General features: G+C 34.2%; 16 protein-coding genes and 1 long non-coding RNA gene across 25 annotated transcripts; 7 read left to right on the forward strand and 10 right to left on the reverse strand.

The window, feature by feature from the left end:
• Window positions 1–803: 803 nt before the first annotated feature.
• Window positions 804–10235, reverse strand: LOC133199864 (DNA polymerase delta subunit 2-like). Its single transcript, XM_061335686.1, has 10 exons — window positions 9976–10235; window positions 7344–7465; window positions 6974–7097; window positions 6441–6561; window positions 5502–5697; window positions 5099–5179; window positions 4659–4816; window positions 3520–3647; window positions 1915–2016; window positions 804–993 (listed from the first exon to the last, which is right to left on the reverse strand). The coding sequence occupies exons 1-10, from the start codon at window positions 10190–10192 to the stop codon at window positions 854–856; spliced, it is 1389 nt and encodes a 462-aa protein (XP_061191670.1). The 5' UTR covers window positions 10193–10235; the 3' UTR covers window positions 804–853.
• A 1518-nt stretch (window positions 10236–11753) lies between these two features.
• LOC133203973 (protein SpAN-like) lies at window positions 11754–15016 on the reverse strand. Its single transcript, XM_061339766.1, has 11 exons — window positions 14939–15016; window positions 14549–14647; window positions 14213–14456; window positions 13811–13937; window positions 13461–13530; window positions 13137–13337; window positions 12892–13021; window positions 12645–12764; window positions 12439–12536; window positions 12228–12346; window positions 11754–12051 (listed from the first exon to the last, which is right to left on the reverse strand). Exons 1-11 carry the CDS (start codon window positions 15014–15016, stop codon window positions 11910–11912), a joined length of 1428 nt encoding a protein of 475 aa, XP_061195750.1. The 3' UTR covers window positions 11754–11909.
• Window positions 15017–17888: 2872 nt separating this feature from the next.
• Window positions 17889–26209, forward strand: LOC133199876 (leucine-rich repeat-containing protein 74A-like). The gene is made up of 12 exons (XM_061335695.1): window positions 17889–18348; window positions 18714–18913; window positions 19038–19145; window positions 22624–22717; window positions 23068–23117; window positions 23205–23286; window positions 24195–24280; window positions 24582–24776; window positions 25063–25164; window positions 25422–25667; window positions 25863–25948; window positions 26029–26209. Exons 1-12 carry the CDS (start codon window positions 17889–17891, stop codon window positions 26201–26203), a joined length of 1884 nt encoding a protein of 627 aa, XP_061191679.1. The 3' UTR covers window positions 26204–26209.
• A 161-nt stretch (window positions 26210–26370) lies between these two features.
• LOC133199887 (large ribosomal subunit protein uL14m-like) lies at window positions 26371–34446 on the reverse strand. The gene is made up of 3 exons (XM_061335702.1): window positions 34365–34446; window positions 34159–34196; window positions 26371–26811 (listed from the first exon to the last, which is right to left on the reverse strand). Exons 1-3 carry the CDS (start codon window positions 34377–34379, stop codon window positions 26436–26438), a joined length of 429 nt encoding a protein of 142 aa, XP_061191686.1. The 5' UTR covers window positions 34380–34446; the 3' UTR covers window positions 26371–26435.
• Window positions 34447–44622: 10176 nt separating this feature from the next.
• LOC133171522 (uncharacterized) lies at window positions 44623–46597 on the forward strand. Of its 3 annotated transcripts, none has more exons than XM_061306295.1 (3): window positions 44623–44915; window positions 45176–45293; window positions 45391–46597. In XM_061306295.1, exons 2-3 carry the CDS (start codon window positions 45190–45192, stop codon window positions 46073–46075), a joined length of 789 nt encoding a protein of 262 aa, XP_061162279.1. In that variant the 5' UTR covers window positions 44623–44915; window positions 45176–45189; the 3' UTR covers window positions 46076–46597. The 3 variants fall into 3 exon arrangements, with proteins under 3 accessions (XP_061162279.1, XP_061162288.1, XP_061162272.1); XM_061306304.1 differs by having other exon boundaries at window positions 44623–44889; XM_061306288.1 differs by lacking the exon at window positions 44623–44915 and adding an exon at window positions 44933–45075.
• Window positions 46038–77713, reverse strand: LOC133171513 (WD repeat and HMG-box DNA-binding protein 1-like). Its single transcript, XM_061306277.1, has 27 exons — window positions 77603–77713; window positions 77348–77459; window positions 75029–75180; window positions 74295–74403; window positions 74026–74123; window positions 73874–73919; window positions 73365–73457; window positions 72906–73012; window positions 71415–71499; window positions 71188–71235; window positions 70403–70559; window positions 69932–70074; window positions 69228–69412; window positions 68758–68839; window positions 68214–68379; window positions 67787–67898; window positions 67417–67525; window positions 67201–67262; window positions 66881–66995; window positions 65739–65870; window positions 65173–65375; window positions 63265–63365; window positions 62767–62852; window positions 61469–61597; window positions 59570–59646; window positions 59157–59292; window positions 46038–46729 (listed from the first exon to the last, which is right to left on the reverse strand). Exons 1-27 carry the CDS (start codon window positions 77674–77676, stop codon window positions 46613–46615), a joined length of 3036 nt encoding a protein of 1011 aa, XP_061162261.1. The 5' UTR covers window positions 77677–77713; the 3' UTR covers window positions 46038–46612.
• A 1741-nt stretch (window positions 77714–79454) lies between these two features.
• On the forward strand, window positions 79455–83877 carry LOC133171544 (suppressor of cytokine signaling 7-like). The gene is made up of 2 exons (XM_061306315.1): window positions 79455–79506; window positions 80750–83877. The coding sequence occupies exons 1-2, from the start codon at window positions 79497–79499 to the stop codon at window positions 82009–82011; spliced, it is 1272 nt and encodes a 423-aa protein (XP_061162299.1). The 5' UTR covers window positions 79455–79496; the 3' UTR covers window positions 82012–83877.
• Window positions 83878–84968: 1091 nt separating this feature from the next.
• On the reverse strand, window positions 84969–97595 carry LOC133171556 (probable ATP-dependent RNA helicase DDX52). Its single transcript, XM_061306326.1, has 16 exons — window positions 97478–97595; window positions 97315–97387; window positions 96290–96444; window positions 95724–95909; window positions 95418–95561; window positions 94879–94972; window positions 92912–92984; window positions 92103–92172; window positions 91636–91769; window positions 90919–91009; window positions 90169–90291; window positions 89766–89916; window positions 88907–88982; window positions 86571–86642; window positions 86056–86145; window positions 84969–85285 (listed from the first exon to the last, which is right to left on the reverse strand). Exons 1-16 carry the CDS (start codon window positions 97562–97564, stop codon window positions 85213–85215), a joined length of 1692 nt encoding a protein of 563 aa, XP_061162310.1. The 5' UTR covers window positions 97565–97595; the 3' UTR covers window positions 84969–85212.
• Window positions 97596–102570: 4975 nt separating this feature from the next.
• On the forward strand, window positions 102571–109065 carry LOC133171566 (RRP15-like protein). The gene is made up of 5 exons (XM_061306336.1): window positions 102571–102679; window positions 102801–103138; window positions 103928–104013; window positions 104555–104720; window positions 108161–109065. Exons 1-5 carry the CDS (start codon window positions 102604–102606, stop codon window positions 108272–108274), a joined length of 780 nt encoding a protein of 259 aa, XP_061162320.1. The 5' UTR covers window positions 102571–102603; the 3' UTR covers window positions 108275–109065.
• Window positions 109049–181668, reverse strand: LOC133203983 (usherin-like). Its single transcript, XM_061339776.1, has 81 exons — window positions 181661–181668; window positions 175793–175952; window positions 173516–173648; window positions 172906–172969; window positions 172272–172542; window positions 171788–171969; window positions 171267–171485; window positions 169785–169878; window positions 168625–168951; window positions 168033–168228; window positions 167006–167665; window positions 166455–166647; window positions 164976–165139; window positions 164465–164614; window positions 163521–164012; window positions 163132–163334; window positions 162695–162937; window positions 162328–162472; window positions 161665–161892; window positions 161332–161463; window positions 159939–160067; window positions 159189–159314; window positions 157324–157620; window positions 156534–156959; window positions 155977–156201; window positions 155118–155198; window positions 154600–154785; window positions 154058–154171; window positions 153621–153790; window positions 153097–153226; window positions 152683–152870; window positions 152288–152435; window positions 151880–152194; window positions 149498–149677; window positions 148940–149093; window positions 148470–148609; window positions 148120–148256; window positions 147680–147815; window positions 147176–147472; window positions 146589–146807; window positions 145314–145505; window positions 144719–144961; window positions 144259–144471; window positions 142121–142323; window positions 141655–141863; window positions 141279–141378; window positions 140606–140751; window positions 140185–140315; window positions 139801–139988; window positions 139514–139664; window positions 139204–139401; window positions 137986–138183; window positions 137628–137782; window positions 137096–137285; window positions 136370–136477; window positions 133278–136268; window positions 132892–133085; window positions 132694–132789; window positions 132256–132500; window positions 131763–131983; window positions 131314–131493; window positions 131155–131229; window positions 129871–130115; window positions 129188–129366; window positions 122473–122559; window positions 122164–122226; window positions 119951–120113; window positions 119183–119287; window positions 117099–117233; window positions 116557–116935; window positions 115947–116151; window positions 115593–115736; window positions 115098–115262; window positions 114688–114838; window positions 114192–114300; window positions 113838–113867; window positions 113126–113239; window positions 110639–110777; window positions 110195–110311; window positions 109537–109607; window positions 109049–109375 (listed from the first exon to the last, which is right to left on the reverse strand). Exons 1-81 carry the CDS (start codon window positions 181666–181668, stop codon window positions 109266–109268), a joined length of 17400 nt encoding a protein of 5799 aa, XP_061195760.1. The 3' UTR covers window positions 109049–109265.
• LOC133199900 (uncharacterized) lies at window positions 123260–126349 on the forward strand. The gene is made up of 2 exons (XM_061335709.1): window positions 123260–123334; window positions 123752–126349. The coding sequence occupies exon 2, from the start codon at window positions 123771–123773 to the stop codon at window positions 125496–125498; it is 1728 nt and encodes a 575-aa protein (XP_061191693.1). The 5' UTR covers window positions 123260–123334; window positions 123752–123770; the 3' UTR covers window positions 125499–126349.
• LOC133199911 (uncharacterized) lies at window positions 181655–200255 on the forward strand. Of its 3 annotated transcripts, none has more exons than XM_061335718.1 (5): window positions 181655–181717; window positions 184179–184247; window positions 189783–189848; window positions 189972–190037; window positions 199640–200255. In XM_061335718.1, exons 1-5 carry the CDS (start codon window positions 181667–181669, stop codon window positions 199724–199726), a joined length of 339 nt encoding a protein of 112 aa, XP_061191702.1. In that variant the 5' UTR covers window positions 181655–181666; the 3' UTR covers window positions 199727–200255. The 3 variants fall into 3 exon arrangements, with proteins under 3 accessions (XP_061191702.1, XP_061191707.1, XP_061191713.1); XM_061335723.1 differs by having other exon boundaries at window positions 199643–200255; XM_061335729.1 differs by lacking the exon at window positions 189783–189848.
• Window positions 200256–202219: 1964 nt separating this feature from the next.
• On the reverse strand, window positions 202220–204036 carry LOC133199936 (uncharacterized). The gene is made up of 2 exons (XR_009722867.1): window positions 203880–204036; window positions 202220–202553 (listed from the first exon to the last, which is right to left on the reverse strand). It is a non-coding gene; the product is annotated as an uncharacterized LOC133199936 (long non-coding RNA).
• A 4363-nt stretch (window positions 204037–208399) lies between these two features.
• LOC133171673 (potassium channel subfamily K member 2-like) lies at window positions 208400–211733 on the forward strand. Its single transcript, XM_061306461.1, has 5 exons — window positions 208400–208723; window positions 209015–209176; window positions 209354–209686; window positions 210591–210754; window positions 211127–211733. Exons 1-5 carry the CDS (start codon window positions 208579–208581, stop codon window positions 211187–211189), a joined length of 867 nt encoding a protein of 288 aa, XP_061162445.1. The 5' UTR covers window positions 208400–208578; the 3' UTR covers window positions 211190–211733.
• A 1715-nt stretch (window positions 211734–213448) lies between these two features.
• Window positions 213449–218016, reverse strand: LOC133203993 (uncharacterized). The gene is made up of 4 exons (XM_061339783.1): window positions 217740–218016; window positions 216234–216437; window positions 214473–214826; window positions 213449–214154 (listed from the first exon to the last, which is right to left on the reverse strand). Exons 1-4 carry the CDS (start codon window positions 218014–218016, stop codon window positions 213460–213462), a joined length of 1530 nt encoding a protein of 509 aa, XP_061195767.1. The 3' UTR covers window positions 213449–213459.
• Window positions 218017–240815: 22799 nt separating this feature from the next.
• LOC133171574 (pleckstrin homology domain-containing family G member 3-like) lies at window positions 240816–266882 on the reverse strand. Of its 5 annotated transcripts, none has more exons than XM_061306364.1 (14): window positions 266844–266882; window positions 260962–261040; window positions 253228–254126; window positions 249779–249879; window positions 249522–249638; window positions 248963–249113; window positions 247359–247559; window positions 247039–247155; window positions 246666–246761; window positions 246391–246520; window positions 245854–246026; window positions 245521–245592; window positions 245173–245244; window positions 240816–244981 (listed from the first exon to the last, which is right to left on the reverse strand). In XM_061306364.1, exons 1-14 carry the CDS (start codon window positions 266871–266873, stop codon window positions 241754–241756), a joined length of 5466 nt encoding a protein of 1821 aa, XP_061162348.1. In that variant the 5' UTR covers window positions 266874–266882; the 3' UTR covers window positions 240816–241753. The 5 variants fall into 5 exon arrangements, with proteins under 5 accessions (XP_061162348.1, XP_061162339.1, XP_061162366.1 ...); XM_061306355.1 differs by lacking the exon at window positions 266844–266882 and adding an exon at window positions 261527–261653; XM_061306382.1 differs by lacking the exons at window positions 260962–261040; window positions 266844–266882 and adding an exon at window positions 259401–259449.
• A 2616-nt stretch (window positions 266883–269498) lies between these two features.
• Window positions 269499–270354, reverse strand: LOC133199942 (uncharacterized). The gene is made up of 2 exons (XM_061335738.1): window positions 269996–270354; window positions 269499–269905 (listed from the first exon to the last, which is right to left on the reverse strand). Exons 1-2 carry the CDS (start codon window positions 270339–270341, stop codon window positions 269775–269777), a joined length of 477 nt encoding a protein of 158 aa, XP_061191722.1. The 5' UTR covers window positions 270342–270354; the 3' UTR covers window positions 269499–269774.
• Between the last annotated feature and the right edge of the window lie 18004 nt (window positions 270355–288358).

Raw genomic sequence — 288358 nt, forward strand, 5'->3', positions numbered from 1 at the left:
GCCAAGAACAAATCGCGTACCATATGCAATTATGAAGATGCTTTGGGCAGATTTCTCAAGCATCTAAAACAGGTGCTCTACAAATATTTCAAATTTTATTTATGGTTACAAAATTTTAAAGATTCACTTCCTTTTCATATATACTTCAAAAAACATTTTCTCAAACTGCTAAGATAACATTTCTGTACCCATGAGATTTATTCTTAAAAGTTCATGTTGATGAATGCATTTCTCAAATTCATTTCTAATGTGTGTATGAATATGTAATGACCCTTACATTTACTTTTTGATTTCTTTCATCCCGTTAATTCATTCATACACATCAAGGATAATGGGTAATAATAGGATCCAGGGTAATGGTAATAAGTAATCGTAATCAGCTGTAATCAATTACAGACTGTTGTGTAATCATGAGTAATCTGTCATCATGCATGTAAATGATTAAATGTAACTGTAATGTAATTGATTTACTCTGAAAAAAATCTTGTAAACATGATTGACTTTATGATATTCAGTGAATATTTTGCATGTCCTTTGGCTTCTGCTTCAATTCCAAAGAGCACAAAAACATGGCCTTCGATCAAGATCCAATACATACAAGTCCCCCCCCCCCCCCCCCCCCCGTTTATTTTTTCTTCACTGATATGATGCTTATATGCTGTCAGACACTTTGACATCCTCCTTTCAAATAATTGAAATTCATCTCTTGAAAACATTCATCCATCCATATACCAATACAACACAGATACTGATAGTTCAAATCACTTCAGAACCATACTAAAACTCAAAAGAAAACATAAACATATAGGTAACATTTTATTTTGTATATATAAATATTTTAAATGTTCTACTGCTATCTATTGGGTTCAGGTGTAAAGGAAGCTGAGAACTGGATGGGGTGGCATTCCTGTGTCTTGAGATTGACCATCACTGCTGTAGCTGTCTGACAGAATCTAGGAACACTCACGAGTAGAACCTCCTGGCCTCCAGGCCCTACAAGAGCAAATGTAATGGATATTACATGTTCAAGTGATATCTTTTAGTCTGACCAATGAGATCATTTGTTGTTTTGACAATTAAATGGGTTACATTTCCTTAATATTATGAAATATGAGGTCAGTGTAATAAGGATTTTTGAACTGTTATTTCATTAACATGACCTCTACATTAAATACCAAAAAAAAGAGAGATTTTTTTGGCGGTCATCCAATTTTTGCCAAATTTTGCGGATACGACAAATCCGCAAAAATTACAATCGCAAAATATTTGTTCAATATTAATTCAAATATTTTTTATGTGCAAGTCTGATAAGTGGTGCGTATGTCAGTCAACCTGATTTGATGCTATGATATAACTTCTTACGCTATATTCTAAAGAAAGAATTATGCTTACGGATGTATGACATAAAAAGGATTTGAAAATAGTTCACGAAGACTTACTAAAAGATAGTATAGCTTAGTTCTCTTCTCATGCACCTTTGATTAACACGTCTTTAAATGAATTTATAAAACGTACACATAGCAGTGTTCTGCCAAATCCTTAGAATTTGGTGTTTATGTCCCGTAATTAAATTTCTGAGGTATAATGCAACCACAGAAATTGGAAATGCAGAAATTAATTGCTATATTTCGGGGTCAAACTGCAAAACTTTCCAACCACAGAATATACCCTTTAAGTAAATCAAATGTCTGTACTGATATTTTCATGTGAGAAATGTGCAAGAGCTAGTTAACCGTTTAAAAATAGCACAAATTCCAATATTCTTGAAAACCAGTGTGAATGAAAACACAACAAAGAAGCCTAAATTAGATGCAAAGATAATTAGTATGTAAACACATCACAATGATATTAATATTTTTTAACTTCTACAAATAGTATCGCTGTACATTATATTGGGGTCTCTATGTAACTTACCTTTGAACATTTTTGAGTCAAACTTTGTCATGTTTCCAGCAAACAATACATGAGGACAATCCTCAATAATGAAGGGATCCTCTTTATAAAACGGGTAACAACCTGGAAAGGATTCAAAATGATTCCAAAGATTTAGTCCTACAAAACTTTATAAAGGAACCTACTCAATCCAACATAAAATGAGAAAATGACTTTTCATTTTTAAGGGTTCAAAGTTTTTAGTAACTTTTTAATTTCATGAAAGGAAGTGTGCAACCACTGTAATTGGACAGACTAAATTCTCCAAAATGTAATGTAAATATTCAAAACTAGAACTGTCCAAAGGGGGCAATACCCCCCGCTGGGTTTTTCAGAGAAGGTACCAAATCACTAATGTTTTCTAGATGTGAGAGGTGTTCACAATTTGCTTAAACATTTAGAGTGAAAATTTACTTACTCATTAAATTTTTTTTTAATGAATGAAACTAAGGTGCAGCCTAATAAAACATCAATACTAATAATTACAGTGTTTTTTATTACATTGAAAAAATAGTTTGCAACTATCTGTCATCTTTGTGAGACATGACACTCTGCAAATTGATTGTTGAAAGAAAAAATTATCATAATTAATTATACAAAATCAAATTGATCTTAATACCTTTATATCAAACTCATTTTAAAAATAAAAGGCTGGTTCCAGTAACTATGTATTTTAACAGACATAAATTACAATTAAGAGACTTAGACAACAGAGATCTTTATTTCTTTCTGCCCAATTCCCAGGAGACATAGATAAGACCTGCTTGATCAGAGATGCCCTAAGAGCTTCCCACACTGAACTCATTAATCAATCTTTAACTGGATGCATGTCCACTCATTACTCCCAAGGGACAAATGGATTTACATTATCTGCTGTGTAATGTAAAAACTGTTTTTAATACTTTGTGATCTTTTTTTTTTAGTTCTAATGAGTTGTTTTAAGCTGTATTTCATATTTTTGTACAGATGTTCTAGATTCTATGTCTCAAACCTTAGACATGAACCCGAAATGACTAAGTCAATAAAAAAGGAAAAAGAAAAACCAACTGTAAAATGCAGAAAAATAATCAAATAATGTTGAAAATACCAGGTGCACATCTTCATATGGTAAAGAATAAGTGTACAAATTTTCATACAAATCTATGCAATAGTCTCTGGGAACAGATCCGGACAAAACCACATAATAAAAATGAAAAAAACACCTGTAAAATGCAAAAAAATTATCCAATCATAATGAAAATACCAGGAGCACACCTTCATATGGCGAATAATAAGTGTACAAATTTTCAGACAAATCCTTGCAACAGTTTCCAAGAAATGGTCCGGACAAAATCTCGTCTACAGACAGACAGACGGACAGACAGACAGACGGACAAGCTGATTCCAATATACCCCCCCTAAACTTCGTTTGCAGGGGGTATAAAAACTTCGTTTGCAGGGGGTATAACAATGTCATGTTGAACAAATGACACTTTTGCCAATAATTTTAAATGAATAGAAGCATGTACATGCAGTGTGAACATGGAAAAAAAATTTCAATCAGACTCTTTTCAATGATATTCAATAGAAGAAAAAGTTTCAATATACCGAGTGTATCTGGAGCAGTGGGTGCTAGATGCCCCCACTCCAAGTTTTTCTCTAAGATATCAAGTGGTTCCTCATTGGTGCTGTATTTAATGATATCCTGGACTGGTTGGCCAGATGTCCCAAGTACCCTGTAAATACACAACAAATAATCAACACTTTCCCAACCATCGTATTGTTTGATGACTTAAATACATGATGTTTAAATAGCTCATCTTAATATCATCATCAGTAAGATAGATAGAGGATATCTATATTGTGTGATTTGATATTTGCTTCATCCAACAAGTTGAAATGGTGTATATTTGAGAGGCTTGCCCAATATACACCAGGTCAACAAGTTGGATAAAGCAAATATCAAATCACACAATTATCGATGTTCTATTTATCTCATATGATTTTCATATTTTTTAAAACATAAGTGACACTCAGTTGGAGATTTATTTAAATATAAACTTTTGACTGGAAGTTGTACAGTGTTGTACAGACTGAGGATCATGAATCATACTCTGAAATCAATCTGAGTACGGCCACAGTATTAGGCTACTTGTAGATCCCTGTTAGATCCATGGTAAATTATAAAGTATAATGTAAGAAAGCATTGTTGAAAGTGACTAGACTTTCCTGTATGGTCAAATGAATCTTGCACCAACAACATAACTGCTAGGCCTAGTTTCCAAAGACATTGATTGGGGATGGGCAGGTTAACATCTGTTATCGCAGTAGTCAGTAAAAAAGATATTTCATTGAGGTAAAACGGGTCTTTTCCTGTTTTTAACAAATATTTTTGTTCATTAGCATTCCTTTGATAATGCAAGAACATTTAACAAATAGAAGTTTTGATAAATTTACATCTTGAAGTGAGGGGTTGTGTTAAAACTGGAAGTGCTATTGATGAAGCACATACCCGTGGATAAAGAATAGGTTTATCTTATGGGTAGTATCTACCACACATATATGTATGAGATAAATGGCCTCAATGTTATTCCCAAATAAATTCTAAGCTATTTATTTATTATATTCAGAACTATTTTTTTCTTCTTTAATAATTATATAAATGTGAAATACATTCTCATCTCAGGATCTTTCACAGATTTTCCTTTCTCTATTTATTAATTATAAATAAATGTACATTTACTTACCTAACCCCTTCTATTGTAAAGTCATAAGGGTTGGTCACAGTCTGAAAGGTGGGATAACGTAGGGCCTGGGGAAACATACACTTATGAAGGGGCTGCTGTGGCAGGGTGTAATTGGCAGGGTCAAATTCCCCTGGCATCAAATCAACATCAACTGAGCTCTAAAAATAGCATAAAATAAAGGTTCCATTAAATCATTTGAAATTTTACTATCAGTATTATAAGCAAATTGAACAAAACAAAACACTGATCACACAGAAATTTCTGAGACTATAACTTTAATGATATTATATCTTTTCCTAAAAGATCTCATAAGTCTTGAAGGAATGAAATAAGTTCTAGCAATTTCTTTTGTAAAATTTGCTTGAATCACAAAAAATATTGGTAATCCAGTGAAAACTTTGAAATAACTGCTTATCTCAAGTAATGAAGATAACCCTTACTGCAAGTTGTGTGAAGACATCATCGAGACTTTTAATGGCTTCCACACTTCCAGCAGCTGATTTCTTGCTAAGATACTTTGCCTGCAAATATAAACATATTTAAATCAAGATATAAAAATTCCTTGCTTTGAGACAAACACCCCAAAATAAATTATGAATTATCCACATATGTAGTTGAACTTCGGTATCTCGAAAATTGATATCTCAAATACTATGGATAGTCAACGCGAATTGGAAATCCCAAGAACTTTTTCTTATATATTTTAACATCAATATTTCAACAATTGGATATGATCAAGATATCTTGAAGTTTCTTCTCAGTCTCATCTCATTTGAGATAACAAGATTTGACTGTATTTGTATTTTTCAGACTATCTAAAATTATGATCACTTCATTTCTTACCTTTTGCAAACTGTCCTTGTCTTGAGTGCTAGAACTCAGGGAATTTCCAGTGACGACAATTCTGGAAATCTCTGAACAATGACCTTGTTCTTGACTATTACCCAGCATCCCTGTTACCATGTCAACAAAAAGCTGCAAAGTGAAGCTCTGCTCCTCCTTACTGCCCAACTCCAGTCCTGATATCAGAATTAAATACCTGACAGAACAACATGAAAAATTAACTTAAATTTGCAGAATAAAATGCCAGTAAGCATGCATGTATTTCAAAAATTATGTCAGAAAGCTTCTAAGAAAATGTATATACTTTTTATGACCACAAAGTAGGGCTGTGCAATAATATCAATATTCCGGTATCTTGGGATTCATTAACAAAAAATATCATATTGCAATATGTTTTTTGAGTTCCATATATACTGGCAAACTGCTTGGGCTTTAGATTTCTTAAGTAAAATATGAAATTTAATATGTCAGAGATGTTTTCAATCGTGCCAAACAGTACCAAATGGTAAGGTGGTTGTTGTATGGTCGCATTTCATTCCAAAACTAGTGACAACAACAAAAAATTTTTTTTGTAACTTTGTATTTATAATAGTTTTACACATATAGATGAAAGTTAATAAAATAAGCAAACAAGCATTTTAACTGTCATTGAAAATATTGCAATACATATCACAATACAGTTAAAAATATTGCAATATATCGAAATACGAAATTCCCAGCTGATACCTAGTCCTACCACAAAGCCAGTTTCTTTCCAAGTTTTCTTCATATAATTTGTATTAAATTATTATCCTCCATAATTTTCAAGCTACAGCTAGCTAAATGTCTCAAATTACTGACACAACAATGAAAATGAATAAACAAATCAATTAAATCCTCCCAGCTGACAAGTCAGGGCAAAAAAATCCAAAACAGAGAAATAAGGCTGAAAAATCTTACTTGTCTTTCTCTATGATGGGTCTAGGGACCTGCTCATTTAACATTCTGAAACAGTATTTTTCCACGTGGAACTTTCCACGGTCGTCATCTGGCTCTTTACCATAAACAGCAATGATTACACCTATCAGACAAAAATTATTGTTAAAATCAAGTTGGCTGAAACATTCAATTGACACTTTACAAATACATTGGATTTTTTTTTCTTCCTAGAAAAAAACCTTCTTAAAAGGCAGTTGTTTGCAATAAGTTAAATACACATGAAGAGAATATACACAAGATGTCATAAACTACCAGTAATTTATTTTTCTTCCATGAACAAAACATTCTTAAATGCAGTTGTTTGAAATAAGTTATACAAGTACACGGAGAGAATTCATAAAAGATTCAATAAATTATCATACTATTATAACCTATCTGACTTTATAAAACAAAGCAGTATTTTTAATGTACAAGTAATGTTGTATTTTAGTGGATTCCATTTCCTGGAATTTTTAAATGACATGTTATTACTTGTTATTAGAATAGAACTTGACCTGTCACAGCAGTTTGAACATCCAGGTCTCCCACCAGAATAATTCTCTGTAGTTCATCCTCCAAGTACAGTTTGTCTGAGTCATCCACAAACTTTGTTCTCACAGGCTGGGGCATCAAATTATGCTAGACATATAAATATAGACAAATTAATCAACTTCTTCAGAAATTTAAAATGCTGCTTTTTACTATTCTTTCTTTTGAAATATTGTAAAAGTTATTTTTTTTTATATTCAATTTTCAAGTTTGGTTTCAGTTTGAATTTTTTTTTTTTTTGGTTGTTTTTGAAATTACAGACATTTTTTTTTGGATGGATTATTAACTTATACATGTATAGCAAGAGAAAAGAATTTGGAGAATTAAAAGCTTTACCTCCTCGCTGATTTCTTGTAAAATACTTGGCTTCAGTTCCATGTGTTTAAACAGAGTCCCAACAACAACACAGGTTTCATCACTTTGCAGTTCATGTAACTTCCTAATACAAATATCCTTTCCTACAAATTTCCAATTATAATAAATGAGAATAGACGTAAAAAAAGAATGCTTAGGACATAAATTATGCCTAGCAAATCCTGAGGTCAAGTCAAAAACTCAACTTGAAAATATGATAAACACTCTCAAGACTCTAAATTAAAAGTTTTCTTAGTGATAAAAAAAACAAAAGGTGGCCCATCGACCTGGATAAGTAAAGAGCTAGGTTCACTTTATGCATAAAATGGCCCTGTAGATACACCAATTTATTGACTAATACCCCATGTACCATTTTCAACATTATTATAAAGTAGAGACTTAGTGCTTTCAGTTTATACAACAGAATTTCCTTTGAAGAGTCCAGGCATTGAAAAACAGGTTGTGTGAAATTGCAATGTTATTGAATTTCGCAGAAAACAGGTGTTTTTGAGAACCTTCAGCAAAGAATTAAAATATGAGCACACCCCTCGATCAAAAAATTAAAATATGTTTTATAATCTTCATTAACAGTTCTTTTACAATATATTTACACATTTTGGATCGGAGGTTGTGCTGTATATGAAATATTGAAAAATGGCATCATAATTTGGCTATTTTTGAAGAAATATTCAGGATATGTGAATAATGACACAATTCATGACGTCATAATGCATTGACTAGAAAGAAAATTACGTCATTTTCAGTAGATATTCATTCACCAAGTGCTCAAGTATTATTTATTGCCTTGTTGACTAAAACTATACAGTTTTGAATTTTCAGAAATTCACAGGGCCAAAAAAGGCCCTAAGTGGCTCTTGCTCTTTTAAGTTTGACCAGTACCTCAATCTATTTGGGTTTTAGGGACATCACATTTGACTTTTTTTCGTCGAGTGAATATTAAAAATTATTTCCATTTCAAAATAAACATGTAGATTATGTACAGGATCCTACATAGGAACAATACTATTCTCTATTGAGAAGTTGATGGCTCGTTTTAATACTCTCCCTCAACTTCTCTACGAAAGGCCTAATAAAAGCAGTTCAGAAAATGACTAAATGAAGAACCAAACCGGGTCCCACTCCGATCGATGTTTTAGGATTGATGCATTATCATAGACATATTTTGGATGCACAGATGTTGTTTTGCAATGGAAATGTGATTAAAAATACCCATTCTGCTGACTTAAATACATTTATCATGGTAGAACACTTACTTGCGATATCTGTGTCACCGGATTTGTTTATTCATTCAAAACTGCATTTGAACCCGGTTGACCTCTAAAACTATTGCTCCAGGTAACTGTTTAACACTGGGACATTTTAATCAAATTTATCAAAGAAAATTTTTTAGACTTTTTTAGAGGTCAACCGGGTTCAAACGCAGTTTTGAATGAATAAACAAATCAGGTGACACAGATATAGCAAGAAAGTGTTCTACCATGATAAATGTTTTTAAGTCAGCATGGGTATTTTTAATGGCATTTCCATTGCAAAACAACATCTGTGCATCCAAAATATGTCTATGATAATGCATCAATCCTAAACATCGATCGAAGTGGGACCCGGTTTGGTTCTTCATTTAGTCAATTTCTGAACTGCTTTTATTAGGCCTTTCATAGAGAAGTTGAGGGAGAGTATTAAATCGAGCCATCAACTTCTCAACAGAGAATAGAACAATACACAAAACGTGAAAGAAGGAAGTAATTTTCAAATTTTACAAATGATAACAAATTATCTTTAAGATCTTCATATACAATCAAAACAAGAAAGAATAATACATGTGTGTGTAGGTTATATGTAGAGAGAATTTCACATCGTTAAAATGATATTTTCTAAATGACAGAATCATTCCATGTGATGATAATACCTTTATCAGAGACCAATCTAATTAAAATTAGATGTTCCGAATCCGCTACCGCTTCTCAAACATCTAACAACATCCCATTAGGGGTCACGTCAGAATGACCTTTCGATTACCCAATGAAATCGCCGTCTCTGAAATCTTAGCTTATAGTTCGGATGCGTTTCTTTTTTTACTGCCAAACCTAAATGCCCGAGGGGTTTCGTAGTAAACAAAATATGCATGGTGAAGACCGTGCTAAATATGAATGTGATGTGTGGGATATAGACGTATACATGTAGTTTGTGCATTTTCGTTTGCATTATTTAGGTAAGAATGCCAAATTGGCGGATTATACATTCAATTTATACCAAAATTACTTTAATTCAACGTAAGACAGTCTACTGAGCATCAGTAATGTTAAGATGTAGCCGTGGAACTAATTTTAGAATCGTATACAGAAGGTTGAATCTGATTGGCCAAAATTTTTATGTTATTCATAATCGAAAGGTCGCTCTGACGTGACCCCTAAAGGGATGTTGTTAGATGTTTGAGAAGCGGTAGCGGATTCGGAACATCTAATTTTAATTAGATTGATCAGAGACATAAATAGCGTTATTCTGTCTTAATCATAGTTTATGAAGCAGATGATTGTATCTACTAACACACAACTAGGTAGGTAGCCAAATGCATTTTTGTGAATATCATCATTACCCCATTTTCTTCTAGCAGCAATTTCAACTTTTGGACGCACTTCCCAAAGTCGTTCAGCGTAAAGGTGTGCATATTGCCTGTTAAATGTCCTATCCTTCAATAAAAACCTTTGAGAACAATCTGAAAAATTGCTTGACTGTCTTTCGAATCTAGTGTGTGTTTGATGAGGCTTTGACAACAAGTCACTAGAGTGGTCATTTCCTCTTTTCTCAAACATTTTTCTTTTTTAGTTTTTGTTTATCGCCCTCCATTCGCGCCAGAACTCTTTCGTCTAGTGAGGTACAAATGTCAATGAACAAAGTAATTCGCACTAAAGTATCTCGTACATGCTTTTGGTGGGATCATCAAATAGTATGTTTTTAATTATATGTGAAAAAATTTTCCTACAAAAAATTCTATTATTTTGAGCTTTTTTAAAGTTTGCATGAAAAGAGGAAAATTTTATTTTTCACTTGAATTCTGGCCGACCGGTACTTTTTAAGTTAATTCATGTTTAATTTCCTAGAATTTAACTTTGCCCAATAATCAAAGATGCATGAAGTAAAAATCATTTACAAATCAATCAATATTCAAAGAGCAGTTCAAGTTTTGTGGCAGATTTAAGAAAACAAGTGTTAACCTTGGTAAATATCCATGGCCATGTGATATGAATAATAACTCATACATGTAATGTGAAAAAAAAAAATACACAAACTATCGCTTATACCATTTAAAGTAATTTTTCATATGAATATTCTCATTAATACTTAAATATCGTTTTCTAACATTTAATCATAAAATTTCACCAGTTAAAAAAAAGTCAATAAAAAATGTTCAGTGCATGCTGTAAATAAATTTCACTAAAAAGAGAATTTTCCAAATTGCTGCACTTAAGGTTCATTGACCCTCTACAAGAGAGATAACTCTCACTGGAATAAAGGACTATTATTCCATTCAATTATTGATAAGTTAAAGAGTATTTATGTCAAATTTTGCCGCCCAAGGTATACTGAAATTGTGTGAATTTTAGTTAGAAATTAGATTTCATTGGGGAAATGGTTAGCGTTAAATCCAATTTTTATATAAGTGAACAGGGGGTGATGACCCTTAAGTTCCGAGCTCAAAAATCATGCGCGGATCTAGAGGGGGTGGGGGTGGGGTCCGCCCCCCCCCCCCGGAAGAATATGCAGAGTTATTAAAAGTATATTAAAAGTATATACTGAAGCAAAAAAAAATGACTTTGGACCCCCACCCCCACCCGAGTAGAAACGTGGATCCCATCACCACCACCACGAAATAGGTTTATTTTCCCTTGAGAATGGATCAACAGGTTTTTTTTTTTTTTTTTTTTTTTTGTTTGTTTGTTTGTCAAGAAATTTCTTGATTGGATTTTTTTTTGACTGGAGTGATCCCCCCCCCCCTGAAAAAAATGTCTAGATCCGCGCCTGAAAATTATATATTACTTTGAATTCAAATCTCTTGGCATAGAGTTCTTTATTACATGTGCATATCTACATGTATATGTACGTGTATAAGATAAAAAGGTTTTCTTGTAACAGAAGTGCCTTACCTGTCTTAACTTATACAATAAGTCGAAAATGGAAGTAAGGTAATTACAAAACATTTATCATGGGCGTTACTTAAAGTTAACTGCTAGAAAAAAAAACTATTATTTTCATAAATGTGCATTCTAAAATTAATTCTTGACTATTCATGTTTGCAATGTTTCATAATATGTACAAATATACAAAAAAATTAAGGGGACATTAAAATTATTTTATTTGTGTCCATATGCATGAAATAACTTCACATAAAAAACAAACAAATGTTTCATTTCGCTTTTGACAGACAAATTCAGAATTTTCAATCTCAGTGTCCTTAAATTCGAATGAAGAGGCGCAAAAGACCATTCTATATTAGTCCATTTTGTATACTCGCAGGAGATGTAGATATTATCAGGTATGTATGGTGTATCTCGCCTTAAAGCCCGTGAACTCGTTGGAATCGTCCGCGTGGAGCTTGACCATCAGCGTGTTGCCAGGGTACTCCAATGTCCGTGGAGGCCTGTTTTCGTCACCCTGTTCTTCCCCACAAAATCTGCGAAAAGAACCCTCAATAAATTTCCATTCTAAATCTAAAATCTTCAAAACAGTCTTTGTTGCAGTTCTTTTCTCACCGAATCTTTTATTTTTCATTCTAAGCCTTTAACTTTTTTACTTTATGAACACCTTAATCTCGTTCAAATACCCCCTTTTTTTCACCCCGTCGCTTACCTAGCGCCACCTATGTGAGGCCCACCCAAAAACACTTCCAGCCAGTCATAGTAACACGTGACGTCACTTTCTACCATAAAATCCTCCATAGTGAGTGTAATTCTGGATCCGGGTGGTCCCTACGCAATGAAAACAAGACCCAAAAATCATTTAAAAGGGCCCGATTTTGAGCAATAAGCAGCATTTCGTATTGCTAAGATTTTTGTCTTACCTTAATGACCCAAGTACACTCTGCATAGGACGTGTAATCCCCTGGATAGTTTGGAGACGTGAAAACTCCACTCGTTCCTGTTAGTTCGCCTCCACAGTCTGGAAAGAAATATCATATATGATTTTCAAAGAGTAAAGAATGTAGATCTATATTATCTATAATTTTATGAATTTTTAAATTGACTTAAAAAAATAAACTTAACTTACTTGTGTTGCTTTGAGCAACTTCCGAGCAGTCTCTTCCGGAGAGTCCGTTGGGACACAGACATGCGCAGTTTGGTCCAACATATCCCTCATTTTTACAATTCAGTTGAACTGGACAACTTGCTAGAAACAAACAATGGTCAAGGTCAATGGAACATACATGTAAGAGAAGGTATAATGAATTATTAGTATTTATACCATATGATTGCTAGTTTCTCTAACAATTAAAACAATTTCACCAAATAGGTACCTGAACATTTATATAGATCGTTGGCAGTTTTCACGTCCAGAAAACTTAGAACATCCCTTTGACCCATCGTGTTAAGAAGGTTCTTCATGCGTGGTACGATTGTTTTTGACTGCCCATCCTTACTCATATACTGCAACACATATGTAATTCATCATAAAGTACTTCCTTACATTTTAGTACATGTCAATCAATTTTATCCGGTTCCGATGTTAAGTTTCGTGAGGGTAAACAAAACAGCAACTTACCGTTGGACCGTAATGCATTACAGAGGATACATCATAAGGTTCAATGTCTTCTATACTTCGAACACCAATTTTCTTAAAGTCCATTTCGAACCCCTGTTTGATATTATTGGTGTAAATTGTCACGTGATCGTCCCTGTCCGGTCGAGAGTGTTCGTGGTAAAATCCAATGCTGTGCGCAATTTCATGCGAAATAGATCCAATCTACAAATTCCAATTGCTCATTTGTTACGTTATATACAGAACAAAGAGTGTGTTTTTTCAATGCGTGTTGCAATTGACATACAAACAGATGTAGTTTGTAACTAAAACATAACGGAAATATACCGATTGTTTGCAGTATCCTCCAACCATTATTTCTTGGGGACCACCTCGTCGACCGACGGGAGACTGGCATCTTTCAAAAAAATACTTACATTTAGAAAATTGACACATTTTGTACTCTAAATCTGAATGAAATTCAAATGTTACATAGTTGTCCATTACTACAACAGCAACAGTCAATAATTTTTTTAAGAAGAGAGAAAATCATATTACATCTGCGTTCATGATTACATGACAGGACCCATAGGGAGCAGTATTAAGGGGGGTGTTCTCTATTGTTTAGTATATAATTGCAAAATTAGTATCCCCCCCCCAGCCCAGTTTCTAAAGGTCTGTAGTAATAAATTAGTTACCCTTGTGAGGGCACAAATATAATCCTGTCCGAGGACCCTGATCTCTGACTGTACTCCCTAAACCTCAAACACGTGCTCTCCTCCCACAGCTTCATGGCAGCCTTGATATTTGTTATGGCTTCTTGATCTGTTCGAAATTTGAAGAAGTCTTAGTGATTTATAGAGTTTCAAAATTATCAATTCATAAATTCATAAGTATGTTTAATAAAATAATAAGACCATAGAATGCGATGATTTGTTATTACAGAACACAAATTTAAAAAAAAAATCATTTAAAAAAATATCCTGGAACTGGAACTGTTATTGCACCAATCTGTACGTTTTGGACATCGGAAAACTTTTTAAAAATATAAGTAGATCTAGCTTTTGATAATAATACCGATAAAACTGCTAATTTATTACCAAGTCCACTTGACAGCTGATAATAAACTATCCCATTCGGCCAAAGTTTCATTTCATTGGCTACAGCCTTCCTACGGACACGCCCTCTAGATTCCATTTCTTGTAGGTCTTCTTTCTCTTCCGGTGAGAGTGACATATCAGATTCGAACTCCAGTCCATCTTGTTCTGCAGGCTTGTGGACATTTTTTGTTTTAATTTTACGGACTCTGTGTTTATTTTGATTAATATAATTATTAATCGGTGCCTAAAGATGAAAGAAAAAAAATATTGTATTTACTCATTGTAAAATTTTTACAAAAATTCACTATCTTTTTAATAAAGGAATATCATACTCACATTGGGAATTAATTCTTCCGAATCTGTCTTTGTACCAAGTCTGCGTAAAAAACGTTCAACATCTTCCAAATCTTTGTGTAACGATTCCCAGTCATCACCCTGAAGTTCAGCAAAACAATTTTTTTTAATTTGCCCAATGTTTTACCTAATAAGTAAATGTCCATCATTTTTATATTTAAAAAAAAAAACAAGTTTTTTTTTAAATACAAGAAATGAATAAATAATACAGTAAATAAATAAATGATAAATGAAAAAAAAACCCACAAAAACAAACAAATAAAACAAAAAACAAATGAGAAAGCAAAAATGATAATCTATGATAATATAAATAGTATTTAACAATATAACTGACTTATAGATTACTTAAGATTTTTTTTTCTTTGGACTTACTTTGTTAGCAATGGAAATTGGACTACCCAGCACGTGCACCACACTAATCAGAAGGCCCGCAAAAATTATCACCGACATGTTGTTGTTGTGCCTGAGCCGATGTGAACCATCTTTTATATAGAAACATTTCAAAGGAAGCCAACGTTTAGGTAAATATAATAAATATTGGAAAATTTTCATTACACGGCAGTGTGACGTGCCCTTTCTTATTTATGTGTACCTGAAAGACAAAGAGAGAAAGAAGGGGGAAAAACTTCAAAGAGCGCTGCCTTCCTTGGCCGCGTTGACGAAATTTCTTTGGGAATAATCCGAAGCATTGTGTAGGTGTTTAAAAGTTTATCAAGTCTTATTGTTGTTGCAGAGCTCTTGTTCGCTTGGCGGGAAATAATGGAACTAGAATGAAGTAACCATGATGCAAAAGTTTTACGTCAGGTATTCAAGTAAAATATGGAAGTTGCATAAATGATATAGATTTCATCATTAAAATTCGTCTTCATGGGTTTGCATATTGTTTTACTACACAGAATATAAAATGTCCGTGTCTCTGCCTTGTAGGTACTAGTGGTGTCACCTAATCCCATATTCAACAAAATATTTGGATGGAAGTTTGTTTTTAGTACTCTTTTGAGAGCTTTTATATTACATGATATTAAATTAAATAATACCAATATTTTTCTAAACATTCTTGAAAGTAACTATGATGCAAAAGAGAGAGAGACTTAAAAATTTCAATGCCCAGTTCTTTGTTACGCCCATATTGTTGTGATTGGTGTGAACTGTTTGACACACGAACTGACCTACATACCATAAGTATTTTTTTTTTCTATGCCCTTTCCTTCTTTTTTAATTTCTTTAAAAAAAAATAGAAAGAAAAACAACAACAACAACAGCACAAACAAAAATTCAAAAAGCATCATGAATTAATATAAAATAAAACTACAATATCGAAACTGGTAACAAAAGTAACTATGTACATGTATATGAGTACACTCTGTGCAATTTTATTAAATTCATCTGGCTTTTCCGGGTTGGTGGAGAGAGAAATATGGGGGGGGGGGGGGTCACAAGCAGGCATATATAAGGATTTCCTTAGAAGTCGACTTTCTAAACAACAGAAAATGTTTTAAAGGCTTAATTAAAATTAATACATAAAAAAGGTGCTTTGTATTTAAAAAAAATCAAAAGATACAATTAGATAAATAAATAAAAACAAAAAAGAGAAACAACTTAAAAGAACTAATAAGAACCAAAATTGATAAATAAATTGATAAATTAATTAATAAAGAGAGAAAGAAACACAACCAAAAACAAACAAATTCTTATGAAATATTAGTATTAAATATACTAGTCGTTCTTCTTATAAATCTGTGCAATTTTTTTTATCGCTTTATGTATAACTTTATTGAGAAATCTTAAAAAATGATACTAAACTTTATGTGGCTAAATTGATTCACTTTTCTTATGTAAGAATAGATTTAATATTTATTTTGATTATTTTTAAGGAAAAAAAATGTAGCGAGAAGTATTTTAAAACGTGTATTTCCCACTGTTGATTATTTACGCCACCTCATGTTACTGTGGATACCTGAGGGGGTAGAAATTAAAGCTTCACGGACATGCAGTGTTTTCCTTCCGATTACTGAAAAGTGCAATTCCAGATTCCATCGAGAATTTACACACACGAGAGATTAGTGTAGCACAAAGAATTCAGGGTGCAGTAATCGGCATATCAGAGTTACAGTGGTAATGTAATGCCGTGTTTATGTCACTTTCTAAACAACAAATGTGCAGAAAAATACAAAATAAACAGGGGGAGAACCAAGGCGGTGATATTAGGGGAAGGTAGAGGGAAGGGCATGATTTAATGTTCAATATCTCAGTCATCATAACAAAAATGTCCGTTTGATGGACTCATTGCACATTAGTCCCTTTTATCAAGGAAAATAACCGAATTTTAAAGAATTGAAAATAAGATTTTAAAAAATGAATAGAATTTAACAATCTCGTTTTAGAATATTTTTCAACTAAATTAAAGTTTTGTTTAAGACATTTTTTAGAGTAATCTAAATTCACTTGTAATATCATTTAGATTTCACATAAATAAGTTCCCAGAGTATGAACAGGGAAAAAACATATATATTTTTATTATTATTACAAAGAATGATATTGTAAAAAAAAAATATATATATCTATATGTCCCTTATTTACGACTTTGAACAGTTTACTCTGAAAATATAAGACCACTTGTTTCAAACTGGCAATTGCCATAATAAAGATTGAAAGATATTCTGAAAAAAAAAATAATAATTCGAAGTCAATTTAAACAAAATGGAGATAACAAAGTATATTGATCAGAATTTTTACGCGTGAGAACCAATATTATTGAAATTCAAACGTGACGAAGTCAAGAGCCTCTCAGTATTTCGATTTTTACCAGAGCACATCTGTATTATTAATTCCTATTATAAATTTCCATTTACTCTTTAAATGACAGTGTATTCACGGTATTGTATTGGCGATTTACAAACCTTTATATGCAAACACATATGGATTAAGGGGAAAGTAAGCAAACAATCACAGATACAGGTAAACAGTGAATATTTCATATGGATGTTTAAATAGATCACTTTTTATTCTTATTTGATACTTTTCATACAATAGCAGAGGTTAAGAAATTTCAAATTTAAAAGAAAGCATGAACATTGTTGAAGGTTGGATCATTAGTACTGATTGACCTCTTAATTAACAATAAGGCGATTAATCAGGATTATAATGTTGCATTTAATCCCCGTATGGTGTATTCCATTGCGAGTTGTTAGTTATGGCTGACGATGTAGCTGTGAAAAATATAAAATTTAACGGTAAGCTTTCGCTCTCTCTCTCTCTCTCTCTCAATGTGTTGGAATTTGCAATAACAAACATCTTCTCTTGGTTTTGATTAAATTTAGCTATGGAGACCTTTGCATTGGACAAAAGTAGATATGACATCAACACATCAACATCACCACCATCCGTTTTCCCGCCTAGATCCGCCACCCTTTCTTTCGTTTCCGAGCCATCAAGTCCCGGAAGTGGGACCGGAAGCCTCAATGTTTCACGACTGAGAAAGAATAGTGCAAAGATTCGCAAAAGGCAGATGAACAGTTACATGGCGAGCCCTATCCACTCGGCAACAAGTGTTAAGTCCACGGTCTCTAAACATCTGTCTTCAAAACCATGGGAGTACGTGCCTATTCTTACAGAGGAACAATATAACGAGAAGAAAGAACGCTTACTTAGAAACAGTAAATTAAAGCTTGAGTTGGAAAAGTACTGGAACATACAAACGCCGAGTCGATTGGAGAAAAAGAGGTTAGAGGAAATTTCCAGTGAAGATGAAGATTACGATACAGATTTAGATCAGGAGCTAGGTAACATGAAAGATTAGCTACTATATTGCAAAACTTCTGGTCCGGTGTCCCTATGTGAAAATATCAGAAGCCAATTAAAAGTACAAACTCGCTTAAGTCAATTTAAAATACAGTTGAGCTTTGTTATTCCGAACTTCTATATCTCGAATACCATGGATATGTCTAAGTGAGTTAAAAAAAACATCTACTTTTTCTTTATGTATTTCAACCTCGATATCTCGAAGCATCTGATATCTGAAAGTTTTTTCTCGGTCCCAGCGGGTTTAAGATAATGAAGTTTGACTGTATTCAATAATTATTGTTTTCAGCCTTTCCCCCACCTCCTTGAAAAAAATGGTTCATGTTTAGCATAATCTAAATTTCAGTTGGACTTGAGCTTATTGTTGACGAAAAAACAAAACAAATCAAAGATGATGGAGTTTTCCCGGAATATAAGCGCATGTGTAGGAAGTTGAACGTAATACCCAATCACTACCTCATACGTCATTCAACAGATGACGACATACGACTCCGGTATAGGTATCTCAGCAAGAATGATTGCACAGCAATGGGATACGAGATGAAGGCATGAGCATTTTGTCAATTATTACCAATGGACAATTCTATTTCAATATGATGTACGCATTACCTCTTAGAATTGTTTCGATATGTTATTATCTCAACGGTAAATCTTGATTATAATTCTTTAGGACAATTTAACCTTCTCCAAAATAGACCTAGAAGACAATGGAATGACAGGAAAACACATTCATGCTCTGGCAGAGATGCTCCTCCAGAACCATTATGTCTCGGAAATAGTATGTTGGTGAAATAAGTATTATACAATTTAAATTTTAAAGAAAACGATGCAATGAGTGACCCATCTTATTTGTTTTAATGGTGGAATCTTATCAGCAGAAACTCCGATAAAGAAAAAAATATCTTCCGTATAAACCTAAACGTGTCATTTCTTTTCATTGATTAATGATACACTAGCATGTAGTACGTTCATTACCCCCCCCCCCCCCCCCCCGTAATCAAGTTTAGGGATATATATTGAACTTTGTCCAGATCTCTGACTCTATCTGTCCTCAGAAAGTTTTTTCCGAAGATTATGTTTTTATCGCTCTCGGGCTTTAAGAAATAATACATACCGATTTAGCGTAAAGTCTTTGTCAGGATCATTTGGATAAGGTCAAAGTGTGTATGGCAGTTTTTAATCGAATATTTTTTGGCCACAACCTTGACATCGAACACTAGCTCATACTTAAAACAAAGGTTGATTGTGACTAGCGGGTTGTATACAGACCCTAACCCGGAGTAAGAATGAAGGCGTACATGTACATGTACAAGGCAAGGACAATCTCTCGCTCTGAAAAAGACATTTCTTAATTCTAAAAGTTCATATAGAGTTATATCTTTCAAAAATTGTATTATCAATATCATCTTTTACACATTTGCTTCCTTTATTTTATTGAATAACTTATTGATAAATAATTTATTTTTCACATATATATTTTTAAGATATGTGAAAAGAAAAAAAAAGCTTCAAACATGATTCGAACTTTCTCCAAATCACATGGTTAGGCGTAAGACTGAATGCGTTAACCATAACGCCACGAAGTCTTCTTGTCATTGATGTGTGTTAGTGTGGTTTAAATAAACGAGTTTGTTGAAGCGTATGATTTTTTCAGAAATATTCGATTTTCAAATAGAATGGGTTCAGATTCAATATTTTTTAAAAACATAAATTAGATTTTACATTTACTTTTCCGTCATTTAAACGTTAATGTAGAATTGAGACTTGACCCATTCATATTCAAAAATCATTTTTTATGGCTCCAATAAACCCATTTTCCAATAAATATGCTTAACTCGCAACTTTCACAAAAACAAATTATCAACCAATAAGTCATTCAATAAATAAATTGAATTGTTGAAGATGCCATTTCCAAAAAAAAAAAAAAAAAAATAATAATAATAATAATAATTTTAGAAAAAATATAACTTTTCCGTGATCTTTGAAAATTGAGAAAAATATTGTTTCAGAGCGGGGGATTGTCCTAGCCTTGTACGCCCTCTTTCTTTGACAAGGTCAAAGTCACATTTTTTAATCTGTTGCATTGGCCAAAACATTTAAGATGAGAAACATTATAGGATTATACTTGGCACATAGGTTGCTTGTTGTCATATAGGATACTGACCTAATATCCTGGTCACAAGGACATTTTCATTGGTTTGAAGTGTAAAGTTCTTGCCCACTTCATAACTTTGTAACTGAATAATATGATACTCAGTATTTGGCGTAATGATTGTCTGGGATCATAGGAATATATTTTAAAAAAAAACCCTGAACCAAAGTCATCTTTACAAGGTCAAGGTCACTGGTGTACAATTTTTAAGTTCACAGAAATGCAAAATTTTAATAAGCATAATTTTGTTTTGAAGGACCGTCGTGTACGTGATTGTAATCATCCATGTATTTGACGCAAAAATACTGAGTAGACAGGGTCAAGGTTTGATGGAATATTGTGGAAAGTCATATATTTATGCTTGACACAAAGGTTGCTAACGACCAGAAGAGGTGTAACAACCCTCAGTCTATTAAAATTCAAGAAGATAAAGAACACAGAAATTTACATTATGATTTTAAGCTCTACTGGTCAGAGACCAGAAGAGCTTATGCGATAGTATTTTTGATTTGGAATAATGGTGTTGCCATGATTAGTAAGTAAAGAATTTTCTGTGAAATACTTTCAGAATGCTTCTCTTCCTACAGTTTTGCTCTGATTTGCACGCAAGTAAACTACACTGAGATACATAATTCTTGATGAGCGGTCTTACCATGGTTACTAAAAATAAAAAAAAATTATGAAATTCTTTCAAAAGGCTAGTCCTCCAACAGTTTTAGTCTGGTTGCAATAATCTTTTCACAAAAAGAAACTAAATCAAGTACCATTATTCTGTTTATGGCTGTTGCAAAGTTTCAAGATCAAGTGTTACTTTTCTACTCCTTTGTTATATGTACAAAACAGTAGAGCTGGTTATATGATGGAAGAATTCCTTTTCAGTCTATTCTGAAATATGTCCTTTCTTTAGTTGCCCGACCGCGGAAAGGGGATTAGCCCTATCGGGACTGTTCTAGACTTACGTTAAAGGACTTATCGCATGATCTTACAAAAATCGTAATTTTATGAAAAATATTATCTATAACCTTATTTATTAAAATACTAAAAACAATAAACGTTGTTGAAAGCATATTTTGGGAGATATTGAGAGTTGAAATTCAAATACGGCAATATGCATATTTCAGTCGAATTTCGGCGAAATACTGCTCTGACGTCATAGGCGACAATTCGGTGATAGAGAGATGAGAATATGAACACTATTAACGGAGCTATCAATGGCAAATGCAGCTAAATTACCAAAAATGCTGAAAAAATTAATTCCTTATATGCTTTTCAATTACTACAGAAACATTAATTAGTTCTAAGGTATAAGGCTTTTAAGATATTTTCGTTTTTTATTCAAAACATTTAGAACTTGTAGCTCTAATTACGGCAATGTTTCGTGATCGGGAATTTATTTTTCAAGATCACCATACTTTAAAAAACGTATGAAGGCTTGCATAAATTAATATTATATACAAAACAAAGAATAACAAAGCTATATAATGTTCAATATGTGAATCAAAGAAGTTAATACATGTGATAAGATGACAAATCAAATTGCATTGTTATTGCGTGTTTCTTCGTCTTCGCTGCGTCTCCCTCGCTATCGTCGCTGGTATTTTTACAAAGTTAACAGATTTTTCAGATTTTTTCTTGCTGACAATTCTAACATATAAGGTTGAATATTCAATTTTATATCAATAAAATAAGCGATTTGGTCGTCCACAACGCAGAAAATTCAGGTTGTATCGCATATATTTTAGTAAGATTAATGAAGAGCTGATCAGCCATTGTCGCCTTTGACGTCACAGGGTCACGTGATCGCTATCTAATTAACTTAGATTTTTAATTCAGGGGTTTTCATTTGAGTCAATAATTTGTTAATTACCGTGATTTATCCACAGTAAAAACACAGAATTTATCATTTGTGGTCATAAGGAACATAATACGCTTTTAGTTTCAAATAATTTAGAAACATGCGATAAGTCCTTTAACATTTGGTTTTTTATGTACTTTCAGTGTTTTCCGTTTTAAAAATGCAAATGGAAAAATATTAAGACGTGTGTTAGTGTTTTGGGTGGTTTAAAAGATTTTTTTTTTTTTTTTTTTTTGCATTTTCTTTTAGAATTTGGCTAATAACCCAGTAGGGATCCCAGGAGCCAAGGTGGTGCGATACATACTCACAAATAATACTCATATACGAAAAGTAGATTTAACAGGTACGGATACGAATAGTTTCATACCATTATTAAAAGTGCTTTATTTCCTTTTTAATAAATTATGTAGATGTTTTGCTCTTAAAATTGTATCATCAAATAATAGACACGTTTGGCTACACGAAAAGATCAGGCGCTTGTACTAGCCATTATGGAAAATGCAGCCAAATTTTACATACTTGTACGAAATTTAGCTGATTTTTATGACCTGAGTCAAACTTGAAAAACTAATGTAATAGGGGATATGTCTTTATATACAAATACTTTATAGTTAATTATTTTATCTTAAATTTAAAAAAATAGTTGAAAAGTAGTTTTAAAAATCTTTGAAAAGTAGTGTTTGATTCTTTCAGGGTGCAAAATTCAGGATTTTGGGGGTAAACTAATGGCCAGTATATTACAGGTACGATAATGTCATCACTCGATACTTTTTTGTTATTGGTGAAAAAAAACTTTTGCTTTCTGTAGACTGAGGTTATATTTATTTCAGAGTAACGAATATATGAAACAGCTCCTATTAGGACGAAACGGAATCGGGGATGAGGCAGCCACACAAATTGGGAAAAGTTTAGGCAAGTGTTGTTGTTAAGGGTGATTTACCAGTAAAGTTTGCAGTCCTACAACTGTTTTCATCACCTCTTCATATTGGTAAATGGGTGAAGTTGGTTTGTTATACATGTATTTTAACACTTAGTGGAACGTTTGTTTGTTGTTGTTGTTTTTTTTTTTACATAGTGCGTGTATTTCTTTTTTCCCCTAAGGTTTTTCTTTGTATTTAAAGTAATATTTTGTAGACCTCTTAATGCTAAACGGAAATTCTGTCTTACTTTCTCTGTCCACCTTACTGGTAATTTTTCTAACTTATTTAATTTCAAAATTAACATGAAATTCAATCAAATTAAATTTTATATATACCAAAGGAGGTAATTTCGAAACAAATCAAAGCTGAAGATAAAAATGTATCATGCTTAGAGTAATCTTTCTTACAGTTAAGAACATCTCTATACACTAGTGATTTTTTTCGACTGAAAAAAAGTCTACCCGGTGTAGACTTGATTTAATTCATTTTCAACGTCGGGAACCTGAAGTGTTCAACGACAGCGACGTATTGTTGAAGAGAAATAAATGTTGCTTACTTAAATTGAAAGGGGAGGGGTACATCTAATAATCAAAGGACAGATCACTTTAACTGAATAAAAGTACAATGCATTTGGAACTCTTCAATGTGAAGTGTAAATAGGGTCCTTAACCGCATGCTTGGACCAGTTTGTCCGATAAGCCGTTTCAAATTTTAATACTTCATTCTCCTCAATGATTACAATTTATTTTAATATATAATTTTACACGCACACATATACAACTACTTGTACTAATATCCAATACTACATTGTACATACATTCTAGTATCTGAACTACCTTATTACTACATTGCACACACTCTGTCATTTAGAATAGTGCCATGCTTACTTTCCTTTGACAGAATCCAACAGTTCTCTGGAGATTTTAGATTTGTCCTGGAATCAGATCACTCGTTTTGGTGCCCAGGCCCTTGCTACAGGACTAAAGGTAATATTCAGAGCTGCAGGACTGTTATATTGCAGTATGTTAAAATTATAAATTTCTGTAAAAAAGTGTATACATTTATTAAAATAAATAAGAAGATTCATTGGCATTTTGATGGATTTTACTTTTTTCACAAAATATAACGTTGAAATTTATTGTAAAAGAAATAATAAGTTTTTTTCGGTTGGTTTTGTTCCTCAATGATAACCCTTTAATTCTCATTACAAATTGAATCTCAAATCTGAAAGCAAGTTTCAGAATAAAACTGAGTTTCATTGATTTGTAACATTTTTTTTATTTCTAGCACAACCAACGATTACACAGTCTCATTTTAAACATGAATGGGGTCGGCAAAGAAGGGGGGTGTTCCTTAATTGAATGCCTTCGCCTCAATTCCACCTTGACCCTTCTTGATCTCGGAGCCAACAGAATTCCTGACGATATTGCAACGGTTGTTGCCAGGGTCTTACCCTTAAATAAAGCTCTTCAAACTTTAAAGGTATAGATTTTGTATTTGAACTTCGACGCTTCTAATATTTCATAGTTTTAGCCTATAGCTAACGCAATATACTAATGCTGTTAACAAAAGAAATAATTCGTAATACCATTTCAATTTCTACCTTCAGCATCAAGTACTAAATATTTTTTAAGTTTTTTAATTCGCAAATTAATATAAGGAGCAAATTGCAAAACTTGATAAATGCCCCACTACAACTAAAAATATATGAAAATGGGTAACATTAAAATAATTCTGCCATTCATATTAAAATTCTTGATTTTTACAGCTGTCCTATAACCTGATTACTTCTGAGGGAGCCATGACTCTTCTTAAGCCCTGGTCATCCAAAATAAAGAAGAGAAGTCCGTTACAGACATTGGAACTTGATGTAAGAAGCCTTTAACACTAGCTCTATACTAGTGTTCTTAGAAAACAGAAAAAAAAATCCATTTAATAATCAGGTGCTTGTTCTAGCCATTATGGAAGCAAACTGATTTACGCAGAAGAGATCAGCATTAATTTGTTCTCGCCAACAAAAAATATCAGATTGAACTTATCTACCCTTTTTCACTTTATTATTGTGTTGACACTTCTTAATCAGGAAAGAATATATATGTCCCTTTTTAAATTTCAATGTATAAACAGGGAACAGATGCACATACAGAGTTAGCGTTATTGGTTCACAAACTGAGAGAAAAACGGGGCCTCAATGTGACACTCCGATTACCACCCTCCAGGAGGGAGAAATCTTTGGATCCACTAATGGGTAGTCTGATGTACATCGTCAAATTCTGCGACAAAGAAGATGTGGATCTTACGGAACTCTTTCCTAAGTCGTATGAGGAAAAGGGCGTCCTTATTTCAACAGACGATGTGGTTGAACTTATCAAGGTAGGTCAAAATGCGTGGAACGATCCGGAAATATTTACAGAAAAAGGGGGAGGAATATTACATGTATATTATGGGGAAAGAGTGCTTCCGTGCGCATATTAATGTACATTGTATCCGTTTACTTCTAAGATATCCATAAAGCCATTTAATTAAGACTAGTATACATTTCCATCAAACTACACTATCTGTTTACAGCATTCTGGGAAAGACATCAGCAAGTACAGAATTCATGAACTTAAAAGAACACTACAAGAAACCCGAGAGCGCCGATTTGAATTAAAGTATGTTTTCAAATTAATTGTTCTGAATGGTATCGAAATTCAATGACCTTTTTCATTCCCGTTGCCAACGTTTATTTCAGGGAACTTATGACTATACATAATCAGATAAAACAGGGAAAAGATCCGTACAGAGAGGATTCCCTCCGGAGTGCTATAGCCGGTAAACGCCGAGGTATTCCGACAGAGACTCTTCAACCATCCACTCCAAGTACGGCGGGAGTCCGATTCCGGGGAGGAAGTGACGACGAAGATTAATGGCGTCCAGATCTCACTGAAGAATTTTTTCAAAATATTCATACAAATTTGCATGATTATATTCAATAAAGTTCTTTAATGTATATTATATGCATAATATAACAGCTACAGTATCATTCCTTTTCAATTTTCCTATACCAATCATTTCCATAAACACAAGAATATAATTACTTCTCAAAATGTCATTTATTTCTTTATTAGACTTTCAAACACGCAAACCTAGACAATTACATCATACAAATGTAGTAGCTAGAGACAACAGTTTAACAAAGTTCGGGTCCGTGTTGGATCGCAAACACGAAGGAATTGGTGTCCTAATACGTGTTCCCAATGGCTGTCCATTATCGTCAACAAGAACTATATTGTTGCTGTCAAACTTGGGAATTAACGGTTGTTGATTCTGTTTACATCCCACGATGTACCCTTTCTTTTTTTCGTGTTCTATGGTTACAAGGACTCTGTCGCCAAGGCGACCCACGTGCGTTTTGTTGTACACGTGAATTATCCGCACGGGTCTCCCAGACTGCTTGGCGTTTCTTCCAATTTTGCTATTATCCACCACTTTAACTCTGCTTAGGAGCCGAAGTTCATTAAGAAACGTAGTGGTACTGAAAGTAGATGAATTTCTTTTCATTGTTAATTTTCACAATAAAAAGAATACATGTACTTCGCCAACAGTTCGGTGAAAGAAAACACAACTCGTTGAAATTAAAATAATTTCCAATCACAAACCATGGGGAGCTTTCATTCGCTTATTTAATCTTTATTTACAAACATGATGCGAAAGCATATCTGTTACAATATAATGTTTAAATCTCCCATATTCAAGTATACAATATGTTTTTTTCTTTTTGTTTTAGGGTTGTTAATAAATGGAAGAAAAAATTATTAACAGTAACAAAAGGTCTATGGGCTATAACGCTAACTTGAATCCCAGTAGTCATGCTTTTCTTCATCAGATTTTATTTAAATTGTTTTTTCCCTCTTAACTCACATAAAAAACTCCGATGCAGGACATTTTGTGGAATTTCCAAAGGTATTAATTAACATTTTAGCAGGAACTTTATTGGACATTTCAACGGGAGAAGTGTTCACCTGCGGAAATTTAATGGACATTTAAGCGAACCCCCCCCCCCCCCCCCCCCGAGTCAAAGATTATAATTATTCTTCTTGAACAATCAAAATAGTGTCATCAAAAATTGACCAATGGTCAGCAGATTAATGACTAAATTGCCAACTATTACGGGGATTTCCATAAAAAAAGTAAGAAATCACATGAACAAAACCCACTAGTGCACACAGGTAAATATTTGTATACATTCATTTGTAATTATAACACTGAATAGTATTGGAAGTAGAGGTGGAAACGAATCCAAATACATGTAGTACGATTTGTGACGGGTTTCCTCACAGGGTTGAGGGATAACTATAATATGAGGTATTTTCTGGGAGATGCTTTTTGTAACACTACTGCAGAGTTTTTCTATTGTTCAGGGTAGTGTGCGGGGGTACTCACTTCTCGACTGGTTACCTTAGTTTTGTTTGTTTGTTTGCTGTTTAACGTCCCTCTCAAGAATTTTTCACTCATATGGAGACGCCACCACTTGCCGGTGGAGGGCTACAAATTTTGACCTATGCTCGGCACTCAGGGCCATTGAGCAGTGAGGGATCTTTTTTGTGCCAGCACCTACTGCGACACGGGACCTCGGTTTATACAATCTCACCCGAAGGACCGGTCTCCACGTCCCGCAGTTGGATTCGAACCCGCGACGTAAGGATCAACTCCTTACTCCGCGACTCTAGAGCAGATGCTCTAACCACTGCGCCACGTGGGCGACGGTTACCATAGTAGGTGTTTTACAACTACAAGATTCCAACAAGTAGAGCTTTTTCAAAAAGCTTACCGTCTTTAGCAACAACCTTAAACAGTAAACTGACCTAAACCTATCAGGGTGTATAATTCTTGAAAATTCCTTGGCTTTGTATTTCTTCATTAGTTTTTTTTCTGACAACCTACCAAATGAAAAGTTGACAGATGATCGGCTGTCTCTGTAAACTTCGGCTCTGCTGCCGAGATCATTCGGCAAACCTATGTAGATGAGGTATGAATCGGCCGAGGTGTTGCCGAATGCTGCCGAGATTAGAAAGACAGTGCTTGTCTCGTTCATTCAGACACTCGGCTGTCTCCGTAAACTCCGATGAGCTCTCTGCTGGGCGGAGTTTACGGAGACAGCCGAGCGTCTGGTTGAACGAGACTAAGACAGTGCAAAGCAAAGGGAAAAAGAATACATACTTACTGTAAAGCTTGCATGCAATTAAAATCAATTCTGTTACCAATGAAAATATAGAAAAGTTTTTTGGTAATTGCTATGAAAAAACTGGCATGTTATTTGGAATTAAATACTGCCAATTTCCACTGTTCGTTTTGTCATATTTTTTTATGATTGAAAATTTTGAAAAATTGTTAAGTCGTACGAAAATTAGATCATCAGAAAATTATCTCCCTTGCCTTGAACAGCATTTCAACCAATGAAATAATTGAAAATTTTCTCATCATGCAATTTCTACCAATCACAAAAGAGAGGAAGTGCATAGTCCGAAGACTGTAAAATACTTCAACTCTGTATACCGTCTTCCAAGGAAGACGGTAATGATTATTACACAGAGTACATTCAGTACGATTTATCTCTTTTCTACTTTCATCTTCTTATCTTCTCGTAATATATTTTCTTTGATTGAAAGAGAGAACGAGTGAAGTTTTGAAATAAAGTCCATTGTATTTCTGTAAAGTATTATTTTCAGCTATCATATTGATTATAAGTAACGCTAGATATAGATGTTGTAATTTAAAAGTATAGTTTTAGCATTTTCACGATCAGCCATGGTCTTGAAATTTATTACTGCTGAACCTGTGATTATTGTTTTAAAATAGGTTCAGATTTGTACATGTAAATATGTGACAGAATACCTGCTACGCGCTAAGTCAGCCTTATTCCATAAATTGGTACGCTATAGCAATAATTACTTGGTTATACGTTTTTAATATAATTTGTTAAATTATTACATTTTCAACAGTGAAATACTGTGATTTATTTATTGAATAAAAGTGATATTCTCTCAGTGTGAAAGAATACCAAAAATGATATTCTCTCACAGTGTGAAAGGATATTAAAGTAAGTAAAAATAATTTCTGGCCTCTCATACGATAGAGATAGTAACTAAGCATCTTGATAGAGCTAAAACTGCAAATTTCTTCCTAAATATGTTGCTAAAATCCATGCTATTTAAGGGGAAGAAGGACCTAGAGCTGAAAAAATACTTGTCATTCAATTTTTTTCATATTTTGTATATTTCTTATTTAGTATGTCCCACATATCTTAAAGCAGTTATTTCATTAGGTTTCTTGCTTTATTTTAGAGATATTGATTGACAAATACTATGCCCTACGGTGTCTAAGTGGAGTTTTGATTCTCCATATTTGCGGGCTAATTACTCTGTCCATATTTGGATTTTTTATGAATACATAAAAAATATCTCAGTGGACATCTATATTTTAAAATATTTCAGAGTATGAATAGGGTTTAAAATTCGGAAACATAAGTTTCTTCTATTACACTGCATCTGGGTAGGGAAAATTACGTACTTTTTAGGACAACTTAAACAACAAAAAAAATTAATTTGCAAAAAAATCTATCATTCAATATTTTTAAATTTACGTTGAAATGCAAGTCCTTCGTTTTATTGTTTAACTGTAAAAATATCGAATGGTGAAGCTGACCTTAATATTGCTCAGGACATCGTTAAACAAGACATAAGCATGGCAAAAACGTGTCATGTTTACATTTCTGGAGTACGGGAAAAACCAACTATGACGTCACACGTAAGCTAAATAAACGAAATAAGATATACCTACATACGATTTCCGTCATCAGCCATACAAAAATAATTTTTATGTTCCCCGTTTCTCAAAATATCTCATAATACATTGATTATGACCTGTTTTTACACAACGATACTGCCAGTATTCACCGAGTATGATCTTGCTGTACTGACAGATTGTGTATGACGTCACCGACTTGTTGGACGCGCAGTGTAGGGAATCAGAGGAGTGGAACAACATATTCCGTAATTTGTTAATGTTTACAAGAATGTTAAATTTTTTTTATTATTTTCATATTAGATGGTAATTAAATCAAAATAAATTGTCAAAAGTCTATACAAGAACCGATGGTTTACACGTTTTGCACTATTCATAAACGGAAACTATGACGTAGATAAACAGTCATGTGACCATATGTCCTTCGTCCCCTTAATGTTTTCAATCTGACACACAACTTCTAAGCTATGACGTCTCAACTGCTCAACTATGACGTCAAGCCTATGACGCTGTGTTAAAGGTCATATGAAACAGTTCTTAACACTAGGAGTTTACACTTTAAACGTAAAGACTGGTATGAAAGAAAGTCAAATCACGTTTAGTAAAAAAAAATTGCCTTTGCTTAACTGAAAAATGAAGGCCTAAACTTGTCCACTTGATAAATTTGTTACCCGCTTATCGTTCTTGATTTTGTGTTTTTATGACGTCACAAAGACCCATTGATGTAAATAACGCATTAGATCTAGTGTAATTTCACCGTATTTTATTGAGTTTAATTTTAGTCATTTTTGTAAGTATAAATGTGATTATGTTTTCAGATGAGCTATCTGATTCTAAAACACAGTTTACTCTATTTGAACTAATCGTTAATTAGACACAGCAACTGAAAACGAGAGCTTTTCATCGTAGGATGATCCTGATGAATACCCCGTAGTTCTAAATCAAGATTTTTCTCCTCTAACTATGATTAATTATTTTAAATTAATACTTCAGAAACAAAAGTCTTCTTATTTCTGTTTGATACGTATATGATACATGATGTTTTTTTTCCATTCCCAGTGAAATCGTATAATTAACAACAAAAAACAGTGTAATTAATTAATATTGACCTGAAGCTTCTTACGACAAAAAATTTAATGGGCATGCAAAATCTGTAAAATAAAGTTGTGTCATATATTGAGAGGGAAATATATGTAGCTCAAGAGTACCCCCCCTTTTTTTTCCCCCAAATAAACAAGGGGATGATAAAGTGGATCAATGAAAAATCGGCGTATTTGAATGCGCGCTTTCTGCAATCTGAAACACGAGGACTAATGTAAAAACAATATAGAAATAGGGGTTTATGACGACATCATCGTAATTTTGCTGTCACAAGAAGCACGATTTATAAAAAAAAATTAAAAAAAAAATGGCTCGAAACTTACCGGCATTACGAGAGTGTACATGTAAATATACATGTACTGTAATGTTACGGTGCTGATACTTCTTACAGTTTGGCTGAGCAATTGCAGTTTGAAAATACTCATACACTTCGTGCATAAATTGATCAGTTAAAAAAATCCATACCCCCATTATTTGCAAGACTGAATCTGAACAATTTTCAAAATTAATATTTTTACAGTTCATTTTTTTTTAAATCAGGCTAATCTGTGTTAAAATAAACTGATACAAATTTAAACAATTCGGTCTGTGAAAAAGTGGATAGAATTTCGTTTAATGTCTGACTTCTTAAAATTATTACGATAATATAGTTACAGTGTTACGTGTACACTGTATATGTACCAACTTTTTGGTAGGAAAAAAATACGGAGAGAGAGAGAGTCATCGAGACAGGGAAAATCAGAGAGAGAAGAGGAAAAGTGATTAAGAAAGGAAGAAAGAGAGAAAGCGATGGAATCATTTCATTTCCCATAAATAAATGAAATCATTTATATGCAGGTTTAGTTTCAATTTTACACACTGCGGTCAATCGAATTCAGCTAGGCGCGTACTACCGAGTACATAGATAGCATCGTCTAATCATGGCTTAAAAATTTTAATCAGAAAACAAATCATCAATATTCTTATGTAAGAAATTTATTCAATTGTAAATTATTTGACAGCGTCTATATATAGTTACTCGAGTACAGATCCCCGCTCTTTGTCGTATCGTCTCTGTCGATTGAATTTAAGTGTCGAAGAAAGATAAATTACACAGACAAAACATACTAAAATCTTGCAAATATGCAATAGGATGTGAAAAGACACATACTATCTTGTTTGAACATCGTATATTTATGCGACGTTTTAGCCCAAATAATGATATTTCTTAAAAATTATGCTGCAAAAGACATGATCAGTTGTATAAAATGTTAGTACTGAATGTAGTGACTGGGTCTTACTGACGTCATAAGCAAGGGAGATAAGCCGCACTAGTTGAAGTTCATTTCTGCAGTCAAGTAATTTTGATCGACTCTGCTGCCACTAACTTGCATAAAAAATCCAAAATGTAATTTCAGGCTTATTAAAGTAGCTCAGATGAACTTTCCGTATACAACCAAAAATGCTCTGGACATTGTTTCATATGACCTTTAAGAAAAGACAGAGGCAAAGGGAAAATCAAAGAAAATGTAATAAAAATAAAATTCAATGTTTTGTAGCTGAATATGGAATTTATTTCACGAGTGGGACAGGATTTTTTGATATTTTCACGAGTGCTTCTATTCATATTAACGGAAATTCCTATCTGAACACGATTTTGGTAATTCTGAAATTTGTAAGAGTTATTTCCCTTTTTATGCATTCATGAATTTTGAACAGCTACAAATGGTTAAGGTATTCAATGTATAATGAAGGGATTTTGAACAATTTTTGAATCATCTTGAACTAGTTAAAATGTACTGCTAGATAACAATGAAAGTGACATGATCCAAATTCACATGACAGATAACATGTAAGAAGCCAGTCATTTTGCACCTTAAAAGTTTTTGAAAAGTTATCTGCCCTTGATGAAGAGAAGAATTTGTTCAAAATATGTATGGTGAATGATTCATTTTATTTCATATTATAATAAAGAGAGAGTTTATGCATATATTCACCAAGAGGTTTGTATGAAATTCAAATTACTTTTTACAATATCTGCATAACACATTCACTGCCCATAGACTTCAATGTTAACTTCAAGGTACAATTAATTGTATAATAATTAAAATTTGGTAAATTCCTTTGGTGGAGTATTTTTGTTTGATAATACCTTCAAAATGCTACCATGATTTAAAAATCAGACCATTCATTTATTAGGTACAAAAAATGGTTGTTATACATTGAATACCTTAAATCTATTTCTAGTAAAACCCGTGTCGATTTATGAGGACTGCATATAATTGAATATGTTGTTTGATGTCATATACTTATTGTGTTTTATTTCTTATAGGACTGATTCATTGTTTATTCTTTGATTTATTTATTCCTGTGGAATGGGATCCAATAAATAGGCGAACCCTTAAACCCACTGTGTTGTTCCACATCTATATAACACGGTCACACGTTTACAAAAAAAAATTGCCGAAAACCCTTAAAAATTAAAAAGGTCGTAATTCTGTCAGAAATCCCTGAAGCGGAACGAGATGCAGATTTGGACAGTAACTCATCAAGATACACTCACAAACCAAAAATCAGCTCAATTACACAGTATCTGCAAACGTTTTGGAAAAAAGTGAGGAAAACCAAGTGGGACAGACTGAAAGGCAGAGGGACAGATAGAAGGACAAACAGACGGACACAGAGCAAACCTATATAGTCCTCTCCGGTTTCATCAGTAAGGTAATAATTATGAACCTGCTGTTCATGAGAGGAACCTTTACGGATTTTCCCTATAAATTGTTAATTTTTTATCCCTTTTTGTCACTACCATAATGTCTGCAGTCATAATTTGGAGAGAAAAAAAATTGACATCTGCACTACCTGAGAATACCTGCATGTCAAAATGACTCTAGCCTAAATTCATGCCCCTGCTTTTGTTGGGAAGAAAGATTTTCCTCCACATATTCTCATGTATTCCATATTCAAACAAAACATATCCAGTAGACTGGTATCTTACCTAAATTTCCTGCGAAAGATTTGTTGCATAAATGACATCTGGAAAAAAAATCGACAAGTTTAAAATTAATAGAAAAATGGTTGTCTTTGGAGGAAATTCGAACGTTTATACACGTCTCTGGTTTATACGAGTCACATAGAAGTATATTTCAGACATTCAGGGACAATGTTAGTTGTCCCATATATGATTTTAATAATACACAATACCTTTGTGCTAAGCATGTCAACTCCAGCTAAAAATACAATTCTGCTCCCCAAATCATGCTTGCAGATGGAAAATAAATCGGGCTCGGACGCCGTATTTTATTCGATACCCCGTACATTATCCCATTCGATTTCAAGTTTTCATAGCTCGCTCCAGATACTAAGGCAAGAGCTTTTCAACTTAAGCTGAAAAAAAAACAAACAAACAATTTCTTAAAATTCTGTCGAATTTTTTGACAAGGACTTAGATCGAAAATTAAATTTCCATACTGCATCTAGACTTAAATTTATGTTTTCATTTGGATTTAATCTTCATACACTGTATTTTATAGTAATACAATGTATATATTACAAACACTTATACTTATGTTTCCTTTTATATTAACTTACAATTATAAATGTGCATTTGTCCTCAATGTATGCCATGACAGCTATAATAGAAACAAGTTCCTAACTATAAGAAAGATTAAAAAAAAAAAAAAGAGTACGTTCTTAATTAAACATGATTAAAATTTTCTTCGCAAGAAACTTTTAACAGCAGAATAATTGTACTGAAACTATACAATATATAATAAAAAATAATACACCACTTAAAGTATTTAAAAAGGTAATAAATAGCGGACTTCACTGAGATTAAGTGGGTTCGGGTCAGGGGAACAAACCCAAGTTTTAAGGAAAGGTAAAAGCTTATGGAGAATTCTGATCCTCACATTGTACACATATATCTCGCTTAGCATTAGGCTGTCTAACGTTAATTCTGTGTTTAACATTAACCATGCGCGTAGGTTTTGAAGAAATTAATGTTTAAAAGGCAAATCTTCGGGGGAAATATTATTCCGATTTGGTCTTATTTTTATCAACTAAAAAACTGCATTTCATAGGAATAGACAACATTTTGGGGTCATTTATGAAGTATTTTTAGGATACTTACAGATGCAATCTTTTAAATCGACATATGTACTGAACAAAACATTAAAACGACGTGTTTCCAAAATATTCTCACTATCACGACATTTTGTTTATTTAAATTTCTCTCTTGTAGGTTGTGAATTTTTTGGCGTCGTTAAACATAAAATTAATTTCAGACAGCCTTATCCGGTGTCAAACTCTGACTAAGCTATGTGAACAGTAAGTACTCTCACCCGAAGACAACATTGTGCAAAAATGTCCTATTTGAAAAACAAGAAGTAAAATGAGATGCTTGTCCCCTTAAGTGTTTTAAAATTGTTTTTCAACAAAAGGGGCCACGTAAGGGTGGAATCCATGTAAGATGAATAATAAGGGTCATGATATTACACCCCCTCCCCAAAAGAAATCAACATAATGATTTTTTAATATTTTTTAATATGCAATTTCTATATATCATGGTCGCAAATGCGGAAACAATTGTGAAACTCCAAAAAATTAACACTCACCCCTTTTGTAACATCTTTTCATATAAATGTTACATTTAATGCAAGTTTGAAAAACTCTTGGGAAGCCCTGGGAAGTTAAAGCATTTTAGATATGGATTAGATATATCAAGGTTTGTATATTTAACAATTTTCTTCAGTCAATTAAAATAATCAAAATTTCACAGATTTCAATTTACTGCAATACTAGTGTAAATAATATCAAAGTATAGCAACTAGATTTTTGTTTGTTATTTTAAATTTTATGATAAGGCGATGTACACAATTTCAACACCAATGCTGCCACATTTTGAAATTGAATTGTAAATTAAATAGGGGCCTATCCCTGCAATTTTAAGGATCTTCATTTAGCTTTAAGTTGAATTAAAAAATCTAAACCAACTGAAAATTTCAAAATTATATGAACATCTCTATCAAGGTATCGTTGTCTAAAACATACTGATTTTCTTAGGTATGTTTGAGGATTTAAAAAAAAATTGCTTCCTCAAATCTCAACCAAGGACAACACTACTTAGAATGCGACGTCTGTCGAAATCCGGCTGCCTTTACTTGCAGACGATGTACCGTAAAACTCTGCACTACATGTGTTGGTCCCCATATGGTTCTGAACTCAGAAAACGGTCATGATGTAGTTAAATACAGCGAACTAAATAAAACTGAAGGAGGGGAATGTCTTGCCCACCCCCAACAACAGTGTAGTGCCTTCTGCAAGAATTGTGATATTCCAATCTGCGTCCTGTGTGTGTCTATAAAACACAAGACTCATGAGATGTCAGAATTATCAGAGAAAGCCGGCGAACTATCGGATTTTATTTCAAAGGAAAATGAACGTTCACAGTCCATGCGATCAGAACTGGAAACAATTCTGGAACATACTAGAAAAAGAATAGCAGCTCTTGTAACCTTTGTAAATATTTCGATTAAATCAGCCGCATCTAGGGTAAATTTTGTTGATGTGCACCAGCTGGGACGGAAGTGCAAGAACGGTAACTCTAACTTTACAAATGTTCTGTATTAAATAAAAATTCCAAGCTTTGTAATAAAAATATTGAGAAATTTGGTTGTCTAAGTCGTATGTTAAATGTTAATCTTCATCCATACAATCTGTTAGTTGGAGTTATTTTGTTATACACAGAACTTACCGTTACATATATTATGAAGAGAAAATTCGGGAATTTTCCCTCTTTCATTTAATGTTCCGAATGACATTACACTTAATGATGACGCCCGAAAATACCGGACACTTCCGTCCCAGCTAGTGCACATCAACAAAATTTACCCTAGATGCGGTTGATTTAATCGAAATATTTACAAATCGGGGGCACATAAAAATTAAATGGAAATATGAAAAAGAAGAAGAATGCGTAACAAATTTATTGATGTATGCACATTCCATGTGTTCTTATGCTTTAGATAAATAATCAGGCGAAGTTTAAGCGAGGTGAGGCAGACGACGAGAAAAGAGTTGCAAGCCTTCTCTCTTTTTATGTATCAGTCGAAAACGGTATATTTAAAAACAGCATATAGAGACAAAAGAGTTACATTATTGATAACATATAGTGCATATTAGAATACAAAAATAGGAAAAAGGTGACTCGACCCCATATTTCAAAAGAAAAAAAAAATGGAAAGGGGGGGGGGGGTCCAGACCCCAAGTGCCTGTGCCACAGACAGCATGCATCATAACATTATCACTGAATTCACCAATAACAAGATCCACATGCTGGACAGGGACGGCCGATTTCTGAGGTATACATCATTCCTGACCTGGGGATATTTGCACCACTCTGTGTGTGTGTTGTTCAGGATGGGGATTTAATGGTAGGAGAATGTAAAACGGGAAAAGTCAAAAGAATAAAGTACTTACAGTAACATTTGGATTCACTGGAGGAAGGTGTATTTTATACGGCTAGAAAATAACCCGTATGTAAAACAGAGAAGGTGTGGAAAAACTCATTTTCGCATAGCCATTTCCATTATACGAGGGTCGATCAAAACTTATGCAGATACTTCTATACTGAAACGCAAAAGAAACGCGGCATCCTATTTGAGGGGGAAATATTATATATAGGATAAAATTTTGTATCTAAAATGTAAGGACATCTTGAACTTTGTAAATATCGGTAATTTAACGGTTGAATGATTTTCATACCATTACCGGAAGTTAAGTTTGAGTCCGCTTAACAGAAATCAAAAATTGCATGTTTAACAAAATATTTGGCAATAATATGGGGTTTTAAGAATTTGTATCTGTTCATCATAAGTAATGAAGCAATGTTACGAAAAATAAATTCTCCTTTCTTTTCCGTAAGCGATGCCAAGGCTTCCTAAAAACGACTTTAGTACGCATTTCCATTGCTCTAGCTGGAAAATATCAAAATAAAGGTAATGGAGAGTTGCAGATGCAAATATGCAACACATCACGCCTCAACAGGCTCTTACGTACTAGTATCTTTAGCATGAATGACAGTCCTTGGACCAGAAGTACAAGGGTTACTACACTGCGCTAGCCCAGAGGAAATTCGACCTCATCATCTTGAAAAACAGGCATTTAAAAATGGCAAAGAATATTTCTTTCGCTCAGATCTCGAGATTGATGAACCTACTGCATCGTAGAAATCAAGCTGCAACTGTTGTACATGGCATTCTTGCACACTGTAATTGAATGGCCGGGGGTGGGGGTGGGGTGTTTAAACATTCATGTGTTACTTTCTAAAGTTAAAAGATTATAATTTAACATTTTTATCAAATCTCTGATGTTTATAAATCGAGTTTTACCTAACTGTATTCGTTTTTGGAAATCATTAGAAAAAAAATTCAAATATTTGTAGATTACTGCTTGTTGCGTTTCTTTTGCGTTTCAGTATATTTTCCGATGACTTATCGGGTATTCCAAATTCTCATCTGGAAGAATAAAAGAAATTCATTATATAATCCTAACATATAACATAATAAAAATAAACAAGTAAAGTAAATGAACATCGAGAAACAGTTGATATGATAACCAGAAATAAAGGTAGGGAGCAATGAAATATTTTCTAGAAGTAAAGCTCCTGCTTTTATACAAATTACAATTTGATGACGGAAAATTTGAACGCATTGCAAAGACTATCAATTTTGTTCCAAATAAGATGGTTTTCTGATAAAGTATTGTGAAATTGAGACGTCAAGCTATTTCCTGGAACACGACTTTTTGATTTTAGAACTGTGCTGCACTCGAGAAATCCACGTCAGGTCAAAAAATCTTAATAGGTACTGCATTCTTTATGCACTTCCGTTACGTTTACCTAAGGATTTTTCAACGCACTGACTGCAATCGTGTTTAAGAACTAACTGTGGGTTTCTTACGAGATGCAGAGTCAATCCGATAGTAATGAACTAAGATAGAAATATGTGAACCGACATTCAAGGTTGAAATTAAATAAATACATGTTTTTTATGCCCCCGTAATCGAAGATTCTCAGGCATATAGTTATTGTCCTGTCCGTCCGTCTGTCTGTCCGCAATAAATTTTGACTGGTTGTAGCTAGCCTTTTATATTTCACATGTGTATTACTTGTGATGACCTTTCTGTGGGTACCAACATATTTGACCCACTTTTGCAAAATTTGATCAGACTTAACTTTTGAACAGTTGATGTAAAGGCTTTCGTACTTCACATAGTATTCCTTGTGACAAAAACTTTCTTTGGATACGAACTTGACTCTTTGACATTGACCTTGGAGTTTGACCTACTTTTGAAAAAAATTAACCTTGGCCATAACTTTGAAACAGTTGGAACTAGGGCGTTCATACTTCACATGTATAATACAAGTGACAGGACCTTCCTCTGGATACTTGCAACTTTGACCCTTTTGACCTTGGAGTTTGACCTACAATTAAAAAACTTTAACCTTGTAAATAACTTTTAAACAGTTGGTGCTAGGGCTTTCATACTTCACATGTGTATTTGTTGTGACAAGACCTTTCTTTGGATACCAACAATTTTGACCCTTTGACCTACTTTTGAGAAAAAATTAACCTTGACCATAACTTTCAAACAGTTGATGCTAGGGATTTCATATTTCACGCACATATATTTCATATGTGACAAGACCTTCCCTTGGACACCATTTGACCTTGACCTTTACGTTTTACTTATTTTTGAAAAACTTTAACCTTCCCCATAACTTTTCAACGCTTGGTGCTAGGGCTTTAATTAATTCACAGGTATATTCCTCTAGACAAGACCTTTCTCCGAGTACCAACATTTTTTATATCTTGACTTGGAGTTTGACTTGCATTTGAAAAACTTAAACCTGCGCCATAAACTGCCCTACGTGAGCATCAGTGTTTCACAAACACATCTTGTTTACCCAGAAAGACCAGCGGGGCACAATGTAAACAAACCAGAGTGACATACCTTCCTTTCTTATATTGTGAGGTGGGGTATTTTTGTATAGAATGGTTATTTTGCATTTCTTCCCGATTTTTTTTCTATTGAATACATGATAAATAAGTGTAATAAACACAATTTGTGAAGAAATGTCCAACAAGGCCCGCGGTTGAATATTTGGAGCTGGGGTTCCTGTCCACAAGTACCTGTCTTCCATTTATATGTCGACTCGATATATCTTAGTGAACTTGAAATAAAAACACCTCAGAGTCTGCCACATATGTTTCATATTTAGATGTTTTACTGACTATAGATGATAAGGACCAATTAACAACTAAATTGTATGACAAACGAAATGTCCTCTGCTTTTCCACCATCATCTTTATTTTTGTTGTAATATTCCGCTATCACCTGCATATGGTGTTAACGTCTCCCAGCTTATTCGATACTCGAAAGCCTGCTCTGAGTGCGATCAATATATAAACCGAGGCAGGCTAATGACAGACAAGTTGACGTTACAGGGATTTCAACAACCTCGTTTAAAATCAGCATTTCGCAAATTCTATGGTCTTTATAATGACCTTATTAGCAAATATAACCTATAATTGGGCCGTATTTTGGCTGACGTGTTTCATACGGCTTTGTTTTTATACTGGATTTGACTACGAAGTATTCCGTCTACCTGATCAATACATAGGACTCACGGCGGTGTGACCGATCCAGAAGGGAAGCTTACTCATCCTAGGCATCTGATCCCATAACAGGAATTTCCGGGGGCTAGTGGTTTTATGTACTAGTCACAAATTTGTATTGTTTCAAGATTTTTTTTATCACTGTTCGTTATCTTCGCCTTTTTCATTAGGGTTAAGTGCCGTATATATAACTTGGTAAACATATGCAGTGTACATGTATTCCAAAAAGTAATTTTCTTTATCAATATGGTATACGACGATGATACATGCAAGGGAATATAGTATTAATACTTTAAAGCACATTGACCATTTCGCTTAGCCAGTTATGTAAACTTATTCGTATATATGTGACATTCTGATATTTTTTTTTACGATGTGGTATTTTTCACTTATCTGAAAATATAAGCTGCACTAAGTTTATAAGTAATATGCATGATCCCATTCAAGCATATCTGAATCACGCAAGTTCCATGTCATGACGTCATCAACAACAGAATATCTCAACAAATTAACAAAGAATAAATGCAAGAAAAAGACAACCTTCTGCAATGTGTTGCTGATTATCATATATTATCAATATACACCAAGTAGAGATTCAAGAGTTGTTCTTTCTATAGTGTGTGGTTATTGCAATACTTAAATCGATAGCAACAGATGGCTCTATTCTGCCTAAGGAAGCTGATCGCTCGGGAATACAGGTAAGTATTTTTTTTTTTTTTACTTATATTCATTATACTTTCCCTTTATGAATCAAATTTCATACAACATCATTTGATTAGAAAGCTGATTTTTATTTTTAATATAGATATCGATTTTTCAATGCCGGAATAGCCTAACTTAAATGATTCTGTCTGAATAAATCATTACAAACGTCCCGATGCCTTACAACAGCATGTTATCAAGAATACATCTACCTTTTGACTTTAATTTGGCAGTCGGAATTTACTCGTAAAACGAAGAGGGGTTACAGTGTGCATCTTAATTTAAGGACAATCAGCTGATTTACCGAAATTCAAATATCTGGCAGTGTTCCTATCCCTAAACTAATTGAGACCTTCTTTTAAATTTTGAAATTGTAGTTTTTAATTTAGAGTATATACAATAATTTATATACACCGTCAAAATATGTACGAATATTAAGTACACTTTATATTATTTAGAACCTTTAATCGTCAGTGTACGTAGGATTTTTTTTTTTTTTTTTGGTCTCCCTTTCGTGTTTAAATAACTTTTCACTTGAAGAACAAAAGGCAATATACGACTGCAAATAGATCGTTTTTATAAATCTTTTGTCAAAGACGATTATCAATATTGCGTGACGAAAATTCAATCTGCTAAAAATCGTTTTATTCCCACTACTGCACAAGGTAAGGCCGTTTGTTTATATTGGTGTGGCATTTTTCTTTGCAGTAAAAAAATTGCTATTAGGTTTTATGGTTTTGGTCTCAGAATTGCACAAGTTAGTAAACGGGTTAAAGAATTTACACATAAATACAGGTATTATTCTATTAACAAGTCCCGGAAGTTGCTTTACAATCATAAGCAAAATGCAGTATAGGCGACGTATTCATACCCTTCTATGGAAATAGACTCGCATAAAAAAGTATTAATTTGAATTACTAAATATTAATTAAAGAGTTGTAAACAATCCAAGTAACATAGCTGACACATGCCTTAATTGGACGCTTTTTAGAAAACGGCTCGTGTTATAAACAAATTTACTTATTCATCTCCTTTAAGTTTTGAAATAAATATATCAATTAATAGAATTAAATAAATTAGTTTTTTTTAATAAACTAAGATATGCAGGTGCTTGCAGACCATTTTATTACTTATTTACAACTTCAATAGTCATCTATATGAAATATTGAGGAAAGCAACAAACAATTGAAGTTGGGGGTCCAGTCATTTTAAAGACAGATTACTATATATGTCTATATTTTAACAATGAAAGCGGACCCCACCCCCTTCCGCCTTGGGCTCTATCTGCCATACGGATTCGCGATTTTGATGGAACTTGGCACGAATCTGCAATTATTTTTTGTTTGTTATTTCAAAAAATGACAGCAATTGCACAACTTTCGGTGACAATTTGATGAATAACACTATTCTACAACTGACTTCTGTATGACAGTACACTTTAATTTGACGCGTGTTCACCATTTTAACAACATTGGAATGAAAAGGTCATATACACCTTTTTTTGTTTTCCTATCAAAATTTTTAGTCTTTAATGGGATTTTCCGAGCATTTTGCATAGCGAACTATAACCTTAAAGGCCTACTATATTATCTTATTGATCATTGTAACAAACCAAATCGAAATACACAAGGCAAACACTTTAATAATATGCACAGAAATATTTCAATAAATAGTGACTAGGATCTACCTCAAATGTACTGAATAAAATGTATACGTCAATAAACGATGTTATTTGCACACTTGAATGTTTCCTTCCGTGCAGTGTGTGCCCCTTCAGTGCAATGCAAAAACATGATTGTGCCCCTTCAATGCAACGCACGAAATATAAATTTCTCTTTAGTGCAATGCACACATTAAGAATAATCTTTTTAAAGACGCCGTCAATTCTTGATCAATTTTGAGCAGACACAACTGTCTCACAGCTTTATATGCAATACAAAGGTAGCAGGCTTTGATGTGCCCTGTTTTTTTTCCTCTCTCTCTCTCTCTCTCCATTTCACATCGAATCAATACTTGTATAAATAAATCAACAGATAACAGACGAACATTATGAAATATATCCATGCAGAGACATAAATAACGAAAATAGAACTAATAAAATGTTATTTATGGCTCAAGAAAGACAAATAACGTGTGGCAATACCCCCCCCCCCCCCCAAAAGAAACAAAACAAAAAAAAAACAAAAAAAAAAACACAAAAACAAAACAAAAACACAAACACACACTGAACATACAAACAAAGACAAGCAAAAATTAAAGAATAAAATTTCAAAATCTGTACACCAAACCAAACTTGAGTTTGAACCCTTAATGTACAATGTAGACATGGTAGACGCGACCCTAAACCCTCGAGATTTGGCTATGGGACTTAGTATTAGGCACTTTCAACAACACATATGTCTGTACTAACTCAGACTTTGGTGTGGTACTGGCTACATGCACTACATTTCTAGTTAAAGGGGAAAAACACAAGCCATACCAAACATGTAGAAGCAAATTAAAAGGCTCAGTTTGATTACATTTTCTCATGCAAATGCCATCTACATGTATACAGCTACTGTCTAGCAGATACTTATTTGCAAAACAACCAGTATTGAATTTTTTCTCAAGATTTAATTTTCGGGTTTTTAAGCGCAAAAATTCATCCCTATAGTCGCAATACTGCATGTGCGCTATATATGTACATGTAAAATCCTTCCATCCAGAACCTATTTTTTTTTCTTTCGGGTCAATGTCGTCTTTGCATTATTGATATTGTTAGTTTTCTGAAAATAGAACAAGTAATTCTGAAGCCCATTATTGTCGCTTAGCCAATTTCCCAACCTTCATCTGTACCTTTAAAAGTCGTAAAAGATCATTAAATTATTTACTGGAGATCGTTCTTTGTGGCGATTTAGGAAAACTGATTACTGTATAGAACCCTTAAACCATGGATTCATAACACCAATGTAAAAGGTGCTTGAACTGTTTCAAAATCCCTGAAGTCGCTGCAATATGTAAGCACTACTTTATACTTCAGCTCCTGTAGATAAAGAAAACAAAACAGATCACTGCTTTCAATATTGCACTAATCAAATTTACATGGCGTGTAAACAACCTCTCTACAAAATTAAAAACAATGATGGATCCACACGGGATACAAACTAGATCTAAAATACCCCGTAAAGTGCTAATATACTGTTCCTGCTTTGTATTTTCAGATGCATCAAGCTAGTTAAAGTCCCCTGTGCCTATGTACCACAATGAACTATCATGCCTCAATCAAATGGCGCATTAATTCAACCAGCCAATTATTGTGATGAAGCAGCGAATTAGATTGTTCAACAAGGATGAATTATTGTATCATTGTGAGTGATGTTATACCCTTTGTGGGGTAAGATGCAGTGAAATTCCCTTGATTTTATACGAAAAACATGGAATTGTTGTATTTATAAGAAAATGGAATTTAATTACATTCAAGAAATGAAAATTGAAAAAATGGTTACTTTCTGTGCACGACTCGAAACCTGACATTTCTCAGAAATCAATAGCAGGTATTATCTTAGCACAGAATTGACATTATGCATTTTCTATTGCGATCAATTGTTATGATCTGTTTGAATGCACAAATTTTTGAATGTCACTCTTTTGCAGAAAATTGATGTAACATGGCGACTACGTTATCGAAGGATTTCGCTGCAATATTTTCCATCGTTTTCTTTGGCGGGTTATTTCTTTTCATCTGTATAATTTCCGCAATTAAAGCGGTCAGGTATGGTAGACTCTTTACTCAATACAAATGCATATTGTGATAACTACAGAAATGGATCACACTTTTATACGTGTTGTCTGGATTTTTTTTCTTCCAGAGACCGTAAGAAAATTAAGAAATTCATAAAAGCTAAGGAGGAGGCAATGAGAGCTGTACGGTTAAAAAGACAAGCTTATGTGAACATGGGTCAGATTGAAGAATCGCCAAAGCATGTGAATTACGTCATATACAACACAAACACAGGGAACGGCCCGTCTGCAAATCATAACTCCGCACCTGTTAATGGTGGTTTGATTGTTCAAAGTGAATACTCAAATGCAATTCAGAACAATAAGAAGACTTCGCCAAATAATGAGGATGCATCAAACTTACAGTACCATTGTGATGGATATTCTCCACGAGACTCTGTATACTCCATAGACACCTCATTACGTCATATTGCTTCCATGGAAAGCCTTACTGATGACGTAATGAAGTCGATTAACAAACGTGATCTCCAGAAACTAAAACAGGAAAAGAATTCAAAAAATGACAATTTACAGCAATCTTGTCCTCAAAGTACTTACAGTTCTTCTCCTAGTAGTGCTAACTTGAAATTACCAGAAGATTACGTCACTGCTACAAAAACATTACGTCGTTATTCCTATCAAGTGGCATGCGCAGAATCAACACTTGAAAAAACCCAGCCACAGTTCGCCAAGTCAGAGGCTATCATAAAAGCATACAAAAGTAACAATATTGCGTTTGAAAATGTTGCCTTTAATAGTGATAGGAATCCTTAACACTGACCATTTATACTTTTGAATATACATCACCGTAAATCCATGACATTGCAATGAAAACACTTGCTTGTCGACTCAGCAGTAAAATACAACTATTCATTTAAGGCTATAAGTATTTTTGTTCTATCCTTTTTTAATTACATTTAGTGTTTACACAGTATCAGCTTTATACTTGTGAAGAAAAACTCAATACTGTTTTTATGTAATACCAATACATGAATCGGTTCATTGTACTGTTTCAATGCAACACCAAATACAGGTAGACCATAAAAATGTCTTACAATTGTTCAATAGTAGCATTGTAAAACTGGCTTTCCTGATAGATATTGTAAAATTTTAATTGCATATCATATGCAAAAATCCATACTTCAACAATACCTATGCATGTCTGACAGAACTTGACATGCAAAAAAAAAAAAAAATCATTAATGGCCATTTTGTGCTTGATTTACCATCATGTATTGATTGCACATGTTTTATATAAAAATTTTCAAATAATAAATAGGATATAAAACTATAGAAGAGAGATTTCCATTGTTAATCTTTAGAGAAAGCGAAGCCTGCCAGCTTGGGGTTAACCTTTCTGGAGGGAGTATCGTCCTCTTCTCGTTTCCTCTTCTTGTTATCACCTTCTTTTGATTTCTGGATCCATACCTGAAACAAGCATCAAGTGTACATTATAAGGAGACATTGACCTGAGCTGAATGGGAATTATATTTTACAAATGCTTGATCATCTTGTCCTTATGTCCAATGACCATGTACAAAAATAAGCTAAAGTTTAAATTCATTGTGAATTTATATTGATTCATTTATTTTGATGTAGAGACTGCAAGTGCTTGGAATAATTTGTGACTTTTCACAGCTCTTTGACCATAACCTTGTAAACAAAACATTGTGTCCCTATAATGCTAAACTTGAATGCCATTGAAAAGGGCTACAACATTCTGAAATATGAGTTCATTCCATGTAAGGTTTAACATTGGACACAACAAAGCAGGAGCATCCCCTCGCAAGGCAGCACATAACTTTTTTTTTATGTTTCATACAAAACTCTTATCTATATTTATTTTGTTTAACTGCCAGTGATTTCTGATTTCTCTTATTCAATCTATACTACAACAGAATATTATGAAAATATCAGTAAAAATTTTGCTTTATGACTTGAGCGAAATAGAATCAAAACTACATGGGGATGCTTCTATTTTAATTTCAAAAACTGTAATCCTGTTATCTTTAAAAAAGATGTTTACAAGAATTTTCCTGGACATTCATATTTAAAACCTTGAAACCATATTGTGGCTTTTTTGCAGCCCCTCTGGCCATGATTTGAACACACATGTGAATTAACACTTAAAGTACAAGGGGATGCTTGCATAACACTTTGCTAGTCATGTACCTTATGTTTTTGAGAAGACTGAGAAGATTTTACCATATTACGGGCTATTTTAGTAAACAGCAAAACTAGCGATTCATAATATTAGCGTACTTAATTTTTAGTGATTTATGGGAAAGCCATATCTATTTTCTTATACAATATTAGTGATTGAATTATTGGTGTCAGTTACTTTTAGCGATACCAAAACAATCACTAATAATGCCAAAATTAGATGGTTGCTAAAAATTACTATTATATATGGTACTACATACTTTCATCCTCTATTGTGGCCCATACTAACTTTAATATCCCAGACACAGTATTTTCTTTTGGGAGTGGGCATGGGTAGATGGGTCTACACTCAAGAAGAAAAAAAAAATGAAGTTTTTTGTTGAACCTGTGGGTTTTGAAAGGACCGTTTTAACGATCTCACATATGTGAACTTTTCCCCAATTTTTTTCCTTTTTTACATGGATAATCCTTCATTTGCACTAACTTCAATCGATCCCCTTCACCTAAGAAAGTATTGTAACCATTCTGGTTCAAACTGGCAAAGTGCTACTGACAGGAGAAGAATATGATATGAAAAATTAAAAAGATGACACACAATACACATATGGTTGCCTTATTCACCCAGATTCCAGGTGAGCCTCACAGGCTCAAAACCTGACAAAAAAAAAACTTCCTCCTTCCACTGAGTGCAGGCACAATATGCAAACACTATATTGACCACAATTATTAACTAAACAAGGCAGACTTTTTTGGGGGGTTTAATGAAGTCATTACTATTCTTTGGAAAAAGCTTAGTGTATGATCCCTTTTATGCTTGCTGTCAGATGGGAAGTAGAGAAGTCTCAAATTAGCAGTGACAGAGAGGGGAAAACGACTGATAAAAACATCCAGAAAGGTGGATTGTTCAATTTGATATTTAATTAGAGACTTGATTTGCTAATGGGAAAGAAAGAAATTTCACACAGGATATGACAGAGCCGATCAATATAGAACTATCACTGTCAAGAACAGCTTGCTTTTTCCTATCAAAACGTTATCCCAGTGCTCCAGTGCTACTTCATCAAAGTGTCATTCAGTTACGTGTGGAAGCTGTATACACTGGACAAATGAAGGACCATGAACAGTAAAAGAGGTTTTCCATTATATATGTCATTTACTTACTACTGAATTATAAGTAATTCATATAATGAGTACATGGCAATTATAATCAGTCATATACTTACTGGCAACTGAAAATTGTGAATTAATGAAAGACACATGGTAATACATGTAGATGAGACCTGGCCATTAAAAATATTTGATTTTATGCAAATGAATGTTCTTTTCAAATGTTGTACTGTTTCTAATTATGAAATAAAGGCACAAGAAATCCAGATTGCATTTTTTTACATTTTGATTTATTACACATGACGAGAGTTTACCTACTGAACACATAAGTAAAGGTAACAACCCTCACCCCAAAGTGGTGTATGAAACAGAGGGTATATATTACTTCATTTAGTGCTTCTGTACCCAATGTCTGTCATGAAATCGGTCCATTTCTTTGAAATATAATATGACTTTACTTCTCTTGATCAATATTAAAAAAAATTACAATTATAATAAATTCCAACACATTCCTAATATTAACATTTTCTATTGCAAAGTGTAGCAAGGAACAAAATAAGAGAAAAGGTATAGGCAGTCAAGTGAATTCATCTCTTCTAATAACGTGGGAAGGAAAGTATCATTTTCAGTGCTGGTAAAGGGCTGGAAAAGCATTCAAAGGACTCTGATTTCCCTTGTGGATGAAACCGATCTCCTGTTGTAATAAAAATGGTTCAATTTTCACAAAAAAGTCAGGAATCTTAAGTGTGTTTGTAAATCTGTTTCTTCTAATGGGGCAGTAATTTTTTTTTTTATTTGGGAGTAATCAATCAATTAACTCCCCTGTATAATAATCATAATTTCTTGAAAGATTCATCTGTCTGTGTTAATGTTGTTATGACTTCCGATAGCCAAGACCTCATTTCCACATTTAAATTCAACTGAGCTATAAGCTGAAAGCGCCTTTCTGATAAAGTTTTGTCTATTGTCAGTTTGTCTGTTTTAAAACCTTTCACAGTTTCAAACAAAATTCTCATATACTATAACTAGCCTACATAATATGCAGGTACATGTATCCCCATCAGGCCCATGATGTGTATATTCAATTATCTTCAAAGTTCAATTTCCTCTGCTGTAACAACAAAGCCACAATAAGTCAAATCAATATGCAACCATCCTTGTTCACAATTCTGTCAACCTACTGTAAACCACTTTTTATTCACAAAAACTTTATTTGCACAAAATAATGCACAATAATAAGACAGTTTGCTCATGAAAATACAGTTCTCCCATATAATTGTATTATAAAAGATCAAGTAAAACAATAACCAGAATTTGTGAAAATTTTGTCTCGCTTATAAAAGCAACATTACTATTTTGTGAAAATAAGATGTCACAAAATCTTTGTGATCTAAAGTATCTAAAACTTTGTCTCCTCCACAGTGCATTACTTTTTTCCACTTCAAACCACATCTCATCTTTGTACAGATACTGTCCATGTTGCACCATCATCATGTGAACTTCAGTTTTTACTTATATACAGGTAGGGGTTAATTTTTGCAAAAAAAAAAAAAGGTTAGACAGGTGATGAGTGAATGAATCAATGTAGATGCAAATAATTTTTTTTATTTAGAATATATTCAGAATTTTGACTATTAATTTCAATTATAAAATCTAATACATAAGATTGCCTTACATTTACAATAATATATACAGCAAAACTTTCTATTCCAACATGCACTGGGAGACGCATTTTGTGTTAGAATACTAAGAATAGACAGGGTGTCAGACTGCACAGTGTAAACAACATGGAAAACAGTAAAACGGGAGTGAAAAGAAAGGTCAGATTTCACAGTGAAATGGATTGCATAGGTGTCAGATTAGACAGCTTTCACTATATTTTAAAAAATTATTTGTTGGCAGATTAATTTTTACATTTTTTTTTTTCTATACATACAACCTAATATCTAACACTTCCTTGATTTATAATCTTTCCATTAATCTGATAAAATTATTCATTTTTTTTAAGATAAAATTCTATAAAAAATACAACAGTGATAAATGAATTCCTGTAAATCCACTTCTTCAAATTAGATTAAATCTACACCAGGGGATCACTGAATTCCTGTAAATCCACTTGATCAGTGGCAATTAAATCTGCCATTTTTGATATAAACAAGGAAAAACATCATTTTAAATTTTGCTAAATAAAAAAAAAAAACTGGAGTGGTCTAACTTGTCTCATTTCACCACAACCATTCATTAAAATTTCAAGTATAACCCTTCCTTCTGCATCTTTCATCTGTGCTACAGCTTTAATATAAGAAACTCTGACAAAGTCCTGGAAAACTTCCCTGCCCTCAAAATCATGGGTTTATAATTTTATAGTAACCCCACCATTCCTATCTTAATAAACATCAATATTGATACTTTTCCACCATTTTTTTATTCTAAAGATATGGACAAAGATAAACACCTGTTACAGTACATGACTATAAAGCTACTATTGCCAAAAATATGTAAAGTACCATTCATTGTGTGTTTGTCTCATATAACAATGCAGTGTTGCATTCATTGCAAGTAACACTTCCTGTGTTAAATAGCATTTTCATGTTTGTTTATTCTTATGTTTGGGTTGTTAATATATTGTGTTCTCAATGAATACCCCAGTACATACCTGGTTTGAACTTGATTCCAGCCATTTGATTTTTCTGTGCGTGTTGTTAGCATATGTTTTCGGTGAATAAGATTCTTAAACAGTGCAGTGAAAGATTCATCTGTCTGTGTTAATGTTGTTATGACTTCCGATAGCCAAGACCTCATTTCCACATTTAAATTCAACTGAGCTATAAGCTGAAAGCGCCTTTCTGATAAAGTTTTGTCTATTGTCAGTTTGTCTGTTTTAAAACTTTTCACAGTTTCAAACAAAATTCTCATATACTATAACTAGCCTACATAATATGCAGGTACATGTATCCCCATCAGGCCCATGATGTGTATATTCAATCATCTTCAAAGTTCAATTTCCTCTGCTGTAACAACAAAGCCACAATAAGTCAAATCAATATGCAACCATCCTTGTTCACAATTCTGTCAACCTACTGTAAACCACTTTTTATTCACAAAAACTTTATTTGCACAAAATAATGCACAATAATAAGACAGTTTGCTCATGAAAATACAGTTCTCCCATATAATTGTATTATAAAAGATCAAGTAAAACAATAACCAGAATTTGTGAAAATTTTGTCTCGCTTATAAAAGCAACATTACTATTTTGTGAAAATAAGATGTCACAAAATCTTTGTGATCTAAAGTATCTAAAACTTTGTCTCCTCCACAGTGCATTACTTTTTTCCACTTCAAACCACATCTCATCTTTGTACAGATACTGTCCATGTTGCACCATCATCATGTGAACTTCAGTTTTTACTTATATACAGGTAGGGGTTAATTTTTGCAAAAAAAAAAAAGGTTAGACAGGTGATGAGTGAATGAATCAATGTAGATGCAAATATTTTTTTTTATTTAGAATATATTCAGAATTTTGACTATTAATTTCAATTATAAAATCTAATACATAAGATTGCCTTACATTTACAATAATATATACAGCAAAACTTTCTATTCCAACATGCACTGGGAGACGCATTTTGTGTTAGAATACTAAGAATAGACAGGGTGTCAGACTGCACAGTGTAAACAACATGGAAAACAGTAAAACGGGAGTGAAAAGAAAGGTCAGATTTCACAGTGAAATGGATTGCATAGGTGTCAGATTAGACAGCTTTCACTATATTTTAAAAAATTATTTGTTGGCAGATTAATTTTTACATTTTTTTTTTCTATACATACAACCTAATATCTAACACTTCCTTGATTTATAATCTTTCCATTAATCTGATAAAATTATTCATTTTTTTTAAGATAAAATTCTATAAAAAATACAACAGTGATAAATGAATTCCTGTAAATCCACTTCTTCAAATTAGATTAAATCTACACCAGGGGATCACTGAATTCCTGTAAATCCACTTGATCAGTGGCAATTAAATCTGCCATTTTTGATATAAACAAGGAAAAACATCATTTTAAATTTTGCTAAATAAAAAAAAAACTGGAGTGGTCTAACTTGTCTCATTTCACCACAACCATTCATTAAAATTTCAAGTATAACCCTTCCTTCTGCATCTTTCATCTGTGCTACAGCTTTAATATAAGAAACTCTGACAAAGTCCTGGAAAACTTCCCTGCCCTCAAAATCATGGGTTTATAATTTTATAGTAACCCCACCTTTCCTATCTTAATAAACATCAATATTGATACTTTTCCACCATTTTTTTATTCTAAAGATATGGACAAAGATAAACACCTGTTACAGTACATGACTATAAAGCTACTATTGCCAAAAATATGTAAAGTACCATTCATTGTGTGTTTGTCTCATATAACAATGCAGTGTTGCATTCATTGCAAGTAACACTTCCTGTGTTAAATAGCATTTTCATGTTTGTTTATTCTTATGTTTGGGTTGTTAATATATTGTGTTCTCAATGAATACCCCAGTACATACCTGGTTTGAACTTGATTCCAGCCATTTGATTTTTCTGTGCGTGTTGTTAGCATATGTTTTCGGTGAATAAGATTCTTAAACAGTGCAAGATGAAAATTATTATGAGATTTAATTGTCCTGTGAAAAATCTACTGAGCTTTGAAAGTTGGGCACTTTGAATTACATCCCAAGAGAGGTAAAGAAAGATGCCACAACGGCTGTTTGCATGGAATTATTATGGTTTTCAGTATACTGTTTGGTCTTCTCTCTCCACATACGTCAAAATATGAAATAGTCAAAGGAATCTTGGATCAGTATTACAATGACCATAAATCTAACATCATAACATTTATATACACATACTGTGTTTTCATCAACATTCGTTGAACACCAATTTTCCTGGATTTCATTGTTGACTTAATCCATGAAAACAAATGTTCATCAAAATAAGAAATGTGACAATTCATATTCATGATTTCTACCAAACTGAAATTCACTAGAGTGGAATTAATTCAATTACATTGTTCACTGAATACAACCTGAATCCCAGAAGGCACTGATACAAGAAAAGGTATATGACTCTTGACATAGACCAGACTTCTCGATCTACTTAATTACATTATCTTAATGGTCAATAATGGAATAATTCAGTGACCAATGATTGATGAGCAAAGGACAAGTGAAGTGTCGATTATTAAGAATTCATACATGATAGGCCCTACATTAACAAATGAAAATCTCATTATTGGATTTTTTTCTGTTAATGAGGAGAATTAAGTTTGACATAGGTATTTATGATTCTGTGTTATCTACATTGGACCTGACATAAAGTGACCCCTCCTAGATGGTCTAATTGTTTATAAGTTCTTTATTGCCAATGAGCTGCATTTGAAATTAATATCATACAAAACTAATATCAAAAACTTTGACAAAATGAAAAAAGATTACTTCCACAACTTGAAATGCCCATTAAGTTTTATGTAAGCTTCCTTGCTAATATAAAAGAAATAATAATATTTTTTTAATATGGAACTAAAAATTAATGCTTAAGTTATTGAGGCAATTCATACTGTAAATTCCTAAATATATGCGAGGAATTAATTATCGCGTAATCACGCGAGAATAACCACTCGCGAAATAAAATTACTCGCTTTAATTTTTATGGTGCTGAAATCCATGTGAAAACTCTTGATCAAGCGACCACTCGCAAATAATACTTCTCGCGATTTGTCGTCAGAGGGCCATTTCGCGATATTAAGTACTCGCGTAAAATAAGGAATCTACAGTATTAAGGAGGCTCATTACACCACTTTTTGATGACGTACTACACAGAAAAGTAAACCTCCATTGTTTTGTCCGTTTTCTCCTGGGGACGAATTGTACAGGTTCGCTTTGCTGATGATCTAAATCTTTAAAACGCTCTAAAAAATAGATCTAGACTACATGCGATGTTGTAAACAATGGGAATTTGGTAACGGATTCATAAATAAATCACGAACGAAGAAGGGTTACTTTTAAGTCGAGACCAAAGAGATTGACAGTCAAATCTTCACTACCCAACTATTGTACAATGTCATACCGAAAGCCGCAAGTTCTATCCCTGACAACGTGTATGTATAGAGGAAATTCGAGTTGAAATCTACAGCCTCGTTGAAATAAATTATAATTGACTTGCGCTTTTAGAGAAGTGTACTCTTGTTGGTTTGTGTGCTTGTCTTTATTTCTTTGAAAAATGTATATTTATTTTAGAAATTTTAGCTTATTCTGAATCTGATATGATCAACCGTTCCTGAGTGTTTTGAGTCAGGGGGATTTAGGAAAGATAACTCTTGCAAGTGGACTTTTTATTCCAATTATTTTATAAATTGGAATTTTCATTTCCTTAAAACATTTTTCATTCAATTTGTCACTTGTTATTCATTAATATACATTTCTTGTTTATTTATAACTGATTTTCAAATTATTCATGCAAAGATTAAAAAGAAAATCACATTAATTCTTTTTTGGGAGAAAATTATTTTTTCTAATAAAAGTAATATTGAATATTATGAAGTGTTATTATATTTCTTACATATCTGAAGATGATATCCATCACTTGACACTGAGATTTCTGCAATACTTTCAATCAGAAACTTGAAATAAAACATTTTACCAAAATCAGAAAAAAGATTAAAAATTCTTTAAAAAATATTTATCATATCATAACCTCCATTTGGATATTTGAAATCTTCATTAAAAGGGGTGCTGTAATGAAATCTAAAATAAACTGTGGGTGTAATGAGCCTCCTTAATCTTGATGTCTCAACTGTAATATATTTTACTTGGGGGGGGGGGAGGGGAAATAAAACAAAGTTTCCCCTTCCCTAAAGATATTCCTAGATATATGACTTTGACATGATCTTGACCTTTGAGATTAGTCATTAGAAACTTTTTTTTAAGGGTATTACAGTTCCAAAGTTTTGACCTGATACAATTTTACCATTTCATTGCTTCAAACTTGACCTGCAAAATATGACTATGAATGAAGAAAACAATCGTGGAACACTGAAAAGATCAGACTCCTGTTTCAATACATCTACTCAAGGGTTTGACACTTGAAGCCATGTCACCATTTCCTCATTGCCCAGTGACCTTCACCTTAATGACCTTGAGTCAAAATCATGACACAGCTTTAAATAGTCTGAATCATTCCAGTTTAGGGTTTTAAGGTTATAGCCCAAGATTTCATGTCGGACAGGACACATGGACATATGATATACTGTCAGGGTTGCGAATAACCACTCGCCCACTTGCAAATGAGAATAATTACGTCTGTGGACAACCAAATTTTGAGTATTTTATTGCCCACATCGCGAGTATGAATTTTATCGGAACTTTTCTGGACCTCAATAGTGATTTACTCCTTCTATGAAAGGAACTTTTGTTGTAGCTATTTCTTACCTAAAAAACATGCTCTAGACCCTAAATCACATCAACTCCCATTATTTCTATGCAAGGTCAGGTCTCAAGTGAAGAAATAGATGTTGAAATCCACAGAAAAATGAAACACTGTGGACAGCAAAGTACACGTTTTTCTTAGAGATTTTGATACAAAAAGAACTAAAATTTTTTTATTACTAAGTGAACAGGAAATTGGAGCCCAAAAATATCAATGTGGACTAGTAGTCTTGTGTAAAATTGGGGCCCATATGGCCCCTAAGGTTTTAAAAGTTATTTGCAACCCTGACTGTACACAGTGAATAAACCAAAAGTATTCTATGGTTATGTCCACTGTGGGGTGCAAATGTCAAATGATCTTTCTGTATATTCTTTTGAAATTGTTATATGTGATAAATTTTATTAAAGGGTTTGGTCAATTTTCTTTAAGGAGGTTCATCAAGACCATAATTGCTATAGTCATGACCATATTAAATGTGGAATTACATGCAAGTCTAACAAGAAGTCTGTGAGCCAATGCTCATTAGTAATACCCCCGCCTTGATGTGAATGTACACAAGTTCAGTTATGGACTGACACAAGGATGAACAAGAAGTTGACATCAGATGCATACAAAAATGAATCCCACCATATTGCAGGCCTAAACAAAGAGTGTGCTAAAATTTCAAGCATCTGCAATTAGTAGTTGCTGAGAAAACTGCGACCAAAATTTGTTCTGTATGGTACGGACAGATGCACGGATAAACAGGAAGTTGACATCGGATTCGTACAAAAATGATTCCCACCATATAGCATGCCTAAACAAAGAGTGTGCAAAAATTTCAAACATCTGCAATAAGTAGTCGCTGAGAAAACTGAGACCAAAATTTGTTATGAATGGTACAGACAGACGCACGGATAAACAGGAAGTTGAAATCAGATTCGTACAAAAATTTATCCCACCATATGGCATGCCTCAACAAAGTGTGTGCTAAAATTTCAAGCATCTATGATGAGTAGTTGCTGAGAAAGCTGTGATGAAAAATTTGTTACGGACAGACAGACACACAAGGGTAAAACAGTATACCCCCCTTTTCTTCGGAGCAGGGATATAATTATAGACAGGGATTCACTCCAGCATTAACTTGAAGGGGAAAAAAATTAAATAAATCTACATCACAATGTCTGCATATTAATGTGCGAAAGTGCTGACATACTTTTCAGCAGGAGAATTTTAAATCAGAATCTAAAACATTAACCTCTGCACAATTCTCTTAACATTATACTGATACACATTTATTACATTAATATGATAGATTCCTTAATGATTTATTAAAATTCCTCCAGTTATAAGGATAGGTAATCATAAGTCTCTTATGAGACTGTAGCTCTGCTGGTTTGTACCTACAGGTGTATAATAATGGAAAAGAAAAGTTGCTCCTGGACTTGAAACACTTATTTGTTGAGTTTTACATGCTAACCCTACTGAAATCAGGCCAAACTTCAAAACATTGGTAATCAAAGATTACGAAGCTCACCTCGACGAATGTTATCAGTAAAAGTAATGCAAATCTCACATCATATTTTCTTTATAGTTAGTGTGCATCCTGAAAACAATATTCATGCAAGTTCTGTGTAAGTAGGTCTTATAGTTCGTTGGGAATTGACCTGTTCCAAAAACTTTAACCTGTTCACTAATCAAGAAAATGTCTTTTATTTCCTACATCCGAAGCAAGTCTAGAATGCACCATCTATGCAAGTTAAATCATAACAGGCCATACAAATAATTATAGAGCTACTCCAAACACACTGTCATGGTTACTCATTTGGAAAATATATGTCAGACCCAGCATCCGAAGCAAGTCTGGTAGTGCCCATCCCTAGATACATCATCCATGCAAGTTTGGTCCAGGTAGGGCTTATAGTTACTTGGGAATAGACCTGCTCTGAAAACTTTAACCTGGTCACTCATCTGGAAAATGTAGGTCAGATCCAGCATCTGAAGCAAGTCTGGTAGTGTCCATCCCTAGATGCATCATCCATGCAAGTTTGGTCCAGGTAGGGCTTATAGTTACTTGGGAATGGACCTGCTCCAAAAACTTTAACCTGATCACTCATCTGGAAAATGTAGGTCAGATCCAGCATCCGAAGCAACTCTGGGAGTGTCCATCCCTAGATGCATCATCCATGCAAGTTTGGTCCAGGTAGGGCTTGCAGTTACTTGGGAATGGACCTGCCCCAAAAACTTTAACCTGGTCACTCATCTGGAAAATGTAGGTCAGATCCAGCATCCGAAGCAAGTCTGGTAGTGTCCATCCCTAGATGCATCATCCATGCAAATTTAGTCGAAGAAGGGCTTATAATTACTTGGGAATGGACCTGCCCCAAAAACTTTAACCTGGTCACTCATCTGGAAAATGTAGGTCAGATCCAGCATCTGAAGCAAGTCTGGTAGTGTCCATCCCAAGATGCATCATCCATGCAAGTTTGGTCCAGGTAGGGCTTATAGTTACTTGGGAATGGACCTGCTCTAAAAACTTTAACCTGGTCACTCATCTGGAAAATGTAGGTTAGATCCAGCATCTGAAGCAAATCTGGTAGCATCCATCCCAAGATGCATCATCCATGCAAGTTTGGTCCAGGTAGGGCTTATAGTTACTTGGGAATGGACCTGCTCCAAAAACTTTAACCTGGTCACTCATCTGGAAAATGTAGGTCAGATCCAGCATCTGAAGCAAGTCTGGTAGTGTCCATCCCTAGATGCATCATCCATGCAAGTTTGGTCCAGGTAGGGCTTATAGTTACTTGGGAATGGACCTGCTCAAAAAACTTTAACCTGGTCACTCATCTGGAAAATGTAGGTCAGATCCAGCATCCAAAGCAAGTCTGGTAGTGTCTATCCAGTTAGGACTTATAGTTACTTGGGAATAGACTTGCTCCTAAAACTTTAACAGGGACACTGACGCTAATGCCGTGCCAGGGGCATAGCATAAGCTCATCTCTACTTCGTCGAGGTGAGCTAAAAATCATTTGAAGGAAATAAAAATAAGCTATTTTAAGCAACCCTTTACCATTGTCTGGTGTTTTTTTTCAAGTCTGACGTTCATTCAAGAATTTAGAGGAATTTAAAACTGTTACCTGTCTTTCTTCTTTGGGAATTTTACGAAATCTCTCTGCTGCCGACTGCACCAAATTATCTTCATCAACATCTGGGAATTCCTCAGCGAGATCCGACTTAACTTCCTCAAACCATAAATCAAAGGCACTCTTAGGTCTGGTATAAAGACACCATATTGAAAGCAATAAAGGAATGAAATGAAGAGCGCAATTATAAATTATCGTTGATTTAAAAAAAAAAATCAGTAAAACATGTTTATAACAAATTCAACCTTACAGCAAAGTGATTTTATTCCCGCTAGTTTTTAAAATTTGTTTCATAAATCTATCTGATAAAATGAATAACACATATAATGAATCAAAATTATGTTCCTGGCACTTTGTTAAAAATGTGATTTACTATATAAGTCTTTATTAGCAGTTAGCTGCCTTACTTTTTCTGGCTATCTTCTTTACTGGTCTCATCTTTTGAAGTCTTCACAGCAGTTATCTTCCCTTGATTTTGAGGAGTCTGGGAAAGCAAGAATAAGAAATATAAGGCTATTCCCAGTGTTTTCTATATTTAGCATCTGTGTGCACCTTGATTTTGGATACCCCATATCAGAAAAAACAAACAAAATCAGGAGTCCTGAAATTGATTATTCTGGTCAAAATCTTTTAATTCTGTCAATATCTCTAAGTATTTGTCTACAATATGTCATATTAGGTAAATGTATATTTTAAGCATTTAATACTTTGATTTTGCTAAGACTAGATCTTTCTACAAGAAAAATAGATTAACGAAATCAAATGCTTTGAATGACGTCATGTTAAAGACTATAAAGTCTGTGTTTCAATTTCTGTCTTGTTTGTTTTTTTGCAAGTAGGTTGGTAGATTTTTGAAAGATGGATGTACACTAACTTGGAATGGCCTAATCAAAATGCCCATGGGCCTTTTTGGTCACTTTAGTATCTTTTTTCCCTCTCTTTCTACATATTCCTTCCTGTAAGTAACTGTTTGTCAATGCTAGATTCTCAATTTACAATTTCAGGAAATTGCAGATTGCTCCACATATACAAACAGTTTGTCCAGTGGATGTCCAAGAGCTAAAAAAATCTTTAAAAGATTTAATGCATTTTCAAACTTAGCCCCATCTCTTAGGAACCTTACTGCTAGTGAACATAAATTTCACAAATTTAGAAGCCTTCAATTTACACAGTTTGTATGGTAGATGAACAGGAACAATCAATCATTTAGGCCATATCCTGAGGATTCCTGTTTTACCACCCTCTTGACAGGGTTGCAGATAACCACTCGCCCACTCCCAAATGCGAGTAAAATTTGCTGTAGGCAAATAGATATAATTAAAAATCTGGTCGCCCACATGGCGAACAATTTTTTTCCAGAACATTAACACATTTCAGTTTTATATTTTATGTACTTCCAGTTTTTAAGAAAACGCTCTATTAACCTAGATTTTTTGTGTTGCTTACAAGCATATTATTCAAACATATTCGTAACTGAGATAAAACATGGTGATTTATCCAAGAGGTTAAATCTCGGTTGATACAAGAGCATGTTTGAGATTGTTCTAACAGAAATATTGTAACAATCGGCTATGGTTGTCACACACTCCATCCGGACTAGTTATTCACAGACAGAATTTGAATTACCGTGTCAAATGCATACAATAAAAGATCGTAATCAAACTTCATCACAGGTTTATGTAATGGTAATTCATTATTTAATATGCCCCCTTGTTAAACCATAGTTGCTTCAGTTGTTTAAATGAAACTCTACAAAATGTAATGAACATATTATTGGATAAAAAGTTTTTAGAAAAGAGAAAACATGACAAATATTCATATACTGCGAACATATCAATAATACGAATAAAAACATCAATTAGAAAAATTAAGGATTTTTGTTGTTATTTTCAATTTACATATAATGTGGGCCCGTGGATCACATTGTGGACTCGTAAAATTTGAAAAGTTAGGAGCCCACATGGCCCCTATTTCAAAAGTTAACCACAACCCTGTCTTGAGATGGCATTATATACTAAATTTGGTTAAACTTGGTTCAGTAGTTTCCATTTATGGTTAATATGTTCAAAAGTATATAGAAATTGCATGATACATTTATATGAAGAGTGATGAAAATGGGGTGTCTCAGGTGACAATAAATTTTATGTTTAAATCAAAACATGTGCAAGCATTTTTGTAATAAGATCCATTTATACTTTACCAAAACTTCTGTTTTCGATTTTCAGCATCTAAAACAACACAATACATGGAAAACTTACTTCAAACAAGGATTGCAATGTTTACACAAACTGGGAAGAGTTACCTACCCTTTTGACAGCTTTTACTGGTCTGGTATTTTTCAGAGTCACCTGACCTGGGCTAGTCTGTTTCTTTTTAGACATGCTATCAAAGACCTGTGTGCCTTTAGTGGGTTCTGGTTTCTGTGGTGTAAGTACCTGAAATGAAGAAAAAAGATAAAATACCCATTCTGAAAAAAATAATCTAGACTTCACTGCTGGATTTCACAGCTTTGATTTCACTCATGGTAACAGTTAACTTATTTTTTTGCATTACTTTCAATTTATATACCTGTACCGTGAAATCTGTCAAATCCAAAATGCACTGGAAGACACATTTTGTGTCCGAATAGACAGGTTGACAGATTGCACAGTGTAAGGAACATTAAACACAGTAAAATGGGAATTTAAATAAGGTTCAGAATTCACGGTGAAATGGGTTGTACAGGTTTTGGATTAGACAGTTTTCATTGTAAATTTTTTTGTTTGTTTCTACATATCATTTCCAAACTGTTTGAATTTAAGATTTTATCCTACTGCAAAAAATATGTTGGGAATAAAAGCTGTATACTACAGAAGGTGAAAAAAAGTGTCATTCTGCAGAAATTAAATAAAGTCTTTAAAAAGACTCAAATATCTATGATCACCAAGGATTTCCACAACATCACCCCCCCCCCCCCCCCCCCCATATTGAAACAAAAAAATGGTCATAACTATCACTGTATATAAAATTTAATATGGATCCATCAGTACAATTTACACATAGAGACTCATTTACAGATTTGTACCTAGAGCACACTCAAAAATTACATGTAGAGGTATCTGTTTTCCTCAAAGTATTCCAGACATATTCAGCCATCCATTTCTTACTACTATGACTCCCAAGATTCTAAAATACTTATCCTGGATCAGTCTAAAACTCGTCATACAGTGCAAAATTTAATTAAACTAAACTTTTGTAGTTAATAAAATCTTTTCAAAACTTATGTATACTGTAAATGAACTTTTACTCATGTGCGAGAAATTTTCGCAAGTTTCACGACCTACTCTAACTCGCAAATATTAATTAACGCGAACCAATTATTTTGCTTTGTATTTGTAGAGAATGTTTCCTCAGTCGTGAAAATTAATTGTCGCGGATTGATTTCAAACTGACAATTCCCAAATAAAAGATGACGCAAATAATAGTTGGTTTACAGGAATCCTAATGAAAGATAAAAACACCTTTGGAGTAGGTTAATATAGCATTGACACTCTAATGCAGATGTTGATGAATTTGATCATCCAAAGGATCTGGACTTGTGCTTTTGTATATTTTGATGACATACCTTAAATGGATTTGATCTTCCCGAGGAGCTATAGGATTGAGATAGCATTTCGGCCTTCCCTCTAGGTTTCAAATTTAACATGGGTCCTATAAAATGTATAAAAGATTGATAACTTCATAGTTACTGATGACTGTCACATATATGATCCTTTCTATTTTTGGTCTTCGAACAAAGCTACAACCATGAATCAAAATGGCTAAAAATCTCAATTTCTTCAACTTCTAGGCCAATTGCCATGGAATCAGAAATCAACAGCAAACAAATCCTTGATTGTTTCATTTGAAAGACAAGGGCCTACTCATGCATAAAATTTCAAGAATATTTGTGGTCGTGTCAAAAATATTTAAGTGCTTGTAAGGAATGCTCTTAAATTTGAATCTCAACAATTATCAAATTATAAGCAAAACATCATATTAATTGTGTTTGTTTAAATTTCAAACACTACACCTTCTAAAATAAAATTTATTTAATTTGTCTATGCTTTATATGGAAAATTACCATTAGCACTTTGTGAGTCTGTATTTTCTTGATCTACTTCCACATCATTTTCTTCCATTTCTTCATCTTCCTGTACATGGTTCTGGTGACTATGTGCAACTCTGTAATAAAAAAAAGATATCCTTTTAAAATAATGCAATACTGACAAAACATACAAAGAACAATCAGATAGAAGAAAGAAAGTAAAAGAATAGAGTCGATCAATCAAATGCTAGACTGCTCTCATAAAAAAAAATGAGCTTATAATTCAGGGGGAAAACATTAAATAAAAAAATTTAAAAAACAAGAGGTCCATGGACCACAACACTCAACTGAGTAACTTTTGTCCTGCTGTTCTTCACTAGATTTTCCCCCATGTAATACACATTAAACAATTTAGAATCTACACTACCCCAGGATACTTCCACATAAGATTTTTTTTCAATATATTTTAATGTAAAAATTGGATTCCCTATTGTGGCCCTACCTTACCCCTGGGGGTCATGTTTTTAACAATTTAGAATCTACACTACCCCAGGATGCTTCCACATAAGTTTCAGCTTTTCTGGCCCAGTTGTTCTTGAGAAGAAGATTTTTATTTTTTTTTCTATATATTTCAATGTAAAACTTGGATTCCCTATTGTGGCCCCGCCCTATCCCTGGGGGTCCTGATTTTAACAATTTACAATCTACACTACCCCAAGATGCTTTTACATAAATTTCAGCTTTTCTGGCCCAGTGGTTCTTGAGAAGAAGATTTTTAAAGATTTTTTCTGTATATTTCAATGTAAAACTTGGATTCCCTATTGTGGCCCCACCCTACCCCAAGGGGTCATGATTTTTACAATTTAAAATCTACACTAACCCAGGATGCTTCCACATAAGTTTCAGCTTTTCTGGCCCAGTGGTTCTTGAGAAGAAGATTTTTTAATGACCCCACCCTATTTTTGCCTTTTCTTGATTATCTCCCCTTGTAAGGGGGCTTGGCCCTTCATTTTAACATTAAACTTCCCCTTCACCCAAGGATATTTTGTGCCAAATTTGGTTAAAATTGGCCCAGAGGTTCTTGAGAAGAAGCTGAAAATGTGAAAAGTTTACAGACGGAAGGACAGACGGACAGATGACAGACAATGGGTGATCAGTAAAGCTCACTTGAGCTTTCAGCTCAGGTGAGCTAACAAGAGGTTTCTGAAACACTTATGCACCCCCACCCCCCCCCCCCCCCCCCCCCCGCAAAAAAAATATATAATTGGACTTTTTTTTAAGTCCAAGGGACATAACTCTGTCAAAAATTGCTCGATCGTACCGAAAACAGAATTTGACCTAGATATTTTTATGATAAATCTGTATATCAAATACCATTTCAGTATGTGCAACCTTTGCGAAGAAAATGAACGGAAACTGCAAATAATTGGAATTTTTCAAAGTCCAAGGGGGCATAACTCTGTCAAAAATTGCTCGATCATACCCAAAACAGATCTTAACCTAGATATTTTTATGATAAATCTGTATACCAAATTCCATTGTAGTATGTGCAATCTCTGCGAAGAAAATGAACGGAATCTGCAAATAATTGTAATTTTCCTAAGTCCAAGGGGCAAAACTCTGTTAAAAATTGCTTGATCGTACCCACAACAGAACTTGACCTAGATATTCTTATGATAAATCTGTATACCAAATCTTATTTCAGTATGTGCAACCTCTGCAAAGAAAATGAACGGAAACTGTTGGTGGACAGACAGACAGACCCACTAACAGACAGACAGCAGCAAAGCAATATGCCCACTCTTCTCTGAAGGGGGGCATAATTTTTTTTTTAAAAACTATGAAAGTCAAATGCACATGTACAATCATTACTCAGGCCAATATTTATCATTGATTGTTTCTTCTTTAACTGAAGAATATTTCCCCCCAAATTTTATCCTTGACCTTTGAACTCTTTCAATCACTTCTTCTTCTTCCTCTTCCTGTTGTTCGGCTGACTTCCTCTGTACCACTTCACTGATGCGTTCTGCCAGCTGCATGTACTTAAGACGACAAGCATACTTGATGGCCAGCTGTAGGGTGTGGGGTTCTGACATCATCTCGCATACCTCTAACGCACGGAATTCACGCTCTGACCTAGCTGACAGCTGAAATGTGTATGTTTTTCATATTATCCAAATTCTTGAAGAAATACCTAAAAACATGAATATCTGCAACATTTTCTTGATGCTAAAAATGTACAAAACGAAGCCAGAGGATTCAAGACATATTTATTTAGCTCAAGTTAGAGTTCCTTTCCATTCATCTTGTATAGAAGTATATGAATTTCCTTTCATAACATTTATACATTACATGTAGATTTACTTCTAAAAATCACATTTTTACTTCATATCAAGGTAAACGATAAATCCATAAATCACAAAGGATGGAATATGGAAAATGAAAAATATCAGAAGGTTTATCAATGAATCAGTTCAATTTTTCAAAATGTATATGTAAACCAAACTTACAGCAAAGAGTTTCATTAGAGCTTCTTGAGATGGTTTAGCTAGTTCGTTGGCTATTGATGTGTCATATTCATATCCAATAGTATCCCAGAATTGTAAATGGTTGCTAAGCAGCTGTGTTCTGTGTAATATTTCCTACAAATGACAGGAATGTTGATTATTTCATTAAGCAACTTTGATACCTGTAATAATGAGCAAAGAAATATAACTTTGGCTTAAAACCATTAATTGCCAACAAGACTTCTTTCTTGAACATTTTTTTGCAACAATATGCAAATGAAACAAAGAAATGATTGATTATAATAGTGCATCATTTTTCAATACAATTGTGCAAAGGGTTAATTTTGCAAAATCATTCCTTAACAAGAGGCCCTTGGGTCACATCGCTCTCCTGAGTAACTCTGGCCATGCTGTTCTTTTCCAGATTTCCCCCTTGTAATACCTATTGTGGCCCTGCCCTACCCCCGGGGGTCATGATTTGAACAATTTAGAATCTACACTACCCCAGGATGCTTCCACATAAGTTTCAGCTTTTCTGGCCAAGTGGTTCTTGAGAAGAAGATTTTTTAATGACCCAACCCTATTTTTGTCTTTTCTTGATCATCTCCCCTTGTAAGGGGACTTGGCTCTTTATTTTAACAATTTAAACTCCCCTTCACCCAAGGATACTTTGTACGAAGTTTGGTTAAAATTGGACCAGTGGTTCTTGAGAAGAAGTTGAAAATGTGAAAAGTTTACAGACGGGCGGACGGACAGACAGACGGGCGGACGGACGATGGACAACGGATGATCAGAAAAGCTCACTTGAGCTTTCAGCTCAGGTGAGCTAAATTGTATCAACAACAGGTATTTTCATGCTCAGAATAATTTAAGCTTGAAAATTATGATCATCATCTTAGTCTGCAAGATCTTTTCATGTACATGAACTTGTAAAAATAACATGTACAGACAAGAGGCCCATGGGCCACATTGCTCACCTGAGTCATATGGTCTTACTTTTCTTTTCTATGTAAAACTTTATATGTATTTTTGCTCCTCTTAACCACCTGGTGTCCATGATTTGAACATGTTTGAGCTTTCAGCTCAGGGGAGTTATCAACTGATACATGTATAATGTATTTTTAAATAACAAAATAAAGTGATACCTCATACTGGCTCTTCTCTGTACTCATCTGACAGAGTGGCAGCTGGAAAGGGAGGATAGCCACTGCGGGGCGGGGGAGGACAGGGGGAAACCGCGACCCCTTACACGGTATACACCTATATAATAAACATATATTACAGATGTGCAGCTTTACACTTACATGTGCTCATAGTGAATTATATTCCTTTAAACTTTGTCAAAATATTTTTTGCAGAGTTATATGCCTATGTAAAATTAGCCCCATTTTAAATCTTTCAATCAATTTGAAGATGGAAATGTGGGGAATAATTTCCTCAGTATCCATTGTTTAAGTGTTTTTACCTCAGTTGCTGGGGGTTTTCGTGAACACTAACAATCCAATAATTGTCTGACTTCCCTTTTGTCTGGAATATACATGTATGTGTACATCATGTAAAGTGGTTTAATATATGTAACAGTAACACGAAAATGAATTTATCTGTTCAAACAAAGATTGTGTATACAAAAGTAAATGTACATGATTATCATAACTACCATATGTATTATCGTAGAACTTACATGTGATTTGGTGTCAGCTACTTGTACCCAACTCATCCCAAATTTCCTGTTACACATTCTAACAATTCCGTCTGAATCCATATAAAACGGAGTACCCTCAGCTGAAAACCTGTAAAACAATGGCTACTTTCTTTAGAGATTTTGTTACTAACAATTTTTTCTTAGTAAAGTTGACTTTGCTTTCAAAAATATAGAAATAATGTATTTGTTTACAGAGACAAACTTTTCTCCATTCTTGCAAAATTTATGAAAATGTCAGGTCAATACATAAGAAATTTAGATTACACTTTTACGTGTTTGTATTAAATACATGTGCCTCAGATTCTTTTTCTATAATTTGGTATCTTTTCTTCATCACATTTAGACGTACCCCATCCATGTCAGTGTGCTTTGGCCAGACAAAGGCAGTGGTTGATGATTTATCTGAGTGGCACCCTCCACTGTCATAAGGTGTACACCAAGACACTGGTCTCCTGGCAAACCTAATAGAAAACAAGACAGGCTGAGTGTTTGATTCACCGATTCCTTTCCAGAGGTTTTTATTTAAATGCAACATATTCCAGTTCCCCCCCCCCCCCCCCCCCCCCCCCCCAACCAAATACATGTATTTCCAGGCCTGATTTCAATCCAGGTGACATTTATATACTGAAACTAATGGAAAGCAACTGAACAAAAATGTTTCGAGTATCACACGATTTTTTTTATGTAAAGAGCCCTTGTTGACTTTTCTCTTGGCTCTTATTTAACTATCCACAATATCAGCACAGAAATTATGAGAGTAAAATCAGAATATTTACCCATTCCTCTGTGGTAGACAATAAGCAGCTGATTTGTGTGAGCTGAGAGGCACACCACTGGGCCAGGGATGGAGAAAATGTCCCTCTGTAGGCCTCCCAGTGAAAAGATTCTCACAGACCTTTCTGAAGTAGCCACTGCAATCCAGTCCTCTCCAACTGTCACTGACTATTACAAAGGGGTACACAAAGGGATAAATATACACAAAAACATCACAACATGGTACATAGATGAACAACTGATAAAAAAATCTCTATTTAGTGTATTTTTATTTCCAAATTGAGCATTTATTGTATGATATTCCTTTGTACTTTTTATCTTTAAGTTAAAACAGCTTTTAGATAAAAACTGCATTTTCAAGACATTCTGCCACTAAGATATTTTCAACTACTTGTTCTCCTGTTCTGGCAAAATAATTATACCTGGTTACAGACTCATAATGGACAGGACAGATAAATATATCTCTCTGACTGGTATATCAGGAGAACAAAAATGGTGCACTCTGCAGAAAAGTTAAACTTAATGTATACGTTCATTTTTACATACCATTATTTCTTCTCCATCATCCATAGGAATGCTCCACTCTTTAGAATTATCCCAGGATCCAAAGTGCATACAAGTCAACTTACTGTAAAAGTTCATTTAAATATTTTCAAAACATCATTACTCTCTACAAAATGGATAAACAAGATTCCAAAGTATTGTATGTGTACTTAAAAAAGCGGGCTTCATATTTTAGCGACTTTGGCAAAGACAACGATGCACTAATTTATGAAAACCGCTAATAAATCTCATATATAAACAATACACGGACATGTGTAGCGCTAATTCATGATTACGCCAACAACTCCATACCCAGTGATTGCGCTAAATTTTGAATACGCCAATTTATGTACATGTACAGTATACTCTTAACTGGTTCTAAATGCAAAACTATTTTTCCATATTTTTCAACTTATAAAGAAACATTTTACTTCCAAGTTGTTAATTCTTGTTAATTTTTTAAAGGAACAAACCTTGGTGCTGAATCATCGCTCGGACAGGCAAGCACCACAGCCTCTGTGGAGACATCAGCCATTGTATAACCTGCTGAGTTTGTCAAATGCATGGCATGATGTACCGCGGTATTGTGGAACTCAATGTCTATGGACTCCTCCTCTTCTGTATTAAACTGTTTAATGATCCCAACTGCATTCCACATCTATAAAATAACATTTATACCACTCTATTTGTCATTTACCTTTTTTAGGTTAAAGGTCCCATGTAATACCTGCTTGTGGTCTTTATTTCATATCAATCCTAACTTCAGGTAGAATGATCTGACTGCATTTACAACAATAAGTGAATAACAAACAGTCAAACCTTGTAATCTCGAACTCAATGGGACTTTGGGAAAAATCTTGAGATATCCAAGTTATCCAGGGTAAAATACATGTACTTTAAGAATAAGGGGTTGGGACTTCCAAATCACTTCCGACATATCCATGATATTCGAGATATCAGTATTCGAGCTACCGAAGTTTAACTGTACATTTATAGTAAAACTTGGTTAAAAAGAACTCGCTTACAATGAAATCTTGGTTATAAGGAAACTTTTATGAATTCTTCAGAAGAATTTTGCACTATGTTTCTTACATGGGTATAAAAATCAAGGTTATATGGAAGCAAAGTTGAAGTCCCTGCGACTTCCTTAAAACCAAGTTCTACTGCATATACTGACCATGAATCTGCTGGACAGATGGGCAGGGGTGGATCCAGGCTGGAAGGCTGGTTGTGGGCGTGTTGGTGTGAAACCTGGTCTCTCTATCACTACTGGTGCTGGTGTCACTGGCTGTACTTCACCATCTTCTGAGATCAAATCATCTGCAGTAAAAAAAAAACAAAACAAAACTTTTGACTGTTGTATACAGTAACATCTGTAATGAGAATTACATGTATATTTCTCTGACTTGCATAAGTTTTTCCATTTATTTATTTTAATGAGCAAAGAAGTTCCTCTAAAAATGTGCCTTCTAAATGTTACCTTCTAGGTTTGAGGGCACTGATTCCAAATACATAAAAAAAAATAATATATTTCACCATCCAGAGGTTTGTGGGCACTGATTCCACATGTAAATAGATTGTATATTTTACCATCTAGGGGCTTGCAGGCACCGATTCCACATACATGTAAACAAATTGTATATTTTACCATCTAGAGGTTTGAGGGCACTGATGGGGGCTGAATCATTGCTGTCTTCATTAAAATCCTCCCCTTTACTCTGTTCCTGTGTAGCCAGGACTAAATCTGTGTCATCGTCATCTTCAAAGATCCCCATGGTTTCCTTCACACGTAGTTCCCCAGCAGGCTACAAAATAGACCAACTCTGATTGTCAGTCATATTACTTTCCGAGGCAAAACACTGGTTGTTAATTTAGAAAGTACAAGTTACTCTTTTATCGACTTCCCTAAATCTAATATTCAACAAGAAAATGATCTTTTAAGGCCATAAAAAATTAATTGTTTCTCAAGCCAAAAATTTCAAAATTTAATGCGGCAGGCAGGTTCTTTTTTTGTTTTTGGAAGCAGGTGTTATACCTTTTTTCATATCAGTCATTAAACAAAATGATGATATCAACTTATTCGTACTTTTTTTGTTCTCTTAAATCAATTACATGTACAATATGTATTCAACTTTAAATAATGTTATTCCCAACAAATTAATTCATTAAATACCATATTAACAATAAATGTATTGTTTATCTAATAAAAAACGTCTATCTATTAAATTAGCATTTATGAAAAGGGAAATAACTCAATTTTCTTTTTCAACTTGGAAAAGTAGAAAATTGAGTTATTTCCCTTTTCAATATATCTATAAAATTGATCAATGCAGCAGTGTTTGACCTGATGCGGCGGTGCCTGAGATACTATTGACTAATTTTTTTTGGCCTAAGATTCATCCTGTATGTGTAAGTAGCTGTGTTTTTATGCACCTGGTTTCCTCCTTTAAGCTCAATTTCACTGAGAAGTCCAAGCTGGCCCTAAAAGTTAAAGAATCTATAGATTTTCAAGAATGACATTGTAGTAATTTTACAAAAATATTAAAGCTATAATTTTCTTAGTACCTGTTGCATTTCATGTTTAAACAGTAGATTTAAAATATCATTTCATCTATTAGTGCATCATACAATTCTTTGACACTTATTAAACACCCTCTTACTTCTCTATCACAGAATGCTATTTCTGTCCGATTGCTCGGATTCCAAGCCAAGGACATTATAGACAGTCCACTCTCATGTTTGAATCTGAAGGAAAAGGTCCAAAATATTAAAGCAAAACAGCAATAAGCTTTGAATTAAATACATGTACATGTTTCATCTCACTTAAATTTACACACATTTTATTCCAGCATTTTTTAAAATTCTGCTTTCTAATTTTTTTAATTAAAATTTTCCTATACAGCAGGGCTAGACAAATAGCATTGCCCGATGCCTGGGACAACCAATTTCCTTTGGCGGGCAAGTTATTTGATAACTGGTACATGCCCGTGGACAAGTGTTTTTCCACTTAACAAAAATTCATATACTCAAATGTTGTTTTTGTTTTACCGCTGTTAAAATATAATGAATTACAGCAGAGCATCTGTTTTTCGATGCAGTTGACCACTACTTCGAACACTCGGTAGAAACTCCTCTAGAATTGCCCATTCATGTCTTGATAAAATATACATGAGAAGTAGAACACGGCAGGTATCGATGCCATGTCAAAAAAGTTGAAGAGGGTTTTGGACCTTTCTTTTGTCAAAATGTAAAATCCATGCCGTGAATACATGATATAAACACATGTTGCTGTTATTAAATTGGAGTTGTTGACTGGCGAACATACAGAGTCATGAAGTTGAACACTTAATCGACATTCAGGAGTGTTTTTCATAACACAATAATGTAGATACAGGTGTATTATTTTCATTTAAAAAATACAGAGAAATGTATAAGTACAAGTTTATGTATATACATTGACATGTACATGTATTTAAAATTTAAGTTTAATAATCAATGCACAGTGCAGAAGCTAGGAAGTCTCCCTAGAATTAGAAATTTTCACTTAATTTCTCCGTGGGAGAGCTAGTGATTTTGGGTAAAGGTTGGTCCTAAATAATAATGATAATGTTTTAGTTTTGTGTTATTTAAGTATAATTCAATTCTGGTTATAACGTGGTATTTGATTCGATAAAAAAAAAATTACTTTATATTGTATAAATTGGGTCACAATGACTTGCGACAAAAACGTATCGATCCGCCTGACGTTACATTTAAATTTTGTACGATTTGAAGTCATTTTTTAAGGGCAATCATCTTTTTTCTTACACTAAATAAATGAAAATTAGATTATAAGAAAGAAATTAATAGCTACCCAATTTATACGGTATAAAGTGGATTGGAACAGTTTACGCTTTTTTATAAATCGCTTCGCGGTTTATAAAGCATAAACTGCCCCAACCCAATTTATACCGTATAAATTGGGTAGCTATATGTATTAAATTCATTCCTTAAAAAAGGTGGGACAAGCATATTTTTGGGTAGGACAAGTAATTTTACGATGGTAACCTGTCCGAGGGCAAGTACTGACAAATTCTATTTGTCTACCCTTGTATACAGTAAAGTTAACATGAGATATTTTAATACCAGAAATTGGCTGGACTTTCTCTCACCTATCCACACAGGCTTTGGTTTGTAGGTTATAAATTAGAATTTGTCCGTCGTAACATCCCGCTGCCAGGTAATCTCCTTCAGGTGAGACATCTAACACTGAATACACCTACAGTAATACATGTATACAAGTACAAATACATCTACATACAGAACCTAAATTAAAATTAAAATTTAAAATTTTTGCTAGTTTCATGATCCCCTTGCAATTGAGCTGATAAAACAAAAGTTCCAATTCATTAGATACAAGCAAGCACTTTTCCTAACAACAAACTTCTTTGAAATTTTGATCGGTAAATACTTATATTGTCACATAAAAATAATTTATTCTAAGAAGGAAATAAAAAATCTCTCCAACAAATCTTCAAGACAAATTTAGACAAAAACAAAATCTTAAATTAGGCTTAACACATGAAAAGCCAGTATTTTAGAGAATTACGTCATTACAATTGCCCACATACCCCTGAAAACTGACTGTCCTGTAAAGATCCAGATTTTGTCCAGGAACCTCTGTCATAGATATGAATTTCTTTCTCCATGGGAACATACAGAAACTACAATCAGAAAGTTACAATTAACTTCAAACAAAAAAGAAAGTACACAAAGAGTCTGCAATGGAATTTTTACAGTAAATGTATCTCCAACTTTTAGGTTTGAATACTTAAAGCAACTCTGCAACATTACATGCATGTCATTTGAGCTATTCCCTGTGTTAACTATAGGTACCAAGCTCAAATCTTTTGTTCTAATCAGACTAATACCCCCCCCCCCCCTTGCCCTTTCCACAACCATCACTGCCCCATGGCAACAAAAGAAATGGCATGCTTGAATAAATAAATTGAAGCTTTAGTATTTAGATTGAATTTTGCAATCTCACTACAAAAGTACACTTATATCTGTTGAAATGTAAACTTTTATTTATCAAAACTTTCTTTCACAGAAAGCATTTTCCTTAATTTTATCAACTAACCTTTCCATTCTTCTCCCAACATAACCTGCACCATCCCTTGGTCAAGCTGTATATTGAAAAAAATCAAAACAGCATTTTAATACAATAATAAATTCAAAAACTTGAAATCAAGTTTATATTCAATATATTGTACATTGTAAATCCATATATACCTAACGTCACCAACTTTTGGAAGAATTTGCAAATTTTTCACTTTTTCTCGATTTTCCACTTTCCATATTAGCACACTTCCATCGCAACTGGCAGAGGCCTAAAGAGAAAAAAAATTTTTATTCGGGAAACATTCTCAGATCCCAACCATTCATATGCCTTTTTTTTTTTCATTTAATCAAACTTTAAATCTAGCTTACATTTAGAAATATGCATAGTAAACAAGCATAAACAGATCCTTGTGGAAGAAATCCCCTTGGAGGGTACTCACCAGAAACTCCTCCTTGGGGTCCAAGGCCACACTCATCACAGGGGCCTTATGTCCCTCAAATTTCTTAGTGTCCCCAGTTGCAATGTTGATAATTTTGATTGTGAAGTCACTGGAATATAACATTTACAAATTATAGCACTTTTTTTTCTCAACACTCAAGGATTTGTCATAATGCATTATCAGTGATTTTTAATTTATTTGTAGCAGTACATGATTTAATCAATACATGTTTTATGAACAAAACATAAAGACACCAAAAAATCATAAAAATCATAAAACTTGTGCAGTCAAAGGAGGTAAATACAACATTGTTTTTTCAATACATACAACATACATTGTAAAGATCAATAAAATTAAAATTTTAATGAAAAATTTCCACTGTTTAATAGTTAGTAGGAAACGGAATTCAAACAAAATTGATTATTATTAAAAATTAATTAATAAATCAATTCCTTGCATGCAGCATCTCATTTTTGAGAGCACCCTGAGAATTCAAAATAACTGAACATTTTCCAACAGATAATTGTCAATCCAAGCTCAGCAATATATTTCCTCATTATAATGAGAAAAAAACTTGTCTATGTCTGTCTAGAATCAGATTTAGATTTGCCATAACATGTATTAAGCCTCTTTTCTCTTTCATATTTATAACTACAAATGTTCTTTTCATCTACAAAATGTAATTCCATTTTCAATTTATAAATCTACATCTCAAAATCTATTTCTAAGGTTACCTTGACCCTGCTATCAATGTTGTTCCCAACTGGTTTACAATGATGTGGTTGACAGGGGCGGTGAATCTGGCCACAATGCCATCAGTAGAACCATCAGGAAAAGTGAATGCTTGTACTGTGTTTGCATCAGTGGCAACATAAAACTTGTTATTCTGCAATAAAGACAGAAAACTGAAGTTAAAAGTGCAACCTAATTTACGAACCAAATCCGGAAATTGGGAGATTTTCAGATTGTTTGGCAAAAATCGGGTGAAAAGCATGACCCGCCATGTCATAAAAATTAATCGGGTTAAGGGTCGAAAAATCGGGTGTAACCCGACAAAATCGGGTGAGTTGGCAACTATGTATGTTAAACATAGTAAAATATACTACTAGATCATTAGATGTTGCTCCTTAGGGAGTATATTACATACACTAGCATTCTACAGGTCTGGTACAATCACTTGATTTAGCTACGTAGCCTGAATTACCTACATAGCTTTATTTACCTACCTGAAGTAGCTTTATTTAGCTACTAAATCAAACTTATTTCTTAAAGAAGAATTTTTCCCTGAAAGTGCAGAAAATTGCACTTTGATGCAGTGATAATTTTCAACTTTGAACTCATCTGAAAACAATTCATGAAAAAATCACTCTTGGAGATGTGTCTTTTTTTGCGCAATTGCAATCAAAGTATAAAAGATTTGGGGCTACATACAACAGTTAATTTGTGATCTAACAGTTACTTCTTGAGTGTAATAACAAAGAAAACCAGTTTTGGTTAACATGAGAACAATGTGAAGTAATCATACTTATCCATGCCTCATCGCGCACAAGGTGTGTACAGTTACTCAAACAATGGGAATACATATTTTCCTTTAAAGTGATCAAATGCAGCAATGTTAAAACTATCTCTGCTTTAGGTTGCTTTTTAAATAATACCCAGGGCTCGAGCTGTGATTCACCATTTGCGCCAATTGCGAATTTTTTCCAAAAACGGCGAAAAGAAATTCAAAAGTGGCGAAAATGAACTTTTTTTTTAGATATACCATACAAAAGTGTGTGTACTCCTGGCTATCTCCTTTGTTTATTCAATGTATACAGATTAGCCCCTTTGTTTATTTAATGCAAGCAGACGTGTGAATTCAGGGTGTGAAAACTCCATGAAACTAACAAAGCAATGTACATGTAGGAAATCATGTCTCGCTTGAACGCACACAGCTGATTTAGTAGGTAACTTTAGCCTGGAGCAGTAAGGGGATACAAAATTACTTGAAATAATATAAGATGGATTAAACAAGGAAAGAAGAAGTGTTTTTGGGAGATGAAGTTAGTTAATAAAAGATTTTAATCAATAAAATCTGGATCTATATAGATTGTTATTTTTAAACCGAAAGTAGGAAAACATGACGAAAATTGCAGAGCATGGCTGCTAATTTTACCTGATTAAAGTCAAAATAGTGTGTTCATTATACCATAAACTGACAAAGAGTGAAAGAGATACTGGCTTGGAAACAAAACAATACTTTTGTCAATTACGCTGAATTATTTTCAGTTATATGAATTTACATGCATATATACCCAGTGTCCAAGTTGTTAAATTAAGCCAAGTTTTAAACCTGATTTTAATTACTTCTTTTCACAATAAATTGTTGATATGATTAAAATTTTCGCCTATTTTTTCATTTTTAAAAAAAATAAGTCATATATCTTTACTAAGTCTGTAACCCCCCTCCCCAGGCTAAAATGTTATGAACAAGAGGACATCTACTGTCAAGAGTTGGCTAATATCAGTATCAAATTAATTGTATAAATGTAGAAATAATTCCTATATCAGTTTTGTAAGTGGATACAACTTTAAATTTTACAATTTTAAAACAATGCCTGTGATATTAACAAATTGAAATAGTGCTATTAGTGGAGTGTTTAACACTGTACACATGTCGAGATGAGATGTAAAAATGTGATTCCTTTCATCGCGAAAAGTGGCGAAAAATATTTTCGCTCCAGTGGGAGCTCTGATAATACCTAGAATAAATATTTGTAGACATTTTCTTGCGACTTTTTGTCTTTTTAAAATAAAAAGCAAAATTGTGAAAAGTTGCCTTGAAATAGCTAAATAAAGCTACCTGAGGTAGGTAAGTAAAGCTACGGTTGGTAATTTTAGCTACGTAGCTAAATGTACTGATTGTACTGGACCTGTTCTAATCTCACAAGATGAGCCTTCATTTTGGGTGACAAAAATATATAGAGGATAATCAATACATATAATAGTTTGAACTCTTGTACCATATACTCAAAAGCCTAAGCAATGAGCAGAAGAAAATGAGAACAGCTAACCTTGAATGCGACACTGAAGGCTTTGTCGCCAGTGCGATGCGAGATGGCATCGTCATCCTCAGCCCCTTCCCAGATTCTAACATCTCCATCAGAGCCACATGTCAAAATATATCTAAGATAAAGCAAGACACTTTGCTAATGAAACTTTGCCACGAGGAATGCAAATCTGCAGTACAGTGGTAATTTTAACACCCCTGTACAGACTACGTAAAAATGATATTTCATTAATTTTTAATTGGTGATTTTTTTACTTACTTTCCCTTATCATCATAACAAAGACTCGTTAATCCCTCACTGTGAGCGTATCGCAGTGGCGAGCACGACGGCATACTTCTTAACTCTTTTTATTATATTACTTTTCAGAACAGTGAGAACAGCAGTTCTTGTTTTGATGAGCGCGCCAAATTCATTTATTCTGCTTCGCGATCCCGATGGTTTTTCTGACCAAGTCCCTGTTCCAGATGACATTTGGCTCGAAGAAACGAAAAAACGAAGGGAGAGATTGGGCAAGGGGACGTGCCTCAATAATTTTGAAATATATCATGGTATATACTCTACTAAATAAAACAAACAAGGCTGACTTACATTTGTGCCCCGTTGATAAATAAATTTGCAAGTATACTCCCCCCCCCCCCCCCAAATGAAATTGCTTTATGTGAACCTGAATTGTCCCCAGAATATAGTAAATTAAATATGTATTCACTTCACAAAGTAAAAAGAGAGAGAGAGAGAGTCATGACAAAATAAGTCTGCAAATGTAACTTTCCAACATAAAAAGAAACAAATTCTTTACGTCCCAAATATACCCTAAATTTACCAACCTGGAATATAACCACAATTAGGTAAATCTATCAAAGAATTTAACATTTAGCACACTGATCAGAGTACTATTTTAACCAAAAAGGGGAAGATTTATTTTCCAAACTTGTTTAACTTATTCTAAACAGCTGTATGGAAAGCACAAGCTGTACTTTTAAAATTAAATCAGGCTTGTTGAGACACAATTCTTCCTACAATGTACATTCATTATATCTCCTGTTTAACTGTTTAAATTGAAATAGTTGTTCTCTTTTTTATGCAAGTCTGAAGAAATGAGACTATTATCTGACTTAAGGTAGCTATATATCCGTATACATGTAATTTAACAACAACTTGTGGCTGACAACACATTAGATGGAAATGTAGAGAACATGCGCGGATCTAGAGGGAGATTCGCGGGGTCCCCCCCCCCCCCGGAATTGGCAGAGTTATTGAAGCAAATAAAAAATCAAACCCCTCACCCACCTACCCCCTCCCCTAGAAAACTTCACGTTTAGGAAATGGATTTTACGGTGTTTTTTGTTTGTTGATGTTCTTTTTTTTTCTGGTTTATTCTTGTCAAGAAATTTTTTGGTTAGATTTTTTTTTCTAGGATGGAACCCCCCCCCCCCTTGGAAAAAATTCCTGGATCCGCGCCTGGAGAGTGTCTCGATCTTGTAACCTTCCCCTCTTCTCAAAACAGAACATTTATTTGTAGATTTGAACAACGCAATCAAAACAGATATATAAATCATATATCAAAAATATTCAAAGTAAAATTTCTGCTAGCAGAAACATACCATATACATGTACATGATGCATGCCTTAACTTCATGTACCTACCTTGTTGTAATTCCCCCTTTTTAAAATAATTACCCCCACCCACACACACTTTTTTCATAATTGTTATAGATCTATAAGTTAATTAAAAGGTCTTTAACCAAATGCATAGGAAAATTTTGAGGAATATGATGTTTAAAGAAAACAATTTGATTTCATAACACCCTGAAATGTGTTTTGATGAAATATATATATTTTTTATTTATCTCCTTACTTATATTAAACATGTAAACACGTAGTAAAAACTCATCAGACTCTATTCGCTTGATTTAAAATGTCTTGTTGGTGTTCCGTGCAAATGATGTAACATACTATATGATTTCTAATAGTAGTCTAGCCTATATAAAGTGCAAATTATGCCAAATATGCTTTTTTTTTTCATAGAATATCGTGGGCTTGACTTTTCTGGCAACGAATAGAGTGGACGCCCACATGATTAGAATATGACATCACACCTCCACTCCTCATAACTTCCTGTTGCAATGCCTGCACCTCAGAAAAAGGCATAAAAATGTCTCACGGTAAGTCAGATGATATTAACTATTTAATTTTGATAATTTATAGAAATATAGCATTGTTGTCAGTCAAATTTATTATCTAGAAGTACTATTTTCGATGTGGAGGACATCGTGATCATCATAAGGCAAATTTCTTTGTTTACATATATTTTAATGTATACTTCAATCTTCTGGTTACAGGTATCTTTTGAATTAAACGCAATTTGTGTGATTTGATAAAAAGTAAGCAATATACATATTGCTTCAAAACTTCCTTTTTTCCTATGACCCGGCGCCGAATCAAAACATTTTCTTATCTGGGTCTTTCCAAATGCACTGAATATTTGCATGCATGCATTCTGGTAGCCAATATATCTTTCTGAATTCTTAGGTTTTGCTTGTTCCTTTGTCTTAAGTTAGATGAACAATTATAATTGTGTTTGTAGCACTAAATGTTGTAAGGTCAAAACAAAGTTAATTTAGAGTTCCCAAGTCTGAAATATTTGACGTTTTTTCATTAACGCTAAACGTAGATAAACAATTATAATTGTGTTTGTAGCACTTAATGTTGTAAGGTCAAAACAAATTAAGTTTAGGGTTCCCAAGTCTAAAATATTTGACGTTTTCCAGGCTTTTTTCACTGCATTGATATTTGATGTGCCAGGAAAACATCAGAACCAGAGCCATTATGAAAACTGGAATTTTTCAGCCTTCAACCTGAGGCAGCATCTTGCATTTCTTGGGTTGTTTTTTGATATAAGTGAATCGAATGTCAAACTCACAATTTATCAATAGCACAATGCTTCTAGTATATTTCATAAATTTTCAAACTTTATAAAATTAGACTTAATGTTATATGCTACATTGCTACATACAGTTGCATGTAAATTTTCCATTTAAATCTGTAGCAGTTGTAAATTTGGTCAGCTTGGCAATTATAAAAGTTTTGCATCTGTTAAAGTCTTTACAATTTTCCATTTAAATCTGTAGCAGTTGTAAATTTGGTCAGCTTGGCAAGTTTAAAAGAAGTCTTTGCAAGGATGTCTTGACACACTCTTAATGACTGATAAATAATTATCTACCACAGTAAAATTTAAAATCAGTGCTAGTCACAAGACTTAAAACTTCAAATTTCTACTCAGGCAGTTTTAATATAGCAATACAGACAGGTCAAGGTATGAGTACTTAACTGATTGAAAAGGAGAATAATTCAAAATTGATTTCTCAATACATGTAATTCAATTTGGCATTTTCGTTTTTCTTTCAGATGAGGACTTTGCAGGAAATAGTGCAGAGAAGTTGCTTCCAGCAAATAATAATACTAGGAGGGGTTTGCCTATAAATAACTTGGGGGGACACAGACTTCATCGCTCCTCAGTGAGACCATTTTTCTGCTGTGGTAGCCAACTGTCTTTGAACAGCATAACTGATTTCATCGAGGCATCAGATCAGTCTGACTGTGATGATGGCTCAGACCTCATGTCAAATTTATCTTTATCCAAAAAGACGCAAAACAGACGCAAGAAAAACAATGAAGGACGCAAAAAATTTTGGACACTAAAACTAAGAGGGAAACTGCATGTACCCAAAAGATCAACTTACAATACAAATGAAAGTGATTCTGCAGAAGGTATTGTGTGCACTTCATACAGAAAGCCTTCAGATGAAAATGAGAGTGGCACGGAACAAACTGCAGGTGCTTCAGCACAACCTCAGGAAGTGTTTGTAACATTACGCCCTATAAACTTTGACGAATTGTACCCAACGGAGGATATCGATCAGAGAAGAATCCGCCAGAGGGCACAAGAAATGGAGGAGGGGATAGATGTACAGAGTGCATGCATCCTCATTCCTCAACCTGCCGAATCCTCATCAGATGAGGAATATGATTGCCCTCAACCTTCACCACAAAGAAACAGTTACTCCTCATTTCCCGAGTCATGGCCCTATGGGTCTTTCTCAATGTTACCCACACATTCCAACATGCTTCCTCCCCCCACAGTCCGCCCACATTCCCAAGTGGATTTCATTCACTGTTTGGTCCCAGATATTGCCAGCATAACAAACTGCAGCTACTATTGGGGTGTAATGGACCGCTACCAGGCTGAAAAACTACTGGATAAAAAGCCAGAGGGAACCTTTTTGCTTAGAGACAGTGCACAAGAAGAATACCTGTTTTCAGTCAGTTTTCGACGCTATGGCCGTTCCTTGCATGCAAGGGTTGAGCAATGGAATCACAAATTCAGCTTCGATTCACATGACCCCGGCGTCTTTGCTTCAGAGACTGTTTGTGGACTGATTGAACATTATAAAGATGCCAGCGTTTGTATGTTTTTTGAACCAATGCTTACCACACCTTTGCATCGTACCTTTCCCTTTAGTCTTCAGCACCTGTGTAGATCAATTATTTGTGATCGGATATCATATGACGACATTTACGTTTTGCCCCTTCCTCGTCAGTTGCGGGACTATATGAGGTACTACCACTACAGACAGAAGATACGCACTCGTAGATACGACATGACTTAGGAAGTCTTTTTCTTTCCAGTCTGAAGATAGAAGAGGCATTACATTTTGTGTCCAGTTGTGACTGTACCCAGTTAGACTAGTGCATAGTTGACATGTTTTTCATGTGTACAGTAGATTTCAGCAGCATGTAAAATTATTTTTATATCATGTTCGTTGAATTAAAAAAAATATTTCTTGCACCCTTATTTTCAAGGGTATTAGGTAGAAATATTCTGTACATTAGAGCATTTTATTGGCTGTGGCAGATGAAAGAGTTTTGGGCATTAAAAAAAATTTGTTTACATTAATTAAGTTCATGATTTAGTAGTCCTCACCCTAGAAACTTTAGTCTGTCATACATGTATATTGGCAAGAAAATGTAATGGTGACCTATAATTAGGATTTTAAAGTACTGGTACATGTATTTATTTTTGAACCATTTCAACAAATTATTAAAATGAAGCATTATAAAATGAAGCTGGTACATGTATGTAATTGAACCCAAAACAAGGTTTGTTCGTGCAATCACAAAAATGTCATGTTCTGAGAAGTTTCAAAATTTGATATCTTTGGTCATTAATTAACCTTGAGTCTCAACTTCATTTTAACATGTTTATAGGCTTGTCAGTATGAAAAATGAAAACAATCAATATTTGATCTTTTTACAGCCAAGTAACTTGTAATCTTTGATGATGAATAATGCACAAATAGATCTACAAGCATGAGATGTTTATGCTGTGGACTCGAAAGCATTTGTGTAATTTTAGTACATCTATATTTCAGAATGGCCTAGTGTTAGGTATATATGTGTATCAGATTTTTCCTATAATGAGCTTTTGAATTTTAAAACACTTATTTATGGACAACCAATATTTTCTTGGTTTTGTTATTTTTTTTTATACCATCTTGTACATGTCAACATATTTCCTTACTTTCGCTATATTCCTTGTACATGTTGTACTCTACTTGGAAAAATTTTGTTAAAATGCTTTTTTTTGCTGTAAAATTTTCCAGTCATCGTGGTTTTGCATTTCCTTTAGCCTGCTTCCCCTTCTTCTAGTGTTAACTTCCTTATATGCAAGAAATCAGTATGGTGATGTTAAATATGCACTTATGTCAATAAGTATCTAGAAAAAGTTGTTAAAGTGGACTGCAAAGAGGCTAAAACTAAGGGTTTTATTTTTCTTACACTTTCAAAATTGTGTTTTGGTATGCATTTTATAGGAACATGATATTGGTCTCATCTACTGGATGTGATGGATAATTTAAGCATGTTGTTTGAATTCAGAATTATTTGTAAGCATATAAATCTAGCTATAAATAGACATCTGTACTTATGCCTAGCAGTATAGGTTTACGGTTTGTCATTCCTCTGTTCAATTGTATAAAATTTTGCTTTATCTATCTGAAAGAAAACCTAATTAAAATGCACACAATTTCAACATACCTTGCAGGGCAAAATTTGGCAGAAATTGCCTTTCAACATGACAATTATTTAAAAGGAATGTGGTCATTTATCCTGATGAGAGTTATTTCCCTTATCAAAGGGTTGATGAACCTTAAGGATCTGTACATTAAATAAAGTACCCTAACTTAAAATGATTCTTCAAGAAACATTCACATATCTCAATGATTTTCCCCTTACATACAAAGTTTGGGTTTCTTTCCAACAGGAATTGGCATCTGTGTAAAGCATCAAGGATTGTATTGCATAGAACTTTTGCATTGAATTATTGTGCTACAGCAACATTTTAGTTATCAGTGTAAGACCTTTATAAATAGTGCAATAACATTAAATCCTCACCCCAGCTACGTGCTGCTTTATATAAGTTGGTTGTATATGTATTGTGCCATTGATAACAAAAAATAAATTAGCTTGTCATGGTTTTGTTGGATTGTTTATTTCCTGTTTCAGTGCCAGTAGTTCATGATCAGCTTTTAGAGTATACACTAGCAATGCTAAAACACAGGAGTTCATTTGTTGGTACATTGGTACCTACATGTACAAACATTATATAAGAAGTATTTTTAAATGATCAAAACTAAACAGGATGTTGGTAAAGTACATGTACATTGTTTCCCACTGAATTTTGAGTGGCTCTGTATTTAAATACAATACCAGACTAAAAGCATTTGCTGCAAATCTGCATTTCGCGTTTGAAACATTTGGGATAGATGCATGGTTGGATCATCAGCAAAATTAATAGTGGTAAAATCATAGTTGTAAAAAATAAGTCAATTTTAAAACTACATTAGGAATATGTTTCTTTTCAATTGATAACATTTTAAAAAATGAAAATTTATTTGAAAACAAAATTGAGTCTTTCTTTTTATTTCTACTTTTAGATAGCAAAGGACAGAAAAAAGGTCCTATTTTATCTGTATCATTATCAATAAAGCAGAATTGCACAAACCACCGCAAATTAAAAAAAATGCAATAATTAATAATAATGCAAAGTTACATTTCAAGGGATAAACAAAACTCTTAACCTCCTGAGAAGGATCTAGCAATTTTTCTCAGCATTATGCATACGTCTTGGAGACTTCAACACCTTATCAACTGATCAAAGAGATGAGGATTTGAATTTCACATTACTGGTACTTGGGCACTAGATGTATTGCTTATTACGTCCATGCATATCATTCATCTGAAGCACTTAGAAGCCAATAATAAACGATGTAAAAGATATTACATGCATTTTTGAACACATGATCAAGTAAGTTTCTCTTAGGGGCCTGAATTCTGGAACCAAGGAAGATGAACCCGACAGTTTTAGCTGAGATTGTCCTGGTTCATAGAGATATACATGTATAAAGAAAGAAAATTAAAGATTTTATGGGGTTTTTTTTTCATAAAATGATCACCTTTGCAGGCCTATGACCAGTGAAGGACTTACTGCTCATCATTATCACGTACACATTTATCTGATACATTTCACAGAGTAAATAGAAAGATTTTTTAGGATTTATTTTTAATTTAGGAATATAACTTAGTCCCACCTCAGGTAGAACCTACATGTACATGTAATCTGAATATCTGCAATATCTCTTGAAAAATAATGTTGAATAAAATATTTTTCTTTGACAATTTCCTTGGTAAATTATTTCATCCATCAACAGTCTTGTTAAAAATTCTTGTAAATAATGTTGAAAATTCACCACTTTGAAAATCTGATCCTTGGAACTCTACTGATTCTGTCCGATTAGTTGTATATGTATATCTCAACTCTTCATCTGATCTTTTTTGAGTTTTGCTCGTTTCACTGGTCTATTTTTGTCTTTTGAAGTATATTTCCTACAAAACAAATTTCAGTAGTCATGCAAATATCCATAGCACCATCTTGTTACTCATATAGTATAAACTATTATTACATTTTCATCAGTGAAATACTGTGATTTATTTATTGAATAAAAGTGATATTCTCTCATAGTGTGAAAGGATACCAAAGTGATATTCTCTCACAGTATGAAAGGATATCAAAGTAAGTAAAAATAATTTCTGGCCTATTGTAAGATAGAGATAGTTACTGTAACTAAATCATATTGATAGAGACTAAAACTGCCAATTTCTTCCAAAATATGTTGCTAAAATCCATGGTACAACAAACTTGTAACTGCTAGGCTATGACGTCTCAACTATGACGTCACAGTCTATGACACTGTGTTAAAAAAAGACAGAGGCAGATGGGAAATGGCAAAGAAAATGTAATAAACAGAAAATTCAGTGTTTTGTAGTTGGATATGGAATTTATTTCACTCATGAGACAGGAATTTTTTTTATATTTTCACTCGTGCTTCGCACTCGTGAAAATATAAAAAAAATCCTGTCCCACTCGTGAAATGAATTCCATATCCAACTACAAAACATTGAATATCCTCTATTAACATATAAACATGCTCAAAGTAATTTGGTATGTCAATATTTAGATTATGGAGCCCTCGGAATTTAATGAAGGGGTGGCTTCCGTTTTCTTAAATGCTGATCTTATGAGCCATGCAGGGAGCTGTATAAAAATCTGACATTTATTATTTTATCCAAAGAGTTCCATTGCAAGAAAAAATTACCTTTTTTTGTTTATTTTATCAATGTCGTACTGTGATACGGTTGATATCCGGTCTCGCTTTGGCACTCTCTTTGCTGCTCTCCTTACTTTTCTGGAAAGCAACCATAAAAAATCTAGAATTATTTTTCATCTTTATATGCATGTACAATTGCAAAAAATGCTGACTAAAATGTTACACAAATTTTACATTCTATGCCATTTTACCGTATCATCATATGTTTTTTATTTCGACAATTTTTCTCTTTTCCAAAACTTTGCTTTGTCCAACTGTAACTTCACTTAAAATTTTACAAGTGATAATTAGAAATTATTTTTATTACAAACATTGAAATAAAAGCAATTATTTTTGTGCAGAACAGACTCTGGGGCCATAAAACTTAGGCGAGCTCACTTTTGATCTCAGTCTCACTTTTCCACAATATATTTCTTTTGTAAAAAGTTAGACTGAGATCAAAAGTGAGCTCATCTAAGTTTTATGGCCCCAGAGCCAGATCTTTATTTCAATACAAGATTTACTTGTTTGGACGTCTCATGTCTAACATATAACTAGGCACTGGACACCCAGCATTCACCATCACTCTTGCAATACTGAAATGAAAACCAGAAGTCTCTGATGAGACTGTAGCTCTACTGGTCTGTTTGTATAACAAAAGAAAAGTAGCACTTGGATTTGAAACATTGCAACATGCAACAATAAATAGAATTATGTATCTTGATGTAGTCTACTTTTGTGACAAGTTATATTGAAATCAAATGAAAACTAGGAGTAGTAGCGTTTTGAAAGTATTTCAAGGAAATTTCTATTTTTAGTACCGGTAACCATGACAACACCACTCACCCAAATAAAAAAAAACAGAAATACATATTATGTATCGTAGTGTATTCTAACTGTGTGCCAAATTAGATTGAAATCAGACCAAAATTGTAGGAGGAGTAACGTTTTAAAGGAATTTCACAGAAATTTCTATTTCAAGTAACCATGGCAACACTGTTCATCGAATTCAAAAACCAATGCAATAAATTATGTATCTTAGTATAGTCTTCTTGTATGCCTAATTATATTAAAAGCAGACTAAAACTGTAGCAGGAGTAGTGTTTTAAAGGAATTTCACAGAAATTTATATTTTTAGTAACCATGGCAACACCGTCCATCGAAATCAAAAACCAATGCACTAAATTATGTATCTTAGTGTAGTCTACTTGTGTGCCAAGTTATATTGAAATCGGACCAAAACTGTAGGAGGAGTAGCGTTTTAAAGGAATTTCACAGAAATTTGTATTTTTAGTAACCATGGCAACACCATCCATCGAAATCAAAAACCGATGCAGTAAATTATGTATCTTAGTGTAGTCTACTCGTGTGCCAAGTTATATTGAAATCTTACCAAAACTGTAGGAGGAGTAGCGTTTTAAAGGAATTTCACAGAAATTTGTATTTTTAGTAACCATGGCAACACCATCCATCGAAATCAAAAACCGATGCAGTAAATTATGTATCTTAGTGTAGTCTACTCGTGTGCCAAGTTATATTGAAATCGGACCAAAACTGTAGGAGGAGTAGCGTTTTAAAGGAATTTCACAGAAATTTCTATTTTTAGTAACCATGGCAACACCGTCCATCGAAATCAAAAACCAATGCACTAAATTATGTATCTTAGTGTAGTCTACTTGTGTGCCAAGTTATATTGAAATCGGACCAAAACTGTAGGAGGAGTAGCGTTTTAAAGAAATTTCACAGAAATTTGTATTTTTAGTAACCATGGCAACACCGTCCATCGAAATCAAAAACCCATGCACTAAATTATGTATCTTAGTGTTGTCTACTTGTGTGCCAAGTTATATTGAAATCGAACCAAAACTGTAGGAGGAGTAGCGTTTTAAAGGAATTTCACAGAAATTTCTATTTTTAGTGACCATGGCAACACCGTCCATCGAAATCAAAAACCGATGCACTAAATTATGTATCTTAGTGTAGTCTACTTGTGTGCCAAGTTATATTGAAATCGAACCAAAACTGTAGGAGGAGTAGCGTTTTGAAAAATTGTTTACAGACAGACGGACAGACAGACAGACAGACGGACGGACGACGGACACCTTACTATCGCATAAGCTCTTCTGGTCTCTGACCAGTAGAGCTAAAAAAGCAACTGCTTAAATAACTCCACAATCATTTGCTACTGAATACATTAACCAATAGATGGTGTAAACATTAAATTTCAAAGGATTTCAGCAATCACTCTTGATCCCATATTTTATGAGGATAGCCCTCTATTCATTGTCTTATTCACTAAAATCTGTTCTTTCTATAATCACATAATATACAAGATTTCTACTTGTGTCCAAGTATTGCAGAATTTGAAATTACATAAAAATCTCAAAAAATGAAATGACAAAAACATACGGATCATATACTCCTGAATTTCTGTATCTTAAACATTGAGATTTCAAATACCATAGATACATATATGTCAAAATACCATAGATACATATATGTCAAAATACCATAGATACATACATGTTTATGTCAAAATATCATAGATACATAAACCACAGATACCTATATGTCAAAATACCATAGATACATATATGTCAAAATACCATAGATACATATATGTCAAAATACCACAGATACATATATGTCAAAGTGAGCTGGAAGTCCTAACCCATTCCTTTTTTTAACCTCACTCTCTAGAATCTTCACGTATCTAAAAGTTTGATCCCAACTCAATCGAGTTCAAGATAAAGATGTTTGACTGCATCTTTAGTAAGGCTTTGTATACACAAACCCTTGTAAATGGTACCAAATACATAATAAATCTGCACACTTCTTTGCCAGACAAACAGAAAATTACCTCCTGAGATAAACAGAGTCAGTTTCTGTGAAAAAAGTAATGGCTTTTCCTGATCTTCCTGCTCGTCCAGTACGACCTAAAATGACAGTCATCAGAAATTTCAAAAACATGAATCTATACAGCATAAACAATTTTGCCTACTAAGTCTCACCAAAAAATAACTTTTTTTTTCTTAAATAGAAAATAATATCAATGTCCTTTTTTCTGTGGGGTCATAATTCTGCAAAACCACAATTTCTGTTCAATCCATGGGTAAAAAATTTGGATGATTTCTTGGATTGCCATTTTTAAGTTTGCTGTGACAAATTTCCTTGGAAAATTTGTGACTGTGTACCAAGGTAGTGTAAATCAATCCAAAGCAGAAAAAAAGGATGTCTATAGTAATTATAAAATATAAAACTCCCCACAAGTTTTATAAGAGAGCTATATTCAATCTGTTAATATTTTTTTTAAAGTTTCTGGAAGTTTTCAGGGTGTTTTATTATTCAAGGTAGAGTCTTACCCGGCCATCTTTAAGTGCTTATCTACTTTTCCCTCCCTTCTTTCATGGAAACAAGCATTTAAACTTGATTTAGATACTGTAATCATTTCCAATGAACATTTGGTAATTACCTATACCTCTTGAAATATTTTGTTGTGAGGAGATGAAAATACAGGTGCTTATCTTCCACAAAAGCATCGTACTTTGGGCTTTTAAAAAACATTACCTCTGATTTGATTAGTTTGTAGTTTGAATGATTTAAGAGTCAGCCAGCAATTAACTGATATACCAAGGGAGAGGTTTTACACAGACACTCTTGCCTGCAGTCCAATCCCTTTTCCTACTGGAAAAAAAATGTTGTTTACATGAATTATTTACCTATTCTGTGAATATAACTGATGGCACTGTTGGGGAAATCATAGTTAATAACCAGATTAACGCCGATAAAATCAATTCCTCTTCCCATCAGCTCTGTGCAAATCAATATCCATGTTTTTCCAGAGCGGAAATTTGTAACTGCATTATCTCTCTAGGAATATAAAAATATACAGTATAAATATTTACTTAAAGCATAAATCATTCTGTTATTGCATATCCTAAATTACATCTGAGACAAGGGAGGTTAATCTGTTTTCACACCCTTTGTAGATAAAAAATGAATAATTCATGCTACAATTAAAGGCAAAATTTGAATTATTCATGCAAAATTTAAAGCAAATTTAAATAATTCATACAAAAAAATAACCATATTTGTCATCATTGGTAGGAATGATGGAGTTACCTGCTCCTGTGTCTGATCACTGTGTATAACATCTACATTCATGCCATCATAAATCAATTCATGAAAGAGTTCTCGAGCTCTCTCCTTTGATTGTACAAATATAAGAACAGGAGGCTGCACTCCCTGAATAGAAAGAAAGACAGCGAATTCAATGGAGATCAAAAAGCATGATTCTATAGATAGCTTCAGATCTGTAGCTTGCTGGTCTGAAAAAAAAAAATTGGGATAGACAACTGGTCATCCATCCCAATTTTTTCAATCCAGCAGACTACAGATCTGCAACTAAAATCTAGATACAGTGTATCAAGATTGCGAGCCTCTCAAAGGGCCCAGATTTAAATAAATAAAGAGGTCATATCAGTAACCCAGACTTGCAAGTACATGTACTTAATTGGTGAGGAAATTTCTTTAACAGAAAAAATTTTCTTTCTTAGTGTAAAGGAGCATTTTTTTTTTTTAAAAAAAGAGAATAAAAAGAAACCTTTTTTAACTTCAACCTCGACCTTTTATACTGAAACTGGATCAAGTTAATAACAAATTGAAGTTTCTTTGTTCCCTGACCTTCAACTGATCCTGGCATAAGGTTTTGACACTGAATCCTCAACATGGTGAAAAAAGAAGTGCCTATCACTTTTAGTTTAAAAGTTATTTTCAAGCTAATAACACAGTCACAAAGAAATGCATGTACAACTACCACAACAACCATCAAAACTATTACCCCCCCTCCTACCTTACACATCCAAAGTTTACCTTTCCTATGATATCACGGACAGCCAGTAATTTCCCAGCTTCTGTTCCCACAAATTTTAATTCCTGTTCAATTGTTGTTGTAGCAGAATTCCTACAAAAGTATGAGAATGTATATGTTTGATGTTTAAAATCATTACTTATCAATACATATGTATGTACATGTACATGTATATACCACATATTCACTATTTGTCTGATAATAAAGAGGAAACATACACTATATACATGTAAAGCTACAGTGGCAAGGGAAATCACTCAGGCATAACTTTCTGCAGCACTGTTTATTTTGAGTACTGGCCTGTGGGTCATTTTCAAATGAAACTTATTCTTCAGTCCCACAGTAAGTTTCCATTCAATTCAAGTAAATAACTGAGTTAAAGATTTTTGTTAAAAAGTTTATCAATTTAATAAGGCAATTGTTGAAGATATATTCCATTCATATTTAAATATATTTAAATTTACAGCGATCAAATTTTGTCCAATGTACACTTCAGTATTACTTCCCACATCATATATAATGAGAGAAATAATACCTGAATCGTGCAACAAAACGCGATTCCAGTAAATCAAAGTCTCTTACAATGGATGGATCTGTAGCTCTCTGGTATGTCTGTCCAAATTTTCTGCCCCAGAGAGCTACAGTTCTGTAGCTATGTACTCACAAGAGTCAAGTTTAAATATATGCAGCAATTTACAAAGTGATACAACATGACTTACTTGGCACCAATGTAAACTTGCAATACATTATCCAAGTTCAGCTTACACCATTCCTCTACTTCCACTGCGAAAGTGGCACTAAACATCGCTCGTTTTACATTATTGCTGTCACAAGCTTGATAAACCTTAGCCAACTGAAAAACCAGATCACAATTAGGTTATGTGAAGATTTTCAGTAAAAATATACAAATAAAAACTACCAAAAACAGCATTTTGCTAAACATTGAGTTTAAGACATAATACAGTAAAACATGCTTATAGCTAAAACACTTATAATGAATTGAGGCTTAAGCGAAGTGATTTTCATTCCGAGTGGCTTTAAAATATATTGTAAACTAAACAAATTTAATGAATTACGTTTATAACAGAGCAAAATTGCCCATCCCTGGCACTTCCTTACAAGTGTTTTGAAACACTACTGTAGAAATACTGTAAAATCATTTCTTGGGGAAAAAAAGAAAATGTACCTGTTCTCTGAAGCCTGTTTTACCATCCTCAAATAATTTATCAGATTCATCAATCACTAGCCATTCCACACTGAAATAATCAAAAAAAAAATTCACCCAAATAAGTCATGATAAAGAACTGATGCTTGAATTCACCCCATATTAAATTCATTCACTTGTGATGAGGACGAAAGATTGAGTACTTAGTACTGATTGAGACTGATGTGAGGAGGCTTGAAAGTACTTACTGACTGAGATTGATGTAAGGAAGTTCTAAAGTACTTACTGAGTCTGATATGAGGAAGTTCTAAAGTACTTACTGAGTCTGATGTGAGGAGGTTCTAAAGTACTTATTGAGTCTGGTGTTAGGAGGTTCTAAAGTACTTACCGAGTCTGATGTGAGGAGGTTCTAAAGTAATTACTGAGTCTGATGTGAGGAGGTTCTAAAGTACTTATTGAGTCTGCTGTAAGGAGGTTCTAAAGTAATTACTGAGTCTGCTGTGAGGAGGTTCTAAAGTACTTATTGAGACTGATGTGAGGAGGTTCTAAAGTACTGATTGAGTCTGATGTGAGGAGGTTCTAAATTACTTACTGAGTCTGATGTGAGGAGGTTCTAAAGTACTTATTGAGTCTGATGTTAGGAGGTTCTAAAGTACTTACCGAGTCTGATGTGAGGAGGTTCTAAAGCACTTAATGAGTCTGATGTGAGGTGGTTCTAAAGTACTTATGGAGTCTGATGTGAGGAGGTTCTAAAGTACTTACTGAGTCTAATGTGAGGAAGTTCTAAAGTACTTACTAAATCTGATGTGAGGAGGTTCTAAAGTACTTACTGACTGAGGATGATGTGAGGAGGTTCTTGCTGAAGCATGTACACTAATCTATTAGGTGTAGAAACCAACACATCTGTAAGAGAAAATTAAATGTATGTAGTTAATTTAAATTAAAATGGCCAGAGAATGAAGGTTAGATACATTTCTGTAAAAAAAAAATTATAACTGGATACAGGGAAATTTTCACCCCTTTCACCCTACTCACGGGTTGGCAAATTCAAAACAGGGCAAATTCAAAGAACACAGTATAATTTCTTAAATAGAACTGTGCCTGGCCGAAATTAAAAGGGGGCAAAATTGTTTGCAAGTGTGAAAGGGCAAAAATAACATGAGGCGAAAATAACCCTGTATACAGTAATAATTGACACCCTACTCTAGTAATGAGGGGCTGTCATTTGCAAAAGAATTTTGCTTTGCCGTGGAGGCTCTTAATCCCAAAGTAAAAGCATGTTCTTTATTACATGTATGTATAGATGCTAAGAATCAAACTTGACAGCAAAATGTACATTTTCTCTAAACAAGCATACAAGGTTAAAAAAAATCATCAGAAAGACAAACAGGACTGAAAATAAAAATGCAGAATAGAAAACATACCCTAAAACCTTGAAAATAAGCCGGATTTAATAATAAGCCGGTTTCGAAAATAAGCCACCTATTTCTTGCATTGAAATTTACTCGAAAATAAGCCCGTTTTGAAAATAAGCCAGTCATGACAATTAATGCCATTTAAGAAAAAATTTAAACTAGAAATTGTTTCGTTTTCTACATGCAAGATATTGAACACAGTGTTATTTTAATTATTTTATTTTATTTTATTATAAACATTCCATGACATTAATGATTTTATTTAACAAAGCACGAGATATTATTGCATTATATTTTTTTTTCTTTTTAGCTAACGGAAATCTTGAAATTCATTACATGTCGTCTTTATCCTCGCAGAAATAATTTTATTTTAACAAAGCACGAGAGGCTGTTGAATTTCAGTTTGAACAGAAATCTTTATTTAGCAACGATAATCATGACTTTGTTCTTCGCGGCCATCTTCGAAGATATATCTTATTTTCAACAGAGCTCGAGTTATTTTAACAATTAAGTTTTAACAGACTTGATATTTCCTTTTGATTATGAACAAATGTTATTAATCGATCCCTCAATTATATCAATAAAAATAATCAAAGCCATTGATAATAGGGGTGTTGAGATAATCATAACAATGGCTTTAATTGGGACGTATATAGGGGTATTTACATTGAGAATTGAAATAAATTTTCACTGAGTTATTAACCGAGTGTCTACATGTGCATTATGATTACGCAAGCACGTGGCAAAGGAATGTGTAAACGTCAATAAATAACATCGTTATATGGCGGCTTGAATATGCAGCTAAAATTAATTTTAACTCGCTTTCCAATATCATTTAACTAACAACAGATTATAAATCTAACATTTTTAACAAAATTTACGTTCTAAGAATAATTTATTAAGGTTTTAAATATAGCGGTAAACAACAAGAAATTGGCCATACTACAGTATGTCCGAATGATAGCCGGGCGTATAATATGTAAATATAAATGTTGTAGTTCACAGTCGATCGATTATAATTTATTTATTGTTTTGATAATAAGCCGTGATTATTCCCTCGTCGCTTACCGGTTTTTTGTTTTGATAATAAGCCGCGATTTGAAAATAAGACGGTTTAGAAAATAAGCCCCCACTTTCTTACCAAAACTGAAAATAAGCCGCGGCTTATTTTCAAGGTTTTAGGGTATGATCAGAAAAGCTTGTTTTGGAATCTGTCTTAGGTGAGGTAGAAAGTCCTTTTAATCACTAGGTCAGATGAGCAAAATGCTCACATTAGTCTCTGGCAGGTGAGTTCTCTGGAAATGTTTATGTCAGTACAGTGTTTATGTAAAAAATTGTTCACAGATGAATCATTATCTTGGAAGGAAAATGAAACTGCTTACCAAATTTTTTGACTTGTTTTTCTGTGGTAGCCTTGTTAATGTAATGTGCTTTTAGTCCTACACCCTCAGATAGCCTTAGGAATTCTCTGTATATCTGTTATTAGAAAAATGAAAGAAATCTTTGTAAAAAGAATTTGCTTGCTGTCATTCCTGTATATTTATTGTCACTTAAAATAAAACACCATGAGGCTCATGGGACAAAACAAATCAACAAAATCATCATCCTCTTTCCTAAAAATTATTATGTGTAAAATGTAAAGAAAAAAAAAGAAAAAAAGAAAGATAATAATAATAATAAAAGAAATCCCTATTAGAGAAACTGACTTAAAGGTGATGAGGTCAAAATACTCAGAGTATGGAGTAAAAAAAAGGTTCTGGAGGCCCAATAATTACCTCCTAGGGATGTGTGCAAATCATGATGACTTATACTCTACTGTTAAGCTGAATCTTTTTATGCTTTGTGGAGGATTGTGATTTGTGGGAAAGAGATGTAAAATGATTATAAAGAGTATGAAATGGTTTTTACTTCAAGGGTTCACCTGTTTTGCTAATTCCCGGGTCGGAGCCAGTATAAGAGCTCTGTACCCCTTCTTTTTGTGCTCCTTCAAATGATGCATGATGGGAATAATAAAAGCTGCAGTTTTCCCAGATCCTGTTGGTGCACACGCCAGGATCTCCCTTCTCTAAAATATGCACCAAATTTCTGTTAGATAGTTCTATACAGTAGAATATGGTTCAGCAAACACACGTATAATGGCACTTAACACTAGGTATGTTTTACTGTAGCTTCTTTATAACATTAAAATAGACAAAAGTAATATGTACATACAAAAGTTCACACTAACTTGCATCATAGCTGGAACTGCCTGCATTTGAATAGGAGTTGGTTTTGTGTATCCCACTGTTGCAATGTTTTTTAATATTTGTGGATTAAGTTCATATGTCCTTGCTAACTGTTCAAAGTTGGTACAGGGGTCAGGGGGGTCCTCCCCAAAACAGTGGATCCTGTTCTGATTCCGGATGTGATTAATCTGTCACAGCAAAGATGAAATGTTTATTACTATAGAATTTATATATCCAAAATGTAATGTGATGATAGTTTTAATCAAACAACCATTTTCAAACAATAAATATATAAAATTAATGGTTAATTGTGATTAAAATAATGAATGCATTGGAAAGGGACCCTGCTTAAAAAGACTATGGTTTACTAAATAATGTATATTCTTAAGAAATCAACAATTTTTTAAAATCATTCAATATTTAAGAAATGAAAAACTAATTTTTATGTCCAGAATATCTCCTACAAAGACAAAAATGAAGATTATTTAAAAGCCTCAACAAATCCACTGACTTTGTATTAATTCAAGTAACTTTGACAAGATTAACAACATTTTAACACTGTACATACCTTTTCTTGTTTGCGTTGTGCAAAACTCTGCTTGGACTTCTTTCGTCTTACTTTCTCCCCCTTTTTCTTTAATCCCTGTAGAACAGTGAGCTCAGGTTCCTCTGTGTCCTCCACCTCCTCTGTCATTGCCTCCTCCTCCACTTCTTCCTCTGAGTCTGGGTTTCAATAATAAAAATGATGGGAATCGGTAAGAATTTCATAATCAGTGATTGGTTATATGTAACTAACTAATGATATCTCCATATTTTTAAGCTGCCATCTCAAAATGTTATTGAATGTTCCTAAAATATTCTTTCCACTATTTCTTAAGATTTTCTTGACAACTTCAAAGTCACACAAAGCAAACTCCATGATCGATTAGTCAATATGAACTGAGGCAATATGCATTATTATGCCTACAAAGCCAACTAGCTGCAGATCGTGGCTTGCTGGTCTGAAAAAAAAATAGGATAAATGACCAGAGAGCTACAGTGCCACCCATTGAAAAAAGTGTACATTTAATGTGCATAAAAAAGTGTGCTGTTTCTTGATTTAATTCTCCTTACATTTAAATTTCCATCTCAAAATATTACTAACCGTGTGATCCTAACATATTCTTTTACTATTTCCACAACAAAACATTCCCCATAACTGTTGCTAAAAGCCCTCCTGGGCCTGAAATTGAGACCATATTAAATTTCACCTATTTAGATGACATTTTGGATGGCAAGACAACTTTGCAGTCCAACATGCTTTAGGCAGATATCAACAATGAGAGCATTTAATAGAGGTCAAAGGAATTTTAAAATCGAGCTTTTGTGCAGTTGAGTTAAGAATTTGAAGAAAAAAAATTAGATGGGAGTGCAACTTTCTGTGTACAGTAAATATGCAGTTCTGTCTTGGAGAGCTACATTTCTGCAGTATACAAAGCCCTGCACATTAATGGAAAAAGACACATTCTGTTTAAATATTGTTATGCTTGCCAAAATGGCCAGACGGTCAAATATCAACATTTAATAAGATTGTCTCCACAACTTATACTCTACCAAGATCTAGTTTTTCAGTCTCTTCTCGTCTTTTATTTTCCGATACAGTCTGCACACTTTGGGTTGGTAAAAGCTGTAAGACAAAATGTAGAGTTAAAGAAGAGAAAACAAGGAGAAGGTAACAACTGGAAAATGTAGAAAAGAATATTGTTTATCAACTTACATTTAAAACTTGTGCATCTTTTTTGAAGCGGCGGTAATCAAATTTAGTACCAACTCCAAGTTTTCGAAACAAGCTGAAACCGTCCATGCTGCCGGAAGTTTACAAGACGTGCTAGAATTTCGAACCCGACTTATTTTTCGGTGCATAAAACGAAGACATATATGCATTTTATTCCAAAAAGAACAAGGTAGAGCTAAGACAATTTGTATCTACATAACCATTTTTATCACGATTTCAACTTTTTTCATTTAAAATTCGAATATCTTAATGTAAACGAAAATTCGTTTTGTGCAAATTTAGGCCGAGGCTATCCGCACGACGGTCGTGCTAATTACCGGTGTTATCCGCACGACAGTCGTGCCGATTACTGTTGTTATCCGCACAACGGTCGTGCCGATTACGGAGGCTATCCGCACGACAAACTCTGAAACAATTTTATAATTCTTTTTGTTTATAACTTTATACTATTTATATTTGCATATACTTTATTTATAATTTTTTTGTTTATAACTTTATATTATTTATATTTGCATATATTTTATTTATATAAATAAATTTTTACTCGGTGTTTTGCTATTGTGTGTAGAAACTCAAAGCGAATTTAACATATTAGACGGACACAAAAAGTGAACTTATCCCTAACTCTTCAGAAATTCCTAGTTCATTGAAGTGCTAGAGTGTTTGCCGCGGCATAATTAAGATTACGATTTTTCAAAAAGAAAACAAAGGCCTTTTTTCGAAATACGACACTCAAGTTTCAGTTTTATATATTAAAAAAAAGCTTCTGGACAGTCTGAAACTGATGGTTAATTTGCCCCATTTTGCGTAAGTGGTGGCATTTAAAAAAAAAACAAAAACAGGGTTTTATTCCTTTATTCCTCTGGAATGTGTATGGGTTGGAGTGGGTTGATTTTAGATAGAAAAAAATGTCTGGAATTTTTTGAAAATTACAGTCTTGGAATCTTTGCTTTTAGGAAGAGTATAAAAAAGACTTTTTTATCTGCTTCTCAAATTTTAAGGGAATTTGAAATACGTGCAGTGTAAGGGTTATTTGAAGTGTCACAGCATGGCTTGTACACTACGAATTTTCCTGATTTTCCAGGTGAGTTGAGGCAGTGAAATTCTTTAAATTAATTTTTTTGTTATAAAGGAGTACATTATAGCGAGCGCAGCGAGCTCAATAGACTAACGTGTAAGAACAGAGAAAATTCGGAATGAAATCTGTACATACGTCAGGCAAATTTTCTGGGGCAACATTCCCAGAATTCCTTCGCTACCAGGGTTCCATGCGAAATTCTTACAAAACATTCAGAAGACCAAGGATAATTTAGTCAGCCCACGGGCTGACTAGTTATCTTACGAAGAACTTCAAATGCGCTTGCGTACTTTGGAATTCTGGGTAGTCTAGGTCACCTACACGCTTACGGCATCGTTTGAATTGGGGATCAAACGACTTGCGTGACCACCTGGGAAGAGGTTTTTGAGTAATTCACTCTTTTTAATTTCGTTTCAGTAAAATCAATATTGATTAAACTATGAAATCCCCATTTTAACACCTAATACCGGTAAACTGTTATTTGAACTTAAAACATGAAGGCCTTTGATACTGATTCAGTTTTTAAAAATCTTCCTATATTGAAGCAGAAGCTTAGTACTGTCTTTGGAGTTTCAAGTTTTGTAAACTGGTTCGTTAGCATCAAATATCATGAAACGTGTGTTCTGCGCAGCGAAATATAAATTCATTTAATGCAGCGTTTGATGTGTCATTTGAAACTGTTCTGTAAAGTATATCTTAAAATTATTTTACATGTATATACACTCAGATCAGCAGCATAAATATTGGTTTATTCCAGATTTTGAAGTCGTTTATTTTTACTTGTTTTACTTTCGTTTTGAATAAAGCATTTCGATCCCGATGTCAATTACCGAGTAGGTCAATAAGATTTGTAAAGGTATGCGGCGGATAGACTGGGCAGACACAGCTGACTTCGCTTTTTATATTGCTTGGGATCTCCAATAAGTTCACCTGTTTATCATTAAATTAAAGCATTCAATTTATGGAAATTCAGGTTTAATGTTGTTTATTTTGTTTCAATCAAATGAAGTTAGGTTTAATTTTGAAAGTCAGCACACTAAAATATAAAATATAACGCAAAGTAAAGACTAAAAGAAGGTCCCTTTTTCGGCAAATATTTATTTTCATGTTCTAAAAATCACTAGAAATTGTATATAATGATTTCAATAAGGACGTTTAGAATGTCTGTCAATGAATCAAGGGGATAAAAATGTCTCTTCCATTACCTAAATGCAGTTGCCGAGAGTGATTCAACCGAGACAATCTCTACCAGAGGGCATCCTGCAAGCTGGTAGGGAATTGCTGACGTGAAAACTTCATCGCTCCTGGAGTTTAAGTTTGTTGGATAATACGTTGTGTTTGATTATATACCTCCAGTTCTTTGTTGTTAATTATTGTGTTTTTGAAATCTATTAAGGACAGATGATACAAATTTTTATTAAAAAAATCATGAAAATAACAAACAATCGTATCTTCTCGAGTCTCTCGGAAAAAACACCTCGAATATATTAACATTGATCAGCGGATGCAAAAAAATATACAAAATGGAGTCGCTTCCTATTTATTAAAGTATTGGATAGACTAAGTTGAAAGTCCCTTCTTTGATATATTTTATGTAATATTTTTACATCCAATAAAGTTTACCTCTACATTGAAAACGGGTCCATCTACATTTATTTCAAAAGTTCATGAAAAGAGGTTTATCATGGACGCCTACGTAACACATTTGAGGTTATTTTCCCGCTTGTCGGAAAGGCTTGAGAAGTGGCGCTTGAACTTAAATAATCTTTTTACATAAGTAAAAATAATTTGAGCCTCATAGATTTTTATTTTTCATTCTCCGTTTCACAATAACGTGATTTTAAGTGAAAAAAAAAATCCACAGATTAATGAGGATGATTTCAGAGGATAGAATTTTAAATGTCATAGAAGGTTTACAATTTCTTAATATTTTAGAAATTTTATATTCACATCGTTTACAACCTAAAAAGGTCCAAAAATATATACCATTCGAGGCATCCATTTTTCTTTTTGTCTGTATCATCTGTCCTTAAGTCTTATGAATGCGCATTTTTAGCTTTTTTAAATAAATAACAATAAAAGTAACCTTTGAGTAAATGTCAAGATTAAATGGCAGATCCACGGGCGTGGTGGTCCAGGAGGTTCGAACTTATGAAAGTCTTAAGAAGATCAAAGAAAGAGGTCATAATAAAAAAAAAAACTTAATAGAAAGACTTAAAACTAGCTAGACGTTGTTACGTACTAGAGCATAAGAATTGTAAATGGGATAGGGAGTTAGAGGGTTGTGAAAACTATACCTACATAAATGTACATCTATGTGGCGACCCCTTCCCCCTCTATTTTATTCATAAAATCCTAGATCAGACTAATGAGATCAGCTTTACTGACTTTTTAGGGAATTCTGCTACGTGAATTTGAATTTCGATAATGAAACCTTCTGTTTTGTTTTTAATTGACAAAATAATGCAAAGATCTGCATGCATGGGATTGCATTGAACCCCAAACCCTCTCCTCCCATGCCGAAAAACTATTAAGAAAAAAGTTCTCAGTGACCAATTCCGCTTTATATATATATGCAAATTCTTTCTGAAAACATTTTCCTTCAACCAAATTTCTGTTTCCTGATGCTTTAAAATATTATCTTGGAGATAGAAAAATCCACTGACTGACTCTCTAAGGTTTTTTCAAAAGCTAAACTTGTTATTCATTACCGAGAGATACGTTTACTTTTCTTTCTTTGCAGAGGGCTTAAAAGAAATAAAAAATAATTACATCCACTCTACAACGTATTTCATTTATTACTGCACAAGATCTTTAGTCTCGTTCAACCAGACGCTCGGCTGTCTCCGTAAATTCCGACGTCATGTGACGTCACAGTCTTGACTGTGTCTCGTGCGGTTTGACGTTTGAAGAGGTGGATCCATCAACGTTAGAAGTGTAAACTGTGTATAGGTTTTTGATGGTACAACTGCGCTCGCCCCAACGGTCACACCGTAAAACATATTAGCAAAATAATTGGTAGTCTGCGTCCTATGATACACATGTGCGGATCTAGAGCCCCCCCCCTCCCCCCTGGAATCTTTAGACGTCAATGACTACCCCCCTCCCCCGAAATAGGTTTTTCACGTTTGGGAAAGGAGTTTACGGGGGGTTTTTTTATTGTCGCTTGTCAAGAAATTTCTGGGTTTGAATTTTTTTTTGACTGGGGTGGACACCCCCCCCCCTGGAAAAAATTCCTGGATCCGCGCCTGATACATGTACATGTACACGTGAATTATTATATCGGAATCAAAATCACGGTCTCAGTATTGCAATAAAGTAGACTAGATGTGAATCTATCCCATGCTTTTTTTAAATATTTATATTTACTACTCTGACATTAAAATCAATCTTTTCTTTTATGGACATGGATTATATCGTATCATATTAATTTTAAAGAATTTTTAAATGAATTTAAAAGTTCCTGTATATTTGAAAAACTCCAAACAAGTTTGATCAACGTACTTAAATAAGAAAACGTTTAGATGAAACTATATATTATTAAGACCATCCAGAAAAATGGAAAATTATGGAAAGAGAATATAAACACCATAAAAACGAAAGAAAATTATTGAAAATAGATAGCTATATTTTTTTTTATATTTCCAATCAACGTCTGAAGTACGTTACATGTACTCAAGAGATGATATAAAGGACGAATAAAAAAATAATTCTTATTATACCATATATGTATACTGTGTCACGACGATTCACGAAGAAAATTCACCGTAAGCAAATTTTACTTAACCGAATGTTATAATTAGTTCTACATGTGTGTATTAGGTGCATCTCTTTTACTTTGTATTAAATTTTTGGTGAAAAGTGTATATAATGTACTATAGAGTTATCTCTCTTGTGTCGTGCGGATAAGAACTGTAATTAGCACGACCGTCGTGCGAATAACGAAAATAATCGGCACGACCGTCGTGCCGATAGACACTTCCGCAAATTTATTTCCCAACACTACCTACTTTCATTTTCAGTTTAAAAGATGACAGAGGTACACGTGTTGCACCAATCCGATGATTTTGATGACAGTGGTTCGGCAACCAGTGCATCTGTAGAAGGTAATATTAAGGAAAATTGTTTCTATGTTATATACTCTTGATGTGTAAACTCGCAAATACCGTGCAATGAAATCTTCTCTTTTTTATTTTATTTTTCACATGTTTTATTAAATATTTGTAGAACTCAGTGACACTGAAGAAAACTCAGATGAAGATATGACATTAAAAGTTGAAAATGATGAAGAGGATGATGGTGATAATGAAAGTGGAGACGAAGATGATGATGATAATGAAAGAGGTGATAATATTCTGTTCATGGCAGATGATAGACATAGTGACTCAGAAATCCAAGAAGATACAAAAGCAGGTCTTGCTGACGCCATGAATAAAATTCTCAAGAAACAGATTCCAGCACACAAACAAATTATTCTTGCAAAAGGAACTACTGACAAGGAGTTGACCCGAAAGCGGCAAAATGAAGATGAAGAAACTAGAGAATCTCATGTTTCTCAGCAAAAGGTCAGACATCAATCACATTTTGATTTTTGAAAAGACAGAGTAATTACTTTTTATAAAGTATAAAACCAGATAAGAAGCCATTAAAATATACAGTCAAATTCTATTATCTCAAATTTGATAGGGCAGAGGGGAAAAAAAGTATCTGAGAACTATAGATATTGAGGTTATTGTAGTTAAATACATAAAGAAAAAGTTGTTAGGACTTCCAACTCACTTGAATATATGCATGGTATTAGGCCATCATTAAAAAATTGTTCGTTTGGAATTGCCACCTGGGAGGTTTCAGACCCAGGAGGGAGGGAGGGAGGGAAATTATTTTTTTTTTACAAAATTAAAGTTAAATTAAGAATTAATGATAAAAGTCTCAATAAGGAATGAACACATTATTTTCTGCCTTTTTGTAAAGGGCATCTCCCATCAACCAGGAACCCAGTTTTGCTTTGAACCTACACTTATTAAGTGATTTGGTGGCACATGTGGTAACAAGCCAAGAATTGATTGAATAAAAAAAAAATCTTATTTTTGGCCAATAAAATTTTTCCAGGAGGGGTCATTTCAATGAGGCGGGAGGCAATTCCAAACAAACAATAATTTTATTTTCGCCTTATTTGCGATATCTATGAGATATTGAAGTTTGACCATATATCACTGAGATGTTTAATTCATAAATGATCTTTTTGTGATTTTTTTTTATGCTCAAGTTGTATTAAAAAAAGGCAGATATAAAACTTGTAGACGCATGTGACTGGGAGGCTGTGTCAAATGGTACATTTTAATTTTATTTTGTAGAAAAAGCTCTGGGAAAGTATAGGTCGCACCAAACCCAATCCACTGGACAGGGAGAAGGAACGAAAACTTCAGCGTATAGCACAAAGGTTTAATAAAATTGTGTACTATTGTATTTTCCACATATAAATGAAAACAGATGAGGGAGGGAGGCTTTTTTTCCCCTCCTTTTATCGGCGATGAATTAATTATGCTGGATGCAATTTTTATTCCAGAATTTTCTACATAATTAACAATGAAAATTCTTCTTTCATAATTATACTGGAGTTATTCTGTAGATATATTTGATAATCTCACAAGATTACCAAACATATGTGCAAAACTATGAAAAAATGAGGGCAGAATTTTTTTCCTGAATTGGTCTCTGCGTCACCAACTTTTTATTTCATTGAAAATATGAAAAATATCATAATGTGGCTACCTCAAAACAGACCTGCTTATGCATGAGAACAGCAATTTCAATTTTATTTAGCCTTAGGAGCGAAATTCATTCATTATATCCACAGATTCACTAAAACTCTTTATATTAAGAAAGCATTACTATATAACTCTCATTGCAGTGTTTTAAAATGAGTTTCAGTAGTTCAATTCTTGTCTGACTATCAGTCATCATTCTAATTTTCACCTCAGGGGCGTCGTTCAGCTCTTTAATGCAGTGCGGAAACAACAAAAGGTTCTAGATGAAAAGATGAAGGAAGTGGGATCATCCGAGATCAAAAGAGAAAAGGTGGAAAAGTCGATGACGAAAGGCAAATTCTTGGATATTCTAAAAAATGCAGAGAATAAACCTGAACAGGTATTAGTTGTACTACATGTACTGTGGAATCAATTTAATTCATGAGGATCAATGTTTGTGGGCAAGCAAAATTTTATTTGTTTGTGGGGACGTCATTTTGTGGTTTACTTGTTTTATATGGTGGTTCAATGAATCAATATGTTAACAAAATAAATGTTCATCGGGATGTAAATTCTTGGGTAAGGGTGATCCATGAAATTCATGATCATTGGTCCCCTATGAACAATGATGATTCCACAGTATACTTATACTTTCTTAATATATCTTATGTCTTCAAAAATATGTTTTACATTGTAAATGCTCCTCCAATTCATCTAATTAAGCTCCTTTTTCGGTTGTATGGGGAAAAGTATTTATTTTTCAGAAAAAAAACTTTATTTTTCATTGTTTTCTATCCATCTGGATTACTGTTTACAGGGAAATTTTCACCCCTTTTCGGCAAATTTAAAACGGGGTGAATTCAATGAAAGCAGCATTATCTCTTAATTAGAACTGTGTCTGGGCAAATTCAGATTGTTTGCAGGTGTGAAAGGGCGAAAATTACCTTGTATACAGAATTCAGATTTCATTGAATAAATATTTCATGTCAAGGCCATCATTAAAATAATGTTTGTTTGCCCTCTCTCAACTCAGGATAGAAAACAAGAGGCCCAGGGGCCACATCGCTCACCTGAGCACTATGGCTAGGAAAAAGCAGAAATCACTTCAATCTTGAAGGGTTGAAAAGTTTAAATATAAAAGTGATTGGGGGGGGGGGGGGGATGTCAGGAATTGAACAAATTTGAATCTACATTATCTGAGGATGCTTCCATTTAAATATGACCAATCATGGCTTTGCTGTTCTTGAGTAGAAGATTTTTAAAGATTTAACCTATGTATTCCTATGTAAAACTTTGATCACCCATTGTGGCCCCACCCGACCCCCAGGGGTCATGTTTGAACAAACTTGAATGTACACTATCTAAGAATGCTTCCATATGAATATGACCAATCATGGCTTTGCTATTCTTAACAAATAGTTTTTTTTAAAGATTTTTACTATGTGTTCCAATGTAAAACTTTGATCGCCCATTGTGGCCCCACCCGACCCCCGGGGGTCATGATTCGAACAAATTTGTATGTACACTATCTGAGGATGCTACCATATAAATATGACCAATCATGGCTTTGCTATTCTTAACAAATTGTTATTTTTTTAGAATTTTTACTATGTGTTCCTATGTAAAACTTTGATGGCCCATTGTGGCCCCACCCGACCCCCGGGGGTCATGAGTTGAATAAATTTGAATCTACACTATCAGAGGATGCTTCCATGTAAATATGACCAATCATGGCTTTGCTGTTCTTGAGAAGAAGATTTTTAAAGATTTTTCCTATATATTCCTATGCAAAACTTTGATCGCCCATTGTGGCCCCACCCGACCCCCGGGGGTCATGATTTGAACAAATTTGAATCTACACTACCTGAGGATGCTTCCATGTAAATATGACCAATCATGGCTTTGCTATTCTTGAGAAGAAGATTTTTAAAGATTTTTCCTATATATTCCTATGTAAAACTTTGATCGCCCATTGTGGCCCCACCCTACCCCCGGGGGTCATGATTTGAACAAACTTGAATCTACACTACCTGAGGATGCTTCCAAGTAAATATGACCAATCATGGCTTTGCTGTTTTTGAGAAGAAGATTTTTGAAGATTTTTCCTATATATTCCTATGTAAAACTTTGATGGCCCATTGTGGCCCCACCCGACCCCCGGGGGTCATGATTTGAACAAACTTGAATGTACACTATCTGAGGATGCTACCATATAAATATGACCAAGTATGGCTTTGCTGTTCTTGAGAAGAAGATTTTTAAAGATTTTTCCTGTATATTTCCTATGTAAAACTTTGATCGCCCATTGCGGCCCCACCCTACCCCCGGGGGTCATGATTTGAACAAATTTGAATCTACACTACCTGAGGATGCTTCCACATAAGTTTCATGTTTTCAAGCACAGTGGTTCTTGAGAAGAAGATTTTTTAATGATGCCATTAATTTTTCACGAATTCTTAATTATCTCCCCTTGGAAGAGGGCGTGGCCCTTCATTTGAACAAACTTGAATTCCCTTTACCCAAGGATACTTTGTGGCAAGTTTGGTTGAAATTGGCCCAGTGGTTCTTGAGAAGAAGTCGAAAATGTGAAAAGTTTACAGACGGACAGACGGACAGACAGACGGACAGACGGACTACAGACAAAATGTGATCAGAAAAGCTCACTTGAGCCTTCGGCTCAGGTGAGCTAAAAATGGGTGGTAGGTAGGTGGAAATTTTTTTCCCCCCAGAAATTTTCAACATCAAGGTTTAATTTTCAAAATCTATTAAAATTGAAGTTATTAATACATTAAAATAGTTTCTGATGGGATTGGAAAGTTCCGGAATTAATTTAAAAAAAAAAAAAAAAAAGGCTTAACATTTCCTGGACGTTTAGAAAAGTTTTGAGTCATTTTTAGCCAGTCGGTTGGGAGAGGCCAAACAAACAATTTTTTAAAGATGGCCCAAAGTTCATCTTCTTATTAGGTCACCTTAGTCACTCGGGTGACCTTTGCTATCTGTTTTCTAAGACTATTGTTGTCTGTCATGAATCAGTCATAAACATACGGTAGTGATTAAGTTTACAGTATGTTACATATTCCCAAAAAATGAATTCTGATAATTGTAGACTTAGCATATTAATTGGAAGAATTAATAAACATTCCAAATGTCAATATACAGATTTTTTCCGAGAGAATTAAGACACAAATGTACTAGTCTAGAGCATTTCAAATTCAGTACAAAGATTTTCAAATATACATGACGAAAAATTCATAGAAATACTATAAAAGTGGTAACTTTGACAAATTACAATTAATTGTTATGTTTCCACTTGTCAACTTTCTCATTCTTTATGAAGAGCAATGTTACACACTAGTGCAATAAAACTTGATTATAAAGAACTCGTAAGGAAATCACAGTTATAAGGAGCTTTTTAAAGAATACTGAAGAGAATTTTTTTTCATTATTTTTCATGTACAGATTTAAAGAATCCGGTTATAAGGAAGCAAAATTTGAAGTCTCAGTGACTTCCTTATAATCAAGTTTTACTGTAGTCAAATTTCCACTCGCCATATCTCTAAAATATCAGAATCGTCAAACTTTCAACCCCCTCAATATAACCATGTTTACAGTTCTTCAACCCCTCAATGTAACCATGTTTACAGTACTTCAACTCCTCATATAATCATGTTTACAGTACTTCAACCCCTCAATATAACCATGTTTATAGTACTTCAGTCTCTCAATATAACTATGTTTACAGTACTTCAACTCCTCAATATAACCATGTTTACAGTAATTCAACTCCTCAATATAATCATGTTTACAGTACTTTAGATTGACATTTAAATAATTTTACAGGTTGAAATTAAGAAAGAAGAGAAATGGAGTGCTCTAAGAGATGATTTCATGATGGGGGCAAAAATGAAGGACTGGGATAAAGAAAGTGATGATGATAGTGCTGAGGACACATGAGATGACACACAAACCAATAGGGATACTACCTAAACCATCATGTTATAATTGGAGGACTTACAGCACTGGATTTATCACTTATTGTGAAATCATTATATTTTTGTACGGGTTATGTTTTCGTTGATTTTGAGGGTGCTTCTTCAAACAAATTTACAACCTCAATGGATGGATATTCATCAATAGACAACCTTTCATTAAGGAGACATTCCTCCAAGCCTGTTTTTTTTTTATTACCGTACTCCATGAAAATGAAATATTTGAAAAATAATCCAAGATGAAATGCCCTCACTTATCACTGATTATAGATGTAAGAGATCTGATTTTGATTTGAAAACAAATTCAATGTTACATCTGTCATACTATGCTATTTCTTACTCATAACATTTATGTAATCCTGGAATTCAATTTCTATACCAAATTTTTATCTGAAATGTACTGGTATTATGGATTTACAAGAATGTTTATCTCCCACTCCTGTCTTTGTGGCATACGCAAAATTTTGTCACTTTATAGAAATTTTAGGACTTTTCTAACCTATGATTGTCATATCTAACTGACACAGATCTGTAACTTCAGATATGTAGAGACAGCTTTCAATAGTGAACTTGAAAGTGTGGAAATTATATCATCTTCATTCTAATTGACAGACTCTCAAAAATAGAGTCGTTCAAAATTTGTGGTCAAACACTGCACTTTGTACATTCTGATATCAGTAAAGTTAAAAACATTGGATGTGTTATTTTAATGCATGAATTTGTTTCTAAATATAAAAGACATAACAAAAATTTGAATTACTGTCTTTTCTTTATGGCATTTATATTTTACAAGTTGTTACAAAGTAACTAAAATAATATCTTTGTGAAAAGTACATGGACAATTAAAGGTCTCTCACTGAGCATGAATTTGATTACTGCTGCTAGATTTTTTGGTCCTATATAAAATAACAAGTTAATGTTACTATGATATTCTAACAACAAGGTAACAGTTTGCATTATCCATAAAAATCGTAAAAATCTTCGTCTTCTTTGTCTTTGTCACCCTCTTTTTTCTGGAGGATGTCTATTTCTGTATCCGTGTCAAGGTCAGACTGGAATTGTATTCCTGGAAAAGAATTTCATGCAATATACATGTATTTATTATGTGCTTCGATGGTAACACTTTACTGTATATTATTCATTCTGACTAGAATTATATGTATGCTAAGGAGTTATCCCCCTTTACAGAATGCAGTTTTTCAATGGATTTTGAATTTTCAACCTTACCTGGTCGTCTTGGGCCAGACTGGGAGAGCCCTGTAGACCTGGGTGTTGTCATGCCTGTCTTTGTAGGTTTACTGCTGACAGAAATAAGGCAAACTTTAGGTCAATGCTTACATCAAATGAAAGTCGTTTACACCATCAGAATAGGTTGATTCAAGTTTATCAACATTCTTGTGCAGTCAGACAGTATTCAGTACATGTATTTACTGTATACAGAGAAATTTTAGCCCTCGTTTTACTTTCACCCTGGTCACAAGAGGGCGAATTTAAAATGGGGGCAATTCAAAGAAAACAGCGTTGTCTTTTAATTACAATTGTGTATGGCAAATTTAAAGGGGCAAAATTGTTTTCAAGAGTGAAAAGACAAAAATAATATGGGGGAAAAATAATCTTGTATACAGTAAATGCATTTACAGCATGGGGAGGTGCTACATTAAATGGCATCACTTTGAATAACATGAAAATCCTATGTTTGCCGAATGTTTTTTTTTTACACCACTACGGAACACGTTTTACATAGTGGTAAATTTAAAGATTGCATAAGTTGTATCTGATTAAATAATACACTGTATGTTAAATCTGTTGGAGAGAATATTAGACTAGTTACTGTTATGAATCAGAATAAAATCTTTGACTCCAAAATAAAATTTATCACACATACCTTGCTGTCACAGCAGTTGGGACATAGAGGGGAGAGGCCACAGTAGAACTTTCATCTGACAAAACATCTGGTTCCATCATTTTTGAAGTACCAGTGGGTATAGTTGCTGCAACATTTCTGAAAAAAAGGACAAACTTCTTAGTGCTAAATATCACATCTTTGGAATGTATTTCTAGAAGAAAGAATGTCAGGTTTCTGGAAGTTAGTTATATCTGAAGTGAGTTGACAAAGCTCTTTGCGGGGGGGAAGCACCTCAAAGATTTTCCAGGACTGGAGGTTATTAAGTTATATATATCGGGGATCTTACTGTTCTCTGGAGGATAGGAGACTACCCCGGTACTAAGTTATATACATGTACATTAGAGGACTAGATCCTAGTGTTCTCTGCAGGATAGGAGACAACATGTACTAAGTTATATACATGTACATTAGAGGGGGTCTTACTGTTCTCTGGGAGACAAGGCAGATGCAAACTGTTTTTCGACATCATCATCTGTGTCACCTTCTTCGTCGTCATCTGTCATCACCTGCCGCTGTTGCTGGGGCAGTGATCCTGACAGCATGTTCTTATAGGCATCTGTAGCTGTAGGGACAAAGCATCAGATGACAAAAGGGTGTGGAGGACAAATTTTCGAACAGAATGAAAAAATTATTTCTGTACAATTTCTTGTTTTCTATATTTATACATATCCAATTATATGTAATAATACATATTTTTTTTTATCAATGTATAGCTAATTCATTAACATATTTCATTGCTTTCATTTCAGCTTCCTCATCATGGGGGTAGGGTCATTAACCCTTTGTACATTTCCCCTCCCTAAATGACTGTATGGCAAACCTACCTGGATTTTATTCACGGATTTTGTATTGAATTTTTTTTTTCAGTGAAGAAAATATTTTTTAAAAAAACATTTTTAAATAAATGCTATATCTTATTTTATTTAGTCATCAGTTCTTTTGTATATCTCAAGAAAAACAACAAGTTTGAATTAATTAATAACAGCTCAAATCAGAAAAGTTAATGAGAAAAAAAATGTAACAACAAAATTCAAAGTGTCAAATGATCATGAATGTGAAATTTGGTAAATGAAAACAGTTTAATTATCTAATTATGAATATATGTTTTATCTTCACTAATTAAAATTTCATTTCCAATTTTGCAAACAAGTAGTCAATAGTTATACCATTCTTAATTCTTAACTTTTTACATACATTTGTATATACAGATATACATGAACTTCAAAGCTTGCAAATGAAAATTCAAGAATGCATGAGTTGTGATAAACTGAGCCACTGCAAATCTTTTTTTTTTTCACTAGATACATATACATTGATCAGTAAATTTAACTAAGCCACATCATCTTTCCACACATACAGAACGCATTTCATCAGATAATGAATGATAATATATGCTCTCTCAGAGATCCTAAAATATTGTCAGACAATGATACAGCTCTCTGGTGTGCAAAGCATCATCAGATAATGAGTTAAAAGATGATGATGATGCTTTATCTCTTAGGTACGAAGTGCCAAGTATCATCAGATGATATGATAATACTCTCTCTGAGGTGCTGGGTATCATCAGATGATATGATGATCCTCTCTCTGAGGTGCTGGGTATCATCAGATGATATGATAATACTCTCTCTGAGGTGCTGGGTATCATCAGATGATACGATAATACTCTCTCTTGGGTGCTGGGTATCATCAGATGATGCTCTCCCTGAGTTCTAAGCATCATCGGATAATAATATTGCAGTCTCAGGTGCCAAGTTTTTTTTAGATAATAATGCTCTTTTTGCAGTACTCAACATCATCAGATAACAATAATGCTCTGTATGAGGCACCAAGTACCACCAGATAAGAATTATGCTCTCTCTCTCTCTCTCTTTTGAGGTGCCAAGATCATTAGATAATGCTCTTTGAGGTGCTTAGCACCATTAAAGAATGATAATGCTCTCTCTGAGGTGCCAAGCACCACCAGATAAGGATTATGCTTTCTCTCTCTTTTAGGTGCCAAGCATCATCAGATAATGCTCTTTGCGGCACTAAGCACCATAAAATACTGTTGATGTTCACTCAGAGGTACCCAGTATCATCATATTATGACTTGGATGACAATGAATTTCTCTATGAGGTGTACAAGAAATTGCCAACATCAACATTGTGACCTACTCACCTCGTTTGCCTTTAAATGGTACTGAATAATTATAGACAAGACACACATATACCAATGTTTACCCAATAAAATTACAGTGTAACACATCATCAGCTTAGGTTAGCAATTTTACTTTGGTGATTATTTTAAAAGGAAGTATTAAACCTACTTTTTTCACAAAATTGTTACTTTTCTGTTAAATTGAGATTGTTGCAATTGTTTTCCTTTTAATATTGCACTTCATAATGTTAGGATGTATGTATTACTGAAATCACTTGAATGTAAAGAAGGTTTTATCCAACAACTACCCACATCCAAGAAAATATTTTAAGGCTTTGTATTTTTAAGGCTTTACATACAGTCACACCTTAATATCTCAAATTTTGTGAGACGGCAAAGTTTTTTCATACAATGAAATATCGTTGACATTTTTAGTGGCATAATCTGCCAAGGGTTTGTGGGAACAGAAACAAATGGAAAAGTATTGAAAAGATTGATATATTAATTTGAAATACATGTATCTGAGAGTCTGAGATATAGAATTTAAAATTCTTTTTTAAATTTCATTAAAGGATTGGGATCAGTAATTCAATAGAATATAATTCTGCTTTTAGTATATCCATGTTCAAGATATCAAAGTTTTACTGTATATGTACCCACACAATTTTAAGAACCCAACACCATACATTTCACCATAAAATTGTTTAATAAAGGTTGACTTAAGATATAAGGTGGTATCTGAAATGACTATGAATAGAAAATAACCATACCATTGAGGGGGATCTTTGAGCTTGTGACACTCTGTGTGATAACACTTGTATCATCATCACTGTTGTAAGTCTGGGATCTGTCAATCAAACTTCCAGGGAATTTCAGGGGCGGAACTGTCACAAATACAAATACATTACAATATGGAATAAGTTTTATACAACAAAGCAAAAAATGTTGTTTTTTTCTAACTTTAAATTTGATTGACCATTGAAACCAAGAATCCATTACTAACACATCTAAATCCACACCACTTTTTGCAACACAAAATGAGCCTAAGATAGTGTTTTTTTTAATATGTCCCATTACATGAAAGCAAACCTTTTAAATACAAAATATACATGTACTAGCCAAACTGGTTAACTGTCAGACAAACAGATGATACACGTATGTAGAACAAAATGATTTCCTGAATTGCAGACTTTTAAAAGTGCTTTGTTATCAGGATTTCCCAGTGAATATTAAAGGCAACTTGTAAAAAAAACATGATACATGTAATTAGCCACAGTTGTGAAATTTGCCTTTCTTTCTTTTTATTTTATTTATTTATTTTTTAGATTTTGTTTTGTGCTTGTGTAAGTGTTTGTGGGCTTTTCTTTCTTTTTTTTTCTGCTTGGCCTTTAAAAACATTAAAAAAAATGGACATAAACTTTTTCCAACATGCCCTGGCTATGATGAGATGTATGTGATATTAATATTAGACACACAATGTACCTGTTACTTTACCATCTGGCCCTATCTCAGCTGAAATTCAGGCACATAATTAAGGTTGACACATTAAAAATTAAGAAGTTTTCTTTATTTTCCCTTTCTTATTACAGAAAGGTCTGCGGTTTTGAATTTTGCAATAATATGAATCACAATAACCTAAGCTAAATAAGAAAGAAAAATATATATTTACGTCAAATAATTTTCTCAATATAAACAAAAGTTATTAACTGTATCATTTAAAAATGCATACGAAGAACATATTTAATCATTCATTATGTAACAACCCACTTAAGAGTTTTCCAAAACTTCCATGAAACAGTTTTAGCAAAGAAAGCTTTAAGACTATTGAGGTCTCACCTCCTGAGATATTTCTACTAGTTAGACTGTCCATTCCATCCCTGGGGGACCCCATATCTGGCTTCCCATCCACCTGACTCCTCAACAACTTCATCAGAAGCTCAAATGCCTTAAAACAGAGTTTAAAAAATGATCAAAAAAGTGATACAAATAATTTACAATGGATTATACATGTATATAGCTTCTTTTTAACCAATTCCCTGACTTTCATCAATTTTATCCCTACTGAGATGTTTTTCAAAATCTAGAACAGAATGTACTCATATATTTCAAAAAATTTGTGTGTGTTCAATTTTTTCCTTTCACAACTCCTGGTCAGTGCACATTTCTTTATCTTTTAAAAGTAAAAACTTGTAGTACATAAATTTCTCTCTGAATTTGCATGCCTAAGAGTAATGCATTGCTTGGAAAGGACAGATTTGTTTATCTAATTTTTCACTGAGAAAAACACACACACACACACAAAAATATATTTTTGCTGGCATCAGAAATTTACCTTATCTTGGTATGGAGATTTATCAGAGACCATACATGGCACAAACACAGCTGCAACTTCATTAGGGGTCATGACCTTACAAATGACTAGCTGGACTAAGTGTTCAAACAGGCTATCCCACAGAGGCTGGGCATCATCTCTTAACATCACCCTAAAATTTTGTTTACTCTCAAATCATTTTCATCAAAGAAAATGTCTCTAATAAATACAAATGAAAAAAGTCAAGTTACATTTTCACATCATATTTGGTAGAAAAATTAAAGATATTCACTTAAAATCATAATAAGAATTATGTGTAAAAATGGAAAGGTGATATTCTTGGGAAAAAATTGTGATATATCGAATACCCATGCCTATTTGTATGCATTTTCAGCATTATGTAAGCTCCAGACTTTAGATTAAAATCCTACCTGATCTGAGTTTGGCTTATAGTGTCAATATTCCCCATCAAAATGGAGTCTGGCAACAGACATGGAGTTCTCAAACTTCTAATGACCAAAGTCATCTGCTCCAGTATCACCATGGAGACCAGCTCACTGTCCAATCCTGAGAGATCTGATCCAGTGTTTGCCCTCCTAAATAACAGTAAAGATTTCTAATGTAGGCTAAAGAAGACTTCTACACACTTGAACAAATAAAAACGAGAAAAAAAAAATTCCAGTAATGGTAATCCTCCATATAAATCTGTAAACCATCAACAATGATAAACAATGTTACTTACATGTACATGTAAGTTTACTAAAAAAAAGGTGTTTTCTTTTAAAATTATTTACTGTATGATCTGTTTTTTTTTTTTTTTTTTTTTTTTTACAATATGATCAGTGTTTTCATTGGTTATTTACAAATATAATCTGTGTTTTCATTGGTTAGTAATAATATGATTTGTGATTTCATTGGCTACTTACTGTATTATGTTCTGCCTGTCTGCTGGAGATGCTGGATGAGATCTATAGTATCCTTCTAAAGACAAGGCATGCTGAAAATCTGACTGAATAAACTTCAACAGCTTTATCAGACCATGGACTGTCAACTCAGGTGTTGGAGCAAGTCTAAAAAAAATTTGAAGTTTTTATTTATATCCTCTACCTAATATTCAACTGATTTCTTTTTTGACATGATGCCCTTTTGGTTTTGTATTCAGTTTTATAAAACATATAATGTAAATAAATCACAAGTATATTATACATTTCTGATTCTACAGCATAAAATATCAAATTAAAATGACCTCAGAATTTTCCCTCAGACAAATGTATTTTTACCTGTCCCGTTTGGGCTGTACAGATGCTTTGATTGGTGGTGCCACCTCTTCATCAGGTGAGCTTTGCTCTGATATGTTGTCTGGAGCCACCTGTTGAGGAGCTGGTGGGTGGTGCTCATCAGCCACAGGGAGATCCACCTCTGACCCAAATTCACTATCTTCCTCATCCTGACCTGGGTCCATACCTCCTGATGAATGAGAAATACCTAAAAACCATTTAACAGTTAAAATGACAATTTATAAAACTAATCTAATATTAACAACATCATTTGTGAATCACCTTTGAGAAAACTGTGACTTCTTAACAATTGAGAATGAGTCATCTTGCACTATTAATATCCAAAAATTAATGGTTCAAGACAAAAAAAAACCAACATACAGATTTGTATGTCATTTGTTAACCTTGTAAATATATTAGAACATGAATGCACATGAATAAAATTGGTTGACAGTATTTCTAAAATTATAAATATGATAAAGATATGTATGTGGAAATGGAATTCATTAAGTACAAAAAAATGAAAACTTATATGATAAATTCAGTTGGTGACTGATGTTTTACAATTTGTCTCCTGTTCTTTTCTTCTTGTATAATTAAATATCACATATACCTCCTGGTGACTCAGTATTCCTTGGTTCTAATGGTCTCCCCTCAATGCCTTTGACTGTCACACTCTGTATGGGTTGTGACATCATTTCCTCCATCTCTTCTGCACTGACATCAGCAGGGGGCACCTGCTGTGTAGAGATCTGAGAGGATCGTAACATTTGTGGGGAGGATTCTGCCTGTCTCATATTTTGAGGGGAGGGAGGGACTTGAGATCCCGAGGGGGCAGTTCGAGGAAGTTGTGAGGATGAGGATATTCTAGAGGCCTGCACTTCTCTGTGCCTGTCCATTGTCTCTTGCTCCCTTTCACCTTGATTAACCTGTCTTGCTTGTGATTGGTCTTTCTTGTTCACTTCTTTTAGATTTGCATAATCAGATGCCTCCTGAATAGACAAGTAAATATATATTTGATAAGGGCAACATTTTCTATGTCTCCAGCATACATCTTTTCATATAAGTTTGGATTTTATGAAATCTTGTACAAAATTATTAATCATCATTTTTTTTTTCCCCAACAATCATTAATAGCACACAAAGATTCTTTACCTTCATGCCTGAGGTAGGTTTGGTAGGGGTCATGGTTGGTCCTCTCCCATGTTCCTCTGGGCCCTCCATGTAATACGAGCGATGTGACATTGGGTCACCCTCCATTCCAGTATCAAAGTACTCATCTCTTGGAATCTGGAGATATGTTATACACTAGAAATATGTCCATAGGACATGAATGCCCCGCCAAGGGTATATTAGTAATGCAACATTTTAACACAAATTGAGAAAAGTGAGGTCAAGGTCAAAGGAAAGGTCAAGGTCAAAAAATATTGCTGCAGTTGAATAGCTTACATCAGTATGTATCAGCATATGACGTTTGATTCAGAAACTAATTTAAGAAAAGTGAGGTCAAGATCAAAGGAAAGGTCAAGATCAAAAAATGTTGATGTAGTTGAAAAGGTTACATCAGTATGTATTAGCATATGAAGTTTGATGAAAATATTATGAATGGTTTCTTTAAAACTGAGCTAAACACTAATTTAAGAAAAGTGAGGTCAAGGTCAAAGGAAAGGTCAAGGTCAAAAAATATTGATGCAGTTGAATAGCTCTCATCAGTATGTATCAGCATATGAAGTTTGACACTAATTTAAGAAAAGTGAGGTCAAGGTCAAAGGAAAGGTCAAGGTCAAAAAATGTTGATGCAGTTGAAAAGGTTACATCAGTATGTATTAGCATATGAAGTTTGATGAAAATATTATGAATGGTTTCTTTAAAACTGAGCTAAACACTAATTTAAGAAAAGTGAGGTCAAGGTCAAAGGAAAGGTCAAGGTCAAAAAATATTGATGCAGTTGAATAGCTCTCATCAGTATGTATCAGCATATGAAGTTTGACACTAATTTAAGAAAAGTGAGGTCAAGGTCAAAGGAAAGGTCAAGGTCAAAAAATGTTGATGCAGTTGAATAGCTCTCATCAGTATGTATCAGCATATGAAGTTTGATAACACTATCTTGAATGGTATCTTTAAAACTGAGCTAAAAACTTATTTAAGAAAAGTGAGGTCAAGGTCAAAGGAAAGGTCAAGGTAAAAAATATTGATGCAGTTGAATAGCTCTCATCAGTATGTATCAGCATATGAAGTTTGTTAAAAATATCTTGAATGGTTTCATTAAAACAGAGCTAAACATTAATTTAAGAAAAGTGAGGTCAAGGTCAAAATAAAGGTCAAGGTCAAAAAAATGTTGATGCAATTGAATAGCTTACATCAGTATGTATCAACATATGAAGTTTGATTACACTATCTTGAATGGTATCTTTAAAACTGAGCTAAACACTAATTTAAGAAAAGTGAGGTCAAGGTCAAAGGAAAGGTCAAGGTCAAAAAATGTTGATGCAGTTGCATAGCCCTCATCAATATCTATCAGCATATGAAGTTTGATAAAAATATCTTGGATAGTTTCTTTGAAACTGAGCTTTGAACAGAGCTAAACGCAAAGTGTGACGGAAGGACAGACGGAAGGACAGAAGGACGGAAGGACGGAAGACGGACATGACAAACACTATATGCCCCGGCCATATTCATGGCGGGGCATAAAAAAGAGGATGAATTCAGTGTGCTTCAAATTTTTTTTTACAAGTTTATGCTTTCTTTATAGCTCTTTCAAAAGAGCAATTATGGTTACCCAATACATTTCCCCAGTGATTAAAATCTAACTAAGACATACTTATTTCATGGGTTTAATTTACACTATGTACTCGATGACAAATTTTCCACAGAAATTTGTAACAGCGTGCTTAAACTGCATTTAAGGCATACAAAGGCAATCCAAGAAATCTGCATAATTTTCTGTATGCTGATTAAACAGAAGAAATTGTGATTTAGCAGAATAGTGACCACGTGGAAAAAAGTGTCTTTACAGTATTGAGGTTTTATAATTCAAAATATCTCATTTCCAAATGAAAAAAAAAAGATTAAATGGCAGGCAGGAATGCCTTTGTACATTTGTACTTGCTCTCCCAGAGTTTTATCCTATCACTAAAATGCCAACATTTTTTTTTCTTTAATGCCCCCTTTAAATGAATAAACACAGAAGTACATTCAAGTATTTTGGATTGTATTCACTAAAATAAAGATAAAGAAACCTGTTGAGGGGACACATGCTCCTGTACCAAGCCTTCTCTTCCCTTCCCACTGACTCGTTCTTTCCAGAGAGGGTATGTCCTCTCTATGTATTCCTCATATTGTTTCTAAAACAAAGTTAAAATGAAAAATTAATACCTGTGTTTCATAAAGCAATGAAAATTGTTAAGTGTTACTTTGCCACTGACATGAAATGGGCAAGGCATTAAACCTTTGCTTCATCCATCCTTATGTTTTTGCTCTATTGTAACAACATTCTGTATGTCTGCCTATCAACAAGTTTCAGGCCAGATTTCTTTCAAATCTCAAAACAAGTTAAACTTTTCAAAAAAAAATAAAATTTAAAGAAATAAACTTTTTAAAAAACTGTCATTCATTTGGTGTCAGAGAGGATTATTTGCAATAAAGTGAAGGTCAAATTCAAGAATGAGTTTCTGGTCAAAAACTTTAAATTTGTTTTTTGAACTTAAAAAAAAGGCAAATTTTAAGAAATAAGAAATCATGTTCACAACAGTTTCAGACTACATTTCTTATATTTGTTTCAGTTTCAGTTTCAAAAAGATACTGTCACAGAAAAGGCATGTTTTACTGACTTTTTTTCATAATTATTTCCGCCATTTCATTATTTATTTAATGGAACATCCAAAATTAAATAGCTGTTAATTACATAACTTGGTGAAAAAACTTAGTAAGGCCAGTGTTCAAAAACATGCATATTCTTATTCGCCATTGACCATGATTTGAATGTAACAGTGTATGTTTCTATTCACCTTTAACAATCGTAGCCTTTCTGTTTTAGCAGACACAGTCGTGAGATGGGAGTCAATGCGAGAGAATTCCCGTATGATATTTTGGTTTCTTTGTTGACTTCTCCGTTGATCCTCGCATACTCTTTTCCAGTAAGCTTGAAGCTTGCTTGCTCTAAGCTTTGCTCTGCAAAAAATTATATTTTCCCAGATAATAAAGGTAGATTACTTGCATTTGCGTAAAACCCCTCAGAAAGAAGACAGTGTTTATTTGCATTTGCAAATAATATGTTATATATGCATTGTATAGTAAACTAAGTAGATACGCATGATATAAGCAAAGAAAAATACCACTGTTTTCCTTCAAAAAGAGGAAGGGTTGAACAACAAACAAATTTGTAAAGTTAGATTGATGAAACATTAATATGATTCAACAAGAAATGTTTTCTATGTCAAAAATATGTATTGATCATTATCTTATTTTCTTCTGAATTAATATGCAAATGCTCATCAACTATCACACAAAATCCAGTCCTGAAAAAGATATATCTGTGCATTTATATAAGCAAGTGGTAGTTCATGAATAAGACAGATCACCATTATCTGTTGAGTAAAAAAAATCCTTCATACCTTCCCAAAAGCTCAAAGAGACAGTGTTAATTAGAAATGGATACCTAATAAATGTATGCAGTCTTAAATAATGTGCAATAATTCAATAGAATGTTTGCAAAAAGAAATTGTGACTATGAATGAAATGTTTGTGTGGAGATATGTTGTTTATGAAAGTCTCGATCATGAAAATAATGCTCCAGTGAATGATAATTCTTGATATTTTGTGCAAGAGGCACACACACAAAATTACTTTGCCGATATCTGGTTTGGTTTGGTACAAGTTGTTCCCTGCATTTTACTAACTCGTCGACTGTGATAGCAAGTAGAAAGTAATCAATCTACCTGTTTAATCAAATGATAATTTGTCAAAAAACTTCTATTTTTTATCTATTCAGATATATAAATTTTGGAGGAAAAATCATATAATTGTTGATAAAATGTATTTATAACTGTTTTTTTTTAATTTATATGAGATTTCCACACATTACAATATATTCAATTTGAGACAAGTTTGTAGTCTAGAAAATAAATTGAATAAGTTATATAAGAATATCATATAAGATAGATTCTCCTCTGTATTAATCAGGTCCAGTATAATCTCTTGATTTATCAATTATCTTGTTGACCATATTAAATTGACCTCCTTTATAATTTCGTTCAAGAAATAACTGTGTGGTCACAAATCAATTGCTTTATATAGCCCCAGAACTTTTAAAACTTTGAGTACAAAGTCTCTCAAGGAGACACAATTTGATGAACAATTTTTACATGCACTATTTTCAGAACAATTTAAGGTTGAACATATCACTGCACCTAGGTGCAACTTTTTGTACATGCTGAAAAAATAACACATTTAAGAAAAAAGTGAGATAAAATAGATAAATCAAGCTATTCTGAATAGCTTAATAAAGCCAGGGACCTATATACTAACGGGATAGGCAACTCCTTTAGCGTCATGTTTATTTACCCAAAACGGCACACACAACACTGCAAGTTTTTCAAACTACGTTTTTTCCCAGTAAAAAGCTTGTTTTCTGATTAATGTAATCTGTTCTTTTTGTGTATCAGAATGGATATTTAATAAATTTTAAAGCACATATTATAAAATAAATTAGATATTAAGTAAACAACTACCAAAATCGGCGATTTCGCAGAAATACGGCCGATCAGGGGTCCGTACTGATTTTTAAATAAATGTAATTACTACTAAGATAAGGAATAAAAACAGTGCTAACAACAAATCTTGAATAATTTTTTGATAGATAAATTAAGATTTTATTCTGAAATATTTGATAGCTAAAGAAATATATTTAATTAAAAGTGACTAACGAAATCCCGCAACTTACGAGCTATCGCGAGACTTGCGAGAGTTGCCTATCCCGTTAGTATATAGGTCCCTGATAAAGCTATATGGCTAATTCAAGCTATATCAAGAGAGTGTACTGGACCTGTATTACATGAAGAAAAAATTAATTTTACTAAATGACTAAACTGTTAAACACCACATTTGTCATATTAAATGTTTACTTTGACAATTGACATTATCAGCTGTCAGATTACAGAACACTGACAATATAAGCCATCAGACTGGCAGTGAAATAAAACACGGTATCTCTTGAACTTACAGTCTATCGTCTTTCCTGCATAATAATTGAAGCTGTCGTTCTAGTTGTTCTCGCTTCCTTTCTCTGTAAACGTAAAAAATGTTTAAATTCTGACAGTTTTAGGAAATATGCAAACAAATTAAGTAATCTTCAATCCCAAAAATATTTTCATCCAGTGGGGTATATCAGAATATCATGTGTGAACAAGCTCTTCAGTGGCGGTTGAATTAAATCACGGGCATTTATATCGAGCTCTTCAAAATTACAAGCCAGTAGGAAATTTTATGATCTGTATTTTGGAAATCCTACTAAGTATATGCAGATACATACTGTTCATGGATGACATCTTGCAATTCTTTTTGTCGAGCGTAGTAATCAACATTCGAGGTAGCCATTTCCAAATAAAAGGACACTGTTCTTACCTTAGTAACAGAAGAGTTATATACGTATCTAGCAACTCGTTCTTTTACATTTCGCTGCATAGGTTAAAAAAATTCCACGATTTTAGATCTCATCAAGTTATAACGCCTTTTAATTTTTTTCTCTCCAAAGATTGATCCTAATAGGCTTTCGTAATTTATTGCCTTCTTTCTCTCTAAAAAAAAAGGACAAACAAAAAAAATAAATAAATAATTTATAATAACTATAACTTTACTATATAAGCTCAATCCATTCCCTCTAAGCATAAGAACTTTTATCTTAGGATAATTTCTTCCTTATATCTAGGCATGTTTGAAAAGAAATGATAATCAGAAGCGAACTTATTTATAACAAAGGACTAATTTATAATAAAAAAAAAGGAACTAATTTGTGGTTTCAAACTAATAAATTTTAATAATATCAACTTTAAAATTTTTTAATTAGAAATTTGTAACTAGAAATTTAATAATTTGCTATTTTTAAATTAAGAAAATGTGATGGTGAGACTTTTACAGAAATCCAGATGGAAGCATAAGATTAATTAATTGTAGTACAAGAATATGGTGGGTTCTGAGTTTTGTAATTTGCATCAGACATTTAACAGAACAACTGAAAGTGTTGTTAAGTCAAGCATTAATCTAAACATAACAAACAACCACCTTAGACAGAAATGAAGATTTATTTACACATGGCTGACTATAACAACAGTGAAGATATTAAATCATCATATGTAGTGAAAACATCATAACAAAGATGGATATAGTTTGATTTGGTGAGTGCATGTAAACCTGGCATAGATTTTTGCACAACAGAATTTTATTGATTTATCACTGTGAGGATTGGGGGGGGGGGGGGTGTTTCCAGACTGAATTATGAGCAGGTTCCCTTTCACCTTTGGGGACTAATTCAAACAGATTTGACTGAATCCACAAACACCGTGATGAATGACAAATCTTTGCCTAAATTGTTTTCTTAGATTAAAAATCATTAAGTTTTAATATACATGAATATTGTAAAATAAAAAAGTTGGAACTCTGTAATTGAAACTTCAATAAAAAATAACTGAAATAAATTATCAAGTCCATTCTAGATTTTAGCTTTTGAAAATTGGACCAGAGCTGAATTTATTAGCTACAATGTTGATCTTTGAAGTACACACAGGTTTGACTGTACTCTGATGTATTTTTAGATAAGTGTCTTCTGCCAGTATGAGCCAAAGTACCAGTAAAGGCACAGGTCAACACTATGTAGAATGTGCCATTTGCTACAATTATTCAGGCTTCTACTGCAACACCTGTCACCAGCGGATGTGTGAGCAATGCAGAGACAACCATCTCAAGGAAAGGGTACATAGAAAACATGAAGTTGTACTTTACCAGGATAGAATAAAAGAATTACCTTCTGAAAAATGCAGTGTTCACCCCACAAGGGTCTTGGAGCTCTTTTGTAGTGATTGCCAAGTTCCTATCTGTTCGAAATGCTTTACAACAGATCACAATGGTCACCAAGTACGTGACCTTGAGCTCGTCTACAATGAAAGTCTACAACAAAGTCAGAAAGAGTTAATCAAGATTCGAGATAATGTCTTCCCTCAATCTGTAGAAAATCTAAAGTGTCAGAGAGAAAGGGTGGAAGACATCAGAAAGAAAATAGCACAAACAAGACTATCCATGAAGAAAAGTGCAGATGAAATTAAGGTGACTTTGGATACCATATTGGCTGATAATAATGCTAAACTTGATACAATGGAGAAATTTATATTGGATGAAATGGAAGAACAAGAAAAGAAATCAGAAGACTACATTTCCTATTTACAGAAACTTATCAAGGATTATGACAGAGAAATGCTATCAAGTAAACCATCAGATGTTATCAAATTTTGTAAAGAAATGGCCAATGTTCCAATTTTAAAGATTCCAGAAGCACACCAACCTGTTTCAATAGAGTTTACAAAAGGTACAATCAGAAAGGCAGAGATAGAAAAGCAATTTGGAAAAATTAGTCAGAGTAAACAAAAAATCCAAAAAAGAGAAGAAAAAGAAAGTGTACAAATCACACTACCACCAGTCTCGACAACGGTAAGTCAGACAACGGGAAAAATTGCCATCAATGTTAAAAAAGAAAAGGAGATAAATATTCGTTCTCAATTGAGTTCTCTCTGTTATTTATCTCCTTCACCATTTCAAAAGTTCTGGGCAAGCGATGACAAAGGAAACCTAATCCAGGCTGACATGCAGGGAAATATCCTCCAGAAAATATCCACCAATTCAAATAACAATGGTTACCATACAATGACTTCAGAAGGGGAATTACTATACACAGATACTGTTCATAGAGCCATCTACAGAGTCAGCAGTGCCAAGAAAACCACAACTTTTCTTACCACAGCTGACTGGGGACCCTACTCCATCCACTCCTCTCGTCTTAATGGAGATATTCTGGTAGGGATGATGAAAGGCAATACATGTAAATTCACCAGGTACAGCAAGGAAGGAGAAAAGCTCCAGGACCTCCAGTCCTATCAGAGGAAAAACAAAAAGCAAAATTCACCTCAACTACATGGGATTGATGATGTTTCCTACATAAAGTTCATCACGGAGAACATCAATGGTGATATTTGTATAGTAAACAACAGGAAGGTAGAGGGAATGACCCAGTCTGGAGAGCGTCGATTTTCTTACACCGGTCGATCTCAATATGCCTTTTCACCAACTGGAATCTGTACAGATATTCTGGGACACATCCTGGTGTGCAGTTTCTCCAACGTTCATCTGTTGAATGCTGATGGGCAGTTTGTTGCCCTCCTATTTGATCCAGATCAGTGTCCAAGGAATCTATATGCTCTCTGTACTGACGATCAACAAGATCTCTGGATTGGATCTCAGAATAATCTCTACAACTCTACTGTCTATGTGTACAGATATCTTCAGCTATAGGTCAAGGACAAACATACATATGACATTTATCATATCCCCAATGTATTCATCACGGAGAACATCAATGGTGATATTTGTATAGTAAACAACAGGAAGGTAGAGGGAATGACCCAGTCTGGAGAGCGTCGATTTTCTTACACCGGTCGATCTCAATATGCCTTTTCACCAACTGGAATCTGTACAGATATTCTGGGACACATCCTGGTGTGCAGTTTCTCCAACGTTCATCTGTTGAATGCTGATGGGCAGTTTGTTGCCCTCCTATTTGATCCAGATCAGTGTCCAAGGAATCTATATGCTCTCTGTACTGACGATCAACAAGATCTCTGGATTGGATCTCAGAATAATCTCTACAACTCTACTGTCTATGTGTACAGATATCTTCAGCTATAGGTCAAGGACAAACATACATATGACATTTATCATATCCCCAATGTATTCTATATGATTTTAACAAGTATTGTTATATATTTAGTATCATATGTATTTATAGGAATGACCTTTTGAAAATTGAAAGAATACCATTGCTTTTCATACAAAAAAAAATTGCAAGGAGCAACACATAAAAAATTTATGATGAAGAAATGATTTCACTTTTTTCAGAGTAACCTTACCACCTTCAAAACATATGAAAAAAATCCGATAGATGAAAACATTCCTATGCACATATTATATAATGTATATAATATTAATGCAACATATCATCTATTTTTTTACTACTCATTGCAAGACCAAAATATAAGGTAGTTCTATGACTATTTGTATTGTTGGAATGATAGAAATTAAAGCCCACAAAGCTTCATAAACAATTACTTTTTGTTTCTAAATATTTATTCTAAAAATCTTCACCTTCAAATAAATGAGGATTACTGGTATCCAGTAAATGGGTCCATTTTTTTATGACAGAACAACAATTTCAACATTTTTAATAACAGATCCTGTCCATCAATCAAAATTGTTGTCACCAATGATTATGGAACTCCCCTTTTCATTCACAGGCACTTGATGTTAAATATTTTTCTTATTAAAAAAATATAACCCCATTCCTAATTAAGTATGGGATTATATATATATTTTTTAGTCCCCTACCGGTGAAACCGGAGGGGACTATAGGTTTCCTCTGAGTCTGTCCGTCCGTCTGTCTGTCTGTCTGTCCGTCTGTCTGTCTGTCCCTCTGTCTGTCTGTCAGTCTGTCCCACTTGGTTTTCCGCACTTTTTTCCTAAACGCTTGCAGATATTGAGCTGATTTTTGGTATGTGAGTGTATCTTGATGAGTTACAGATCAAGTTTGCATTTCGTTCCGCTTCATTGATTTTTGACGGAATTACGGCCTTTTCAATTTTTACGGGTTTTCCGCAATTTTCTTCTAAACGCTTGTAGATATTGAGCTGATTTTTGGTATGTGGCTTCACCTTGATTAGTTATAGATCAAGTTTGCATTTCATCCCGCTTCATTAATTTTTGACGGAATTATGGCATTTTCAATTCTTAACGGGAACGGAACCAGATTACACTTGCCGGTAGGGGACTAGTATTGCTAATGCAATACTCTCAGAATGCTTGTTTTAATAAGAAAAATATATATCATCAAGTGTCTGTGCTTTTATTATACAAATTCACATACAATTTATGTTTTAAAAGAAATTTTTTCTAGTTTTTGACAATACACACATGGAAGCATTCAATTTATGATTTCCTGACAATTAAAAAAATGATATTTGTTGGGCTGCATTCTTAAAGCAGTAATTACATGATTTTCAATTTCGAGATGAGTCAAAATGAAATATGAAGATAACAATTTGTTATTAACAAACAGTAATCAATCTCTTAAGTCCATTAAAACAATACAAATTGGGAGCAGAACAAACATGGACCTCTAAAACATCATAGGTGGGATCAGGTATCATGGAGGAGTAAGCATCCCTTGTCTACCGGTCACACCCGCCATGTGCTCCTTCAGCCTCCTTGTCATGATCAGGCAAATTATATACTGTTCTTGGGCAGGTCATTGGAAGCATTGTGGGATGCGGAAGCTAAAATGCTGGTACATGTAGCATATTTGGATGGAACCCTAGCTAACACTCAAGTTTGATGAGAAAAACTTGGACAATACTCTGTAAAGCATCCATTAATTTATACAAATGTAGATGATGCCTAGGCTCCTGTTGTTTTAATATATGATAACATCAATGACAGTTATGTCCAGGATAACTATATCAAACACATTTTTTAAAAAAACTAATCCAATCTCCTACAAGTATATTTCATGTTAATTGGTCTATGTAAAAAAAAAAAGAAAGAAAAAATCTGATTTTAAACAAATGATATAAGGTCTCATTTATATAAAGGAAAAAATCCACTATTGATGTTTTTTAAATTGCTTTTTTTTATTTCAAAACTGTTGTAGATGTTATCTTTGGATGCTATTGGTGAGTTGAGAGTGAGAAGTGGAAAGGTTCTCCTATATATAAACAACGGGAATTGATGCTGTCAAAAGTACTTCAACATATTTTTTGTTCTTTTTTTCAATCGCCTTTTTAATGCATTTGTTGAAATTGATTATGATAGGATTCTGAAATATTTCAGTAATATAAGGACATATGTACAAGAGTATTTATTTGATCAATACATTCCAATTCATCAGAAATAACATTAAAAAGATTTCAATGCTGCACAGAAAAAAAATAATAAAACATCCAATGGTAATTAAAATGCAAATGATCCATTTATTACAGTCTCACAAAAATACTTGCACGTAGTATAGAAAAAATACAATTGTAAAGGCAATTAAGTTATCTTAAATGTTACAAATTGCTCCCAAAAACTTGTCTAGTATATACCAAGTTTACAATGGGTCATGCAAGAACTCTTCTTGGCATGAATGAATTCACAGCCCTGATAATCACAGAGTTTGTCCATGATGTAGCAGGTGAGGATGACTTTACAATCTCCTCCCAATACTAGAGATCCAGGTATCACACAATGGGTGTCGGTAAATACACTCTGTGACTTGGAGAGGGTGTATCTCCTCCCAATACTATCTCCGTTATTACACATGGGTGTCAGTAAATACACTCTGTGACTTGGAGAAGCTGTAACTGGGTCCCTGTGACATCATGTCATCAAACTATTAAAAACATAAAGCAACAGTTCAGAAAAACATACAGGGTCTAAACTAAAACAATTATGCAATGCATGGATTTGCTAGTGTTTACTATAGAAATGAAAATATTCAACATTTTAAAAGGACAACACCCTCTTCTCTTTACTTCTTATTTCAATTTACAAGAGTACATTTTTATTAGAAATCCCATATGTTTGAGAGAACTCTGCAAGTTAAAATGATAAAAGCTGAAGAAGTTATAAAATATCCAAAAGATTATGAAGAATGTATCCTGAATGGGCACTGCATAGACCACAACAGGTCGCTATTCAATACAACAGGCTAATACTACTTTAATTTCTGTATGATCTCCATTAAAATGAATGTATTTTCCAACAATAAATGAAGAAATTTACATAAGGATTCTAAAAAGCAATTTTGGCAGAAATTTGTTCAATTTCCCTCAATGTTCATCCTAATTCCATTTAAATGGGTAATGATTCTTCATTTGAGCAAAATTGAATTCTTCGTTTTTACCATCAAGAAAATTTATTTGTTGATAAATTCAGTAAGAAGAGAAAAAAGCCCAACCAATCCACTGTCCAGTGTTCTTTTCCAGAAGAAGTCATCATCATTAATAAAGTCATCTCCATCATCATCATCATCATCATAGTTAGGGCTGGCTGAAGATGAGGTGAAGTCAAACTCGTAGGAGTGAGCAGGGTTAACATGGCCCCGCCTACCATACAACTGACGTGACATCTCCTGTGATCACAAATTAGTAGAAAAATACTGTCAGTAAGTTTAGTAACATTAGTTTTACAGATAGGTACGAAAGTGCTCATAGCCATAGACATTATTACTAAAGCATGATTACAGAATATACACTTCATTTCAAACTGATGTATTACATTGATTAAATTTCAAAATTCAATGTTATCATAGTCTCTCTCAAAGGACACGCTAACTTTACTGTTACAAGGAAATAATGGAAATTTTTTCGTTTCTTTTTTATTATTCTTTCTTTTATATTGTCACATACAGTAAAACACAATTACAGTGAAGACACTTATAATGAATTCATGCTTACAATGAAGGGATTTTTTCATTCCACATACTTTTAAAACCTTCTATGAATCTTATTGAATATTACAAATTATGTTTTAAACAAATCAAAATTGTTTATCTCTGGCACTTCACTATAAACAGGTTTAACTGTATTTTGTAAAATCTAAGCAATGTCAATAGGAATATCCATTATTAACTTACAGTTCCAAATACACTCCCACTGGAAGTGTCTTCGTCTGAGTACCCCTCCCTGGATTTTCCCCTTCTCTTTCTGAGGGGGGACTTTTCACGTATGTATGGTCTGGACGACAGGACACACCTCATACACAGGACAACCGTGACCAAGAGGAGGATCAGGCCAATCACAATCATCAGTGCCATAAACCACACCTCCTTGTAAAACTCCTCAGATGTTGTCTGAGTTTGTGTAATCCTGGCTATGGTTTCTGATAAAGAAACACTACCGTTTTAACTATGGGTAGCACATGTTATCTTCGCAATAATTTCTGGTAACAGAAACTTTAAAGTTAAGGATAAATATCACAAACTTTTTTCAGAAATCAGCAAGAAGCCTAACAGCTTTAAGTTCATGTATATAACTTGAATAATGTTATCCAGAGTAATTATAGTAGAAATTTTGCAAAAGTCTGTAGAAATGTCATGTGTGCAAAACTTTATGGCACAAAGTTGCATTTTTGAACACCAAAAAAGAAAACTTCTTTATAGCCTGGGAATTTACTAATTATGTCATTTCTATTCAAAATCATTCAAAAAATATATACCAATCCATAAATAAATTTTTGTGTTTGTGTTATTTATCCTTAAACTAGTTAGTACATGAACAGGCATTGAGATGACCTATTTAATTAATACTTTAATAGAGAAATGAATCAATGCTTTTGACCTTTTTTTTCCAAATCACCATAAATAAATAGTTTATATTATGAGAGAATTGGTGAATTTCAATACGGATTCTCTGTATAGTTCTGTTTAAAGCATATGTGTGTGTATTGAAAAATGCCAGTTTAAGGACAAGTCATCTTGAAGGATATATCTTAACTGAAGTAACAGGACAGCTAAGAAATAGTACACCAATGTTTAGCTCATTTATTGAAAGAAAGATTGAGAACATCACATAAAATAAAATGTTGACATACTTTTTTCCATGTGGTATTAATTTACGCTATGTACAAGGTCACAAATTTTCTGCGGAAGTTTGTCACAGCATAGTTAAAGTGCAATTAAGACATACAGTGGCAATCCATGAAATCAGTGTAATTTTCTACCTATGGATTGAACAGAAATAGTGATTCAGTGAAATTTTCACTCCATGGAAAAAAGTACATGTATGTTAACAGTACCTAATAAACTTAACAATGCTACATACAAATTGGTACAGCATTGCTCATCTTCTTAATTGAATGTGAAAGAACAAACCAAGTTAACTATTAAATTCATAAGATGATTAGAGTAATTATATTTTACCTGGAGACTGAATCTCTATGGCAGGAGATGCTGCCTGTCCTACCTCAGTCACGGCAGTGATGGAAAACATTATGTCTGAAAAAGATGCTAAAAATTCAAGAAATGCAATTAAAAAAAAAACTGTTTCTACAGAATAGATACACAGATTTATAGCCTCACCCTTTTTAGAGGTTTCTTCATCTAGAAAACTGTTGAATCCTACACCACGGAATGTTACCTGGTCATTAATGACCAGGACAAATTCTCGCAGTTTGCCATTCAGCTCAAAACTATCAGTCCAGTCAATATACACTTGGCTCCCATTCCTGGAGTGGTGAGGATACCTTATGTACACTGGATCTGAAAAACATAAACATTTAGTAAATTACCAACTGACTTTTGGAGTTTATCTTTTTTTTTTAAATGCATATTTATTAGTTCTGGTAAAAAAAATTAGTGTTAATTACATGTATTTATGCATAACCATAGTAGAAAAATGCACTTGGAGAAAACGTAGCAATTAAACATTGTCATAAACCAATCTTTCTCTCATACCACTAGTAACCTTAATTGTAATTGAATAAATTATTTTAACAGTAACTAAATCAATGATAATATAAAGCATTCACTTGTTTGTAGAGTTTCCGCTCTAGTCCAGCTCACATCTTCTACCCCTCCAGCACTGTTAAAAGACAGAACCTGAAAATCGTAAGCAGTGTAGGGGTGTAACCCCCTGATTGTCCGCTCAAGAACCAGGCCTTCGTGCACGCGCACTACCTCACCAAGAACACAGGAAGTGGTAAATGGCTGCCAGGTCAAAGGGCAACTAGACCTTTGCTTCAGTACAAATCTGTTGAGAGCAAGTAGTGCAAATTTAAACATGAGTGGTAAAATGTTTTCATTGTAGTCAACAGATTAAATATATGCACGAAGCACATAAACATAAATGTCACATTAAAAAGACAATAAGAATGTTGGCCAGTCAGTACCATCCAACCCCAACGAATACAGGAATCCAAGTCATTAATACATGTAAATATTTCTACATAAAATACATGCATTCATTGAACTTATACAATTATCCATATATTGATAAATAAAATATTCTACAGAGAATATTACTTAATGATTTCTCCATTGGGTTCCCTGGGGTAGTTCCATGTCACCTGGAGTGTAGTACTATTGGCAAAGCTGACCAGGACAGGATCCTGTCCCACAGGTTTAGCAGCTTTGGTCTGGACCAGGATGGCTTGAGTGTCAGTACATCCCCCTTGGGTACAGGCTCGCCCCTGGAGAGAGTACCAGGTGAATGGCAGGAGAGAGTTTGTTTGTCCAACAGTGTGCACAAGGATGTTACCACTGCTTCTCTGCATTTTAAATGATCAATAAATTTACTAACTGTCCAAATTTGGCCCCAATAGTTGTATTGCACGTGCTTTTAAAATTTTACTCCCATAAATTATATTCAATTTAATGGCAAATTACATAGTTTTCAGATCATCTGTCTCTCTCTCTCTCTCTCTCTCTCTCTCTGAGCTTTATGAGTAAAAGCAAACATACCACTGTTCCATTAACAATAATACTGTACATGATGATGACTCCATTGGGGTTTGTAGGGGGACTCAATTGAACAGTTATCATCTGGTGTGTTTTACTCTAAAAGTCCAAATTCAAAATTAATGCCACACAAAATCAGTCTTTCTAAAAATATTTCAACAAAAGTTATATCAGTTGATACAAATTCTTTGTCCTGCTTACCTGAACAACAGGTGGGCTGAGTCCAGTGGGTGGGGCCTCCTTTGTGCTAACACTGGACCACTCACTCTCTGTCCCACCTACACTGTTGAGTGACATCACCATGTACTGATATGTTGTGAAAGGTAATGTGTTGAAATCACTAGTTCTTGTTTTAGTACCATTGTATACTGATACCCTCCCTGTGTAAGACACGCCTGTAAACAAAAAATGTCCAAGGAATTTAAAGAAGGATGAAAATTAATGTACGGATACCCTATTTTGAATGTTTGTTTGAGAAAAGAATTACTGAATAATAAATTTAAATGTGGCCTCAAGAAGCAGTAAGATTCAAATGCTATAATAGTTATGGCATTACGGCACTGTATGTGAGGTTAATTTCAATATACCTATAATTTCTGATACTGGTTTCCTCCTATACACTCTGTACTGTATAATGACTCCATTTGGCTTCAGAGGTGGGTCCCATGTCACCAAAACTCCAGCATGCACCCCTTTGTCATCTGCCAGGGCCAGTAGAGATGGGGTGGGCTGTTCCTCTGGGACTGCTTCCAGGGTCCTGGCCTTAGACCCCTCACTAAGCTCACATCCCCTGCTGGTGCAAGCCTGCACCCTGAAGGTGTACTCTGTCCAGAAAAGAAGACCAGGTACGGTGTAACTGAGCATAGAGGCTCCTCCAGTGTAGATAACTTGTCCATCCAATAAGAGGGTGTAGTTCTGAATTTGTCCATTTGGTTTTGCAGGCTGATCCCAGGAAGCCTGTATTGAAGTGGAGGACAAAGGCTTTAGAACAGGAGGACTAAGACCAGCTGGAGAAGAAGAATAGGTTGTGGCAATAGCAGATGGACTTTCCACACTCCCCTTCCTATTTCTTGCTATTACAACATAGGAATAACTTGTTCCAGGACTCAGTCCATAGTCTGTAAAGGTGGTCACCAGATTTCCTGAAATGGAGAGACTTTGTGTGTAGATCAATGCTCCATCTCTTCTGACATCATAAGAGGTGATGATCCCGTGTGGATTCAATGGAGCTTTCCACATCACTTCTATTGACTGAGAACTGAGGACATTTAGTGTGGGCTTCTGTAAACCAGAGGGAGCATCATCCAGTGGCCTCCCACTCACTTCTCCACTTTGTGTACATCCACCTCGAGTGCAGATTATTAGAGAGAATGAGTATAATTTGTATGGCGTGAGTCCTGTTTGAGTATGCTCAGTGCTGAGTCCACTGTAGACACTATTCCCATCCATTGTAAGTTGATACTTTGTGACTTGGCCACTTTCTTGACTTAAGGGTGCCCATGTAGCTTTTATGGCAGAGGAGCTAATGGCCTCGAGATTAGGAGGTTCTACTTTTACTGGTGGAGATTCTACTGTTCTTATTATGGTTGGAGTGCTTGTGGTACATCCACCTGCAGTGCAAACAATTATTTTGTAACTATAAAATGTATAGGGAAGCAAGTTTGTGTCCACATACTCGAACTTGTCACTTTTGTCAAAACTGAGTGGCACACTATCATTTCTTTGTAACTGATAACTCTGGATTACTCCATTAGCCTCAGAGGGAGGAGTCCAAGTTATCTTTAAGCTGTCAATCACATCAGGGATATACTTTACAATAGGAGAAGCCACTCCTTGGGGTGGAGCCTGTTCAGTAAAGATAGTTTGCCATGGACTTTGAACTGAACTGATGGCATTGGTTGATCTGACACTGTACTGATACTCAGTGTAAGGGTGTAGACCCACATCAGTGTATGTAAAGGAGGAGCTGAGAGTATCATTTGTAGAATATACAACAACAGGATTGGAGAGTTCTCTCTTTGTCAGTCTTTTCTGCTCACGCCTCAGTACTTCATACATTAAAATAACTCCATTAGGTTCAAGAGGTCTTGCCCAAGAAATCATGGCTGATGTGGCATTAACTTCCAATGGTTTGGGTGTTGGCTGATTTGTGGGGGCAGCTTCTGCAGTTAAGAAGTTCTGAAACACACCTTTGGTACAACCTGCCTTTGTACAAGCCTCAAGCTGGACTGTGTACATTGTAAAAGGCTGAAGTCTCCTCATTTCAAACTCACGATTGATACCTTGAAAGAGAGCTACTAATGAACCAAGTTCGTACAGTCTATATATAGAAATAATTCCATTTGGCTTGGCTGGCGGATCCCAACTTAAAATCAAAGCAGTACCAGAAGCAATTTTCTCAGCTTTTACAACAGGCATACCGGCTGGAGAAGACTGATCTGTTTGTACAATAACTGTTTCTGAAGAAGCATTTCCAGCTTTGTTAAGAACTTGTAAATGAACCTCATAGTTTGAATAAGGTTTCAGTCCACTAATCAATGTCTTAAAGATATCTGGAGAAATAGACAGATACTCCACTGTGTGATTCCCTGGACTTATTTTTATTTCTTTGTGTACAACTCTGTACTCCAAAATAACCCCATTAGGATTTGTAGGAGGACTCCATTGAATCATGAAACCAAAAGCACTGGTGGCACTGATATCTGGTCGTTTTAGTCCTATGGGTGGTGCCTCAAGAGTTCGAACCAAAGCCCAACCACTAGAGGCATCCCCTTTCTTGTTCCCAGCCACAACTTTGTACTGATACCGGGTGTATGGTTTGAGGTCATTCCCAGCATGGGTGATCTGTAGAATCTCAGGCTCCACTCTGTTGATCAAGAATTCAATGAGAGAACCCAATTTCCGGTAATAAATCAAATACTGGATAATATCACCATTAGGAAAGAGTGGAGGTGTCCATTTTATGTCTACCATGTTTGGGCCTTTTGCTGTCAAAATTGGTGGCTGCATGTCAGAGGGTGGGGCCTCTTCAGTTGTAACCTTCGTCCCAGCCCCTATACCACATGCATTGGGTTCACCAGCCAAGCAAGCAACCAATCGAACGTCATATTCAAAATGAGGTTTCAATCCAGTGACTACAGTGGAAAAATTTAGACCGACTCTCTTCTCAATCTCCGTTGGTTGTCCAGCATTGAGTATAACACCATACTGATCAATGGTTCCAGAGGATGTGACGATTGGATCCCACTCCATAAAGATCTGGGAACTGCTCTGTACAGTGACCGTTTTCAGGGCTGGAATGTTGTCAGGGATATTTGTTGGCATGGATACTGATTTAATGGCACTGCTGGTGTTCCCTTCACTTGTCCCCACTATCAGGTAGTAACTGTATGTACTTCCAGGCACCAGTCCAGAGTCGGATGAGGACAAGCCCTTACCAAAATACACATTTTTAGCTCCTCTGAACGAGATTCTCATCACAGAGTAAAACTTGAGGAGGCCATTAATGGACAGTGGAGGATCCCAGAAAATCAGGACTGAAGAAGTGGTGAGAGCGACAATCCTTGGGGGAAGAACACCTGTTAACGATCAGAAACCATTTATTACACATATGTGAGATAAAAGAGCAAATGAACATTGTTTTACAATATCACAGAAATCATTTTGATATTGTCGTTACCTTCCGGTAAAGCATGTAGGGTTTGAAAAGAGACCTCCTTACTGCTAGTGCAACCCACTCTTGTGCAGACTTCAATACGAACACTGTAGTTGGTATAGGGCTTCATGCCTGTAAAATAAGCCAACCTCAGCAAAGTAGATTTTAGAGAATTCAATGTCTACCTGTATTTGAGGGGGAATCCTTAAGAACCCTTAAGAAAGCAGCATCTAGTAGTGGTAGAGTACCATTCAGATTTTCCACCTATGGTCTTTCTGGTTTGAAGACTTTCCACTCATAAAAATTTTCATAATCCATAAAAACACTATGTATATTTCTTATACTGAAGCCAGATATAAAATCTGTTCATTTCTAATGTAGCTAAATTTTATCATCCATTGAGATATTGAAAACTTTCCTCTCATGTCAACATTCCTATTTTACTTGACGTTAACTTTCTGGTGGTATTTTTTACTACTTTTTGAAATGAGATTGAAAGTGTTTTATTTTTTATTCATGTTTGCCTCATTGTTTGTTTACAAAATACATGTACATATGAAATTGTGTAATTTTTCGCTTTTTTCTTTTGGGAAAGGGGGGGGGATTTGTGGCTATGAAGAAATAATTTGTTTGAGATGATAGAAAAACATATGCAGTTCTTAAAGATTATTTGTTGTTACTGCATTAAAGATAAGACAAGTCAGTACATGCACATCAATCTTATAATGAACAAGGTACACCTGTACTCACCTCTAAGTATGATTGACAACTGCATGGTTCTAATGGTCCGCCCATCTGACACTGAGAGAATGTAGTGGGTGATAATACCATTAGGTTTGGATGGAGGTTTCCAGGATACCTCAGCACTCTCGGACTGGATCTGGAGGAGAACGGGAGGATCCATTCTCTCGGGGACACCCTCAGCTGTTGCTACCATCACCTGTATAGAATACAAAGGCCAATTAAAAGAAGGTAAAAATTGTCCACCAGAATTAAGAAAATACACTATTTGAGATAAATGATATTGACACTTTAGATATTTTGTTGGAAGAGAAATGTTAAGTTCACCAAATGAAAAATCTGAAATTCAAAGCACATATGTATTCAAAGATTTGAACAAGTCAAGGATACATTATCACTGTGGAATCAAAACCCAATCAGGATATTTTACCATAATCAGGCTATTTTTAATATTGTGATCAGGTTATATTTCATATTCATATTAATGAAATATCATATCCTCATCACTTCAGATGTAGTTAACAAGAAAATCCAGACTTACTTCTTGACTGTCTGTGCAGCCTGCATCGTTACAAACTGTAAGCTTGTAGACATAGGACTGGTATGGTAGAATAGCCTTGTCATCAGTAAACTCAAAATTAGGGCCCCTATAGAGCTCCAGGCCATCACGGTAAAGGATAAAATGGGCTATCTCCCCTATAAAACAACATACATGTACATCACATTCATTAAATATATCAATGCAATTATTTAACAAGAATTCTATAGACTTAACATGTGTATTTGTGAACGAAATAAAGATATTTTTCCTATCACTATATTTACTACCTAAAACATAACGAAAATTGGACAAGTTTTCAAAATATTTTCACAACTGAAAGTAAACTGCTCTTATTCACCATTTGGTCTCTGTGGCATGTCCCAAGTGAGATAAATGACATAGACTTGGGAGGGGTCCACAGTAGCTGCAGGGGGAACTACTCCACTGGGGGCAGCTGCCAAAGTCCTTGTTTTTACCACACTGCTGCCAGTACCTCCTGCACTGTTCACAACTTCCAGTACGTATTCATATACAGAGTATGGCTGTAAGTTGTTATCTGTTAAAAAATATTAAGTAATTAAGGGGATTAGCTAAAAATACACACGAATTTCCGACTTGAAAATTGAAAGGGCCCCTAGTAAGCTTATTTGATCTAATGTATATTGATTTGTCCATCTTGATCTATAATTGCAGCCCCAACCCAGTCCCAAGGGTCATATAATTAAATTCCAATCTTCAATCAAAAAAATAAACATTACCTAAATTTTGTCCTTTTTTTGGATTTTGAAATATATGACCCCACCCTAGCTTCCATAGTGTCACCCTCTCTCCCTGAAAAAAGGGTGTATACCTCCATTTGAAGAAACTTAAATTCCCCTCTAACTGAAGATACCATCTGCAAAGTTTGAAATTGGCCAAGTGGCTATGCAGAAGTTGAAAATGGGGAAGTAAGGGTTTACTGATGACATACAACTGGAGAAGAATGCTAGACACTCTCTCATCAAAAGAGCTCACTTTATCCTAAAGTGAGCTATCAAGTATTCTACATGTAGTAGTATTTCATATGCTCAAATCTTTATCATAACCTTAGACCAAGTGACCCTGAAATCCATAGCTGCCTTTCTCTAAAGCAAATTTGTAAAATGTTTTCATTTTTTTTAAATACCTTAGACTATTTGAATGATCTTTATGTGTTTTTGTCTAACAATTGCTCAATTCACAATATGTACTGAAAACTGAAGTTTGTAAGAAAGAAAATATCCAGCATAGCACATGATATAAACATCAGATTGTATATCAAATTAGATAAAATTTTTGAAGGAAAAGAAGTAAACAGATAATTGACACAGAGAAGGGCATTTATCCTTTGCCTCTTTTAATATACATGTATGTTAAGCTTTTAAATCTTCTTAGCAGATCTAAAAAAGACTCCCCTGACATAATACTTTTTTGTGATTGCCTGTAGAATATAACATACACTAGAAATCAATTTGTCTGTCTATCCTTCTGAGAAAAAAGGCATTTCAACAAAAGTAAAACATCGAAGAACACAAGTAAACAGTTAAAAAATATCAACCTATGAATGCGTCATTTAATCCACTGAATACAGTCTCCTCTCTTAGCATGCAGTCACCAGAGGGCTCTGCTTTTGGTGTAGAGGTCATGTGACTGCCACTCCATGAACCACAAATAAGGGAGTTCTTGTTGAAATTGCAGCGGTCACAGAATGAAGTGTTAGAATCGGCCATGTTGCAAGTTTTTCCAACACCACAACCTGTAAATGCTTATATTTTATCACAGAAAATCCAAAACAGGAGAAACTTTTATTATTCAGAATACCATGCTTAGCTCAAAAATACATGTAAACACCAAAACTAAAACTTTACCATTTTCCATGCTGGAGAAATCAGCACAGACATGAGTGTAGGGATTGTATCCTTGATAATTACAACAACCGAGTCCTTTAGAGATCTTGTTTAATCCACAGCACACTTCATTGGCAGCAGTCTTCTCCAGGGCACTGCCATACACAAAAGCCTGAAGACATGATAAAAATACCCCATGAATTTGTTTACTTTATATATCATTAAACCAAAAATTGAAAATAATCCTCACTTTTAAAATAATCATAAAAATTTGATAGCTCTAGACTACCTTATGCTAATTTTCTAACCTGTTGGTGTCCCGTGTCACTAGTGCAGCACAGACTCTTATTGGTCAAAACATAGTCCTGTCCACAACACATCATCCCAGGCTGAATCTGGTAGGCACTTCCTGTCACATGGTCACCACAGCAGATCACACGACCCTCATAGACCTGCCCACCACAGCAGACTTGATCCAGAGCAGCATGAAGCTCACCTGAACATATGGAATAGACTTTCTCATACCTAATACATACACAGTATAAAATGGTGTATACTACAATGGTAAACACCTAGGAAGGGAAAATGTCTAAAAGCACTCTTTGAAGAATGGATAGAGGAATTATTTATTCATAATGTTCAAAAGACAGAGAGATATTTGTCAGCTATATATTTATGATAAAGAGACACACCATCACAGCACATTTGGGCACTGTTGTTGAGGTATGGAATGTCCCCACAACAAGAGTTTCCCAGACCCACACTGACACGGTCTTCATTGTCATCCTCACAGCAGGTACGTTCTGGTAAGACTTCTAAATACCTGTCAAATGTGGAAAAATTGTCATTTTCACCTTTTGTAGGAACTTTTTATCCATGAAGCTTTACATTGGCTTGAATTTTGGTACAAGAATAAGGTCAAGAAAATAAGTCTTTACGGATTCAACTGTGTTGAGTTTGAAACTAAAATGGGTTACCACTTACAATGTGAAATATTTAGGTATTTGTAAAAAAAAAATTTTATCTAAAATTTTTAAAGATTTCCTGAAATCTTCAAAATAAAACTGATAAACTGAATTGTTTCCATCATTTTTTTTTTAATTTGGCTTTTACCTAGTGCCACAACAGGTGTAATTGTTTATAGGTGTATGGAACTTCTCTCCACAACAAACTGCATCAGCAGAAGATTTGTACAAGTAGGACTTCCCACAACATTCAAAGTCTGGCTTACTGGTGTGTATCACTCCATCACAGCAAACCTATACAGAGTAAGTGTAAAGAGTTATAGAGTGTATGGAATTATAGAATGTACGGAGTTACTGTATACAGGGAAATTTTTGCCCCCGTTTTATTTTCGCCCCTTTCGCCCTACTCACAGGAGGGCAAATTTAAAACGGAGGCGAATTTAAAAAAAAAATTCTTGAACAGAACTGTGATTAGGTGAATTTAAAACGGGGCAAAATTATCTGCAAGTGTGAAAGGGCAAACAATAACCCTGTATACAGTATAGAGTGTATGGAGTCATTGACTGTATAGAGTTATAGTGTATAGTCACTAGTTCCATTATACGCTCAGCTCTTAAGATAAAATAGAAGCCAAATGGAAAAAAAAAACTTATGAAATAGAATTTAACAATTTAAATGGAGAATACATCTATACAGGCAAAATATACCCAATCAATGAACACCTTAATACTATTAATTCAAAATGTATAAATTAAGCTAGCACATACACATCACATGTACAATGTTTGTGAGAGAAAAGATGAAATGTGACCTTTACTTACCTTTGGTCCACTGTAACAGACAGACCCACAGATTTTCTGGTGAATGCTACATTCCAGGTATGTACACTTTGTGTGCTCTGGATAAACTGTGCTGGGCGGACTGCAATCCAATCCAAGTATAAACATTACATGTTTCATTTTAAATGCTTCCAATATAAATTGACTCAGTTCTTTAGAGGAAGTAAAAATTAAGTTTATCCATGAGGGACAAAGCACAACACACAAAGTTAAAAAAAAAACCCAGATTGTTATACATATAAGTAGCTTGAATTACTCAGGCAGCAAAATAGAAGTATGCAGCACAATAAGTTGTAAGTCTATGAGGGCTTCATTAAAGAATTTTTATGTACATGTATTTTATAATCAAAATCCTTACATGGATGTACAAGGAACAATTGTTCTCCTGTTCAAGTCATATCTAAGGATGATCCCGTTTGGTTTGGTGGGTTCGATCCATGTGATGTTGATCTCAGTGGGGGAAAGAGGAACCACTTTAGGTGGTACCACACCTTGTGGCAAGGATTCCCTGGTGGTGACTCTGATCTCCGGACTCCTCGTACAATCATAGGTAGTGCAAACTTCCATCTATAAATGAAAATTTTCATATACATTCAATACTATATAGCAATATTTTCCTAAAACTTATACAGTCAATCCTCATTATTTGGAACTTGACTGTGTTTAAGATACATATCTGAGATTTTGAAGTTAAATGACAGACAGAAAAAATGCCTGGGACATCCAACTCATTACAACATAGCCAAGGTTTTTTGAAATGTCCATGTTTGAGATATTGAAGTTGAAGTTTACTAACTACTGATTCTGAGAACTTTACAAGATACCTGAATCCTGTAGACAGTATATGGTAGGAGGTCAGTGAGAATGAAGGAGCCTGCCTTGGCTGAGTTAGTACTGAATCTTCTGTCATTGAGGTAGATATAGTATCCTGTGACCTCTCCATTTGGTGTCTCTGGTTCTGACCAGGTTACTCTAAGAATTGTATCACTGACAACAAAAATCATTGGAGCTGCCATTCCCAGTGGAGCTAGAAAAAACAGTCAAACATATTAATTGCATGCAGTACTGAGAGCCAAAATTCTTTGCATAGTCCCTGCCCTAGGGGTGAACCAATATGACTAAAGCATATCATGATATATCATGATATACCAGGACGGTATCATGATACATATTGCAATATTTCACATATTTCATATTTTTTAATATAATTTGTATGTCTCTGTTCTTAAATGAGAAACTCTCTATTACAATGTGAAAGGATAAAAGTTGTAGATTCCTTCACCAGTTTCACAAATACATTATATAACATTTTATAAGCTTTGATCACAATAAAAACTGAATAAGTAAATGAAAGAAATCTTTTTCAACAGGTTATACTAAAAAGCATAACATACATTGCTTAAAATGTGCATTCTGATACATATGTATCTGGTTTTTGTACCATGATACAGTACAATTTTTTTGGGGTATTGTGGTATACCGGTATATCAGTATATCGTTACACCCCTACCCTGCCCTTGCACAATATGCAAAATTAATTGCAAGTAGAAGAGATTTCAATTCAAAGAAATGACATACATGTAATATCAAAGGTTTCATTTTTTTTCTATTAAAATTAGAATATATGGCCAGTAAATTCCAATGTTCTTTGGGAAAAAAAAGCAAAAATACATCTACACTGTAAACTAGGGATGTCAATTTTATTCGGACAGCTTAGTCGAATAGTCGGAGGCTTTAGTCGAACGATAGTCGAATATTCGTTGAAATTGAAATTAATTTTTCATGTCATTTTCACTATTTGTCTTTTTATAGACTAGTTGTGGAATGTTTGATCTACGCTATCACCATTATACTACGAATTTCTTATTCGTAAACATTTACGTAGTACAATAAATACATCTACATGTATCCAATGTATTTGATTTCAAATATAATATTTACTGCACATTTAATATCTAAATGCAGGATATCAAACGCTCGCATTTGTCCTTTCTTTTCATAACGCTAGTACACGTACCCGTTAATTGAAGCCATTTCTGTCGTGTCAGTGACCTGTGACTGGTAAACAATTAAATCTAGTTCTTATAAAAGCAGAGAGAGCTTGCGATAAATTTTAATTATGAGATTTTGTGCAAACAATCAATACAATCTTAAAATGACTGTATGATATGAATATAAGAAAGAAACACCATTTAATTACGCTCGTAGCTGTCCCCCAATTTACATATATTTATAATTTTGTAACAGCTGTTTAATTATTCTTTATGATTTGTTGCATTAGGTCAGATCTTATGGAGTTGCAGGTTGAAACTTTATAATTTGAATCTACAAATCCAAACAATTCTTGAACTCCCTTTCCATTTAGAACAATAAGAGGTAGAAAATCCTTGATATTCATATTTGTGATAGCAACCTTTTTCTTTCCGGCTCTGCTTTCTTGGCATTTTTGAGGAGAACTTTCTAGGAAAATTTCACTTGAAGACTGTGGATATGTTTGACGAATTCGGCTTATTATACATAATAGTTGATGTTCCACTGCAGAATAAAAGTTCAGTTTCACATAGCCCTGATAACGTACTTTTATTATTTTTTTTCATCCTGACATCATTTAAAGTAGGCCAAAACTGTAGATTTTGGAGGCATGTTTACCGAACACAAATCGGCAAATAAATAATTTCCTTTGAACAGTTAAATTTTACCCTGGGTTTTACTTACGAGAACTTTGATCTGTAAATAAATGAAATGGGCGGATCCAAGTTTATTATCTTTAATTTAAAATTCCTATTAGGTAACACATTTTTAACGAATAACCGACTAAAGAAATTTTAGTCGATAGTCGGTATGATCGAACGATAGTCGAGTACTCGAATATTCGTTGACATCCCTACTGTAAATGAATCAAAAACTCAAAACTATGTGGCCTCATAATAATAAACATTAAAAGCAACCATAAAACTCGAACCTCCATCTAACGTTTTGGCTGACATTGGATCGCTTGTAATGGACTGTCCTCCATGTATTGTGATGGTCAGATAGACAGTGTACAGAGTGTTCGGGTGGAGATTCTTGACCAGGACACTGCTGGTCCCCGGGTCATAGAATTCTGTCACATTGTGTCTCTCACTGTAAGCTTTCAGGGTGAACTCTGTCACAGAGCCCTGGAGTTCTACCACATCTATAGAAAATTAATTCAGATATTTTGATTTTCTTTAAATACTTTTTAACTTAAATATGTTTTCAAGAAATAAATCTCTTTATTTATATGCAAATATGTTTATCTTAAACCTGCTGGCATAATTTGATTTCCGAAAAATTAACTAGAAACAGATGAGTTTTTGAAGCAATTCTCATAGATACAAGTGCCTTTTTTATGTCTAAAAAAAAATAAAAAAGACATAAATTGAGGACAGAAAATGACTTACCTGGAGTAACCCATGAGACCTGTAATGTCACATGATTCATAGGTAAAACATTAATGACTGCAGCCTGCCTGGGAAATCCTCCATAAGTAGTGGCCTCCACTGAATCTTTGCTGGTCAGCTGACCTACACTGTTGTACACGGTCACCTTGTAGATGTATGTAGTAAATAATGACAGGCCCCTGTCCTCAAAGTAATGGGAAGTTCCCGAGTAAATGCTAAGCCAGGAGGGATTTATAATTGTCTCTACAATGTAAATAAACAATGTAAATGTTAATAATTCAGTGTATATAGTGTCCAAATCAAGGTGTTTAATAATTTTAGTTGCTAGTTAGATAAAGCTGATTGTATACTGGACCCTCAAATCACACTCTCCCCCCTTTCATATTTGCTCCAATGCACCAAAATACAATTCAGCTTCATTTTTCTACTTCAAGGTTATGTGTTCCAATCAGCAACATTTTAAATTGAGGAAAATTGAGAATAAGAGAAAAGAAATTGGGGTAAATATGTCCTTTATTATCAGATGTGAATGGAGCATCCTCGCATGTTTCTGTTACAAAACTTTTAAGATTTTTTTCATTAGCAACAGCTTTACCTTCTAATGGTTGGCGAAGCATCTTTCTCATTAGCTCAAAGTGAACGTTTGGTCCATTGGCCCTCTGGGGATTTTCCCATGTCACAGTGATCAGATTCTGAGATATGGGGGTGGGGATGGGAGGATTCTGACCCTCAGGAATAGTTGCCTGGGTTTGAACTGAGATAGTGGCACTCTCTGTACATCCCCCATCTACACACCAAAAAAAAATCAAATTCAGATTATTAAGTTTGTGTTCCTTCTTAAACAATAGACATGCGCTTTATCATATATATGTATGTCTGTTAGGGATGGGGAATCGTAATCAGCTGCAATCGATTACAGTTTGCTGTGTTATCATAAGTAATCAGTAATCATCCATTTTCGTGATTACAAGTAATTGCAATTTAATCAATTACTCTGAAAAAAAAGTCGTGTAATTGATGATTACTTTTTGATTACTTTATGAAAGAAGTGCATAAAATTTTGCTCTTTGATGATATTCAGTGCATATTTTTTCAGTCTGCAATTTTGTTTATAAGCAAAAATTATTACAAAAATTATAGGCTATATATATAGAATTTCTATAATCAGGTCCATTGACAATGCAGTGAGGGGTTTTACATATAAAATTTTTGTCCAGGTACCATTTGAAAGTAAAATGCCTGAAGAAGATAAATCCAATCTACAACTTGCTTTAATATTGGTATTCTAATGATTTTCTCTACTTAAATACAGAAAAACATGTTCAAAAATAAAAAGCATTTTTAAGAAAAACTTGTTTTTAAAAAAATGAGTACACCCTTCAAACTCATACTCTGACCTGACATATACGCATCCAGGTTTATGAATAAAATGAATATGTCCTTCAAACATATACTCTGACCTGACATATATGCATCCAGGTCTATGAATAAAATGAATACATCCTTCAAACATATACTCTGACCTGACATATATGCCTCCAGGTTTATGAATAAAATGAATATGTCCTTCAAACATATACTCTGACCTGACATATATGCCTCCAGGTTTATGAATAAAATGAATACATCCTTCAAACATATACTCTGACCTGACATATATGCCTCCAGGTTTATGAATAAAATGGATACGTCCTTCAAACATATACTCTGACCTGACATATATGCATCCAGGTTTATGAATAAAATGAATACATCCTTCAAAGATATACTCTGACCTGACATATATGCATCCAGGTTTATGAATAAATTTCCAAAATTGATTTATTTAATATTTTATGGTATCAACTTTTTCCCTGACCATACATCCTACCTGAACACACAGTGAGTGTCACTGAGTAGTTAGTGTATGGTTGTAGTGTGTCCACTCTCAGACTCTGTACACTGATGTTTCTTATTTCATGCTGCTCCTCATTCAGACGTATAATGTAGTACTCCAGGATGCCATTTGCTCTCACTGGTTTATCCCAAGACAGCGTTAGAGAGGACGGGCTGTTTACTTTTACAACAGGAGGCATCACACCTGTGGGTTCTACAATTGAAATGAAATCAGTCGACTGTATCATTCCAATTTTTGTGGTGTTACAATAAACACATAAATGTTCTACATGAAGTGCATAGAATTCAGCTGGATTATTTGACCCATGGATGAAGGACTGAAGTGTTATCATATCATATATCATGGAAATAACCTTGCCATATGGAGGACAACAAACTTGTCACATTGTGTGCAACAATATTTGTACAAATGTTCAATTTAAAATTGGACATACTTTTCTAGGATATTGGAAAAATAATACAAAGGGACATTTTGCATTTTTAAATTAAAAATTTAGATTCAAAAAATTGCTGTAAATCATATAAACTGCAAAAATGAGTAATCTATATATAAAATCTCACTAGATGACTTTGTGATGGTGGTGTTCCATTCTGAGGTTAGACTCCCTGCTCCATTGACCACTATAATTCTATAATCATACACCATAAAGGGAGATAATTCAGACATGTCATCCACATACTGCTGCTTGGCATCAGGAAGAATCTTTGTGACCACGGTGATGTTGGAAGTTCCATTCACACGACGCTCAATTTGATAATGTGAAATCAAACCATTGGGGTTTCCAGGAGGTTCCCAGTCCACTTGAACTGAGGTGGGGGTCAGTGAGAGCAGTCCTGGGGGTGCAAGATCTTCTGGAACTGTATTGACAAAATGTGCATGTCATAACAAATAACAAATTTTAATGTTAAATTGTCTGAACTCTCTCTCTCTCTCTCTCTCATAAATTACAAATCTGAAAACCTCTGATGTGCTGAAGAGCTAAAAAAGAAATTGCTAAAAATTTACTTCAATAATGAATTTTTACATATATATGCAATGCAAGAGAATAAAACTAAATGTATTACCATCCTGTAAGGTCCTGACAGTAGTGGAACTTGAACTTTTTTGACACCCCCCTGATGTACAGGCTTCTACATTGAAGATGTATGAAGTGAAGGGTCTCAAAGTGTCCATCCTTCTCTTAGTTGTCACACCATCAACCTAGCATGATGAAAATGAACAGGTCCATTAGTCTTGTTGGTTATCTTGGGTGTTTTTCAGTGAGCCATTCTATGTGTTTTTTTCTCAACTTATGTTTTGTAAAAGTTAACAGCACACCAGTACTTCCACATGGTTCAAAAAACAGTTGTCATGAGTAAAACTTTTAACGAAAATTTTTAAATACACAGACATTCTTTCTAATGAATTCATCAATCAAATTCATTTTACAATGAGAAATGTGTATTGGTAATCTCATTGTTACTAAATTCCCTAATTTTCAATAAACTTCCATTAATATACTTACAGCAGCAATAAGATGATCATTTTGATAAACTCTGTACTCCATCACCACACCATTAGGTACCAGGGGTGGCTGCCATACTATATCCACATGGCGAGAACCGATAGACGTGATCAGGGGAGGATCTATACTTCTTGGCTCTATCGAAAAACAGAGAGACATCAGTTAAGACAGGAAAGAAGCTTGCTAGGCCAATACATGTATGTCAGGAATGAACATTGCAGTAATTTTCTACTTTCAATTACCTCCCCTAGAAATAGCAATTTCACTGCATTGGGTTTCTCCATCAAAGAATCTTTACCATATTTTTCATTACAATTAAGAATTGAATGAGTATTGTTAATGAAACTAACTGTCTTGACGTGTGGTCTGTTTACTCCAGCTTGATTTGGTTTCTCCATGTGTATTCTTTGCCACAACCCTGAATTCATATGGTGTGAAAGGAACCAAGTTTTGCTTTGTGTGAAGGAAAGTTGTTGTAGGTCCAAATATACTGAAAATATAATCATCATCTGAAATTTTACTCAAAAATCTCAACTAGGAAATTATTCAAGTATTCTGAAATGCCTCTTTGTCAGGTGCAGAGAAATTGCATTCATGTCCATAACATACCAATATACAAGCAAAAGTATCTAAGGAGACTAGCTCCACTGGTTTGAGCTTATAACAACCTTGAAGAAAAGTTATATTTGGAATTGAAAGATTCTTTTTCCAAGTTTTACATTTTTCTCTACAAAATTGTTTAAATTTGTAAAAGCTCAGAGATCTGTGCATTGATATGCTTTACTTATGTAAAACTGAGCGTACTTCATGTCGGACTTACTCATAAATTGTGGTTCCATTGTTGATGAGATCTCTGAACTGTAGGATATACTGAGGCTGCTCATAAGAATTAGTTCTTCCTACTGGCTGCCAGGTTACCTTCATAGATGTGGGTGTCTCTGATACCAAATCAGGGGGCATAACTCCATCAGGCGCTAGAAATTAATTCAAAATAATTCAAAATTCTGGCATATATAACATAAATTTCACTTCAAACTTTGAGTAAAAAAGATGAGTCATTATAGTATAGCCCACTATCCAGTTTCTTTGATAAGTTTTGATGAATTTAATCAGTTTTAATAAGGTATAGCATGCATTGACTCTTGAAATCTGGAGACAAAAAAATTCAAGACAAAATACAGTGAAACCTGTCTAATCAAACATGCATTGGGAGACAAAATTGAGTCAGAATAGACAGGGTGTTGGATTGCACACTGTAAGGAACATAGAAAACAGTAAAATGGGAATAAGAATAAAGGTCTGAATTTACAGTGAAACAGATTGCACAGGTGTTGTATTAGAAAGTTTTCACTCTATTTAAAAAGCTTAAAATCCTTACTTCCTGGGGGCATGTCCATTGAAAGGGTATTACTAAGGATGAAACCAGCTGTGTTGGAAGCATTGACCTGGACAACAAACTTTGACAGGGGGATAAGTGGAAACACCTCAATCCACTCCGAAACATTAAGGCCATGGAACAAGCTTCTCCTCTCCTGTACCAGAGTGTAGTTGTTGGAGTCTACAGGGAATGAATCCACAAATCAGTTAAATAGGTACAGTAAAACACTCTTAAAACAAAGTGCCAGGGACAGATGTTTTGCTTTGTTATAAAGTTCACAAAATATTTTAAAGATTATGAAAATCAAGTTTTTAACAATGAGAATCAGAGAAGAGCAATTAATAATGTTCCTCAATAGTCTTTAGACTATTACATTTTGTATTTAAGTGAAAAATAATGATAAACAAGAGGCCCAAGGGCCTTAATGGTCACCTGAGTATAATACAACAATTTAGAAGTTAAATACACTGATAGATGAAGCATTGTTGCCCTAGCCCCCCCCCCCCCCCTCCTCAAGAACCCCAAAAACTGAGGCCATATATTTAAAAATTTTGGAAGAGGCATCCTTGTATATCATAATCATGCACTTAGTTTGTTTAGATAATCTCCATTAGCAGAGAAGAAGATTTTCAAAGGATCAATGCATTTTCACTATATAATCAATAGAGCCCTCCCTAACACCAGAACCCCTGACCCTGGGGCCATGAAATTCACAATTTTTTAAAAGGCATCCTTATGCATCATAACCATGCACTTAGTTTGTTTAAATAGTCTCCAGTAGCAGAGAAGAAGATTTTCAAAGAATCAATGCATTTTCACTATATAATCAATAGAGCCCCACCCTAACACCAGAACCCCTGACCCTGGGGCCATGAAATTCACAATTTTTGAAAAGGCATCCTTATGCATCATAACCATGCACTTAATTTGTTTAAAAAATACCCAGGAGCAGAGAAGAAGATTTTCAAAGAATTAAAGCATTTTCACTATATAATCAATAGAGCCCCGCCCTAACACCAGAACCCCTGACCCAGGGGCCATGGCTTTCACAATTCTGGAAGAGGGCCACCTCCTCATCATAACGATGTACTTAGTTACTTTATTAAATACCCAGGAGCAGAGAAGAAGATTTTCAAAGAATTAATGCTTTTTCACTATATAATTTATAGAGCCCCGCCCTAACACCAGAACCCCTGACCCTGGGGCCATGAATTTCACAATTTTGGAAAGGCACTCTTGCTCATCATAACTATGTACTTAGTTCCTTTATTTAATACCCAGGAGCAGAGAAGAAGATTTTCAAAGAATTAATGTATTTTCACTATATAATCAATAGAGCCCCGCCCTAACACCAGAACCCCTGACCCTGGGGCCATGAATTTCACAATTTTGGAAGAGGCAATCTTGCTCATCATAACTATGTACTTTGTTCCTTTATTTAATACCCAGGAGCAGAGAAGAAGATTTTCAAAGAATTAATGCATTTTCACTATATGATCTATATAGCCCCACCCTGGGGCAAGAACCCCTGATCCTGGGGCCATGAATTTCACAATTTTGGAAGAGGCACTCTTGCTCATCATAACGATGTACTTAGTTTCTTTATTTAATACCCAGGAGCAGAGAAGAAGATTTTCAAAGAATTAATGCATTTTCACTATATAATCAATAGAGCCCCGCCCTAACACCAGAACCCCTGACCCTGGGGCCATGAATTTCACAATTTTGGAAGAGGCACTCTTGCTCATCATAACTATGTGCTTAGTTCCTTTATTTAATACCCAGGAGCAGAGAAAAAGATTTTCAAAGAATTAATGCACTTTCACTATATGATCTATATAGCCCCACCCTGGGGCCAGAACCCCTGACCCTGGGGCCATGAATTTCACAATTTTGGTAGAGGGCTCAATGCTTATTACAATGATGCCAACAGTTTGACTGCTTCATGTCCAGGAGTAAAGAAGAAGATTTTTAAAGATTGCATTATTTTTGGTGGTTTTAGCCCCACCCCTCAGGCCCCGGGGGGGGGGGGGGGGCAGGGACCATGAAATTCACAATTTTTGTTCCCCTTCACCCATAGATGCTATATACCAAATTTGGTTGAAATTGGTTGAGCGGTTCTAGAGAAGAAGTTAAAAATGTTCAAAAGTTAATGCACGACGACGGACGAAAACAGATAGCAATAGGTCACCTGAGTAACTCAGGTGACCTAAAAAAAGAAATCATCAGAAGTAATAAAAACTCTGAAAACCCCCAATGAATACACTAGCAAATGAAAAGCAACATTGATAATCTTTAACTAATTTCTCTAACCAACAATGTTTGAAATTCACAACACATATTTAAATAATCTTACAATATATTTGTCTATATCCTCCTTACCTCTATCAGCATAAAATTCCCCCTCAGCAAAAATATCATAGTACATGACTCCATTGGCCTCAGCTGGTGCATTCCAGTAAACTTTGATAGTTCTAGCATCCACGACCTCTGCATTCATCACAATGTAACCAGTGGGAGGGGCTTCCATTGTCCGCCCCTTCACCATCTCACTAGATCCACACCCTCTGACGGTACAAGCTGACACCCTCACAGCCTGAAGACTGTAGGGGGCCAAGTTCTCTATTGTGTAGGATCGAGTCAGACCACTGTATACCTTGACTTCATTATGGTAGAGATGATATGATATTATATGGCCTAAAATTAAAAAATTAACGATTTCTTTTAAAAGTCTAAACCACACAATGAGTTAAAGTATACATAGAAAATAAATAATCTGTAGAGTCTGACCATTTGGGAGCCCTGGAATGTCCCATGTAATGATGAGGGAGTGTGGGGAGGGGGAGGAAATCTCTGGGTCAGGGACTCTCTCTGGGGCACTCTCCTCCGTAGTCACGGTGCTGGGCTTGCTCAAGGTGCAACCTCCTAGGGTGCATGCCTACAAATTACATACTCAATTACTACAATATTCCATATTATGGCAAATTCAGTGACTGTACAGATCAATACTGTGTACAACTTGTACTTCCTAAATCATTTCATGTTTTCTGCAGAAAAATTTGTTTCAATCCAATTCTAAATTCAGAGTTCCCTTTCCCTTCTAATTTACACACATGCTCAAATGCTTTCAAACTTTCTTATTACAAGCCCCTTTTTAACAGATATGGAAACAGCAGTTGACTTACACCAACTCTGATGAAGTATTGAGTTCCTGCTGCAAGATCTGGAATGATGTAGTCCATAAAAAAGTCTGAGTTGTTATATACAATCTCGCCCACACTCGAGTTGTCAACTGAGACATATAACAGGTACCTCTGTAGAACTCCATTCAATTGAGTAGGCTCAGTCCATCGAGCTTCAACTCTTGTATTACCTATTTATATTTTTAACAGACTCAATAAGAATCAAATTCATTTAAAAAAAAAACAAACCCACAAATTGCTTATGAATCATAATTAAAACAAAATTACATATGGTGCATAGCAGAATATTATAATTAGCCACTTTATGGTTTATTATCTGATAAATCTAGTTTAATGTAGAATTTGTGAAGTTCTGTATGATGTTAAAGAGCAATATGTTATCAGTGTTGAGCTCACCAAGGACTACTAGTGTAGGGGCCTCCATAAAGGAAGGAGGGAGCTGGGCGGTACTCAGCATAGTAGTGGGTCCATCACTACATCCTGCCCTGGTGCAAGCTCGCAATGTTACCTGGTATCCTGTATACACCTAAAAATAAAAATAAGTTTAAAATAAAACTGTTTTTCTTCAGTGATACCATCAAAATTGAAATATTAACATTACTGACAGTAAAACATGCTTATAGGGAACACGCTTATAATGAATTGATGCTTAAAGCAAAGCAATTCTCATCTTCCATGGCTTTAAAATATATTGTGAACTTAACAGATATAACAAATTATGTTTATAATGCGGCAACATTGTCTGCCCCTGACACTTTGTTATAATCATGTTTTACTTTATGTATATATACTTATATGGGGGTATGTGCATCTACAGACAGCACATACTGTGCATAATCAAACAGGCTACTTTGTTGACAGGGTAATTATTTAAGTATATTGTATAATTGTGTGCAAAGAATTTTTCTCAGAAATAAAACCTGGAGGCCTGTGATGTTATAGAAGTAGCCTCCTCCACTGTAAACCTCTACTCCATCTTTATACAGGAAATAGCCAGTCACTATACCATTGGGCATGCCCGGAGGTTTCCATCTCACTAGCAGGTATGATGTACCTGTTTCTGCAGTTGGAGCAGGTACTTCTCCAGGAGCTAATAAACATTAAGGAAGTTGATATAGATTTTACAATCTTCAAGATACATTGATTTAAATGACACAATAAAAAATTACTGGTATACAAAATGAATAAAAGATAATCTGTTCAAAACATCTGATTAGCACTTGAAGTTTACTTTAGAATCTACATGTACAGTTACATGAAAAATCAAAGTTTTTGTACAGAAATTGCTTCTTCCTATTTTAAGACACCTTTACCTGAATACTACTGTGCTTCCCCACCCCCTCCTCATAAAACTAACCTTCTTCAGATGTAGTGACTTTGACACCCTCCGAGCTCTCTGTACATCCCCCTCCTGTACATATGGCAATCTTGACTGTGTAGTTGGTGTAAGGTATGGCTGTTGTAATTTTACCTGTGGAGTGAGAGAACATGTGTAAGGACAATAAAAGTCTAGTTTAACCAGCCCCCCTTCTTTTTCTACTTATCAGGACAACTTAAACAGATGGATGGAGAGACAGACAAACAGATGGACAGATTATAGGAGGAGAGTTTTGAAAGAATGCAAAATTTTATATTTAATGACCATGGCAACATTGTTCATAAAAAAAAAATTACTGCAAAGAATAGAGAATAAATTTGGATCAAGTTTTATTCAAACTGAACTACGGGTATAACTGCAGGAGTAGAGATTTGAAAAATTGTTTAAAGACAAACAGACAGCTAGAAATACAAAGACAGAAAAAACACTTTCTGGTCAATGATCAGTTGCTATATGAGGGAAAATATGCATTGAAATGTTCCTTCTCAGCATTTGAAAATTTCCATGTTTACAATACGTACCACTATAGACACCTGTATTAGTAAAGACTGCTTCCACAGGGGGTTCCTGTGGCTTGTCTATGTTGTGGGCCCTTAGTATGTACTTGGAGAGGAGCCCTGCTGAAGACTGAGGAGAATACCAGGAGGCTGAAATCTCAAACCCACTCAGAACCTTCACATTATAAGGGGGCCTCACTCCAATGGGGGCTGCAAGAAAAATGTTTAAGATATAAATGACAGGACATGAAATTCAGTTGAAACCATATGAGAAAAATATATAACTATTATTAAGGCAGAATAAAAGCCACATTTAACCCCCCTCCCCTTCCCTTCCCAAAATGCTAACACAAAAATCTTTGTCTTGTATAGTAGCTTAGGATTTTCAGTACATAAAACATACACATATATTTCAGTTCACAAAATACATGCCAAATTCAAAAAGGTTTATTTAAATAGAAACAGAGGCTCTGATATTTGATTCAGGACTAACTGTTAGTATGAATGGACATAAAAAAATACTTTTCAAAACATGTTTTTACCTCCTTCTTTTGTTTTGCCATAGACCCACGGACTAAGTCCTGTTCCAGCATCGTTACTTGCCAGCACTCGATACAGGTAGTCTGAAACCCAAAAATATACATCTGTAAGGTGTTCATTGTTTATACCACTACAGCTTTTTGATTCCTAATCCAATATGTTCCAACATATTCCGTTACTAAACACAAAAATTGAAAATTATATGTTGCCTCAATTTTGTTCTAATCCAGACAGTCCACTACCCCAAATTTTAAAACAAACTTGCAGAGTTTGTAAATTTATCCAAGGTTTACTGATAGGCTCTTGAACTAAATTCACCATGAGAAATATGGATCCCCTTGGTTTGTGATTAGATAGGATTTTTATCCAGCTACTTCTTGGATTCATTCAATTGATAGTAAGTGACACCAGAGTATGAACATTCCTCTTTAAGGGGCACATAACTATGAGATGTATACAAGTCATCAGCATATAGCTCATTCCTCTATAAGGGACACATAACTCTGAGATGTAAACAAATCACTAGTGTATAGCTCATTCCTCCTTAAGGGCATAACTCTAACATGTAAACAAGTCACCAGAGCATAGCTCATTCCTCCTTAAGGGGCATAACTCTGACATGTAAACAAGTCACCAAAATATAGTTCATTCCACTTTAAGGGGTGTAACTCTAACTTGAAAACAAGTCACCAGGGTATAGTTCATTTCTCTTTAAAGGGCATAACTTTAACATGTAATCAAGTCACCAGAGTATAGCTCATTCCTCCTTAAAGGGCACATAACTCTGACATGTAAACAAGTCACCAGAATATAGTTCATTCCTCCTTAAGGGGACAACTTGTTGACTTGTTGACAACTCACCAGAGTAAGGCTGAAGCTCAGTGTCTATGAATTCTCTCTCAGTTCCATTGTAAACATTTCCTACAATATCACGTTTACATGTGTCCTCTGGCAGATTGAAGGGTGTACACCCATCCAAGTTGACATTTTCTAAATTCTTCAATTCTTCGAGCACTTTCAGTGCAAAATTGTAGTAAATTGGTGAAAACCAAGTCAACACAATGTTTGCAATACAGCCTCCAAAACCTATAAAACAAATTGTTCATGTCATGTATATTCTGTTCAAGATTATTTATGTTCCCCCCTTTCAAAACTTAAAAAAAGAATGTCATTGTACTGAATTCATTTGCAGAAAAATATGTAAAATGTGCTAAAATAGATCAAACTGTGTTTCCGAGAGAATAAAAAAAACTCTTACTCAGTTCTGCTGGAAATGTAACATGAAATGCTGGCACTGATGGAATACTAGACAATTTATTGTAAACTTTTCAAACTTGTCAAACTTAATCATATCATTGTTATTTTTCAAAACATTAAGAAATGCTTCCATTATGTATTATTTTGAACAAGGCACAGACCTTCTGTGGGAATATTAAGCTTGTTCCTTTCTATGAAATGTCGAGCATCAGATGCCTCTGGCACACCGCCAATAAACACGTCTCCAGAAACAGCCACCCTGAGAGGATGGGAGGCATTTCCACTCGTCTCATTTCCATAACCATGGACAGCAATTGAAGCCTGTTGACCAGTTTTTGTAACTTCCACACGATACCAGTTTCCATCACAAAACTTGACATCAGGTCGCTGAAAGGTTACGCCACCTGTCGCAATGCCATTGGAAAACTCAAAGTAGAGGCTGTTTTGAATAAGTGCTATATAGTAGTACATCCCCTCCCCTTCGTGGGTGAAGAACAGTATCCCACTTGCAAGGTCTGTACGAAAGTGGAATTCCAGGATGAATTGATTGTTTATTTTCCATCTATCACTTGGCATGGACATATAACCTTGAAAAGAAAATAGTTATCAAACTTTGTGCCTTAAAGCATGTCTTTCATAAACTTTTTTTTGTAAAACAAATTAAGAATGTAATTTTTACTGTAAAATATGACAACTAGGTCTACATAATTTCCACCATTCATTCAATGGAAAGCATATTTAAAACCATGGTAGTCTTATCCAGCTTTATGTTACTGACAAAGTTTTAATCTAAGTTCTTCCTTAGCCACATATTGGAGATGTATCCTCCCTCTTTGATTAACATGAAAATTGTTATGCTGACAAATTACACCTTAAGAAATTTGCCTTCGTCTCCTACATATCTGTTTTATTTTTAATTTGATAACTATGAGCACTGAATAATATTCCTACCTTGACCCATAAAATGGTAACCTTGCTCCAAGTTAATTGGACACCCTTCCCAGTTTAGAAAGGTCTGCTCATTGGCCTTGGCCTGTCCCCAATCTAGTGTTTTCCACACCTCCTTTGGATACATCTGCTGTAAGATCTGGATATCTTTAATACAACCTTGGAAAGACTCTCGTGTGACGCTGAGGCGGCTGTCTGTCTCCGTCCGTCGAATGACAAATTCTGTGGGTAGTCCCCCAATGTAGACCCCAGTACTGGGACCGATGACTGTCCCCATGGTACAACTACTCCTTCTGGTGCCTATAATGACCAAAACTTATTAATATTTGTAATTTTTCTCAAAGGACATATTGTACTTTTTATCCCCTCCCATTTCCTCAAAAGTAAATAGTTGTTGGATAATTTGATTCTTAAACAAATTGAACAGTACATACTAAAGCTGTTTTACATTCAAGATTTGGTTATTGTAAAAGTGTAAGATACCACACTTAATTTATAAAGATATCATCAAATTTCTAAATATATCTAATCAAATAATACAAATCAGTAATATATCTTCAAATGTGTTATGATTGATTTTTTAAAAACCTTTCAAACTTGGACATTCTGATTATTTTGAATTTTGAACTTAAAAGCCAGGTACAATTGTACTAATGTATCATAGTACATGTAAGTGTACTAAATGACATGCAGTTACTAGTGTCTTGCAGGTACTTATATTGTTATGCAGGTACTGATGTTTCACATGCAAGTGATTTACCACATCAATGTTTGAAGTGACCCACAAATCAGCAAATCTTGATCTGATAAAATGGGCCCCTAATCCTGGGTATGCCTTTAACATTCTTGAATCTACTCAATATAAGTTGGGTCTAGCATAATTTTATTTTGTCTTTCAAATTTGTACATTGGTGTTCTTAACAGTTGTTAAGACTTGTCACAATTTTTATACTTTTATTTAATAGCCTTAATGGCATTTATTTAGAATTGGAAAATAAAATGTTTAAAATATGCATAAATTTTAGTTTTCTTTTTGTATTTAACAACTATACAGAGATTTTGATTAAATGGAATTGATTAAGTTAAAATGGAAGGTATTCTTTATTATTACTAAAACATATTTATCAAGAATTTTTCCTATAAAGCCACTCTCTGTCTTGCATACTCGCCAAAATCTATGCTATTTTATCTACATTGAAAGAAACATCAACTAATTGAAACACCCTAAAAGTTTCCTTCTAGATTTTCTGGATATTGTTGATTTAACTTGTTTGATCACATTATAGGAAATCTAGTGTATTGATAAAACTAGAGGTCCAAAGACCACAATGCTCACCTGAGTCACTATGGCCCTGCTGTTCTTCATTAGCTGATTTTTTTCCCTGTATAATCCTATGTTAAACTCTGATAATCCAGTAGGGTCCCTATTTTCTGATCTTTAAATAATTTACTTAATCATAACTTTAATCTACACACACTTTTCTGCACCATATAGGATTTTCTATCCTAAATTGGGAAAATTTTAAAGCATATAAAAAAGTATTGACAATGGGTGATGAAAAGGAGGTTTTAAAAAGCTAGGATTCATTTATATGGGTAACACAGAGGGAATGAAGCTTTTACTCACCTTTTAAAAACCAAATTCCAGATAACACTGTATTTGCAGATGCTGAATTCAATCTTTCATATAACACAGAGTGGGTTATGTGCATGCAGCCAAATACATATTGATTAAAAGTGGGATCATACAGTAAAATTCTAACCCTTGTACAAGTTTTCAAAAAATGTGAAGGGTTCACAATGTGAACACTATACTTTTACAAAAAAAAAAAGGAAAAAGAAAAAGGAAAGAAATAAGAGTGTCAAACCTCTCCAAATAGAATCAATAGAGAGATAGGCCGTTCGCTCATCACGTGTGGCGATCAACTCATGCCAGCGGTAGTCGCTATATAGTAGTCCTTCATCATTGGTCGGAGTCACAAACGAGGGACACCCTGCCACAAACAGTGCAGCAAATCAAAAACAAAGTGACAATTTTTATCTAGTTCACACACAGGACAAAAGAATTTGGAAACTGGGAAAACTACTGTGTTTCTTATAGAGATAAATAAATTGGTAAAAAGAAATGTCAACTAAAAGAGTCACTGAAATGCCGATTAAAATTCACTGCCAAAAGTAGATTCCAATGTCTGTACATGTAATGACACATTCCCAGTTTCCATTAGATAATGAGTAATCTTCGCCAAACTGCAAGTCGCATGCGCTTTGATATATCAGCATTCCGCTAATATCCAGTACTTTGTTTCATGCTAAGAACAAATGAAGGACACCTTTTGATAATAATTTTTTTCAAATAAACTTTTTAATCCCTTATACCAACCTAAACTTTTTACATATACTGTAAATCACTATTTATTTGCAAGAACTTTATTTTTGCATGATACCAAATGACCATCTTGTGAAAATATCACATCACGAACATTTGGTGATCTATAATAATTAATTTTAATTTTCACTGCGACCTCCACCTGTTCTTGCTAACTAAATCCACACCACCCAGCAAGGCTTCAAACGCATGCTGCCCAAACTTGTGCGTTACACTTCAACCTTGACCTGACCTTTGTATTGGTCGATCTCAATTCTCGACAGCTCATTATCTCGTATTGCAATCAGACTATGCCATTTGTCATCGTCATATGAACGGTCGTTATCGGTATAAGGGCTTATCTCCACATAGCTCGGACAATCTGTCTCAACAGGAAGATTTCAGTCAAAGATTGAAAAATTTTTTAAAATTGATTAAACATTAACACCCAGTTGTTTATCCTACAACATGTCACTGTTTTTACAGCAACCCCTGTGAAAAAAAGCTACAATGCAATGCACACAGTTGTTCTAAAAGTTTGCACAATCATTAGTTCTGTTTAATACTGAGGAGATTGAGAAAAATTTTAATGACTCCAACACCCTACCTTTCACTTTTAAATTATATCCCCTGAGCAATTTTCATTCCCTTTCTCAATTGAGGCCTTGTGCTCATTTTGGTTAAAACTAGGCTTGTATGTGGTTTGGAGTAGAGCAATTTATAGACATACATTAGGATTAAGATTCTAGCTATAAGACACATACAATTCAAAATTTATATAAAAACTTCCTTCTATTTTCAAATGAGATGAAGACTTATTAAAAAAAACTTAATCATCTACATATAACACATAAAATACAATCTACATAATAATACTAGTGGACATTTGCAATAAAGTGAACTTTGATAACCACAGCAACCATATGGATTCTTAAAGTATGAAAAATTTGTTGCAGGGTTGGCAAAAAAAAAAAAAGGGAAATACTCATATTTCCCAGGACAGTGGGAAATACTGGTAATTCTCGGTAATTACTGGTATTTCCCAGGAAATACTGGGAAATAAGAAGTAGCTACGTATTTCATATTTTTAACCATATTTGTCAGGATATCAAAGGATATCAGGATATCAAAGATATTTGCATAGACACCTTATTGGCTAAAATATCTACCTGTTATGTCTATTCCTGATTTAAAATATTCTGGTTTCCAGGTAATTCATTTTATATAATCATATGCATAACACACTATATTCATATACCAGTCATGAGTGTTATTTGTTTCATGCTTCAGTCTGAAGTAGTCTATAAAGGTCTATGAAATGAACCCAAAGATCCCAGCTGGGGTTTTTATGTTTTTTTTTAAATTTTGTTGTGGATATTTTAATCAAACTGTTTTATGCTGCAGGAGGAAATCTAACCATCTTTTTTGAGATACATGAAAGCATATTTCCTAATTTTGTTAACTCACTATATTACATACCTATGCTTAGGTATACTTAAGAACAAGTGACCTTGCAAGGAAGTTATTTTGTGTATTTCAGACTATACAAAACCATCAATCTGTATAAATATCAAAATAGTTGCTGTTGTTCTTGAAGATCACTAAACCACAAAAGTCAAATATAATGCTTAATGTATGTAACTTGCCTTGTGGATCGAACACAAACCAGGGCCTTCCTGACTTGAACTGAATAGCCAGGAACTCATCTTGTCTCCCAGCTGATGCAGCAAATAGTAGGAGACCATTTTTCCGCTTTGTTTTGAATTTAAATCTGATCCCTGTATAAATTGTAATTCTTTAATATTCTGCATTTTGACAGTGCAATTAATTTTACTTATAAAGAGAGATTAAAGATGAGAAAAAAAGAAGCCATTATACTCCATTAAACAAAATTGTACAACAGTACACTGTACACAATGGACAAGTTTACTTGACAACATGATCTGCAAGTTTTTGAATGGAAACTTATAAGAACTGACCTGTAAATGCTACATTAGGTGGAATAATTTCAGGAGGAAATAGGTAGTATCCTCCTCCTGGAAATCTGGTTCCCTGCACTACCAAAGGAGGGAAGCTTAAGGAGGGTACAGTTTTCTCCACAGAGTACAGAGGGGAGGGGCCATTGGGGTCAGCAGGCTCCGGCCATGTCAAGCGGATCATGCTGGAATTCACACTGAAGAACTTGGGTTTAAACAGACCAGCTGGTACTAAAAAGTCAAGAAAATGTATCAACAGAGTCAATCTCAAAGTCTACATTTAGTCATAAATCAAAGGGATCATGTAAAATAAAAAACTTTATACTAGTAATAATCACATACAATGTTGGATGTAGAATATGGTGATAAAATTTGTTTATGGAACACACAGTCATTCACAGAGAAATAAAATCCCATTTGACTGTCATGACCTTGATCTAAATTTCTACCTTGTAGGACAAACAACAACAATATGCCCCCCCCCTTTCCCCCATGATCTTTGATCTTATGGACCCATAATCTGATTAAAATCAAATCTTTGTTACATTCCGAAATTCTTATACTTGCTGTACAAAGTGACTATCAAAATTTCGTAGCGGGACAAAGATCTGATTTTAATCAGATTGATGGACAGATAATTGTGAAGTAGAAAAAAAGTGTATATACCATCTTCCTGAGTAGTTCCAGAGGACTCTGAAGAGTTGACACACCCCTCAGAGTTACATGCTCCTAGCTTAAAAGTGTAGTTCTGGTATGCATCAAGTCCCCCTATCATATGGGTCCTCGAGGCACCACCAGAGACACTAACTAGCTGCAAAACCAAAAAAACAAAAACAAAAATGAAGAAGTAAATTTCCAAGTAACAGTCAATTAGTGGCATTATGGCAATCACTGATTTAAACTTTGCCTAGGTTTCTTTGTTCACAGAACTGCAGTCTCTAGTCTCAGAGAGATTACATTTATGTATATCTGTAAGAAACTTCTGATCAAGTAAATCAACCTATCATTTCAATGCTACCACAAATTTTCCTACCTTCCACATGTATTGTGGAGCAAAGGGATCTTTACTGAGGTCATTCTTGCTGTAGAAATACACCCTGTAGGTTGTAATGATTCCGCGGGCCTGCTCCTCTGAGGGAGGCTCCCACTGTAGCTCCAGTTGTGAGTGACTGACAGAGTAGACTGTGGGGATGGGAGTAGAAACAGGTGTGGCTTCTCCAGTTCTCTGGGACACCCAGGGACTTGCTGTCTTCCCTATATCATTCTCTGCAAGAACCTATTGAAGAAATTTCTCAACTGAATACAAATCTAAAAGTTTTTGCAGACCAGGAGTTTTCATTAAAATGTATGAATCTAGAGACCTTTTCTCTCGTGTAAAATAATGTACTGTCAATGTAAACCTTGCCAAGCTGACCATTTAGTAAGTGGAAACTGAATCCTAAGCTGAAGAGAGTTATCCTACTGCCATACCTGAAACTCATACACTGCATAAGGTTCCAGACCCTGCACCAAGAAGTTTGTATCTGGAGGGGGTAGGGCTATTTCCTGAGGGGACCGAGTTGGGCGGGGATTATACTGTCCACTAGGGTGGAATATCCTCTTCTCCTGCGGATCCCTAGTTCCATCATTTTTCAATGATCCTCTCATCCACAGCTCATAAAATATTATAATTCCTATAATACCATCAGAATACAATTACCAGTACATGTACCAGTATCTCCAGTTGTAAGAAACAGAGATTTGAATTGAATAATTCTGATTTATGGAGTTTACTTGTTCAGAATTTCTTAATTTGCTTCTTAAATCCTCATACACTTAACATGAATATGATTAGTCATATGAAAAATTACTACATGTACCATTTGCTTGAGCAGGTGGTTTCCATGTGACATTTAGTTTGGATGATGAAAGCATAGTAACATTAGGTGCTTCCATTCCTGTTGGAAGGGCTGACTTAGTGCTAAATACCACAGGCCAACTGTCCAAACACCCTCCTTCACTGCAACTCACAACATACACAGTATAGTTAGTAAAAGGTACCAGTCCTGTGATTGTGGTCTTATTATCTAGCCCCATCCAGTGTCGCTCTCGGACAGTGGGTTGACTTGGTTTCAAAGTGACCACACTGAAGTTGGCCAATGGTCCATTCAATTTTGCGGGAAAAATCCAGGCCAATTTAGCTGTTCTTGCTTGAATTTCCTTAACAGTCACATAGACAATACCTGTGGGGGGACCTGGTAAAGTTCGGAAGGTCACTGGAGAACTGCGGACGGATCCAAAATCATTGGTCGCCTCCACAATGTAGGTGTATCTTGTGTAAGGTGACAATCCGGAATCTTCATAGATAATATCTAAAAATAATAAAGATAGTTCCAGTGTGGTGATTGCAAAAAGAAGCAATCCAAAACCTGACTACTAGTATAAATTTGATCATGTTTGTACAAAGTGAGTCAGCTACCATCTGGGCTGGCAAAAATTGGCAAGCATTTTAATTTCTTTTTTTAAACTGGAAAACTGACCAGTCAGCAAAGGCCTTGCAAAGGATATGCACCTAAAGGCTTGGTTAAATGAATGAGAATGTAATAACTTGATAGAGAAAAAAGAAAAGATTAAAAATAAGTTTTCTGAAATAAAAGAGAAAAATATACCAATACTGTAATAATGAAATTTTGACGACATTTCCAAATTGGTACCCAATTAATTTTAGAAACCAGTAATCAATGTCCACATCTAGAAAAGTTGTAATACACATGGTAGGCACAAAATTACATATCAAGTCAGACTTTTTTCTCATTGTACTTACTAGAAGAGTTGCCTGTGAAGATCAGTGTTCCATTTCTGAAGAGTCTGTATTCTTTGATGACACCATTAGGGTAATCTGGTTCCTTCCAAGTGAGCCACAGTACAGTTGAACTGTTCTGTTGGTGCTCTGGTGGAGGTTGTTGTGCTGGTTCTAGAATTTCAAATGTATATTACAAAGCAGAATTCACAACATTGTACTGACCCCTCTCTCCATGAATTCACAACATTGTAGCTAACCCCTACCACCCCCCACAGGCACACACACAAATCAAATAGAAAGGAGTCATTGTCCTGGGTGAGGTGTAAAAGGGACACAAATGCTGTAATGCAATAACAGAGGCAAGCTAGTTTACAACATTTTAAACCTCATCTTCATCAAGTTACAATTCAAACTAGTTCAACAGATAGAGAGGTAAGCCAATATAGGATCACTTTTAATCCAATCTCTCCCCAACAACCATTTCAATGGCTGAACATAAGACTTTAGTTTAGTCTGTTTTCTATTTTCTCACCTTTACTACAACCATAAGGGTTTTCACTGCTGATGTAACTGGCTCCAGGTATACAAGTGTCGCACCTCCGACCTTCCACAAACTGTTTACAGAAGCATTTCCCTGTGATGACATCACAAGTGGAGTTCAAGCTGCCTGCCATCTCACACTCACAGGCACTGCACCTAAAACAGTAGTATTCTAATAAATAAGAACTACTGATTCTCCCTGGACACTCAACCATCATGTATAATCGTCAGCATAAAAACCTTCTTCATAAGCCAGTCCCCAGTCCATTACAGACGTTAACCCCAGCACAAGCCAGAACAAAGTTCATTACAGGGGTACTATCAGCATAACCCAGTTCCTAGTCCATGATTTGTTAATCCCCATGAGAATTTAACCCCATTAACAAACCTTTACTCAATCAGAATATTGTAGACTTACATACTGTAAACCAATTTTTAATCACGTGCAAGAAATATTCTTGAGTTTCCCAACCTTGCTTTAATCGTGAATATTTCTTACCACGAACTTTTTATGTCATTGTGTATTCATGTAGAATATTTCGTCAGCAGCAAAACTTACTTACTTATCATCGCGAATAAGTTTAAAACTGATAAATCGTCAATAAAATAAAATAACACGAATAATAGTTGGTTTAAATGCTGATAAAGTGCCTAGTTCAGGTATACAATTTCTAACTTTAAGAACAATTGAGATTTTGAACAAGCAACTTTTCAAACTCACAAAACCACTAAGCATTTTTCAGGGCTCATAACATCAGCAGCTCACATTTTCTTAAACCTTTTCCTAACTATTGCTTGTCCAGTTCTATTACTGCTATGTAACAATACAATAGTTGTCAACATATGCTCCTAATCTAGAGTTAATATTGTCTACATACTTCCCTAATGTAGAGTTTTATTATTTTCTACATACATATATGCTCCTGATCTAGAGTTATTATTGCCTACATACTTTCCTAATCTAGAGTTATTATAGTCTACATAACGTCCCTAATTTAGAGTTTTATTGTCTACATAACATCCTTAATCGAGAGTTATTATTGTCTACATACATCCCTAATCTAGAGTATCATTGTCTACATATGTCCCTAATCTAGAGTTATTATTGTCTACATATGCCCCGATATAGAGTTGTCTACATATGTATTCAATCTAGAGTTTTTATTGTTTACATACGTCCTTAATCTAGAGTTATTATTGTCTACATACATCCCAAATCTTGAGTTATTATTGTCTACAAACATCCCAAATCTTGAGTTATTATTGTCTTCATACGTCCCGAATCTTGAGTAATTATTGTCTACATACATCCCTAATCTGAATTGTTATTGTCTACATACGTCCCTAATCTCGAGCTGTTATGTCTACATACATCCCTAATCTAGAGTTGTTATTGTCAACATACGTCCCTAATCTAGAGTTATTATTGTCTACATACGTTCCTAATCTACAGTTGTTATTGTCTACATACGTCCCTAATCTTGAGTTAAAGCCGTAGAATCCCTCCTGACACTCCTCACAGGTTCGCCCTGTGATCCCCGAGTTGCTCTGCCTGCACTGACACTGTCCAGTCAGTGAGTCACATGATGTTTGCTCGTATGTACTGGCATAGTGACACCCACACTCCTGACATCCACCACCTGGCTCCAGTCTGGTAAAATATCCTAAAAAAAAAGAGCAAAAAATAATATGATTATAATGATGAATGTCCCCAGTGGCAGCCAAGTCTGAATTGTATTACTTGTTAAACATTACTAGAACTAAATTACCGGTAGAATAAAGAGGTAGGGAATAGGATGTCATCTGCTTATGCGATTAAAGATGGACTTGAAAGGGTAGAATAGATCCAAAGCAATGAATGCATTATACAATTTGAAGATTTTTTTCTTTAAAAAGTCTGTTGCTATTTGTATTGAAATTACATAATTGGATTCATGAAATCTTTTGTATACTCTTTGTGCATTGTGCATAGAACTGTTGTCTAAAATCAGTTTAAGTTATTTGATAAAAGTTGATCAGTACCTTGTGCACAGTCGTCACATCGTCTCCCTATCCTGTTAGCCAGGCAAGTACAGTCTCCAGTGTTCTGGTCACATGACAAATCATCAGGATGACTGGAGTTACCTCCCTTTGTCCCAGTGGGATCACAATTACAGGGTTCACATCCCTCTGTAATGTTCATACTGAGTCCAAATGTGTTCCCACTGCACTGATTACAGCTAGTCCCTACAACATTCTCCTTACACACACACTTTCCGGAGATTTTGTCACAAACCAGGGAACTGTTAATCGTTCCGGCCAAATTACAGATACATCCATAGCATCCTTTGGTTGCTGATCCTCCAAATCCAAAACTCCCGTCTTTGCACTCATCACAAGCCAGCCCCTGGACATTTTCTTTACAAACACATTGGCCTGTTCTTTTGTCACACACTGTACCCGGAACTGTGCCAAGAGAGTTACATGTGCACTCTTTGCAGCCGAATTCAAAGTTTTGGTAGTTGTCTGTACACTGGTCACACTTGCGTCCTGTTACATGGTCCTTACATTGACACTGACCTGTGACAGGGTCACAGAACTGGGAGGTGGAGCCCTGGGGGTTACACTCACAGGGAGAACAGCCAACAGGATTGTCTGCAGTCAGGTTGAAGTACCCATGCTCACAATCTGCACATTTGGCACCTTCAAAAAAAGTACCGGTATTTCAGTGTAGACATTTACATTTTCTATCCTTAGCAGTGATTTTGACTTTTAGATGTGTTTATACTGCATCCAGTAACTAAAGTCAGATTGAAAAGGACTAAGCAATAAGCAGTTACTTTTCAGTTTTCATTAGTTAATGTCTGCACATTTCATATTAACTATTTAGTTACAATTTATGTACCATAGTTTACATCTCATACATTTCATTTACACATATTTTACTTGGACTTTAAGATGCCCATTCCAGTAAATTGACCTCTTGTGTTAAAGGACATGAACAAAATTATACATTTTTTCCCTCTTATTCCAACGGCTTTAAATAACCTCTAGCATTTCGATTATTTACCTCTGGTGTTTTGTTTACAGTTGCAGGTGCCTGTTTTGGTGTCACATGACACATCTCCATTGAGTGTGCCATCTGTGTTACAGGAGCAGTTTTCACATCCATCAGGGTTAGAGGTCAGAAGGTTAAAGAAGCCTGGCAAACAGAGATCACACTGCCGACCTCCTGTGTTGGCCTTACACTGACATTGTCCTCCATCCTGTAAAGTCAATAACATATGAACATTGTAGTTTAAAAGTCAAAACTTACAAATGACACTGCTGTCAGCATGCAATGAAAGAAAAAAGAAACATAGGAAAAAGAAACATAAATCTCTTTTTAAAAAATTCTCATATCTTGTACTCATCATTTATATCAAGCATATACTACAAAAACTTGAAATGTAGTATCTTTATGCTTTCACTGGATAGCAATTATGGCACCAATGTTTTACTTCTCAGATCATGGTTAGCTGTTTACAAATTACTAAAATACCTCCTTATGCACTTCAAATAGGTTAAACAAACAGTGTTACAACTGTACTACAAGACCGATTTGCACCTAATTTACACATCTGAATAATATCAAACATGAGTATAGCCAGTCTAACACAAACCTTTTTACAATCCAGCTCTCCTCCTGCAACCCCTGCTTCACTACATAAACAAGGAACACAAACATCAGGGTCATATTTACTCCTACCCTTAGGTCTGTAGTATAAGGGGACACAGGTTTCACAGAACTGACCACTGGTAAAGTCCTGACAGTTTACACAAACTCCTCCTCCACCCAGGTCATGGTCATCTGGGAAGAGGTCAAGGGTCCCATTGTAGACACAGCTGTCTGAGTGATTGTGACATTCACATGGCTTGCAGTCAAAAGAGTTAACTAGGTCACCATCACGATATGGCTTGTTGTTATAAAGCGGCTGGCACTCCTCACACTTAAAATTCAAATAAGAGCAAAATAGAGTTTGGAACAGTTTTGGTAACAAATACATATGTGTTGATTTCTATAGTCTAACAAATGGAAGGGCCCATCAAAAGCTTAAAAATTCAGGGAAAGGAGGGGGCACTACAAAAATTTTTTTGTGTAAATCCTTTGTCTTAATGTCCAATTTATTTGATTTTTTAAAAAAGTTTTTGATATTTTATTCCAGTATTAATTTCTTTACTTCAATAAAGTTTACAATAATTATGACATAAAACTAGCTTTTGCATCAGATCTAATGCTAGAAGGTTTTAAGACACTGGAAATATATGTGCTTGCTCTTGAAGTTCAAGATCCCAAAACATAGCTACCATTCTCCATTTTTGAAAAATGAAATAGTACTTGTAAATATGTGCAATTAATGAAACTATACTAATTCATAAAAAGTTTGTCATTTCTGGCCAAGTGGTTCTTAAGAAGTTTACATGATCCCAGCCTAATTTCTATATTTCTTAATTATCTCCCCTACTTTAGTTGACAAAACTAGAATCCATCACTCAAGGATGCTATGAGGCAAGTTTGGTTGAAATTGACCTAATGGTTCTCGAGAGGAAGAAGTACCTGGTACACGTGAAAAGCTGACAGACAGACATGCACAGAAACACCATCAATCAAGTCTAGAAAAGCCCTCTTGAGCCTTCAGCTCAGGTGAGCTAATAATACATTTGCAGAGTGAAGTAAGCAATGGCATATTTAATAAAACATCAAACATGTTTAACTTATATCACCAATTTATTTCCTACAATGAATAATACATGATCCAAAGGATCTGGGGTTTTTCCCTACCTTGTTTCCCTGTGTAAAACTCTCTGGTAGACAGCTACAGTTGTAGGGTCTAGTGATACTATCACAGGTAAAGGCATGGCCATGACAGTTACATCTACAAAACAGATGTAAACTTCTTATTATATACATTTATAATGGCAAAGTTTCCCCTAAAGTTAGTTTTACCCAAATTGCATAAACAAGAGGCCCATGGGCCACACTGCTCACCTCAACACATTGGCTAGGGAAAAGCACAAATCAGTTCAGTATTGAAAAGTTTACATGGGGGGGGGGGGGGGGACTTGAATTTTAAACTTCCTGAAGATGCTTCCATATCAATATAACAAATGGCTTTTTTGCTGCTTTGCTGGGGGGGGGGGGGGGGGGGGAGGGTCATGATTTGAAGAAAACTGAATCTACACTACTTGAGAATGCTTCCACATCAATATGACTAAACATGGCTTTTCTGTTCTTGAAAAGAAGATTTTTTCTATATATATTCCTAATTAAAACTTTGATCCTCCATTGTGGCCCCACCGTACCCCCGGGGATCATCATTTGAACAAATCTGAATCTACACTACCTGAGGATGCTTCCATATCAATATGACCAATCATAGCTTTGCTGTTCTTGAGAAGATGATTTTTAAAGATTTATTCTTATACACTGTATATATTCTTCTGTAAAACTTTGATCCACCATTGTGGCCCCATCCTACCCCCAGGGGTCATCATTTGAACAAACTTGAATCTACACTATGTAAAGAAGGTTTCACATAAGTTTCAACTTTTTTGGCCCAGTGGTTCTTGAGATGAAGATTTTTGAAACATGCCACCAAATTTTCACTATATCTGAATTATCCCCCCTTGAATGAGGGCATAGCCCCTCATTTGAACAATTTGAATCCCCTTCACCCAAGGATGTTTTGTGGCAAGTTTGGTTGAAATTGGCCTAGTGGTTCTGGAGAAGAAGATGAAATTGTGAAAAGATTACAACTAAGACGACAACATCAGACAATGGACAAATTTTGATCAGAAAAGCTCACTTGAGTCTTCGGCTCAGGTGAGCTAAAAAAACTATTCAATCTTATTTAAAATTCACAAGATAGTTACAAAATTGAGTTTCTTACCCCCACAAAGATCAGCAAGTTTTAAACTGATCCATTTATTTTTAGGGCAATAAGGTGAGAATTTTTTTAAATATGTACAGTCAAACCTTGTTATCTCAAACTGGAACCAAGAAAAAAACTTCAAGATATCTGAGGATTCAAGATATCAGGGGTAAAATACTTAAAGAATAAGTGGTTGGGACTTCTAAATCACTTCTACATATCCATGGTATTCGAAATATCAGTGTACGAGATACCGAAGTTCAACTGTACCCAAAGCATATGTACAGTAATCTGAAAACACAGAAGTACATGGTAAATGGGCTCTATTAGCTCTTCAACAAATTCTTAGAAAGAATTTTAATTGAAAAGAAAATTAAAAAACATGCACAAACCTTCCTTTAATGATGAATTCAAAAACACCAAAGTACTCGTGTCGAAGATTGGTCACCAGCTGATGATCCTGCAGTTTGACTCGGACTTTTGAGGCTCGTATGAATTCCTTCAGTTTTGGGGTACCATAAAAGTCATCCTTCCCTGGTCTTTGTACTGGCTCAGCTGCTAGGAGGCTGAATGTAATGTTCCCCTTGGAGTAGTGTGTGTTCTCTGTATCTCTGAAGAAGAAATGATGCAAAAGTAAAGTTAAAAACCAATCAAAAGTAAAAAAAATAGATTCATGCTTTAGTGTACATTTTCATTGAAAATAGCTTTCATCAGGAAGAAAACTGTAGGAAGATTGGTTTATTATCTTCATTATTTTTTTTTAAAGTGCATTTCCTTTAAGATCAAACTGGTTATATTATCAGCTAAAATAATGATATCCAAAACTTGAAGAACATGTTATTTCATTAATTACCTATCACAGGGTATTTCCCTAAATGCACGCAAGAAAAACAATAAATGTGATATAACTTACCTTTTGAACTTGAGACAGTTGACCGAGTCGGGCTGGGGGAGAGGGCCATTGTCTGTCTGACCAAAGTATTCCTGACAATTTGTCGCATACATCTGCCATGCTTCCCAACTCCCCTCCAATTCACGGGAAATAAGGACTGCCCTGGGGAAGGGACTGTAGAATTGGAGATTGAGGAAGAACACCTGAAAGTATGGTTAAAAAATTTTAATTTTAAAAGAACTTTAAAAGTTTAAAAGTTGTAAGAACTTGTTTCTGATCCTTTTTTCTATCACTATAAAATATATTCTAATCAATTAAAACTCTTGCATTAAAACAAACTAATTTTTATTTCATTTGAATTAAGGTATTCCATCCTTAATAGCCTCAGATTCAATGAAACTGAATATAAAACAGATCTGTACATATTGAATACTCAGTATATTTAGATATATTTTCGAAATGCAAGAGCAGAATGTGTCCTAATTTATGACCTTGAAATTAACACCTGAAAATCATCTTCCAAGTCAATGGTGAGCTCTATATTGTTCTGGAACTGTGAGATCCAGTATGTGTTACTGTCTCCGTCATTCAGGAACTCGAGATTATGAGCCTCCGAGTTGAGTCGGAGCACAGCGTTGTTATCGGCATCATCCACTCCATTAGCAATGCAGTAGTGCTCCATTTGGGGCTTGATTCTGGGGTGTGAGGCCTGACACCTACATTCAGACTGAACTCGGACACTTGGAAGGCTTCCACTGTACACCTCTTGAATTTCTCTTGAAAGACATAACACCCAGTATCAAATAGAAGTGAATATTACTTATGTTTTGTGAACTCACTTTTTCCTGGTACTTATTAAATGGGCATTAAAATATCACGTTTAATTGACTACAAGCTATAATAATGATGATGAAAACCTTGCCTTTAAACAAATGACTTTGGTTCAAAGTTATGAAATACACTGGTTATAAGACACTATTGTGCCAAAGTATTAGCTTTAAACTCATCTCTTACAGAGTTATGGCCCTTGCACAATGGAAAGAGACATTCGTATGAATCAAATCTTTGAAAGTGTACTAGTAAGCAAATGATTAGTCAGTTTTAAATGTTCAGTGTACTTTCTTCATGATACAGTTTACCTGTTAGTCAGTGTCCCTGCAAAAAACTTGATATCCTGGAGCCGTCCTAAAAACTGATTTGTACCTGAAAATAATTTAATTCTGATCATAATGCGCTATTTGATTGGATAAAAAATTTACTTTATATCGCATAAATTGGGCTGCCTACGTCACAATGTCTTGCGTCAAAAACGTATCGATCCGCCTGACTTTACATTTAAATTTTGTACAATTTGAAGTCATTTTTTAAGGGCAATCCTCTTTTTTCTTACACTAAATGAATGAAGATTAAATTATAAGGAATGAATTTAATAGCTACCCAATTTATACGGTATAAAGTGGGTTGGAACAGTTTACACTTTTTTATAAACTGCTTCGTGGTTTATAAAGCATAAACTGCCCCAACCCACTTTATACTGTATAAACTGGGAAGCTATTAAATTCATTCCTTAAATAATTTTCCACCACTGATGAAAATTTGCTATGATATCAAATGCCTTTGAAAAATGCAAATTATTAACAGAACAAATTACTACAGAAAATATACAATATAAACAAATGAAATTTTCCAAAACCACAATTTTCAGCCATAATTTATTTTGATGTTTATTTTTCGTTACAAATGATTTACCTGTGATGCTTTGTCCTATTCTGCTTTGACCTTGAACACTGTCCTTGACCTGACTGGCAAGGACAAGTGTCTCCACAGGTATAAAGCCTGGCTGGACCCCATTGATATAAAAACTCAAACTGGTTTTATAAACCTAAAAAAAAATATCAAACAGGAACCATCTGTCAATATTGGTTTGTCAGTCCCCCCCCCCCCCCCAGCTCTCTCGCACACATACATCCCATAAAGACTATAAGTGTTTGATTTGTTTGCTTAATGTGGAGAGGTTATCAAAAAATTGAGGAAAAACAAATAAAAAATTAATTATACACATCAAATATTGACAGTTTCATTGTTTGTATAGCATTAATCCAATAACTCTGATATAAAATAATTCAAACAAACAAATAGGACAGTATGCTTACTAAAGAAAAAGGAGGTCCCTATCTTGAAAACAACAACTAAATAAGAAATCTAGATGTACATGCCAGTTTAAATATGTGAAAGCTTATTAGTGTGAAAATAACAATGGTGAAAATGGCACAAAAGTAAAATATCATATAATATTGCTGCTTTTGCTTTCTGGAATCAATCATTAAGTACAAGTACAATGTACTTAAGCTGTGTGAAATGGTATGTGATCAATTACAAGCTAAGCAACAAACAACAAACAAGAGGCCCAGGGGCCACATCGCTCACCTGAGCACTGTGGCTAGGAAAAAAGAAAAAAAATCAGTTTAGTATTGAAAAGCTTAAATGCATAAGTGGTCCCAACCTACTCCGAAAAGGGTTTGGGGGTATGATTTGAACAAAATTAAATCTACACTTACTAATGATGCTTACATAATTTTTTGACTAACTGTGGCATTTTTCTCTACAAGTTTGAACTTTCATTGTGGCCCCACCCTACCCCTGGAGGTCATGATTTGAACAAACTTGAATCTACACTATCTGAGGATGCTTCCATATAAATATGACAAACAGTGGCTTTGCTGTTCTTGAGAAGATTTTAAAAGATTTTTCCTATATACACCTATGTTAAACTTTGATCGTCCATTGTGGCCCCACCCTGCCCCTGGGGGTCATGATTTGAACAAACTTGATTCTACACCACCTGAGGATGCATCCATATAAATATGACCAATCATAGCTTTGCTGTTCTTGAGAAGAAGATTTTTGAAGATTTTTCCTATATATTCCTATGTAAAACTTTGATCGTCCATTGTGGCCCCACCCTACCCCCCGGGGTCATGATTTGAACAAACTTGAATCTACACTACCTGACAATAATTCCACATGAGTTTTATCTTTCCTGGCCCATTGGTTCTTGAGGAGAAGATTTTTCAATAATGCCATTAATTTTTTGCTATTTCGTAATTATCTCCCCTTGGAGGAGGGCGTGGCCCTTCATTTGAACAAACTTGAATCCCCTTCACCCAAGGATACTTTGTGTCAAGTATGATTGAAATTGGCCCAGTAGTTCTGGAGAAGAAGGTAAAAATGTGAAAAGTTTATGACAACGACAACAAATGACAGACAAGGGACAAATTTCGATCAGAAAAGCTCACTTGAGCCTTCGGCTCAGGTGAGCTAAAAAGGCCAAAAACAGTGAACACTTTGAAATTTTCAAATTCTAAGGGCCATAATTTTCATAAAAATGGGTCAATCGAAACGAAACTCATATCTGATCTGTAAGTCAAAATAAAGAAACAAATCAAAGATCCATTATCTACAAGCACAGCAAAAAAAAAATATATAAATGAATAAAAAAAATACAGAAGAATGTGAAGTAGAGAACTTTCAAAGTCTAAGGGCAATAACTCTGTAAAAATTAATCAATCATCACAAAACTCAAAGTTTATTTGTAAGTCATCAATATCAAGAGACATACCAAAAATTAACTCAATACCTACAAGCAGAGTAAAAAAAGTCTGGAAAACAGTGAATTCCTAGAAATTTCAGAGTCTAGGGGCCACATCTTTCATACAATTGGGTCAATCAAAACAAAACTCATGCAAACTTGATCTGTAAGTCATCAATTACAAAATTAAACTCATTACAAGCATATAACCTAAAAAGTCCAGAAAACAACTAGTGAATTATTAGAAATTTTCAAAGTCTAAGAGCCATAACTTTTGAAAAAATGGGTAAATCAATAGGAAACTTGAACTTGTTCTATAAGTCACCAATATCAAGATAAGTATAGCAAAAAAAAAAAGTTTTGGAAAACAATCAATGATGGAATGATAGAATGATTGACTGAAAGCAGATTAAAATTGTTAATTTGATTTCTTGTACCTGAATGGCAAGGTGAATCCATGTTCTCTGAGGAATCTTTTCTCGACAGGTAACTGTAGCAATGCCAGCCTGACCCCTGTACACCATAGACAGCTGGGAGTTGGCAAGCAAGAGTTCCAGTACCAAGTCTCCATTTTCTGACACCTTATGAAAAATGGTTCTGCAAGAAAGACAGAACAGCTATAAATTTCAGTGTTCATATTTTTTAACTGGACTTGTCAAAAATAAGTCAATACAGTCAAACCTCGTTATCTTGAACTTCAAGGGACCAAGAAAATACGACGAGATATCCGAGGATTCGAGATATCCAGGGTAAAATACTTAAGAAATAAGTGCTTGGGACTTCAAAATCACTTCGACATATCCATGGTATTCAAGATATCAGTGTTCGAGATACCGAAGTTCAACTGTAGTTAATATAAAAAAAAAATTACATTTTTGATTACCCTTGCTTAAATTTGTGGGAAAAATTTAGAAAACAAAACTTCTGTTTATAAAATAGTAACTAAAATATGTAGGAGGGTTTTCTCTCATTTTAATCTAATTGTTAACCTTCTTCATGTAAACATGTATCAGCTTTCAAATGCACCCCCCCCATAACATATAAAATGAAAAGATCCATAATTTAGTAAGTTAGTTGATAGTCTAGACTTGAGTTGATAGTCAAGACTTTATGTAGGCAGTAGTAAGTATAAGGGTGTAACATTAACTAACATTATACCAATATACCACACAAGGATAACATTTTAAGCAATTTTTGCTATTTCTTTATTTTTTTCACGTGACCAGGATCATTATAATTATGTATAATCATGATAAATAAAATCATTATTATACTTTCATGTTAAATACTAAAATCTGATTGGTTAAGATGCATTTAACAATCTGTAATGTTACCCTCAGCGTTAGCAACACACTTGACAACGGGTAACACAACAAAATGTCACATGCGTGTAAAACATGCACGTACGGTTTGCCGTAGAATTCTCAAAACGTCAGCTGTGCGTTTGAAAGAAGCTGAGTAAACTTGACGTCAATCAAACCTCTCGTCCAATTTAACTAAATTGATAACAACAAACGACAGACGAAAAATGCTTGCGAGTGCAGAAATAACAAAACTTAAGATGATACAGATTCTTTCAGTATCAAACAAACAATAAAGAGGTTGGTAAATCTTTTTTGAAGCCTTCTTATTGAGAAAAATAGAAATGGGGAGTTTGAAAGCTTTCTAAACTTGAATGTTAAGACCATCAACAATTTTTTTTGCTGACATACTAAATCAAAAAGACATTCAATATAATAAAATAAATGGTGCCTGTTTTGGAGGGTAACAGTTGAAAGTGACACCCCTTGGAAAACCATTGTTAACCTCCGCTGCACGTCGGTTGACAATGGTTTTCCTTTAATTGGATGTCAATTTCAACTGTTACCCTCCAAAACAGGCACCATTTATATATTATATAAATTACATCATAAATTTATAAGGATAATGATAAATGTAATTGCATGGCTTACAGAAACTTTTTCTTTAAAGAGACACTGTGACGGAAAAACAGGAAAATTGACAAAAGTAGAATTTTTGCAAGACACATGCAAATTTTATTCAATTCTTGAAAGTATTAGGTTTCAGAAAATTACAGGTTTCAGAACTTAAAAGATCTACTTTTATGGAGAAAAATATTTAAGTAAAAATAATTTTAGTTTGCCTCAACATGAAAATATTGCTTCACTTCTTCCTCTTTCAGGTACGCATGCGCAGAAAAGTTGAAGAAGTTACCATGGTGTCAATTAATTCCATAGATATAGATGGTGGATAACCAAAGATTTAATCATTTTGATACAATCTTCAAAAAAGATGATCAGAACTTATTCCTCACTTTTGATTGCTCCAAATTCAATGTTGTTTACAAGTTTCATGCTAAAAATAAAAGACACATGACCTTGACATTGATAACAACCACGCCCTTCTTCCTTTTTCCGGCACTTACGTTTTGCAGTCTTTTCTTGCTTATACCGTGCAGCTGAGATCTCAAAACTTCGCCTTATTCATATTTCTCATCAATTTTTAGCTTTATGATACAATTATCTTAAACGAAACACATGCATATGATATTGACTCACTGTGTAACTTTAATCAATATCATGAAAAAAAAAATAGCAATCCTTTGTTGTTTTTTAAAAACTTTTCAAAACAAAAAGGTCACAAACTATATTACACTGTACTAGCATTAGATTCAAATCATATGAACCAATAGCTTAGGACATATATGGGTCATGCATGCTTTTTCAAAAGGTAACTATATTCCTTATTGATCTGCTTTGGTTGTTTCCTTGAGTATATCCATTTATTATTCATGTAATAATCAATCAATAGATTTTCTTTTGAAAAACAAGCTTTGGTTATTCTAGTTTGTAAGAATGTCTTTTTTAAGTAATGTAGATGATGATATTGATGGTTTATTACTTTACTTGAATATTGACATTTAGTTTGCATTGTATGTGTATTTCCATTTTAACGCTTAATCAATCCATTTCTTATTGTTACTACGTCTTTGAAAATAACTTTTGTCAAGACTTCTTTAATGGTTAATGGAAACTTATTTCGAATTTGTTTCTATTTTTTCCAATTTCACCCAATTAACATTTTAATCATAATTAAAAAAAATTGTATGTTGTTTTTGATCCTTTCTTGACCCAACCCTAACCCAAGCAGGGCTCGACATTAACGCTTGTCCACTTGCCCAGTACCAATGAAAAAAAATTACGGACAAGTGAATATTGCTGGGCACTTGTCCGATTGGACAAGTGCATTTTAATGTAAAGGAGTCTCTAAATAATGAAAAGAACAACTGTGAAAGTTAATCGGTAGTTTCAAGACGGAAGCTGTACATAAAAACCGAACTTCAATCCCTATAGGGATCGCTTATTAATTGAGTTCACATTTGATCGGGATCGAAGTTCACTAATTACATACTACTGAAAAGGCATTGAACGAATTTAAGTAACGAAGTTTGGTTCACTTGTGGACATTTATGTTGTTGTCAGGACAGAAAGCCTAAATAAAATTTCGTTTTATGTGTCTGTTGTAAATATCTATAACATCACGAATCAATCAAGCACATGTCATGTGTAATGGACTTTATTTTTAGTTTTCAAGTTGACAGTATTAGATCTTCATTGAAAAATTTTTGGACAAGTGAAGTTGAAGTTCGGACAAGTAAATGTCTTGGTCACTTGTCCGAATGGACAAGTAGGAAAAAAAGATAATGTCGATCCCTGCCAAGGGGTCATGATTTGAACATTATATTTTAGAATCTTCACCTCCTCATGAAGCTTCCACATTAGTTCAACTTTTTCTGGCTGAGTGGTTCTTGAGAATAAAATTTTAATGATTTTTCTTAAAATATTTCAATGTAAAAATTTGATCCCCTCTTGTGGCCCAATCCTAACCCAGAGGTCATGATTTGAACAATTCAGAATCTACACTTCCTCAGAAAGCTTTCACATAAGTTTCACCTTTTCTGGCCTAGTGGTTCTTGAGAAAACGTTCATCTCTAGCTGCAGATCTGTAGCTCCCTGGTCTGAAAAAAAAATGGGATGGACGACCAGAGAGCTTCAGTGCCATCCATTGAAAAAAAGAGTATATTTAGTGCGCACAAAAAGTGTGCTGTTTCTCGATTTATTTCTCCATATATATCAAAATGTTGCCAACCCTGTGTTCCTAACATATTCTTTTACTTCTTCCACAACAAAACTGTGTGTTTGACCGAATTGTATTGCCACTCAAGATGGCAGTATGGGTAGACAAAATTTTCAATGGTCTCTATTTCAGGCCCAGGAGGGCTTTTAACCAACAGTTTTGGGAAATATTTTGTTGTGGAAGTAGTGCAAAAAATATGTTTGGAACACACAGATTATAATATTCTGAGTTGGCAGTTTAAATATATGGAGAAATTAATAGAGGAACAGCGCACTTTTTGTGCGCAACAAATATACACTTTATTAAATGGGTGGCACTGTAGCTCTCTGGTCGTCCATCCTAATTTTATTTCAGACCAGCTAGCTTCAGATCTGCAGCTACTTCATTTCAACAATTTAGAATCTACTCTGGGGTTGAAATATACGGTAGCCCGACGCCCAGGGCTAGTCGTTTTAAGACTCAGGCTAGCTAATTTAAATGTAACGATAGTCCGTCAGACTAGCATAACAGAAAAAAATCTTGTTATATGATTTACTTTTGCTTTTCTACGTAGACTGGTTTCTTTCGCGGTCATTACCAAAATCCACAGGTTCGAGGCCAGTAAAATTGGCTAGGGGCCAGTAAAGTTGAAAATCAAGTAAGTCCTGCAGGATTTTTTCAAGGCCCAAATTTTAAAGCTAAAAAGCATGTTTTTTCCCCAATTTTTTGCTATAAAATTTCCAACCAATTAAAAAAATTAAAGCTGTATGACTTCATTGGTTGGTAATCTCCTTCATCTAATACAATTAGCAGTGCTGTATGACCTAAAAATGATCATCTTTTTTTTCTTAATCCGAATTTCCTCCATACCTCTGTTCATACGAAATACATGAAGATATATGCCATTACATTATTTTCATTTACTCAATCAACTAAAGAGTAAGTGTTATTTGAGTTATTTCAGATACAAAAATATATTTACACATGCATTTAAAATATTTAATACAAAAAGATATTAAATGAAAAAAAAATGATGAAGTGTGTCACTCCACTCTGGACTCAGTCAGAAGAGCTAGACTCCTGCAGATTTCTTTCATAAAACAGCACTTTAAATTGAAGATAATGATTGAACTACATGTACTTGAGGGGGCCTTCTTATTTCTCCGGGGGCCTGAATTTTTCATTGAATGACAGGTGACCTACAGGCTCAAGACGCAAAATAGTTTTGGTAAATACAGCTTTTGATTGTCAAATGAGAACTAGTTTAATTTGTTTCTGTCGCCAAAGCATTTGAAACTTTAACTTATGCTTTCATTTTGCTTAAAAAAATTGTCGGGCTAGTTAGTTTGATGTTTGGTATAGTAATTTTTTACTGATCAGTAGCCCCTGGGCTAGTGGGTTTTCCAGGAAAATTTCAACCCCTGATCTACTTGACCCAAGGATGTGGGCGATTACATTGTCATCCTCAAGAGTTGGTCGCCAGCAGACAAAATTACCAACATTCGCTAGTGGGCAAGTGGTTATTTGCAATCTTGACTGTAAAATGTAGCTGTGATGGAAATATTTCCGTATTAAAACATATATATGTTTTATGTGAATTAATTAAAATGTAATTGAGATTTTTTTTTCAGAGTAATAAATAAATTACAATTACAAGTAATTGAAAAAATGGTAAATTAAAAATTACTTCCAACTACTTTGAAAAATGTAATTTAAATAAAATTACATTCAATTACAATTACTTTTTATCAATTAAACCATCCCTGTAGAATGAAGTACACCAGGTGATCTTTCACAGAGAGTCACACAGATAAACGAAAAATTAAGGCCGGAATTACCAATGTTTCACATTTATATAACCCAGATCTATTTCCCGAATCCTGGTAGATATCCTGTTCGGCCAACTGGTTACGTTATAGAAGAAAATAACGTTTAATACACTGTTCACTATGCTTCGTATGAACTACCCTCAGATTTGTGTATCGGTTTGATAACAAGGTAAATTGGACTAGTTGTACTTTAAATATTATGGCTTAAATAATTAAAGTGCGTTTAATCTGTTCAAAGCTTGGTCCTTACTTTTGTTCGGCTGCTGGGGATGATAAAAATGAAAGCGACTTTTTGCAGCTTTTGGCCTACCGAAACATCCCGAAAGTTTGCGCATGCGCGAAATGCGGAAACCCTCTTACTTCAACATGGCTGTAAGAAGATGCGGCTTTGCACTTCGGTGTATTGTTTTTGCTGTGGTAAGCTTAGTTTTCTCCCCAGTACTTAAAATATGATAAAAATTATAAAACTTGGATGCATCTTTGATATTTTTTTGCAAACTTTAGTTAATGATTCATTGAAAAAACACAAACAATTGAGCAGTTTCTCCGTACTCTGTGAAGGTGCTTTATCAGAAATGAATGAAGTAGGCCTCATATTATCATTAAACATTATGCTTGTGCCTTATATAATTAAAATAATAAGAAATGATATTTTTTCCAATATTTAATCATATATCTGCAATTAACATCAGCTTTGTTTGGAAATCACCATTTGCCCAAGGTCATTGCTTGACATTGTATGCAACTTTGTCTCTGTCAATGTCAATAGTCGGTTCTATTAAAAAAAAATTGTTTGAATTATTCACAAAGACATTTTAAGTGTTTGAGAAAAGTGTTCTTATTATCAATACATGCTTCTATCAAGTTATTCAATGAATTCAAAATATTACCCACTGAATTTTGTATGGAAAAATTTAAAGACCAACACTTTTCAGGTCAACCAAGTGAATTTTTTAATTGGTAGAATGAGATATGATTGTGCCCCCCTCCCACCCCTAAAAAAAGGAATTATGAGAGAACTACAATTTAAAATATTTTTTTAAATGTTGTGAAAATAACATTGATTTTTTTCTGAAAGGAAGTGGGAATGGTAGGCCACTAAAAATTTGCAAGTACCCTATACCTTTTAGCCAGCTGATATCAGGATTGTACCAACTAAGTATTCCTTTTTAGAAAAATTCAGTAACATATTTAACTTAAATCCCATCCATGTGGTGCCTCCTATTTTTGTCCACGTCTTTGTAGATGTTGCATGTTATAATCATTTTGAAAGCCCTGGCATTTAGTTTTATTTTTTTAAGGCTTCATAATCAGGGATGGGGTCAATAATTACAATTGCTTTGACTTTTTCTTCAATTAAATTACAATTTAATTACATGCTTTATAAGATATAAGACATGTAATTAATTACAATTACTTTGAAAGAGTAATTAATTAATTACAAATTACATTTTTATTTTATTCAATTTTTCAAAATCCTTATGAATGATTATAGATGTACGAAACACCATTGTACAAGCTCATGCAGCCTCTGTACAAACAATACAAAAAGTAAATATGACTTTAGAAATTGTGCATCTTTATGGTGTTATAACTTTCATTTTCAAAACATTCAAGAATTACCTGTGATCAGTTAGACACTGTTTCCTCCACAAAAAACCTACATGTACACAAATTGCATGCCTTGTGAGACTTATTTAGAGTAAATGATTTAAATGAATAAACGAGTAACTGAAACTCCTCAGATTATGCTCAATTATAGATAATCTGAACTTCCTAATTTGCTTTTAATGTTGAACATTTTTATTTCTGTATAATATTTGGATGTAACTTTTTCAGATACAAATTCCAAAACTTTATTCATAAAATAATTATTGAATTGAAAGTTATACTTTTCTAAAGCTAGTGGAGCAATTTTAATTTAAATAACCACCTCTATTGTTCTTATCTTCCAAATCGTGGACTGAATGTCTCTTTTTAGGGTTGATTTGTTTTGATTGCAATTTTCAGCAGTTATCTCTAGCCAAAAAGAGAGATCTTAATGACACACACAGTCCTATTCTTTTAGAATTAATATTATTGATCAAACAAAAATGAATGAAATGTTTCATAGCTAAATAGATAGGTTGTACAAAATTGAAAATCTGTTCAATTAGGGAATAACTGTCCTCTAATTTGGTATTTGTGACTGTTAATGCAGATTTAACAGTCGCAAACTGAGTTTTACCGGCACATGTAAGCGGAGCTGGTAAAACAGATGTTTATGACCATTAAATCAGCATTAACGGCCAATCAAAATGTGTTTTACAAAACAATTGCATTAGAATTACAAATTACATCCAACTACTTCAAAAAATGTAATTATTTATGGTCAATAACAATTACTTTTTTCAATTATCCCATCCCCAGAACTTCATAATAAGAATTTCTGATTCATCTAATATTAATTTCATACTTAAGTTAGTGGTTGTTTTTTGCATTTCAGGCCTAGTGGTGATTTCAAGGAAAGGGGGGGGGATTAAATCATTTTATTTGAACCTGATAAGGACTTGAAAATGTTATAGGCAAATATGAATTTCTTTATATTTAATCTTTATAGCATATTAAACCCCATATGGGCCAAGCAATACAGTTAAATAAAAAAACAAGGAAGAATGTTCATAATATACATAACACATAAGTAATTTACTTCAATTCTTATAATGACATGTTTTAACCTTTGATAGATTGACTTACAACCAGTTGTCATAAATAATCCGAAAAAAAATTATTTTACAACCTCTGAAAGGGACAAGTTATTAGTAGGCAGCTAAAAATCGAGGCTTATTTTTAGAGTTTCCATTTCTCAATTTCCTATATTGCATTTTTTTAATTTCAGATGACAATGTATTCCATATATGGAATGATGGAGGATGGATTTGACCCTTTAGGTCAATTTGGTGTCCCAGTAAGTTGCTTCAAATTTATACAGTCAGACAAGACATATATATTTAAATATGCATTCCAAACTTTTTAGGTCACCTGAGTAACTCAGGTGACCTATTGCTATTTGTTTTCGTCCGTCGTCGTGCATCCTCAGTTGTCCGTTGTGCTTCATCTGTCTTGTGTTAACATTTGAATATTTTCAGCTTCTTCTCTGAAACCGCTGAACCAATTTCAGCCAATTTTAGCATATGGCATCTATGGGTGAAGGGGAACAAATTTGTGAATTTCATGGTTTCTGCCCCCCTGGGGCCTGAGAGTGGGGCAAAAATCATCATTAAATTAATGCAATCTTTTAGAATCTTCTTCTTTACTCCTGAACGTCAAGTAGTCAAACTGTTGGCATGATTGTAATAAGCATTGAGCCTCTACCAAAATTGTGAAATTCATGGCCCCTGGGTCAGGGGTTCTGGCACTAGGGCGGGGCTCTAATAATTATACAATTCTTTGAAAAACTTCTCCTCTGCTCCTGGGTAAGCAAATGAACTAAGTACATAGTTATGATGAGGAAGAGTGCCTCCTTTCAAAATTGTGAATTTCATGGCCCCTGGGACAGGGGTTCTGGTGCTAGGGCGGGGCTGTAATGATTATATAGTGAAAATGCATTAATTCTTTGAAAATCTTCTCTGCTCCTGGGTATTTAGCAAATGAACTAAGTACATAGTTATGATGAGAAAGGGTGCCTCTCTAAAATTGTGAATTTCATGGCCCCAGGGTCAAGGGTTCTTGTGCTTGGGTGGGAGTCTATTGATTAATTAGCAAAAATGCATTAATGCTTTGAAAATCTTTTCCTCTGCCCCTGAGTACTAAGCAAACAAACTAAATGGAATAATATCAGTGTAAATGTATTAAATAAAATTATGAGTAAATGTGCCTTTTCTTTGCTTCTGAGTATCTAGGAGGCAAAAAGAGTACACAATTGTAATAAGTGAAGCAAACGAGAGTTACTCTCCTTTGCTAGATGTTGTTAATCAAGAAATCCTTGTATATAATTTAATTAACAGGTTATTTGATTGAATGAGAATACAAGAAAGAATGTTATATATTTAGAAACGAAATAAAAATTAATGTTTGGTTTAAATGAGTAAAGCATTCTCAAAGTCAGATTCTTGCCTGGAAAGCAATATAAAAGATTGACATAAAGATTATTTATATATATTTAGCAAAAATTGTAATTGTACATAGTATGTTTACACTGTGGTGTTCTGTTTGACAGTAGATGAGTTGTTGTCACTGGTAGAGTCATGGTTGACAAGAGACTTGACGAAGTTGTTTTATACTTTATCAAAGTTAATAAAAAATCACAGAGAGTCAGGGTGACTTATTGTAATTTGTGACAGTGGCAAATAGCCATGTTGTATAACCAAGTCTATATGTACTGAATTGTATCACTAAGCAAGTGACAAAAACATATCTGTATATATTGAATACCTTACACAATAGGCAAGTGTTCATTATATATGAAACTACGAAGTGTCGCGTTTGATCTGATGATCCGCGCCTGTCAACGAGACGTGATATGGCCCTTCTGATCAAGTTACTGTTATAATGATAAATTTATTATATACCCCTTTACAACTAGCAAAATATAATAAAAGGAAACTTTTTGGATCAATTCCATAACTTTTATCCATTGAACAAACCATTTTGTCAAGAAACTTTTAGATGCTCGAGAATAAAAACGTCATTTATCTGTGTACATGTACTACGTCATCAGTTTCAGAGAGGGGTGATATATATGGATTCAGAAAACCACAGTGTGGTGATCCGGAACATCGGATCGTCACGTGATTGCATAAATTCAACAATAATTTAAACTGAGTGACAAATATTTGGGTATATAATAAGTACTGTTATTTGTATATTTTGCATTGTATGATCCTAAGAAGATCACTCGGGTCTATCACGTTACAATAAGCAAGGGTAATTTTACCAGATTTTCAAAATTCTTGGGCAACATTGCTTCATCTATTAGTTAATTTTGTTTTATACTTTTATGGACCCTTTACAGTCTTGTATTATACTCAAGTGACCATTAAGGCCCTTGGGCCTCTTGTTTCCTTTATATAAAGAAACTACATTTCATGTTTTGATGCAATTCAAACTTGATGTGACATTATTAATATACTAGTATACAAGTTGACAATAATAGTAGAAATCTGAGAAAACAACTTTCTTTTGTTTTTTAAAGACTTCTTTGCATCAATGTGCATACTGTTTTGGCTTTATATGAACCATATGTCATATATCTAGTTCTCCCTTGAATCAGAAATGATGATATAAATATTTTAAGATTGATTAAGAGTTGAAAAGGTTGTGCATCTTAAAATTGACTAGTAAGCTCTGTGGTTGAATTAGCTATACCAGTTTAGCTTATTTTGCTACTCAAAGCACATTGATTAACTATTTTTAATCATACTGTTTTCTGAAATGTGCAGTTTTTTCAACATGGATACAAGTCATACATTTTCAGCTTCTTAAAACAATGCATGAAAAAAAAACTGCTTTTCAAATACTGTAACTCTTTCCAAGTACTTGTGATCATAAGTTTTTAGCTCACTTGAGTTTTTCTGGTTTTCTGATCACATTTTGTCTGTCATCCATCTGTCCGTCTGTAAACTTTTCACATTTTTGTCTTCTTCACTAGAACCACTGGGCCAATTTTAACCAACCTTGCCACAAAGCATCTTCAGGTAAAGGGGATTCAAGATTGTTCAAATGAAGGGTCACACCTACTTTCAAGGGGGGATAATCAAGAACTACTGAAAATTTGGTGATATCATTTCAAAAAAGTCTTTTCAAGAACCACTGACTGGTCCCAAAAAGTTGAAACTTTCTTTTACATAGACTTAGTGTAGATTCAATTTTGTTCAAATTATTACCCACTGGGGTAGGGTGGGGCCACATATGGGGATCCAAAGATTTACATAGAAAAATGCAGGGGAATTTTTCCATCATAAATCTTCTCAAGAACAGCAATGGCATTATTGTCCCCCGTTTTCGCAAAAGGGATCTTGGGGACATTAAATCTCATTTGTCTGTCAGTCTGTCTGTTTGTCAGTCTGTCCATCTGTCATAATATTGAATAAATTTAACCTTGATCATAACTTTTGAATAATAAGAGATAGGGCTTTCATATTTCACATGTACATAACCTGTAAGAACTTTCTAAATATACAATGATCTTTGAACCCATGCCCATGACCTTGAAGTTTGACCTACTTTTCAAAAAATTTAACATTATTTTAAATTGATCATTTTGAAAGAGAAAAGATAGGGCATTCATATTATACATGTATATTACCTGTGACAAGATCTTTCTAAATATATCATGACTTTTGACTCTGTGACATTGACCTTGAAGTTTAACCTATTTTTCAAAAATGTTATATTTCTTAATAACTTTTGATTGAGAAGAGATAGGACTTTCATATTTGATATGTACGTTATCTGTAACAATATGTTTCCATGCATGCTATGATTCTTTACCCCTTGACCTTGATGTTTTACCTCATTTTCAAAAATTTTAACTTTGGTGATTACTTTTGAATGACATATAATAGGGCGTGCATATTTGAAACAATATGTCATAAATAATGGTATCCCATCCACTAGGACACAGAAAGTAGGGGACCACAATTCTTTGAATTTGCTTGTTAGTCATTTTGATATGGAAACATATAGTGTAGATTCAAGTTTTTTATGCCCTGCCATGAAATAGTGTTTGTCATGTCTGACTTCAATTAAATGTCATATGCTGATACATACTGATGTAAGCTTTTCAACTGCATCAATCTTTTAGACCTTGACCTTTCCTTTGACCTTGACCTCTCTTTTCTTAAATAAGTGTTAAGCTCAGATTTAAATAAATCATTCAAGATATTTTTATCAAACCTAGTATGCTGACATGTATTAGTGAGAGCTATTCAACTGCATCGAAAACTTTCCACCTTGCACTTTCCTGTGACCTTAGACCTACCTTCTCTTCAAATTGTATTTTGCTTAGTTTTAAAGAAACAATCTAAGATATTTTATGTAAGCATGCACTTATACATAATTTGGTGAGAATTTATCATCTATATCCAATTTTTTTTTAGATTTTAGTTTCAATTTTAAAGAAACTATAGCTATTCAAGATATTCTCATCAAACTTCATACATTTGGCGGGGCATTTATGTCCTATGGACATATTTCTAGTTTTCAAATCATGACCTCTGAGGATAGGGTCAGGCCACAATAAGGGATCAAAGTTTTATATAGGAATAAAAGGGAAAAAAAATCTTCAAAATTCTTCTTTTCAACATGTTCAAGAACAACAAAAGCATGATTAAAATGAAAACATTCTCAAGAAGTATAGATTCAAGTTTTTACAAATCATGACCCCATGGGTTAGGGAGGGGCCATTTTTTTCCTGCCCCTATTTGCCATCCACATGGAAATGCAAATTTTAAAACCATTTTATACATCTACAGGACAAAATCAATCATCTTCCAAATGATCATGATTTAAGGCTAATGCATAAAATAGAAGGGAGGTTCTGGAAACCAGGGTATTTAAACATGTTAAATATTTTTAAAAAAAATTTGACCCCCATTTGACCCCTAGGGTGAAAATGAAAATTCCGAAACCTTACTGCACATCTACATGACACCACTAACCATCTCCCAAAAGATGATTAGGCTACTGTGTAAAATGTAAGAGGAGTTTAAGAAAGAAGAGTGTGACAGACGGACGGACGGACGGACAGACATGAGTAACAACAATATACCGAACTTTCTTTAGAAAGTGCGGGTATAATTAAACACATCACAGGTCAATATTGTCTTTTAAAATTAAATTTCATGTCTTTTCATGCACAACTCAAGTGGTATTTTATGAAAGTCCATATTTAAAACAGAGAATTTCATGAAATGCTTGTTTTGTATTAACACAGAAACTGATTACAGTGACAAAACGAAGAAATTTCAGAATTCCCAATTTTTTTTTTTCTTCCAAAACAAAAAAAAACTTTAGGATCGGGTGCAAAAAAATGGGTCGGTCGGGTAGCAGGAAACAAGACTATTTTTAATATTTTTGGCCTTATGGAAGTCTATCAACTTGTATATTTCCAGCCTAAATAATAAAAATGCCAGGGTAAAAAAACTTTCAAATAATCTCAGTCACATACAATACCATAACCAAATTCTTTCCATTTTGCCTCAGTCAATATTGATAATTTTCTGGTGAATAACCAAAGATATTAACCATATAAAAAGTCCATAATTGTAATATTTTTAGTGGTACATAAAACTACAATCTTTGTTCTGAATATGGTGACAATTCAGACATAAATGCCCTCTGGTTTCTGAAGCAGAAACTCATATAACTTTGGTAACTGTTAAATTCATTCTTTAAAATTAGGCTAAAGACAGGTTATAATGTAGAAATAAGCAATGATAAACTATGAAAAATTATATCTGATTGAATTTCTAAGTTTTCATGCATCAGTACTCGATTTTAGGAACCAGTCAGAATACACATACCTGGACAGCCGGAAACAGAAGAGATACCTCCCATTCAGAATTCAGTAAGTTTTGAAAAGTTGCTTTTGTTTTTTATTTTATTACAAATTAATTTTGGGGTGATAAACTACCAAGAATTAATATTTTTGTGAATTTCTAAGTTTTCATGCATCAGTACTCGATTTTAGGAACCAGTCAGAATACACATACCTGGACAGCCGGAACCAGAAGAGATAGCTCCCATTCAGAATTCAGTAAGTTTTGAAAAGTTGCTTTTGTTTCTATGCCCTGCCATGAATATAGACAGGGCACATAGTGTTTGTCATGTCTGTCTTCCATCCTTATGTCTTTCTGTCACTATGCATTTAGCTCAGTTTCAAAGAATTTATTTAAGATACCTTTTCAAACTTCATACACTGATATATTGATAAAAGCCATTTTGGTTCATCAGCAGTTTCTGTCCTTGATACAAATTGATGACAACAATTCAACTTCATCAACATTTTTTGACCTTGACATTTACTTTGACCTCACTTTTCTTAAAGATATACACGCTATAACTTGCGTCAGATAAAAATAAAGTTGTTATTTATTTTGTTTGCCAAATAAAGTTACGAAAATACTGTAAATTAAACAATTAAAAATGAACGTGTTATAAAGATCTCAAATTATAATTATTTATTGTCCTACTAGCAAAGCAATGCCTCTATATTTAAAATCATGCATCACGTGACACTGTCGCTACTTTTAGAACGATAAACAAAAATGGCGTCAAGAAAACGAGGTAGGCTGTTTGGTATACAAATAACTTTTGAAATGGATGACACATGTGTAATGCTTAAAGATACTTATCCTTTAAAACAACTAGTATTAACCATCTACTCTGTAATGACAGATATTGACCTTTTACTCATGATTGTAGTCAAAATGCAACGTAGCTCGTCGTCTATGATTTCCCGCAGACATGCGTGTCTATATACTGTTTACGCACTTCTTTCATCAATATTCATGAAAAGGCTGAATTCTTAATTGCAGATCTTGCTTAATTGTTTTGTAATTATAATGACTTACTTAGTAAATCTTTGTGTAAAGTATTATTTTTTATTACACACTATGTTTCTCAAGTCATTTAATCATTTTGTTTCACTTATAAAAAAAGGTTGCATTTATATAGCATGTATATCTTTAAATTAGGGAATAACTATAATCTCATTTGGTACTTGCAACTGTTAATGCTGACTTAATGGTCTCAAATATCCTTTTTACTGACTCAGCTCTCAGTTAAAAAAAAACCAAACTAAAATCTTATCAAATCTGTATGCTTATACTGTATATAAACTAGATGAGAGCTGTTTAACTGCATTAACATTTTTTGACCTTGAACTTTCCTTTGATCATGACCTCACCTTTCTCAAATTTGTTTTCTGCTCAAAAAAACTATCCCAGATATTTTTTATGCAAGTTTTTGCACTGATACAATATTTGGTGAGAATATATCAACTATGTTCATTTTATTTATCCTGAACTTCCCAATGACCTTTGACTTGACTTTTTATTGTGTATTAAACTAACTTATAAAGAAACCATTATGGTATTTTCAACAAAGTCTTGCACTAATACAAATTTTCATGTTGCATTATTAATAAACCCTGGGCGAGGCATTTATGTCCTATCAACATATTTCCAGTTTTATCTAATCACAAATTAAAGTGTCATGAAATATGCCTATGTGACAATTAATTGTGTGTGATTGACACACCAATAACTCACACAAAACCTGAAATATTCCTTAATTATACTACATGAGAAATGATTACTTAATTTATTCTAATTTCTAAACCAACAACTAGCAATTTTTTTTTAAATTGCTTTTTTTCGAACAAGAGAAAATATCTCAATTTTGTTTCTTATGTTTTTTTTTTCCTTTTTTATTTATTATTTTTTACAAATTACTTGAGCTGTGTTAAAGCAACTTCCTAAAAAATAAGTACTAATTAAACCAGTAAATATGGGTAGTGTTTCGGCAGTCTATGACATGGGTTCAATTCCCATCGCTACCAGGCAGCTAGTTACTTTTCAATATTTAACTTTAAGTTACAATTTTATGCATGATTTTATCGATAAAGTGGTGATGGCTACTAATATGTTTAGGACTTCCTATATTTAGAATTATTTGTTTTATACTTAGTCGTTTGCTAGGGGATATAATACACACAAGCTAGATAAATATACAGTATTTCACTGAAGCTTTTGATTTTTTTATTGTAGCATAATTTTACTCTACCAACTATAGTTTTACTCTTCTTTTGCCTTTCATTCAACTGCTTTATCAGTCAAGGGCACAATGGAAACAAGTTACTGTAAAAGTATTAAATGCTATAATTTTGGGTTATCTGCCCCTGATTTTGGTTTTTAGCTCACCTGAGCAGAGGGCTCAAATGGGCATTTATGACCACAATTTGCCCTGCTTTCTTCAGCCTATCTGTCAACGTTTCACATTTTTAACTTTTGATGAAAAACAACTTAGCCATTTTCAACCAAATTTAATCAGAGCATCCTTGGATAAAAGGAATTAAAATTTTGGGCCATCATCATCACTTCCAAAGGGATATATATATATATAAGAATTTGTGAAAAATTAATGACATCTTTTAAAAATCTTCTTTAAGAATCAAAGGGTCAAAAGATTTGAAACTAGTGATGGGAAAGTGGAAAAAATCAGATTATAATCGGTTATAATCAATTTTTTTAACTTTAATGAAATAAATATAAAAAACTTATAATTATTCAGATTTTTAAGTTCAGACTTTTACAAAAAAAATCATTTAAATATAACATTCAAAAATGTTTATTAATTTTTGGTTTAAATCAGTGGATATTATTATTTCTTTACTTTAAAAAAATCTCTAAAATATATTGAATGAGATTTTATACAATTATTTTTTTAAAAAAAAATCTCATTATATATATTGAATGGGAATATTACTGATATTTGTCCAACCTTGCATTACATGTATTTATTTCTTGGAATTACAAGTTTTAAAAGCAGTTATCCAGAAATTGAACTTGTATTCCTGATTATACTTATGTTTACAGATGCCTTGTACTAAAAGGGCTTTCTCGTGTATAGTAAAACCTTGTAATAGGTCAATTTTCTGATATATATTCAATCATGGTGTAAAAATATCAATGTGGAATGGATACCTTCAATATTTTGAATATTCAAAATTTCTTAAAACTCTTTGCACTTGGATATGGTAATAAGTATTGCAATAATATTTTATGTTCTTGATGTCAGTGACATTTATTTTGTATTCAATTAGTCACATCCAAGAGCTCCTAACAACCGACAATCAGCCCATCACTAGTTAAAACTTATTTGATTTCAAGCTTTACTTAATAGTGTAGAATGAAATAACTAATTGACAGGGTAGTGTGAGGCCACATTATGTGATTTAAGATTTACATAATAAATATATAAGGAAAAATCGGCCTATGAAGAATAGCAGAACCATAGGGATTCGGGGGAGACTTGTAGCCTCTCAATTGATTTTTGGCAAACTGTATGGGATAATGTGTGATAACTGTATATGTATGTATTGTTTAGGAAATTGAGCCTCTTTTGATTCAATTTTGGCAGACATTTATTTTGATAAAGAAATAAAAGCTTCCATGTTTCAAAATTGTTACAGATTGCAGATCCAGTTCATTCCGTAATTGACCAAATCATTAATAATGAAATGCAACTTCAAATGGTAGATGATTTTGATTTAGAAATTACACGTCAAAATGAATATTTAGGAGTTTTTGGGCTTTTCAGGCAACCTATCATAGGGGATGGAAATTGTTTATTTAGAGCAATAAGTTTATCATTGTTTGGAGATCAAGACCACCACCTCGAACTTAGAGAAACAGCTATCAATGAAATTCAACAAAATTTAAATGAATTTAGGATGTCTTTCTATCATGATAGTGATAATATGCCAATGACTGACCAAGAAATTGAAATAGAATTAAATAATTTGAGGCAGTTTGGGACATATGCTGGTCAGGAATGCATTTTAGCTTTGTCAAGACACTTTCACATTAACATTTTGGTAACATTTGGTGGTGATATAGATAATCCAAATGTGGTCACTCATGAACACAACTTTGGTCAATCAGATTCGCAAATTCACCTGGTTTGGACAAGATTTGGGGGTGGGCATTATGAAAGTGTTTTAGAAAATCCTGCATTGCATATTAATGAACAATCGCAAAATGACTTATCTAAATCTAAACCATCTAGTAAATATGTATGGAAAGAAAATATGTATTGTAGGAAATATGACTTGTATAATCTGGTAAATCAAAAGACACAGCAGTCAGGTGATTACATAAAAAATATACATTCTTATGGAAAAGAAAAAGAACCTGAAGTCAGTGAAAAAAATCAGTGTAGTCAATGTAAAAAAAAATTCTATGATAGGTCAACTTTACTTAGACATAAAAAAAAAGTGCATGAAAAAGAGAGTAAAAATCATGAAAATAGGGTGTCATGTTTTGTACCATCATGTGATTTAAATTTTTTTCATATAGAGAACCTAATTGAACATTTGATCAATGCGCACAGTGCCGATATTGAAATTGAAAATTTGGAATTTGAGAATATGGGGGCTTTTGATAAATTTAAGGAGGAGGAATCTTTACAAAAAAATACAAGGTTTGTTCTACACAGATCAATTAAAACAAATAAAGATGGCAGCAAAAATTTCATTTTAATTTGTCATAGAGATGGTAAAAAAAGATGTATAGATAAAACCGGAAAAAGAAGAAATAACAAGAAAGGTTCGTGTAAAATAGAAGGTCTTTGTTTGTCAAGAATGTCGGTATCTGTTGGGATAGATGGAACTGTCAAAGTAAAGTATATCAAATCGCATTCCCACTCCCTTGATTTTGGTCAAAGTAAATTTCTTCCCATTCCCGAAAATATAAAAAGTGAAATAAGTACAATGTTGGCCTTGAAAATTCCTATTAGTAATATTCTTGATAAAATAAGAGAAAATTTTTGTGATAGGGATAATCGTGAGGACATGAAAGGAATTAAACATTATCACTTAATTGATAGGAAGACAATTCACAATATTAAACAGAAAATAGTCGATTCTTCGGTCATTAAGCACAGTGATGATGCCACATCAACATTTTTGCGTGTAGAATCTCTTAGGAAAGAAAAATTTGATCCAGTTTTAATTTATAAACAACAAGATGTAGTGGACCAAACATTAGGACTTGATAAAGGGGATTTCATGTTGGCAATTATGACAAAACAACAACTTACCATGTATGAAAAATTTGCCCCCATTATTCTTTGTATGGATTCAACCCACAAAACCAATATTTATTCTTTTAAATTAATAACACTGTTAGTTCCAGATGAATTTAGAAATGGTTATCCCGTGGCATTTTGTATTTCAAACAAAGAAGATGAGAAAGCAATTAGCATTTTTCTTCAGTCAGTAAAAAACAGATCACCTCAGACAAAAGTAAAAATTATAATGACCGATGACGATAATTCAGGGTGGAATGCAGCTCAAAAGGTATATGGGCCTGATTTAAAACAATTTCTATGTATTTGGCATGTTCATAGAAATTGGAGGCGAAGAATCCAGCAACACATCAAAGAAAGTCAACTTCAAACTGAGATTTATTACCTATTATGTTCAGCTTTACAAACCAAATCGGAAAATTATTTTAATCAATATATACAAGGTTTAGTTAGGAAGTTAGGGGAGGTCAGCCCAGCTTTTTTGAAATATTTTCAGGATTTTTACCTTTGTAGAAAGGAAAAGTGGGCTATGTGTTTTCGAACTGCAGAATACTACAATGTAGACACAAATATGTTTCTTGAAAGCTTTCACAATCAGTTGAAAAATATTTATTTTGAAGGAAAACGAAATCGCAGAGTAGATGTGCTTGTAGAAACATTACTCCAGATTGAAAATAACCTCTTTTTCAAACATTTCACAAAGAAAACCTACAATTTACCATCAAAAGAAGATATTAAAGTTAATGACCGTCATGAAAATAGTTACAGCATTTCAGATTCAGATGTTTCACAAGTAAATGAAAAAACTTTTATGATAATCTCAAAAAATGGTATTTATACAATAGAAATTCATTTCCAAACCTGCCCAGAATCACAATGTGCAGTCAAATGCAAGAAAATTCCATGCATAAATTTATGTCGCCATCTCTTAATGTGCAACTGTCCTGACTATAGTCAAGGAAACATATGCAAGCACACTCATAAAGTATTTTGTATCATTAACAGAAATAAAGAAACAGACATAGAAGGTCATCAGATACCAACTAGTAATGTCCAAGATAAGGTCCAAATTGTTAGTGCATCAATTACTTCACAATCCAAAATGACCAAAATCAAAGAAATTCAAGACAAATTAAAGATAATATCAGATCAGGTCCAAAATGACAAATCTGTTCAAGATCATAGGCTAGACAATGTGCTTCTTGCTTTGAACCATATCATATCTGCAAATGAGGGTTGCAAAAAAATATCAAGGTCATTCCTCCAGTTCTCAAAAACTGAAAAAATAACATCAAATGCCATTAATGAGAAACAACCAAGATTTAGGCGTACAGAAAAAACAGCTGGTAGAAAAAGAAAAGCACCTTTACGAAAACCATCTGAGGGTGAAAAAATAAAACTTTTAGAGAATTTGCAACAAAACCAGGATTTTGAAGGTGAAAACTCCATCTCTGATATGCAGAACTCAGATTCTGATCAAACATCAAGTAGAGATAATGAACAAGGTGCAAATTTACAAACATCTGAGTTAGGGCCATCTGTTGCCCCATATCCCCCACTAAGATTAGTTCATCCTTCTCAGCCAGCAAACTTACCCATACAAACAACTGAACCCTTATTCAATGTTTTTCAACAACATGGTCTACCCTCGACATACAGAATACCCCCATCTTTGTATGGTAGAAGAATAACAGTTATCCAGAATAACCGAAAACAAGATATAATATTTCATGTTCCATCAGAAAAACCAGATGAAAGTCTTTGAGTGTACTCATTTTTTTTTTACCATAAACAACCAATTTGCATATGATTTGAATGTCAAGCAACTTGCATAGAAAATTCTACCTAACTGACAAACTTGCATAAGTGTGTAAACCTCCTCTTCTTCCATACTTTACCGTTTTCAAAGATATCATTTGCAATTCAAAAATGTAGATCTGTTGGGTCATTATTTCATAGTTGCATGTAAATTACAAATTGGTAAAGGGTTATGATTTTTTTTAATTCATTTTAAGTTTTAAAAGTTAGGATTTAGGTTATTACTTTTTTGGACATATCTAGTTGACAGCTGTAACTGGCATAAAGTCAGTCCAGTAGCAGATTGGCAATGGTAGATGGGCATTTCCAGCTTTGCCCTAGGCCAGTGTCTAGTTGCAGTTTGTCAGCTATCTAAAAGAAGAATACTGGGATGGGAGCAGGTGTGTAAGAGAGAATTTAACTAAGTAACATATTTATCTTGTTTATGATGGCTTTTATTTCCATTTTAATTTTTAAAAGTTAGGATTTAGGTTATTACTTTTTGGACATATCTAGTTGACAGCTGTAACTGGCATAAAGTCAGTCCAGTAGCAGATTGGCAATGGTAGATGGGCATTTCCAGCTTTGCCCTAGGCCAGTGTCTAGTTGCAGTTTGTCAGCTATCTAAAAGAAGAATACTGGGATGGGAGCAGGTGTGTAAGAGAGTGTCTAGTTGTAGTTTGTTAGGTCAGCAGTTAACTTCTAGCAGCATATTAGGAACATTACTCAGATTTTTATTATTGTAAGACTGGTCAGCATTTCAGATCTGTGACTAAGTTGTACACCACAGTCAGTCTGACTAAAGCCAGTCCCTACTATTTCACTTTGTTCGTAGAAGGAATGGAAATAGTAGGGGCTGGCTTTAGTCAGACCGACACCACAGTAACGGAAACATGATTACGGATACATATCTTCATCAAATCATATACCATAAGTTGTAAATTAGCATTTCATTATGTAGGAGAATAAGTATAAAGATGATTGTTTCTTGCAGTTTTATTTTTATTACACATTTCCTTGAGAATTTTAAGGAGTATCAACTCATATTCATTGATTATATTTACAGCTTAATTTGGATAAATTTAAAATTCTAGAACACAAATTTCTAATAATTCATTTATTTAAAAGAATTATAAAATAATTTGAGTTCTTACTCCTTGTTTCGTTATTGTTACCAAGATTTATTCTTTACTTGTTCTTCAGGCCCATTTTGAAGTTTAACTGAAATTGAATGCTTGATAATTTAGTTAAAGAGCATTTTCCATATTATGAGATTAGTCACTGAAAACATAATCTTTTATTTAATAATTTTCTGTTAAAATGATAACATAATTTTCTTTAAATAAGAATCATGATTTTTATTAGCTCACCTCAACGAAGTTGGGGGAGCTTATGTAATACCCTCGGCGTTGGTGTCCCAGGTTAAAGTTTGTGGAGCAGTTTTCTTTTTAAGTACTTCTATGCCCTATATTAATCAGAGATGCATTGAGGATGCTTCTAATGTGTTTCATTGTACCAGTCAAGGTTTCAGATGCTGCAATTTCAGCTGAAGAATGACCAGGTTAATGTTTTTGGAGCAGGTCAAAGTTTTTGGAGTAGGTTAAAGTTTTTGGAGCATGTCTCATTTCAAAGTAGCTACAGGCCCTTTAATGTTGACCAGACTTGCATGGATGATAATCTAAGGATGCACACTACTGTACTTGCTGGATCTGACCTACATTTTCCAGATGAGTGACCAGGTTAAAGTTTTTTGAGCAGATCTCATTTCCAAGTAACTACCAGTATAAGGCTTATCTGAACCACACTTGCATGGATGAAGCATCAAGGGACGAACACTCTCAAACTTGCTTTAGATGACTGGATTTTCTGGATGAGTGAATAGTTTAAAGTGTTTAGATAAGTCCATTCCCAAGTAACTGCAAGCCCCATCAGATCAAAATTGCATAAATGTTTCATCTAGGGGTGCACACTATTACATTATTACTTTAGTTTGGGACTTTGCCTTACTTAAAGAAAACATCATTGCGGTGAGCTCTGTAATCTCTGATTACCTCTGTTCTACTTTTAAAATAAATGACATTGATATTTATTAAATTTTTGATTTTTGAATACCCAAAGAAAAAAAAAAAAAAGAAAGAAAAAAAACAAAAAACAAAAACAAACTAAACAAAGCTAACGCTGTCAAAATATACTTTACCAAATAATATATAAAAAATAGAGGGTTAGTTCCAATGTAAGTCAATATCATACATCTTTATCAAAAAGAGCATATGATAATTTTCCAATGCATTGGTTTTTCTTAGCGTTAGTTTTGTTTTATTTTATGGGCCGAAACTTTCCTGGTGGTTTTAAAATGTGAAAAATTTTGTTTTGGTAAAAATTTTAAAGTAATATTAAATGATTCTTTTAATACACCAGGAAGGTATCAGGGAAATACATATCAATTTTATTTTAAACTTCATCAGATTGATCTCTTCCCTGACTGATGAGGCCCAAAGAGACAATCTGATGAATTGAACAAATGTGTGGCAGTCAGGCAGATTCATTTGCTGGTAAGCAGATACATGTTGCATGCCATGGTTGGTAAAGCACCTGATTACTTATTTTAAGGGTGGAGGGAGGGGGGGGGGGGTGTTCAAATTCTGGTCAAGTCTGTCACATTTTCTCTTTTATTGTTACATTTGCAAAGTATGCTGTGTATTTGTTTAAAAACCACAACTGTCTGTGTCAATTCTTTTATGTATTTTAAAGCAGATTTCTTCTGGCTACTTAGAGTACCGTATGAGGCCCAATTCAGTGCTTAGTCCATTGTATGATGATATATTGTACGAGTTCTAGTCAGTCCTCCAGCTTGCAGAAGAGATAACTGGTGGCATGCAGTGTGAATGACAAACCCCTCAAAGAACAGTCATATTGTACATGAAATTGATTATTCTGGCTGAGATCTTTGAATTCTTTCATTTTCTGCAATGATTTGTCTATACTATAATATGTAATATTAGGTATGTTTTAAGCATTTAACATGTTTAATACCTTGATTTTGCTAAAGTTTAGGACTTTCTGTGAGAAAAAAAATTTATGAAATCAAATCCTTTGAATGACATCCTTTTTATGACTATGAAATCTGTATTTTAATTTTTTGATCTGTGTGTTTTTTGCGGATTGGTAGGTAGGATTTTGAAGGATGGGTGGAAGGTAAACATAGAAAAAACTTGGAATGGCCTTATCATTATAAAAATCAATTATGACAAAAAGTGTCAATATCACTTACTGTAAACCAATTTTCGAAACCAGTTTCGCGACCTTTTTTTACTCAGTTATATTTCCTGTCGCGATGTGTGTAAAATAAAAAAATCATTACTTTTTACCATCTGTGTCTTTTTTTTTTCTATACAACCACTGCTTACTTTGACTGAAAACAGGTTCCCCAATAAATGAAACTATAATACTCAGTCATTACCCAAATATGACCATGTGCATTCCAACTTCTTTAAAAGCATCGTGAAGTCATCTATAGAAAGTTATTTGCCATGCTAACATAGTTTCAACTGCATAGATGGCCTAAATTTGTTGGAAAATAGCTCATATTGGAGGTCAAATTAAAAATGTATTTTGCAGAATAAACAAAATACATGACAACTTTCTTGAAACACAAGCAATTTCTGGGCTTAGGTCAAAAACACAGAGGCAAGCCACTCTTATCCTTGGCTAAATATTGCTTACATGTATATCACAGTAAATATGTATCTTACTTACATAACTGAGGCTATTACTCATAAGAGTAAGCATAGTATTAAATGATGATGGATCATGCATTCAACATACAGGGTGTTTCAGAAAACATGCAACTATTTCAAACTACTGAATTTCTCTATGATTTCAATCAATACCAGCCAACAACCTATCATTTTGAAAGGTATAATTTCAAGATTTATTTTTAAGAAAATGAAAATGAAAACAATCCCTCAAATAATTAATGAGTTACAAAAGAATTAAGAGAAGTTGTAAAATGTCATTTTGTTACAAAATATGCTTTAAATGGTGTTCCTTTTGTTGAATAAATAAATCTAATTATCTGATGTTAGATATTTCCTATAAGGCCATTCCAAGTTTTTTCTATGTTTAGCGTCCACGTGCGCCTAGGTTTTTGACACCTTATATCAGAAAAAACAAACAAAATCAGGATACCTGAAACTGATTATTCTAGTCAAAATCTTTGAATTCTGTCAATTTTTGAAATATTTGTCTACAATATGTCATGTTAGGTAAACTTTAAGCATTTAATATTCTGATTTTGCTTAAGAATAGATCTTTCTACGAGAAAATAGATTAATGAAATCAAATCCTATAATTGACCTTATTTTTATGATTATATATTCTTTGTTTTATTTTTTCTTTTGTGTGTTTTTTGCAAATAGGTAGGTAGGTTTTTAAAAGATGGGTGGACGCTAAACAGAGAAAAAACTTGGAATGGCCTAACTATAGCACAGGATTTCTGTGTAATCAGCTTTTAATTTATGGCCAAATTTTCTGTAGTCTGAGGTCCTATTTTATAAACGGTGTCCTTCAAATGTCCTTGGAAATAAAAGTAAAGGGGTTTTAATCAATACGTGAGTGTCAAAAAAAGGCAAACGTTAACATTATGGAATTGAAGAAGATGATGTTTTTGTCATCCACTGGCATTCAGTCCAGAACACACTATGAGGTATGTTGGGCACCTCATTTTTGCTGAAACCATGCATTTTCCACATCATTGGTTTTCTTCTGCAAAGGGTAGATCTTTCTTGTGAAACAATTTCAGGTATTTTTCAGAATAGACACATTCCATTTCGATTCTTGAAAGAAAAATGGGCCAGTTCAATGATTCCCCTTGTGCCAAGGACTGCCTTTGATTTTAGTCCTTAACCTTAGTCTTGTATTCCATTAACTTCCTTTTTTTAAACATTCTTTATAACTTCCATTTATTAGTATTTGAGTTCTGCTGGATTCCTTTTTTCATTGTTCTTCTCGCAAGAACCTGTGATGTGCTTTTATATACCAGTTTCAACACCTGCTAATTGTTTCTAGTAGATTCATAGGTAATTGTTTGTTTATAATGATGTCAGATATGATGTCACAACTAATTTAATTGATGTTTATTCCCCATATTTTTGTTATCAATAAAATCTTAGGCCTTTTTAGTATAATTTGGTATGAAACTTGTAAAAATTTCTGTTTGCATATCAACAAAGTAAGGGAAGTAAATGGTTGCATGTTTTCTGACACACCCTGTACATTACAAGTAAAATAAAAGAAAACTGTTATATAGCTTAAAAAATTCAAAACAGTATATGATGTTTACAATAATTTTATTACTTTCCTTTAAAAAAAACAAACATTTTATGTAAAGGTTAATCAGATGCCATTCCAAAATAAAGTTACAATTTATTACTTTGTATCAGAAAAGTCATATTTGCATATGCAATAATTGAAGCCAGTCAGGACAACACACCTCTTCTGTTCTCTTCAATATTCTTTAGGCAGGGAAAAACAATCAGGACACTGTCTTTTTCATCTGTGAGGTTAATTATCCCATTCAGGCATTGTGATAATGATATACCTCTTGAAAGTTGATGACATCTAAGGTGTTTGCACATGAACCAAAGACTTTGTTGAACATAGATTCCTTAAACATAAAACATAACAAATTAAAAAAAAAAAAATTATTAAACATTTGTATAGTAAGAATTTTAATATAAAATGTCAAGATTCATGGAAATTTATTTCTGAATATAAATTCATTCATGAAGAACATTTTGGTTAAGTTTAATGTTATGCAGTAAAACAAGCTTATATCACAGTGATTTTCATTCCCCATGACTTTAAATTATATTGTCAACTAAACAAATTGTCCATCCCTGGCACTTCATGATAAGCGTGTTTTACTGTAGTTAGCTTACATGTACAGAAACAAGATGTATCACAAAATTGCAGGGTTGTCTCTAAGAATTGCAATAGTACAGGATATTAAGAAAGCACAAGGGGTCTGTGATTCTTCCCCTATCATGTTCTTGAGGGGTAACAACAGGATAACTAAAGGATTACGTCATTATACATGGGGAAATTAACCGACCCCCCGGTTTCACTACAGACAACCCTGTAGCAGTATAAATGTATTACATTAAAATGCACTGGATGAATTATGCCAGTCACATCTACATGCTTGTGTGTATACGTACTATTTTAATATTGTTTATTAGTACTTAATCTCCTAAAACTCACGGAGGATTTCAACCAAAAAAAAAATTATCTTGACGAGATCAAAGCAAGGAGATAAATTTTTTTAAATTAAGAAATAAGGTATTTTTTGCGTTTTATTGGGGTGTAAATAAACTAAATACAGGTTAGCAACATGATCAAATCCCATAAAGCCCAAAGGGAGTTTTAACTTCAGCATATGAGATAATTTTTGTGCACTGCATAGTTAGGGCTGATTAATAAATTTGCCAAAAATATACACAATAACAATATCATGTGTTAACTTCTAAATGTTTTATTGAGGAGGATATACCCCTGTTTCAAATTTCCTTTTCAAACACTGCTATGGTCATAGATAACAAGAGGATGGCCTATTAATTTTGGAAATAAATATTTGCTAGGAAGTACTGAAAATAATTTGTCCTCAACTTCGTTGTCTGGTGATATTAACCCCCCCCCCCTTATAGGGTATGTTATGTTTTATTTATCATGCTGCCGCTGCTAAACTTTATCATCATTATTTATTATAAATAATATTTGTCTATAAATACAATGTTATTACTTCGCCTCTGTCAATATTGATATTTTTTTTGGAGAATAACAAACCATATTCATTACCGAAAGAGTCCATAATTGTATAATATGTGTATTGAAATATTTCGCCTTAAACATAATAAAATTAGTTTAATAATATGCTTATATCAAAATTTTCATTTATTTACATGTAGTCAATACTATATAACTTACTACTTACATACAGTAATTGGCAATAACCTTTTTGTCGTACTGGAGGGGAAAATTTTCCTTGTTTACGTTACACAGGAAGAAGGTGACTTCTGCGCATGCGCAGTGAGGTGAGTCAATGTTCCGATTGCAACCACATTCGGGATGTTTCGGTAGGCCAAAAGCTGCAAAAAGTCGCTTCCGATAAAAATCAAATCGGAAATGGAAGACAGATTCTAAATTAGGTAATTATATATATGACATTTTTTATTCCGAACAAAACATGGATTGCTACCACAGGAGTTGGCATACCTATAATGTATCAATTTTGCCGAAAATTTCAGTAAATAAAGAAACAAATACGTAATACTATAATTATAACATGTGTTATTATAGTATATAGAATATTTATTCAACCAATCTGGGCCCACAGTGGAGCATAAAGATGAACAATGTCCGCAATCATAGTCATAAATGACAAAAAACAGAACAAAACAAACAATTGTATATTGAACAGAGAGTTAGCTGTCAACTTTTAGGAGGCATAAAATGCATACAAATAGTATATGTATAATGACTGTAATATGCCTATATTGTACTATGTTGTTTTCTCATATTAAAACTTTCATTTAAATGTTGGCATAGTATACATTATATTTTTTTATTTACTGAAAATTTCGGTAAAATTGATAGACCTAACTCCTGTGGTTTTATTAAATTGGATTCGGATAAAGGGTCACAGGCCCGTAGAACGCGGGGGGGGGGGCTTTTTTCTGAGTATAGTATTGTGCTATAGTAAATTTTCCTTTAGATGCTGGTTGCCCCCCTCCCCTTTTGTTGTTGTAAGGTCGAGCACTGGTATATTCCAGGATTTGGACAGTAAATAATTTTTTTATTTGCTTGTCAGTTTTTTTTTGGGGGGGGGGCTCCCCCCCCCCCTCACTTTTGAAACCGTCGGTTCGGGCCTGGTCATAAGAGTTTTTTTTTTTGTCTTTTTTTAATAAAGAGCTTATTTCGCGTTAGTTGCTAATTTTTGTAACGCAGAATACACGTACATGCGCGTGGGATTTTAAAAAATTTCTAATGTAGAGAAAGAAAAATATGACCTTGGACCCCCATCCCCCCTGAAAACATGGACCATTTTTGTAAGCATTATTAATTATTTAAAAGCTGATTTTCAGAATCTGAGGATCGGACTACCTTAATACATATCCATATATTTTATCGACAAACACCACTAGGAGTGTCAAATGGATAACTGTACAATTAACTACAGTACTATAGTATATTAATGCAGATTTCTCTTGCATGCATGCCTATGATTAGTCCGAAATATCTGACGTTTTCCAGGCTTTTTTCACGATTTTGATATTTTGCGTGCCAGGAATTTTCCTGCCACGTAAAATATCAAAATCCTTAAAAAGCCAGGAAAACGTCAGATATTTCGGACTAGCCTATGATGTGATAAAAAGAGTAACAAATTCTGGATAGAATGTTCTCTCGATAAAAGGATTAATGTCCTACCGACCCGGTTTAACCTGTACCGAGACAGTTTGATTATTCAAACCAATCAAATTCCAGCGACACATCCCAACAACCAAATACCGTATACATACACAGATCCCCTCCCCCAGTCGGCTTTAGAATTAGAATTTTATGAAGAATAGAATTTGGAGAAATTGCCCATGGTTTATTTTTAAATGCGTTTATAGATTGTTTTTGGAACTATTAGATATTCTATTCAAAACTATTCCCGGTTCAAACTTTCACTCTAGAATTCTTAGCTGCGACAAGTCAAGGGTTCTCTGTATATTATTAAATTTTCTTGAAATCAATACTGTATCGTGGTAAACACAAGAGTGTAAGGTAAGACTAAAGCGAAATTTTTTAGTCTTTGTAAGCCCCCCCCCCCCCCGGCTAATTTTTAATGATCTGAATTTAAACTAATTTGTATTTCAATTTTAAAACAGAGAAATGACAAACCAGATTACCATTTTATCCCAAACCCTTTTATCTTTCAACTATGATAAATCTTACCCATTATTTCCAGCTTCTTGCCAAACCCAAAAGCTTACTGTGAAGTCCCCATTTGCACCGATACCAAAAACACCGGAGGGCGTTGCATAGCAAGAGGGACCAGTCTGCACAAAATATGTGGAGAATTCCCCCAATCGGCTATTGGGGTGAGTATTTACAGTGTCCGTCACGACACATGTCCCCAGACCCGGGCTGGTGGAGATTAGAAGATCCACAGAGGGTGGCAAGGCTGTCCTATTGGGACAAATCTGTACACAGAATAACTGTTTGCATTGCTGGACTGATATCGGATACACGCTGCTCTCACAGTAAGCGTTCCTGGTGGGGACACCGCAGGCACTGTCCGAGGGTTTACTGACCACAGGGCGATTCTCCGCAATGTTGTATATCTCTGGGAAGGGACGGGTCACTTGAGCGGCTGTTGGTGATGTTTGTAATAAAATGAGAAATATAGTCAAAATAGCACCAGGAAAAATCTCTTTCATAAGAATGTTTTTAATAACATAAGGCTGACTGAGGTTTAATGGCAAGGAAAAACTTGCTCCTGTTGTCAAGTCTTTTTTATCGTAAAAAAGTCTTTTCAGTTTCCATATTTGGCACTTGTGGAACGGTTTTGTTCGATTAGAAAAGTCGGAAATCCGAAGTTTTGGTTCCATTGCTGTATTTAACACCGGAATAATACTCAACTCCGCAAAATGAAAGAAAAAAGCTTTCTCCAACTTAAGCATCCATTGCTAGAAATTCCTGAGACGGTCAGAAGAAAAACCGAGAAATTATTGCGCATCTGAGAGATTCGGCCGAAGTCAGATCAATCTTTTGCATAATTTAGAAGTTCCTACCTATTAAGCCTCACACAAGAAGAGGCACTCACACCTATCTTTAATTAAATTATACACCTTGTCAATAAAACGCATTGAGCTACTGGCCATATGACGTTTTATTTTGATGTTGGTAGAAATCTAATTAGGGAAAAGAAAATTTCAAAAGAATACTTTTGAATGAACAATTTAAATACATTGTTCAATGTATAATGTCTGTAATTTTTTTTTTCGTGGTAAATAATATATCTTTAAAAAAAAAAACTTTTTTTCAAGGAGATAAATATTTATGTCACAGAAAACAAGCATAATATGGGATTTCATTTAATTCCTAAAATTCAGGTTTTTCATCCTATTTCTAAACCAATCAAGTAATGACTTTATTCCCTAATATCTGTATGAAATTAATCCGCGCAATCGCTAATTTTGTCCTACGTATTTTAACATATTCCCTGAAGTGAAAACAATCCGATAGCTGACCCAGGGAAATATGCGATATGCCTATAAAATGGATACTGGTATTTTATTAAAAATTTCTAATTTTTTTTAAGGGGCGGGGGGTGTACCTGTACATTTGATTTTTTTTTTTTTTTTTTTTTATTTCACGAACTTTCAGTCAAAATGGGGAGGATTCACATATAATTCCTGATTCGGTCAGTGATCACATGGAATTTCTTATTACAATCTTTTTATACACAATTACATGTATATCTTGTGACATAAATACTGTAGGGCCATACCCGAGATCAGGTAGAAAATAGAACATAGGCATCTCATCAATAATTGAAAACCTGTTTTTCTCTCTCAATGTGATATTTCTGTAATGAGTCACCATTTAGCAGGGTTCTGTCCTTTGACAATTCATAATAAATTTTATATCCGTAGTGCACGATTATTACAGACAAATTTAATATGATTAAAATTTAAACTTTTAATGAAACACATTTACTTGGTCTTACACCATTGATATATTTATAGTCTATAAGAATTTTACCTTTTTTCCACGTCGTATAAGGTAATTTGTGTCAGAATCGACTTCAGTTAAATTTTCAATTATCACGAAGATGCTTAGTAAAGCTGAACTGAAAATCAAAATTTGCAGATGAAAACAATTTGGTGATGTAATGTTTTCTTTTGACTGTTTGACTTCTTGTCAAAGCTTACACAATATACATGTACGAGATAAAAGCTTGTTCAAAACGTAATGTCCTATCACATTACATGTTCTTTTACCTTATAAGAACTAAGGTATTTTTTAAGACTTTGCTTGGTTGCAAATTTTGCAGGAAAGAATCATACATAAAAGGATAAGGCCTGGGTGGCGTGTTCTTACATATTTTAGGGGAGAGAAGAGGGGATGACCGGGTGAGGGTACATTTGTCAGCTACGTATGTATAAGGACAGCGTAAATATGCACTTATTAAAATAGTACTATGACTGTGTAACTAAGTACTAATCCCAACGTATTAAAAATGAATCGATCATTTAAATTTCTCTCACCCATTTTTAAATATCTTTGACATTTTCGGTCCACTTATTCCACCGTCTATTCATTCACCTATATATTCTATGCATTCACCTATAGAGTATTTCTATGGGAGACACCAACGCATTGGGGAGGGTAAGGAAGGTACATCTAAATATCAATGTAAATATCAAGCTCATTTTGGATTTGTTTACTGATCGTGCGATGATCGGAGGCTTTATATCTTTAAATTTGGTTCTCGCATAGTTTTAGGGATACATTATAAAATACCGTGCAGATATTTTTAGAATGGACGACTTTTTAAAATTTCTAGGGAACATGAGAAAGTGAAATATCCACGTTTTTAACTGGATTGGGAGTGGCAGAGAGTGATATACGAGGGATTTGTCATGGAAACCAAAACTCTTTTAATTCTGTTGGCTGTTATGATCGTTTATGTCCTGATCGGAGGAGCCATTTTATACGGGATTGAACATACTAATGAAGAACAAACACAGACCTCAGCTTCTTCTACTTTCTTCAATTTCTCCGGAAGTAAGTTTTTTTTCCCCCATTTTGTTTATATGTTTTGTTATTTGTTTTTGTTTTTATATGAAAGCGTTTACATTTTTTTACTTAACCAAAAAAAATCGTATATTGATTTTGTTAAAAAATCTTTTTTCTTTAGTGAAAAAAATATGAGAAAAGGAAGATGGATACAAAAGTATGATCTCTATGTATTTTTCTTTTCGCAAATGATTTCTATCCATCAATTCAACTAAGATGTTTAAGAATTATAAATCCACACTGCAATGTAATTTCGCTTCTTTTTTAACCTTTTACCAGCTGTCAGTAGTTGTGTGACCACCGCTCAGGTCCGACAATTCGTACAAGCTGTTATACAGGCCTATGATGAGGGGGTCCTAGTGACGGACACAGATACCTCCGCATCTCAGTGGGACTATGCCAGCTCAACCTTCTTTGCCATGACCGCCGTCACCACAATAGGTCACTATATCACCAAGACAGACGCGTCGAAAAAATATATACGAAAGAATAAATGAAATTCAACTGTTCAATAATTAATATTTAGAATTCTCATTTGAATACATAAATTTCAAGTGTAATTGTTAAAGTGTTATCGATATTCTAATAGACTACGAATATTTTATTTTTTAATTACAGGTTACGGAAACCAATCGCCTGCTACGGGTGGCGGGAAAGCTTTCGTTTGCATCTTCGGTTTGTTGGGAATACCGATGATGGCGTTGGTGTTATCCGGACTTGGTGAAAAGTTAGACGATTTATTAAAGCCACTAAAAGACAAAGTGTTAATTAAGAAAAATGAGAAATTAGATCAAGTGGTAAAGACGGTGCTTCTAATTTCATTAATTTTCATTGTGAACTCTTTAATCCCCGCTGCTATTTTTTCTGCCATCGAGGGCTGGTCTTTCGGAGATTCTGTATACTATACCATAATCACACTCACAACGATCGGATTTGGAGACTTCGTTATAGGTAATACTTTTATTTCAAGTTCCATTAAAAACAAGTTGATACAAATGTTACGATCAATCACAAGTACAACATGCCGCAAAAAATCTATAATTTTATATCAATATATGATGTGGGGAAATGCGTGACATTGGAACCTAGAATCCTGTTTCATACCACGGGTAAAAAAAAGTCGATCAACTAGCTATTATATTGTATGTGAGTGAATTGAACTTAAAATGCCTCTTCTATACGTGCATCATTAGCGAAATACTAAATATCCTTAAAAAAAGTTTTTACTAAAAAAAAAGTTAAATATAAAAAAAAGCTAAACACAGGCCCGTAGGAAGCAATTTCACTTTGAGGGGGCACAACTACACATTTTCAGTTGGGTCAGCACTATCCACTACTAAATTTTCTTGACAAGCAAAAAAAAGGTCATCGGACATTATTATTGAAGGGACACAAGCATATAGTAGTTATGTTTTCTATAGTATTTTATATATCGACAAAATTAGGGGGGGGGGGGGTTCCAAAGGGCCTGAAACAACGATGTTTCAATTATAGTATCACTTCAAGTGAACTTTCTTGGTCTATGTAGCTATCAGATAGTCTCTTAACGTTTTTCTCATTGTTCACTTTCTCCGAATCACTGGAATATTTAACGAACTTAGCACAAAGTTTGCTTTTTTTTTTTTTTTTTTACAAATGCAAGGTCAAAACCAATCAAAGAACAGCAAATCTTGTATGATTTTCTCATTAATTCATTTATTGCTCTGATCAGATTAGGGGGTGACACTACAAGCACTTGTCTCTCTAATATTTTTTTTGCGTGGTTAAATAGAAAAGCTCATTACATACATGTATATAATCATACAAAGACACATTTGCTCATCGAATAGGAATTTTTACTTTTTTTTAAATATAGGAACATCCGATTCCGACTACCGTATACCATACAAACTACTGTGTAGTTTGTGGATCCTAGTAGGGCTAGCCACTGTAGCATTGATATTGTCCAATGCTCAAGACTTGTACAAGAGAATGTCGCTCAAAGGAGAGAAGAAAATAGCCAAAAAGGATGATTCTGAGGTATGAAAAAAGCAAAAAATTAAAGAAAAATGTTAACTATCCTATTTAAAATATAAAGTATTATTTCCTGTAGAATATTTTTAAAATGAAAATGCTTTTGGGGATACATAGTTTAAGCGAAGTCATGTTTGTCACCATTTTGCAAGATTTAAGGGAATATGAACTAATTACAACATTCTGCTGGTGCATACCTGTAACTAATGAAGTATTTTGTGATGTTCTTGAAGGTTTGCTCTCTCTCTCTCTCTCTCATTGAGAAGGGGTTACGAAATTCTTTTTGGGCTTATCCCAATCATAAAAATTCAAATTCTATGTCACCGTGACTTCCAGGGATATTTGTTTGTACAATGTATTTTTCTTTTTCTTTTACAGAAATCTGAAGAAAAAGGCAAAGAAGATGGTTCATTAGAAATCATAGAACCTGTCAAAGCTTAAGGGAGTGTATCTAGCCAATTAAGGAAGATAACTTAAATTTGCTGTACTATGTCCAGTGAATTTGACATAATTTTCCTTAGATGAGGAATTATTGGATTAATATGTTATAAAAATATTTAAGTACTCTTCTTCAAAAGCTCTTTTTATTACTGAAATTTTATAGCCCCAAAATACGAATACTAGTATTTGATTCAAGGAGGGAGAATATTATATTACAGTAGGGGCGAGGTTTTAATTCTTTAACCTCGCATTTAATGCAAATAAAACTCAATCAAGAGACAAAAATTAAAGGTTGCCTCTTAAGGAAGATCAGTCTAGTCACTAAAGAAAACTGTTTGTTTTGGATTTTGAGAAAACTATCACACAAAGGTGTATATGCTGAAATTATCTAGTTCATTTTCAACATAAGGTACCAGCCATAGCAGGTCACTTTAACTGGTAATACTGCCATGGAATTTGAACTCTACAGTGTGCAGTGTTAAGAGCTTCCTTAAGTATATGTATGTCAATTTACAAGTTCTTTGTTTTAAAAAAATGCCGCCTTCCTGAGAGAAACTTAGGGCGAATTTGTTTCTCAAAAACTGGTTTTAGTTTTGAACTAGTTTTGTAAACTGTTCATTTGTTCCACAAACTGGTTTTAAACTAGTTTAAACCCAGAATCGGTTTTCCATTTGTTTTTGCTGTAACTGAAACCAGTTCGTTAAACCAACCAAACCACCTCCGATGGTGGTTTATTCGGTTTGCGAAAGAGCGGGAAGTATTCCAGTATGGCGGTGATGAAAGGTGGTGACTATTTTAATAAAAAAAAAAAGTTATAGATGATTGTTTTTTCGAGGACAAACAACTCTTTTTGACTTTAATGCCACATTCTGATGTTTTATATAAAGCTTCAGAGAATAGATATATGCTGCATATTGTAATGGTGTTTGTTCAATGATAATTTTCAAAAATAAGTTCTGAATCATTTGAACAAACTTTAACATGTATGGTAAATTGTAGAACATACTATAAAAACAGTTTTAATGTTGGAAATCTAAAGAGTATAATTATAAATACCCAAATTTTTATCTTTCCATGTGTTAAAAATGTAGAAATTGATCATTTGATGAATCTTTGAGGCATTATAAATGTAAATACTGCATTTTTAAGTAAGATAAACAAGGAACAAAAAACTATAATTTCTTGGATTCTTTTATTAAGAAAAAGATTTTAACTTTATTTGCATGTGTAATTTGGTTAATATGTTGTTCTAGCTCTTCATATTAAAGTTCCTACATTGTAAATGCACTTGTATGAAAAACGTCATAAAATTCTTGCAATTCTATCTCTTTTTTCATCAGCAGCATTATTTCCGCGTTAAATTTCCAATTAACATGATTAATATTAATATAATTAATCACAGGGACTTGAGACAATCTTAGCAAAATCGGGTATATAGTATAATAGTATTAATATATAATAATATTATACTATATACCCGATTTTGCTAAGACTGTCTCAAGTCCCTGTGTAATTAATCATGCATGCATCTTTTAGATGCCATCTTGTATAAACTGTTCATTTGTTTTATCGAGGTAAACCGGATCGAAACTTATAACCAGTTTGAAAACTAGTTTTAAACCTTAAACCAAAACCTGAACTAGTTTAGGTGCAACAAATTCGCCCTTAAACATAAATGTTGAAATATATGTAATATATAGAAGTAGAATAACACTATCACAACAATTTGTTGAAAATGTTTATTTTATTTACATATAAAAGAGCAGTTCATGATTGCTTTCATTCACTGCAAAAGAAAAAGTTATTCTCTCATATAGATTATAAATATACAAATTACAATAGTTTATAATTCAAAATATTTTTTGATTTTGTATGAATAGCAGAAAGATGTCGAACAAGCAAGCTTATAAGGCGGTATTTTAAATGTAACCAAATACAAAATCTTCAGTGATTTTATTTCTAAACTCACCATGAACTGGGTTCTATATACTTGGTAGACATATTAAATGGTTGCCACCTGATTTTCTGAAATGACTCTGATTCTACTAAAACATTTAAGCTCAGGTTATTTAGTCATTTTGTCTAGGAAATTGATTGAGTCGCGATGGAATAAGTTCATATTTTTGCATAGGTTTATTACTACGTGAAAGACCCACATTTTCTTTGGGTCGTCATGACAGACTGGAAATGCTTACACAATGTATAAATAATGCAAGTGGCTGACAAGAACGCTAGAGAACGCCAATTTAAAAGAAAGTTCCACACTGAACTCATTTCGATTTGTTCAAAGCAGATTCTCTGTCATAGCCACGTCTCCATTTCGGTGCTTTTGGCCCGTTCGGGTGTTCGTCAGCAAAGTTGTACCGTTCGTCTCCAACTAACAATCTGGCTTCCTTTGTTTTTGCAACGTCTGGTAAACTGTCGATGCTAACATCGGCAAACTTCCGTTTTCGATTCCCTTTGTCTTTGAATGTTTTGAGCCCCTGAGATGACCAGTGAGTAGTCAGGAGCATGCGCCTGTATGCATCCTTCCTGAAATCCCTCTCTTTCTCACTCGCCCACTGGGCAGGCGTCATACTCACAAAGATTACAAAGCGCCATCTGTCGGGATTCGGTCTCTTTAAGGTAGGAGGAGCATTATCATGAACCGTTCGAGAATCCCAAATTACTATCCCTCCCTTTGGTACGGGAACACATTCAAGAGTACATCCCTTTTTATAATAAAATTCTTTCTGCTTTTTTGATAGTTTGTAAAATTCGAATCGTGCTGTCCTAGCCGCGCCGTTTGGAAATGTCTTGAATAATTCTGAATGATAGAGGTGAGATTTGGACAATACCCTGAAGCAGTAATCGTCCTTTGTTTGTTCCTCTAAGTAAACAGCACCTTGGTATGCGTGTAGCCCTTCTCTCTGGGCTCCCTGATCCAAATGTAACCATTCTTTGTGAGTTTCTCGACATTGGTCTGCTGTAAATTAAAGACATTCATCCGAATAACAGTAAGAAAATCAAATCTGCTGTAAATAAATACGTCAATCCGAATTACGGTATGAAAACAAATCTGCTGTAAATAAATACGCCAATCCGAATTACGGTATGAAAACAAATCTGCTGTAAACTAAATACATCAATCCGAATTACGGTATGAACATTTAATTCAGAAATTCCATCTTTACAAAAAAAAGTCATCAACATATTTCAGTTTTAATGAAATGACGAAGTTGAACGATATCTCTTCTAAATTTAGAAAAATTATCGAAGCTTGTACAATATTCCAATTTAGTACCGTTTTCTGGTGGCTTGGAAATTGCTATTCCATCAGTACTGGACAGTAACTTTTCCGTCCCCCAAATAGCCTCAAATACCGCCTTGGACTTGAGGCGAACCTCCCAGCTCGGCTTAAAATGACCAACCCTGTAAGACTGAATAACCGATGCTCTGTTCTGAAGGGGGATATGGCCCTCATCAAACTTGTTCACCCAGTCCTTGTACTGTGACATCAAGGAATCGCATTCCTCGGGAGTCAACAGGTCAGGGACAACAGCGTAACCTTTGTCTTCAACCTCTTGACGCAACTTGTCCCTATTCAAACAAAAGAATTTCTGAATCGAACTACTTAAGTCAATGGAGGCAACTTCTACTGAATCAAATTATTCTATGAATAATTTAATAACAAGTAAACATAAAGGTTAGAACAGGTTTTTTGTCAAAAAGGGAACACACTTATTTGAAGTATATGTCATAATGTGAAAAAAAAAAACCCTATATATCAAACTGTCAGGGTAGTAGAAATGTTTTGAGTCTGGAATTCACAACAGTTATAATAGAGTTCTCTAAAAGTTATAACTGTTCCATATTGTAACTTACCCGTTCAAGTGAATTTGACTTTTTTGCTTTCCATGTAAATTGGCCATCTTAAACATTTGGTGTTCTTTAGTAAAATGCTTACATATACAGAAAGGCTTGATTATAATGCTCTTAGAGCTAAAAATAAATATTAGCAGTATTTCACAACACCGAGTTTTTAAATACCTTTCGATTTAAATATCTGTCGCGCTTCCAAAAGTTGACTGCAGGAATGGGTTCTGTGTCTTCATATGTATGACAAGCATTCTGTTTGTTTGTTTGTTTCTATGTTGTTTAACTTCCCTCTCGAGAATTGTTCACTCATATGGAGACGCCACCACTTCCCGATGGAGGGCTGCAAATTTTTAACCTCTGCTCAACACTTAGTGCCATTGAGCATTGAGGAATCTTTTTCGTGCCAACACCTACTGCGACACGGAACCTCGGTTTATACATTCTCATCCGAAGGACTGGTCTTCACGTCCCGCAGTGGATTCGAACCCGCGACGTAAGGATCAACTCCTTGATCTGTAACTCATCAAGATACACTTACATACAAAAATCAGCTCAATATCTGCAAGCGTTTAGGGAAAAAGTGCGGAAAACCAAGTGGGGCAGACTGACGAACAGCTAGACGGACAGCAGACACGGACGGACAGACAGACCAAAATTAATATCCCCCACTTTCAGTGAAAACGGGGGACAACAATTCAACAAAATTAAAAAATATGAAAAAATACGTAACATAAGAGTTTATTCTTATTTTTGTTAAATGGGAATTTTATTTGCGTTTTATTGAAAATTGAAGTCTTTTTACAGCATTACAAATCAGTTGTTTTTAAGAAAATCAACATAATAATTGTAAAAACAATACAGCTAAATAAAAAGAATATTTTTAAAAAATACATAAACATGAGTTTATTGTATTAATTTTTTTTATGAAAGGACATTTCATTTGCATTTCAGTGAAGTCTTCTTAGAGCATCGTTTATTCTATGATAGGTTGCATCCTTTATGTCATTGAGTGGTTCTTGTCTTAGAGAGTTTATATAAGACGAAACGGCCCCTCGATGATCCCCACAAATCTGTTGACAGATGCCAAGAATTTGCCATGATATATCTCGCAGATATTCTTCAATATATCGTCCCTTGTCATATTGGAGGAGCATATAAAGTTCATTTAATGTTTCCCTTTGTTTACGTGGATTGTCATGATAACAGAACACTAGAAACATAAGTGTCATGACATAAGGTGGTATAGCGATAAAAGTTCTTGTTGTTGTTCCGATTTCTACTTCTAGTTCCTTTATCAAAATCAAGCCTAAACGAATGTCCCTTGCTATAGCTGTACTCATTTTCTCATCCAGTGTCAGTCCTCCTACATTTTGAATATAACTCTGCTGATCTGTAATTACATCATACATAATATATGGTTTTATAAGAATTTTTTTAAACTCCTCAAGATGTCTAATTACATCCTTTTCTTTACCTACTGAGTAAAGTAGTGCACAAAGATAAAGCCTATCAGAAATCCATCCCATTTTTGTGCTAACTTTTGAGAGATTCAAACAAGCATGAATAATTTTCAATCTTCTTTTGTTGTTTAAGTTTTTGGATGCATTGAATAAATAGAAAACAACACATCTTAGACTTGATGAAATGAATTTCCGGACAACAACACGCTGTCTTGGAGTTAGGTTTGACGCATATAGGTACCTGACTGAAGAATGTAACATAGTAAAACAACATCCAGCAAAAGAATAAATCGTCCCAGATATATCATGCAAACAAATTTCGTTAGCAAGTTCAAAATCAATGCCGAATTCGTTTATAATATCTGATTCGGCAGTACTTAATGCATGTTGTCTGCTAAAAATTGTTCGAAGTACTAGTAAGCACTGTCTGATTGATTGGCAATGCAATAAACAAGCAGTCCCTAAATTGTACATTTGAAGAAGTTGTTCAATTAATAAGTGCTGTGAATGTCCAAATATTTTCGTAATAAATATGTTGTTTTCGGGAATAATAAAATTTGGAAGATAAGCATGATACACACATGACACTAAAAATTTGAAACACAACCAAAATCCTGACAACAGGCTTGATGGATTCCAGTCCATTATGGCATTATGTTGAATAACCCAGAATAAAACATTTTTCATAAAATAAGAACAAAGGATAGGCTGTCCATTTGTATCTTTCACAGGGAGGGCCTCTTTTAGAAATAATTTCAGCAATCCATAGCACATGAACTGTGTGTGATTCATACAATATACAAGTTTTCTTTCAGCTACAGAGAATGAAATCCTCCATTCCAAATCTTCCTGTGAAGATCCTTTGAATCCTATAGGTACCACATGACAACCCGAGGTTAAAATATCTCCTAAAACTTGATTCTCTGGCCATTTTTGAGACTGGCATCTCGCAGTAAAAGAAGTAGAAACGTATGGCCAGAATTTACAAGCAAAACCATATGCAAGATCATATTCCATATCTACAATCCTTCCACTTGCACAAGGTCCATGTTGAGTAGAGTCTTCTTTAAATGAAGATAATGTACTTTCTCTGTATAATGCACTTGATACATATAATCTGTCACTAATTCTAACAAATGATTGTTTAACATAAAAATTGTTTGTATGATTCAGTAGCTGTAACATAGTGTAACCAGGGGGGCCATCCGAATACAGCATTAAAATTAAGGAACATCTTTCTGTGTTGTAATTTTCTGCTTGACTTAATTCGCATATAACATGGTCATCAGTCTGCCAGATCATACAGTCCATATCCGATGCTACGTGACCAAAGCCTTCTTTACTGCTTCCATTGAGAAGTCTTCTTACTTCCATTCTTTCTTCTAATGGCGTCATTATAATCTCAGCAATATTGGCCACTTCTCTTCTTATTGAAACTTGTGTAGGCGTGCCTACTATGCGACATACACCTACATAAACAGCCTCTGATGTTCCAAGTCTGTGATTCATTCTGTATAAAAAGAAAACGTATAAAACCAAATATAATTTTTTTTTTTAAACAAAGTCTGTGAGCGAACGCTCACTAGTAATACCCCCGATCTGATGTGAATATACACTCTGATGTAAATAAACACGAGTTCAGTTACGGACAGACGCACGGATAAACAGGAAGGTGACATCTGTTTTGTACAAAAATGAATCCCACCATATTGCATGCCTCAATAAAGAGTGTGCTAACATTTCAAGCATCTGCAATGAGTAGTAGTAGAGAAAACTGCAACGAAAATTTATGTATGGTACGGACAGACGCACGGATTAACAGGAAGGTGACATCAGAGGCCTGTTCAACAGAGCGAACGTTCGCGAGCGCTCGCCAAAATTCCGTATCTCTTCAACAGAAATGTTGGCGAGCGCTCGCGAACGTTCGCGCTTTTGAGCAGGCCTGTTTTGTACAAAAATGAATTCCACCATAATTATGGTATGCCTAAACAAAGAGTATGCTAAAATTTCAAGCATCTGCGATGAGTAGTTGCTGAGAAATCTGCAACCGTACGAAAAATTTCTTACGGACAGACAGACAGACAGACACATAGGCAGACACACAAGGGTAAAACAGTATACTCCCATCCTCTCCTTTGGAATGGGAGATAACAATAATTTATGAAAAACCTGCAATCGTAAATGATATTTGTAACTGGATGTCAATAGAAGGATAAGTAAACTAGAGATATTTTTTCACCACAATTCTTAGAAACTATATTGGATAATTCAAATATTAATTCTTACTATCTAATAACCAGTAAAACAGTACAAAGAAATTAACTATCTTTACTTACCTGTATCAATATAAAAACATGAAAATCTTCAATCAGGAAAATCCATGCACTTTCGATTCACAAATTCGGCTAATATATGTTCATATTAAGCGGTTTCAACTTTTTAAAACAAGGATTAAAGAAAACGTTGTATTCAAAGTCTACTTTTCGTTCAAAGAACGTATAATCCAGGCTAAAATTGCTTTCTATTACAGTTAAAGAATAACTCTCATACCGGTATTAGACGACTCATTTATCAATAAACAAGATGCCCATGGCCCACATCGCTCACAGGAGCTCTTTGAGTAGAGAACAGCAAAAATAAATTTAGTATTGAAAAGCTTAAAATTATTTGGTCCAAACCTACCCCTCAGGGATCATTTTTTAAGGAAAAAAACTTAAATCAGCATCAACTAAGGATGCTTCAATATTTCTTTGACTGTAATCATGGTTCTAGAGGATTTTTAATGGATTTTGTCCAATAAAGTCCAATGTAAAACTGAATAGATCTTTTAATATGACCCCGCATTACCCACGGGGGGACACGAATTGAACAAAGCTGCACTACCTGCTTCTGTATTAACATAACTAATTATGACTTTGCTCCCCGATATGATTTAGTAATTATCCGGTGGTAATTAATAAGCATCCAATAATAATGAAGTGGTTCTTTATACGACACAGCCAGATTAGCATCAAGGGACCTGTTTTACAAAAGAACTTGCGACTAGGCCTAAAATTAAACTCTGCTTATAACTTCCTATATACATTTATTTGAACACACTTTTAATCTTTTTAAAAAATAAAGTAAAAAGATATTTTACGCTAGTAATTTTAAAAAGAATAATTATTATTGAAAAATTTTACAATCAACTTAAGTTTTTAGTCTTAGTTGTAAGTTCTTTTGTAAAACGGGCCCGAGGTGGCACATCTAAAAGTTGAGCCATCCTGTTATAACGTATATCCTAGTGATGAAATACACTAGAGCATGGTATATGATAAAAATGCTGTAATGAACGAAGTATTCACATTCATTATACCAAGAAAGAATGAACAAAAAAATATCCGTATGCATTTTCACCCAAAATCCATGATAAAACAACACTTCTTTATATGCTTTTATATGGTATAATTTGTACATCGAACACACGGAATTTGAAACACAGCCACACATATAAAAAAAGGTAAAAATGACAAAATTATATGTCCCATCTCTATGCCTCCCTTGCCGCCCAGGAACAACCATAGATAAAAATCACATTTTTGGTGCAAAAAGCTATGGAAACCTGTATGTCTGCGGCAAATGCAAGGTAAACGTCAGGAATGGCAGACCCTCATTCTTACAAACCTAACTTTATAATGAAATTAGAACGTCCAAATTCAGTGAAATTGAGGCAATCTTAAGTAATAATAAATTTTTATCAAGATGAAAAATATTTTGTTTTGTATGTCCCGTTTTCTACATAATCAGGAAATTAAAAATTGCAATGGAGTCTATTGTAATTTAAAATTGCACTTTCTTGTGACATATGTCATTATATCTGTTGACTTTAGGGAATGCAAGTCGTTTAATCCAAACTTTCAATGATGCCATTACTCAAATTTATCGTTAATGATTAAAATTTTCTGTCATATACTAATTCCGTTTAATATTTAACTGAATTTGGATGACAAATCTTGTATTCTCACAAAAAGCATTTGAACACCAGGCCCCAAGACCATAAACTGAAAACAGACTTAAGTCAAAATTTCAAAGCGAAATAAGTTTTGAAATAATTTTGAGAATGAAACAAAATTTTTGAATTTAAATGTTATATAAGATTGCAAAATTTTAAGCAAATACATGAAATAAAACTCAAGATATTACAGATCAAAATTTTGACTTAAGTCTATTCTCAGTTTATGGTCTTAGGGCCAGATTAATTACAGAACATGTCAACGTAAAACACCACAAATAACACAGAAATACTACAACTAACACTTTTAAACAGTGAAAAAAAGACGACTTATGTAATCAAACGGAGGTGCAAGTTTGGTTTTGATGTCACATATACAAATACTCATAAAAATAAACAAATTTATACAGTAAAGGAAAAAAAACCAACAACATAATTTTACTGTAAGTTTGGTAAGTGTAAGTTTGTTTCAAATACTACATGTAATAATACCATAAATACTATAAAAATAAACCTTAAAGTAAATACTAACATATGTGCACATTTGGTAAGTGCAAGTTTGGTTTAGATGCAACAGGTATTTACATAAAAACAATAATACAAGTTAACAAGAACAGGAGAGCAAGTTTGGTGAAAGTGAATTTGGTTAAGATGCCACAGATATTTTTACACTCATAACAATAAATACATAAAGATACATACTATGCGCAAGATAGGTTATGACGTCACAGTTATCAAAATTCTTTAACCAATAAAAACACGTATACAATGTATATTAAACCAGAAGTCTCTGACGAACTGCACGTCTATTGGTGTGTACTTATAGTAAATATGTATCTTTGTATAGTCAGTTGTGAACCTTGTGACACTGGGCTAAAACTAAGTTTTAAAAAAAATTCAAAGAAATATTTATTTTTAGTAACCATGGTAATATTGTTTGTCAAAATCGAAAACCCATAAAAAATTAAATATCTTAGTATACTATTTTTGTGTACCAAATCTGATTGAAATCAGATCAAAACTCTAAGATGAGAAGCATTTTGAAAGAATTTCACAGAATTTTTTTTAGTAACCAAGGCAACACCGTTCGTTGAAATAAAAAAAAGGAATACATAGAATTATGTATATGAGATAGGTCTTATTGAAACCGGCAACATTAATGATTTTAACTAAGTCAACAACAACATAAATGCAAGTTTATTGAGGGAAAGAAACTGGGGGGATAAGCCGAGCCATATGCCTACATGATGATCGATAAAAAATAAGTAAATTCATTTTTAAAACAATTCACTTTTTGTTGAATTAATGTAATGCTTATTACCATTTGCATACAAATTTGACAAAACCTGAATACTGTAACAGCGAAAATGATTCTGATTAACACAAAAAAATGGCATCACGCTCAATTTTCACAAAAACTGACATAAATTGGATGATATAACTACATTTTTTAAATAGAGTGGGTCATCGTACCATTTTTTTGAGAACGATTAATGAAAGGCAATGGAAAGATGTTGCTTTTTACACTTGCAAAAAATTGGTACGAAGACCCACTCAACATAAAAAATTAAGTTAACTTACTCAAATTTTCACCGTGGTCTTAAAAATTTCTAAATCCAAATATGCTTGCTAAATATAGAGAGCTGTATGCTATTTAAATGGGTATGTATGTGTGACTCCGTGGTATAGTGGTTAGCGAGGAGCTCTTTAAAGGGACGTTTATTGAGGAAAGCGTTCGAGTCATGATTTTTTTTTTAATATTTGGGGGGGGGGGGGAGGGGGTTATTTTTTTTTACTTTATAAAAATGTCTATAGGAATAACATATTTTTCACTGGAAATAATATATATATATATATATATATATATATATATATATATATATATATATATATATATATATATATGTCGTAATGAACTCACTTACAGTAAATTATTTAAAATGCCGGATAAAAATTATACATGTAATAGATATTTGAATACTTTTATTCCCGTTTTTATTTATTTTTACTTCAAGCGCTTCTAGATCACCACTATCATTATATACAATGTTAACATTTTTATAATATCTCCACAATAAGTGTTAACACTCAATATGCAGATTAATTAATAGAAGTCCCTACCCATGTTAGACACTTGTGACAGTAAATGAAAGTCAACTGCTTAGCTTGTTTAGAATATAAATATCATTTTGAGAACTACTGTAAACATTAAAATGCTTAAGTAAATTCGAACAATTGAGAGATTTTTTTCCAATAAATGTTCTTGCATAGCCGAAAAACGGGCATGGGCACATGACTCGTCTTATTCCCCCAGATTCTTTGAATAAGATCTTAATTACAGTTATTAAAATACTTCTAACAATAATAAATACTTCAAGAAGATTAGTTAAAAATACAGAATGCATGTTTGGTATGAGCAAGTCTGGTTAAGATGTCACGGGAAATTATATACACATAACAATGGCAAATACCTAAATAAAGTCAATTAAAAAACAGAAATGCGTGCTTTGTAAGGGCAAATTTGGTTAAGATCACCAGGTATTTATATTAACATAACAATAACAAATATCTTAATTAAATTACAACTTCGGTGCAAGTTTGGTAAGAACAAATTGGGTAAAGAGCCATCCTTATTAAAATACCCACAACAATAACAAATGTTAAAAATAAGTAAATGATAATCTAAGCAAGTATGGTAAGGCCAAGTTGGGTTAAGATGAAACAAACGTAAGTGCAAGTTTGGTGAGGAAAGTTTGGTAATAGGAAATTTGGTAAGAGCAAGTTTGATTAAGAGTCACCCTGATTAAAATGCCCGCAGCAAGAACAGTATTTAAATAAATAACAACATAATTGCAAGTTTTGTGAGGGCAAGTTTGGTTAAAATACCATATTTATTAAAGTACTTTTAACAATAACTCTTCGATGAAAATAATTTTTAAAAAAACACACTGAAGTGCAAGTATAGTAAGGTCAAGTTTGCCTAAGAGCCAGCGTAATTAAAAATCCCTAAACAATCATAAATACTTGGTAAGGGAAAGTTTGGTGCAGATGCCACAGTTACAAAAATAATATTTTAAAATACTCAAATGAAGTAAATAACTACGTAAGTGCAAGTTTGGTGAGGGCAAATTTGGTAAGAGGCAAAAGGTATTTATATACTTACAATAATGAATAATTAAAGTGACAGCATATATGCACAAGTTTGTTTAAGAAACCACAGTTATTAATGTTCAAATAACATTAACAAATACGTATATAAAGTTAATTAAAAAATCGTAAAAGTTAATCAAAAAGTGTTAGTTTGGTATCCAAGGGTATACTTAGTTAAAAACCGCTCTAATGATAATACCTTCAACAATAACAAATACTTAAGTAAATAACAACATAAGTGCAAGCTTTGTTAGGGCAAGTTTGGTTAAGATGCCAGTTGTTTTTATATGAGTAACAATAAATAATTAATTGAAGTAAGTTACAGCATATGAGCAATTCTGATTAAGAAGCCACAGTTATTAAAATTCAAAATAACAATAACAAATATTAAAGTAAATTATTAAAAAAGTGCAAGTTTGGTAAGGGACGTTTGCTGAGAAGAAGCTGGATTAAGAGCCATTCTTATTGAACTACTTCTAGCACTTAATAATATATATAAATCAAGGTAACTAAACAACAGAAATGGAAGTTTGGTAAGGACAAGTTTGGTTAAGATGCCATAGCAATAATAAATACCTAAATTAAATAACAATCTAAGTGCATATTTGGTTAAGCAAGTTCAGTTAATATGCTGCATTTATTAAGATAACCACAATAATAAGAAATACTTGCAAAAAGTAAAGAGCAACATACGTGCAAGTTTGGTAAGGACAAGTTTTGGTAATTCCCACAGTTATTAAAATACTCATAACAATATCCGATACACAGAGTAAGTAAAACAACAGAGGTGTAAGATAGGGAAGGGCAAGTTTGTTTCAAATGCCACATTTATTAAAACGCTTATAACAATAACAAATGCTTAAAAAAGAAATACAACAATAGAAGTGCAAGCATGGTACGAACAAGTTTGGCTTAAATGCCACAGTTATAAAAATACTAATACAAGGAAAATAAAACAACAGAAGAGCAAGATTTGTGAAGGTGCAACAAGTGTTAAAATCTTATAAAAATAACAAATAACTAAAAAAAGTGCAAGTTTGGTAAGGACAAGTTTGGACTAAATGAGAAAGTTACGTACCTACTTATAACAATAACAAATGCTACAAATGCATAAAACAACTTGAGTGCAAGTTTGGTAAGAGGAAGTTTGGCTTATTGAGAAAGGTGTGTACCTACCTAAAATAATTACAAATGTTTAAATAAAGTACAGTGTAAATAAAACTACAGAAATGCATGTTTGGTTGGGTCAAGTTTGGTGAAAATGCCAAAAGTATTTTTATACACATTACAATTAATTCTTAAACAACATATGTGCTGGTTTGGTTAAGATTTCACAGTTACTAAACACTCATAACAAATACATAAAGTAAATATAATATATGTGCAAGTTTGGTCTGGACAACAGTGGTTAAGAGCCACCTTTTGTTGAAATACTAACAACAATAACAAATAGTAGGACTATGTAAATAACAAATTAAGTTCAAGTTTGGTAAGGACAAGTTTGTTAAAGAGCCACCTCTCTTAAACTATTTCTAGTAATAACAACTATCTAAATAAAGTTAATTAAAAAAAAAAACAGAAATGCTTGTTTGGTAGGGGCAAGTTCGGTTAAGATGTCACAGGTTTATCGACATAACAAAAACATATAATTAAAGTAAATAACAGCATAAGTCCAAGTTTGGTAAAGGCAAGTTTAGTTTAAATGACACACTTATTAAAAATTATGAGTGCAAAAAATAAAACAATAGAAGTGCAAGTTTGGTAAGGACAAGTTTGGCCTAAATGTCAAAGTTATGAAAGTTCTTATAAACAAATACTAGTATAAAGTAAATAAGCCAACAAAAGGAAAAAGGTATGTGCATACGTATTACAAAAACAAATGGTTTCATAAAGCAACTAAAACAACAAGAGTGCAAGTTTGGCAAGGGCAAGCTTGGCTTTACTGAAAAAGGTTTGTACTTATACCTGTAAAAATGCAAATATTTAAATAAAGTACAGAGTAAATAAAACAACAAAAATGCATGTTTGGTTGGGGTAAGTTTAGTGAAAATGCCAAAAGTATTTTTATACTCAAAACATAAATTCTTTAACAACATATGTGCTAGTTTGGTTAAGATGTCACCGTTATTAAAACATTCATAACAAATATATAAAGTAAATATAACATACATGTATGTGCAATTTTGATATGAGCAAGTAAGTTTGGTTAAGAGCCATCTTTATTGAAATACCAATAACAAATACTAGGACTAAGTAGAAAACAACATTAGTCCAAGTTTGGTAAAGGCAAGTTTGTTTAAGACCCACTTGAACTAACCTTCTGAACTAATTTTAGTAATAATAAATACTTAAATAAAGTCAATAAAACAACAGAAATGCATGTTATGTAGGGACAAATTTGGTTAAGATGTCACAGGTATATATATACATAACAAAAACAAATACCTACAGTAAATAACAACATAAAAGCAAGTTTGGTAAAAGCAAGTTTGGTTTAAATGCCACAATAATTAAAACGCTTGTAACAATTACAAATGCTAAAAAGTAAATAAAACAACAGAAGTGCAAGCTTGGTGAGGACAAGTTTGGCTTAAATAAGTTAAGTTTTAATTATTAATTGAATAATTAAATTCTTATAATATTATCAAATACTAGTATAAAGTAAATAGAAGAATAAAAGTGCAAGTTTGTTAATGGCAAGTTTGGCTTATATGGAAAGGGTATATGCATACTTATTATAATAACAAATGCTTTTATAAAGAAATTAAAAAAAAACCAGAAGTGCAAGTTTGGTTAGGACAAGTTTGACTCATATGAAAAAGGTATATGCATACTTATTTCAATAACAAATACTTTCCTAAAACAAAAGTGCAAGTTTGCTTTGGGCAAGTTCGGCTTAAATGTCAAAGTTATGAAAATTCTTGTTGTAACATTAATACTGCACTGTAGTATATAGTAAATAAAACAACAAAAGGGCAAGATTTTGTGAAGATGCTACAACTGTTAAATTCTTTTAAAAATTAATTAAAAAAAGAATTGCAAGTTGGAAAGGGCAAGTTTGGTAAAAAACTTACTTTAAATGCAACATTTACAAAAATACATAAATAGTAACAAATGCTTAAAAATAAATAAAACAACAGAATTGCAAGTTTGGTAAGGACAAGTTTGGCTTAAATGCAACTTAAATAAAGTAAATAAAACAAGTTTGTTAAGAGCAAGTTTCGTTAAGATGCCACAGGCGTTTATATACTCATAAATAATAAACACTTCAGTGAATAACAACTCATGTGCAAGTTTAATTAAGATGTCACAGTTCTTAAAATACTCACAACAAATACTTAAATGAAGTAGATTACGACATAAGTGCAAGTTTGTTAAGGGCAAGTTGGTTTTTATGTCACTTATATAAAATACCTACAACAATAACACATACTTCATTAAAATTAAGAACAACATATGCGTAAGTTTGGTGAGGGCAGATTTGGTTAAGATGCCAAAGGTATTTATATATTCATAACAATAAATAATTAAAAAAAACAGTATACATGCAAGTTTGATTAAAATCCTTATAACAATAACAAATACGTATATAAAGTGAATACAACAACATTAGTTCCAAGTTTGGTAAGGGCAAGTTTGGATAAGATGCCACAGGTATTTTTTTTTTCATAACAATAACAAATAGTTAAACTAAGTAAATAGAAACATCAGTGCAAGTTTGGTAAGGGCAAGTTTGGTTAAGATGCCGCGGTTTTTTTTTTCATAACAATAACAAATAGTTAAACTAAGTAAATAGAAACATCAGTGCAAGTTTGGTAAGGGCAAGTTTGGTTAAGATGCCACGGTTTTTTTTTTCATAACAATAACAAATAGTTAAACTAAGTAAATAGAAACATCAGTGCAAGTTTGGTAAAGGTAAGTTTGGTTAAGAGCCACTCTTATCAAAATATTTACACTAATAACAAATAATTAATTAATGTAAATAAAACAATATAACTGCACGTTTGGTGAAGGTACGTTTGGTTAAGATACCACAGTTATTAAACTACTTTTTACAATAGCAAATACTTAAATAACAATAACAGATACTTAATAAAAGCAATTGAACAACAGGAATGCATGATTTGGTTTAGATGCCAAAGACATTTATTTATTCAAAAATATCAAAATTTTGAATAAAGTATTTAGACAAGTGAAAGTCCGGAAAGGGCAAGTCTGGTTTAGATACCACAGATATTTATATAATCATAACAAAAACAAATGCTTAAAAATCAGTGCAAGTTTAGCTTTAGGGCAAATCTGATAAAAAAAAAATATCAGGGGTAAGCTCAGACTCATGAAATAACATACTCGGGATCCTATATAAACTTAAAATACCATCTGTGCTAGTTTGGATAGAATAGATTTGTTTTAGAGGCCACATGTATTTATTTACTCAAAACAATAACAAATACTGAAATATTTTTTTGAAAAACCCACAAAATTGCAAGTATGTCTAAGGCAAGTTTGGTTTAGATGCCAAAGGTATTTACATACTTATAGCAATAACAAATACGTCAATGTAAATAAAGTAAATGAAATAATAGAAGTGCAAGTTTGGTAAAGGCAAGTTTGTTTAAGATGACACAGGTATTCGTTAACGCATCATGATAACAAATAATTAAATAAAGAAAGGGCTTCTTACAATTACCAAACTTAAGTACAAGATTGTTTAAAAAGCCAGATACACATAATAATATCAACAGCTTATAAAGAGCTTAAAAACAATACAAGTGCAAGTTTGATTTTAGCAACAAAGAATACAAAAGACAATGACAAATAACAACACACAATGAAGTTTTGTTAGATACCATAAAATAAACTAATAAAAAGTATTATAACTATATTCAGTGAAGTTTGATAAATGCAAGTTTGGTTTACATCCAACATGTAAAAATGCTCATAACAATAGCAAATAAGATACAGTTATAAATCAACAATATCGGCCGAAGTCAATCAATACTCTTTAAATTCTTCATTAGTCACGACCACAAGCTCTTGGACGTGGGATCTGAGCTTCGCTAACCCTCTGCCTAACGAAGAATGTGGAAAGATCATTCAAAAAAAGCATGACGAATTCCCTCAAGAGAGAAAGAGTGATGTATCTTCACAAGCTGCAAGGAGTGGATCTTTTTTTCTTACCAACGTTTGCAGTAATGGTCACAGTTGATCCTTATACTTTGCACTTTGTCGCAAAGACTCCCTCTTCACTACCAGGCTAAGCAAAACCCTCCTTCTGCTAAGACCAAAAAAAAACAACAAAACAAGAGATCAAATTACTGAGACTTTTCCAATTGAGAGGTGTAATAGAAATTGAGACAGATTGAAAGAGGAGTAAACACCGTCACTTCTTACCATAATGTATAGGTTTGGCCATAGTTGACCCATCTTGTCATCACTCTTCTGGTAAAGATTGCACTCAAACTGGGATGGAGGTCAGTCTAATTCTCTCCTTGTAAATATAAAATGAATGGAGGTCAATCAAAATAGTACTAAACCATTCAGCTCACCTCATGTCTGGTTTTTAAGACAAAAACCAAACCTTTTCCATAGTCCCTGGTTGCTATGTGGCTACATGTCCTGCTGCAAGCGCTGGGTCCTGCTGCTCATCATCCTGTCAATGTAAAGTCAAGAGGTCAAAATGAGTTAAGTCTACTCCATGTGTCAATATAATCAAAATAAGCAAAGTGTGCAAGAAAAAAAGAGCCCGAATCTTACCGCATCAAATCCCATGTTGCTCCATGCTAACTAAATCCCTCTTCTGCTGAAAAAAACAGATGTCAAAGTATTAAGTCTCTTTCAACTGAGTTGGTTCTGTATTAATTTAGACAGACTGAGCAGAGCAAGCAGGTATTACTCGATCTTCTTACACTTACGTATAAGATAGGTCGTAGTTTACTGGACTCTTCAATGGACGAACAGGCTGCTCTCAGACGGTGGATAAAAGCTCGTGTAACTCTCTCTCTATGAAGAAAAGAAAATCAAATGGATGTCAATTGCAACCAGAAAAAAACAAGAGCTAAGCCTTCATCAAATGGCAAACGGAAATAAAATCTCATAAGGGGAAGGTTGTGTCTTACCCTCGATTCCAAGTTCAGACTCTTGCCTATCTTTAATTACGCTCGCCGCTCTGGTTGAATAGTGATCAAGTTGTCCTCCCAGTGGGACTGATTCTTGTCATGCTATTCATCTGTTTAGGTAAAAAAGACGGAAATCAGATATGGTTCCCCATTCCAATCAAGTGATAACTGAAAACAAAAATCCAAAAGTGCATCAAAGGCAGCTTCTTTCTTACGTCTTTGGCTATTGTTGACCTGTTGCCATTCTCTGACAGGCCACTGTCTGTCTGTCTTTTCTTCCTCTCTGCCCTGTCAAAGATCGAAACTGATACAAGATTAGTAAAGTCCAAACAGAATTGAAGAACATGATAGAAAAAATACATATTCAAAATGCATATTAGGAAAGAGAGACAATTGCAAAAGGAAAGTGCAAATGGGTTAGTAATGCTAGAGAGGGGCAAGAAGAGGATGCTCAAGAAACAATTCAGCTCACCTCATGTCTGGTTTTTAAGACAAAAATTTAACCTTTTCCATGTTCCCTGGCTGCTATGTGGCTACATGTCCTGCTCATCATCCTGCCAATGTAAAGCCAAGAGGTCAAAATGAGTTCAGTCTACTCCATGTGACATTATAATCAAAATAAACAAAGTGTGCAAGAAAAAAAGAGCCCGAATCTTACCGCATCATTCCAAGTTGGCAGTAGTTGACCGGGGAAACTACTCCTATTCAATGTTGTTCCACACTGTCTAAATCCCTCTTCTGCCAAAAAAAAAAAAACAGATGTCAAAGTATTAAGTCTCCTTCAATGGAGCAGGTGCTATATAAATCAAGATAGACTAAGCAGAGCAAATAGGTATTACTCTATTTTCTAACCCTTACGTGTAGGACAGGTCGCAGTGATTGGACTCTTCGTTGGATGAACAGTCTGATCTCAGACGGGGGATGTAGGCCAGTAAAACTCTATCTATAAGGAAAAAATCAAATGCAAGTCAACCAGAAAAATCGTGCTTAACTTTATCAAATGGCAAACGGAAATAAAATCTCATAAGAGGAAATTTGTGTCTCACCCTCAATTCCATTTTAAGGCTCTTGTCCATCCTTACTCTCGTCACTCCGGTTGAATAGTGATGGAGTCGTCCTCTCAGTGGGACTGATTATTACCACGCTATCCATCTGTTTACATAAACAAAGAAGGAAATCAAATCTTGTTTCCCATTCTGATCATGTGAGAACAGAAAACAAAAATCCAAAAGTGCATCAAAGGCAGCTTCTTTCTTACCAGTTTGGCTATTGTTGACCTCTTGCCATTGTGTGACAGGCCATTGTCTGTCTGTCCTTTCCTCCTCTCTGCCCCTGTCAAATATAGAAACTGATACAAGATTAGTAAAGTCCAAACAGAATTGAAGAACATGATAGAATAAAAACATATTCAAATTGCATATTAGGAAAGAGAGACAATTACAAAGGGAAAGTGCAAATGGGTTAGTAATGTTAAAGAGGGGTAGGAGAGGATGCTCAAGAAACAATTCAGCTCACCTCATGTCTGGTTTTTAAGACAAAAACCAAACCTTTTCCGTGGTCCCTGGTTGCTATGAGGCTACATGTCCCGCTGCTCGTCCTGGGTCCTGCTGCTCATCATCTTGCCAATGTAAAGTCAAGATGTCAAAATGAGTGCAGTCTACTCCATGCATATGACAATATAATCAAAATAAGCAAAGTGTGCAAGAAAAAAAAAGAGCCCGATTCTTACCGCATCATTCCAAGTTGGCAGTAGTTGACCGGGGAAACTACTCCTTTTCAATGTTGCTCAACGCTGGCTAAATCCCTCTTCTGCCAAAAAAAAAGATGTCAAAGTATTAAGTCTCTTTCAATGCAGGTACTATGTAAATCAAGACAGACTGAGCAGATAGAGCAAGTAGGTATTACTCTATTTTCTAACCCTTACGTGTAGGATAGGTTGCAGTGCACTGTACTCTGCGTTGGATGAACAGGCTGATCTCAGACGGGGGATGTTGGCCAGTGTAACTCTCTATCTATAAAGGAAAAATCAAATGGAAGTCAACCAGAAAAATCGTGCTAAGACTTCATCAAATGGCAAACGGAAATAAAATCTCATAAGAGGAAATTTGTGTCTTACCCTCAATTCCATTTTAAAGCTCTGTCCATCCTTACTTCTCGCAACTCTGGTTCAAAAGTGATCGAATCGTTTTCCCAGTGGGACTGATTCTTGCCACGCTATCCATCTGTTTAGGTAAACAAAGAAGGAAATCAAACATATTTCCCCATTTTGATCAAGTGAGAACAGAAAACAAAATCCAACATTGCGTCAAAGGCAGCTTCTTTCTTACCACTTTGGCTATTGTTGACCTGTTGCCATTCTCTGACAGGCCACTGTCTGTCTGTCCTTCCTCCTCTCTGCCCCTGTCAAAGATCGAAACTGATACAAGATTAGTAAAGTCCAAACAGAATTGAAGAACATGATAGAATAAAAACATATTCAAAATGCATATTAGGAAAGAGAGACAATTACAAATGGAAAGTGCAAATGGGTTAGTAAATTTAGAAAGGGGTGGGGAGAGAAACAAGAAACAATTCAGCTCACCTCATGTCTGGTTTTAAGACAAAAACCAAACCTTTTCCATGGTCCCTGGTTGCTATGTAGCTACATGTCCTGCTTCTCGCATTGATCCTGCTGCTCTACATCCTGCTAATGTAAAGTCAAGAGGTCAAAATGAATTCAGTCTACATCATGTGACATTTAGTTCAAAATAAGCAAAGGTGCAAGAAAAAAAGAGCCCGAATCTTACCGTATCATCCCAAGCTGGTAGTAGTTGACCAGGGAAACTACTCCTATTCAATGTTGCTCTATGCTAACTAAATTCCTCTTCTGCTGGATGTCAAAGTATTAAGTCTTTTTCAATGGAGCGGGTGCTATATACATTCAGAATGAGCAGAGCAAGTAGGTATTACTCTACCTTTTTTACCCTTACGTGTAGGATAGGTCGCAGTGTACTGGACTCTTCGTTGGATTACCAGCCTGCTCTCAGATGGGGAATGGTGGCCAGTGTAACTCTCTATAAAGGAAAAATCAAATGGAAGTCAAAACCAAATAAAAAAGAAACAAGAGCTAAGACTTCATCAAATGGCAAACGGAAATAAAATCTCATAAGGGGATGTTTGTGTCTTACCCTCAATTCCATGTTAAGGCTCTTGTCCAACCTTACTTTTGCCACATTGTTTGAATAACGATCGAGTCGTACTTCCAGTGGGACTAAATCTTGCCATGCCATTCATCTGTATAGGTAAACAAAGAAGGAAATCAAATATGTTTCCCCATTTCGATCAAGTGAGAACAGAAAACAAAATCCAAAAGTGCATTAACTGCTTGTTTCTTACCACTCTGGCTATTGTTGGCCTGTTGTCATTCTATGACAGGCCATTGTCTGTCTGTCCTTTCTTCCTCTCTGCCCCCTTTAAAGATAGAAACTGATACAAGATAGTAAAGTCTGAAAAGAATTGAAGAACATGATAGAATAGAAACATATTCAAAATGCATATTAGGAAAGAGAGACAATTACAAATGGAAAGTGCAAATGGGTTAGTAATGTTAGAAAGCGGGAGGGAGAGGATGCTCTTAAAACAATTCAGCTCACCTCATGTCTGGTTTTCAAAAAAAAAACCAAACCTTTTCCGTGGTCCCTGGTTGCTATGTGGCTACATGTCCTGCTACTCGCGTTGGGTCCTGCTGCTCTACACCCTGTCAATGTAAAGTCAAGAGATCAAAATAGATTCATTCTACACCATGTGACAATAAGTTCAAAATAAGCAAAGTGTGCAAGAAAAAAAGAGCCAGAATCTTACTGCATCATTCCAATTTGGCAGTAGTTGACCAGGGAAACTACTCCTTTTCAATGTTGCTCCACGCTAGCTAAATCCCTCTTCTGCTGATATAAAAGCAGATGTCAAAGTATTATGTCTCTTTCAATGGAGCGGGTGCTATATAAATTAAGGCAGACTGAGCAGAGCAAGCAGGCATTTCCTTACCTTCTTACCCTTACGTGTAGGAAAGGTTGAAGTGTACTGGACTCTTCATTGGATGAACAGCCTGCTCTCAGATGGGGGTTGTAGGCCAGTGTAACTCTCTATCCATAAAGGAAAAATCAAATTGAAGTCAACCAGAAAAAAATCGTGCTAAGACCTCATCGAATGGCAAACGGAAATAAAATCTCATAAGGGGACGTTTGTGTCTTACCCTCAATTCCATGTTAAGGCTCTTGTCCAACCTTACTTTTGCCACGTTGTTTGAATAACGATCGAGTCGTACTTCCAGTGGGACTAAATCTTGCCATGCCATTCATCTGTATAGGTAAACAAAGAAGGAAATCAAATATGTTTCCCCGTTTCGATCAAGTGAGAACAGAAAACAAAATCCAAAAGTGCAATAAATGCAGCTTGTTTCTTACTAATTTGTCTATTGTTGACCTCTTGCTATTGTGAGACAGGCCATTGTCTGTCTGTCCTTTCTTCCTCTCTGCCCCTGTCAAAGACAGAAACTGATACAAGATTAGTAAAGTCCAAACAGAATTGAAGAACATGATAGAATAAAACATATTCAAAATGCATATTAGGAAAGAGAGACAATTACAAAGGGAAAGTGCAAATGGGTTAGTAATGTTAGAAAGGGGCAGGAGAGGATGCTCAAGAAACAATTTAGCTCACCTCATGTCTGGTTTTTAAGACAAAAACCAAACCTCTACCGTGGTCCCTGGTTACTATGCGGCTACATGTCCTGCTTCTTGCGTTGGGTCCTGCTGCTCTACTTCCTATTAATGTAAAGTCAAGAGGTCAAAATGGGTTCAGTCTACATCATGTGACAATAAGTTCAAAATAAGCAAAGTAGGCAAGAAAGAAGAACCCGAATCTTACCGCATCATCCCAAGTTGGCAGTAGTTGACCATGGAAACTACTCCTATTCAATGTTGATTTACGTTAGCTAAATCCCTCTTCTGCTGCAAAAAAAGAACAGATGTCAAAGTATTAAGTCTTTTTCAATGGAGCGGGTGCTCTATAAATTAAGACATACTGAGCAGAGTAAGCAGGTATTACTCTATCTTCTTACCCTTACCTGTAGGAAAGGTCGCAGTGAACTGGACTCATCATTGGATGAAGAGGCTGCTCTCAGACGGGGGATGGAGGCCAGTTGAACTTTCTATCTGCAATGGAAAAATCAAATGGAGGTCAACCAGAATATAAAAAAACAACTTGTGCTAGGACTTTATGAAATGAAGAACGGAATTAAAATCTCATAAAGGGAAGTTTGTGTCTTACCCTCAATTCCATGTCAAGGCTCTTGTCCATCCTTACTCTCGCCGCTCTTGTTGAATAGTGATCGAGTCGTCCTCCCAGTGGGACTGATTCTTGTCATACTATTCACCTGTTTAGGTAAACATCAAACGAAATCAGACATGGTTCCCCATTTCGATCAAGTGAAAACAGAAAACACAAAGCCCAAAGTGCAATTAATGCAGCTTGTTTCTTACCACTTCGGCTATTGTTGACTTGTTGCCATTGTATGGCCGGCCATTGTCTGTCTGTCCTTTCCTCCTCTCAGCCCCTGTCAAACATAGAAACTGATACAAGATTAGTAAAGTCTGAAAAGAATTGAAGAACAGGATAGAATAAAAACATCTTCAAAATGCGTATTAGGAAAGAGAGACAATTACAAAGGGAAAGTGCAAATGGGTTAGTAATGTTAGAAAGGGGTAGGAGAGGATGCTCAAGAAACAATTTAGCTCACCTCATGTCTGGTTTTTAAGACAAAAACCAAACCTCTACCGTGGTCCCTGGTTGCTATGTGGCTACATGTCCTGCTGCTTGCTCTGGGTCCTGCTTCTCTACATCCTGTCAATGTAAAGTCAAGGGGTAGAAATGGATTCCGTCTACATCACGTGACAATAAGTTCAAAATAAGCAAAGAGTGCAAGAAAAGAAGTGTCCGAATCTTACAGCATCACCCCAAGTGGGCTGTAGTTGACCGGGGAAACTACTCCTATTCAATGTTGCTCCATGCTAACTAAATCCCTCTTCTGCTGAAAAAAAACAAACAAAACAGATGTCAGAGTGTTAAGTCTCTTTCAATTGAGCAGGTGCTATATAAATTAAGACAGAGTGAGCAGAGGAAGCAGGTATTACTCTATCTTCTTACCCTTAACCAGTGGAACTCTCTATCTAAAAAGGAAAAATCAAAAATGGAAGTCAACCAGAAAAAATACCAAAAAACAAGTGCTAAGACTTATTCAAATGGCAAACGAAATAAAATCTCATAAGGGGAAGTTTGTGTCTTGCCCTCAATTTCATGTTAAGACTCTTGTCCATACCCAACTTCCGATCAAGTGAGAACAGAAAAAAAATGCAAAAGTGCAACAAATGCAGCTTGTGTCTTACCACTTTGGTTATTGTTGGTCGCTTGCCATTGTGTGACAGGCCTTTGTCTGTCTATCTTTTCCCCCTTTCTGCCCCCCCCCCTTTCTCTCCCTGCTAAAGATAAAAACTGATACAAGAGTAGTCAGTCCAAAAAGAATTCAAGAACATGATAGATTGAAAACATACTCAAAGTACATATTAAGAAAGATGGACAATAACAAAGGGAAAGTGCAAATCGTTAGTAATGTTATAAAGGAGTAGAGAGAGATGTGGCACAGAAATACATGCTAAATTAAGAAACAATTCAGCTCACCTCATGTTTGGTTTTTAAGACAAAAACCAAACCTTTTCCTTGGTTCCTGGTTGCTAAGAATCCCTAAGTCCAGCTGCTTCGGTGGGACCTGCTGTCAATGGAAAGTCAAGAGGTCAAAATTAGATTTTGTAAAAACATGTTAAAAAGTATAAGCCAATTATTAAGGCATGAGACTGCCAATCTTACTACGTTTCTAGTCGTGCAGTAGTTGACTGACAGGCTCTTTTTTTATTGTTAGATAAAGGAAAGCCAAATCTTCTTTCTGCCATGATAGAGTGAGCAAGGACTAAAATTATTTTCTCACCTTAACCTGTATGACTGGTTGTAGTTGACCTCACCCATCTGGACTCCCGTTCTGGCGAACATGCTGCTTTTCAAGTTTGAATGGCGTCCATGATTCTAAATCTCCGCCTGAAAAGAAATGAAGGTCAATGAAAAGGATACTAAGTTTTCATCAGAGGACAAAGAGAATTTATACATAAGCTGAACTTGGATTAAGTATTTTTGCTAATTTCAGCGTGAGTACATGTATTTGGTTTAGTTGTTAAATTGACCTGTTTTACATAGCAATGAAAGCCTGTATTGTTACTTTCAATTTGTATTCTTATATCTAACGGTTGTGATTGACATACAGGTAACAACGTAAGAAGGTCACACATACATAGTATAAATTTAGTTAATTGTAATATTGATTTGAAACTTCGGACAGAACTCGGTTCTTATGTTGGCTCATATACATTTACAGACTAATACCCATTCTCTGCCATGGGCTACTAGTATGAATGTTCGCCTAACTTTTCTTTTAAACTCATTACCAAATATGTCCCCCTTTCCATTACCGTAAATTTCCCTTAAAAAACTTTTTTATTAGAGATACATACACAAGAAAAGTCTACTTTAACGTGTAGTTCGCATCTCATGAATCATTGTAAAGGACTGTCCAGCATGAAATTAAAACTAAATTCAGTTCATGGTACACCGGAAGTTGGGGCTTTTTATGTTTTTAAATGTGTGTGTAGCAGTGTGCTTTTAATTTGTACATAATATAAATAAAATTTGAATAAATGATGATATAAATGATGATATAAATAAAATAAAAGCAGATCTGACAATTTATTATAATTTCCCAGAGCCATCCGTTTATTTTTTTACGGTAGTATTACTGTTTAGACTACTCAAAAGATTTCGGTCGGGTTGGCTGTGTTTAAAGTTTTATACTTATATACTTAAACCTCACACTGTGTAGACAGGCCCGTAGAACGCGGGGGGGGGGGGGACCAGGGGGTGGACCCCAACTTTTTCAGAGTATAGTATTTGCTATAGTAAATTTTCATTTAGATGCTGGTTGCCCCCCCCCCCTTTTTAGAGCACTGGCAAATTCCAGGTTTGGACAGTTAATTAGTAATTAGTTTTTTTTTTGCTTATCAGATTAATTTGGGAATTTGCCCCCCCCCCCACTTTTTGGTCATTTTATTTGGGGGGGGGGGATGCCTCTCCACTTTTTTGAAACCATCGCTACGGGCCTTCTAGATCTGAAGTTTCATGGATTTTGGTTTGTCCCCTAGAGGGATGTTCGTTTATTTTTTTTAAAAATGCAATGAGAACCTAGCCAGGACTTTAATTACTCTTAGAAACCACCCCTGCAAATCAAATCTGAATATTTTATACTTCTAATAGAATAATCATGAATAATATTTAAAACTGCTCGTCAGAGATTATTCAACAACCCTTTTTTTGTAAACAGGTAAAGTCCTATGTACAACCGTCATACAACATTCCTTTGCAATTCGCTAACTTAAAATTTTAAATTAATAAATACTTGTATATAACTTTGAACTATAATGGAGATAAACAGATAAAATCAGCTATATCTACCCAGGCCGAAGTTAATTTCATAGACATGTACGCAATTACCTGCATTAACAGTCTGTGGACATGTCAGACGGGTATTGTTAGCGACTATGAATACATCTCACTCTCGCATACCCGCTTTCCACGTGACGTACAAACTTCACAAGATCCAAAAGTAGGCGGATCTAAGATCTAACACCTGGTCACATATTCCCACTGTGAGGATATGAAATGGCTCATGACATACGTATAGACATCATGATGATATTTAAGGAAATGAATTGAAGTTTGTAACTTCGTAAAATAGATCGAACACACTATTATAACACACTGTTCATGCATATCATCAAGATACTTGCGTAAATATTTATGGAGTTAAGTTGTTGTCCGTATTCAGTAAGAAGTGGCTAGTACATGTAATTAATTAAATACATAAATTAAAGAAAAATAAACAAAAGAAAACTAAACAAAAATAAGAGGGGTCCATTCTTCAACCGAAAATAAAAAAAATTGCTTAAAATCCCAGGGTACATATTTTTGGGGGGTACTTAAAGCCAGACAATCTGAAAAAATGGGGATTTGGGGAGGCATGCTGAATTCGTACATTTATGTGAGAATTCAAAAGCAATTTTACAAAATCGTGTTTCTCTATATCCAAGGATTATCTTTCTTTATATGCTGTTTTTTTTATAATACATAAACCTAGAACCAACTCAATTCTCAAATATATGAAAGTACTATACGTAGAACTGTCGCCAAAGAATTGATTTCCTAACCACAGAAAAATAACAAATTTTCGGGGGGGGGGGGGGGGTCCTTTGACCCTTTTTTATGAAAATTAGTATTTACACGTCCTTTTTACAAACGAACACTGAAAATTATTGCATGGAGATTCTTGTACATGTATATACTGAATGAAGAAAAATATACTTTTTATTCACCAGTTAATTAAGAATGGAAGTACATGTGATATCCTAATGTACGCTAGTATAAACATTTGTTCTTGCAGGCACGTAGCACCACCGCCGCCCCCCCCCCCCCCCACACCACCACCAAAATGGGGGAGGGGGGGGTGGTTATACATAAGTTTAAACTTTAAGATCTAAACTTTTCATGTAACATAGATAAGATACCTGAAAAAAAAAACTTTGGCAACCAAAAACAAAGGGGGGGGGGGGTAAACTGTCTACACTCGAAAAACCTATTTTTAGGGGGTGGGGTTAAGATATTCGATAAGAAAAATGTCATTAACGTGGAAGAAATTGTCCATGCTGCAACAAAAATTTGGGAGGGGGGGGGGGGATTTAACCGGACTTTCAATGAAAAATTTCCATACTAAATTAACAGAAAAATTTTACTTTCGGAAAAAAGGGGTGGCACCCCCCCCCCCCCCTCCTCGATACTACGTGTTTGTCTTCCATCCCATGTAAGTCGACAGATGTAGAGCAAATGCTTGATGATTTCCACTCCTATTTACCTAATTATTTCCATCAATTGATATTTGCCATTGACACATCTTGGACCACTTCTTTATTTACCAGGGCAGGTATCTTAGATATACTTAGTATTCCCTCCTCCGACAGGTGCTCTTGGGAAGAAGTCAAACTTTGTCAAAAGTGGGCTTCTAACTTCACAATATAGGCTTTTTAAGCCAGTGAGAGTAATCTCCCTCATCAGAGGAACAAGATAGTTTTCATATGACGTATTTTCTCTCCGAGTTATTTCCCTTGGCCGCCATCTTGGTGGTCAACCTGGTAATTTTTCCTCTTTGTCTTAATAAATCTAAGAGAGTGTAGCAGAAATATTTTGGGGAAAATCTTTATAGAATAAAAATTATGAAATAAAGGAGGCTTTAACAAATGTATATTTTTCAGAAAAACAATGCTTCCTACCCCACAATGGCCAGTATAAAAAGTTAAAGTTGGTTGAATAATGAAGGAATATGAGCATGTTGACCTCCAATATGGCGGCCAACGGGAAATAACTCTTGCTAATTTGGGCCTACTGAAAACTATCTAATGTGGTTGTTTATTAGAGTTATTGCCCTTCTCATTCTCTTGGTATACCATTTAGAGTTGGCCTTATGAGTTTTAAATCTATTATTTAATCTTTTCAATTAATTAAATAAGTAAGGGCGGTAAAGGGGTCACCAGCTGATTAAGCAGGCAGTCTGTGGACCACCTTGAAGCCCCAAGTGTATCCAAGGCAAAGCCCCCCCCCCCCATTGTTGGAAACCCATGGTCTGTCTCTCTTCTCTTACGGGAGGTAAGATGGAAACATTTGTCATTGTGCTTCACAACCAGTGGATTATAGCAACAAACTTAAATTTAGACCAGAAAACAGAATAAAAATTTGGACCAATGGCCAGGAATGAATTATGTTGCTTTTCATTGTGTTCACATCACTGATTTCAGGAACAATTTGTAATACTCCACTGCATTAGCTCCTTAAGCTTAAATAACTTACTTATAAAAAGCCATAAGTATTTTTGTAAAATCTTTAATTCAATCACTGTATACATAACTGTTCAGTGTTATTCAATACTTATAAAACATAAAAACTAAAATTCATTAGGAAATTTCAAAAAAAGGATTGAAAAAAAAATACAACATACAAAATTGCATAGTTGAAGATGTTCAGCTTAAAATAACAATATTTGCTGAAAGGGGTGATCCTATTACATCAATTGCACTTAAGAGTAAGGGGGCATATTTTGAAATAGCACTTTATAATTTGAGGTCAATGATTCTCAAGGCACATCTCCAATATATATATCCCATAAAATCACAAAACTAATTAATCACAAAAAAAGTTTTCTTACCAAAAATAATATTGAAAATCTATTTCAGTGACATGTGGTTGCTGTTGAATGTAATGATTTATAAGAAAATATTTGAAAAAAATTAGGTGCTGAGCAATGGGTTGCAACACATGGTTGAAGTATTTGCTCTTGCTAGTTATCCATTCTTAAAATTATGGCAATGTATCTAGGCATGTGCTTATAACAAAGTATGTGTGTATAATGTCAACAATCTAATAAATATGCATTTCATGTTAATAAAATTTATTTTTCAGGCTGGGGAAAAATAAATTCCTTTCTTGCCTTCTTTTATGAAATAAAATATGATATCTTTTTTTTTTTTTAAAAAATACTTGTGAATGACTTTTTTTTTAATATGAAAAGAAAATTAACTGCATTTTTCAAATAAATGGAGCAACTTTGAAAAATGGTGGTATCTAACATGCAATGTTATAATGTTGTCACAACCATCAGACAAAAATATTTATCAAATATGATTTTAAAAAAATTGTATAAAATTAAAAACAAATTAATCATATGTACCAGACATAGAATACATATTCACAAAATAACAGATAAAGAAAAATGTAAGACAAACACATAAGAAAGTGTTTGATTATTTTACACTTCATCAACATTGGGCTGAAATTTTTCTATGAGCTGTCTCACCCAGCCTTTCATTATCACAAGATTCTCAATATCTGTGCTTAATTGATCAAGTCTACCCAGAGACATTGAATGTTTTTTGCCTCCCATTCCTTGACCACCTGACCACTGGTCACCAAAGGGTGGTGCTGACCTTTCACGCTTGTAATACCTTTCGGATGAAATATCCTCCATGCTAGCATTGACACTGCTTCTTGGTAGACTTAAACGCTGAGAGGTTCTACAGTCTTCACTCAGGAAACGTGATCGAAATGGACGTTCCAAGTGAAATTGAGCTGTGTTTTTCTGAGATGTCTGTCCACTGGGAAATGTGAGGGAGTTTCTTTGGTTAGCCCCTCTGTCTTGACTGATTGACCTACTTCTAAATGGTAATCTCTCGGTAGTCTGTTTAGTGCTAGACATTTTGGATGAAGGTTTACCGTCATCTTTTTGGCTTCCAGCTTTACCAGAAGTGATTGATGTTGATGACCAGTTACTGGAGGATTTTCTGTTCAGTTCATTCTCCATGATTGGACTTGCTGTCATACTGCGTGCTGGGGTGGAGCTCCGCCTAAAATCTCGACCGGGACTACTGGAGACACTGCGAACTGGAGTCGAACTTCGGCGGAGATCTCTCTCAATACTGTTTGGTCTAGAGCAGCTTTGTGACCTCCTTGTCTGCTTCTCGAGGCTCTCCATTCTTTGTCTTATAATTGTTCCTGGCTCTCGGTGGCGAACTCTCACCGTTTCTGTGGATTTTGAATGATATTGCTCTTCAAGTTCTTTCACAAACTGTTTTACTGGCAGTCTCTTTTTCCGACCTTCTCTTTCAAAAGCTGGTTCCACTGGACTCCTGATAGGAGACTCCTTCTCATATTTGACTTCTGGGGATAACTCGGTTGTGTCAATATCACAGAAAACAGCAGAATCACGAAACACCTCTGTGTCATTGAAAGCCATAGAGAGTCTTTTTTCATAAAAACTATCTGCTCTTGTAAGATTTGTTCTTTTTGGCAGATCTCTACAGCTTGTCTCTTCTTCACTTTGAATTGAATATGCTGAATCACATTGCTTTAAATTCACCGGTTCATCATGTAAAGTTTCTGCTCTCACAGACACAGAAACACTGTTGCGGCTGTGAGACTCAGGGGAAGCTTTGGAGAGGTTAGGAAATTCTGCATATAGGGGTTCCTGATGAGCCATCCTTGATCCAATGGTAGCACTTCCTAACTCTCCTGCATGTAAAACTGTCTGTAGATCTGGGAGGGGCTCCTTTTTTGGACTGCTAAACCACGTATTCAACGACCATATGCTAGCTTTATTGTCCTTGTCAGATTCAGTAATCACCTCAGGCACTGTATTGTCATAGGAACCAGACCGACGGTTTAGGTTTTCTTTCCCATGGGTTTTAAGTTTCAAAGAATCAACAATACTATCAGAACTTTGGTTGTCTGTCAGACTTTCAGAGCTTTCATAAGATGAGCCTGAAATGGTGGATGCGTAAGAAAACCTATTTGAGGATTCTTTGCTGCTGTCATTCAAGTTCGGCACAGGGAACCTCTGTTGAGAGCTGATGGTAATGTTGGAGTCAGATCTTTTCAAATAATCCTCCATTTCGGCCACAAGTTTCTCATGATCATTTAAGTTAATATTGAAAGACTGGGGTCTTGCTCCTTGGACCCTTTCCACATTGTTAGCACAAGGTGTGGAATAGGATCTAGAAATTTTTGCATGAGATGGTTCATCCACTTTTCTCACTATCACAGGAAGAGAAGAAAGGAAATGAGCATCTTCTTCCAATGGTGTATCATGGGAAATATTTTGAATTTGATCACAGAATCTTGGTGAATTAAAGTACTTGCTTCTCCAAGAATCACCATATGAATCTATTTCATTGGAATCAGCAGTAGTATAAGCACCATAGATGTATGAAAGAGGGTACGGACTCTTTTGTGAAGGAGTACTCGTGAGAGACTGTTGGTCCACTCCCCTTGAGGGTATTGTGGATGAGTAACTTCCTTGATACTTCTGAGATCCTTGGGAATTTGATGATTGATTGTTGTTTCTGACAGAAATCTCTTTTTCTGATGAAGGGATTAAAGATTGTAAGGTTGGTTCAGTAGCACTTTGGGTTAACACAGGATTAGGAGCACTAAGTGTGTCATCAAAGGATTTAGATCGGGAATGAGATGCAAGATGTTCACTATCTGGCTTTAGAGAAGCTTCCAGATGAGGCACACTTCCCTTAGGAAATCCAGACAGTGGCAGTGAGTTTCTGTTAGCATAAACAATCCAGTCAAAATTTTGTGAATCTTCGTCTACCTCAAAGTCCACAGACCGAGACCTCTGGTGAGATTTCTTTTTGGCGGGGGATCGTTTAAGTCTGTACTGTCCGCCAGAGGAGGCACTTGTGGTCAGTATGTCCTCAGTAGATGCTTTAGGATTCACAACCCAAGGGTCCTCATTGTCTTTCTCAACAGACACTTGTGATTTTTGCTGAGTTTGAAAGACACTGCTCACTGACAGAGGTTTGGTCAGTGATATTGTTCGGGGGTAAATCTTAGGAGACCTATCTGGTGAGGTTTCAGCTGATTTCTTCAAGTAAGAGTCATGAAAGGCAGTCACTGATTTACTCTCCTGTTTCAAGTTCTGCGAATCCTCCAAGTTTTCTTTATTTCTACTGAAGTATTGCTTGATATCTATTACTTTTTTGGAAGGACTCCCAAGGTTAAAACTATTACTACTCAACCTTCGGGAAGATTGCCTGTCCTCTACTTTGGAGTTGGGTCTATTAGTAAAGGGTGATAAGGGTTTTGTCAATGCTGGCATGCTGCAGTATCTTTGGTCAAGAGTTGAATTGTCTGACCTAAACTCTCCATCTTGAGATGGGGGAGGTAACTCCTCTTGCTGATGCACTGAAGGGGCGTCTGGTAATGATGATGAGGAATGGCTTGCTAAAACATTTGTAAGTAGAGGATTCAGTCGAGTTGCCAGTCGAAAACTCTTTGTTCTCTTTGTGGGGGAGGTTTCTGTTGTCCCATTTTTGGTTTCACTCAGTTTTTCATCACTATAATCTACTGAGGTAAGAGGCTGCCGTCTGACAGCTGTGCGAAAGCTAGTACTTCGACTCACTGGGGAGGAATTTTCACGTTTCAATGGCATCTTGTTTGTGAAATTTTCTTCATCATTTTTACTTCCAAGCATCTAAAAATACAACAAAAATTTTAGCATTCATAAATAAAAAATAATAAACAATTCATATAAAATAAAAATCGAAGACACATTCTTTAAATTTTAATCCTCACAAAAATTTCAATGCTTAATGTCCCATGTTCCAATCAACTTGAACCCCCTGATGCCTAAACTCCCAGTAAAGGGTTTAAGTTTTAAGTTACCGGAGAAGAGTGTTCACGTTGTAAGGATGTTTTGCTTGTGGCATTTTCCTGATTTTCTTTGCTTCCATTTACCTGAAAAAAAAAAGTAGAAAATTTAAAATCTGACTGGTTAAGTAAAAAACACTTCCAGAAAACATCTCTATTTCAAAATTTTATATGTTTGAAAATAAAAAAGACAAAAAAAACAAAAACAAAACAAAATACAGATGTATCACATAAAAATTAGCAGGTAAATGAAACTGAAATCATACATTTATTCTAAGAATAATTTTTTTTATTCAAAAATTATTAGCATTAATTGCTTTATTTATGTTAATTCAACGTGGATTTTCATCCCTGACAATTTACCTTTATTTGATTATTTCCAGAATCTTGCTGCTTGGCTGGTGAGGAGGCAAATTTTCTTCTCTCAGTTGGAGACTGTAAATGTAAAATATTTGTGTATTTGGCAAATCATTTTCTTCTGTTTATATTTTGATTCTCCAGGTTAAGTTTCACTGTTTTTGTTAATTCCACATAGAATTAAATTTCATTAGATTGAGAAGTAAAATTTCATATTCTGATTTCATATAAATTAACTTAATGATTTAGAGACTGTGAAAAGTAAATACATCAATTTTTAAAATGTTTCCTGAGGAAGAGTTATTCCCCTTAAAATCTGAGCACTAGTTTAATACTCACTGTCCTGGGGCTCTCAGACTCATTGCGTTTTTGGTTTCTCCTGGCTCTCTGAGGTTTTAGGATGTCAGACAGAATATTTCCCCCCGACTTCCTCCTCAGTCTCTGTCGCCTCTCCAAATACTCGGGGGCATTCTGATGATGGAACTTCTGGGGAGTCCCAGAGTCCACATTTTCTATAGGAAGACAGAGATTATGTTATGGCATATGCAAGTACAAATTATAAATAACAAGCAAATAAATAGAAGTCTGAATTTATTAAATAACTTCATGTAAAAATAAGTACCACTAATTAGGATTAATTAATATTACAATTTTACATAATGATGTCAAATGATAAATTTTCTTGTGTTTTCATAAATCCTTTTTTTCTCCCAAGAAAATTGCATATTCCTAAATATAATTCCATGTGAACACATTTATAAAAGATGAAAAATTGTATACATATGACTTGTTGGTACTTGTCTATTGTATAATTCGAAAAAGACCACAAATTGTGAATTAAAAGTTTTGAAGGAGCACAGTACGAATGTGACATACCCTCTTGTTTACTTTTGCCCAGCTGCATCACTAGCCCTTTGACCTTTTCTGGAATTTTCTCTTTGTAGCTCTCCAAAATCAGGCGCTTGATTTCTTGACACCATTTACGCTTCTGATCCAGGTTTCTGGCCTATGAAAGATGAAAAACAGACATATACATTTTGCAGCTATTTTACCACACCCAGATAATTCATACACTTAAAACTTCTTAAAACAAATCTCTTCATGAAGAATATGAGTATGATCTATTAATATTATTCAAAAATTGAATTTACCTGTAGAGTGTGCTGTCCTCTGGGGTTATCAAAGGGAATCACCTGAAAACTGAGGGGCTCCTTAGGGACACTCTCCACTAACATTAGATTAGAGCACTGTAATAGAAATATACAACCCATGACACATTTTCTTACTACGTACAGTATAATTTGGTTATTAAAAAAACTCTTTTATAAGGAAATCTCGCTTATAAGTAATTTTTTTTTATAAAATATAAATCCCTTAGATGACTTTTCACTATGTTTCTTATACAGTTATAAGGTTTCTCAGTTATATGGAAGCAAAATCCGAGGTCCCAGTGACTTCCTTATAATCGAGTTTTACTGTACATTCTTTGAAGTATAAATTGTCAGTAACTAAAGACAGACATACCAAAATGAAGACTTTGCAGCTCAGCATGGAGTCCTCTTTCCTTTTGGCAATGACGACACCTTTCTCAAACAAGAAGACCTGTCTAGATGTTTTGGCACCATATACATGGAAAGCCCCCTGAATTACACAGAAGCATGGAACTGTCTTTTCACACATAATTATTCAGACTTTTTAAAATATATTCTCTCATGCTTCACACTCATTAAAATAAAAAACAAATCCTGTCCCATTCATGAAATAAATTCCATATCCATGTGACTACAAAACATTGAATATTCCCTCCATTTACTGAAAAGACAAGACTAGAGAAGACAACTCACTTCTAAGACAAGTTCCCCAAGAGTGGTTAGATCCTCCCCATCATATTCCTCTAGTGTACTCTGAATTTCCTGGACCCGTACTGCATGTTCATGTTTGCGCTTCATTTCATTGATGTGCTGAGCACGCCCCGTCATCTGCTCCAGAGCGTGAACTACTACATCATATCCCTCCTCTGTCTTGTCAAAGTTCTTCACAATGTTCTAAAGAAAAAACAACAGAGTTTTAAAGCTGAGAAAAGTATGCCAAATAGATTTTTACAGCCCTTGGTTAGAGGAAGGGAAGGATAGGTCCAATAGATATTTATATCCCTTGGCTAGAAATAAGGTAAGACAGGGTAGGCCAAAGAGACTTGGGGGGGGGGGGGGGTGTTAGACTCTAAGTGAGAAAGGTAGAAATTGAGATTTACTACATCAAAAGGACATCACAGTCAACTTGAAGGAACAGCATGAAATGATCTGTTTTCAGAAAGAAAGAGAAAATAAAGTGATCTGGTGAATCATAATCATGATCAAAAAATTTAAAAATGTACATTTAAGTGAAAATCTTTCTGGTGTGTTTGACATTATTAAATTATCTATTCCATAAAAAATATGTCCTTCTTTATCTGCATTATTACATGTAAGTGTGTAAATAACATAATATTGTATTTGTATTTCATAAATATATCAGCATCTCCTATTGGCAGGAAATATCACAAAGGAAAAAAAACATCCGTATATACTTTAAAAAGAAAAAATATTCCTTGTGTTCATGATTGATCTTAATATAGCACCAAGTGGATAAATGGCCTCATCCATTAAAGACAACTGAGGAAAGGTAGAGGACCTAAAAATCTCCAAAGGATCATCAGATCAAACATATACGTATATGTGTCATTGTGAGTGTTCTTAACAAACTACATACAAGCCTTCCTTACAATCAATTACGGACCAAAAGTCAATACCTGAACCCTTTGATTCAATGACTGCGCAGTTATACATCCAAGCTGTTTGTCAAGGATTTCTTTGTATTGTAATACTATATATGTGGGCCATTGACCTCACTATAGCTCTGAATTTTAAATGAATGATCTGATACAGTCCCAGGGACCTCGTTTACAAGTTATATATCCATTTCTACTGACATAGGTGACTGACTTACAAATGGTCAAGTATTTGTATTGCACTGGATGATCGGGTATATCTTTTTTCGTCTTTTGAAAAATATGACAGACAGTACTGCCATTTAATACCCTCCTTTCTGATTTTGCAATGAATGAAGTTAAACCCTTGTATATGTTCGGAGAACTTTAACCAGATTTGTAATACAAAAAGCTTCATAGAATTTTTTTGTCTCAACAATACAGACATTTTCTTAAAGGCTAACTTAATACTTCAAAATCTTTACAATTTCCTAATAGAGAAAATTAATTCCATTCACAATATGGAGACAAAAATAGTTGAAATGGTACACCTCTTATAGACTGTGAGAATACTTTTCACTACCAAATATACATATTTATACACCGATACTTAATACTCCATTTATTCATTAACATGCGATATAATGTGGATAGTGAGGATTCAATATATGGGTGACAGATACATGATGCCTTGATACTAACATGCAACAGTAGATGGTATTTGAGGATTCTCTGCACAGGTTTAAGGAGGTAGGCCCCCAATGGAAGGCTATGCTTGAGATGCAGCTGGAGGGTCTTAAAGATTTCGGATAAATCCACATCCTTCATGACCCGGGTCAAAATTTCCACAGCGCTGCAAAAATAAGAGACGTATATAAGTTGTTTATGTATTTTTAGGAATACAGGGAAAATATTCTGTTTCAGAATTAGCATATTTTTTTGAAAATTTATATACAGGAGAAATGATCTGTAGCTAAGGTCTATGTAATAAAATTAGATATCTCTTCCTCTTTTCAATGCAAGCATTAACCACAAAATACAATTAAAAACTTCTCTCAAACCTCACTTACATATATATCAGCAAAAGTGAGAAAAGGCTTTTATTGTGTCAAACGAACTAGAAACGGAATGTAAATTGTCATACTGAAGGATAATGCGCTTCACAATGACATCTGAATAAATCCTTACAGCAAAAGAAAAAAATCCTTAAAGAAAGAAAATTTCCATCATTTATATACAAAAAAAAATTGTTTTCTTGTACCTGGGGTAATTTGTGCAGTATTCTGTATACACAGAAAAGCCATCATTATTCCGGACAAAGCATTCTGCAATCTGTGCTGCATTGTCTTCACAGCTCTCCAACTCCACCAGAAATCGCCTTAAATTAAATTCACAAAAATCTCTCATCCAAGGAATTAACTTAATTAAATTGCTCTACAGTAAGTAAAATCTGGTAGAACTGAAACCCGATCATTGATTCTAATTTTGTCTGACAAATGTCAGGATTTGGTGTCTTACCCACTGAACTCGTAAATCTGTAACAGATTCCCAAATAGACGTTCCTTGTCTTCTGATGAAAGACGGAGATGTGTTGAACATTTTAGATATTTCATGTATCCCTGAAGAAAAAATATGAAATCATTTTAAGACTTCTTAATGATCATAATCTTTAAAAAAAATCTATGTGTTCTTTACTGCTAATGGAGTTTTAAGACATATATCTCATTGACAATAACATTTCTCAATTATTTAGTCTATCATACAATAAAAAAATACACCATATAAAAATGAAATTTATAACTACAGTGTACATGCTTCAATAGACATGTAATTGAGCATTAACAAAATGTTTTGAAAGAGACTTGGGTCTATATACAAAGGGTCTTCCTGTTAGGGAATGAAATGAAAATTCCCATTTCTAGAAGCTTTTTAACCAAATTTGTAAAATATAAATCTACAAAATTTACATATGATGCTTTTTCCTTTTCACTCATCATATAGCTGCTATTTGTGGAATTTGGCTAAAAATACTTTATATGAATAGTATGTTGTTTTGATAGTTGCTTGAGGATGTGAGATTAAAATAAATTTGTATATTTCACAATTTACAGCATACCAGCTGTCTCTGTTTACAGACACTCTAACACACCTTTAATCTTACCTTACGGCATTACTGAATTACTCTTTGCAATTAAAGTTCTGGTGATCATTTAATATGTAAACAACTGCTGCACTTAGAATAATTTAATTCTTTTAAAAAATTAAAAATCCACAAACCTGTCTGCATTTAATTTTAATTTTCTAATTAAGTCTATATTGTTTATTATACATGTACTGGTGTATTCATTTAGACACAAAAAATTGTGGTTTAATTTAGCATTATGTGAATTTGACTTGATTGTCAAGACTAGGCCAATATCATTATGAATCTTCAAACCTTTATTTGAAAATACAACCACACAATAAATATGTGGGAGTGTCTGGTTTTTCATACATTATGACAGACAAAGGTTTTATCATTCTAATGTCACACCTAGGCATTAAAAAGTTGTTGCACCCTTCACACCTGAAATCAAAGCGATCGAGTTTAAGCAGTCATAGTAACTGCTACTTTTCCCACTTGTCGAACAATCGCAGGAAACTGAATCATATTTAAAACTCCGAGCATAATCCATGGAGCCTTTAATCTGAGTACATCTTGATTTTAGTTGTGACACAATGTCTGCATGTCGCACAGCAGGAAGTATGAATTTTCTCAAATGTTCAAGTCATAAAATATGCCTTGAAGACATCATTAATATTTCATGTGAAAGTGCAGTATATATTTATAATGTTTTGTTTACGGTAAAGTACAACACGAAATTTCAAATTTTTACAAAGTGAAACACCTTAAAAATAGCTCCAAAAAGCAGTCTATGCCATAAACATTTTATCAAACATGAAATGTAGCCAGTAAAATTTGTATCATATTATTTTGCCTGTATAGAAACTGTGAGTTTCAAGTGACAGATCATATATTTGTTGCACTTTTGTAAGGTATCTATGATGTTGGTAAATTCAAAATCCCCATGCAAACTCCAATCCCTTCCACCTGTCAAATTTCCACAGGTGTTGTTCGTAAATTACTTCTAAACATCAGTGTGTGACCATGAATGAAGTTTATATCAAACCCTGAACATGTAGACTGATATGCTAATACCCTTCACATTCCTGAGTATGAGAGCAATCACTCCATTCAAAGTTGTCTTTTTTTTTATATACCCTTATCTGAATGTCTTGACCTTGAAAGAGGGTAAAAAACACAAAAATAGAGACTAGGCCACTGGGGCACAGTCAATATGAACCTTATTCTTTGGAAGTACAATGTACAGTCAAACCACATTAACTCAAACTCATGGGACTGAGATATCTGAGGGTTTGAGATATTGAGGTTACAAAGCACAAAGAAAAAGTGGTTGGGACTTCCAGTTAATTACTCACTTCAATATATCTCGGCCATCTTAAAAAAGAATGATTGCTTGCCCTAGTCTCCTGACTCAGGATAAAAAATTCGGGTAGGAGGGGCAATTTTTTTAAAATATGAGCTTAATTAGATTAATGATAGATACCCAGTAATTTAATTTAATTTTGGTTGTAATGCGTCATTTGATTAGGTAAAAGAATTAGTTTACTTGTATAACCTGTGTTGCCTTGCATCAAAAAAGTATCAATCTACTTGATGTAACATTTAAAATATGCACAATTTGAAGGCATTTTTGAAGGTGAAATTGTCTTATTTTCTACACTTAATGATGGAAAATTAAATTATAAGGAATGAGTTTAATAGCTACTCAATTATACTGGTATAACCTGGGTTGGAACAGTTTACGCTTTTTTATAAACTGCCTTGTGGTTTATAAAGCGTAATCTGCCCCAACCCAGGTTAATATACAGTATAACTTGGATAGCTGCTTAATTCGTTCCTTAAATAATGATCAAGTAGTTGCAGATATAAAATTAAAATATTAATTGTTTACAGGATAAAAGAAATCTAAATATATATTAAAAAAAGGTTTTTAAAAAGTTTTGAGTTGGGCCGTTTTCAGTCAATAAGTTGGGAGAGGGCAAACAATTTTTTAAAGATGGCTCTATGGTATTCAAGACATAGATACGTGTAATTGAGAAAATAAACGTCAACTATATTAGAATAGTCAATAGTACTTTCTGTAATTCTACAAACATTTACAGAGTTACAGATTTTTGGATGGTACATGCTTAAATCTGACTGGAGTTTGTCTTAAAATGCAGTATCTAGATAAGTTTTCATATGGTCTCCCTAATAAAAAGGATCCCCCCCCCCCTCAGTCTTACCAATTTAAGTCCAGCAGATTTATCACAAAGTGAGAATACATTTACGAAGTCATCGCCATCTGTTGCATTCTCGTTATAGGAACTTATTCAGTACTTCCTACGACTGTTTACCTTGAATAATGAAAAATAAACAGGAGGGATCTTGGGCCTTAAATTACAACTTAAGTTTCTTTATGTCTGAATGATTACATGATAATCCTGACTGTGAATGATTCTGAGAAGCAGTAAAGTATTATATATACTGGTTCATCACAGATTGATCATTTTGTAATAGGATTGTGGGTTGGTTTGCCATATGCTTCAATTGAAATTTGCCAAAAAAGCAACCATATCCCATTGAATCATGCACATGTATTGTTCTTAAAATAAATGCTTAATACTCAGCAAAAGAAAAAAAAACAAAAGTCAAGAAAAGTTTTGATAGAACCTCAATGAGGTCCCCAACAGGATACAAAATTGTGACCTTAATTTGATTTTACATTAAGAAAAGGGTCTCGTCACAGGTACAAGACAAAAAAATTATATCTTAGCAATTTATTTCTTTATGGTACATTCAACATGTTCAATCGATAGCTTTATGCATTATGTGAAATGATATTGATTGACTATCTACATACCTGTATAATCTCATTAAGGCTAGAGACATAGGTCCTCTCGGTGTCCACAATCTCGGAGATCACCCTCTGGACTCGAGTGACATACTTAGTGGGCGAGTCCGGTGGTCTGGACTGGGATGTGGGAGTATTTTGTGAGGGTTGCAGAACGGAGGATGCATTGTCTACTGAGACAACTGATGAACACTCGGATGCTGAAATACTTGGAGAACTGTGAGAGGAAGGAAGTCTTAGGGAATTCTGGGATACTGAGACAGATTTTGAGTTTTCGGTTGACACTGTTTCTATGGCAGTCTTAGTAGTCTGAGGTGAGGTGTCTTCTGAAGACTCTGGTCCCACTTCTTGGTCAACAAACACTCCATGAGACTGGTTTCGAGAAATCACAAATTTGCAAGTGTCTACTACCTCCTCTTCATTTTTGTTTGGAGATAAATCACTCACTGAAATATCTGGTGAACTTGCGATAGATTTTTCTTGGATCATCGACTGGTCCCCTTTTTCATCATCGATGTATAGAATATGCTCCAGTTTTGAAGAACTGCTGTCTATGGAACACAAATTTGGTTTTTTAATCACATGATGCGAGAGAGACGAGGAGGAAGAAGATGACCCTGACCCAACACTCAAAGGTCGTTTTTTACATTCACTTGGGTCAAGGTCACTCCTCCCAGTTGGTGAAATTTTACCTTGACCTTCCAGCTCCATGATGGAGTCAGAGTCAGTTGTATCACATTCATTCGATATCACCTGAATTGCAATAGGATGTTCCTGATTGGATAAAATTGTATCATGTGATCCATTTTGGCTTTCTGATTGGTTAATTCCATCTGAATTTAAGTTGTTCTCTAAGGCTAGGCTGTCATAGATAGAAAGCAAAGAAGGAGCCAAGTCCAAGGATGAACCTGCAAAAAAAAAGAGAATGTGTATCATTCAGATGTCTGTAATAACGCACCAATTACAATGAAAGCATATTATGACAGATGTCTTTGATTTAAGCAACTGTTATGATGATGTGTTCTGCAGATAACCCAGTCAGAGCATGACAATTATTAAACAAACTTGAGCCATAGAAGCCAGTAAGACATGTAAAATATGATCATTTATCACACAAATGACTGCAGCAACTGTTGTTTCCTGAAAAATCTGCTTCCATTCACTTTATGCTTGGTCTACCTTAAGCATCTATAGCTTAGACTGCACATTTACAAGATACATATCTCTCAATACATTACGTTCCAATTTCTTGCACCCTTCACTTCATTTCCCTGCAACCTCATCTATGTGTAAATAAATGTCCCATAATAAAGTTCATGAATATGGAAAACAGCTCTATGTTTGTAAATTTAGATGTCTTCAAGGTCTCTCAGTTAATTTCTTCAAATTAAAAATGTACAAATATAATATTGTAACAATCCTTGCACAAATTCATTAAATTATTAGTTAATTAAAATTTCCATACTGTTATATCAAATTGTAACATTATATGATACCCACATCCCTCATTATACATGTTATATGTTTTTATGAACAAGGAAATGAAAATCTAGCTGACGGGGGGAATTTTATGGCGCACTGATGTGTGTGGCGGGGAGGGGTAATAAAGAATAAAACTAATGTTATCTACTGTACTACACTATGATAATTTCTTATAAATTGCTAAACTAATGAAAAAATCTGTATATAATTACTACGTTGATAGACAAGAACAGATTTTTACATTCCTTGGAATTGCAGTCTGACTTACTATATATCCTCATCTGGAACATTTAACGTGTTACACATTTTTCTTTCTATATAACTTAGTATCCTCCCAATATTTGAACTACATCCAGTTTCCTTGTGTTTACTCCCTTCATCAACAAGGAGGGACCGGACCTAAGAACATCAATGAATTTATAAATAAATTCAGAGCACTTAGGAACACTTGGCAGATGACCTCTATACAAACTTGGGTAAGTTATTAACCATGTACAAGTTAGAGTGGATGTATAGATATAAGTGGCCCCCACTCCCACATGTCCAGAAGTCGGCATCCACTCCAAAGAAACAGTCTATTTATATACCTAGAGGTCAATCCACCCAATTAATCTATGACCAGATACAAAGAGTACAGAGGTGCTCATACTAAATGAATGCACCTACATGTGTATTAACTTTAGTAAATACACTAAAATTAACTTACATTAAAATGGAAGAAAAACATTTAGTAAAATTTGTGAAATAGAGATCACCTAGCTTAATGATATTTACCCCAGATAAACAGGTTATGCTTAAAGTGCAAGTGTGTCATTCTTAAAAATATATTCATTGACAAAGTACATCTTATTTATTCCTATCTTCTCATAAAATCTGCATCTATCTTCTCACTGAAAACTGAATTTAACTTCTATACAGCCAGCATTTGATTTTCTGGCAATTTCATCAAATCAAAATTGGTCCGACACTAACCTTACATAAAGGGAGCATAGAGTGTAATCCCCTCCAGTATTTTTTTTCCCCTGTGTTTTTGGGAATCCAAATATTTCATATCTAATCTGTGTATAATTCATGAATATTAAATGGGTCAGCCCGACTGGAAATTTGACACAGAGCCGCCAATCTCAGATGTCATAAACTTTACCTTACTCTACCATAATAAATTAGTTTAACATGTCCTGGTGTGAAAACACCTATGAATCTGACCCTCGCCTTCAGGTAACGAAAACACAACTTTAAAAATCTTGTCTCCTTTACAGCTTCAATTATAAACCAAGAAAGATTTTTGAGTAAATTTACCCCATTAAATGACTCTAAGGCAATTTTACAAACTTCAGTGATACTTTGGGTATTCTAAGAATTTATGTCTTTTGAATGGGGATGGGTTAAAAGCTAAATAGCCAGGAAAGTTTATTACCATTTTACTCAACAGCCATTAATACACTCTGCCCTGACTGATGATATCGACATGCATATACATTCATAACTCATGCAATACATGTATTTATTTTTCAAGGTTCCCCCCAGACATGTTTACAAAATTTAACATGTGTGTTACATAACTTGTCCATTTGATTAAATTAACTTTTATTTTAACTCTTCCAAATACCTACTTAGATAAATATGATTAAGATGGATTTTACATACCAATGGAAATTATCAAAGTTTAATCTTGCAAGTTAATTGTAATAAATTTCAGTTCTAGACATATGCATTACTGTGAGGCAATCAATATCAAATAAAGTGCATGCATGTTTTCACTGAGCTCTGAATTGATATTTTTGTAACAGATCAAATACAAAAAACTAAGCTGAAGGACCCAAGGTAGATAACTATCTTTAAACTGGAGAACTTTGTGAAAAACATTTGAAGACTCGGTCTAGCCAAAAAAAAAGAAGTTCTAGGTTACCAAAGAATTCCTCCCAATGAAGCGAGTTCCTGACCAACTTTGCCTGTCCAGCACAATTTGTCAAATTAGCATTCGATGAAGCACAGTTTCCTCCCTTCATCCTGAGGACACTGGGTTGTCTCCCCTCTGAGACTCCAGGGGAGTTTGAATTTTCCACAAGTAACTCCTGCCTTACAAGCTGCACCCTTGAGCAGTAATCCATTGTCACTTAATTCTGACATCAAAACATCAGTTCTCCAGTCTTCTCTATATGCCACTCAAATTAGAATTAAATTTTTTGAAAGAATAAGAAAAAAGTTCTCTCTGTGAAAACAGACACACTACTGACAAGTGCTTTTAGGCCCCAAAGTGGATGTTTTTAAAATCTGATCGAGTTTCCAGTAATGATGGTGAATTAATCCACTCCTGACACTCGAACTGCCTCCCCGATCTCTTCTTCCCCCTGCTCTGGTTGTGTGTTACATATACAATATCCAGGTAAGAAAGCACTAAGCCTTATTTTCACTTTACCACAGACGTGTCTGGTGATTCAACATTCAATGATTAATTTCCCACCTGACGTAAAGTCCGTTACAATGGAAGACCTTTTTTTTTTTTTGTAGACTGTTAAAAGATAACGCTGGGACTTGTCAGAAGTGTGCCAGATTTTAAAGATAGAGCACAACAAAACTGTGACCGTCTCCACAATATTTGGGGGAAATCTGTCCAAAATTTGACCCTAGGTAACCTGTCTATTTATGTAAAACACCTCTTCAGTAAACACCTTCAAATATTGACTATAGGTGCTCTTTAGTTTAATACCCTCCCACATTGTTTATAACCCATAAATGCATGTGGATTTGCAGTCTATTTATAAGCTTAACATTGGTCATGTGTTTAAATTTGAATGTCGTAATATAAGATATAAAAAGAATGCTAAACATATGTACGTACATTATAAGCTAAAACTCCATTTTTAAGTCTAATTGCAATGGTTAGGTAGCTCTATTTCTTTGTATAAACATATATATTTCTTCTTGGACTGAAACTTAATGTCATTGACTGGAATTAAAAATCTTTTAATGCTAAATAATTAATCATGAAAATTAAAGCTATTCCCATTATTTTTCTCATCATTAAATTCTCTTCAGTGAAAGAAATAAAAAGTAAAATTAAGCACCGTTAAGTTCCATTATAAGACATTTTATAAAAGCATTACTGTACATTAATTTATTATTTTTAATTACTTTCTAAAAACTTAAATTTCACATATAAAAGATAACCCTTAAAACTGCCTACTTTGCGAGAAGAAATAAAAAATTAAAGCAAAATAGCCAGAGGCACAATCTGGGACAGAGAAATGAAGTTAAAGAGGAGGTAAAAAAAGAATGATGCCTTGTGTGTTGGAAATGATCAATTCCCTTGCAGTGATGTGCAATTTATAGCCCAGATGTGCTATAACTGTATATAATTATGTGGTAGAGTCTCCCCTGCAATTCCTGTTCTTTGTATGGCACAGAGGAGTCTAAGTATTTCTTCAGACAGAGACACATTATTAGTCACAGTCTATCTGCAATTTCCCCCTCTTTCTCCAGGGGGGTGGATCGTAGAGGTGTGGTTCCTTTGAACTCAGTCAAGCTAAGATGATGGAAGCAGGTTTCCTGCTACATCTGCCAAAATGTTTTCATAATTCCGGAATGCATAAAAAAATATTCAAATATCACTTATATCATTAATAAAGCATTTACAGCACCAATGCCATGTGGCCAGCAGATTAACATGGGTTAGAGGAATCTATTTTTTATTTGTCTTTAAAAGATCTTTTTTATCTTTGAAGTCAAGATATTCTCTATATTTCCAGGTGTGTAAGCACTCTTCCTGACTTCATCTGTAACAGATCAGCAATTAGAGTTTGAGCCACACATTGTGAATGACACAACATTATATGCCTATATTTTACACAAATCAGATATTATGAAACCTGTGCAGGTAGAGCAAGGGGGGGGAGTCCCGATAAGCCAGCATTCCATAGTATGATTCATATAGCTCAGCGCAAGCTGTTGTAAGATAAACTTCTGACAGCAGATCCGAACTTGAAATATATGTATACAAACATTTCTCTCTTTTCTATCATACTTCATCAAAGTTGTGAATTCCGTATTCAAAGACAAAAAAAATGTCCAGCCAAGCATAAGAAAAACACAAGTCAAAGAACTCAAATAAAATGAACCGGTTTACCTGTCTGGTTGACATCTTCAAGGGCCCTATATGCAAAGAAATTGTAGTGTCATAACGAAAGTAACTTTTATTGTTCCCAGCTCATGTCAAACCTATTCCTATACAAGTGTCAGATTAACAACTAAACAATAACAAAATGAATGGGTTACATTACTGACCATGACGCTATAAGAAGCTGTGACGTTGATCTACCTGGGTCCAACCTGAGTTCCGAGGACCCCAAAGGTGTGTGTTATTTCACTGATGAATCAGTACCTATTGACAAGTCTGGGGCCCTGAGGCTCAATAAATTAGTCTGATCAAATTCAATACAACATTACCTGTGTCTACCTGGTAATTACACCTAGCTTGTCCCTGTTAATGCATAATAAACTGTGTCCCACTGCAATTTAATACACAGCTGTTTATGTACACTCAGGAAGCTCCAAGAACATATAGTGTCAACAAGGGCAATTACTCTTCTTTAAAAAAATCTAAAGTACAAGGACATTAAAAAACAACAATACACCTGGAAAAACATAACAGCTGACAACTCAAGAGGTGGCCACATGTAAATAAATTCAAATAAAATTACCTGATTACAACAATTGAAATAAGATCTCACTGACTTCCTACATTAATCCCTTAAAACCCCGATAACTTACACAAAAAGTCCACTAATCCAGGACTCGAGATCTCGCACTGCACAGGTAGGCATGTAGTCCCTGTCAATCATGATCATTGTCCATTTACGCTCCAATGGCTTAATCACAAATGTTATTTAAGAAAGTATTTGAAGTGCAAATACTGGCCATAAATGACACTTATATGTGAGATTATGTACAGTGGAGCCTTTTTGCACCATATAAATGCAGTCTGGAACTTGCATGACAGTTAATGTGTGTGCTTGCTTATTTTATCTCGAGTTCGATCAGGTAGAGCATCTTCTCATTAGAAGAAAAAATGTTGAAGAATGCTTATTATCTTTGAATGAAGTTATTTTGCTTTTCAGCACTATAGGATAACAGGTGAAGTATTGTCAGACAGGCTCTATGGAATCTGATCATATTACTTGTGTATCTTTAAACTGATTTATTTGTGCTGCAGTTTTATTCTCACTGCTTTTTCAGAAAAGATAAAAATATGAAATCAAACTATATGTATTGAAATTAATTTAGGTCAATCGCACTAAATTATTAGGGATGATAGAAAAAAAAACCCAAGAAAGTCTCAATAAGGAAATATTAGTTTTGAAAATATGAAATAGCGGTATCCACAAACCGACTACATGTAAAATGATGAGATGGTTTTCCATAGACGTGAAATTAGCAAGAGCTATTTCACATTGGTCACCACACTGATCAGACTTTTTCAATGTTTAAACCAATTTACACTTGTCAAACTGGCCACTGAGGTGTAGAGAACAGTTTTTTCCCCCTTGAATTTCACTTTCATAATTTTCATATTGTAGCCAACACCTTCAACGTGCTGGTCAAAAGGAATGTATCCGAGGGATGTACAATACACATCATACCTAAACTATCTATACAGTACTCTGGGGAATTTCTCTCTGCTAAAAAGACAAAATGTGTCCTTTGTAAAATTTTTCAAGTTCAACAATGTTTTGTCTAAAATTTTGTGCCTGCACATATGGTATACTAAACGATCTTGAATTTCTCTTTTGTTTCCATGTTCCATTAGAAAATTTTAACAACTACTGGTACTATAAAATTCCACTGTAAATGAGAAGAGGGTTGTTCTCTATAAATAGAAGGTTAAATTGTCCAAGACCATCACCAAGAGGGGTGCTTTGGGTGCAATCACAATCCCCTCCCCCCTCCCCTTTTGAAAAAAAAACACAAACGTATCACTTTTGAAACAAAATATAAGTTCATTATTTATCTGTTTAAAGTAATGCTGCTTGATTTTGTTTATTTTATATTTGAAAGAATGACTTCAAGAATGCACCAGAACCCACCAAAATGGTACCAATCCATAAACAAAAAATCTGGCTCAGATTAGGGGGTATATCCCTGGCAGACCTCCCACCCACCCCTTTCCAGAAACCTGGCAATGGCCGTGTTGTCCTACCTGAGTAGAGGGTTGTCCTCCCTCAAATTATCAATAAAAGATTAAAAGATAATTGAGAGGCTTACACCTGAAGACAGCCCTGGTAGGAGACAGATCTTCATCGCTGTACCAGTGACTTTCTCTGCTTTCTGTTCCAGATAATGTCTAGAAGAGAAAAAAAAATATATCAAAAGATCCTTCATTTCATCCATTTCCAAAACAGAGTTTCAGCTGTCATAGGGTCTCATCAAGATCTACCAGTATTAGTCTTCATACTTTTTTGACCACCCCTACACTTAGTCTATTTTATACTTTGAGAGCTAGGCTAATACATCATGAGATTCAACAAACCCCAGTGATCAGATTGTTCAATCCTCTATAAAAGAGGTATAACTCTTTATAATCATCAAAGGTGAAATCCTCAAAAAAAATTATTCTCTCAGTAATAGAAGTACATGTACACTATATTTTTTAGCATTTCTTTCGAAGCTAGGTCACTGTATTAGTGTATCACAAAACTTACATGTACATGTGTATTTTAAAAAATGTTCTCCTTTTAGCCCCTTAATAATTTTGTTTTAACTGAAATGTAATTAAATATATTTTTTTATTGCTGATATTATAGCCTTCTGCCCTCTGCCTTGACCTTACCGCCGACTTGTTAGTCCACACAAATCCTTTTCTGCGAATTGCCTGTCTCCGGTTTTTTCTCAAATCATTATCCATTTTAGATTTACTCTCCCATTGCTTTCGATAATTTATAGCTTTACTTCACGTAAATTCCTTATTTGAATATATCATCCATTACACTTAATCATAATTGTCTGTTTATGAATTTAAATAACAAAACAAATAATCACTCAAAAAGATACACTGAAAAAATCCAAGAATAATTTATAATTTTCATTATCGCCAACAGAACACTATTCGAATCACATTAAACAAAGATCCAAAGTATACAGCTTTTAAAACATAAGTGTATTGCTTTCATGACTTCTGAAGTGCGGTGTCAAGATCCTTGATGCAAACTTACAAATAAAACAGTAATTCATCGTTCATCAATGTGAACACCAAATGAATCATGTAGTTTGTCACCTAATTGTGTCCATGTCTGCATATATATCTATTACAGCAAACTTCTTTTTTTCGCATGTGCTCACTCCTACGAAATGTGTTTTAAGGACGTCATCTATCAAACATTCCAGTGGCTCGGATGACAAGAGAGCTCCTTGTCCATCGGACATTGCTTACTACTGACACATCACGCATATTGTTTTATAATAACGAGTAACCAAGGAATCCATTTCCTGGTAAATATCAGCCATGTACCTCTTTAGTGGAAAATGGAACATGACCTGACAAATGGTCAAGCTAGAATAGGAAGACGATATGGGACAAAAATTCCTAGGGCTTTTTACAACAGCTATTAAAGGGGCATTAACTCTGCAAAATTCCACACTAGTCTTAATGGATTTATCTCATTATAAAGCCCCATAACTGAACATGTAAGGTCAATAACACTTATATGTAACACAATTTACAGAGCACTGGCCAGATTTTTTATTGCTCTGTCATGTCCCATCACAATTACGACTTCCTCCTTCACTTGTAAATACAATTTTAATGATTACTTGCCGATTGGTAAAATTCAAAGATTACTTTAATCTTGAAGAACTTCATCTTAAGTTCAAAATTGAGAGACATAAAATATGATATAATTATTTTAAAGGAACTGAATACAACAATATTCATACATGCTTCAGTACATAAGGGGAATAACTATTTCACTATAAATCATTCATGAGAAACTCAGCATGTTTAATTTCACAAATAATGATTATAGTTTAGAATAATATTATTCTCAATACCTATAGCTACCATACATAGAAATAGGTCAAAATTAAGATTCAATGATAAATTAAATACTATATTTTAAAAAAAATGTCAAATAAAATTTTATTTCAATTGGAATTTAAAACTGAAAAAAAATAATTTAGAAATAAAGTTGGTCTATTGGAGACATGCAGTAAGATGTAAAATTAGTGAAAACATAGTTATTTATAAAGAATTTCAAAGCATTTATTTTCTTCATTGCCCTAGACAGCATAATTTTTTTCTCCCCAAGTTGAGTACCATTACCTTAGTGGATGAAAGGTGCTGGTGTTATTGTCCCAAACAACAAGCTTGTGAAAATAAGCTGTTGTGAAAATTTAATGATCTACAGTATATAAGCTAGCCTTTTTTAGTGTGACGCCCTTGGGTAGCTTTATGCAGTATACAACTCTGTAAAAATTCAGACTGAGCTCACTATAATACACCACAAATTCAGAGGTAGAAACAACAACTTTGTTGGGAGATTCCAGTCTCAAAGTTGGGTTGGCAGAACCGCGAATTTGAAGAATTAAAATGGGTTGGGCTTCACTTTTAACCTGGAAGAAACTTGCAAAAATGTAACCTACTGTCACACGTACATGGTAACTGAAAGGGGGGGGGGGGGTAAGGTGGGGATGGTGGATGAGTAATATCCACACAAATCACATTGCTTTGGTTAAATAATTACCAGTAAATTTTCTAGATGCAAAAAACTATTACTTTAATTAATTACCATTTAAACTCGTTTTGCAACAAGGAAAAATATTTTTAAATTTCAGTTAAAAGTGTTAATTCATAATATTACCCTACAAATATCAGTATAAATTCAAAATACAAAAATACTTTGGCCATGTAAACAACAAATTCATATTTTGTTATGTCTTAAAACAGTATTCATAAAATTTTAAATTGCACTACTCTAAAGACTAATGTCAATAGTAAACACATTTTATGATGTAAATGAAATAGTAAATCTTTTGTAAAATTCATGGTTTCAATATTCCATAAAAGTCAATAAATGATGATTCTCCATAGCTTGAACTTCAATCTCTTGAAGTTCTTCATTTTTCAAAGTTTAGAACTGGTCCTAAATTTTTCCCCTATATATTAAAATCAAGGAAATTTTACTCTCAACCTCTCAAAAGTTAATTGTTCTCTTGAAACTCTTGATCTCTCATAAAAGTACTTTTCAAGTCTCTGTTTCTTAAAATCCTTTGGTCCTACATTCATGACTGATCTTTGGAAGTCTACAGGTAGTGATGATGCTAAGCCATCATCATCATGTGTCACTCATTATTATGTCAAGTGTGAATCCCTATAGTACTGGATGTTCTAATTGCTCTGTTTTTCAAGTTCAAGTTCATTTATTCACTCAAAACCATGTAAATTAATATATGGTACATGAGGACAATGAAAAATATTTACAGCATATAAATTCAGGTCAGAGGTACAAGTATATGATATACATGTACATATTCAGAAAATGAAAGTGAAAGAGGACAAAAAAAAAGAAGAAAAAAAGATAAATACATATAATAGATATAATAATGGTATAAATGAGGAAAAAATCATTGAGGACAGACTAAATCATATATTTTTAATACATAAGTACAGAGTTTTTTTTTCAGTGTCTTAGCATCTTGTTTTGTCATCAATTGAGCAAACTTAAGTATATTTGCAGGTCTGTTAAAGTAGTATTCATTAATATACTTTTTCCTAATGTTTGACAATTCAGTCACTGGAGTTTAAAGAAGTCTCGCTCTTCTTGTATTATATTTATACATGCTGATAATTAATAGAATCAATTATTGCTTAAATCTAAAATAATGTATATCTAAAAAAAAAAAAATGCTTCAATTATTTAATAAGTAGTAATAAGTGAAAACTTATCTGACAAATCCCTTTTATGTTTTCATTTAAAGATTTTGCTTTGACCAATATAACTTAAAAACAATATATAAAAATGCTAATGAAAACAATTAAAAAAATGCAGCTTAATATAAGAAACCATTGAGAAAAAATATCTATTTTCATAATTTTAATCTCTTGAAATTGCAATCTGTTGACTTTTTTTGTGGTCCTGAAACTTCTTTGAATCTTAAATTACTTACATTTGGCATGGGTGTGTTTGGACTGATGCCTTTACCATGTTCACTAGGGATGGGTATCGCCAAAAATTTCGCATTGTGATATATCACAATTTTTCCAAAAATATCATGATAATATTGTGATGTTTTTATACACAATTTTTACTACAGTTTCAAATGAATTTCCATAATATTTCTTAAAAATATGCTGTAAAAACATAACTTCACTTTTTAAATTTTTTATTTATATCATATAAAGCATGTTTGGATGCCATTGTTTAACTGTTTTCAACATTTTTTACACTTCCTGTGAGTGTTATTTAGCAGTTTGATCAAATGAATTTAGTTTCCAGAATTTATAACTATGTACCAAATACCGGTATTTTAGTCTCCGTATCACGATACGTATCACACAATAAAAAATCACGATATACTGGTATACCGATAAAATCGCGCATCCCTAATGTTCACCAGTCTAGATGAACTCCAAAAACGGCATGAACTCCCAATATGAAGTCTTTGGCTCCATCATACATTGTGGCAAAATGGCGTTTGATGTAAATAAACAATGGACTGTCGTTCGCAAGCCCATTGCAGAGGTGTCTGCAGTCTAGACGAACTCCAAAAACAGTGTTTCCGGAAGTAAGAAATTGAGACTGAAAAAGACTCCGAAAAAAGAGTCCGCGCATGCACACACACACACGCACAAAAAATGGCGATTTTTCGGCAAAAATGATGGGTCTACAAAAACTGTCTGTGCAAAGTTTTGGAAAGAATGGCAATTACGCCAGTTCTCAGAAATGCTAAATAAAAGACTTTGGAAGAGATCGTATTTGTCAGAATTTTTATTTTATTTGCAAAAAAGGAGATATTTACTTTCAAAGTTGACGTTTGATGTCAGGTCAATTACAGAGAAAATGATACGTTTGAGAAGTAAATATACATAATAAAAGGGATATATATGCAAAATGGGATAATATATATTGTAACTGTTAAAAACTTGACTGAATTTTACACATAAATTAGCATTCCAGTATTTTTATTTGTGTTAGACATCTGAATTGAACGCGTAAGTTCTTACCATCGTTATTTACCGATTTTTTATCACATACGAACAGATATTATTATGAAAACATTTTTAAAACTATTGGCTATCAATATGAAATCTTTAAAAACCACTCTTCTAGAAATTATAAGGTCACAATATGTCTTCTAAAAATGAACCTGTGAATATCTCTGCTCTGTGGTGAAAAATACACATTTTCTAATTAAAATAAATACAAGTTGAGTGTCTTCAAAAACAAATAAAAGCACCTATATTGTAGGAACAACATGAAATTTAAATCAAGGAGACAATAAATCAAATAAGAAAATAATTCTTACCGGCAGTATTGAATTCAATGTCGTATATCCAATTTACTACTATGCAAGAGTTTGAAGCAATAAATAAGTCAATATCCACAAAATAATTTAATAAATATAATTATCCATTCAACAAAAATTTAAAATAAAGTCACAATGCACTAAATACAGCCATCATGCACCCGTATATTTGGAGAAAGCGAACGACAATCCATCGTTTGTTTACATCGGACGCCATTTTGCCGCAATGCATGATGGAGCCAAAGACTTCGTTTTCGGAGTTCACGCCGTTTTTAGAGTTCGTCTAGACTGGTCTGAGAGAGGAACAAACGACAACTCTGCATAGGAGAATGTTGGAGTTCGTCTAGACTGTTCACCTGTCCAATTAGTCAACTGAGCCATATCCCAACCGAGAACACTAGTACTTAGCCTTACCAACTACCACTGCATATCATATCACAGTAAATTCAAGTAAAAAAACGTCACTAGGCTAGAATCAACAGAAAAAAAGTTTTTAGTCAGATATCTGAAATACTCTTTCTCTGAGCAGATACTTGTACACTTTTAGGACTATGAACAGGTGCGAAAGAAAAATAAGTGCAAGTGGTAAGGAGTGACCATTCAATTAACATATATCAAATAATTACCAATAATAGTGAATTTGATTCTGTTAACATCTTTTTCGTCACCGGAAATAAAAATGGCTGAGTAATATCAGAATCGGTTAGATAAATTACTTTTTCCGGTAAATGTGAATGCTTCAAAGGACATTTAGTAGAATATGCCACAGTGATTCAGGCTATTAAAAGTTGTTATTTTTCAGAGCTTCAATTCAATTCAATACAAACTGGACTCTACTTGGAATATCCAAGAATAACAAACTTTCAGTGTCCGAATAGCAAACTATGGTGGCATATTTCTGCCCCTTGTGTGCAAGTTATTTTTCTATCAAATATGTCGACATGCAAGATAAATATGTTGAAATCCAAGATAGTTATGTCAACATGCAACATAACTATGTTGACATGCAAGAAAATTGCAATCAAATAAAAATTATAAAAAATCTTCAAAAATCTCAAATATCGCCCACATGTGACATTCAACATGCTAGATGCTACTTATTTATGTCAACATGCATTTTATTTATGTTAACATGCAAGATAAATATGTTGATATGCAACTTATTTATGTCAACATGCAACTTGGTTATGTTGACATGCAAGATAAATATGTTGATATGCAACTTATTTAAGTCGACATGCAACATATTTATGTCGACATACAACTTATTTATATTTACATGCATTTTTCAGATACAGTTCTGCTATGACCTTAACCTTAGACCTTGAAATATAGTTCAAGGTCACTGCACATCCTTTAAAAGAGACCTCGGACGAACAGAAGGACGGACTGACACACTAATTACTATAGGTTGCCGCAGAGAGGGGCCCTAAAAACGTTTTATAATCTGCGGTCACGTTTCTGAATCGCTAGGACATTTTATCAAAGGAAATTCAATTTATACTTTGTTGTCCATCTCATATTATAGAAAATAATTTAAACTGCAACATTTGCTTGAATAAATTTTCGATCATTAAAATCAACTTCAATTTTATCGACAAAAGAAACAGAACCTCATTGCCTCATTGCACGTGTCTTGGGTAGTAACGAATCTGCACGCTCGCACAAATGTTCAAATTGTGTATAATTCAAAATCTTATCATTTTGAAAATCGATTATATTTTTTAAAAAAGTATATATCCAAAATGAAATCACAAATCGATCATATTCACTGTAAACTTTTTCGCCATTCCTGGGTCTTCAGACATTTACATCGATTTGTGATTTCATTTTTGGATATTTACTTTTTTAAAATTATATATATATCCGCTACTCAACATAACTAAATTGCATGTTGACATAAACAAGTTGCATGTCGACATAACTAAGTTGCATGTTGACATAAATAAGTTGCATGTTGACATAAATAAGTCGCCGGCATGTTAACATACCTAAGAAGCATGTTGACATAAATAACTTCTATGCCAACATATTTATTTCGCATGTCAAAATAATTTACTTGCATGTCGACATAAATAAGTAGCATCTAGCATATTGGAAGTCACATGTGGCGATATTTGAGATTTTTAAAAGATTTTTTATAATTCTTATTTGATTGCAATTTTCTTGCATGTCAACATAGTTATGTTGCATGTTGACATAACTATCTTGGATTTCAACATATTTATCTTGCATGTCGACATATTTGACAGAAAAATAACTTGCACATATGTACGGAAACGTATAACCGCCTCCGTATATATGGGACAGAAATATGCCACCATAGCAAACTCCAATATCGACATGATTAAAAAAAATATTATGGCAAGCTCTGCTTTATGGAACGCCAAATTAACATATATTCAAATATTTGAACCTGTCTTCAAATAATTGTACCTATCTTCAAATAATTGAACCTATCTCTAAATGAATTGAAGATAGGTACAGTTGAATTAAAGATAGGTCTAAATGAATTATAGATAGGTGTAAATAATTATACCTATCTCTAAATAATTGCACCTATCTTCTATTCTATTAAAGATAGGTTCAATTGAATTATACCTATCTTCATTTCAATTAAAGATAGGTTCAATTGAATTATACCTATCTTCAATTCATTTGAAGATAGATACAATTGATTTGAAGATAGGTACAATTGATTTATAGATAGGTACAATTGATTTAAAGATAGGTACAATCGAAACATATCCACAATGGATTTGAAGATAGGTACAATTCAATTATACCTAGGTTCAATTCTTTTTCTGTTATTGAAAATAATGAAAGCTCCCTATAACAGCGATTTGAACAAGGAGGGAACTGCGCAAAGCATTTTATAGGGAGTAGTTGTTATTGTAAGTGTCTTTATAATTGAAGATAGGTTCAATTCACAATTGTACCTATCTTTAAATCCATTATACCTATCTTTAATTCATGGCATTTGTACCTATCTTCAAATCAATTGTACCTATCTTCAAATTAATTGTACCTATCTTCAAATGAATTAAAGATAGGTAAAATTGAATTAAACCTATCTTTAATTTATTTGAAGATTAGGTACAATTGATTTGAAGATAGGTACAATTAATTAAAGATAGGTTCAAATATTTGAATATATGTTAATTTGGCGTTCCATACTGCTTTGCTTTATGAGCAAAATGCACGGGCAGTTTACAATAGGTTCCAAAACAGAATACTAGTATAAGAAAGATACATGCTATAATAATCAAACTTCAGTTTATTTAGGATATCAGTATATGTAACAGAAGTTCCTTCAATTCAAGAGTTCATACAAAAATTTTAGAGACTATGTACAATTTTTTTCCCGATATATAAAAAATCTTAGATGAACGTTAGATAAATTGGTAAGCTTCAAAATTTAATGTTAATAAATGATTTTAAAGAACGCAAACTAGGCAAGTCAATTAAAGAAAGTAATAAAAATATTTTAAAGGAATTGCCGATTATGGACATCTGTTGTCCTTTAACAAGTATATTTGCGAGTCCTTTAATTCCGTTTATCCTTCACTGAAATATCGGCTTTGAGCTGTCTGTGGTCTTTTTGCTGCAATTTTTCGCTTCTGCAGCACCGCTTCCCTTCTAATCTTTGCTTTCTCCAGTTTTTCCATCAATCTTTTGTCTCTTGCCTCTGCAATTAAACACAAAATATCACAACACTGTACTGAAGATACTAGTAATGCTAGAACCTGAGAGAGAGAGAGAGAGAGAGAGAGAGCACCTTTCCACTTGTCATAATCCTCTTGAACTAATCTGGTAGAAGTGATCTTGATGGGTGGAAGTTTTGCCGGAAGAGCAGACTTAAAGTCAAGGTTGAAAGCTATTCCATCTTTTTTCTTTACAACATCAGAAATTTCATCTCCCTGAGCAAGGTTTGTATAAGCCTTCTCACGTTCTGACGATGTAGAGCTAAACATTAACCACGGGAGAGGCTTGTTCTGAATAGATTCCTCCAGTACTTCGTTTTTCAGCTCTCTTTCTATTTTCTTGTAAGCTTCTTCTTCTTCGTCGGTCATAATGCCAACTTTGTTACTTCGCTTCCGCATGCAGCTATGGAGAAGACCCATTTTGACGATGAACACTGGTGTATGTTCAACAACAATGTAACTAGGTCTACGGTGTCGTCATGACTATTATGACGTCATACAATTATGACGTTATAGGAGAGTTTAGCTGCTAGCGTTATGGTTTTATATTTTAGTCTTTGACCATAACGCTACAGATCCCTTATTGCAAATATTGTGCCACTTTCCAGCATTGGTCAATCAACGACCTGTCATCCCCTAATTCTAGACATATTCTGTAACCAACCTTTATATTTATCCACCTCCTAACCGTTTATAGTCGTCTCTACAGACCAATAAACTCGCTTGTTGTGAATTTGATGCCATCCGACATTTCCATAACTGAGATATATACGGAGCGTAGGGGGATGTTAAGGTAGTATGGGATACCTCCACGTTATGACGTATTTCCGTTTGAAGTATTGTTTTGATTTGCATGAGTGCTTATTATCGGGTCAAAATTTGTAGTTACACCGTTGAAAAGAACACTATGAAGCCTATTTCAATGCAAGTTCTCACAAGTCGGCATTTTAAGTAAAAACAGACAAAAAAATCGCAAGTATATAAATTTACTTATAATTGTACAACGGACATTTAAAAAAGCAAACCCCTGTAAAAGGTAGTTTCAACATTGCTGCTTTTGAACACTTTTAAGCAAAAACTGTATTTCAATTGTTTGAGTAACTGTACAGCACCTTGTGTGCGGTGAGGCATGGATAAGTGCGATTACTTCACATTGTGCTGAATTATCACCAATCAATTATCACGTTAACCACAGCTGGACTTTTTTGTTATTTAATTCAAGAAGTAACTGTTTGGTCACAAATCAGCTGTTGTATATAGTCCCAAAACGTTCAGATGAATGCAACTGCTCTGAACAAGACACGTCCTGGAAAGCGATTGTCCATGCATTGTTTTCAAAACCGCTCAAAGTTGAAAACTACAAAGTGCGATTTTTTTATGGTTGGGAAAAAATGCTCATCATTTCTAAAATAGCAACTAGGTTTTTTCAACCCTTGGAAAATAAAGAAGGATAACTCTTCCGCTCGGATCTTTTACTTCAAAAAATTTTAAATGCATTTTATATTTTCCATTTATACATATATTTTCAATTTGTTTATTTCACTTTGCTAACATATTAAGATACATTCTTATTGTAGACTTTCATAAAATGCTATCCGTCTGTTTTCAAGAAATAAAGTTTTCCCAGTTTTTTACGCTTATTTTTTGTTGAAAATTAAAAAAATACTAAGACATATTTCTTGTCATTTTTGTTTTTATATACACTTTATATTAGCAAACGCCTGCCTATAATATTAAGCTTATGAAAAAAGAATTATGCAAGAAAAAAAATCATTTTTGTATTTCTCATTAAAATAATAAAAAAATTATTAAAATTACACTTTAATATACTGAAAGGTGGGGGTATTTCAAATCCTTCTAATTTGGGTACATAAATATGTAAGAGAAGTTTCATTTGGTATCCCATACCACCTTAACCGAGGCTTTTCTATACTACTATATTAAAATAATAGACTCGAATTTTTGGCCTTTAATACCTATAAATCGGAAGAGTGCCGTCTTTTATTTGATATATTTTAAACATCATTGGTACTTGAAGATTACCAATTTGTTTTTATTTTTTCTCAATTAAGCTTCGCTAATTAATAATCAACGAAAATTCCTCAAAAAATTCCGGAAATCATCTGGATTTTTTGGATTTTACAATCTTGCGCGTGCGCATTACATTCACGCTAAATCACGGTGTTCAAATCAATCTCCCTTGCAGAGTTGTCGTTCGTTTCTCTCTTATACACAAATGTATGAGCCGTTGGTCGAGAGTGTGTTCAAATCGGAGAAGACAAAAGTATATACTAACTAGATATATATATGTTATTGTATAATTTCTCTAATAAGAAATCATTAATGTATATGAACAGAATATATAGCAAATTTCCAATGAAAATTTACACGTATTTGTCATAGGCGTCGGAACCGGGGGGGGGGGGGGCTAAGCTCCCCCCCCCCACTTTTTTTTTTGCAAAGATAGGCATAATATAGGCATTGAAAACTGGGGCTTACCTTTTTTCGTTGGTTTGGTCCCCCCCCCCCCCCCACTTTCAAATAGCCACCCCACTTTCAATTTGCTTCTGACGTCTATATGTTTGTATTATCGTAATCGTTTCTGAGTTTATATCCATACAAATGTGATATTGTGGCCAAGTGGGTAATCATTCGCCATCTCGGAGACACATTTATTATATGTTATTTATATCTCTGGCCATCTCAACAGAGGCAAAAAGCTCATGGTCGTAGGAGCAACATTAATGTAACTACCCGATTTATTTTATCCCTCCTTTCTTTTATGCTTTTTTGAGGGGAACTGAAGGGGGGGGGGTGTTACAACTCCAGTTAGAATCACATCTTAGTGAAGTAGGCATTCTTTTTCCGCCAAAAATTACAATAACTACTATATAAAAATTATAGACTCGAATTTTTGGCCTTTAATTCCGATAAATCGGAAGAATACTGTCTTTTGTTTTATGTATTTTAAACATCATTGGTACTTGAAGATTACCAATTTGTTTTTATTTTTTCTCAATTAAGCTTCTATTTTTATTACTTTTTCTATGTGCCAATTCAAGGATATTACATTAATTTTTATCAAAACAGACAGTCTTTTACAGACTATATACCTGTCTATTACCTGTGTATATATAAAGTATATGTATTAGCAGTGCTTAACTCTTTTATTGTTGAGGTCATATTTTGAAAAAAGTTGAGACCTGCAGTGTTAAAATTGTTACAAAAATTTTTACACCTTTACTTTAATAACTGATTGTGTAAAAATACCAGCTTAGCACAATTCTTCATTTTCATTACTTTGCTTGATATGTATCAGCAGTGTGCTCAACTCTTTGCTGTTGTCATATTTTCAATGAACATCGATCCATAATTTTGTTTGGAAAGGTGAAATTTATGTAAGCTCCGGCGTGATTCGAACTCAAGACCTTGATTTATAGCTAACTGGTGGTCAAACCCATTCTGCGCTACGCCGTTACGCAACAATTAAAAAAAAAACAAAAACAAAACAAAACAAACACCAAAAAAAAAAACAAACAGAATTATATTAACATTCATTGTTTATTTCAAAAATACCTTACAATATGAATGTGTCGATGTATCTATTTTGTAAATGTCCGATATGCACTTGGATGCATTCATAACAATGTCAACCCGTGCACGCACGGGTCAAAATCTATTACTTACAGAAGTAAATATATCAGATGTTGAAAACCTAATCTCTTCGACCACTTGATTTAGTACTTAAATTTTTGAGTTCTAAACAATTAAGATTTACCATTTTAAATTATTCAACACGTTAACATGTATGTTTGAAATAAGTTGAATCTCTTGACGAACGCTTATAATGTATAACTCATGCAAATAATGTTTAAAACTACTCGTTCATATTATTGAGAAGATGGGGGAGGGGGGGGGGGTGTCTAACCAAGTCAAAAGAACCTCTAGCATGCTGGAGTACTGATATGCTGCGTACCGCAGATCTTAATTTACAGCAACATAAGTGCATGAAAGATGAAAGATCTGATTTTAATTAGATTTACAAACATTCCTGCGTATTTTAAAATTAATAGCTAAAACTTTTTGTTTACATAAATGTGATAATTTGAATTAAGCTTAGTCTATAAAATTCAAAAATCATTATTTATTTAACAAAAAATCTTTAATCATAAATGGCATTCTATAAAAACATGAATCTCCGTGTTCGCAAACTATGGTAAAATGATAGTTTATGCAAAATTAATTATTTGTACACAATAATTGTTGTTTACTGGGTATCCTTTTATTTTGTTAATTAATTAATAATTATCCATTCATCATAGATGACTATTTCAAAAATAAAAATCTATATATTCATTTCGTGTCGCGGGAAATATCATTGTGACGTCACGATTTTCATCAGAAAGTCGAGTGGAAATCGGACGCCATCCGATTTCCAATCGACTTTCAGATTTTGCTTTCGACTTTCGACTTGGGTGGTCGACGGTGCGATTTTAGTCGATAGCAAATCGATTGGAAAAATCGGATGGAAAATCGAATGAAAAATCGCATCATGTGACCGCACCTTAACGCTACACAGTGGCAGATCCAGGATTTTCGTAACGGGGTGGGGGTCGCTGTAGAAGGTAGGGGTCCGGGGGCTGCATTGAAGCCCACAGTGGGTCTTGGGGCTGACACATTCTTACAAATAAGAGATTTTTTTTCCTTGATTTTAGGATAATGGACATTAAGTTCTACATACAAAAAATTCAAACGGGGTGGGTAGGGGGGGAGGGGGCGCAAGCCCGGCGCGCCGGCCCTGGATCCGCCTTTGCTACAGTTCCCTTAATCTGTGACTTTGGGGATGTATTTCGCTATTTTCCAGCATTTGTCAATCAGCGACCTTTCATTCCCTAATTCGAGATATATTCTATAATCAACCTGTATATTTCATCCACCTCCTTATCCTTTCTGGTCGTCTCTACAGACCAATAAACTCGCTTGTTTTGATTTGTTGTCGGATGGAATAAAATACATAAAATATGCTCTAGAGTCGCAAAGTTAGTTGATCCTTACGTAGCGGGTTCTAATCCACTTTGTGAAGCGAGACCGGTTCTTTGGATGAGACCATATAAGGCCACGTGTTGTAATGATTGCTGGCACGAAAAACATCCTTCAACGCTCAAAGGCCGTAAGTGTGTACATTTGCAGCCTTTTACTGGCAAGTGGTGACGTCTCAATATAAGTGAAAATTTCTCGAAGAGACGTTTAAAAAAAGATTTCAAATTGGAATATCAAAAACAAAGAAAATGCAACACTCTATAAATTCAAACTTCAGTTTATTTAAGATATATGTAACAGAAGATCCGTCTTCAATTCAAGAATTCAGAGAAAAATGTGATATACTCTCTATGTACATTTCTTTGTTCTGATACATCAATTCAAAGGAAAAAATTAAATAATTCATTTCTGTTGACATAAGAACACAATGGTGAGCTTTTAAAGCTTAATGTTGATAAACGAATAAAAAAAACACAAATAAGTCAAGTCACTCATAGAAATTAAATAAACAAATCTTATAGAGTCATTGCCAATTTATATGGACATCTGCTGTTTTTTAACATGAACAGTAAGCGAGTTTTCTTTCTATTTATCCTTCAAATGAAGCAACTTCCTGGGGATCTCGATTTCGTGCTGTTTTTGGTCTTTTTGCTGCAATTTTTCGCTTCTACATGGAGCACTGCTTCCCTTCTAATCTTTGCTTTCTCCAGTTTCTCCATCAATCTTTTTTCTCTTGCCTCTGCAATTAAACACAAAATATCACAACACTGTACTGTAGATGCTAGTAATGAGAGAGAGAGAGAGACTTGCCATAGTCCTCTTGAACTACTCTGGTAGAGGTGATCTTGATTGGTGGAAGTTTTGCCGGAAGAGCAGACTTAAAGTCAAGGTTGAAAGCTATTCCATCTTTTTTCTTTACAACATCAGATATTTCATCTCCCTCGGCAGGGTTTGTATAAACCTCCTCACGTTCTGACGATGTAGAGCTAAACATTAACCATGGGAGGGACTTTTTCTGGCTGTTTTCCTCCTGCATTTCGTTTTTCAGCTCTCTATCTTTTTTCTTGTAAGCTTCTTCTTCTTCGTCGGTCATAATGCCAACTTTGTTACTTCGCTTCCGCATGCAGCTATGGAGAAGACCCATTTTGACGACGAACACTGGTGCTTGTACTTGTAAATACAATGTAGCTAGGTATACCGTGTCGTCAGAACTATTATGACGTCATACAATTATGAGTTTTGATAGAGTCTCATATGTTATTTTAAAATTTTTTCGAAGACGGCGCGGAGCCCAGATTTAAATTAAAAAAATATACAGCTTTATCTTTTTTAAAAGCTAGAACCTTAGGAAAGATTCTTGGATCCCCCTTGGGTTTGATGTTTACAATTTAAGAACAAATATTTACATTTCCAATGTCTTTGTCCGAGATAAAAATACTTTATTTCTACATAAATCTACTGGTTCATCGATAGGGGCCTGCGCGGTTAAAAAAAATCACGTGCAAGGCGGGACAAATAGAGACAGAAGCGGGGCTATTAGCACGGGAATTTGCAGAATCAGGAGCATGTAAATATAAGGAATAACTGTCTAATTTTTTGGATTCATGACGATGATCAATCGATTGGCTTGCGTGATAATTTTATGCATAAACGCCTTCGGCGTTTATGCAAATTATCACGCAAGCCACTCGATTGATCACATCATGAATCCAAAAAATTAGACAGTTATTCCTTAAATCAATGAACTACTCTTGATTTCTGCTGTTTAGGGGTTTATTTGTTTCCAAGTGCAACAAAGAATATTAAGTGTACACGTTGAAATTTAGTTTATTAAAAACATCCTCGAATACGGAGCCCAGCTGTAAATGTAATTCAAATTATGGTACCAAAATTTATAAATTTAGTTAAAAAGGGGCGATTTTCTTCAATATGCATACCTTATAAACACATCGATAATAACCTTTTTCCCAATGTAAGGGGGGATGTAAAGAAATCGACAGTTTACTCTTAAAACATACACACCCTTATTACATAAAGGGCCATTCCATTCTTACATCGAGTGTTGCAATATACATGTACTAGTATATTCAACGAATTTCTACATTCTAGCTCAAGTTCATTATAGGCATAATACATGTGCAATTGGCAATGGATTCCAAACAAAATGTCAAGAACAAAGAAAATCCAACACTCTATAATAATCAAACTTCAGTTTAATTAAGATTTATTTAACATAAAACCCGGTCGCATTCAATTTAAGAGTTCATAGAAAAATGTGATAGGCTATGTATATTTCTTTGTTCTGAAACATCAATTCAATGAAAAAATATAATTCATTTTTGTAATTTGTGAACATAAGAACACAATGGTCTGAGCTATTCTCTATTGACGACTTCCACTTATGGGAAAATATATACCAGGAAAAAGTCAAAGAAATATTTGATAAGAATGTGTCAGAGTTTAACTTTAAATTGATGCGTAACTTACTGACTTGAACAAGTATGTAAGTAAATGGAAAAAAGACTTAGATAAAAACTGTTCGATTTGTAATGCAGAAGAAGACATAAAGCACCTTATTTTTAATTGCCGTGTAGCACAACCTATTTGGAGTAAAATATCATTGTTTCTAAATATAGATGTGTCATGGAAAGTTATTGTCATTGGTTTTCCAGCATATTGCAACAAAAGTACCTTTGTTTTAAACAATATATTGTCTTTCATTGCCTACAAAATTTATAAATATAAAATGAAATGCAGACTTTTAAATGAGAGTGTTACTAATGAGAGTTTAATGTGTTTCTTAAAAAGTGCACTTACTCAGTTTTATTTCATAACAAAATTATCAAAAAGTATTGCATGTGATTTCAAAATCATCAAAGAGTTGTCTGAAAAATTGTGATATTTTTTATTTATCCAAAGGTGGCTTGGCCTTTGGAGTATACAATCGTAGGGGGGAATTGTGGACTCTATGCGTTGCGGCTTGGTGCCCCCTACGATTATCTCTTGTGAAATTGCTATAGTTTTTCTTTTCTTATATTTATGAATTTTCTTTTTAAAAAAATGTGCTATTATCTATACATGTTGTTGTGTATTTTTCCTATCGTTTTATCTTATTGAAGTGCATTTTAATACATATTTATTAATTTTGATATGATGTAAAATTCTCAAAATATATGTACACTTAGATATATCATATATCTAATTTTTCTATCTGATCCAGGGAGCTCCTGGCACCCAGGTGATGATATATTTGTGAGGGCCTCTGAGGAGGCATTACCTCTACCTTTTTGTTAAAGGGTTATTGCAATAAAGAATTGGGAAAAAAAATTCATTTTTGTAATTTGTGAACATAAGAACACAATGGTGAGCTTTATAGCTAAATGTTGAAAAACGAATAAAAACAAACAAACAAACGAAAAACGCAGATAAGACAAGTCAATCAAAGAAATTTAAAAAAAAATCTGGGTATTGCCGATTATGGACATCTGTTGTCCTTTAACATGTATATTTTCGAGTCTTTGATTCCTTTTATCCTTCAATGGAATCTCGGTTCTGTGCTGTCTGTGGTCTTTTTGCTGCAATTTTTCGCTTCTAGAGCACTGCCTCAGCTCCCTTCTAATCTTTGCTTTCTTCAGTTTCTTCATCAATCTCTTGTCTCTTGCCTCTGCAAATAAACACAAAATAACAATGCTAGAACCCGAGAGAGAGAGAGAGAGAGAGAGAGAGAGAGAGAGAGAGCACCTTTCCACTTGTCATAATCCTCTTGAACTATTCTGGTAGAGGTGATCTTGATGGGTGGAAGTTTTGCCGGAAGAGCAGACTTAAAGTCAACGTTGAAAGCCATTCCATCATTTTTTCTTCACAACATCGGAAATGTCATCTCCCTGAGCAAGGTTTGTATAAGCCCTCTCACGTTCTGACGATGTAGAACTAAACATTAACAGGAGGGGCTTGTTCTGAATAGATTCCTCCAGTACTTCGTTTTTCAGCTCTCTTTCTATAATCTTCCAAGCTTCTTTTTCTTCGTCGGTCATAATGCCAACTTTGTTATTCCGCTTCCGCATACAGCTATGAAGGAGACCCATTTTGACAATGAAAAATGGTGTTTGTGCAGCAACAAATTGTACTGAATGTAGAGTAGGGTGTCGTCATGACTATGAAACGATTCTTTATAATTCCTTTCCGCTTTCTTTTATAGAATATTGAGAGCATTCAACAATTTGTCTTGCATGACATTGCTAGAATCATGCGCGAATCCAGGAATTTTTTCCAAGGGGGGGGGGGGAGTTCCCAACCAACTCAAATATCGGACTCCCAAGCAAAACAAAAATAAACCTTTAAAAAAATAAATAATGATAGTAATAATAGGTAGTAACAACAGCAACAAAAACTAAACAACTTGCCAAAACCTGAAAAAAAAACTTATTTCAAAAAGGGATTGGGGGTTAGGACAAGTCACTTTCCAATTTTTACTTCATATATATTACATGACTCTCCTTATCATTTTACAAGAGGTCTGTGTTTCCTTTTGGGAGGGGATTCATGGTCAATCTTTGGTTACTTTTCTTAAAAATAAAGTAAATATGAAAATCCTGGGGAGGGGGTGCCGGGTCCGGAACACCCCACCCACCCTTAAACTTCTAGGTTATGTTATATATAAACTAAATAAGTATTATATTGTTTTGAAAAGTAAGAAAATGCTTTCATAAAGATTATCTTGATGATGCCATCTTAAAAAAAAAAATATATTTGTTTGCCCTCTCCCGACCGACTGAAAACGGACCCGACTCAAAACATTTTTTAATCTCCAGGCAACATTTTCTGTCGAAGTTTCTCATCCCATTATGAACTATTTTAACTTCATATTCGCAAGTGTTTCTGAATTAAAAAAAATTCCCCCTACCTGCCTACCCATTTTTTTTAAATCATGGGTCGGGAGAAGGCAAGCAGACATAGTATCGAATATACCGGTATCCTAGAAATCCTTATACATTTGTGTATGACATGCATAATCAACCTTTATCGTTGATATAAAGTCCTATCAAAAAGTAAGAATATCATGAAATTCAGTGAACATTAGAAAGAAAAAAATCTATTTATTGATAAATTTGTCGTTCTTCTTAAATTAACACAAAAAGAAGTCCAAGCAACATATTCTAATTCATTTCTTATCCAATAAATGAACTGATCAAAATGACCATATGCATTAATTTTGCAGAAAATGATTCTGCATTAATCATTCATAATCAATGTGTATTAAATGGGGCAAACTTATGACTTTGATTACTAGTATTAATTTTGTGAAAAGGAAATTGAATGAACTTAAAAATGGAACTTTATTTATGGGCTTTTTTGATAAATATGGCGTGAGTTTGGTAGTGAAACACAACTTCTAAATAAATATCACGGATGGCTTCTTAGTGACGCATGGGGTACAGACTTCCGAAGAGAGACCGATGAACCAAAATGTTCACATGCCCTGGGACTGACGAAGGATGTGAATGAAATCCTTTCTTGTAGCCTTAATAGCACATCTTTCAAACAATTTTATTAGGCAATAAAAATGTTTGCTTTACGTTGTTAAGTACGAAAGCCTACTAGGATCAAACTACAGTTAAAAAAAATTAAAAGGCGTTATAACGCCTTTTGAAAAGGCGTTATAACGCGGAAAAAGGCGTAATTACGCCTTTCCAAAAGGTGTTATAACGCGAAAAAAGGCGTTATTACGCCTTTTAAAAAGGCGTTATTACGCCTTTCCAAAAGGCGTTATTACGCCTTTTAAAAAGGCATTATTACGCCTTTTCAAAAGGCGTTATTACGCCTTTCCAAAAGGCGTTATTACGCCTTTCTAAAAGGCGTTATTACGCCTTTCCAAAAAGCGTTATTACGCCCTTTAAAAGGCGTTATTACGCCTCTTTTTTTCAATACATGATTTACTTAGCCCACCCTGGGGGCTGATTATAATTAGATTTTCAGGAAAAAAGATTTTTAAATGTGTAAAATATTTTCAGTGTTAAACCAACTTAGTCCTTCTCTGATGCCAGACGCTTCTACCAAGGTGCATGGATTTCAGAAATTTGGTTGAAGGCTAATTGCTCATTATACCTATGCAAATACTTTGCCTGTTTTTTACCAGGAGGAGAGAAAAATATTTCAATTTGACATGAATTTTTAATACGTGGCTAGCAAAGCCCAAAGCTGGTTCTGCCTATATCCTGGATTTTCAAAAGTAGAGTGTTGACTTCTCTTAATATGCATGCAAAATGCAAACAACTGTCTGCGAGATGTGCAGGAATATAGAAAATACTATAATTTATAATATTAAAACTATAATCTAAATATTGCATAAATAAAGATGGCTTTAGTTCAATCTTTCATATACTTACTATTTTAAAATAACGCCTTTCCATTTTTGGATATAACTCCTTTTCAAACAGGCCGGTAGTACGAATGCGGGGGAGGACCCCCCCCCCCCCCCACTTTTTGAGAGAGTAGTCTTGCTATAGTTTAAATATAAAAAATCATTTATTGATTGCTTGGTCCCTTAACATTTTGTTGCAGTATGGTTAAACTCGGGCAAATCATTGCATTTAAAAAAAGTTTTACCGAAAAATTGGAATAAGTTTCCCCTCAAGTTAAGGCAGTTTATTTTTTTTCGCGGGGGGGGGGGGGTTCCTGTTTTTTTGTTTGCTTGTGAATTTTATGGGAACCCCCCCCTTAAAAAGCACGGGCCTGTCAAAGACATAATAATGGCCCTTCAAAAGGCATAATAACGCCTTTTGGAAAGGTGTATTAACGCCTTTTGGAAAGGCGTAATAACGCCTTTTAGAAAGGTCTAATAACGCCTTTTGGAAAGGCGTAATAACGCCTTTTTAAAAGGCGTAATAACGCCTTTTGGAAAGGCGTTATAACGCCTTTTAGAAAGGCGTAATAACGCCTTTTAGAAAAGCGTAATAACGCCTTTTGGAAAGGCGTAATAACGCCTTTTGGAAAGGCGAAATAACGCCTTTTAGAAAGGCGTAATAACGCCTTTTTTCGCGTTATAACGCCTTTTGGAAAGGCGTAATTACGCCTTTATTTGCGTTATTACGCCCTTTTCCGTGTTATAACGCCTTTTGAAAAGGCGTTATTACGCCTTTTTTCGCGTTATAACGCCTTTTTAAAAGGCGTTATAACGCCTTTTGAATTTTTTTTTTACCGTAGTTTGATCCCAATAGGCTTTCGTAGTTAAGCTTACAAATCATAGCTTTGTTAATTTTGAGATCATCTACATATTCCTAAGTAAAACTTTTATCACATATGCTATTTCTAGTACAAACTTGAACTTGCACTACAAGCTTTCACAATAAATTGACTTGTTGCGGTCTGTAAAGGGGAAAAATATTTGTATATAGAATGTATATATATTACGTAATAGACGCTATCCGTAAATCGGCAGCTACCCGGTAGCTGCCGTGTATTAGCAGCTCCAGCGGAGCTGCCCCTAAAATGTATATATAGGGCGTGCACACGTGAGTGAGTGACAGAGTTAGTTACGGAGTTACAGAGTTGTGAGTTAGATATTATGTTGTACTTGTGATTAATAGAAACATGTAATAAACTTATAAACTGATTACTGGAATTTTTACTTTACGCTATCAAAGGAGGAAAAACATAATTATAAATTAATATGGGATAATGAGGATTTTAATAAAGTGTAAAGAGGATTTGAAATAGCAAAAAGGACCGCACGCTCGGTCCCGCTACAACTGGTGGCAGCGGTGGGATGTTATTCCTCAGTTAGAAAAAAAAACAACGGATTTTATTTTCAATTGGATTATTATCATGTTCCTCTACATGATTGTGACAATGTGTTTGGATTAAAACTTTGTATCATGTGATTCGAACGGATATTTTTGAGTTTTATACGTTCTTATTTTCGGGGATTTACTGTGTGAAATTATTTGGATTATTATCGAAAGAAAATGTGTGTTGTGCTTTTGGAAATAACAGTGAATTAAAAACGCACATTTCAACATGAGTGTTTATGAAAATCACCGGAGATATGTGAATGTATATGATATAGATGACAACGGAAATTATGTTTTACTGGGAATGATAGACGTTATGTTTCGCAAAGAATGTCCCAATTGTTTTGTGATGTTTAATAAGAAAGACAATGTATGTTTCATTCGAAAGTCAAATGGAAATGTGTTGAGCCGTTATTACAAGTGTCCAGCGTGTGGGTGCAGGATTAAAACTTATGATTGTTGATATAGGACATAAAAAATATGAGTGGAGATCGTACAACGTACACTCCAAGAAGTATGGAGTTCACGCAAGGAAATGAGACTGAAACACCTAGATTTCAGAGAAGTGCACGCAGATCTCTTCTTAATAGTTTTAATGAAAGTGAGGATACTTCTCCAGCTCCCACAATTGAAAGTGCGACAGGGCCAACACCAGTTTGTACTAGTACACCGAATGATGCGGATAACGAAGTCGGGCAGACCTTCAGTGTAGAAAAGGAAGCTGAAACATGGATACATTTATTTTGCTTTGGACAGTTATATTGTTGCTAGGATGCGTAGGGAACTTATTTGTTCTATCAGTATTTTCCAGGATATATGCTCCTGTGTTTGACGAAAGAGTTTATGTTTTCTGCAGCCCTAGGACTGTTGTGTGTCATTTTGATTAGTGTGATTATGAAGCTGTGGTGTAGAACTCCGAGTGGGGGATATCAATACACTCCTGTTCGCACCAGACCACAGCAACACGTCCGATTTCCCCAGGAACAAACAGCTAGTCCAGTTCTTCCTATTAGGAGACGACCAGGTTCTCCAACAGAACGGAATCTGTCTATTTCTCATACTAATCCAAGCTATCAGATACCAGTAAAGAGGACGTTTAAAGGCGATGGAGAGGATATATGGGCAGAAAATATACGATATTTTGAAAACGTGGTGTACATTAACGACTGGAATGACGAGAAGGCACGTAAAATATTCTTTACAGCACTGCGTGGACAAGCAGAAACCTATGCCTATGGCCTTTCTGCAGAAACACGAAACAACTGGACGGAACTTAAATGTGCAATGGAGAATCGTTTTGGTCATAAAGCGATGAAAGAAAGTTATATTGCGGAAGCCAAAATGCGGAAAAAGAGAGCTAATGAAACCTTTCGAGACTTTGGACAGGCGATTGAGGATCTATACAGGAAAGCTTACCCCGACAACCGGGATTTTGTGCAAGAAAGTAGCATGAAAACCTTCTTAGATAATTGTAGCCAGGAGAACGAGTTTCGTTTTGCGGTGAAACGAATTAGACCTAAAACTTTGCAGGAGGCTGTTACAGCGGCAATGCAAGAAGAGTGCATTCGCCTGGGAGAGAATAACAGAATTGAGAATGCCAGATTCAATAGACGAGCTGTAGGTTGCACAACAGTATTAAATTTTGCTATATATTCTTACCAAAAATGCGCAACTTTGAGTAGGTGGTATTAATTGAAAACAAACTTTTGAGAAGTTTCCTTTTCACATCTTGTAAAACAATTCTTTATAAAGATTTTAGTACCAAAAAATACATAGCCATCCAGCAAGGCACGCAAGTTTGTCTCGCTCGAAGTCGAGCAGGTGCTTGAAAATCAAGTCCAGGACCTAATCACTCCCCACTCAAATACAGTACATAGAAAATTCAGCACGCCCTAAATTTTAATGAATCTAGTCAATATAGGAAGTTTACATATTGTTTTTCATCTCATAAAAAAATTCAGCTCCAGTCTCGTGTTAAAATGCCCGAATCGGAAGGGAAGATTCAGGAATTATTTTGCGTCAGCCATGATTTGACGTGAACCTCAAGTGAAATACTGTTACGACACCTGCAATAAGAGTGAAAATTTTTGCTTGCCAGTATAATGCTATTTTCCCGATCTGTAATGAATATTCAATGTAATAAAGCAAGTTTCATAAAAATCCGTCTCAAGGTAGGAAAAATATTGGCGACACTCGGTGACAGGGGTGTTCGCGGTGAACACGGATTTCTAAAAATATGGCAAAAGTTGAACTGTATGTAATGATCTTGCGCGTTGAACTTTTGTTGTTTTTTCGTCTCAGATTTTTAATTAATGCATACTGATTCACATAAGGATTAAAAATTATTTAAAATATGTTTGCTTTTTATAACAGGGCGAAAGAAGTAGTCTTTGTCATAAGGAAGGGGGGTGGGGTTAAAAAGAGCATTGAAATAATACATATTATTGAAATATCATGGCGTTTTCTGCTTAATTACGATTGTTTTGCCTAAATAATTCTTTTTACGAACTAGATTTCTTTATCTGTTACCGCTGTGTTCCAAATTAACGGATATTTACACATATTCAGAATTTTTATTTTGCTCCGGGTTTAGTCTAAATTCTTTAAATTGATAGATTTTGAAATTGTTTATGAGTAAATAATGTTAACGAGTGTGATGGCAAGGTATTTGTTAAAGTGTCCTCTAATTTTCATGCATTTCTCTCAACCCGATACATCAAAATCAGGCCCTTGTGTGGTCAAGATAAATTATTTTAGAGGAAATCTGGACTAATTTTCTATGCTCCATTAAACGCGAACGAACAGCAATGACGGTCAAAAAATGCCATTATTTCTCATTTTCCGTCTAAACTCACGAAATTAAACCTTAAATTATAGACTACAATATTTCGAAGTATAAAATCTGCTTTTACTGCAGGTTGCACAACAGTATTAAATTTTGCTATATATTCTTACCAAAAATGCGCAACTTTGAGTAGGTGGTATTAATTGAAAACAAACTTTTGAGAAGTTTCCTTTTCACATCTTGTAAAACAATTCTTTATAAAGATTTTAGTACCAAAAAATACATAGCCATCCAGCAAGGCACGCAAGTTTGTCTCGCTCGAAGTCGAGCAGGTGCTTGAAAATCAAGTCCAGGACCTAATCACTCCCCACTCAAATACAGTACATAGAAAATTCAGCACGCCCTAAATTTTAATGAATCTAGTCAATATAGGAAGTTTACATATTGTTTTTCATCTCATAAAAAAATTCAGCTCCAGTCTCGTGTTAAAATGCCCGAATCGGAAGGGAAGATTCAGGAATTATTTTGCGTCAGCCATGATTTGACGTGAACCTCAAGTGAAATACTGTTACGACACCTGCATATGCTGTCAACGAACCCTTTGAGTTATTGGACACCAATTCCAAGAAAAAGTGTAATGAGCGGCCAAAGCAAAATTACCAGGACAAACGTCAGAAGAAGAGATGTTTCACTTGCGATTCAGCAGATCATCTTTCATTCAATTGTCCAAGAAAAAGAGAGGATAATAAAGCCCGTTTTAGATCATCCCGAAATCAAGATAGTAGGCGTTCGTTAAACCGCCTAGGACCGAGGCAGTAGGCCGTGCGCCGGTCGAATATCCTGAAAGGCCTAGTACATCAATGAATTGTGATCTCTCCTTCGATTTGGCAGTGGAAGTTTCTAAAAGAGCGCAAGAGAAACACAGCAGTGTTATTCAGGCGAAAGATTCTGGAGAATTGCAGCTCAACAACACTGGCCAAGTTTCCAGGTCAACGAGTGTATCTAGTAATTCCATTTGTGTTGATAACGTTAGCATTGCGAATTTAGAAGTTGTTAATGAGATACGGATTCCAGGAAAAAGTGGCTTTCATATAGAAGGATTAATTCAGGGAACAAATGTGATTTGGAAAGTAGATACAGGTGCGAGAAGATCTTTTATAACAGAGGAAACCTATTACAGTATTTTTCCGGAAAATAGGCCCGTACTAGAACGAGTAAGGACAAAATTCCTAGCAGCCGACGGACAAACAATTAAAACCATAGGAACCGCTAAAATGATTTTAACACTAGGAAAAGTAGACATAGAACAGCGAATATTTGTAGGTGGAGTAAAAAGAAATTTGTTGGGAGAGGACTTCTATGTGAGATACAAATGTGTCTGGGATCATGACACCAATGAACTCTTAATGAGTTGTGACAATGGAACTGGGAAACGAACTAATTATATCTGTTGTACAGAGACCGTAGAAATTCCAGGAAATCACGAAGCTATAATACCATCAAAGCTTACTTATGTTGAACAAATAAACGGATTACCACTACCAGTTCAAAGTTTCGTACAATCGCACAAAGTGGCTGTCGCAAAATCGCTACTGAATGCAGAAACATGTGATGTGTTTTTACGTGTTTTTAATTCCGGAGAAAAACCAATTACGATCAAGAGGGGTACTTTAATGGCATTATTCATACCAGTAGAGTATGTGAGTGAACCAATTGATATCTGTAATGATGGAATTAGCGCTGTTAATGAGGAAAACAGTGAGCTACCGCAACATTTAAAGGCTGTCTATGAAGACGGGTGTGATCATTTGACTGAGGAGGAGTCAAAGAAGTTCAAGGAATTCCTTATTCGGAGAAACCGTGTGTTTGCTAACCCAGAGAGTAAAATGGAACGGGTTGCAATTGGAGAGCATCGTATTAAGCTAATGGACGAGGAGTCATTCAAAGAAGCACCGAGACGAGTGCCAATTTTCAAAAGAGAAATTTTAGATGCTGAAATACAAAAATTAGAGAAGCAGGGCCTGGTAGAAAAGTCAAATAGTCCATGGTCCTCGCAACTAGTCTTAGTTAAGAAGAAAGATGGAAGCTGGCGTGTATGTGTGGATTACCGCCGTCTTAATGCAATAACGATCAAAGATGCCTACCCCATTCCCAGAATAGAGGATGATCTGGATGCCCTCGCGGGATCTAAATGGTTTTCAACACTGGATTTAAATATGGCTTATCATCAGGTACCCATGGCAGAGCAGGATAAACAGAAAACGGCTTTTGCAACACCCAGAGGGGGATTGTTTCAATACACTGTCATGCCGTTCGGTTTATGCAATGCACCAGCCACATTCCAAAGAATCATAGAAAAGACTTTGAGTGGATTACAGTGGAAAGTAGCTGTGTTATACGTAGATGACATTGTAGTATACGGAAGGAATTTTGAGGAACATATAGCTAATCTTGAACAAGTTTTTGATCGACTGGCAAAAATGAACTTAAAAGTAAAAGCTAAAAAGTGTTCGTTTTTCAAACCGGAAGTGAAATTCCTGGGTCATGTCGTATCAGCGAACGGAATAAAAACGGATCCTGTAAAAACAGAGGCAATTAAAAATGCTGCAAGACCAACAAATGTGAGCGAGTTACGAAGTTTTCTAGGGTTGGTGTCCTATTATAGGAAATTCATCAAAGATTTTGCAAAAATAGCAAGGTGCTTACATGCACTAACAAGCAAAGAAACAAAATGGGAATGGACAGATGAATGTGATCATGCCTTTCATACACTGAAAGAAAAACTTGTGAGTGCTCCGATTCTTGGATATCCAGATCCAACT

The sequence above is a fragment of the Saccostrea echinata genome, unplaced genomic scaffold (genome assembly GCF_033153115.1).
Source record: "Saccostrea echinata isolate AGI-Se365-2 ecotype Australia unplaced genomic scaffold, CSIRO_AGI_Sech_v1 ptg000002l, whole genome shotgun sequence".
In the NCBI taxonomy this organism is placed as follows: Eukaryota; Metazoa; Mollusca; class Bivalvia; order Ostreida; family Ostreidae; genus Saccostrea; species Saccostrea echinata.

Bases quoted from the DNA above. Each gene is read 5' to 3' on its own strand.
- LOC133199864 (XM_061335686.1), bottom strand. From the start codon at position 10,192: ATGTTTGAGAAAAGAGGAAATGACCACTCTAGTGACTTGTTGTCAAAG. The intron at 7,466-9,975 runs GTAATGATGATA...GGAAATTTGTAG, and splicing joins TGCTGCTAGAAGAAAATGGG to GAAAGGATATTTGTATTAGG. The intron at 3,648-4,658 runs GTAAGTAAATGT...GTGTATTTACAG, and splicing joins TTTACAATAGAAGGGGTTAG to GGTACTTGGGACATCTGGCC.
- LOC133171574 (XM_061306346.1), bottom strand. From the start codon at position 256,811: ATGGATTACTGCTCAAGGGTGCAGCTTGTAAGGCAGGAGTTACTTGTG. The intron at 246,762-247,038 runs GTATGTCTGTCT...TTTCTATTACAG, and splicing joins GCTGCAAAGTCTTCATTTTG to TGCTCTAATCTAATGTTAGT. The intron at 244,982-245,172 runs GTAACTTAAAAC...TTGTATTTTTAG, and splicing joins AACGTGAACACTCTTCTCCG to ATGCTTGGAAGTAAAAATGA.
- LOC133171566 (XM_061306336.1), top strand. From the start codon at position 102,604: ATGACAGAGGTACACGTGTTGCACCAATCCGATGATTTTGATGACAGT. The intron at 103,139-103,927 runs GTCAGACATCAA...TTTATTTTGTAG, and splicing joins CTCATGTTTCTCAGCAAAAG to AAAAAGCTCTGGGAAAGTAT. The intron at 104,014-104,554 runs GTTTAATAAAAT...TTTTCACCTCAG, and splicing joins CTTCAGCGTATAGCACAAAG to GGGCGTCGTTCAGCTCTTTA.
- LOC133203983 (XM_061339776.1), bottom strand. The intron at 169,879-171,266 runs GTTTGTGCATGT...TCTGTTTTGTAG, and splicing joins GAATTCATCATTAAAGGAAG to ATGTAACTGTCATGGCCATG. The intron at 116,152-116,556 runs GTATATGTGATA...AATGGTTTTTAG, and splicing joins GAATACTGAGTCACCAGGAG to GTATTTCTCATTCATCAGGA.
- LOC133171673 (XM_061306461.1), top strand. From the start codon at position 208,579: ATGGAAACCAAAACTCTTTTAATTCTGTTGGCTGTTATGATCGTTTAT. The intron at 209,177-209,353 runs GTCACTATATCA...TTTTAATTACAG, and splicing joins GACCGCCGTCACCACAATAG to GTTACGGAAACCAATCGCCT. The intron at 210,755-211,126 runs GTATGAAAAAAG...TTTCTTTTACAG, and splicing joins CCAAAAAGGATGATTCTGAG to AAATCTGAAGAAAAAGGCAA.
- LOC133199942 (XM_061335738.1), bottom strand. From the start codon at position 270,341: ATGGGTCTTCTCCATAGCTGCATGCGGAAGCGAAGTAACAAAGTTGGC. The intron at 269,906-269,995 runs GTGCTCTCTCTC...GTTTAATTGCAG, and splicing joins GGATTATGACAAGTGGAAAG to AGGCAAGAGACAAAAGATTG.
- LOC133171513 (XM_061306277.1), bottom strand. From the start codon at position 77,676: ATGCCGTCGTGCTCGCCACTGCGATACGCTCACAGTGAGGGATTAACG. The intron at 73,920-74,025 runs GTATATATGGAT...TTCAATATACAG, and splicing joins CCAAAAGTTGGTGACGTTAG to CTTGACCAAGGGATGGTGCA. The intron at 59,293-59,569 runs GTAAGGCAGCTA...TCTTTATACCAG, and splicing joins AAAGAAGATAGCCAGAAAAA to ACCTAAGAGTGCCTTTGATT.
- LOC133199887 (XM_061335702.1), bottom strand. The intron at 26,812-34,158 runs GTAAGATACCAG...ATCTACTTTCAG, and splicing joins ATCTTTCGCAGGAAATTTAG to TACCACTACGTTTCTTAATG.
- LOC133199911 (XM_061335718.1), top strand. From the start codon at position 181,667: ATGGCTGTAAGAAGATGCGGCTTTGCACTTCGGTGTATTGTTTTTGCT. The intron at 181,718-184,178 runs GTAAGCTTAGTT...TTTTAATTTCAG, and splicing joins GGTGTATTGTTTTTGCTGTG to ATGACAATGTATTCCATATA. The intron at 190,038-199,639 runs GTAAGTTTTGAA...TGTATTTTAAAG, and splicing joins TAGCTCCCATTCAGAATTCA to CAGATTTCTTCTGGCTACTT.
- LOC133203993 (XM_061339783.1), bottom strand. From the start codon at position 218,016: ATGAATCACAGACTTGGAACATCAGAGGCTGTTTATGTAGGTGTATGT. The intron at 216,438-217,739 runs GTTCCTTAATTT...ATGTAATTACAG, and splicing joins AAATTACAACACAGAAAGAT to ATCAGCAGAGTTATATTCAA. The intron at 214,827-216,233 runs GTAAACAAAGGG...AATTTGATTCAG, and splicing joins CTGTTATCATGACAATCCAC to TAGAAGTTGCCTCCATTGAC.
- LOC133199900 (XM_061335709.1), top strand. From the start codon at position 123,771: ATGAGCCAAAGTACCAGTAAAGGCACAGGTCAACACTATGTAGAATGT.
- LOC133171556 (XM_061306326.1), bottom strand. From the start codon at position 97,564: ATGGACGGTTTCAGCTTGTTTCGAAAACTTGGAGTTGGTACTAAATTT. The intron at 91,770-92,102 runs GTACATTTTCTT...CTGGTTTTTCAG, and splicing joins AAACAGGCTTCAGAGAACAG to TTGGCTAAGGTTTATCAAGC. The intron at 86,643-88,906 runs GTAATTTTCTGT...TTTTCATTTCAG, and splicing joins GACTCTGTTTATCTCAGGAG to TATTGCAAGAGTGATGGTGA.
- LOC133203973 (XM_061339766.1), bottom strand. From the start codon at position 15,016: ATGTCGGTGATAATTTTTGCGGGCCTTCTGATTAGTGTGGTGCACGTG. The intron at 14,457-14,548 runs GTGAGTATGATA...TTTCATCTTTAG, and splicing joins CGGAAGAATTAATTCCCAAT to GCACCGATTAATAATTATAT. The intron at 12,347-12,438 runs GTAAGACAAAAA...TTCATTGCGTAG, and splicing joins AGTGTACTTGGGTCATTAAG to GGACCACCCGGATCCAGAAT.
- LOC133171522 (XM_061306295.1), top strand. From the start codon at position 45,190: ATGGCGACTACGTTATCGAAGGATTTCGCTGCAATATTTTCCATCGTT. The intron at 45,294-45,390 runs GTATGGTAGACT...TTTTTCTTCCAG, and splicing joins TCCGCAATTAAAGCGGTCAG to AGACCGTAAGAAAATTAAGA.
- LOC133199876 (XM_061335695.1), top strand. From the start codon at position 17,889: ATGGAGACCTTTGCATTGGACAAAAGTAGATATGACATCAACACATCA. The intron at 24,281-24,581 runs GTAATATTCAGA...TTTTATTTCTAG, and splicing joins CCCTTGCTACAGGACTAAAG to CACAACCAACGATTACACAG. The intron at 25,949-26,028 runs GTATGTTTTCAA...CGTTTATTTCAG, and splicing joins GAGCGCCGATTTGAATTAAA to GGAACTTATGACTATACATA.